The following is a 229,862-nucleotide window of genomic DNA, read 5'->3' as shown; positions in this document are numbered from 1 at the left end:
GGTTTGGGACAGAGAAGTGACATGAGCTGACCTGAGCTGACTTAAGAGTTAGGCTTGCTCTAGCTCCCAAATTGAGAATATACTGAAAAGGGCAGGAGTAGAATCAGGGACACCAGTTATGAGGCCTATTGCAAAAACTTAAGTGAGATATGCCAGCTTGGGACCAGCTCGTGGAGGTGATGGGAAACAGTCAGATATGTAATATGTTTTGAATTGGAATTTCCTGATGCATTGGATATAGAACAAAGAGAAAATTCAAGGATTATTCCAAAGTTTTTACCTTGAGCAACTAAAAGGGTAGGTCTGTTATTATCTGCAATGGGAAAGACTTATTGGAGCAAGCTTTGGGAGAACATCAGGAATTATGTTTTGGTTATATTTTAGTTGTATATTTAGAAGTGCATCAAAAACAAATGGCTAAATGCTGTTGACCATCTGTTCATCAATATTCAGCTATAAGACAGATATCAACATAACAGAGCGAACTTATGAGATACAATTAGGAAACCTAAAATTTATCCAAAGATATTAATAAATTTTATTATTAAACATTAATATATGATTTTTTAAAGTTTGACATACAATGTAGATCATAATTCTTCAGCACTGACAACTATTGCTGGCAGTGTGGTTCACACTGGTGGTACTAAAACACATCCACTTTCAAGTGCAATTTTGGAGGAGCAAGATTTTTTTTAGATACCTTGTGTTTCTCTAACAGAGAACCAGGTAATGGTGCTCAGTTGTTTGGTCTAGCAAGCACTGACCAGTTACGGTGAGGACATTTTTAAACATAAATCATCAGAGACTTGATTCTACCTATGGCTGATTATATCTACAATCAAGTGAGAAGATTGCCTTCAGCAATGAGAGACATTTCATCTAATCAGTGGAAGGCTTTAAAAGGAAAAGTGATGACTTCAGCAGCCAGAAGAGAGAATTTTCATCTCTGCCTCAGCTGACCAGCTTTTCCTGGGGAATTCATCAAAAAACTTCATTGACGTTCCCAGCTTGCAGTCTGCCCCATGAATTTGCATTTCCACAGTTGAGTGAGTCAATTTTATAAAATCTCATAATATTTACAGATATCTCCTGTTGATTCTGTTTCCCTAGAGAACCCTAGTCAAGGGGTCATAAATTTACTCAGTAATTCCTTTTTGAATAATTGAATCAGAAGTCTCCAGTCCATGTCCTTAAAATACTAACTTCCATCCAGCTGGACCACAGAACAATAAAAAATTAGAGCTTTCCATGAAATATTTGTATGTGTGAAAGGTCACTCACACACATAGGAATAGGAAATCAATTGATGTTTTCATTTGGACAAAAATACTAAAAGTGATAATAAATTTGCATTGAGTACTAATATTTAACATACACTAATTGCTTTACATATGTCACATGTAATCTCTTAAGTCTTCACATCAATACCCTGAAAGCCTACTATTACTACTCCTATTTTACAGATGACACAACTGAAGCTTAGAGAGGTTCAATGATTTTCTCAAGGTTACACAACTACTAAGCACCAGCTTATTGGCATGTGAATACAAGCAGTTTAGCTCCAGAGGCATTCTTAAACACCAAGTAATATATTTCAAATATATATGCCTGTGGGGACCTGGGCCCTTACCCCCTCTCCTCCATAGTAGCCACCTACTTGACTGGGAGGAAGGTTAAAAGTCGTCAGACCTCTTGAGGAGGGTGGGGGGTGGAATGTATCCTAAACAAGGCATTGAAACTCCCCTCCCCTGATCACCCTTGATAACAAATCCATGCCGCTGTGTCACAAGACCCTGCAGAAACTCTGTTATCACACCCTATGGAATGTTCTTGTCCTAATGCTTTTAAACCATACCCTGGCACCACCCCCACCCACCCTTTGTGGGTACTAACTGCCATCTTCCTCTGCTGGACGTCACAGAGAAGAACCATCTGCTGTCAGTAAGTCCTATTAAACTCCTGTCTAACTCCGTGCCTGGTTCTGCCTTGGGTCTAAGCTTGATTGGAACAATGCCTAAGGACAAAAAATAGAGGTAATATGCAAAAAAAAAAAAAAAAAAGAAATAAAGAAAGAAAAGCTGTGATGGGCGATGGAATTTGAAACATTTCCTTTTCCCCTCAAAATCTGCTATAGACTTGACACCATAAATGTAAGAACAAAAGCAATGCCCTTTTCTTCCATATTCACTGCAACCTCCGTTAGGGTCCTCATTTGCTTCTAGGTTCTGGTGAATATCCTTATCACCAAAGTCAGTCTCCCGAGGTTTGTCCTTCAGCGCCTGGAGACCTTGTACTTTGAGTGCTCCAAATTCCCTTGGCTACCGAGCCTCCAACCCCAGCCCTTCAGTTCGCTCCCTGTTTTTAGTGCAATCCGGTCCCCTTTGTATAAACTTCGCATTCGGGAGAACATCTGGAACTTGGGAACGGAGAAAGAACCATCTCCACTGTTTACTAGGCCTCCAGCACTCACCCTGAGCGCTCCCCCCACCCGCGAAAAGCCTTCTGGAAAAGTCCTCGTTATCTTCCTGGTTATCACTTCCCCTCCCGTGCTGGGGGCTGGGAGCGGGCGGTCCCAGCCTCCCTCCGCTGCAGCCCTTCGGCCGGCGTTCTCTCGCAGGCGCCGCAGCGCCCCAGTCCCCGAGTCTTCTGCGAGCCGGTGCTCGCAGCCCAGCGGCGGGCCGAGCGCTGCAGGCCCTCTCCGCTACGCGCCACGGTCTCCGCCGCGCCTCCGCCAGATTCGCGATGAGAGTCCCGGGTGGGAGCTGCGGGGCGCTGCTGGCGTTTCTCGTCGTACTGCTTCCCGTTTCAGAGGCAACCTGTAAGTACTCAATAGCTTCTTCTTTCCCCAACACCTCCAATTGAACTACGTGCTCTAGTTGGTAGGATTTGCTTTTCTCCCGGGGCTGCAGCCTCCTAGGAAGTTTCCCGCAAGTCCCGACTGCTACCTGGCAGATGGAAGCAGCTTGGATCTAGAGACAGTGTAATGGTGGGGAAAGGTTAATATTTGCTCTGCTCTGGGAATCGTGTGTTGTTTAAGGGCAGATGTAAGAACCTGGGTGGCACAAAATATTAGTGAAGGAATTAAAACACCTACTTACTTTCCCCCAGCAGTTGAAGTTTCCAGTCAGAGGAAAAGGACCAGCACATTCTGTTTTATGAGTAGGGTGAGAAAGGCAACCCACTTTGGCTTCCCTTTGTACAAGCGCCTGCCCTCACCAACACCCCTTTCTGCAACCTCCGTTTTGCAATTTCTGGACTTTGAGCTTGGTTTGCTTGTCTCACATTGACAAATGAACGTTTTAGGATGACTGAGGGTTTGCATAGCAGTACCCAGATGTCCATTTTCTAACCTTGAAGTCAAAAGGACTGTTAAATATTGTTTTTCTCAGACGGCTTTCAACTGTGTATTTTTGACACAGTGCAGTTTATCTGAGGTCCGTGGCATAAAGTAAACTCTTTGAACTTTATATTTGTAGATCCAGTTTTTCATGTTTCCATGCATGGATTTAGGCAGGATATTGAGCTTTTCTGAAAAAAATAGGGAAGGGATAGCATGTCATTTAGTACAATTTAATTGTCAGTTAATTCACTTGTTTTCTAAAGTTTACACAGGTTCATTGATTTAAAATGCTTACTTGTGTTGATGTTTTATTCTCAGGAATTGTCATGGGAGAGGTAACCTCTGAATTGCAAATAACTTTTAGGTTTCCTACAGGTCCAAAGTAAAGTTTTCCAAGTTTGTAATCCCAAGAGAGTTAAATATGAACTTAATAACATTAGACTAGTTTTTACTAGTTACTATGAATGATGTATTTTAAAATTATAATTTAAAGGCTAGAACAATATTTGCTGATGCTATTTTAAAGAAGTACAAGAGCAGGATATCATTATTCAAATTCCGTCATTAAGTCTATGTGTGGACTATATACACTAACACATTATCTATATAATAGTTCATTAGGACAACCAAATGTTTGTCTTGTAACCAGTGTTTAGGAGAGGAGAAAGAGGAAAACGTGGCAGTGTTAAAATTTTGTGCGTGTATGTATTATACACAGGTATTTAAATCTTATTTAGAGAGAATTACACCTTTTATGTATAGACATTGATAAAGCACATAATTTAATTCCACAAATACATCACATTAAGAATAGTTGGCCCTACAACACATACATTTTAAAAAGTATGGCAACTTAGTTGGATGAAAAACCATCTCTGGTTTACTAATGAGGAATAAGAAGTACTGATAAAGAAATTATTCAGAGATGTTAACTGACTTCACAGAGCTATACAACTAACTAACATATTTTAAAGTATTTTTTTTTCCCATCCTTTTTACTTTTTGGGTATATACATAAAATATAAATATATACATACATATAAATATTGTCAACATATTTTATATCATTTCCAACTGAAATCTGGGCTTGGAGTGAAAGGAGATTGAAGTGCTAATTTGACTCTATACAGAAGTCCACATTTGGGTGAGTGCAGACTACTTTTGACATTACTAACTGATATTTTTCTTCCCTTTTTCTACCTTCTTCTTTCCTTCTCTAACTATTCCTTTCACTGTTTATTGTCTATTTTTCTTGAATTCTATGTACTTCAAATTCCAAAATGTTTCACAAAAGGAGAGATTTTATCAAAGTTAGGTTAGAGTTAGGATGGGTGTAGGAAGAGTTAGACATAATTTCCATTACATAATGACAACAATAACAAAACTTGTGGCATATTCTATTACCATTAATTATATGCTAGGAAACAATGTAATGCTTTTTATAACTTGTTTTCTATTCGTCAAGGTTAATATCCTTACAGCTAAGTGATCTATACAAATATTTAAACCTTCAAAATATTGTGAGAAGAGTGTGGACTTCTTGTCAACCCAAGATAGTGTTGTAACATGCTCAAGGGTGCTGTTCCCCCACAGATTCTTTGAAGAAGTAGCCAAAACTAGCAGAACTATCTTACTCAAAACTCCAGAAAGCAGTTAAAGGGTTGCAGTAACTGGGCAAGGGCCAAATCAAGAAAATGCAGCTTTAAAAATATTAGAAGAAACTCCTAGTGCCCTTGCTGGCCCCTCTCTCAGCCCCTCTCAGCATGGTATGAAGCCAGCCTGGGCCTCTGTTGTGGCCCCCTAGCTCTGTTCTGGAGGGAGCAGAGCAACCCCCTTAGCACTTAATGGGGTGCCTATATGTTGGTGCCAGTCTATCAGGTGGCAGCCTAAAAGAATGATGAAACAAGAAACTCATCTCTGGTACACACTGCCAGAAGTTGCCCTACAGGCAGAAGCAGCTTGCAGATGTAAGAAACAATTAAGGTGAAAGATCATGAGGCAAAGGATTACCTGCTTTAAATCAATTGAGCACCCAGGATGGTAGGGATGGTAGGGATGGCAGGAGTCTATCTCATAGGGTATGGAGGAGACATTCAGAGTTGTGTAAACAGAGGAGTTCCTAAGGCTGTAAGCAAGCACAGGCCCACAAGCCTCAGACCCAGAAAACTGAGAGGACCCTGCATTTCACTTTTACCTCAGGTTGACTTTCTTGATAGAAGAGCTAACCCTGAAAGGGGACACCAGCCAATTCAGAGCCAGTTTGCAAAGACTGTGAAAGGTTGTTTATTGTTTTGTTTTTTGTTTTTTTGTTATTGTTCATTGTTTGTTTTTGTTTGGGGGTTGGTTTATTTGTTTTTGTTACCTCCTGTCACTTGAGGAAATCTCTGGCATATTATTAGCATAAGAAACAGAGCACTCAGGAACTAAATCCCAGAATTAACACATTAAAATATTAAAATGTGCACTGTGCAACAAAAGATTACTAGACAAATAAAGAAACAGAAAATTGTGAACTAGCCAAAGGAACAAGATAAAAATCCAGAAAGCAACAACAAAAAAAAACCAGACTTTGGACAAACTATACAAAGATTAAAAAAAAAAAAAAATCCTCAATATACTCAAGGAGATAAAGGAAAACACAGAGAAAGAAATATAGGAAATCAAGAAAATGATGAAGGAACAATACGAGAATCTCAAAAAAGAGATATAAATTTTAAAAAGGAACCAAACAGAAATACTAGAGTTGAAGAGTGCAATAACTGAAATAAAAAATTCCCTGGAGGGTTTGAACAGCAGACTGGAGCTGGCAGAAGAAATAGTGAACTCAAAGACAACACAACTGAAAGGATTCAGATTGAAGAATAGAAATAAAAAAGACTAAAAAAATTAACAGAGCATAGGAGATCTGGGACACAATCAAGTGTACCAACATATGCATTATGGGAGTCACAGAAGGAAAAAAATAGAGAAAGGGAAATAAAGAATATTCAGAGGAATAATGGCAGAAAACTTCCCAAATTTAATAAAAGATATGAATATGAACATTCAAAAATCCCAGCAAGCCCTAAACAGGATGAGTTCAAAGAGAACCACACCCAGACACATAGTAGTCAATCTGTTGAATGGCAAGGAGAATGACAGAGTTTTGATAGCTGCCAACAAATTAGATAACCTAGATAAAATGGACAAATTCTGAGAAACACACGAATTACCTACACTGCTTAAGAAGAAATAGACGCTCTCAACAGAACAATAACAAGTAAAGAGATAGAGTCAGTTATTAAAAACCTCCAGAGAAATGCCCAGGACCATAAGTCTTCACAGGTAAATTTTACCAAACAGTCCAAGAAGAATTAAGGCAAATCCTACCCAAAATCCTCCAAAAAATTGAAGAGGACAGATTCTAGCTCCTTCTGTGAGGCCACTGTCTCCCAAATATCAAAGCCAGATAAAGATATTATAAGAAAAGTAAATTACAGAATAATATCTATTATGCAAAAATCTTCAACAAAATGCTAACAAACTTAATCCTACAGCACAATAAAATAATTGTACACTGTGATCAAGTGGATTTATCCTAGGTATGCAAGGTGGTTTAACATAACAAAATCAATTAATTTAATGTACCAAATCAACAGAATGAAGAAGAAAACCACAAAATTATCTCAGTTGGCACAGAAAAGGCATTTGATAAAATCCAGTACCACTTCTTGATATAAACACTTAGAAAACTAGGAATAGAAGGGAACTTCCTCAATATGATAAAAAAACGTATATGAAAAACCCATAGCTAACATCATACTTAATGGTGAAAGACTGAAAGCTGTCCTTCTAAGACTATGAATGAGACAAGGATGCCCACTGTTAACACTGTTACTCAACAGTGTACTGGGAGTTCTGGCCACAGCAATTGGGAAAGAAAAAAGATAAAATAAAAACTAAAATTGGAAAGGAAAAGTAAAACTTTCACTGTTTGCAGATGATGTGATCCTGTGTTAGGAAAAATCCTGAAAATCTGCAACAAAGCTACTAGAGGTAATAAATGGGTTCAGTGGAGTGGCAGGGTGTGAGACCAACATGCAAAAATCAGTAGTTTTTCTATAAACTAGTAATGAAGAATCTGAAAAGGAAATAAAGGCACAATTCCATTTACAATAGCAAGTAAAAGAATCAAATATCAGGAATAAATTTAACAAGGATGTAAAGGCATTTCACTTGGAAAACTGTAAAGCATTGTTAAAAGAGATCAAAGAAGACTTAAATAAATGGAGAAATATTCTGTATACATTAATTGGATTTATGGGTTCAAGGCAATCCCAATCAAAATTCCAAAACCCTTCTTTTAAGCTAATCATCATATTTATATGGAAGAATAAGGGGCCCAGATAGACAAAACCATTTTGAAAAAGAACAAAGTAGGAGGACTCATACTTTCTGATTTTAAAAATTATTACAAAGCTACAAAACTCAAAACCACATGTTACTGGTACAAGGATAGACATATAGACCAATGGAATTGAATTAAGAGTTCAGAAATAAATCTTCACATCAACGGCCAACTGATTTTTGACACATTTGCCAAAGCACACTCAATTGGTAAGGAATAGTCTCTTCAAATGGTGCTGGGAAAACTGGATAGCCATATGTGAAAGAATGAATGTGGACTCCTACCTCACATCATATACAGAAAATAACCCAAAATGGATTAAAGAACTAAATATAAGACCCACATTCACAAAACTCCTAAAAAAAGAAAGATAGGAGAAAGGGAAGCATCTTTAAGATCTTGTGTTAGGCAGTGGTTTCTTAGGCTCCACACCAAACGTAGAAGCAACAAAAGGAAAAACAGATAACTGAGACTTCATCAGAATTAAAATCATTTATGCATCAAATGGCTTCATCATGAAATAAAAATAAAGACAACCTACAAAGTGGGAGAAAATATTTTGAAACCACCTGTCCAGAAAGTGTTTAATATCCCAAATACATAAATAAATACTACAACTCAAGAGAACAAACAACCTAATTAAGAAATGGGCAAAAGACTTCAATGGAGACTTCTCCAGAGAAAATATACCAATAGTCAAAAAGCACCTGCTCAATATCATTAGTCATTAGGGAAATGGAAATCAAAATCATGATGAAATACCATTTCATACCCACTAGAATGGCTGCTATTAAAAAAAAAAAAAGTGTTGGAGAGAATGTAAAGAAATAAAAGCACTCCTTCATTTATTGCTGATGGGAATGTAAACTGCTACAGGCACTGTGGAAATCAATTCAAAGCTTCCTCAGAAGGTTAAATTAATTCCATATGACCTGGCAATCCCACTTCTAGGTATATACCCAAAAGAGTTGAAAGCAAGGATTAGAACAGTACCTCAGAAAGTTGAATTAATTACCATATGACCTGGCAATCCCACTTTTAGGTATACACCCACAAGAATTGAAAGCAGGGACTAGAACAGATATTTATTTGCACACTGATGTTCATAGTGACATCATTCACATTTACCAAAAGATGGAAGCAACCCTAGTGTCCATCAACCAGTGAATGGATAAACAAAATTTGGTGCATACCTGCAATGGAATATTATTTGGCCATAAGAAGGAATGCAGTTCTGATGTATGTGATAACACTGATGAACTTTGAAGATATCATATTAAGTGAAATAAGCCAGACACAAATGACCAATTACTTTATGATCTTGCTGATATGAAATAATTAAAATAAGTAAATTCATAGAGTCAGAAACTAGAATACAGGTTACCAGGGGCAAGAGTGTGTGCAGGGAAATGGGGAGTTAATGCTTAATTGGTACAGAGTTTCTGTTTGGGGTGATGGAAAGTTGTAGTATTGGATGGTGGTGATGGTACTTCAACATTGTGAATATAATTAACATCGAATTACATATTTGAATTTGGGTAAAGGGGGAAATTTATGTTGTAAATATGTTACTACAATATTTAAAAAAAAAAAAGTAGGACTGCCCACCATAAACAGTGAACCATAATGTAAACTATGGATTAAAGTTAATAATATAATTATAATACTATTGTTTCATCAATGGTAACCAAGGTAACACTAATGCAAATTGTTAATAGTAGGGAAAACTGAGTGCAAGGGCAGAGGAAATAGGGACCCTGCGTTTTCTGCATTATTTTTCTGTAAACATACAACTTCTGTAATGAAACAAATTTAAAAAATAGTATGAGAAGCCCAATAATGCATACATATCAGTATTCTTTAGCTACAAACAACAATGATGAACTCTTGCGAACTAAAGCAAAAAATAAAAAAGAGAAAGACGGAGAGACAAAGACAGAGAGAAAGTAAAAAGCAGAGTGGATTTATTGGAAAACTCCTGGTTAGCTCATCAAACTGAATGGCATGCTGAAGCACCAGGCCTCTGGAAGCCAGGAACTGGGGCATTTATGATGATCTCTATAAGTGGGAACTCAGGTACCATCGTTTTAGGATTTGCCATCAGATTACAATTAAATTGCCTTCCAGCCCTGTGTATCTCTGTTTGTAATTCACATTCCTAGGATAAAAAGCCTGATTACTGAAGTCCTGTGATTGTCAGCTCACTAGAATCACATAGAGTGCCAGAAGGACAGACCCCACGAAGGAATGGGGTCTCTTTTCTTAGAGCACATTTACCCATGTAAGAGATTTTACTTTTCCTGAGAAATCTGGGAAAAAGTTCTTAGTATTCAGAATGTTTCTTGAAGAATATCTCCCCTCTTCTCCATTCAGAAGGTTCTAGATCTGTCACCTCACTTAAGATTGGTGAGAGATGGTGATCTTCTTGTACTGTGAATCAAGTATAGCCCCTATTTGCCAGTCAAGGGAGTTTTGGGGTGAAAAGCTCAAGAATTTTACCTCTAAGATTTCTTCTCGTTGACCCTTTCTTTAGATTTCATCATATACTCTTCCTAACTTTCTTTGTTTGGCAAGGGCTACTATACTATGCTCAGCCATCCCAAGTTCCTGAGATCTGGGATCCCATTTCCCTCCAACATTTATGATCTGGGGGGAAAAGCCAATAAAATTCTTTTTAAAAAAATTCTTATTATTTGCTCAATCATCTATTTTAAATGGTAATGGTGAAAAGATATTTTTCTCTTCTATGTTGGGGGATTGGATGGGTGAGTGAGGGGGGTGAATAGGTAGGAACCACATGAAAGAATCAAGCCAGATTTCTGTCTCCTACTCTTTGTGAAATCTTTCTTTTACATTATGCCAAGGAATGTCTGGCTTTTCAATGTTATTTAGTGTGTGCCAAGATTTGGTCTAGGATTGCATTAGCTAACCAAGCCAATTGTTAGAACTAAAGCTGGCTGCCCTAGCTAACACACGGAATGAAGTCAGCAATATTAGAACATTCACTCTGATTCAAAATTGTGATTCCTTTTGTATTAATTTTCTATTGCTGTGTAATAGAAAATTACAATTTTTGTGTAAAAATTACAATTTTTGTGTAAAAATTATCACAAACTTAGTTGTTATAATATACGTTTATGTATTTCAGAATTTCTGTAGATCAGAAATCCAACACTGCTTAGCTGGATTCTCTGTTAAGGGTCTCACAAGGCTGAAATCAGGGTGTTCGCTGGGGTTGCGATCTCATCTGAAGCTTGAGGTTGTCTTCCAAGTTTGCTGTTTTTCGGCAGAATTCAGTTCCTCACAGCTATAGGACTGAGGCCCACAGCTCCTGAGGTCTCCCACTGTTCATCCATGAGGCCTTCTCTACAACTTGGCAGTTTGCTTCGACAAGACCAACAGGAGAGCATCTGCTGCTGTTTCTTATCTCTTTTAGGTCTGGCACAGGTAATCTCCTTTTTAATTAATGCAAGGTCAGCTGATTAGGGACCATAATTACGTTCACAAAATCCCTTCATCTTTGCTGTTTAACCACAGGAATGATATCCCATCCCATATTCACAGATCCTGTCCACATTTGAGAGGATATTGTACAGGTCTTGTACACTAGAGGGTGGATATCTTTGTAGTGATCTTAGAATTCACCTTCCTTGATAGAACACACATTGTTCAGATTTTTTACAATACAAGTTAATGAACTTGTGCCACTACTTCTGGGCATAATTTTTCTCTTCCCTACTCTGATTATTCTATTTTTCGTTTCTCAGGCCATATTGAGTTCCAGTCATGGTTGCTCATCAGCAACAAATTCTCTGGCAAGGTGAAATATTTGTCTCAAGCATGAAAGGAGCAGTGGGGAGTATTTCAGAGGAGTTTTGGGAAAAGGGGCTCTTCAAGTTTTCTAAATCCTTCTAGATATATCAATTCATTAATTGAGTTCTTATTCATTAATTAATTACTTAATTTTTAATAAGACAGCAGGTGAGGTTGTTAATTCAGCTGATGGAACAATGTATCGTATCAGTAACTAGGTTTAGTTTTTAGTGATCTCTGCCTTATGGTTATAAACAGAGATTTATTACTGATATGCCTTGGAGTAAGAAGTAAGAATTTTCATAGTTCAATGTGTCATCTTGTTTTAGGTTATCCAATGCAGGCAAAAATAATTGTTTTCTCTATTTGTATACCTTTTAATCTGGTCATTGGCAGTAGCTCTTCAGTTTCTTAGAGTTTCACCCTAATCAGACACCTTGCCCCAGGTGATCTCAGGTTATAAATCTATAAACTGTATTGTCACTACATACCAGGGACTGCAAGTTTCCCATTCTCAGAATGAGTAGACATTCTGTTGTTTGCTTCTGGCAGCTCCATCAACTCCAAATGGTTCATGTTTCCCTGAGTTCCTATTAACTAGAACCAGCTCTGCGATATAAAGTTTTGCATCTATTATAGTTCCTAGGAGCAGCCAAAGAAACAAACTAGTTAACTCAAGAAAACACTCCCCCCCCATACATATGCATGTGTGTGCACGCATGCATGACACATGCACACGCACACCAGACACACACTGGGTACCTTATAGAATCGAAGAAACTTCTAAACAACCAAGCTTTAGGATGGGAAGGAACTGGGCAAACTCCAGTAGATCTCAGTAGCAGGAATTTACAAGGGACAGCTCTTTAGGGTGTTGACATCACTTGACTATGATCTAATTGCTTCCATACTATGTTTCTCTGCACAAGGGTCAGTATTACAGAAGGAGTCAAATTGATTTAGCTGGGTTTCCTGTCCAATGATAAGAGGACAGGATATTGTGATTAGCAGTCAGCAGAATTTTAAGATGTGGAATTAGAGCTGTTTCATAAAGGAAGGATAGATGACAGAAACAAGACAAACAAGATGTACACTAGAATATAAAATCAAATATATTTGAATTATATGGATTTATTTCTCTGCTAATTTTATGTTAGCAAAGAAAGCTGAGTTTATAATCAAAAAAATCATAAATTAGAAATTTATAAAATTATCTCTCACTTTATAATCAATATATTTCTAAAATTAGTTTAACTTAGAATTCTTCCAAACTGATGTGCCTAGAAATAAATATATTTCAATTTTACAAGCGGGAACTTAGTGAATTATCACATTGGAGGCAATGAGTAAATACTTTATTCTGTACAATTATGTCTTGAATAATTTATGCTTAGCACTAAGTGCTTATTTGAATGCACCATTTCCATGAGCAATCATTAAGGGCTTTTATAACCTTCAGCTAATTAAGAATATGCAAGAACTGTTTTAGTTTCCTGGTTGCTAAAACAAGTACCATACAATGGGATTGGCTTAAACAACGGGAATTTATTGGCTCATGGTTTTGAGGCTGGGAGAAGTCCAAAACTGAGGCATCTGTGAGGCAATGCTTTTTCCCTGAAGATTGGGGTGCTCTGGGACTAGCCAGCAATATTTGGGGTTCCTTGGCTTTTCTATCACAAGGTAACGCACAAGGCACATCTTTTCCTTTCCCTCCAGGTTCCTTCAACTTCCACTTTCTAGCTGCTTCCCGTGGTATCTCTTTTTGAGGCCTTCTCTATAATGCCTTTAGTAATAGGATTAAGACCCATCCTGATTCAGTTGGAGTACACCTTAACTGAAGGAATCTCATCAGAAGTTCTTATATACAATGGTTTCATACCCACAGGAATGGAATGCTTTTCTGGGGGTAAATAGCTCCACGCCACAATAGACCTTAAAGAAGCAAACACTTGGATGCTGGTTTTCAAGTGTTTTCCTGAATCACAATGCATTATGAACTTTGCAGTATAGCGCTACAATGTAGAGGAGAGTTCACTTTGTCAGATCTACCCTGGGCTCTTAAATCCAAAGGGGTTTTGGCTTTTGAATAGCAGAAGTTACCAATTTCCTTCTAGTTCCTAAAATCATTTCGTGGCTTCAGTCTAATCATTTATGTCCTCTCTTCAGTGTTTGATGTTGTTGATAGTATTTTAAAAACTTTGAAAATACATTTTTTGATTTCTTTTTGTGATACCACAGTAACCCGGTTTTTCCTCCTCTCTAAATTCTCTATTTCTTTAAATACTTTAGTCCAGCTTTTCTTTTCTTTACATTTGCATAGTAATCTTGTCCATTCCTAAGGCTTAAATCATCAATTTTTTGCAGACAATGCTCAGGTCAGTGTCTTAAGCCCTGATCATTCTCCTAAGGTATATCCCTGTGTTCTGGATTGCTAAAGCTGCCAAAATGCAATATACCAGAAACAGATTGTATTTTCCAATGGGGGTTTATTAGGTTCCAAATTTACAGTTCTAACACCATGAAAATGTCCAAATTAAGGCATCAAGAGGTAGTTACCTACCCTGAGGAAAGGCCAGTGGTGTCCGGAGTTCTTATGTCACATGGGAAGGCACATGTCTGGGTCTACTGAACCTTCTTTCCCAAGTTTAACTTCTGGTTTCAATGGCTTTCTCTGAAATGTCTCTGGGCTTCTGTCTTAGCTTTTGTGGGTCCTTGCTTGCTTGCTTCCCTAAGAGGCAAACTGGATTACATATCTTAGCTTCTCTGCAAAATCTCTCTCTCAGCTTCTCTCTTAGCTTCTCTGCTTGTTTCTCCTGGGGCATTTCTGTTCAAGCGTTTCTAAGAGTCTGGGTCCATGTCAGCTCTGAGCTCTCTTGAGGACTCCAGTAAACAATTAAGACCCATCTTGATGGACAGGATCAGTCTCCATGGAAATAATCTAATCAAAAAGTCCCACCCACAATTGGGTGGTTCCAATCTCCATGGAAACAATGTAATCAAAAGATCCCACCACAGTAGGTCTACCCTCACAAGAATAGATTAAAAGAACAGTCTTTTATGGGGTACATAACAAAATTTAAACCAGCACACCCTGTATATCTATTGTAGGGACATCTTCACTAGGATGGCTCACAGACACCTAAATTTCATTTTGACGTGAACTTTTCTTCTCAACTTCCCCATGCCAACCCTCTGAAAGTGTTCCTCCTCATTTTCTTTTCTGTGAATTACCTCACTATTTACTCTTTTTTTTTAAGCCAGAACTTTAAACACCCCATCTACTTCTACATCTCCCCTCTACCAGTTTGTATATATTATGTCCCCCAGAAAAAGCCATGTTCTTTGATGCAATCTTGTGGGGGCAAATGCATTATTGTTGATTAGGTTGGAACCTATTGGTTCAGTGTTTCCATGGAGATGTGACTCAGTCAACTGTGGGCAAGACCTTTCATTGGATTATTTCTCTGGTGTTACCCCACCTATTCAGGTTGGGTCTTTATTGGATCATTGGAGTACTCTTTAAAAAGAGCCACCCAGACCCAGATGCAGAGCAACTGAGAGTGACATTTTGAATAGCAGCTGCAGCTAAGAGAGGACAAAACACCCAAGAGCAACATTTTGGAGAACACCATTTTGAAACGCCCACCTGGGAGCAAGTGGACGCCAGCCACGTGCCTTCCCAGCTAACAGATGTTTTCCGGATCCCATTGGCCATCCTCTAGTGAAGGTACCCGATTGTTGACTCCTTAATTTGGACAGTTCATGGCCTTAAGACTGTAACTGTGTAACCAAATAAACCCCCTTTATAAAAGCCAATCCATTTCTAGTATTTTGCAAAAAGGCAGCTTTAGCAAACCAGAACATCCCCTTTCTTTTTAATTCATTCAGAGTCCTGCTTATTTTACTTCACAAATATCTCTTCAAAAATTCACTTCTAAATATCTTAATTGCTGTATCTCTAAGACTACTACCTTCTTTCATTTGAAAGACAACATAGTAGAATGCCTTAGTTTCCTCATGGGTAAAATGGAGAAAATATTAGACTTTTTGTGAGAATGAGATGAGTTAATTCACATAAAGATCATAGCTAAGTATTTGAATCATAGAAAGTACTTGGTAAATATTTGCTTTACCATTACTATCTGAATTACCAACAAATCTCTTGACTGTTTTCCCTGACTCCAGGCTAGGCACTTTGCACCTTCTCTCTTCCAATCAAAATTTTCACTTTGCAGCAAGATAAATCTTCTAAAATGTACATCTGGTTATGTCACTATTTGGCTTTAAATGTCTCAATTGCTTCATTAGTCCCTCAAGTTTGAAATTTGTACCCCCAAATCTGGCACACAAGGTGTGATCTGGAGGCTTCCACCCTTATCTCTTCCTACAATCAACTTTTCTCTCCCCTCTTCTCAAAAATGAACATTCTCCCCTGCCTTCCTCTGCGGTCTTTTCATATGCTAGTTCATTGTTTAGAACACTCTTCCCCTTTCTTGTCCTCCCCCTGCAATCCCAAGATGGTCTAGCCAAAGACTACTTGTATTAATCAGGGTTTTCTGGGGAAACAGAACTGCCGGGTGGTATCTGCAAATATTATGAGATTTTTATAAAAATGGTGTCATGTGACTGTGGGTATGCACAATTCCCAATTCCATAGGGCAGGCTGTAAGCTAGGAATGCCAATGAAGGTTTTTGATGGATTCTCCAGGAGAAGCTGGCTGGCCAAAATAGAAATGGAAATTCTCTCTTCTGACTGCTGAAATAATCACTTCTCCTTTTAAAGCCTTCAACTGATTGGATGAGACAGCTCTCATTATTGAAGGCAGCCTCCTCAGTTGATTGTAGATGTAACCAGTCATAGATGCAGTCAACTTACTGATGATTTAAGTCCACAAAATGTCCTTACAGTAACAATCAGGCCAGTGCTTGCTTTACCAAACAACTGGACACCATCAACTAGCCAAGTTGACTGTGAAACTAACCACCACACTACTCAAACTTTAGAATATTAGAGTTTGTTCCCTTTTTTAGAGTCATGGATTGGAGTATGATAAAGCTTTTTAGGATCTTTATTTACTCAATTATACTAAAAATAAATTGTTACTGTCTTGATTGTTATTCTCTAATTTTTAAAATCGATTTGCAGCTTCTTTGCTCTTAGTCTTTTGTTTTATTGTTTATTTTATTCAAGGAGTAAACATGAAATACTCTGATTTATCTACATATGTTTTGCCTTCATTAGCACCCTCTGGGTTTCATAATTAAAACTCCCAGAAGAAAGGAGGAAATTAGCACAATACTGCATAACCTCTGTTAGAGATTAGTTTCATTTTTTCATAATCCTATATTAATTAGGATAAGATAGGCTATGGAGTTATAACATTAATCCCCAAATCTCCAAATCCCAGTGGCTTAGCAAAATAAGATTTTATTTCTTAGTCATGCAAAGTCCCAATGTAGTTTGCAGAACTCTCTCATTTTTATTTATGTCATCTGATACACATTGCCTCCAAGGCTCTGCAAAAAAAGAGAACATTAAAGGAGACATATTTGTTCTTAACTGTCTTAAGTGTGGAAATGGCAAAACTCACTTCTGCCCATAGTTCAGGTGGCCCCAACCCAAGGAAGCACATGGAACATTTGGTAAGCATTGTCTCTCTTGTAAACTTATTCTGTCTAAGGTTAAAATTAACATTTTCTCCTCTAGGAGAGGCACAAATAGGTATTTTGTCTTTTATATTTATGAATATATATGTATACACACACACAATCTGTGAGGTTGTTTTATATATATGTGTGTGTTTGTGTGTGTGTGTGTGTGTATGTATATACACATACAAACTGTGAGGTTGTTTTAGTTATCTGAATAAGATCTGTGGTAGAGGTCATAATTAACTATGTCTATTAACCCATTAGCTTGGGGCTTAGTATGTAGCCCCAATTTTATAGTAATTAAAAAATTATTGCAACAGTTGATATTGAAGCCGTTCCTATGGTGAAAACTGACATTATTCCAGAACATATCTTGAGAAACTGCTTTAGGTTTGGAAAGCAGAGTCCCAAAAACATGGTCTATAACTTTGCTATGCAAACTGTGATCTGTGAACCAGTGGCACCGGCATCACCCAGGAGCTTGTTAGAAATGAAGAATCTCAGGCCCTATTCCAGACCTACTGAATTAGAGTATGCATTTTAATAAGACTCCCCAAATTCCTCCTGGTCTATAAAGAGAGAGTGAGAAAGGTGCATAAATGGTCTTGCATAAAAAGTGAACAGAAATTTCCAGAAGTTGCATTGGGGCGTGGGGGTGGGGGTGGGCACCTGGGGAGATAGAAGGGAAAATGAAGTAAGAAAGGAAGTTGAGCAACATGGCAGGAGAATGCAGCCTATGGAGAAGGTCTCCAGAGAGAAATTCCTCAAGATGGTGTGGATGAAGAACTGTTAGGAACTGGCATTCTAAGATCCAGCTTAAAATATGGTTTAATGTAAACTGCAGCCCCCTCCCTGCCCCCCACTACCCTACCTCTGCCCAGCCTCTTCAACCTGAGGGTAAACCAGAAACATTCTTATGACAGTAGTTTTGGGAAACATCAGAAAGAAAGGATTGATTTCCACTTCTAAATTGATTAAGAACAAAGAGAAGAGAGTAGTTCAGTAGTTCAAGTGACATTTGAGTTCAGTGAGAGCTAACCCACAAAGCCAACAGTGACCATAAGAAACTAAGCTCCAAAAGTCTTGAAAAAGACATTGGATTTTATACCAAATATGGAACTGGGGTTTCATGTCTCCTTTAGGTCAACTATAAAGGGCAGGGTGACATCTGATATTAGCAAAATTCAAGTTATCTTTAAATTGTTAAGTTTTTATTAAAAATAATGTTCTGTTAATGTTAAAAGTAAAGAAAAAACTTACCTTGGTGATACAAAAAATGTGTTGACTCCTACTAGATGATAGAAATCCATCTTACCGAAATAGCCCTGTTTTATTAGGTTTTGTTTTATATGTACCAGAGAAATACATATAAATAAATAATTATAATAATTTTGAGGGGGAAGTTGGCAAGAATTCTATAATTTTAAACAAAAAATACTCCACATAACAATAAAGAATGAAAGGAAATGGATGACATTATAATAATAGCTGTCTTTGGAAACAAGGATTTGAATGCCTTTGTTCCTCTTTTACTTTTCTTTTTTATCCACATATAATAAACATTATTAACTTATTATGAGGGAAAACCAACCTTATTTAAAAGGTTTATTTATATTGCATTGTTCTATCTAAAGAGATTGAATCCTCCAAGTTTGAGAGGGAATGAAATAAAGATAGTTTATCTAAAAGGGTTCTGAATGTTTTCTGCAGATGATTGGAGCAAATAGGAACCAGCTATTGCTGGCTCTAGGCCATGCAACATTAATTCTTCTACATAATCCTTTTGTCCTTAGGAAAGGACATTAAAAAACGCATTTGAGCCCAATGGTTTTAAAAATCTTCATTAAAATGATAAAATGGGAACTTCCTGCATTTATGTGGTATTTTCCATCTTTCAAAATGATACATTGGGCATTTTTTAAATGGAAGTTCACAGCTACTCAATGAGATGCACCTTCCCAACTCTAGGAAAATCTGACCTTTACCCTGCCTCTGTCTGAAATTATCATCCCCTCTTTCTCTTCTGATTCCCATTTGAACTCTTGAAGATGTAGTTTATGTCAGAGGTCTCTATTTCCTCTCTTCTCTACTTCCCACTGGTATTTGTAACAGAATTGTCAATGAGGACCTTATTGTCAAACCAATTGTATACATTTTAACCCTTATCCTACATAATAGCAATTATTATTTGTAACCTCTTTGCAAGCGTTAATACTGTTGAAATTCTTTTTTTTTTTTTTTAATTTGCCTCCCTTTGTGCTTGTAAGCATTATCTTCAAATTTTATATTTCTACATATTCTGTTTCTGTTGTTTTAATGATCTTTGCCTTTTCTGAAATGTTAGTTTCCTGGGCTTCCATTTTGACCTCTGTCCTCTTTGGACATCTTTCTCCAGCTTAAACTACTTCCTAACATTTTAAAACTACTCGAGTAATCCATGTGTAATGCAATCTAATTTGAAAGTACAGATACGTATTTAAAAAATGCATTTATAGTCCTACTAGCTAGAGACGACATTTTCTAAATTTCTTTGTTTACATGTATACATTCATAGAAATTAAAGTACATAAATACAAGAATGAAATTGTGCTCTGCATATTATTTGTAACCTGATATTTTGCTTAAATTGTTTACATATCAATAAACTAAAATCTATGTGACATTTTAAAATAGATTCATAATTTTCCAATATATGTATTAATCATAATATATGTATAACCAAAGCCATATTTTTTGATATTTAGATTATTTGCAATGTTTTGCCTATATAAAATTATGCTGTTGCGAACATACCCATGTAAGTTTGTTGGCATCTATCCATGTTCATTTCTTCAGATTAATTTCCTAGAAATAGAATTATTGGCTGAATGAATAAATAGTGTGCCTATTTTGAAGGTCTTAGACACATATTGTTAGATTTCTCTCTGGTAAGTACAAATTAATCACAGCTTTTAAAAGTGAATTTTAAAGTTGTCTGGTTCCTCCCATTTTTGCCAACAGTGGGCATTAAGTTTTTTTTAAGCTTTTGTCAATGTAATAAGAATAAAGATGTTGGAGGGGTGCTTTTGTTTTTAGGGATGATCTTAGTTTGGGGTGGGACTTGCTGAAAAAAATGCTTAAGAAAAAGTTGGCAAAAGACTGGAGTTTCTTAATCATGAAATCGGTTAGGGAGACAGTGCAATTCAGCCGTCAATGTTAACGTGAACTTACATATACCCACAGTCTGGTGAGTCTGAAGAAATTCTGAAAACATTTCTGTTTCTTTCAATTTGTTTTCCTATGCTTATTAGTCATTTTATTTTATCTTTTATGAAATGCCTATTCATGTTTTCAGTCCATTTTCTAGCAGAGATTTTTTTTCTTATGGGTTTGTAAGTTCTCTATATGTGTTAAAAGTATTAAATTTCTTTCATATGTGTTGCATTTGTTTTCTAGTTTGCACATTGATTTTTACTAGTGCTGATGGTGTTTTTGATGTGCAGGTATTTTTTACTATTTATGAGTCAAATCTTTTTTTATTTTGTGATTTTTCTTAATGTGATATACAGCAATGTCTCTCCCATGCCAATAGTATAGATAAAAACATAGTAAAATTGCCGATATGGGGGTGAGGTCTAAAATATTCAATTTTATAAAAGTGTGTTGAATTTAATACTATTTCATAAAATGATAGTTGTGAGCCTGTGTAGCCAGCTGGACAGGTGTTCTGGTAGTGTGGCTGCAAACCCAAATATGTCCTGTTCCCTGTGCAGTGTGACACTGCCCAGTGTGGTTGTCTGCATAGTTTAAGTGTTGATGGGAATGATTCTTGGTCCTGAATCTGACTGGGACTTCAAGAACAGCAGCCAGCTATTCCAAGAATCTCCTGGTCAGTGTTATCCATTTCTCCAGTGCAATTTAGAGATACTGGTGTAGGAGAATCCTGGGGCCTTATGAACACCAGTTCCATGGATCCATTTTTCTGTTACTATGTCACACGTGCCATGTTTTTGTTTCTCTGGCTTTATTGCACATTTTAATATCTGAAAAAGTAAGTTATTCTTCATTTATTTTTCTTTTTTTTTTAATCTTCATTTTATTGAGATATATTCACATACCATGCAGTCATACAAAACAAATCGTACATTCGATTGTTCACAGTACCATTACGTAGTTGTACATTCATCACCTAAATCAATCCCTGACACCTTCATTAGCACACACACAAAAACAATAAGAATAATAATTAAAGTAAAAAAGAGCAATTGAAGTAAAAAAGAACACTGGGTACCTTTGTCTGTTTGTTTGTTTGTTTCCTTCCCCTATTTTTCTACTCATCCATCCATAAACTAGACAAAGGGGAGAGTGGTCCTTATGGTTTTCCCAATCCCATTGTCACCCATCATAAGCTACATTTTTATACAATTGTCTTCGAGATTCATGGGTTCTGGGTTGTAGTTTGATAGTTTCAGGTATCTACCACCAGCTACCCCAATTCTTTAGAACCTAAAATGGGTTGTCTAAATTGTGCGTAAGAGTGCCCACCAGAGTGACCTCTCGGCTCCTTTTGGAATCTCTCTGCTACTGAAGCTTATTTCATTTCCTTTCACATCCCCCTTTTGGTCAAGAAGATGTTCTCTGTCTCACGATGCCAGGTCTACATTCCTCCCCGGGAGTCATATTCCACGTTGCCAGGGAGATTCACTCCCCTGGGTGTCTGATCCCACGTAGGGGGGCAGGGCAGTGATTTCACCTTTCAAGTTGGCTTAGTTAGAGAGATAGGGCCACATCTGAGCAACAAAGAGGCATTCCGGAGGAGGCTCTTAGGCACAATTATAAGGAGGCCTAGCCTCTCCTTTGCAGCAACCATCTTCCCAAGGGTAAAACCTACAGTAGAGGGCTCAACCCATCAAACCACCAGTTCCCTATGTCTGTGGTCATGTTAGCAACCATTGAGGTGGGGTAGGCCAATAACCCTACATTCTCCACAGGCTCCTCAAGAGGGCACTACATATTTTTTTCCTTTTTTTTCCTTTCTTCTTTTTTCTAACCTTTTCTTCCTTTTTAAATCAACTGTATGGAAAAAAAAATTAAAAACAAAAAAACAAAAAAACAAAAAAGAAAAACATACAATAACAGAACATTTCAAAGAGACCATAACAAGGGAGTAAGAAAAAGACAACTAACCTAAGATAACTGCTTTACTTCCAACCTCTTCCTACTTTACCCCAAGAAAAGTTACATAATATAGCAACATTTCTGTGAACTTGTTCCTACTATATCCATCAGAAATTAACAGAACATAATCATTCCTGGGCATCCCCAGAACGTTAAATAGCATATCTGTTCTTCTTGGATTACTGTTCCCACTTCCTGAATTGCTCTCTATTGCTAGTTCCCCTACATTCTACATTATAAACCATTCATTTTACATTTTTCAAAGTTCACATTAGTGGTAGCATATAATATTTCTCTTTTAGTGCCTGGCTTATTTCGCTCAGCATTATGTCTTCAAGGTTCATCCATGTTGTCATATGTTTCACGAGGTCGTTCCTTCTTACTGCCGTGTAGTATTCCATCATGTGTATATACCACATTTTATTTATCCACTCATCTGTTGAAGGACATTTGGGTTGTTTCCATCTCTTGGCAATTGTGAATAATGCTGCCATGGACATTGGCGTGCAGATATCTGTTCGTGTCACTGCTTTCCGATCTTCCGGGTATATATCAAGAAGTGCAATCGCTGGATCGAATGGTAACTTTATTTCTAGTTTTCTAAGGAACTGCCAGACTGACTTCCAGAGTGGCTGAACCATTATACAGTCCCACCAACAATGAATAAGAGTTCCAATTTCTCCACATCCCCTCCAGCATTTGTAGTTTCCTGTTTGCTTAATGGCAGCCATTCTAATCGGTGTGAGATGGTATCTCATTGTGGTCTTAATTTGCATCTCTGTAATAGCTAGTGAAGCTGAACATTTTTTCATGTGTTTCTTGGCCATTTGTATTTCCTCTTCAGAGAACTGTCTTTTCATATCTTTTGCCCATTTTATAATTGGGCTGTCTGTACTATTGTCATTGAGTTGTAGGATTTCTTTATATATGCAAGATATCAGTCTTTTGTCAGATACATGGTTTCCAAAAATTTTTTCCCATTGAGTTGGCTGCCTCTTTACCTTTTTGAGAAATTCCTTTGAGGTGCAGAAACTTCTAAGCTTGTGGAGTTCCCATTTATCTATTTTTTCTTTTGTTGCTTGTGCTTTGGGTGTAAAGTCTAGGAAGTGGCCACCTAACACAAGGTCTTGAAGACGTTTTCCTACATTATCTCCTAGGAGTTTTATGGTACTTTCTTTTATATTGAGATCTTTGGTCCATTTTGAGTTAATTTTTGTGTAGGGTGTGAGGTAGGGGTCCTCTTTCATTCTTTTGGATATGGATATCCAACTCTCCCAGCCCCATTTGTTGAATAGACCATTATGACTCAGTTCAGTGACTTTGGGGGCCTTATCAAAGATCAGTCGGCCATAGATCTGAGGGTCTATCTCTGAATTCTCAGTTCGATTCCATTGATCTATATGTCTATCTTTGTGCCAGTACCATGCTGTTTTGACAACTGTGGCGTTATAATAAGCTTCAAAGTCAGAGAGTGTAAGTCCTCCCACTTTGTTTTTCTTTTTTAGAGTGTCTTTAGCAATTCGAGGCATCTTCCCTTTCCAAATAAATTTGATTACTAGCTTTTCCAAGTCTGCAAAGTAGGTTGTTGGAATTTTGATTGGGATTGCATTGAATCTGTAGATGAGTTTGGGTAGAATTGACATCTTAATGACATTTAGCCTTCCTATCCATGAACATGGAATATTTTTCCATCTTTTAAGGTCCACTTCTATTTCTTTTAGTAGAGTTACGTAGTTTTCTTTGTATAGGTCTTTTACATCTTTCGTTAAGTTTATTCCTAGGTACTTGATTTTTTTAGTTGCTATTGAAAATGGTATCTTTTTCTTGAGTGTTTCTTCGGTTTGTTCATTTCTAGCATATAGAACCATTACTGACTTATGCACATTAATCTTGTATGCTGCTACTTTGCTAAATTTGTTCATTAGCTCTAGTAGCTGTATCGTCGATTTCTCAGGGTTTTCTAGATATAAGATCATATCATCTGCAAACAATGACAGTTTTACTTCTTCTTTTCCAATTTGGATGCCTTTTATTTCTTTGTCTTGCTGGATTGCCCTGGCTAGCACTTCCGGCACAATGTTGAATAACAGTGGTGACAGCGGGCATCCTTATCTTGTTCCTGATCTTAGAGGGAAGGCTTTCAGTCTCTCACCATTGAGTACTATGCTGGCTGTGGGTTTTTCATCTATGCTCTTTATCATATTGAGGAAGTTTCCTTCAATTCCTACCTTTTGAAGTGTTTTTATCAAAAAGGGATGTTGGATTTTGTCAAATGCTTTTTCAGCATCTATTGAGATGATCAATTGATTTTTCCCTTTTGACTTGTTAATGTGTTGTAATACATTGTTTGATTTTCTTATGTTGAACCATCCGTGCATTCCTGGAATGAACCCCACTTGGTCATGGTGTATGATTTTTTTAATGTGTCTTTGGATTCGATTTGCAAGTATTTTGTTGAGGATTTTTGCATCTATATTCATTAGGGAGATTGGCCGGTAGTTTTCCTTTTTTGTAGCATCTTTGCCTGGTTTTGGTATTAGATTGATGTTAGCTTCATAAAATGAGTTAGGTAGTGTTCCATTTTTTTCAATGTTTTGAAAGAGTTTGAGTAAGATTGGTGTCAGTTCTTTCTGGAAAGTTTGGCAGAATTCCCCTGTGAAGCCATCTGGCCCTGGGCATTTATTTGTTGGAAGATTTTTGATGACTGATTGGATCTCTTTGCTTGTGATGGGTTGGTTGAGGTCTTCTATTTTTTCTCTGGTCAGTCTAGGTTGTTCATATGTTTCCAGGAAATTATTCATTCCCTCTACATTATCCAGTTTGTTGCCATACAGTTGTTCATAGTATCCTCTTATAATTTTTTAAATTTCTTCAGGATCTGCAGTTATGTCACCTTTTTCATTCATTATTTTATTTATATGGGTCTTCTCTCTTTTTGATTTTGTCAGTCTAGCTAGGGGCTTATCAATCTTGTTGCTCTTCTCAAAGAACCAACTTTTGTTGAAATTTATCCTCTCTATTGTTTTTTTGTTCTCTATGTCATTTATTTCTGCTTTAATCCTTGTTATCTCTTTTCTTCTACTTGGTTTAGGATTGGTTTGCTGTTCATTTTCTAGCTTCTTCAGTTGATCCATTAGTTCTTTGATTTTGGCTCTTTCTTCCTTTTTAATATATGCATTTAGTGCTGTAAATTTCCCCCTCAGCACTGCTTTTGCTGCATCCCATAGGTTTTGGTATGTTGTGTTCTCATTTTCATTCGTCTCTATATATTTAGCAATTTCTCTTGCTATTTCTTCTTTAACCCACTGATTGTTTAGGAGTGTGTTGTTTAACCTCCAGGTATTTGTGAATTTTCTAAGTCTCTGATGGTTATTGACTTCTAATTGTATTCCATTGTGGTCAGAGAATGTGCTTTGAATAATTTCAATCTTTTTAAATTTACTGAGGCTTGTTTTACGTCCCAGCGTATGATCTATTCTGGAGAAAGTTCCGTGAGCACTAGAAAAGTATGTGTATCCTGGTGATTTGGGATGTAATGTTCTGTATATGTCTGTTAAATCTAATTCATTTATCAGATTGTTTAGGTTTTCAATTTCCTTATTGGTCCTCTGTCTGGTTGATCTATCTATAGGAGAGAGTGATGTGTTGAAGTCTGCCACAATTATTGTGGAAACATCAATTGCTTCCTTTAGTTTTGCCAGTGTTTCTCTCATGTATTTTGTGGCACCTTGATTGGGTGCATAGACATTTATGATTGTTATTTCTTCTTGTTGAATTGCCCCTTTTATTAGTATGTAGTGGCCTTCTTTGTCTCTCAAAACATCCCTGCATTTAAAGTCTATTTATCTGAGATTAATATTGCTACACCTGCTTTCTTTTGGCTGTAGCTTGCATGAAATATTTTTTTCCATCCTTTCACTTTCAGTTTCTTTGTGTCCCTGTGTCTAAGATGAGTCTCTTGTATGCAACATATTGATGGTTCATTTTTTTTGATCCATTCTGCAAATCTATATCTTTTAATTGGGGAGTTTAATCCATTTACATTCAACGTTATAACCATGAAGGCAGTTCTTGAATCAGCCATCTTATCCTTTGGTTTATGTTTGTCATATGTATTTTTCCCCTCTCTCTATTAATATCCTTTATTGTACCCATACCGAATCTCTTTAGTACTGAACCTTTCTCCAAGTCTCTCTGTCCTTTCTTTGTTTCTCTGTCTGTAGGGCTCCCTTTAGTATCTCCAGTAGGGGAGGTCTCTTGTTAGCAAATTCTCTCAGCATTTGTTTGTCTGTGAAAAATTTAAGCTCTCCCTCAAATTTGAAGGAGAGCTTTGCTGGATAAAGTATTCTTGGCTGGAAATTTTTCTCACTCAGAATTTTAAATATATCGTACCACTGCTTTCTTGCCTCCATGGTGGCTGCTGAGTAGTCACTACTTAGTCTTACGCTGTTTCCTTTGTATGTGGTGAATTGCTTTTCTCTTGCTGCTTTCAGAACTTGCTCCTTCTCTTCCGTGTTTGACAGTGTGATCAGAATATGTCTTGGGGTGGGTTTATTTGGATTTATTCTATTTGGAGTTCGCTGAGCATTTATGATTTGTGTATTTATGTTGTTTAGAAGATTTGGGAAGTTTTCCCCAACAATTTCTTTGAGTACTCTTCCTAGACCTTTACCCTTTTCTTCCCCTTCTGGAACACCAATGAGTCTTATATTAGGACGTTTTATATTATCTATCATATCCGTGAGGTCCGTTTAGATTTTTTCAATTTTTTCCCCATTCTTTCTTTTATGCTTTCATTTTCCATTCTGTCATCTTCCAGGTCACTGATTCGTTGTTCAACTTCCTCTAGTCTTGTACCATGAGTGTCCAGAATCTTTTTAATTTGGTCAACAGTTTCTTTAATTTCCATAAGATTATCTATTTTTTTATTTAGTCTTGCAATGTCTTCTTTATGCTCTTCTAGGGTCTTCTTGATATCCTTTGTATTCTGTACTATGGTCTCATTGTTCATCTTTAGTTCTTTGAGTAGCTGCTCTAGGTGCTGTGTCTCTTCTGGTCTTTTGATTTGGGTGCTTGGGCTTGGGTTATCCATATCATCTGGTTTTCTCATATGCCTTATAATATTCTGTTGTTTTTGGCCTCTTGGCATTTGCTGAACTTGATAGGGTTCTTTTAGGATGTGTAGACCAATTGAAGTCCTTATCTCTAATTTATCAGATCTACAGCTTCGTGGAGTACACTTTCTCCAGCTAACCAGCAGGTGGCGTCCATGAGCCACCTGTTCTCCACAAGCCAATTCTCCCCTGCTTTGCCTTTTTGGTGAGTCGGGGAGTGAGTCTTGTGGGGTCCAATTGGTGTACCAAGCTTGCGTGTGTAGTTGGTGTTGCCCGCCCTGTATATGGGGCATGGTTCTGGGCAGTCAGGGAGTAGGGGTGGCTCTAACAATCAAATCTCCCTGGTGATACTGGAGTTTTAAAGCTGCTGCAATAGTCTAATCCTTCAGTTCAGTCCTGCCACAGTTTGTCTCTGCCACTGACCCAGAAGTCCTTGGTATTGGTGTATGGCTCCTGAGACTTGCAAGTGGGTCCCTCTTCCAGGCCGTGCACCTCCTGGTCCTCTGTTGAGGGATGACTGTGCTATGTCACAGGTGAGTGCCGTCCCCCCAGGGCGGTTCTGGGCTGCTGGGCTGTGTAGGGAGGCTCCCAGTCTGCTGAAATGATGGCTGAATGGGGCTTTGTTAATTCACACTGTTCCACCTTCCCAACTCTGGGGCAATCAGCTGAGGTTGCAGGGAAGGGTAATGTCCACGCCCAGTTTTGTGGAGTGTGCCTGTTATTTGAAGCACTTCCGTCACACTGGGTTGTCTGAGGCAGCTCTGGGCTATGGGGCTGGCGATGGGCAGGAGTGCCTCCTGTCCACCAGGATGATGGCTGTGAGCGGACACCCCCCTTTTCTTGGGAAGTTGTGGTGTTTAGTAAAATTTCGCAGCCACTGGATTATTGCCTTTTGTCTCAGAGCTCTCTTAGTTCTGCTCTTGTCTTGACCTGCCCAAATTGCAAGTCTTTGAAACTTTCTGTATTGGCTTCTTAGAGTAATTGTTTTAGAAAAAGAAAAAAGGATTAAAAAAAAAAAAAAAAAAAAGGGCCCTCCTCACAGATCTAATGGGTTATTGAAATGCTAAGAGACAAAGCAATTAGGGCCATTAAGGAAAGGTCCACAGGGCAGAGAGATCAGCTTTTCTTCCGGATTTGCATATGAGCCTCCGCGCCTGAGCTCTGCCCTTCTCCTTTCTATGTTCACCAGAACTCCAAAAATCCTCTGCTTTTATTTTGGAGTTTTTCGTGCTGTTTTTTTCTATGACTGTCTCCTCTCTGCTACGCTGGCTGCTCTGAGATTCTCTGGTGTCTGGTCTCAGTCTATCTATGGTTGGATTTTGGATCAGTAGAATGAGTTTCTGATATGTTCTGCCACTGCAGTCCTCCCTTCTCCTTCCCGGAGCTGACAGCCCCTCCTCCCACAGGACTGAGCCTGGCAGGGAGGGGCGCGGGTCCCCTGGCCGCAAAAACTTACAGATTTCGCTGATCTCAGCAGTTCCACGTTTTCATGAGTGTTGTATGAAGTATGCCCAAAGTCAGATTGCTCTGTGGTGTCCAGTCCACGCAGTTCCTGGCTTTCTACCTACTTTCCTGGAGGAGTAACTAAAACATACAGCTCACCAGTCCACCATCTTGCCCCACCTCTCCTTTATTTATTGTTCTTTTTTCTAAACATTACTCTTTCCTTATTCTTCAAAATAGATTATATGAACAACTTCTGAAATTCTACACTAAAGATTAGAATTCCATAGAGGTTACAAATTAATTTGGGGGAATTACATAATTTAAATATTGGGATTTATTATCCAGGATCATGATATGATTCTCCATTTAAGATTTCTTTTTATATCCTCTAGAAACATTTAATGGTTTTTGCCATTTGATCTCACATATGACTTACAAAGAATATTGGTTCGTATTGGGAATTGAATCACATTCCCACATGTTCAGATCCCAGCCCCTAGTCCTGTGGGTGTGAACCCATTTGTAAATAGGACCTTTGAAGATGTTATTAGTTAAGGTGTGCCCAAATTAAATGAGGGTGAGCCATAATCCAATATAGCTAAATTCCTTATAAGCAAAGGAAATTGGATATAGAAAGAGAACAGCCACAAGTAGTAGCCAGAAAATGGAAGTCAGCGGAACCAGGAAGAAAAAGGAGATACCACCACTATCCTCATTGCCATGTGATGGAATAGCCAAGGAACTCCAAAGACTGCTGTCCAGCCAGAAGATACTGACCATGGGAGGAAGCAAGCCTTCCAGCTTTTGAAACTATGAGCCAATAAATTCCTGTTGGTACTCCATCCCATTGTTTGATATTTATTTTAGCAACTAGGAAACAAATAAACTTGGTACTGTTGATTTTTGTTGTAATTGTGCTTCCTCCTCCCCTTTTATATTTTCTAGCTTGTTTTTGCTGGTATATAATAAAGCTATTGATTTTTTAAAAATCTTCTATCTACATAGCTTTCTAGATGGTTTTGTTAGTACTAATGATTTTTCAGATGGTTTTCTTGGATTTCGTAGGTATATAATCATTCATCGACATATGATAATAATGGGTCTTAGCTACACAATATTTTTACCTCCTTTCTTTTTCTCACATTATTGTTTCACCTAAAAATTTAGGACAATTGCAGATGATGTGATGATTTTGTGCATCTTTGTCTTGATCGTGAGTATAATAGGCATATTGTTAGTATTTTATTAGCTGATATTTTTTATACTGTTAATTTGTTATGTATTCTTTATCATGTGAAAAAAGATTTCTACTTGTTCTGGTTTGCTAATGCTGCTGTTATGCAAAACACCAGAAATGGATTGGTTTTTATAAAGGGGGTTTATTTGGTTACAAACTTACAGTCCTAAGGCCATAAAGTGTCCAAGGTAAGGCATCAGTAATAGGGTACCTTCACGGAAGGATTACCGATGGCATCCAGAAAACCTCTGTTAGCTGGGAAGGCATGTGGCTGCCGTATGCTTGCTCCCAGGTTTAGTTTAAAAATGGCCTTCTCCAAAATGTCAGCATCAGCTTTCAACCGCCATCTTCAAAATGTCTCTCTAGACTGCAGCACTGAGCTCCTTCTGTATGAGCTCTTACAGGACTCAGGTAAACTAATTAAGACCCAGGCTGAATGGGGGGGGCACACCTCCATGAGAGTAATCTAATCAAAGGTATTACCCACAGTTGGGTGGGTCACATCTCCATGGAAACAACCTAATCCAAAGATTACAACCTAATATGTCTGTCCCCACAAGATTGCATTAAAGAACATGGCATTTTGGGGTACACAATACATCCAAACGGGCACAGTACTCTTCCTAGATTACTAAAACCTTTATTTTTATAATTAAGTTTTTACTCAGAAAGTTTGGTTTTTGTCCATTGGCTTTTATGTAGCTATCTTGATGTTGTTACTACATATTTCCTAATCATTTTTATATTTCTAGAATAATATCTGCTTGGTCATGTTGCATTATTCTTTTCATACATTTTCATATTAAAGTAGCCAATATCTTATTTATGATTTTGCCTTTATGTAGATTTTCTTTTCTGTACTATCTTTTTCAGGTTTTGGTTAGAATAGCTATTTTAAGGAACAGAAATTTGAAGATCATAGATGTATGTTATGAGGGATATAAATAACAAATTTAATTAGAATCAAAATCTTACTGATTTCAAATAGGGTCCTTTTTTCCTTTCCTTTCTTTTTCTCTTTTGTTTCTTATAGTTCAGTAATTTTAGACATTACCTGATGACTTCCCAAAATGAAAGATGAGAAATTTTACTCATCCTCTTTTTTCCAACTCAATGGTTTCCCTTTGACTCTTACGACAGTTTTTTTTTTGTTTTTTTTGTTTTTTTTTTTTCATTTAAAATACACAAGATTTTTTTTTACTTTCTACATTATGGGAGATTTCAAAACTTTAATGAACCTTCATCATCCAAGTTTAACAATTACCAACTCACAGAAAATTTTGTTTCATCTGGAAGCCTACCTCAAATATTTTTAATCAAATCCTTGATTTCATCCATTTTTCCTAAAAAAAAAAACAAAAAACAAAAAACAAAAAACACAACAAAAAAAGCTAGTATCACTCCTAATATCAAAATCCAGTTGCCTGATTTGAATGAAGACTTTAAGATCCATACATTGTAACTGGTTGCTATCTTACTTTAGCCTCTTTTATTGAATCTATGGGTTCCCTATTTTTCCTAGCTTTATTTTTGTTAGTCCTGGAACATACCTTTTCTTAAAAAAAAGGCACAGCCCACAGACTCTCCTGGTGGATTGGATATGGGGGTGTGTAAAAGGGAACTCAAGGTTAAATCCAAGTTTTGCCTCAGAAATTGGAAGGTTGAAATTGTCATCAAATGAGATGGGCATGACAGGAAGAGGTGTGGAAGTGGCCTCGAGTTGGTCTATCAAACCAGCACTGCCCAAAATGCACTCCATGCATGTACCAGTGCTGGACAGCAAATTGTTCAACAAAATTCAGATGCCAAAAGTATTTTAAGCTGGACATAGAAATTTGGTACTAATTAGGAAGGTATGGCATCATCATATGGTATGTAAAGTGGGAGAGAATAAGACATGGAAGGGTTATCAGTTTTTAGAATTATTGAGAGGATCTTACATTTTAGCAACCTTGTTTTCATGAACACAAACTGAGAATCTCTCTTGCAAAGGCGTTAAGTCAACTTTGTTCCACTTCATAGATGGATTTGCATTAAAAGTTCTGATATAGACAAGTGACTCAAGCATTAAAATTCATGGTTCAGCAAAATTGCAGACACCTTTACATCTCCCTAAAGTTCCAGATCTGATGATAAACAATCTCACGTGTCATCTGTCACTGATACTATACTATTCCTCATCTGAAATATCATCCACAAGAATCAAATTCAAGCCATGTCACCCATTAAGTCCTATTTAGGAAAGAGAATGTTCTAAAAATATTAATTTAAAAAAAGCCTGAAATTAACAGATGAATCTTATTGTGTCTTTAAAATCATAAATAGGTCTGGCATCTTGTTTCCATTGCTGCACAACTCTTAGATCTTGTTTATCAGTCTGTGAACTGTTCCTTTTTCAGAGACATAGATACCATCCCAAACTTTTCTTATATGCTTATTTTTAACTGTTGTTGCTTGCTGAATCAAAGCAGCTGAATTTGACAAGTTCTATGTCATTTCCTTCAAGAATTAACTCATCTCTCTGGGCTTGAGATATGACTGAATGGGCAACACCTGGCCTCATCAGAACCCTGAAGATATATTTTTCACCCAAGAAATTTTGGATTTCAACCAGAGACCCATCTCCTGATTAACAACATTGATGGGGAAGTGAGCATACACAGACCTCATCTTGAAATGGAAGCCCCATGTAACACCCTTGATCATATTCGTACATGACTACAGATGGTGTGAACTGTAGTCAGCTCTCTTCTAATTCCCCACCACTTGTCAACCCGACACCACTTCTTTTTCTTCCCAAGTAGACTGAGTTTGACATTGATATGATTGAAGTTCCTCTGCAGAGTTCCTCAGGGACCCTTCACAATAACTGTGCATCCCTTCAGCGTGATGTCGACATTTTCTGGAATGTCAACAAGTCAGGTTGCTAAGAATGGTCTTCATTCTTGCAGTAGATGCGGCAAACAGGAGGACAATTTTTTTAAAGGCATATGTAGAAGTAATGTTATTTGAATATTGGTATATCATCAAGTCCCTCAAAATTCCCTGGTCACTTTCTAAAAGGCTATTAGACACAGCCTAAATAACAATGGAATAAAATGACATCTTGTTAAGAAAAGGAAGAAAAAATAATTGAGATAAGGAGTTAGTGAAAATAAAGAAAATAAAATAATCAATAAGGAGAGGTACAGTTCACATATAGAAACTTATGATCATTAAAGAAAATAGCCATAGCCAAAGTGAAAAACCTACGTAGCCCCTCAGCATTTGTGTTCTACTTGACAAGGCAAGGAGGTTAGTGACTATTACCAGTTGAAATTTAAAGATGTGGAAAGTGGTGTTTATGGTTCATGATGATGAAGAGCATTTATCTACTCTTCTACCAAGACCAAAATAAAATGATAGTAAGAGAATAAAAAGACGAATAACTACAACAGTAGAGGGGATAGGAAGGGTTATTGTTAGATAAGTGATTTCAACAAATTCTGGAAGCTGGAAAATCAATGAAAAACTACAGATGAATAAAACAAAGAAGAGGAACCTTGATACAAAACACAGGTTAGAAATACAGTAAAAGAGCCCATTTGCCTAATGAAGCCTGTTCTAGTTAGCTGATGCTGCTGGAATACAAAACACCAGAAATGGATTGGCTTTATAAAAGGGGGTTTATTTGGTTACACAGTTACAGTCTTAAGGCCAAAAGTGTCCAAGGTAACACATCAGCAATCGGGTACCTTCACTGGAGGATGGCCAGTGGTGTCCAGAAAATGGTGTCCAGAAAACTTCTGTTAGCTGGGAAGGCACGTGGCTGGTGTCTGCTCCAAAGTACTGGTTTCAAAATGGCTTTCTCCCAGGACATTCCTCTCTAGCTGCAGTTCTTCAAAAATGTAACTCTCAGTTGCTCTGGAGGAGTTTGTCCTCTTTTAGCTTCTCCAGAGCAAGAGTCTGATTTCAACAACCATCTTCAAACTGTTTCTCCTCTGCAGCTACACTCTCAGTTTCTGCATATTCTTCTGTGTCCCTCTTGACTATAGCAAGCTTGCTCCTTCTGTCTGAGCTTATAATGCTCCAGTAAACTAATCAAGGCCCATGCCACACCTCCATGGACATTATCCAATCAGAGTTAAACCCACAGTTGGGTGGGGCGCATTTCCATGGAAACAACCTAATCCAAACATTCCAACTTAATCCCCACTAAAATTTCTGCCCCACAAGATTGCATCAAAGAACATGGCTTTTTCTGGGGGACATAATACATTCAAACCGGCATCACGTCAATGCAGGAGAGTGGGAGAGAGAAAGAAAGCTAAATACAGGGGATTAATCTGAAATTCCATCGATAACACAACAGCACTGGTTGGCCCATACTGATGCACATGAAGCAGTACACTCAGAGAGGGTACAATAAACATTAATTGTATAAATGAATCAATTGAAGAATGTATATAAAGCTATCTGTTAACTCTCCCATTTAGAGAACAGACTAGCAGGAAACCAGACGAATATATACACAAGAAAAAATTGTCCTAAGACTCAAAGGGAAGCCATTGAAATCTGGAGTCTTTCTAACCCTCAAAGCATGCTTCAGACTTGCTTATTTTGGAGAACTGGGGACATTTCTCCAAAATGAGGATATTGCAGAATTAGGTCAAGTCTTTGATTGTTGCTTTTTAAAATGTCCAGGAACAGTTTGTCTGCTGCTTTTCCAAACATAAATACAGACTCAAGCCAATGAACTAATATTAATTGATGCCACCCTAACAAAATAGGTCAAATAGAACAAAAACAAGACATTTCCTGTGCTGTATCTTCTTGGTACATGACGTCAAAATCAGCTGGTGTTTTGTGTCTAGTGAGTAGGAGATAGAAAAGACAAGGAAAGCTGACTGCATAAATATCTTGATGCACGTCATGAAAGACATCTCAGGAAGTACAGCAAGTTGGCCACATAGTTATCAAGAGAAGATAAGACAAGGCTATGGAAAATCCTTTCTTCATGTCTTGCCAAAACCCGAACTCTGAGTCCCCAAAGGTCATCATTTATCACTCACCAAGAGCAAACAAGACAAATAAAAGAAATGGCCCAAGTAAATTTTTTTTTTTGTTAGTAAGCTGCTTTCTCTGTCTTTGGGGTAGAGTTATTTCTTGTTTGGAGGGAATGACTCAAATATACAACTTTTTCTGTCTATGGCTATATCAATTGTTTTAATCCTATGGAGACAATGAAAGAAACATTTAATTTACTTATTTATTTTCCAGTAAATCGGTGTTATAATTAATTCTTAGCATAAGGAGAGGTCCCTTTCACCTATGTTATGGCTACATAGCATATTCATCTGTTCTAGAATGGAAGTCTGGCCATAGTTTTTTTCACTTCATTTTTATTGAGGTATATTCACATACCATGCAGTCTTACAAAGCATACATTCAGTTGTTCACAGTATCATTATATAGTTATGTGTTCATCACCAAAATTAATTTTTGAACATTTTCATTACCACACACACAAAAATAATAATAACAAAAATTAAAGTGAAAAAGAACAAAGTAAAAAAGAATACTGGGTGCCATTTTCAGTGGCCATATTTTTTAATGTAACTAACGACTTTCTTACTTCTGAACCTTCCTGAATCAAATGTTTTAGCATGCATCTTTATAAATGCAACATACAATTCACAGATTGTTTCTTCTTTTTCTTTCCCTTTTTGTTCTCTGGATGTAAATCTTAAGCCAGACACATCTCTTATGATCTTTGACCCTTTTGTAGTGTTTTTAATTAGCCTGTTTATTGCTCTATCCTCTTGAAAGTTTGAGGCATGGTTCACCTTAAAAGAATATTATTTTCTAACACTTTTTCTAACCCTTAACACTTTTCTAAGCAATTATATGGGATGAAACAGATGCACAGCAGCATAATCCTTAATATGAAATAAAATGTGAAATTTAGAGAATGACAAGTACAGTAGCTCTCCTTCTTAAAAAAGTAAATGTTTTAATTGAAGTATAACACACATAGAAGCATAGCATTTCTTCCTGAAGGCTAACACAAGCTTTTCTGAAAGTCAGTAATAATTACATAGGCTAATGAATGCCTTCTTAAAAAAATCTACCTTTGGGGTTTTCTTAATCCTTGCAATCTTCACATTTTTTAATAACAACTCTTCCCAACTGGAAGTCATTAGTGATGTAAATCTATCTTTATGGGAAAAAAAATGAAAGGTTTTACAGTTAATTAGTATATGATTATTTTTAATAAAATTTTAAGTATCTAGCCATATGCTTCCTCATCATTATAGATTTTTCTATATTGCATGCAGTTTTATTTTTCTCAGGCTTTGGTTGAGGAAAACATGATATTTCAAGAGTCAAAACATGTGAGACACAATTATATCTCAAGTATTGTCTAGTTGTTTTCTCTTTTTTGTCCGTTGAGAGTCATTTTCCTTCACCTCATCTCACACTGAAGCACAAATATCTATGATAAGAGATTCCACCAGTAGAACAGTATATTTCTCTTTACTCCATATCACTGATATAGAAAAATTGAACGTAGATCTCAGTAAAGCATTCTCTAATATATATTAGTCTCTAAGTATCTCCTAAGGGAAGTTTAAAATGTTTGTTTCAGCTCATCCAAGAAGTAAGGCAGTACTCAAGATTGCAAAATCAACTAGCCACAAAACTCTTAACTAACAGTTAGTGATTTATCAGTTGCTTTACCAATAACTCACTAATTGATTATGGGCAAATTAGTCCATTTCTCTGTAATTCAATATCCCTTGGCATTTATGGAGTTTTCATGACAAGAAATTTAATAAAATGTTTAATTGGCCATTCATTGCCTTTTCAGAGGTATTTCTTAAGAACTACACAAAGTCTCTTTATAGTAGTACTGCATTCTTTACTGAAAACATGATTCTAACATCATTCAGTTATCTTGTTTATAGGACTTAAATGTTAGTTTCTCTTTTTGAGATACAACAATTAAATTTCTGCTCAAACAACAAAGATTTACCCCCACAGAAAATATTGAGGAGAATATGAAGCCATGAAGACAAATTCAAAAGAGTTTTCTAGTTAATGTTTAAACAATGGTTATGTTTTGACATAATTATTCAGCTTTCTACAGTCACTATTTTGAAGAAGGGATGACTCAGACAAGTTAAAAATCAAGTGAACTCTGACATACTTCTTATCGTGAAAGAGTCATAACTAAACTCTGTAACCTATTTGAATCTGAATGTAACACTTTTCTAGCAACATAGTTGGGTTTAAACAAGGACTTTTTTTTTTTTTTTTTTTTTGGATACTTCTTAATCCAAAGAAATGACACTAATAATTAGACACAATGCGATAATTGAAAATGGCAGCAAGCTTTGGGGGCAGCCTTGTCTCTGCTTTTAGTTGTGTGAATTTGGTAAAAGTAACTCAACTGCCCTGAGTTTTAGTTTATTCATGTATATAGTGGGAGTGATAGAGTCCTTCAAATGCATACTCTGTGAGATGAAGTGGTTTAGTCTTATTTAAGATATCAAACTGATCTATACAACCACATTTCTTCTTCTTCTTCTTCTTCTTCAATCAAGTACATTTTTTCTATGTATTAATATATATTTTTTATTGAGATTGTTCACATACCATACAACTATCCAAAGATCCAAAGTGTACAATTGATTGCCCATGGTACCATCATACAGCTGTGCATTCATCACCACAGTTAATTTTTTTTTCAATTTTTAGAACATTTTCATTACTCCAGAAAAGAAATAAAGACAAAAAAAGGAAACTCCAATCCTCCCATACGCCCCTAACCACCCCGTCCCCCTGCCATTATTGATTCACAGTTTTGTACATTTGTTACTGTTGATGAAAGAACGTTAAAGTACTACTAACTGTAGTATATAGTTTGCAATAGGTATATATGCCTCTCTATTATTAACTTCTAGTTATAATGTCATATATTTGTTATAGTTTGTGAGAGAGAGTTCTATTGTTTGTATACTTAATCACAGACATTGTTCAACATGAGATTCACTGTTTTACACATTCCCATCTTTTAACATCCAACTTTCCTTCTGGTGATATATGTGACTCTGAGCTTACCCTTTCCACCACATTCACACACCTTTCAGCACTGTTAGTTATTCTCACAACATGCTACCATCACCCCTGTCCACTTCCAGACATTTAAGTTCTCCCAAGTTGAACATTCTGCTCATAGTAAGCAACCACTCCCCATTCTTTAGCCTCATTCTATATCCTGGTAACTCAAATTTCGTGCCTATGAGTTTGCATATTACAATTAGTTCATATCAGTGAGACCCTGCAATATTTGCTTTTATGTGTCTGTCTTATTTCACTCAATATAGTGCCCTCAGGATTTCATCAACCCATTTCTTTAAAGACAGTTTTGTTCACACACCATACATTCCGTCCTAAGTAAACAATCATTGGTTCCCTGTATAGTCACATATTCATGTATTCAGCACAGTTGCCACTATCTATATAAGGCCATCTCCATTTCTTCTACAAAGAAGGCGGAAGAGTCAAAGAAGGCAGAGAAACAAAAGAAAATGAAAAGAGAAAGAAAGAGAGAAAACAACAACAACAACAAAACCATGACAGCTAGAAATCAACAAAAGGAAAGATAGCATTAACCTAGAGTAGAATAAAGAGTCAGACAGCATCACCAATGACAGGAGTCCCATACCCTACCCCTACCCGCCCCCCCCATATGCATTTAGCTTTGGTATATTGCCTTTGTTATATTCAAGGAAGCATAATACAATGTTCCATTAATTATAGTCTCTAGTTTGCATTGATTGTATTTTCCCCCCAATCCCACCCTATTTTTAACACCTTGCAAAGTTGACATTCATTTGTTCTATCTCATGTAAAAACGTATTTGTACCTTTTTTGACAGTCGTCGAGCACCCTAGGTTTCACTGTTATATAGTCCCAGTCTTGATGTTTCCTCTTTCCTTCTGCTGTCCCACATGTTTCTAACCTTTCTCTTTCAACCATACTCACAGTCATCTTTGTTCACTTACTTACATTGCTGTGCTACCATCTCTAAGAATTGTTTTCCAGACCTCTCACTCCTGTCTTTTCCTTTCTATCTGCAGTGCTTCCTTTAGTGTTTCCTGTAGAGCACGTATTTTGTTCACAAACTCTGTCATTGTCTATTTGTCAGAGAATGTTTTAAGCTCTCCCTCATATTTGAAGGGCAGGTTTGCCGGATATAGGATTCTTGGTTGGTGGTTTTTCTCTTTCAGTATCTTAAATATACCACACCACTTCCTTCTTGCCTCCATGGTTTCTATTGAGAAATCTGCACATAGTCTTATCAAGCTTCCTTTGTATGTGATGGCTCACTTTTCTCTTGCTGCTTTCAGGATTCTTTCTTTATCTTTGATGTTTGATAACCTGATTATTAAGTATCTTGGCATGGGCCTACTCATTTCTATTCTGTTTGGGGTATGCTGTGCTTCTTGGATCCGTAATTTTACGTCTTTCATAAGAGATGGGAAGTTTTCATTGATTATTTCCTCTATTATTGCTTCTGCCCCTTTTCCCTTCTCCTCTCCTTCTGGGACACCAATGACACATGCATTCCTGCTTTTCATTTTGTCTTTAAGTTCCTGGAGATGTTGCTTGCCTTTTTCTGTTCTTTTCTGTATCTGTTCTTTTGTGTGTAGGCTTTCAGGTGCCTTGTTCTCCAGTTCCAGAGTGTTTTCTTCTGCCTCTTGAGATCTGTTTGTTGTATGTTTCCATTGTGTCTTTCATCTCTTGTGTTGTGCCTTTCATTTCCATAGATTCTGCCAGTTGGTTTTTTGAACTTTCAATTTCTACCTTATGTACGCCCAGTGTTTTCATTATACAGTTCATCTCTTTTGTCTATCTTCCCTAAACTTTTTTAATTGACTTAGTATTAGTTGTTTAAATTCCTGTATCTCAGTTGAAGTGTAAGTTTGTTCCTTTGACTGGACCATAACTTCATTTTTCTTAGAGTAGGTTGTAGTGTTCTGTTGTCTAAGCATGGTTTCCTTGGCTACCCCAATCAGGTTTTCCCATATCGAAATGGGCTCTGGTCCCAGAGGGAAGAACTATTAAGTATCCAGTTTCACTGAGGGTGTGTCTTAGAAAATTAGTACACCCTGTGAGGCCTCAGGTCACTGTGCTTTCCACCCAGCAGGTGGCGCTTGTCAGCCTGTAGCTCCAGATTGCTGTAAGGAGGTGTGGTCCGTGGCTGTTTTCCCCCAGGCTCTGGGGTCTGGTTCTGAATGGAAGGAGGGTGGTAGAGCTGAGCCCACCTCTTTCCTCTTAGGGAAGATAGACCCCCTAGGGAGAGGTAATTAGCATTTCAGTGGTCTCTCTCTGCCTGTGTTATCTCCACCCTTGTCTGGGTCAGAGTGCTGGGAACTGAAAATGGCTGAGGCTTTCCCCACTGAGCTGAAACAGGGACAGAAAGCCCCCTTCAGGGCCAGTCTGTGGCCACCCTCTGGCTCTCCAAGGTCAGTCATCACCCAAAGCCTCTGTCTGCTTTTTGGGGGTTCATAGCTTGTATCAGGCAGGCCACATTTGTTAATTAAAACCCCAGTTGGACCAGAACCCATGAATCTCGAAGACAGTTGTATAAAAATGTAGCTTATGAGGGGTGTCAATGGGATTGGGAAAGCCATAAGGACCACACTCCACTTTGTCTAGTTTATGGATGGATGAGTAGAAAAATAGGGGAAGGAAACAAACAGACAAAGGTACCCAGTGTTCTTTTTTACTTCAATTGCTCTTTTTCACTCTAATTATTATTCTTGTTATTTTTGTGTGTGTGCTAATGAAGGTGTCAGGGATTGATTTAGGTGATGAATGTACAACTATGTAATGGTACTGTAAACAATCGAAAGTACGATTTGTTTTGTATGACTGCGTGGTATGTGAATATATCTCAATAAAAAAAAATAAATAAATAAATAAAAAAAAAAAAAAAAAAAAAACCCCAGTTGGAGTTCAGCTGAGCTGTATTCACTTGCTCAGATAAACCTGCTCTCTAGCACCACAAGGCTTTGCAGCTCATGCCATGTGGGAGGGGGCTCCCGGCTTGTATCCGCAGTTTTTACTTACAGATTTTATGCTGCCATCTCAGGCATTCCTCCCAATTCATGTTGGTGTATGATGAGTGGATGGTCATGTTTGTCCCCCCACAATTATTCTGGATTATTTACTAGTTGTTCCTGGTTGTTTATTAGTTGTTCCAGGGGGACTAATTAGCTTCCACTCCCCTCTATGCCACCATCTTAGATCTTCAAATATGTTTTGAACATTTGAGTGGGAGAATACATAGAATAAAAGCCCTGGTCTAAGAGTATGGGTCTGTATGAATTCCTGTCCTACTAGCACCACTGCCTAGTTCTGTAGCCTTGGGCACATCATGTAAATTCTCTCAACCTCAATAAGAAAATGAAGATGATAATTCTATCCTCTATTTATTTATTATGAGGATCAAATGGAATAATTAATATGCATTTTGAAAATTATTAAGTACCATGCAAATTTAAAGAAATAAAAATACTCAAATTTATTGCAAAAATATTTAGACAAAATTAATTTTTATTGTTAGCTTAATTTTCCTTTAGCTCACAGATGTAGCAGTTTTCCTTCTTAGCATTCCTTTCATCAACAGACAGAATAAAACTTCTATATATTTTCTAAGTTACAAATAGTAATTGGTCACAGGTTTGGGCATTTTACTATTGGGCAAATGTTTGCTTTAGGAAAGGTATCTTATATGCTCTTTACCTGAGTTTCATCATCTTTAAAATAATTGGGTTGTTTCAACCCATTCTCTAGGCCTTACGGGGAACGAGTCAGCACATCTCTGAGACCAAAAAAGCACCAAAGACAGACTGAGATATAGAGTTTATTGAGACTTATGAATAGAAAATAGCAGCTCCGAAGGTGGCAGTTGGTAGATTCCAAATATTGCTCCACACTTAGGCGGGAATCTACAGGGTCAATTATGGGGGCCTGGGACAAAAGCATTCTATTGGGTGTGAGGTAAAAGGGGATCTTGTGACATATAGATTAACTACATACTCAGAAGGGAGTATATAATACTTTGAAGTAGGATAACAATCTAGGTTCCGAGAATCAGCAAACCTTGGAAAGGTCTGGTTAATAAATCATGAGAGGGTGAATGACCATTTGCATGTTCCCTCCTTCTGAGGGAGGCTGGATAGTTGATATCTATTGTGCAGACCACACAAGCTGCTGTGTTTTGTTGATTTTATATTATTAAGGAGGAGAGGCTCCAACACTGGGTTCCCACATGGGTTTATTACATTTTCTTCTTTTATACCTTTAAACCACCACCTTATTTCACCCTGGACAGTTGAGAACTTGCCCCTTCACAAACATGAATTGAATATGTGTTATCCCACTGGTCTATGAACTGCAGTGGGGGCCCTAGTAGGGAAAGGAATATTTTTAAATATTGACTTTAAGGTTTTCATTCCAAAACATATTTCTGTAAGGAGAAATGCCAAGGAATGATATTTATGGTTTTTAAGTACATTTTACATTACTTGTTTTGTGTTATTAAATCAATGTATTCATTTTTTAAAAAATGAACATTTTTTAGAGCAGTTTTAAGTTTGCAGAAAACTTGAACAGAAAGTACAGGGTTCCTGTATTACTGCCCCACCCCCACCTCACCTACATACATACATTTTCCCCTATTATTAACTGCTTGTATAAGTGTGTGGTACATTTGTTCAGTCTATGTGTTTTATACTTCTTTGGGTTTGATGAATGCATAACATCATGTACCTGCCACTACCATATAATGCAGTGTAGTTTCACTGCCTTAAAAATGCTCTGTCTTCCACCTAATCTCTTCATCTTTCAAAGAAAAGCCTATTATTTTTCCCAAGAAGACTCACTTATATTTACTTTGAAGTTCAAAAGGGCCAAGTTTTAGCTATGCTTATTATAAAGTAGCACACCTAAAACTATTTCAAGTAAATGAGGTAATTTCCCATTAGTCTCCTTCATTTTTAAATGGTTGCCCATATAATAGTCAGTAATACACTTGGAGGGCAGCATGCTCGAACAATATCATTATTTATGCACACACACACACACAGCCTTGATTAAATCTTTATTTTAATGAGCAGTGGTGAAGAATGTAAGAGGTAGGGTTAAAAATATAACCCAAACACTTTATTTATATAGCTATAAAATCTGAACTTCTGTTTTGGCAAGCAAAAGAAATTAAGTAACATAACTTACTTCACTCTTGAAAGACTTTCAATTATTTGACCATTAATTATGGTGATTGTTGATGAATTAGTCCTTTTGCTTCTCTTTTCTTCCTTATTCTCAACTTTTGAATATTTATTACTTAAATATTCAGGTAATGAGAAACAAGAAAAGGAAGAGAAAATCACCTGCTTATATTGCTCTCTTATCTTGGTGAGCAGACTATTTGTGGTTAAAGTTAGGATTTAAAAAAAATTTGTAGATTTTATTTGTGCTTTCTATTTTTTATTAAAAAATTTATATTTTATTCACATACTAAAATAATAAATTCAAAAGTTCACACTTTCCGTTATTTTCAAATATAATTGCTGTTAGCAATTTGAATCTTTCCAAACCCTTTTCTATGTATTTGCACAGATAATATTTACATATCTATTGCTGTAGCTAATAAATATAGAATTATGATATAGGTATTATTCCAAAACTTGCATGTTTCAACTTAGTAATATATTTTGGTTATATTCAATATCTGAATATATACCTCCCTGTTAATAGCTATGTATTACTCCATAGTACAGGCATAGCTTATTTTTCCATTCCCCTTTTCATATATAGTTTCTAAAATTTTGATCTTAAAAACAGTCTTGCAATAAATATTCTATGAATGCCTTTTCCAGCACATTTGCATATCTCTAGAACATACTTAGAAGTAGGATGGATGAGTTGTAGAGTATATGTGCTTTAAATTTTAAGATATTACCTTCAAATAATGCTTGCCAGTTTATCCTCCCATCGCCAGTGTGTAAGAATATTGTTTACCCTTACCCTCATCAATATTTGATATGGTTAGTCTTTTAAATTTTTGCAAATTAATAGGCAAAGAAACATCTAATTGTTTTTTTTTCATTTTCACTAAATGTCTTTCATATGTTTACTAGCCTTTTGTTTCCCTTTTGTTTGTAGTGATTATTTATATCCATTGCCCATTCCTCTATTGGTTGGTTTATTGTTGCTTAATTTTTTTTTTCTTAATTTGGAAAATTTGCTTATACATTCTGGATGTAGTTTTTTCTATTCTATATCATTATATGAGATAACTATTTTCCTCTTGATGTTGAACTTTATGTTATTTTTGTTTGTTGTTCAACTGTTTAATTTTTTAAAAAATAGTTCAAAGTTACCAATCTTTTCTCCTTGTCTTCAGAAATTTGTGCCTTGCCTAAGAGGGTCTTCCTTTTTTCCATGAATTTTTATTTTCCTATTTGTATGAATAATCAAGTGTTTTAGCCTATTAAGTATCTCACAAATATACTGTACTACTGCTTTTCTTTATCTTCACAGAGAATCACACAAGTTTTCCATTAAAACTGAGACAATGTGTTACTCTGGCTTTAAAGATGTTATACCTGTGACTTTTGGCATAGTCATTTTAGCATGATGCTTTTCCTAATGTAGTCAAAATGAGGTAAATGTAACATATTGTATGGTATGTTTGACCTCAAGCATGAACATGTATAACACCTGTAGACCATTATGCAAGTGCTGAAGTTGTACACCAAGTCTGCTTTCAAAGAGTTCATGAGTCTGCGTTTTTCTTAGTTCAACCATACTGGTTGAAAATATTTTTAACTTTCATTGCTTAATGAAATAATATGTTTTCAATGAGGAAAATGAAATATTTATTTATATAAAATATAAATTTTATTTATATATTATATATAAATATATAAATTTTATAAAATTATATACAATTTATTTATTCCTTTTTTCAGTTTTGTCAAGACAATATGCCTCACAAGTACTGTTCAGGAAACGCCGTGCAAATTCTGTGTTTGAAGAAACCAAAAAGGGAAATCTTGAAAGGGAATGCGTTGAAGAACTGTGCAATAAAGAAGAAGCCAGGGAGATCTTTGAAAATAATCCAGAAACGGTAAAAGCTTATGAAAACTCTCAACTCTGCATGTCTAGACATATAATATTTCCAGCTTGAATCTGTATTCTCTTGTTTTCCTTCTTAAAGTTAATGGTTTTATGTACTACTTTACACACATAACCACTGCAACATTTCAGGGGAAAGTGTCTTCAAAGGACAGTGGACTTACTAGGAAAAACAGGATTGCCAATAGCAATGTGCTCTGACAAACTGTCATTCATTCATACCTCATTATCAGCAAGTAGTATTGTCTTATAGTTTGTAAATGCTTTCTCCCATCCAGATTTTGGTAGTATTGAAGGGGATGGAGGTCCTCTCCAACGAAAATATAATGTATGTGTGTGATTGTGTTACTATCATTATGTGTCTCTAAATTTCTCCATTAGCATTTTTACCTTGCTTTAGAAAAACAGGGCCCTCTAATCCAGAGCTTGATACATAGTAGGTACTCAGTGAATGCTTACTAAAGACTTTATTTCAAAATGTGTGTGTGCCCTGAGTATCCTTTAATTCATTCCATAGACCCGTGAGAAGCTTCCTGAACCTGCTTCATATTGTCAGTAATCCCTGGGGTTAGAATTTATACATTTAGGGCTTGTTGAATGCTAGAACAAATCTTCTAAATTAGTTTAGAAAAATCTAATCATAAAGAGCCCTAAATATCATAAAGAAATTATGGGACACATAGACCATTAATCCCTTAATTTTCCTAGGGGAGAATGTTCTCTAGCATGTCCTGTGGCTAGCAGGAGTATAAATAGTGCCTCTTAAAATTAGGGTGAAGATGACCTTGACTATTAAAATTCGACAACCTTCAGGGCTACCTTAGATACTTTTCCTGAGATGAACTGTATTACCTAGAGGAAATGGTGGAGAAGACATATAGAAACTGCATCCTATAACTCATGGCTACTGGAACCAAGAAAATAGATAGGTGATAATGAGCAAGAATCTTTCGTCCATAGTTAAAGAGCTTGTACATATAGTAACAACTTATGTTTCTCTGGGGCTGCTCTTTAATCCTTTTTGCCTTCATCTATTATTATAGGTTCAGAGGGAATTTTCCCCAAGATACCCAAAGATCCATTCTTTTTTTAATCAGTTTTATTCACATACCGTAAAATCCATCCTGAGTGTACAATGAACGGTATAATCACATGGTTATGCATTTACCCCCACATTCTATATGAGAACATTCCCATTTCTTCCAAAAAGAAAGAAAAAGAAATTCCATACCCCTCCCTTATATCCCCCTATTATTGACATTTAACCTTGGTATAGTGCCTTTGTTACTACTGATGAAAGAATATTACAATGTTATTGTTAACTATAGACCTAAAAAATTGCATTTTTCCCATATACCACCCCATTGTTAACACTTGTTAATAGTGGCATACATTTGTCAAAGATCTGTTCTTTTTCTAATGTAATTTCATTAAGATATATTCACACACCATAAATCCATCCAAAGTATACAGTGACTCAGTATCATCACATAGTTGTACACTCACCACCACATTCAATTTTAGAACATTTTCATTACTCCAAAATAAAGAAAAAAATAAAAAGAAAAAGAACACCCAAAACATCCCATACCTCTTATTTCCCGCATTATATGTATTTTCTTGTCTTTATTACTCATATGCCCATATACTGGATAAAGGGAGTGTCAGTCACAAGGTTTTCACAATCACATGGCCACATGATAAAATCTATATAGTTATGCAGTCATCATCAAGAACTGGATTACAGTTCAATGGATTCAAATATTTCTTTCTAGCTATTCTAATACTTTAAAAACTGATAAGGAATATCTATATAATGCGTAACAATAACCTCCAGAATGACTTCTCAACTCTTTTTGAAATGTCTTGGCCATTGAAACTTTGTTTTATTTCTTTTCCCCTTTTTGGTCAAGAAGGCATTCTCAATACCACAATGCCAGGTCCAGGCTCATCCCTGGGAGTCATGTCTCATGTTGCCAGGGAGATTTACATCCCTGGGGAGGCATGTCCCACATAGTGGGGAGGGTAATGAGTTTATTTGCAGAGTTGCGTGAAAGAGAGAGGGCTTACAAGATCTATTCTTAATACTCTAAAGGATTGAATCAAAAACATTTCTTTCTTTTAGTGTATCAACAATTGAGAAGACAAAAATGTGTCATTCCATACAATGTAGCAGAGTACTCTTATTGTGTACAGAAATATAATAGTGTATAGAAAGGTATACACACACATTTCTTTTTATTATGGAAATTTAAAACATATACCAAAGTAAGGAGAACAACATAATAAATCCCAGTATACTTCCTCCTCTTCAACAATTAGCGACAATCACCTATCCTCTTTACCACCCACTCCAATTTTTTATTTTGTTAGAATATTTTAAGGCAAGCTTTCATGCCCCATATATTACATCATTATGTTTCTCTGGGGCTGCTCTTTAATCCTTTTTGCCTTCATCTATTATAGTAGATACTTGAGCATGTACAGTCTTATAGCTCAGCTTCAGCATAGCAACAGGAAGTGAGGTAGAAAATCAGAATGGAGAAAAGAAAAGATGGTAGAGAAAGGAAACTCATTTTTAGGCTTCTTCTCCTCCATTAATTCCAACATTGGTCTCATTGACAGAAAAGAATGAAATGACTGAGAAAGTAAGGAAGGAAAGGAAATGAAAGAAAAATAAAAGGAAAGAAAACCATTTGTCATTGCTTCTCATTTTCTCTCCTGCCTCAACAACTCCCTAGTCCACATCTCCAATCATCATCACCTCAGACCTCACCCCCACCCTATTGCTTACCTCCCCACAGTCCCTAATTATATTCCTTTCCACTACCACATCATCATGTTTTGAACCCATTTATTGTCACTTACCTGTCCAGCTTTTATGTAGGAGGCAATACTGCTGTCTGAATTATTTGGTAGGTGATCCTATCCTTATATGTCAGTGAGTAAGGGTTGTTTAGATTTATATGTGAAAGGAGGAAGGAGTAAGGACTTTCACTCTGTACTGGATGAAGATATGTTCTATACTTGCCAAATTGGAATGCTGGGTATATTTTTCTATAGAAGCACTTTCTCATGAGGTTTTTTTGTACTATTAATGCTGTATGTTAGATATATTGTAGCTTAAGAATGCTTTTGTGGACCAGCCAAGGAATTTTACCCCAGGAAATTTTTAACATTTTTCACCCTTTGGTAAAATGTATTCCTTAGTCCAAATTACTGATTTATGGACAAACTTTTGGTATACAACTAATTTAAAGGTAAGATATTACATGTACATAATATTTTAAAAGATAAATGCTCACTTTTATTCACTTCACATTATGTCATTATTAAACATTGCGAAATCAGTGTGATATAAAATATATGTTAAATGAGAATCTAAATTAAAGGATTTACAAAAAAGGGGCATATATGATTATATTTTAATATTTGAAATAGAATCTGTCTTAATCTTAGGTAAGCAATCATCCAATATTCCTCCAGCTTAAATATTATTAATTTAATGCCATCTATTCATTGTATATTTTACTATAAAGAGTTATGTTGTAATGTAGAAATGACAGTTATTTGTAGTTATTTGCATCTTTATTTATTATAAAAACCCATTATCAAATGAATTTTAACTCTAGTGAAATTCAAGTTAGCTGAGATATGTATTTTTTTCTTTTCTCTCTTTCCAGGATTATTTTTACCCAAAATACTTAGGTAAGTTCAAAAGATCTTAATCATATAATCTTAGAAATGGAGGTAACCTCAGAGATCATGGAGTGGAGTCCAACTCTCCACTCCTGTATATATTTCATATAATATAATTTCCTTAGCCTTGGGAATGAGATCTCATTGTATATTCAATTTTCCAGTCTTTTTATTTAAAGACATGTAGATAAATTTGGAGTGGGTCTTTAATTACCCATGTGGCATTGTGACTTCTAGTCTTTTTCCAATTCTCAAGTCTTTCTCAAAAAAAGTTATTGGGCTGTTGCCCAGTTATATTAAGGTTTTCTAACAGGATATTCTCTTGAATCTGTGAGTTCTCGTGGATTCTTTCTTAATGAAAAGAAAGATATGGTTCTTTACACTCTCTGGAGCTTATGATATAAATAATTATCATTTAACATCTATAGAGATCATTAATAGCTTTTTTTCTTGAGAACCTCATTTCATAATCCCCTATGGTATCTCACCTAGGTTCTGTTTTTAGATACTCTTCTGGGCTTTCATTGAGTGACATAGCATCCAAACAGATGAGATGATTTCAGCTAAACATCAATTAAATATAACAAAGCTTCAGTTTACTTTAAACGAATGTAGAAATATCTTATATTAATACTTCCTGAGAGAGTTGTCAGGATTTCCAAACAGTATAAGTGGAGTTTAAAGTTTACACTCTCTCTGACTCTGTATGTTCATCCCACAGAGCTCTTTCCTTCTCCATTATGTTCAGAATATTCCCCAACTGTGTATTTTTTTTCAACCACAATCTCATCACAGCTAACTTGATGATTCAAGCCCCAGGGAATTCCTTGGAGAGGGGGAAGAAGTAGAAATGGGCTCTGATAAACATTAACAACTATGTAGCTAGAATTGTTCATAAAAATTTTTCAGACTACTGTTTCTAATTAAATCTAATTTCTAGATCTTACCTCACCCTTTAAATTTGAGTGTTTCATTATAGTTTAGGGCTTTATTTATTTTTTGTTTGTTTTTGCTTTGTTTTGTTTCTGAATAGCCACAGAGATTCCCGGGACCATCTGGAGACTGCTTGGGGGACTATTTATACCTTTCCCCTTTTCTTAGGGTGCTTACATTGATATAATGGTATGTACTTATATTCACACTTCAGGACAATTAACAGGATAACAAACCATGACCACTGGGTAGATGACCCATTTAGATTCAGATGCCCTTTTCAATAGGTCCTGGAATGGTTACTCTTTCATTTTTAAAGTTTCCAATATTGTCAGAATCATATTTGTGTGGCACATGCTGAACCAAGGAGACTCAACTTCAGTATACATCTCAGTTCACCCTTTCATCAGTTGCAGGACATAAATTCAGTGGCATTTCTCCTTAGAACTCCATGGCATGGTCCATTTCTAGTCCATGGACTGCTGGATATTCCCCAGTGGCTTATTACAATTTCTTTTTATAATCTCCAATCTAACATTTCTTTGCTGTAAGATCTTAAAATTATTATACCTCTCTGAGCCATAGTTTTCTCATTTGTCAAATGTATAGTAACAAATTATCCAGTCAGTTTGTAGCAAGAAATAAAATGAGATGCTTCCAAAACTTAGTAAAATATTTGTCATGCTATTCCTCTTTGTTTTACTTCCCTGACCTTTCCTCTAACCCCATTCTATTTTCTTTCCTTTTCTTCCCCTCTTTAGCTGCTATCTGACTTAAAGAATTTCCTTCAAATTTGGAAGGGGGATGCTGTAAAAATTAATTGTGGAGTGATGTTATTTATATCCATAGAGATGAAAATGCAACAAGATTTTCTAAAACATTTAGCTGCCATATTCTAAAGCTTTTAGCTACTGTATCTGTAAAGGGTAATGAGATATAGGTGTATATCTTGAAAAATGTCTTTTTCTTTTTCGAAGTTACATATCAAACTTCACTTTCTAAAGCAGAAAATGAGGTTTTTCACTGTTTTAAAAGATAGAATATCAAGACTACCACAGTTTCTCAATGTAACATAGGAACTTAAATAATTATACTAAATATGGACAATATTTATCTATTAAAAGCTATAAGTTTACATCAGAAAATTATAATATGAATCTTCTCAGAGCCATATATTGAGGCTGAGTTTCTGCAGGTGTCAACAGTCTAAAAGACATATACATTTGCTCATGGGATATATTTGGATAAAGATAAATAACATTTCAATATAGAGTTATGTGTTTGGAGGAAATTCCTTAGATAAAATATTTTTCTTTTCCTCCTTTTATCCTCTCAGCTTCCTTTTTTCTTGCCTCGCCCAACTTTGCCTGTCTTATTTGGCAGCATGGTAGAAAACCAAAGTACTAAAAAAATCACAAGATGTGGGCTCCAGGCCCAGACTTAAAAATTTCTAGCTGTGTCAGGTTAAACAAGTTATTTAACTTTTAAGGTTCTGTATTTTTAAATGTATACTATAATTACATTTTCTAACTTTAGCACTGTTGGGAATACCAAATAAGTGTATGTAGCTAGTCTTTTTACTCCATAAGGATTTCTTCAAATGTAAAGTATTATTATCTAATTGACCCACAATATAAAACAAAGTATACTTTTTATTATTTTTTTATTCAAAATTTATATTTTAGTTTTTATTTATATATGAGCATACGAGATGAATTCCATTGTTGAAAAGAGGTAAAATAATGCCCTAAGTTACGTTTTTTCTCTCATGTGATTTGTGTATTCTATAGGTCAGTGACCCTCAATTGGGAAAAAAACCAAAAACTTTATATTCCTATCCCTGGTAGGCCTAACATCAATTTTATGAATAACCTTAACTCATTAAGGTTGCTGCCTGTGATGAGATAACTTCATCCAAGAAATTAGGCCATTTTAACTCTTACTTTTTGAGCAGTGCCTAGAAGTAGAGTTTCAGGAGTTCAGCACTTCATTCTACCCACATATCTCATATACTGCATTGAGAACATGTAATTTGAAACATAAATACCTGATTTGCTTTCATTATACAAATAGGAGTTTTTAAACTGTGTTCTTTTCTTTCTTAAGAAATAGGATAAATAACTATACCATACAGACCTTTGAAAATATCGTCTGCTAGAGTGGATTTTTCTATTAAAGTGAGAGAACTTTCCTGGGAACAATGTTAAACTCTGAGCCTAAATATAAACATTAAAAATTCTTTCAGTTCCCAGCCCCTGCCAAGTTGGTGAATTAGCCTAGGCTGCAGATTGCCTCCCTTCAAATGATCTCTAGAGAAACAATTGGATTCCAGGCACTAATAATAACAAAATAAAACAAAAAAATAACAAGAAGTGTGAGAAATACATGGGTAGACTCAAAGCTGGCTTGATCTCGCATGTGCCTGTGGGAATTGGGGTGCTGATGCTGAAGCATCAGTAAAAAGACAGATTGGAGGATTAAAAAAATGACCTAAGCATTCACCTCAAGGGGGGAAAAAGTGAAGTAGAGCAAACCCTGAGTAACAAGGGATAAAGAAATAACAAAAATAGGGGCAGAAATAAGGGAAATGGAAAACAAAGGAGAGGATTAACAACAACAAAAAAATCTTATTCTTTGAAAAGGTTAATAAGTTAGACCAATCCCTGGCAAGAATAATGAAGGAAAAACAAAATAGGAAAGAAGAAATGCCAAAAAACAAAATACAGGATGTAAAGGGGAAATACTATAAACCCAACATAGATTAAAAAGATAACTAAAAAATAGAGAACTTGATTAGATAAGGAAGTACTAAAATTGAAACCTTAATCAAAGCCCTCTTCTCCCTATTTCCCCAAACCTAGACCCAGATAAATTTATACATAAGTTCATTCAAATTTAAAGAAATTGTTAATTTCTTTATTATAAAGTTTTTCTAGAAAACAGAAAAAAAGCCTTGTTCTATCCATGTAATTTTCCATGTAAATAGTATATTACTATCCCAGTTAATACAGAAAATCACTTAATAAAGTTCAATGATTAATTATGGTAAAAAACCTTTAGCAAACTAAGAAAACAGTACTTCCTTAGCTTATTAAAGGTTTTATATATATATATATATAATGAGCATATTATTTAACTTCTATCTTTGACATGGAGTCCAGGATAGTTACTATACCAGATTACTATGCCAAGTTAAAAAGAATAAAATGGGACTGTTCTGGACAAATCAGCAAGTATGGTCATCAAAATGATAGCCAAGAATCATACAGCAAACATTTTACTTAATGGATAAAATTTTGATACAGTCTCTTTAGGATAAAGAACAAGAAGAGAAGCACTGGAAGTTACAGCCAATGCAATTAGGAGAGAAAAAGAAATAAGAATTTTGCAGCTTATAAGGGAAAAGATATAAATGCCATTATTTGTAACTGAGATGATAATCTACTTAGAAAAAGTAGTATCTATACACAGAATTATATAATGCGTGGGATTTTTAGATAGTTCTAAGACCACCCGTAAAAATCAGTAGTATATACTACACAAGCTACAATAGCCCAGTAAAAAATAAAAAGACGATACTATTCACAATAGCAGTAAAACTCATAAAATATCTAGAAATATCTTAATCAAGAATATATAAGACCTTTATGGAGAAAAAATTAAAACTCAAATTAAGGACCTAAATGATGAACTGAAATCATGGAAAGACATTTCATAATCTTCAATTTAGTGACTTATCTTATAAAGAGCTCATTTCTCCCCACATTAATCTATACATTCAAAACAATCCCAATTAAAACTTCAATGGACGTTTTTTTTTGAGTACTTCAGTACTCATTTTAAAATTTAAATGAAGGAATAAAAATCTGCACATGCCTAAACCAACCTTAATAAAAAATGCAAAAAAGGAAAATACCTCATCAAATAATAATAAAAGCCTATGGGGAAAAACCATATATATTAATGGAAGTGAATGGACAGCTCAGAGACAGACTCATGTATATATGGCAACCCAATATTCAATAAAGATGACACCACAGATCACTTTGTTTAAAAGATAGTATTGGGAAAACAAGCTAACTATAAGCAGAAAAATAAAGGAGTTCCTTATTATCAGCAAACATAAAGGTGGATTCTAGGTGGAATAAAGATATCAATATTAAAGTAAAACTATAAAATTAAATAAAAATATGGGAGAATATTTTCATGATCAATGGCATAGGGAAAAACATTTAAAATGAATGCAACTCTATGGCAAAATAATTGATAAATTTAGTTACAACAAAATTAATAAAGGACAGACACCATGGATAACATTAACAAATAGATGGCAGAATGAGAAATGATATTAATAAATGTGTAAACTTCTGCAAACCCACAACAACAATAAATAAATGTCAAAATGATTAAAAAGAAAGAAAAGTAAAGAACATAATAGGAAAAAATTTCAGAAGAAGCCTCCCAATTTTAAAAAAATGACGTGAAGGTATGCTCCATCTTATTAGAAATAAGAGAAACAATATGAGATATCAGTTTATTACATGTTAGTCTGGCAAAAATTAGAGAGCAAAGTTATAGAAATCCTTACTTTCTGCTGATGGGAATGCAACTCTGGATGGCCATTAAGTATGTGTATATCTAATGACCCCACAAGAAATATCCATTTCTTACAAAGAAATACTTGTAGAAATAGAGAATCTAAATATCATAGATAGACAAAGATTATACAAATCGTAGTTGCATGCCATGGAGTAATGTTTAGCAGTTAGAAGTAATCAATTACTTGTAACAGCATAGGTAGATCATAAAAATACAATGCTGGGTGCAAAAATAGAATGTGATATGTGTAACACAAAACAAATTACAGAACTGGAAAAAAACTCATGGACACAAAATCATAAATATATATCTTATAAGAAGACATACAAATAAAAAAATATGTATTGACCCATTAGAATGGTTGCCTAAGGGAGTAGGAATGAGGATAAAAAGGAATATATGTTAAAAAACAACCACCATGACAACAAGCAATGATCTCTTTAAAGACCACTAATGTACCGTTGAAGAGGTTGGATGAATAACTCAGTCTCCTGCTCCAGAAGTCAAAACAAAGCAAACATTCACAGTTTTATGTAATGGTATCTTCTGTGACTTAAAGCCAGAGTTGTGTAAAGAAGTTTTTTGGAGGAAAGAAAAATTAGCCTGGCTCTGGCTCCACTATAATCCTAACACAACCTTTTTTTAGATGACAGTGGTTGTTTTTAACTATTTTTTCAAATTGCTTATAGCAGGTGCTAAAAGGGAACCAAATCAGGCCTTAAGATCATTGGGAAGATAAATAACTAAAGGATGTGTGTTGGATCCTTGATAGACCAGGACCAAGAATTATTACTAGGATAGTCTGTCTAGACCACTGGAACCTCTCCTGAATGTACCTGTTAAGAAACAGACTTTCCTTCTTGATGACTCATTTCTGTCTCTAACACTTTTTGTGTTACTTCTGCTTCAGCCTACAAAAGCTAGCAGTTTCTCTCCAACTCCCAACTTCCTACTTACTCCCCCCGTTCCTATTGCTTAGAAAAGAAGGGAACTAAGTAGGAAGATGAGGATTCTGTACTGAACTACAGTGCAGTAATCATGTAACTGGCTCCCCACACTTTAATTCTAAATGGACTTTTACATAAAAATATCATTGCACTTATTAATATAGATCTGTTTGTAAGGTGCATTATGGGTTAAACCTACTTTATAGTCTGGTCTGGGGGCCTGGTCACTATATGAAACATTTTGCTTTGACCTCCGGCCTAAAAGTTTTCAATTTTTAGCTCTTGTTCACTGTCAAATTTGTTCAGAGGTACAAAATGAGGCTTTCTCACAAATGTTGATCCTAATGAAATCTCCATACCAGGACAAATTAAGTCTGGGGGTAGAGGTTCAGGAGGAGGGTAAGTAACCCCAGGTAAGAATACTCAAGACCCAAAACTGCTTAGATCTCATTGGGACTCCAGAAAGTCCACCATGGATATTATTTCTATGGGAAAATAATCTACCATGGTGTATTGAATAATGGTTCCCCAAAGATGTTCACATCCTAATCCCCAGAATATTTGAATATTACCTTATATGGCAAAAAGATACTTTGCAGATGTAATTAAGTTAAGGATGTTTAATTGGGGAGATTATCCTTATCTGTTTGTGCCTAATATAATCATAAGTGTCCTATAAGAAGGAGGCAGGAGATCAGAATCAATAGAAGGGGATGTGAAGTTAAAGCAAGAGGTCAAAGTGCTCTGAGGAAGGGACCACAAGCCAAGGAATGTAGGTGGCCTCTGGAAGCTGAACAAGGAAAGGAAATGGGTTCTTCCTTGAAACTTCCAGAAGGAACACAGGCCTGATGACATCTTGACTTTGGACTTCTAACCCACAGAACTGTAAGAGAATAAATTTGTGTTGTTTTAAGCCACTAAGTTTGTGGTAATTTATTATAGCAGTAATAAGAAACTCATATGCCCATTGACTTAAAATGAGCTTTCAAATCCATCTGTGATAAATTGCATTTTCTAAGATAGCTGTAAAAATAGCTCCCATCTCACATACTCTTCTAAAATGTCATCTTGCCACTCCATCATCAAGAGATGGAAGCTATTCCCACCCCACTCCCCAGTTGTATCTCCGTGGACTCCAGGACTGCTTTGATCAGCAGACTGTGGTGGGAGTGACACAGTACACCTTAATTGTCCTGGCAGCTTCTGCTTTCTCCATGTTGGGAGTTAGCTTGCCATGAAAGAAGTGCCACTTTGAAGCCAACATGCTAAAATAAGCTCGACCACATGGAGAAGCCCTGAGGAATTAGATACCATATTGAGAGAAAGATGCAAGGAGAATGAGCTGTCAGACATGGGAGTGAAAAACCGTCTTGTAAGTGTATCTTCCAACCCCAGCCACCCTGGCTGACTCCACATGCCGTGGAAACAAACGACCCAGCCAAGCCATTTCCAAGTATTTGACACACAAATCATGAGCAAAATAGAATGGCCATTTTAAGCCACTAATTTTGGGGGTCTTTTTTCACTCAGCAAAAGATAACAAAAACACCAGTTTATTATGTTAATGACTATCGGTACAATGACTTGATACATATAATGTTGCCTTCAGCATCTATTAAGAAGTGTTACGTTGTTGGCACTAAATGACCACCACATACTTCCTAAGTCTGATATCTCTATCAGGTGTTATTTCTCAGTTTGCTAGCAACATCTTCCAGTTTGCTATATCTATTTTGACAGGATTCTGGTGAGGAACAAAAAAATATGAAGTAAATCTGCTTTGTAAATATTGAGGCATTAAACAAATATTACATTAGTATCTATGCACCATTAGAAGAACTGGAAGTTGCCCACAGCAACCAGAATCATTCCATAGACTTAATTTTACACACTTCCTAAATCAGTCTATAGATTTGAGGGTAATGGTAGATCTCTGCTACAGAGTTAAGAGCATAGATTAAATGATAATAAATGTTCCTGCTAATCTAGGGTCTTTTCCATTTCCAGCTTTAAGGGATTTCTCTAGAGAGAGGCTGCTATAAATCTGTTTTTCATGATTCTGTATTGTGTGCAATCTTGCTTGTAGATTTTTGATTTTTAAAAAAGGAGGATGGAAATATTTAGGGTTGACATTTTGAATGCTGGGTGTTCCACAGGAACATGCATATACTATCCCTTGGGATAATCTCTGCCATGATTTCAGATTAAGTAAGTTTGCCTGCTCTGAGACGATTGCATTTGTTTGTATTTATAGGTTGTCTTGGCTCCTTCCGAGCTGGGTTATTTACTCCTGCACGTCCATCAACTAATGCTTACCCTGATCTAAGGAGCTGTGTCAATGGTAAGCACCTCTATCATTATTTAAAAAACAAAACAAAAAACCTACATGCAAAGTGCACCAATATTAGTATAAGTTATTCTTAAAAAATAGGCAAATGAGCCATTGTGGGGTTGTATGCCCAGCAAGGAAGTATTTTTGAAATGCATGTGGAAGAATGTTTTTCACTTATAAAATGCTGCTTTCTTCAAAATGAATTTTCCACTTAAAGCATTTAAATTGGATAGTGTTCTTTGCTTGTTAAGCTTTTAGATCATTAACTTCAGAATTTTTGTTCTCAACAGCTTTATTTTCACTGTTGCATAATCATGTAGTAAGATCATATGTTACAGTTGATTAATAGGTCAAAGTAGAGCCATGTTTATTCTGAATTTTTGGCATTGGTAATAGAAATGTGGAAAATATCGTGTGATACCAAATTAGACTTTTTCCTCTGAAGTTCACATAGGTTCTAGTGATGATTCTGGTAGATTATTTACATCCTCTACATTAGCAGTTTCCCAGTTGATGGCCAGAGAGAAAAAGGTGAAACTGCAATATATAAATTGGGATGGTTGTCCAGTAAATGTTTTACATATATCATTGGTATAATCTAGATATTCGTTTATCTGTAATGTCTCTAATTTATAGTTGTCCATAATCACACAGGTGAAATATTTGCCTGAATAAGTATACTTAATCCATACTTTATTTTTTCAGTTTATGAAGAACAGGAAAAGAACAATTTGATAACAAATTCCTTATTAATCTGTTTTCTCTAATTTTAATTATTTAATGTGTTACCACTTGCCAAAATTTTATTTTATGGACATATTGTGAAAATTTCTGGAATTAGGTTTCAACTAGAGGTTTGTTTTGTTTTGTTTTTGTTAATTGAGAAGCAACAGAAACTCCTCCCTGTTTAACCTAAGCAAAGAGAATATATAGTAAGGATGAGAGGATCTTGAAGATTTGACTAGGAATTTTTGAAAAGCAGGCATGGAACTGTGCAGGAGCAAAGGGACAATTGCATTGTCTAGTGAGGGGAGAGAGTACACAAATCAATGAAGAAACAAATGAGCATTTCATTCTAGATAGCAATAGAGAGTTGTGGCATTTTGTGAAGAAAATAAACAGGTGCATTTTGATTGAGCTTTACTTTATACCTTATTATACTCCTCTTTCTCTCTGGTAATATTTCTTGTTCAAAAATGTACTTTTCTTACATTAATGTAGTCACTCCAGCTGTCTTCTAATTAGAGTTTTCATGGCATATTTTTTCCATCCTTTAACTTTTAACATATTTGTGCTTTATTTTTAAAGTGGGTTTCTTTTGGGCCATGCTATTTTATTCATTCTAGCAATCTCTGTCATTTAATTAGGCTGTTAGAACATTTATATTTAATGTTATTGATAGAGTTGGCTTAAATCTGTTAATCCAATCTTCTCCATATTTTTTTCCCTTTTGCCTCTGAAATCTTTTCTTTTAGGTGGGGGTGGGAGGGGAATATGCAATTCCATTTTATCTCTATTATTTGCTTATTTATTATATCTTAAAAATTTTTTTTGCTCTTTTGTTTAGGTTTATTGTATATATATTTTAAAGTCCATAATCCATTAACTTTTAAATAGGTAAACATGAGAAAAAAAGCACTGTATTTTCTCATGTAATTACCATTTCTGACACTTGATATTCTTTGTATCAGTATCATTTTACTGCTTCCTGAAGAAATTCCTGTAATATTTCTTACAATTCATGTCTGACGGTGGGTGGATTTTCTCAGACTTTTTTAACCAAAAGAAATATTTATATTGCCTTTATTTTTGAAAGATATTTTCATTGGACAAAGATTTTCAGGTTGACAGTGTTCTTCTGAGTACGTTAAAGATATCTCACCATTGTCCACCGGATTAAATAGCTTTGGGTAAGAAATCTGCTGTAATTCTTAGCTTTTTCTCTTGGTATATACTTTTTTAAAAACCTGCCTATTTTTAAGATTTTCTCTTTATCAATGGTTTCCAGCATTTGTAATGGATTTTTTTAGACTTATTCTGCCTGATGTTTGCTTTTCTTCTTGGATCTGTGAGTTCATATTCTTCATCAAATTTGGAAAATTACTTTCAAATTTGAATTTCTTCAAATATTTTCTTCTCTTCCCCAGCTATCATTCCTCTTCTGATGAGACTCCAGAAACACATATGTTAGACCATTTGACATTTTTCTGCTTTTCTGCAGTTCATTAATGCTCTGGTTATTTATTTATTGTTTCAGTTGTTTTCAGCAGTCTTAATTTTAAATAGTTTCTTTGTCTCCAAATTCACTCTTCTTTCTTTCTACAGTGTCTGATTTACTCTTGGATCTGTAATTTTATGTCTTTCAAAAGAGATGGGAAATTTTCATTGATTATTTCCTCTATTATTGCTTCTGCCCCTTTTCCCTTCTCTTCTTCTTCTGGGACACGAATGATGTGTGTATTCCTGTATTTTGTTTTGTCTGTAAGTTCCCGGAGATGTTACTCATATTTTTCCATTCTTTTCTCTACCCGTTCGTTTGTGTGTGGGCTTTCAGGTGCCTTGTTCTCCAGTTCCTGAGCGTTTTCTTGAGATCCGCTGTTGTATGTTTCCATTGTGTCTTTCGTCTCATGTTGTACGTTCATTTCCATAGATTCTGTCAGTTGTTTTTCCGAACTTTTGATTTCTGCCTTATGTACATCCAGTGTTTTCTTTATAGCCTTTATCTCTTTTGCCATATCTTTTCTAAACTTTTTGAATTGATTTAGCATTAGTTGTTTTAATTCCTGTATCTCAATTGAAGTGTAAGTTTGTTCCTTTGACTGGGCCATAACTTCGTTTTTTTTTAGTGTAAGTTGTAGTTTTCTGTTGTCTAGGCATCTGACTTCCTTGGGCACCCCAATCAGGTTTTCCCAGATAAGAACAGGCCCAGGTCCCAGAAGGAAGAAATATTCAGTATCTGGTTTCCCTGTTGGTGTGTCTTAGAGAATTGACACACCCTGTGCTTTTCTGCCCAGCAGGTGTTGCTTATCAGTCTGTCACTCAAGACTGGTGTAAGGAGGTGTGGGCCTTGGCTGTTTCCCCCCAGGCTCTGGGGTCTGGTTCTGAATGGAAGGCATGCAGTAGAGCTGGGCCCCACCTCTTTTCTCTTGGGAAGATATGCCCTCTAGAAAGAGGTCATTTGCATATAAATAGATTCTTTTTTTCTCTGACTCTGCTATCTCCACCCTTGTCTGGGTCAGTGTGCTGTGAGTTTAAAATGGCTGAGGCCTTCTCTATTGCAGAGCACTGTGAGCTGAAAACAGTTGAGGCTTTCTCCACTGAGCTGCACAGGTTGAGAGAAAGAGAGAGAAAGGGACAGAAAGCCCCCTTTCAGGGTCAGTAAATGGCCCCCAGATTCACCCGTTGGCCAGAGAAAGCCTCTGATCCCTTGGGCTCCCCATCCCAAGACAAATACATCCCCTGACTCTCCAAGGTCAGTCATCACCAAAAGCCTCTGTTTGCTTGTTGGGGATTCGTAGTTTGTATTGAGTGGTTAACATTAAAACCCCAGTTGGAGCTGGGCTGAGGTATATTCACTTGTTCAGAGAGTGCTTCTCTCTAGCACCGCGAGGCTTCATAGTTCAGGCTGCCATGAAGGAGGGGGCTCTCGGCTTGGGTCCACAGTTTTTGCTTATAGATATTATGCTGCTATCTCAGGCATTTCTCCCCTTCCAGGTTGTTGCACGATGTGTGGACAGTAGTGGTTGTCTCCCAGCAGTTATTCCAGATCTTTTACTAGTTGTTCCTCATTTTTTATTAGTTGCTCTGGGGGGGACTAACTAACTTCCACTCCTCTCTATGCTGCCATCTTCTTCTCCCTCCTAATTTACTCTTAATACCATCCAATGTAATTTTCCTTTCAGATGTTGTATTTTTCATGTTTAGAAGTTCCATTTGGGTCTGTCTCATATCTTTTAAATTTTTCTTCCTCATGCTCATGTTACCTATCTGAACATATATAGGACATTCATAATAGCTGTATTGATGTATGTGTCTGCTTTTTTTTTTTTTAATCATTTCTTTCATTTCTGGATATTTCTTTTAATTGAATTTTCTCTTGTTATGGGCATATTTTCTTCCTCCTTTGTATGCCTAGTTATTTTTAACTATATACCAAACACTGTGAACTTCATGTTGTTGGGTGCTGGATTTTATTGTCTTTCTTTACATAGTGTTGATTTTATTCTGGTGCTCAGCTAAATTACATGGAATAAGTTGGATCCTTTTCTTGATATTAACCTCTGTTAGGATAGGTCTGGAGCAGCCATTAATCTAGGAGTAATTTAGACTAATATTAAGGCTCTTTCCTTTTGAGGATACTACCTTATGCCTTCTGTACTATGAGGTCTTTTCAGCATGGCTATTTTTAAATAAACTATCCCTAGTCCTGTGTGAAGCTCTGGAAATCGTCCTGTGCATAACATTACCAAAAGGTACCTTTCTGTAGATCTCCCCCCCTCCCCCCACTATACAGTTCTCTGACCTGCAGAATTCTATTGCACCTCTCCAAACTCCAATCTCTGTCTTTTCAACCCAGGGAGATCACTGAACTCTGAGTTCTCAGCACTGAGGTTTAGAAACTGTCTCCAGGCTCTAAGATGGCATAATTGTATGGCTCACCTTATTTATTTTCCTTCTCATAGGGATCACAATACTTTGCTGCCTGTTGGCCAATGTCTAAGAACTATTGTTTCATATATTTGACCAGAGTTCTATTTATTTAAGGTAGGAGGATAAATCTAGTCCCTGTTCATCCATCACAGCCTAAATTTCAAAGTTGCAAACTGTTTTCTATTGATACTGAGAGTATTATCATTCTGCCTATTTTCTGGAATTCTTTTAAGGATTAAATAAAGTAATATATGTGAAAAATATTAAAATTACCATTATAAAGCATTGTATATAGTTACAAATATAGAAATCATTTCATTTTGAAGATAATTTTAAAAGATTAGCTAATGGACTCACTTTTTAATGAAAAAGTATAATTTGAAGTAAGGAGTTATAATTTCTTTCATTGGTTATAGGCTTCATTCACAGGATTTCTATTAAAGAGCACATAATTTTACCTTATTCTGTGGCATGTGGTAAAAATTAATGAGATGTGTATTTTCTTCAGCCATTTCAGACCAGTGTAATCCTTTGCCATGCAATGAAGATGGATATTTGAGTTGCAAAGATGGCCAAGCGACATTTACTTGCCTTTGTAAGCCAGGTTGGCAAGGAGAAAAGTGTGAATTTGGTATGTATAATAAATCCATCTGGTTCACCTGATAGGCTCCTGAAAAGTTCCTTGAAGGTTATATTATTTTCAAAATATTTGTTTTCACTTTTTTAGATATAAATGAATGCAAAGATCCCTCAAACTTGAATGGAGGTTGCAGTCAGATTTGTGATAATATACCTGGAAGTTACCACTGTACCTGTGAAAGTGGTTTTATTATGCTTTCAGATACAAAGGAGTGTAAAGGTAAGAGCAAGAAGGTAGAATAAAGAGGTATTTACTACATGAGAGCAAAATTCAGTTAGAGAGATTTCTCCAGGAAAATCTTAAGAAAGCTCACTGGTTATGAGTGCTTAGAGTAAACATACATTATTATCCACCTTGAAGCCTTGCAATACTGTGGGACTCCTTTTTAGTTTACAATTCTGATAATGAGTATTTTTTGTTATTGTTGTTTTCTTAGGGTATATGCATTTTAATAAAAAATTTCATTATATAGTGATAAATTAAGATTTCAGTACAGGTCCTTGCATACTATAGAACTTTGCAAAGTCATTAAGTTTGTCAGTTTTTTTCAGACGCCATAATGCTACTTTCGTCATTCCAATAAGGTAAACAGCTCTAACAAAGAAATCTACCACAATTATTAATAACCTCTCCCATTGTATTTTGTCTTTCCATGTCAGAAATACCTTTCTTATTTCCAATATAAATCCTTCATCTTGTACCTCATTTCCTGTTGTGGTTTTAGGAAGGCTGAAGATCTGTTTTTTTTTTTCTCATTATACATTTATGATCACATCTTTGGTCATACATAACTCTTTTTTTTTTCTTCAGACTTCAATAATCTCTATCAGTTTAGCTTCTCTTTCCCCCAATTTTAATTTTTGTTTTGTGTAATGTTGTTTCTGTTGACTGCTTTAACTTTTGTAACTAAATCTTCAAATTTTCATGCCAGGTGTGTGGATAAATTAAAAAGAAATTTTCCAGCCTGAAGTTAAACATTGTCTTTAGCAATTGGAAACAATTAACATGCAAGTTTTTCTTTTTTGTTTGAGGTGGAAAAATGTAATGAGTAAAAATGTTTTTTGTTCAATTCTTTATTCATATCTCTAGATATGAATAAACTAGAGAGACAACTGGAGAGACAGTGACAATTAAATGCAATATATGATCCTGGACAGGGTCTAATAAAGGAGGAGCAAAGGCTAAAAATGACATTATCAGGACATAGAAAAATGGGATATAAGCTGTAAGTTTATATCATTGTTAAATTTCTTGAACTTGATGACTTTATTTAAGGTGATTACATAAGTGAATATCCTTGTTCTTAGGAATGTATGTGGAAGTATTAGGTGATTAAGGAGCAAGACATATACAACCTACTCTCAAATGTTCAGAAACTAGATAAATAGATACATAGATAATAAATGAAGATGATATGGATGGATGAATGAGTGGAGAGATTGATAGGTGGGTAGGTAGGTAGACAGATAGATATGGCAAATGTGGCAGAATGTTAAACTTGATGGATATGTGAATCTGGAGGTGGGATATGCTGGAGTTCTTTATATGGGTTTTATATTGTTTTGACAACTGTCCGGTAAGCTTGAAATTATTTCAAAATAAAAATTTTGAAGTAAAAATGGAATAACTATCAACCAGTGTACAAGGGTGTTATAGATTTTATCTTTTTATGTAATATTAAAAACATATTCTCAAAGTTTGACTATAGACCTCTGCCATCTATATATACTAAATTGAATATGATCCACTGTTGTCAAGAGAATATTGACTATTGAATATTTTATTATTAAACACTTAAAAATAGCTATGAAGTTATAGACATGGAGAAAATATTTGTAAACCACAGAAAAGACATGAACAGACATTATACTATTATTGTAACTATTAGGACACAATAATGAAGAGGGAATTAGTAGACAACTGTGATTCTTTTGTTTATAGGCCTTTATATAGATACACACACACACACACACACACACACACACACACACACACACATATACATACACATATATGCCTATTTATTGGAGTTTGCATCTTACTGCTTTCCAAAACCAAACTGAAATGGTTTGTGAATTTCTTGCTGGGTAATACAAAATGCATCAATTACTTTGGGCAATTAAGAGTTAAAAATAAACATACCTATATGTACATGCAAAGTAATATGTTAATATATAAAAGATGACTCAATGATAATGTTTTAAATATAAAACATGCAGTTGCTCTTTATCTTTTAAATCCCTGTTCAATAACTTGGAGCTGCCATTGAAGTCAAACTTTATTATTTTTAATCTTCTGATGAATAGTAAGAAAACAAAATATTAGGTTGATTCCATTATTTTTGTACATGTTATTTTAAATAGAGTAATGTCTGTATATTTGACTGTCTGTTAATGTTTATGTATGGTGGGGGGTAGGTGGATTAAGCACTCAGCCTATTAGAATAGAAAAATATTTCCCATTCTGAACTTATTTTTTCTCCAGAAAATATAGATAAGAAAGGCAACTGATAATTTCATCTCCATTTAAGTATTTCTAACATTTGTTTTGTTTTCCTCACAGGTACTTAACTAGCAGCTAGTGGCAACTAATGCTTTTCATCTACTACTACGTATTAATGTGTGATATAATACATGCATCTGAAATTTGTGGAATATTAATTTAGTGTTAAAATTGGTTTTGAATTAACTCTAGCTTTATAAATACTCTGGGACCCTTACTCAATCCCATTTTAAATTTGAATCACTCTTTAATACTTTATTCAATAGTATGCAGATTAGCTAGTTGTCTATTTCCAAGAGAACAATATAAGACAGAGGAGCCATCTTCATTCCTTTTTGATATTTATGATAGTATGAACTGAATCTATTATTAAGACCGTACTTCAAAGGTACATATTTAGGATTACATATTAAGAATATTAAGAATATAGCTGCAACACTTCTCTTATGCCTTCATACTAATACCTCATAGCTAAGAAAATAAAGCCCTTTCCTTCTGTTACATAACTACAAAGGAGCATGTCATCCACCAATCAAAATCCTTATGCCTTTGTAGAAATAAATCATATTTAGTGAACTGAAATATAATAATAGATTTGATATTTTGTTATCCCAGGTCACCCTGTTTTCTCATTACTTTATTAAACTAGATCCAGGAAACACTAATCAAGGGTCTTTGCTAGCATCATCTGGTATGGGAAAGTTTTTTTTAAATATATTGATTGGTTTCATTTGTAGATGTGGATGAATGCTCTATAAAGCCAGATATTTGTGGCACAGCTGTGTGCAAGAACATCCTAGGAGACTATGAGTGTCAGTGCTCTGAAGGCTACAGATACAATCCCAAATCAAAGTCTTGTGAAGGTAATGTTGTGGTGGTGGTGTTGCTGATGGTGGAGAGGGTGGGTTGGAGTCTTGAGTCAATATTTAAATCTAATGGTTTTGTTTGAAATCAACAATGAGATTTCCCAAGATTGTAAAATCCACCATATGGCTTTGTCAATTCAGGAACCATTGGCTTCCTTCCAGAGTAAAAGTGTGTAAAACACGTGGTCTTTAGGCTTAGTGTTAGGTATTCTGATTGGCCCATTAAGCTGTACATGAATTTGAGGTCTCCATGTGTGATAGAAGTAAGTTCGATGCATTTTCACATCATTTAAATAATCTTCAACAGTAAAGAGAATTGCACTCTGGAAGGGAAAAAGCACACGTAAAAAAGAAAGACAAGTTAAAAATCTTGTGGGTGAACTGACTGAACTTAGAAACCTTAGGCTTTATTTCAAGCTTTTCAGTGATTAACTATGTGTTCATAAGTAAGTCATTTCCTCTGAAATGGGAAATGGCTTAGTTCTGTATAAGTAAATACCTATAAAAAATCTTATAACCAAATGAATAGTGAGCTGTAGATATTTGAGAACTATTGGTAAGTAATGGCGGTATCCCTGTGAATTTGGGCTAACCTAGGAGGTCATTCCTTCATTTGACCTGCAGCAGTGCAGCCATGTGCCCCTCAGGTAGCTTTAACAAACTAGTGGGATTTATTTATTTATTTATTTTTAAGCATGGATAAATACAAATAATCTCATACCCACCTCTAAATTTTTAAAAATTTTGAAACAAATTTAAAACCATGGCTAAACTAATCAAATCAATATTGGTTTTAGAATGTTTTTTTTCAACCTATATGCCTCCCTTGAGATTCTGATGCTTTACCTCCCATCCTGCTCTTACCAACAGCATTTCCACTCCCCCACCACTCCAGAGAGAAATTATTGTCGTAAACCCTAGGCATTTGCATTTTATCACCAGCCAACTTCATCATCTATATTGTAGGTTTATTCACTGAATGGCAGATTTTTATTTAAAGATTTATATATGGCTTCATGCATAGGAATGATTTTGGTCATACGTCGTGCAACTATTAATACTATTGGAGGACGACTAATATTGGGATTTTATTTTAAGGCATTTTATGGGGAAACACAAATCCTATAATGGCATTTATGAATTTGGGGTTTCTCAAAGATCAGAAAGTACAGCCATTGAAAATGTCAAGGATCTTATGTAGCCCTGAAGTGGATTTGAGCTTAAACATATTATTACAAACTTTGAAGAATGAGTTTTTCAAACTACGGAGTGATAACGGGGATTAAACAATATCGTAGTGAGGTTTTCTTAAAAAAAAAAAATGTTATGTGCTTTAATTTATTTCTACATTAATCATTGCCTTATGAGAAGTCACATGTTCTTGATATTGTCATTTAATTTCCAGGCGCATTAGCCATCAGTTAAAAGGGTTCTTTTTGTTTCTTCCCCTATCTACTCTGTCTTTTCTTGTCTTTTCTTCAAAGCAAAGACTTGGGAGGTGGCTTCAATGGATTTCATATAATCAGAAATGAATTATTTTGATACTCCCAGTTAGTCTTTTTATTTATTTTCTTCATATTCAAAATCAGAAAATTAGTATAAATTTGATGGCTTTATCAATTATTAATTACTGAAGCTTGTAAGTTAAATTTGTTGTTTTAGGTGTGTAAATATGTAGAAATTGCAATTGTAAATCATTTAAATATCCATGTTAAGTATTTAAATGTGATTTGCTGTCATAAGGATTTGTTTCACTAAGGTACTATTAACATTATCTCATACAAAAGTCAGAATACTCCCTCTTCTTTTGGATTGAGCATTTAATAGATTTCAAAGTTTATGTTCTCTTTTACACCAGATGTGGATGAATGCTTTGAGAACACATGTACTCAACTTTGCATTAATTACCCCGGCAGTTACTCTTGTTACTGTGATGGAAAAAAAGGATTCCAACTTGCCCAAGATCAGAAGAGTTGTGAGGTAAACGTTTTACAGTGCCAAACTTCTCATCTCTTTTATAAAATGCGAGATCCAGGTACTTATTTACCCATACCCAAGGTGAATCAGGAAAATATAGGCATTGTACACTAATTGCTAAAGTTGTAGGCAGACTATGAATCAGGAACCGTTTACTAGTTATGTTTCTACATGGGAACCTAAACATTGGGGATAGTTACTGGCTGGGTAAAAAAAAAAGAAACAGAAGGTTCAAGATCATAGTTTAGAGAGCATTCATCTGTAAGCTTGTGCATTTACAAAATGCAAAGAGTTTGTTAGTTAAGAAACCAAAATAAGTTAAGAATACCAAAATAGTTAAGAAACCAAAATAAGCTGAAGTTTATACCCCTTGTTTCTTTCCATAGAAACTTTAGTGATAATATTTCTAGTGGCTGCTTTTCTTTATCCCACTCTAACAAGTTTGATCATGCTGTAGGAAAGTTGGTACTTGTAAGAGTGCTCCTAACATTTCAGTCAGAAACAACTTTGCCATAATAGGATTTAGTGGGGTGAAAGTGTATCTAAATTCAGAGAGGTCAACTATATTAATCCGTTCTCTGAAACAAGCTTTTGGATTTTATTCGTAATTGACCCAGGAATTGAATTTTGGAAACAGATTCTAGTTTTTCCTTTATTAAAATAAGGTCAACATCTGAAGCTATTTTTTCCCCCTAAATAATGATCATGTGTTAGTGATCCTTAGTCCAATTCTTGTTTTTTTTTTGTTTTTTTTGCAAGTGAAGGTGACATTTTATAAGTTGATAAAGCAGGCAGTAAAACCTCTTTAAGTTATTATTTTTTATTGCATTTCTATTGAGATATATTCGCATAACATACAATCCTTCAAATGTACAAACAGTTGTTAATAGTTGTGCATTGATCACTACAATCAATCTTTGAACATTTTCATTACTCAAAAAAATAAAATAAAAATCAGAATAAAACAGAACATCCAAAACATTCCATTCCCCTCCTCTCCCCATTGTTCATTTACTTTTTTTCCACACTCATTGTATTTTTTTAACTCCCTCAAAAAATTAAAAAAAAATAAAATAAAAAAACAACATTTCAAACAAAACCAAAAGAAAGGAATAAGAAAAAACAAATAACCTAAAATAACTACATTGCTTCCAACATGTTCCTATCCTACTGCAAGAAAATAAACAGACTGTAACCCAACAAAGGAATAAGACAAACAAATAACCTAAAATAACTACATTTCTGTGAACTTGTTCCTACCATAACCCCCCCTCCAGAAATCAACAAACCAGTCATTCCTGAGCATTCCCAGAACATTAAGTTTACCCTCCATAACTTATCTGCTCATATTAGATTATCATTCTCCCTTCACTATTTGCTGTCTATTGCTAGTTCCCCTACGTTCTACAATATAAACCATTAATCTTACAATTTTCACCACATTAATGGTAACATAATATTTCTCCTTTTGTGCCTGGCTTATTTCACTCAGCATTATGTCTTCAAGGTTCATCCGTGTTGTCATATGTTTCATGACATCGTTCCTTCTTACTGCCGCATAGTATTCCATTGTGTGTATGTACCACATTTTGTTTATCCACTTATCTGTTGAAGGACATTTGGGTTGTTTCCAACTCTTAGCAATTGTGAATATTGCTGCTATGAACATTGGCATGCAGATGTCTGTTCATGTCACTGCTTTCAGATCTTTCAGGTATATACCGAGAAATGCAATTACTGGATTGAAGGGTAACTCTATATCTAATTTTCTAAGGAAAGGCCAGACTGTTGTCCAGAATGGCTGTACCATTATACAGTCCCACCAACAATGAATAAGAGTTCCAATTTCTCCACATCCTCTCCAGCATTTGTAAGTTTCCTTTTTGTTTAATGGCAGCCATTCTAATTGGTGTGAGATGGTATCATTGTGGTCTTAATTTGCATCTCCCTAATAGCTAATGAAGCTAAACAATTTTTCATGTGTTTTTTGGCCATTCATATTTCCTCTTCAGAGAACTGTCTTTTCATATCTTTTGCACAATTTATAATTGGGCTGTCTGTACTATTGTCATTGAGTTGTAGGGTTTCTTTATATATGCAAGATATCAGTCTTTTGTCAGATACGTGGTTTCCAAATATTTTTTCCCATTGAGTTGGCTGCCTCTTCACCTTTTTGACAAATTTCTTTGAGGTACAGAACCTTTTGATTTTGAGGAGTTCCTATTTATCTATTGTTTTCTTTCATTGCTTATGCTTTTGGTGTAAAGTCTAAGAAGCAACCTCCTAATACTAGGTCTTGAAGATGTTTCCCTACATTATCTTCTAGGAGTTTTATGGTACTGTCTATTATATTGAGGTTTTTAATCCATTTTGAGTTAAGTTTTGTGTAGGGTGTGAGGTAGGGGTCCTCTTTCATTCTTTTGGATATGGATATGCAGCTCTTCCAGCCCCATTTGTTGAATAGGCTGTTATGTCCCAGTTTAGTGGTTTTGGGGGCCTTATCAAAGATCACTCAACCATAGATCTGGGGTCTAACTCCAAATTCTCAATTCCATTCCATTGATCGATATGTCTATCTTTGTGCCAGTACCATGCTGTTTTGACTATTGTGGCTTTAAAATAAGCTTCAAAGTCAAGGGAGTGTAAGTCCTCCCACTTCGTTTTTCTTTTTTAGAATGTTTTTAGCAATTTGAGGCATCTTCTCCTTCCAAATAAATTTGATAGCTAGCTTTTCGAAGTCAGCAAAGAAGGTTGTTGGAATTTTTTTTTTTTTTTTTTTTTTTTTTTTTTAAATTTCATCACATTTATTTCTATTTAAGGACATTTCTTCTCCAGAATAACAATATATTCCCACTTTACATTCATGTATCGATATGACCGTGTTATTTTTTTTCTCCCTCCATTATTTTTTTCCACCGCAGGAAAATAATGAGTTCAGGGAAAATCAGTTTTCAGCAAATGCCATGAGACTTTCCCATGGGCTTCATGACATGCATTTTGCAATGATTACTTTCTGAAGTGTCAACATCCCTCTCGGTACACATGTAGGTTCAATAAAGTGAGGTCTCACAGTGGTCAATGTGGATGATAATAAAAACCTCCTTGGTTTGATCATCTTGGACGTTCCTGGTCTAAGAACTGGTGTACCTTATCCAATTGAATCTTCATAACAATTCTGCCAGCTTGGTGTCATCACTCCTACCTCATAGATTAGGAAACTGAACTTAGAAAATTAAATAAAATGTCCTAAGACTGCATGGTACTAAGAAGGAGAATCTGTATTTATAGTCACGTCTGTCTTATTCCAAAGCCCTTGTACTTTCTACTGGACAATGCTGTTTTCCTTCTACCCTCCTTAGCTGGTGCCCTGGACACCATGAGTTTAGGAGCTCTGGGGTCAACACAGGGGGATGAGTTGGACACATACAGAAAGGTAATTAGCTGACTCAAGCACCGCCTGTGCTATCCTGCATGGTGGAAGCAATCAGAGGAGTAGAAGAGTGGCCTGGGAGCAAGGACTAAACAAGATCTGAGAGAATAGCTAAGTATGGAGAGGAGACGTGGCAGTGTTGGAGCTGCCCATGGTCTTTGTAGCCAGAAAATGATCATTAAATGAATTAATGAAAGAATGAACGACAGAGAGAGAGAATGTACATGATATTGAGTGTTTGCCATGCCCTTGAGCTTTGTAAGAGCAATGGCAGGCTTACTTTCCTACTTTAATGTATAATATGTCACAGTGCTAGAAATTTGTCACTATTACACTAGAACAATAGTTCTTAAACTTGGCTGCATTTGGAATCAATATCCTAGGATGTGTCAAATAACATTTGTACCAAAGCACAACCTATGCCAATAGTATGACGTTCCCCAGGGGAGGGATCAAAGCATCAGTTGTTTTTTTTTTTTTTTTTTTTTTTTTTTTTTTTTTTTTTTTTTAAATCATCATTTTATTGAGATATATTCACATACCACGCAGTCATACAAAACAAATTGTACTTTCGATTGTTTACAGTACCATTACATAGTTGTACATTCATCACCTAAATCAATCCCTGACACCTTCATTAGCACACACACAAAAATAACAAGAATAATAATTAGAGTGAAAAAGAGCAATTGAAGTAAAAAAGAACACTGGGTACCTTTGTCTGTTTGTTTCCTTCCCCTACTTTTCTACACATCCATCCATAAACTAGACAAAGTGGTGTTTGGTCCTTATGGCTTTCCCAATCCCATTGTCACCCCTCATAAGCTACATTTTTATACAACTGTCTTCGAGATTCATGGGTTCTGGGTTGTAGTTTGATAGTTTCAGGTATCCACCACCAGCTATCCCAATTCTTTAGAACCTAAAAAGGGTTGTCTAAAGTGTGCATAAGAGTGCCCACCAGAGTGACCTCTCGGCTCCTTTTGGAATCTTTCTGCCACTGAAGCTTATTTCATTTCCTTTCACATCCCCCTTTTGGTCAAGAAGATGTTCTCCGTCCCACGGTGCCAGGTCTACATTCCTCCCTGGGAGTCATATTCCACGTTGCCAGGGAGATTCACTTCCCTGGGTGTCTGATCCCACGTAGGGGGGAGGGCAGTGATTTCACCTTTCAAGTTGGCTTAGCCAGAGAGAGAGGGCCACATCTGAGCAACAAAGAGGCATTCAGGAGGAGACTCTTAGGCACAAATACAGGGAGGCCTAGCCTCTCCTTTGCAGCAACCGTCTTCCCAAGGGTAAAACTTATGGTAGAGGGCTCAACCCATCAAACCACCAGTCCCCTATGTCTGTGGTCATGTTAGCAACCATGGAGGTGGGGTAGGCGAATACCCCTGCATTCTCCACAGGCTCCTCAAGGGGGCACTACATCTTTTTTTTTTTTTTTTTCCCCTTGTTTGTCTTTTTTCTTTTTTTTTTTTTTTTTTTTTTTTTTTTTTTTTTTTAACTTTCCCTTCTTTTTTCAAATCACCTGTATGAAAAAAAAAGTTAAAAAGAAAACAAACATACAATAAAAGAGCATTTCAAAGAGACCATAGCAAGGGAGTAAGAAAAAGACAACTAACCTAAGATAACTGCTTAACTTCCAACATGTTCCTACTTTACCCCAAGAAAGTTACATAATATAGCAACATTTCAGTGAACTTGTTCCTACTACAACCATCAGAAATTAACAGACCATAGTCATTTCTGGGCATCCCCAGAACGTTAAATAGCTTATCTGTTCTTCCTGGATTATTGTTCCCCCTTCCTTAATTGCTCTCTACTGCTAGTTCCCCTACATTCTACATTATAAACCATTTGTTTTACATTTTTCAAAGTTCACATTAGTGGTAGCATATAATATTTCTCTTTTTGTGCCTGGCTTATTTCGCTCAGCATTATGTCTTCAAGGTTCATCCATGTTGTCATATGTTTCACCAGATCGTTCCTTCTTACTGCCGCGTAGTATTCCATCGTGTGTATATACCACATTTTATTTATCCACTCATCTGTTGAAGGACATTTGGGTTGTTTCCATCTCTTGGCAACTGTGAATAATGCTGCTATGAACATTGGCGTGCAGATATCTGTTCGTGTCACTGCTTTCCGATCTTCCGGGTATATACCGAGGAGTGCAATCGCTGGATCGAATGGTAGCTCTATATCTAGTTTTCTAAGGAACTGCCAGACTGACTTCCAGAGTGGCTGAACCATTATACAGTCCCACCAACAATGAATAAGAGTTCCAATTTCTCCACATCCCCTCCAGCATTTGTAGTTTCCTGTTTGTTTAATGGCAGCCATTCTAACCGGTGTTAGATGGTATCTCATTGTGGTCTTAATTTGCATCTCTCTAATAGCTAGTGAAGCTGAACATTTTTTCATGTGTTTCTTGGTCATTTGTATTTCCTCTTCAGAGAACTGTCTTTTCATATCTTTTGCCCATTTTATAATTGGGCTGTCTGTACTATTGTCATTGAGTTGTAGGATTTCTTTGTATATGCAAGATATCAGTCTTTTGTCAGATACATGGTTTCCAAAAATTTTTTCCCATTGAGTTGGCTGCCTCTTTACCTTTTTGAGAAATTCCTTTCAGGTGCAGAAACTTCTAAGCTTGAGGAGTTCCCATTTATCTATTTTCTCTTTTGTTGCTTGTGCTTTGGGTGTAAAGTCTAGGAAGTGGCCTCCTAATACAAGGTCTTGAAGATGTTTTCCTACATTATCTTCTAGGAGTTTTATGGTACTTTCTTTTATATTGAGATCTTTGGTCCATTTTGAGTTAATTTTTGTGTAGGGGGTGAGGTAGGGGTCCTCTTTCATTCTTTTGGATATGGATATCCAACTCTCCCAGCCCCATTTGTTGAAAAGACCATTATGGCTCAGTTCGGTGACTTTGGGGGCCTTATCAAAGATCAGTCGGCCATAGATCTGAGGGTCTATCTCTGAATTCTCAATTCGATTCCATTGATCTATATGTCTATCTTTGTGCCAGTACCATGCTGTCTTGGCAACTGTGGCTTTATAATAAGCTTCAAAGTCAGGGAGTGTAAGTCCTCCCACTTCGTTTTTCTTTTTTAGAGTGTCTTTAGCAATTCGAGGCATCTTCCCTTTCCAAATAAATTTGATAACTAGCTTTTCCAAGTCTGCAAAGTAGGTTGTTGGAATTTTGATTGGGATTGCATTGAATCTGTAGATGAGTTTGGGTAGAATTGACATCTTAATGACATTTAGCCTTCCTATCCATGAACATGGAATATTTTTCCATCTTTTAAGGTCCCCTTCTATTTCTTTTAGTAGAGTTATGTAGTTTTCTTTGTATAGGTCTTTTACATCTTTGGTTAAGTTGATTCCTAGGTACTTGATTTTTTTAGTTGCTATTGAAAATGGTATCTTTTTCTTGAGTGTCTCTTCAGTTTGTTCATTTCTAGCATATAGAAACATTACTGACTTATGTGCATTAATCTTGTATCCCGCTACTTTGCTAAATTTGTTTATTAGCTCTAGTAGGTGTATCGTTGATTTCTCAGGGTTTTCTAGATATAAGATCATATCATCTGCAAACAATGACAGTTTTACTTCTTCTTTTCCAATTTGGATGCCTTTTATTTCTTTGTCTTGCCGGATTGCCCTGGCTAGCACTTCCAGCACAATGTTGAATAACAGTGGTGACAGCGGGCATCCTTGTCTTGTTCCTGATCTTAGAGGGAAGGCTTTCAGTCTCTCACCATTGAGTACTATGCTGGCTGTGGGTTTTTCATATATGCTCTTTATCATGTTGAGGAAGTTTCCTTCAATTCCTACCTTTTGAAGTGTTTTTATCAAAAAGGGATGTTGGATTTTGTCAAATGCTTTTTCAGCATCTATTGAGATGATCAATTGATTTTTCCCTTTCGAGTTTTTAATGTGTTGTAATACATTGATTGTTTTTCTGATGTTGAACCATCCTTGCATGCCTGGAATGAACCCCACTTGGTCATGGTGTATGATTTTTTTAATGTGTCTTTGGATTCGATTTGCAAGTATTTTGTTGAGGATTTTTGCATCTATATTCATTAGGGAGATTGGCCGGTAGTTTTCCTTTTTTGTAGCATCTTTGCCTGGTTTTGGTATTAGATTGATGTTAGCTTCATAAAATGAGTTAGGTAGTGTTCCATTTTTTTCAATGTTTTGAAAGAGTTTGAGTAAGATTGGTGTCAGTTCTTTCTGGAAAGTTTGGTAGAATTCCCCTGTGAAGCCATCTGGCCCTGGGCATTTATTTGTGGGAAGATTTTTGATGACTGATTGGATCTCTTTGCTTGTGATGGGTTGGTTGAGGTCTTCTATTTCTTCTCTGGTCAGTCTAGGTTGTTCATATGTTTCCAGGAAATTGTCCATTTCTTCTACATTATCCAGTTTGTTGCCATACAGTTGTTCATAATATCCTCTTATAATTTTTTTAATTCCTTCAGGATCTGCAGTTATGTCACCTTTTTCATTCATTATTTTGTTTATATGGGTCTTCTCTCTTTTTGATTTTGTCAGTCTAGCTAGGGGCTTGTCAATCTTGTTGATCTTCTCAAAGAACCAACTTTTGGTGATATTTATCCTTTCTATTGTTTTTTTGTTCTCTATGTCATTTATTTCTGCTTTAATCCTTGTTATTTCTTTTCTTCTACTTGGTTTAGGATTGGTTTGCTGTTCATTTTCTAGCTTCTTCAGTTGATCCATTAGTTCTTTGATTTTGGCTCTTTCTTCCTTTTTAATATATGCGTTTAGTGCTATAAATTTCCCCCTTAGCACTGCTTTTGCTGCATCCCATAGGTTTTGGTATGTTGTGTTCTCATTTTCATTCGTCTCTATATATTTAGCAATTTCTCTTGCTATTTCTTCTTTAACCCACTGATTGTTTAGGAGTGTGTTGTTTAACCTCCAGGTATTTGTGAATTTTCTAAGTCTCTGATGGTTATTGACTTCTAATTATATTCCATTGTGGTCAGAGAATGTGCTTTGAATAATTTCAATCTTTTTAAATTTATTGAGGCTTGTTTTATGTCCCAGCATATGATCTATTCTGGAGAAAGTTCCGTGAGCACTAGAAAAGTATGTGTATCCTGGTGATTTGGGATGTAATGTCCTGTAGATGTCTGTTAAATCTAATTCATTTATCAGATTGTTTAGGTTTTCAATTTCCTTATTGGTCTTCTGTCTGGTTGCTCTATGTATAGGAGAGAGTGATGTGTTGAAGTCTCCCACAATTATTGTGGAAACATCAATTGCTTCCTTTAGTTTTGCCAATGTTTCTCTCATGTATTTTGTGGCACCTTGATTGGGTGCATAGACATTTACGATTGTTATTTCTTCTTGCTGAATTGCCCCTTTTATTAGTATGTAGTGGCCTTCTTTGTCTCTCAAAACATCCCTGCATTTGAAGTCTATTTTATCTGAGATTAATATTGCTACACCTGCTTTCTTTTGGCTGTAGCTTGCATGAAATATTTTTTTCCATCCTTTCACTTTCAATTTCTTTGTGTCCCTGTGTCTAAGATGAGTCTCTTGTATGCAACATATTGATGGTTCATTTTTTTTGATCCATTCTGCGAATCTATATCTTTTAATTGGGGAGTTTAATCCATTTACATTCAACGTTAAAACCGTGAAGGCATTTCTTGAATCGGCCATCTTATCCTTTGGGTTATGTTTGCTATATTTTTCCCTCTCTCTATTAATATCCTTTATTGTACCCATACCGAATCTCTTTAGTACTGAACCTTTCTCCAAGTCTCTCTGTCCTGTCTTTGTTTCTCTGTCTGTAGGGCTCCCTTTAGTATCTCCAGTAGGGCAGGTCTCTTGTTAGCAAATTCTCTCAGCATTTCTTTGTCTTGAAAAATTTAAGCTCTCCCTCAAATTTGAAGGAGAGCTTTGCTGGATAAAGTATTCTTGGCTGGAAATTCCTCTCTCTCAGAATTTTAAATATATCGTGCCACTGCCTTCTCGCCTCCATGGTGGCTGCTGAGTAGTCACTACTTAGTCTTATGCTGTTTCCTTTGTATGTGGTGAATTGCTTTTCTCTTGCTGCTTTCAGAACTTGCTCCTTCTCTTCTATGTTTGACAGTGTGATCAGTATATGTCTCGGAGTGGGTTTTTTTGGATTTATTCTATTTGGAGTTCGCTGAGCATTTATCATTTGTGTATTTATGTTGTTTAGAAGATTTGGGAAGTTTTCCCCAACAATTTCTTTGAATACTCTTCCTAGACCTTTACCCTTTTCTTCCCCTTCTGGGACACCAATGAGTCTTATATTCGGACGCTTCATATTATCTATCATATCCCTGAGGTCCATTTCGAGTTTTTCAATTTTTTTCCCCATTCTTTCTTTTATGCTTTCATTTTCCATTCTGTCATCTTCCAGGTCACTGATTCGTTGTTCAACTTCCTCTAGTCTTGTACTATGAGTGTCCAGAATCTTTTTAATTTGGTCAACAGTTTCTTTAATTTCCATAAGATCATCCATTTTTTTATTTAGTCTTGCAATGTCTTCTTTATGCTCTTCTAGGGTCTTCTTGATTTCCTTCATATCCCGTACTAGGGTCTCATTGTTCATCTTTAGTTCTTTGAGTAGCTGCTCTAGGTGTGTCTCTTCTGGTCTTTTGATTTGGGTGCTTGGGCTTGGGTTATCCATGTCGTCTGGTTTTTTCATATGCTTTATAATTTTCTGTTGTTTTTGGCCTCGTGGCATTTGCTGTCCTTGATAGGGTTCTTTTAGGGTTTGTAGACCAGTTGAAGTCCTTATCTCTAGTTTATCAGATCTACAGCTTCGTGGAGTACACTTTCTCTAACTAACCAGCAGGTGGCGTCCACGAGCCACCTGTTCTCCACAAGCCAGATCTCCCCTGCTTAGCCTTTTTGGTGAGTGGGGGAGTGAGTCTTGTGGGGCCCAATTGGTGTCCCAAGCTTGCGTGTGTAGTTGGTGTTGCCTGCCCTGTATGTGGGGCGTGTTTCTGGGCAGTCGGGGAGGGGGGTGGCCCTAACAATCAAATCTCCCTGATGATCCTAGAGTTTTAAAGCTACTGCAATAGTCTAATCCTTCAGTTCAGTCCTGCCACAGTTTGTCTCTGCCACTGACCCACAAGTCTTTGGTATTGGCGTATGGCTCCTGAGACTTGCAAGTGGGCCCCTCTTCCAGGCTGTGCACCCCGGGTCCTCTGTTGAGGGATGACTGTGCTATGTCACAGGTGAGTGCCGTCCCCCCAGGGCAGTTCTGAGCTGCTGGGCTGTGTTGGGAGGCTCCCAGTCTGCTCAAATGATGGCTGAATGGGGCTCTGTTAATTCACACTGCTCCCCCTTCCCAGCTCTGGGACATTCAGCTGAGGTTGCAGGGAAGGCTAATGTCCATGCCCAGTTTTGTGGTGTGTGCCTGTTATTTGAAGCACTTCCGTCACACTGGGTTGTCTGGGGCAGCTCTGGGCTATGGGGCTGGCGATGGGCAGGAGTGTTTCCTGTCCACCAGGATGGTGGCTGTGAGCGGACACCCCCCTTTTCTTGGGAAGTTGTGTTGTTTAGTGAATTTTCTCAGCCACTGGATTATTGCCTTTTGTCTCAGAGCTCTCTTATTTCTGCTCTTGACTTGACGTGCCCAAATTTCAATTCTTTGAAGCTTTCTGTATTGAGCTTCTTAGAGTAATTGTTTTAGAAAAAGCAAAAAGGATTTTAAAAAAAAAAAAACGGCCCTCCTCAGAGATCTAATGGGTTATTGAAATGCTAATAGACAAAGCAACCAGGGCCATTAAGGAAAGGTGCCCTGGGCAGAGAGATCAGCCTTGCTTCGGGATTTGCATATGCGCCTCAAGGCCTGATCTCCGCCCTTCCCCTTTCTGTGTTCACCAGAACTCCAAAAATCCTCTGCTTTTACTTTGGAGCTTCTCGTGTTGTTTTCCTTCTATGCCCGTCTCCTCTCTGCTGGGCTGGCTGCTCTCAGAGTCTCTGGTGTCTGGCCTCAGTCTATCTATGGTTGGAGTTTGAATCAGTAGAATGAGTTTCCGATGAGAGCAGCCACTGCAATTCTCCCTTCTCCTTCCTGGAGCTGACAGCCCCTCCTCCCCCGGGACTGAGCCTGGCAGGGAGGGGCGCGGGTCCCCTGGCCGCAAACACTTACAGATTTCGCTGATCTCAGCAGTTCCACGTTTTCATGAGTGTTGTATGAAGTATGCCCAAAGACAGATTGCTCTGTGGTGTCCAGTCCACGCAGTTCCTGGCTTTTTACCTACTTTCCTGGAGGAGTAACTAAAACATACAGCTCACCAGTCTGCCATCTTGCCCCGCCTCCCTGGTTGTTGGAATTTTGATAGGAATTGCATTAAATCTGTAGATGAGTTTCGGTAGAACTGACATCTTAATGATATTTAGCCTTCCTATCTATGAACAAGGAATGTTTTTCCATCTTTTAAGGTCCCTTTCTATTTCTTTTAGTAAAGTTATGTAGTTTTCTATATATAGGTCTTTTACCTCCTTGGGTAAGTTTATTCCTAAGTACTTGATTTTTTTTTTTTTTTTTTAGTTGCTATTGAGAATGGTATCTATTTCTTGAGTGTCTCTTCAGTTAGGTCATTTCTAGTGTATAGGCACATTACTGACTTGTGTGCATTAATCTTGTATCATGCTACTTTGCTAAATTTGTTTATTAGCTCAAGTAGCTGTGTTGTCTATTTCTCAGGGTTTTCCAGATATAAGATTACATTGTCTACAAATAATGACAGTTATACTTCTTCTTTTCCAATTTGTATACCTTTTATTTCTTTGTTTTGCTGGATTGCTCTGGCTAGCCTTTCTAGCACAATGTTGAATAATGGTGGTGACATCAGGCATCCTTGTCTCATTCCTGATCTTAGAGGGAAGGCTTTCAGTCTCTCACCATTGAGTACTACGCTGGCTGTGGGTTTTTCATATATGCCCTTTATCATATTGAGGAAGCTTACTTCAATTCCTACCTTTTGAAGTGTTTTTATCAAAAACGGATGCTGGATTTTGTCGAATGCTTTTTCAGCATCTATTGAGATGTTCTTTTGATTTTTCCCTTTTGATTTGTTAATGTGTTGTATTACTTTGATTGATTTTCTTATGTTGAACCATCCTTGCATGCCTGGAATGAACCCCACTTGGTCATGGTGTATGATTTTTTTAATGTGTCTTTGGATTCAATTTGCAAATATTTTGTTGAGAATTTTTGCATCTACATTCATTAGGGACATTGGCCTGTAGTTTTCCTTTCTTGTAGCATCTTTACCTGGTTTTGTTATTAGAGTGATGTTAGCTTCATAAAATGAGTTAGGCAGTGTTGCATTTTCTTTGAAATTTTGAAAGAGTTTTAAATAAGATTGGTGTCAGTTCTTTTTGGAAAGTTTGGAAGAATTCCCCTGTGAAGCCATCTGGCCCTGGGCATTTATTTATGGGAAGTTTTTGATGACTGATTGGATCTCTTTGCTTGTGATTGGTTGGTTCAGGGCTTCTGTTTCTTCTCTGGTCAGTCTAAGTTGTTCATGTGTTTCCAGGAAATTGTCCATTTCCTCTACATTATCTTGTTTGTTGGCATAAAGTTGTTCATAGTATTCTCTTATAATTTTTTTTTTTTTAATTTCTTCGGGATCCATAGTAAAGTCACCTCTCCATTTATTATTTTGTTTATTTGGGTCTTCTCTCTTTTTTATTTTCTCAGTCTAGCTAGGTGCTTGTCAATCTTGCTGATCTTCTCAAAGAACCAACTTTTGGTGTTATTCATTCTCTCTATTGTTTTTTTGTTCTCTATGTCATTTATTTCTGCTTTCATCTTTGTTATTTCTTTTCTTCTACTTGGTTTAAGAATAGTTTGCTGTTCATTTTCTAGCTTCTTCAGTTATTCCATTAGTTCTTTGATTTTAGCTCTTTCTTTCTTTTTAATGTATGCATTTAGAGCTATAAATTTCCCCCTCAATACCGCCTTTGCTGGATCCCATAAGTTTTGATATGTTGTGTTCTTATTTTCATTCGTCTCTATATATTTAGCAATTTCTCTTGCTATGTCTTCTTTAACCCACTGATTGTTTAGGAGTGTGTTGTTTAACCTCCAGATATTTGTGACTTTTTAAGTCTCTGATGGTTATTGACTTCTGATTGTATTCCATTGTGATAGAGAATGTGCTTTGAATAACTTAAATCTTTTTAAATTTATTGAGGCTTGTTTTTTGGCCCAGCATATGATCTCTTCTGGAGAAAGTTCTGTGAGCACTAGAGAAGAATATGTATCCAGGTGATTTGGGATGTAATGTTCTATAGATGTCTTTTAATTCAAATTCATTTATCAGATTGTTTAAATTATCAATTTCCTTATTGGTCCTCTGTCTGGTTGATCTATCTATAGGAGAGAGTGATGTATTGAAATCTCCCACAATTATTGTGGAAACATCTATTGCTTCCTTCAGTTTTGCCAATGCTTGTCTCATGTTTTTTGGGGCACCTTGATTGGGTGTATAGACATTTATGATTGTTATTTCTTCTTGTCAAATTGTCCCTTTTATTAGCATATAGTGACCTTCATCTCTTATAACATCCTTGCATTTAAAGTCTATTTTATCTGAGATTAATATTGCTACTCGTGCTTTCTTTTGACTGTAGCTTGCATGGAATATTTTTTTCCATCCTTTCACTTTCAATTTCTTTGTGTCTCTGGGCCTAAGATGAGTCTCTTGTAAGCAACATATTGATGATTCATATTTTTTAATCCATTCTGCCATTCACATTCAGTTTTATTATTGCAAGGCAATTCTTGAATCACCCATCCTATCCTTTGGTTTTTGTTTGTCAGATATATTTCCCCCCTCTCTCTTTATTTCCTTTAATGTATCCCTACTAAATCTCTTTAGCTCCAAGCCCTTCTCCATACCTCTCTCTCCTTTCTTTGTTTCTCTGCTGGTAGGGCTCCCTTTGGTATCTCTTGTAGGGCAGGTCTCTTGTTAGCAAATTCTCTCAGTGTTTGTTTGTCTGTGAAGATTTTAAGTTCTCCCTCAAATTTGAAGAAGAGCTTTGCTGGATAAAGAATTCTTGGTTGGCAATTTTTCTCTTTCAGAATTTTAAATATGTCATACCACTCCCTTCTTGCCTCTATGGTGGCTGCTGAGTAGTCACTACTTAGTCTTACGTTGTTTTCCTTGTATGTGGTGAATTGCTTCTCTCTTGCTGCTTTCAGAACTTGCTCCTTCTCTTCAGCATTTAACAATCTGATCAGAATATGTCTAGGGGTGCTTTTATTTGGATGTATTCTGTTTGGAGTTTGTTGGACATCTATGATTTGCATATTTATGTTGTTCAGAAAGTCTGGGAAGTTTTCCCCAACAATTTATTTAAGTACTCCTCCTAGACCTTTACCCTTCTCTTCCCCTTCTGGAGCACCAATGATTCTTATGTTTGTGTGCTTCATGTTTTCCATCATATCCCTGAGATCCATTTCGAATTTTTCTATTTTTTTCTCCATTCTTTCTTTTGTACTTTCACTTTCAAGCCCGCACTCTTCCAGTTCACTTTCCTCTTTCCTCAACTTCCTCCAATCTACTGTGTGTATCCAGAATCTTTGTAATTTGATCAACAGTTTCTTTTATTTCCATAAGATTGTGGATTTTTTAAATTTACTCTCGCAAATTCATCTTTATGCTCTTCTAGGGTCTTCTTCATGTCCTTTATATTCTGTGCCATGATCTCATTGTTTGTGATTACTTCTTTAATTGCTCCAAGTACTGTGTCTCCTCTGATTTTTTTTAGACAGCATATATTTTATTTATGAATCTGTATGCAATTAGAGAAAGCATTTAATATTTGTACAGTTAATCACAGACATTGTCCACCACAGGATTCACTGTTTTATACATTCCCATCTTTTAACCTCCAGCTTTCCTCTGGTGACATACATGACTCTGAGCTTACACTTTGCACCACATTCACACACCATTCAGCACTCTTAATTATTTTCACAATATGCTACCATCACCTCTGTCCATTTCCAAATGTTTTAGTTCACCGTAGTTGAACATTCTTCTCATAATAAGCAACTGTCCCCCATTCTTTAGCCTCATTCTATATCCTGATAACTTATACTTCATGCCTATGAGTTTACATATTATAATTAATTCATATCAGTGAGACCCTGCAATATTTGTCCTTATGTGTCTGTCTTATTTCACTCAATATAGTGCCCTCAAGTTTTCTTCATCAACCCATTTTTTAAAGATGGTTTTGTTCACACACCATACATTCTGTCCTACGTAAACAATTGATGGTTCCCTGTATAGTCATGTATTCATGTATTCACCACCATCACCACTGTCTATATAAGAACATCTCCATTTCTTCCACAAAGGAGTAGGAAGAGTCAAAGAAGGTAGAGAGACAAGAGAAAAAGAAAAAAAGAGGGAAACAAAACAAAACAAAAAAGACATGGCAGCTATGAAGCAACAAAAGGAAAAAAGGAAAGACAACATTAAACTAAAGTGGAATAAAGAGTCAGACAACATCAACAATACAAGGAGTCCCATACCATTTCCCTATGCCCCCCCCCATATGCATTTAGCTTTTGTATATTGCCTATGTTATATTAAAGGAAGCATAATACAGTGTTTCTGTTAACTATAGTCTCTAGCTTTCATTGATTGTATTTTTCCCCCAATCCCACCACATTTTTACCAATGTTGATGTTCATTTGTTCTACCTCATGTAAAAACATATTTTTACCTTTTATCACAATCATTGAGCACCCTAGGTTTCACTGAGTTTTACAGTCCCAGTCTTTATCTTTCCTCTTTCCTTCTGGTGTCCCACATGCTCCTAACCTTCCTCTTTCAACCATACTCACAGTCATCTTTGTTCAGGTACTTACATTGCTGTGCTACTGTCTCCCAAAACTGTTCCACACCTCTCACTCTTGTCTTTTCCTTTCCTTCTGTAGTGCTCCCTTTAGTGTTTCCTGTAGAGCAGGTATCTTGTTCACAAACTCTGTCATTGTCTGTTTGTCAGAGAATATTTTAAGCTCTCCCTCATATTTGAAGGACAGCTTTGCCAGATAAAGGATTCTTGGTTGGCATTTTTTCTCTTTCAGTATCTTAAATATATCCCACCACTTCCTTCTTGCCTCCATAGTTTCTATTGAGAAATCCACACACAGTCTTATCAAGCTTCCTTTGTATGTGATGGATCGCTTTTCTCTTGCTGTTTTCAGGATTCTCTTTTTATCTTTGACATTTGATAATCTGATTATTAAGTGTCCTGGCATAGGCCTATTCAGATCTATTCTGTTTGGGGTATGCTGTGCTTTTTGGATCTGTAATTTTATGTCTTTCATAAGAGATAGGAAATTTTCATTGATTATTTCCTCTATTATTGCTTCTGCCCCCTTTCCCTTCTCTTCTCCTTCTGGGACACCCATGACACATACATTCCTGCTTTTCATTTGTCCTTAAGTTCCTGGAAACATTGCTCATATTTTTCTATTCTATTCGCTATCTGTTCTTTTGTGTGTAGGCTTTCAAGTGCCTTTTTCTCCAGGTCCTGACTGTTTTCGTCTGCCTCTTGAGATCAGGTCTTGTATGTCTCCATTATGTCTTTCATCTCTTGTGTTGTGCCTTTCATTTCCATAGATTCTGTCAGTTGTTTTGTTCAATTTCTACCTTATGTACACCCAGTGTTTTCATTATACAGTTCATCTCTTTTGCCATATCTTCCCTAAACTTTCTGCATTGATCCAGCACTAGTTGTTTAAATTCCTGTGTCTCAGCTGAAGTGTAAGTTTGTTCCTTTGACTAGGCCATAACTTCATTTTTCTTAGTGTAGGTTGTAGTTTTCTGTTGTCTAGCCATCTGGTTTCCTTCTTTACCCCAATCAGGTTTTCCCAGACCAGAATGGGCTCAGGTCTAGGCAGAGGCAATAGTATCACCTCTCTCTGGGGGCATCTTAGATTGATACACCCTTTGAGGCCTCAAATCACTATGCTTTTCCACCCAGCAAGTGACACCTGTCAGCCTGTAGCTCCAAACTAGTGTAAGGAGGTGTGGAGTGTGGATGTTTTCCCCCAGGCTCTGGGGCTGGTTCTGAATGGAGGGTGGGTAGTAGAGCTGAGCCCCACCTCTTTCTTCTTAGGGAAGATTCCCTCCCACCCAGGGAGAGGTCATTAACATTTGAATAAACTCTCTGCCTGTGCTATCTCCGCCCTTGTTTGGGTCAGAGCTCTGGGAACTGAAAATGGCTGAGGCTTTCTCCACTGAGCTGAAAAAGGGACAGAAATCCCCCTTCAGGGTCAGTCCATGGCCACCATCTGGCTCTCCAAGGTCAGTTGTCACCCAAAGCCTCTCTCTGCTTGCTGGGGATTCATAGCTTGTAGTGAGCAGTTCACACTTGTTAATTAAAACCCCGATTGGAGCTCAGCTGAGCTATATTTGCTTGCTTGGAGAGTGCTGCTCTCTAGCACCACAAGGCTTTGTAGTTCGGGCCGTGGGGGTAGGGGCCTCCTGGTTTGCATCCACAGTTTTTGCTTACAGATTTTATGCTGTGATCTTGGGCATTCCTCCCAATTCTAGTTGGTGTGTGATGAGTGAACGGTCACATTTGTCCCCCCTGCATCTATTCCAGATTATTTACTAGTTGTTCCTGGTTGTTTATTAGTTGTTCCAGCAGGACTGACTAGCTTCCAGTCCTCTCTATGCTGCCATCTTCTTCCGCCTCCTCTGATTTTTTGATTTTGGTGTTTGGGTTTGAGTTATTCTTATCTTCTGGTTTCTTCATATGCTTTAAATTTTTCTGTTGTTTTTGGCTCTTGGCATTTGCTTGTCTTGATAGGGTTCTTTTAGGTTATGCAGGCTTATTTGAACAATTATCTATAATTTGTCAGAGCTACAGCTTAGTGGAGTGCACTTTCCCTAACTTACCAGCAGATGGCAACCCTGAGCCACCTATTACCCTCAAGCCAGTTCTCCCCAAGTTTGTCTTTGTAGTGAGTGGGGGTCTGAATCTTGTGGGGGTCCAATCAGTGCACCAAATTTCCATGTCCAGTTGGTGCAGCCAGCCCTGAAGGTGGGGGATGTCCCCTGTGCATTTAGGGAGGGAAAGCGGCTTTAAGATTCAACTCTCCCAGCCGTTCCAGGAGAGTTAAAGCTCTTGCAGGAGTCCAGTCCTTTGGCTCAGACTCCCCACAGTCTCTCTCTGCTGCAGGCCCACAAGTCCCTCAAATTGGTGTAGGGCCCTTGGGACTTCCATTTGGGTCCTGCCTCCAAGGCGTTCACTCAGCAGGCCTCTGCAGAGGAAAGACTGTGCAATGTCACAGGTGAGCAGAATCCCCCAGGGTAGCTCTGGGCCGCAGCACCACACAGGGGCATTCCCAGCCTGCTGAAAGTTTGGCTGTATAGGGCATGGTAACTTCCCACTTCCATAGATCTCCACCTTCCCAGCTGTGGGACAATTAGCTGCAGGTGTGTGAACAGCTATCGGCTATGCCAGATACTGAGGTGGGTGCCCAGGGCCTGGAAAGCACTCCCCACCATGCTTGACTGCGCAGGTCTTGCTGCCGGATCTGCAGCTGCTTTTGGGGTTTTTAAACTAACTCACCTCCAAATGCTGACCCCAGTTGTCTCCCCACTGTGGCGTGGCTGCCTTTTCCCCAGCAACTTCACTCACTCGTTTCCGAATGCAGACTCTCGGTTTCACCAAGTTCACAGTCACTGTGGATGTAGCAGGCCTTGTCCAGCTGGTACAACACTGGAACTGGTATTCTGGAGCACTTTCTCTCTTTTATCTAGTGTTTTTCATGGAGAAGTATTTTGCTTTGTCTCTCCTAATCTGCCATCTTGAATCCTCTCCCAGTTTATTCTTCAGAAACCCATTAGTTATTATTAATGCAAAAGATTTTACAAAAATTCTGTCATTAAAGAACACCTGGTAGTACTTCATGCTTAGACATTTTCAGTGATGTTTTGTCAATCGTGGATGGCCGAAGTCCAGGCACCAACTGACTAAATAATGATTTAATCCTGAGAGTACACATACCTTTATACCTGTTACCAAGGCAAAGTTGGATATGTCCAGAAAAATGAAATATTCAATATTATACTAGTTACTTGGTAAAGGAACATAAGGTAAGCTACTTGGTATATGTAGTAACTTTAGTGCTACTTAATTGAAATGCCATGTTGTGTTTGTGTATTTTGTAATTTAGTCCCTTATTATTTCAATATTTGTTGTGGTTACACATCACCATGTATGCCTGGGAATAGATTTTATGGAAGTTCTAAGAGGAAGTGATATGTTATTTCTGGACCGACACATAATTGCAGTGCTATATACACAATTCCCCCCAAATGTCCTCACATGCCTAAGAACTTGTCTCTAAAAACTTTCCATTTTAATGCTTATTTCTACCCTTAGGGGAAAAAAATACATGAATCTAGATTTAATGACTTTAAATCACTTTCTTTCTTGTAAATTCCTTGGAGATGAATATGATAACTTTTAATTATTCCCCCTAGGTTTTCTAGTATGTGTTCTCTATCCTATCTAGATGGCATATCCTTGCTCAGAAAATTTTTGCTGAATACATGAATGAATGAATTAAATGGAGAGATAAGCTATTTAATGACACATTAATTATTTTGCCTATTTATGACTCCAAATAAAAACATTTTTTTCAGATATAATTCATGAAAGGAATCACACCTGTCAGTTAATTAAGGGAGTACATGTTATTACTATTAGGAAGAGGCTATGTTTAGGACTGAGATTTGCAAAGGAAATATTTAACAAAAATCTAAAGCCACAAACATTTAACAATATTTTAAATACACATGTTTTCTTGTAGGTTAGGCTGGCAGATTACACAAGGATCTGTGAAAGATTACTGCCAAGGTATTCTTAATTTATTTTAGGGTGTCACAGAGGATACATTTGACAAGAACACTAGGAAGCAGAGAAAGGACAAATAACCTGAGACAAACACTAAACAACAATCTATGGGTTTTTTTTGTTTCCTTTTCTCCAGGCTATCCCAGTGTGCCTTCCTTTGAACCTTGACAAAAATTATGAATTACTTTACTTGGCAGAGCAGTTTATAGGAGTCGTTTTATATCTAAAATTTCGTTTGCCAGAAATCACCAGGTGAGGAACCAATGCCAGAGGTAATTTCTAGAGGTTAAGCAGGTAAGGACAGAAGAAAGTAACTGAAAAGGTTTGAAATATATGAAATTATATTATCTATCAGATAATTTAGGTGTATTATCAATCAGATTATTTAGGGAATCCTAAAGTTAATTCTTTCCTTCACACATTTAATTTTCATGCTAGAACCTTGTTTGGGTCATTTTAAACTGATATTCCCCAATGATCATTTCACCTTACTCCATGCTTCTTCCTTTTCTAGTGGATACATATTTACTAAGAAGCTGGGAAAGCAGATTTCATGTATTTGTAAAATTTTCATTCTTATTTAACATTTTATGAAAACTAAGCATTGAGGAAATATCCAAAATACTGCTTTTAGAATATAGTTATATTTAAAAGTATTTAGGAAAATTAATGATTGATTAATAAGATTAATTCATTCATTATTAAAATGGTATTAAGTGTTATTTTAAAAAAATGTATCATATAGTTTTGGTTGACTACCTGAGTACTTTATCTGTTATTCTTGTAGATAGGTTGACTTTAGGGAAGCAGCGGCTGCTTATGTTTTTGAATCATGATTGTCCTTTAATTATCAAATTTTCTCGGAGCATACACTGTTGGAACTAGAAGAAATTGTTATTTGGTTGGATAATGTTAAGGAAACATGTGAGACCGATTGTGGAGTAACAAATTTTAAAACATATTAACTAAAGAAGGATGCATATCTAAAATTTCATTCATTAGGTATATGACTGGTTATTTATTAAATAATTCAGCTAAATTCATAGACATCTTATCATTAAGCAACTTGAAATTTATTCTAAGATTGACTTCACTTATGTAATTGTGCTCCTTCAATATTCCCGTCCTTCCCCCCAATCTGAGTTTCTCTTGTAACACATTTCAGTGCTAAATATTTTTTCTAATGATGTAGAATGGAGATAACACTTACTTGCTATGAAAATATTAAGAATTAGAGAGGAAAAATTAATTCTATTATACCTTCAGGCACTTTCAGGGGTATTCATTCTCACCGACAATTCACAATAGATTGATCCCTAATATTGAATCAGAAGTGGTCAAATAGGTGTTTTATGTTTTTTTTTTTATTTTATTTAAGTATTTTATGCATATATGTGTATATATGTGTGTGTGTTTGCACATGTGTGTGTGTTTATATTTATATTCATCCATATATACAGAAACATACTACCTGTCATAAATACAGAGGTTGGTGAATTTTTATAAACTGTCACCCAGCACAAAGAACAGCTAGTGTTTTTTTCTTTTTTCTGATTTTGCAAATTCCTTCACCTTTGTTTTCCATGATCAACTACTACCCCAACCAAAAGGTTAATAAATTCACTCTCATTCTATAATACTTCTAAAAAAAGAGCTAACTTTTCCCCAATGTAATGAATCAGTACATTGATGTATTCCAGAAAGACAATAGGCAGAACACGATTCTTTGAATTATCAGTTTATCATTATTTTGCAAAGAGAAGGAAAGTATCTTCATAATAGGATCTATTTATGGCATATCCTGAGCATACACAGATTTGCATTTTGGCAAGATAAAGCATGCTTCACATTAGCAAAATTCTCAGGTGGTTATGAAAGAGAATAGAAGTACTTATTCCCAGAAAACTGGTTCTTTTTTGATATAATCTGAATTCAGTAAATTCCTACTACATTGTTATCCATATAATATGCTTTAATTCATATTTTACCCTCTTTAAAATATTTCCTTTGGATTCTAAAGATGGAAAGTTTATTCCAGCAACTTTTCTTTGTTCCACTTGAAGGGAATCTGCCACCTTTCAAATGCCGCCTCAATCAATTATTACCATGCTTTGCCCTCACCCCCAATACTGTGGGAAGCATATTCTGTGGCATATCTCATGTAGTAGGCGGAATTATAAGATAGCCTCCGAGATTCCTGATGTACACACCTTGTGTAATCCCATTTACTTTAGTATGATCAGGGTTTGAGACTATGATGGGCTATTACTCTTGTGATTATTTGTATCATTATGTTACATCATATGGCAGAAGGGATTTTTGTAGACATAATTAAGTTTCTCAATGAGTTGATTCTGCATCAGGAAGATTATCCTGGATGGGGCTGACTTAATCAGGGAAAACTCTTAAAAGAGGGACGGACTCTTCCTGGAGGGAGATTTGAAGTGAGAGTCTCCTGAAGAAACAAATAGCCATGCTGTGACCTACCAGTGGAAGGGGCCATGTAGCAAGAACCTGAGAGTAGCCTCTAGAATCTGAGAGCCATCCCCAGCCAGTAGCAAGACAACAGGGACCTCAGTTCTACAGCTGCAAAGACCTGAATTGTGCCAACAATCAGTGAGTTTGAAAGAGAACCCTTAGCCTTAAATAAGATTGTAGCCCTGAATGACACCATGATTTCAGATTTGTGACACCCTTACCAGAGAATCCATTTATGCCCTGACTTCTGACCTACACTAGTGTGAAGTAATAAATAGATGTTAGGTTTTTTTGTTGTTTTTTTATTATTATTTTTTCATGGATGTTATTTTAAGCCACTAAATTTATGGTAATTTGTTACACAGCAAGTAGAAAACACATACACTCACTAGTTTGCCCAATCTTCTAGGATGGGTCTATTGAGAGTTCTGGAGATTCTATCTTATATGTCCCAGGTAATCCTAAGCAGAATCTTCATTTTATTTATAGATTCACAGTTTATATCCAGAAATCTTCTGGGGGTGCCATGAGAAGAGAAGGTTTAGAGTAGCTCCTCCATTAATTACAGCCCTGACAAAGGGGCTTTTGTTTTGTTTTGTTTTGCTGTGTTTTGGGGTTAGGCAGACTGCATCAGAAGTGCTTTTTGTATGTAAGGTTTTTGACCTGAATATGTGAGTTGGAAGTTAAAACTAGTTATTTTCTCTCTGAATAAATATATCTTTGCTCCTCTGTCTCTTCATGTCTTCAACAGTACTTAATTTCCCAGGGAAATCAGATATGAATCTATCCTTTGTTTATGCTGGTCAGCAAATCATATCCTGCTATATTTCTCTCATTTGTTTAGAAGTTTGGAATACTTTTCCAACCTCATTGTTCTTTAGAGACCTAATTTCATCGTTCTCCTACTAAAAGCATCTCATTCCATAACTCTGCTGTGAAGCATACCTTTATTATTTCCCAATTGCTCTTGCAGTATTTTTGATAAAGGACAGGTCTGCTTAATCTTAGAATTAATCATTTACTTTAGAGTAAGAAGTCTGAGAAGGTAGAATAGCATTTTGATGACTTTCTTCTCTAATAAAGCACAATGGATTGTTTATATGTGGAAATAAGGTGTGGAATTCCTTCTTGCTTTAAGTACTGAAACTTTCACTTAAATTACCTTTAATTAACTTAACTCAGGTGACTAATAGGTATACAACTATTTTTTTTCTCTTCCCCATTTGCCATTTTCCCAATCTTTTTGATTTGCTGGTCCTTTGGAAATTTTAATGCTGATTCTTATTAAGGTGTCCTAAGGACACTAATTAACATGTGTTATTTTAATCCAGCATCCCTAAGATTTTTCCTTCTCTGTAATAGCTACATATTTTAACAACCACAGGCATTGCAAGAGCTCAGATACTCCCAAACACATGGCTAGACTATATCCCTGAAGTTAAGCTCTCTTCCCATATACTCTGTTTTTGCAATGAGAGTTTCTGGGAGAGCTTTTGAAATCCAGCTAACAGACACATTTTAAAGTTTTTGACTTTTCTTCCTTACCATACATGAAGGCTTAATTATGTTTGCAATCATCCACATGCTGTCTTGTAGATTTCTGCGAGTGATTTCTTCCTGACGTATATGAAACCATAGAGAAAATGTGCTTTTTGATGGATAAGCCCAGCAATGAAATTATAACATATTTTACCAACCACTTATGGATATAGCAAAAAAGTAAATCATAATGTCAGATTATATAGTGCCTAAAAGACCCCAGGAGAGATACAGTATGCCTATTTGTACATATGTATTAATTCCAGCATTTGAAAAAAATGCCTTCAAAATGTATGCCAAAAAAAAAAAAAGATGAAAAATTACCAACGCATCTCTTCACTGACTCCAAGAATAGAAAATGTAATGATTTGATTTTAAACACACATGGAGCCAGAGATAATATATCAACAGTTTGATTCTGTCCTTCTCTTTTATTAATTCCAGGTAACAAAATAGATAGTTGACTCAACATATTACTGTTTGCCAGTACAAGGAACAAAAAAAAATACATATAATCCATATTTCTCACTATTAAGGATCTCTCTTTGTCCATTGTTTAGATTTTCAGCTGAATTTGATTTCCGGACATATGATTCAGAAGGCATTATGCTGTATGCTGAATCTCTTGATCAATCAGCTTGGTTCCTGCTTGCGCTTCGTGATGGAAGGATTGAAATTCAGTTTAAGAATGAGGATACAGCCAAAGTCACAACTGGAGGCAAAGCTATTAATGATGGTCTATGGAATATAGTACGTTTTTCAGGTTTCAAAAAGAATCTTCCTGCTTTGACGCAATTTGTATAAAATCACATAAGTTTATTTTTATAGTGACACCAAAACCAAAGTATATTTGGGTATATCTGGTGTGTAGAATTATATTCTACAGACTGTGTTTATATTCTACACACTGCAAATCCCTGAAACAGCCTGAGAAATGATGCCCTCTCTTAATATATTTAGGATATTCCATAACTATCTTAAGTTGTTTTCAGTTATTTGCTGCTTGAACTACTCAATCTTTACTTTTTTAGTTACTATCACTGGATGACACAGTGGTGTCTCTTCTATAGATCAAGTATTACTAACAGAAATAACAGTTAATGCAAAGACAGAGCTGATTAAGGGAAACTACCCTCAAAAGCCATTGATTTTAATAAAATGAAAGAAAATTACAGAGAGTAACAAACCAAAAAGTTACTTTAGTTTAAAATATAAACATGAAGATAAATTATCTATTTTGTATAAGCAATATACACTACCTGATACCAATTAGATTAAAACTAGCATTTTCAGGTAATCCTCAGAACTAAGCTTTTTATCATAATAATGGGAACAGCATTTTAATCGACTGTATTAAAATGGAACTCTTCTTGGAGAAGGGATTATTTCTAGTCTGTAGTGGGAAGTCTTTTCTGTAGTAGTCATTGCTAGTTTCAGCAGAGGATAACTGAGGGATCAACTTCACCTACAATGTGAAATTACTGCACTTTTTGGTGCCCAAAAGAGACATCTTCTATGCCTATTAGAGTTGATGAAAGGTCTTTGTTGCAAAGCCATGTGAAGTTGTCACTAAATTATTTTTTTACTTCATTTACCTACTCATGCGTTAATTTACTCAAAGCACTAAAACTGTATTGTAAGACATTTTCCTTGCTCTTAGGTTTAGTGCCTCACTGTTTACTGACTGATGTAGCCTAATGACCCAGCACAAAGTAAAATGATATGTTACAGTAGAGGTATAAACAAATCACATTTGGGCACAGATGTGGTTTACCAAATAGAAGCTATCTGTTCTTGGCAGCCGTGGATGTTAGTCTCTTAACTCTAAAAGAATAATGTCTGCAAAGATTCAGGTACAATTGTCAGAGAATTCACTGAAATTCTGATTCCCCTGGATGCTTTCATTCAGGAACTTTTGCTACTACATCTTTCCAGAATGAAGAGCTATATCTAGAATATTGGATGCATAAAGCAATTCCTCTAATGTGCCAAAGAGCAGAGCGTTTTTACTGCTAATGTCCTCAAATCATCTATGTTGTACCTTTTCAGCAAAGATAGCAAACATAGAATTTGTATCCAGAGTTTGTACAACTTGAAAATATCGACTGTTTCAAGGAGAGTTTAGATAAATTTCTAAGTGGTATAATATATAATAAAGAAGGTGAATGTTTACCTGTGAGGTTAATGTCATCATGGGTACCCATTTCTCCTGAATGATTCTGTCAAAGCAGAATTCTGGGCTGGATGGAAGGCAGCTGTTCAATTCCACACATTTTTGTCTCCTGTGTTTATGATCCTTGTTAATAAGAAATGATTACTTAGTGGATATGCCCATATTTTAATTAAAAATGCTTGTTAAAAAGCTGAATGCAATTTTAGATTAAAAATAAAAATTGAAGAATCATTTTGCATATAAGTCAGAGAAAATTTTTAATCTGTTAATAAATTAGGTACTATTTTCTTAAATTTAATTCTTAATTCAATATCTTAATTTATGCATTTTCATGTCCCTGATATAGAGTTTTTCCTGTATGCCATCTTTTATTCTAAAAATCTTACTATTGTATAATATTTTACCAGCTTATAAACCTTGATAATTCATTAAAAATTGTAGTATATTAAGCAAATTTACTTAAGTCAGGAATTATTTCCAATAAATAAATATTTCAAGTAATTATTTTTATTACAAAGTTGTTAATTTAAATTTATAAACTGGAATACTGACTTGATAGCATTTATTTCACTGATTTTAAAATATTTTAAAACTTCAAATAAAATACTTTTAAAAATAAGAAATTAAAATGTGTTATTTAGAAATGTTCAGATAAATAAATAGACTGTAATTATTGAGTAATTATTATTACTATAGCTCATGGAAATAAACATTGCCACTATAAGCAATTATGTGATTGCTTATGATTGTATCCTATACTAGGATATTATCCTAATTTTGGTGGGAAATATGTAATTTGTATCATAATTTTATATTCATTCAACAAAATATTTTTGAGCATTTTATGTGATAAGCCCTCTTCCCAGGGATGAGGAAACAAGAGTGGGTGAAACAAAGTCACTGTTCTTATGAAGTTTACATTCTAGTGGTGAGATATAAACAATAAATGCATGAACAGATAGATAAGCCAGATGGTGATTAATATTATGAAGAAAAATGAAAGCAAGGTGAGGTAATGGTGATGATGGTGAGTGTGTATATGGAATCAGGAAAAGTATTTCTGATGAGATTACATCTGAGCAGAAACTTAGGGACATAAATCATGAGAAGTATATGGGGGAAGTACAGAGCTTCAGGGGAGACAATATGTTTGATGTGCTTGAAGAAACACGAAGGTAGATGCAGTGGAGTGAGAGCCATGGAGAGTCGTAGAAAATGAGGTCAGAAATGTGGCTGGAATAAGATCATGTAGGGCCATGGGGACCATGGGGACCATGGTGAGGACCTGGATTTTGTAAGTGATATGGAAAGACCATGGATGATTTTGAGACACAAGACAAACTCATTTGCATTCTAAGGAGATAATCCTGATCAGGACCTAATCATTTTGTGGAGACTAGATAGTAGGGAGTAAGAGTGGAACAAGTTGTAAGGTTAGGAGACCATTGCATTAACCCATTGGGGAGATGGTAGCTTTGCTGATGGTGGAAGTGGTGAGACACGGTCACATTGTGGATATATTTTTAAGTTCAAGCTTTCAACTCAGGGTAGATATATGTTTTTGAATACTCATTGTGCTGGTTTGAATGTATTATGTCCCCCAGAAAAAGCCATATTCTCTGATGCAATCTTGTGGGGCAGACATATTAGTGGGGATTAAGTTGGAATGTTTGGTTAGGATGTTTGCATGGAAATGTGCCCCACCCAACTGTAGGTGATAACTCTGCTGAGATAATTTCCATGGAGGCATGGCCCCACCCATTCAGGGTGGGCCTTGATCAGTGGAGCTATATAAATGAGCTGACTAACAGAAGGAACTCAGTACAGCTGTAAGTGACATTTTGAAGAGGAGCTACAGCCAAGAGGGACACTTTGAAGAAAGCACAGGAGCTGCAGATGAGAGATGTTTTGAAGATGGCCATTGAAAGCCGACTCTTGCTCTGGAGAAGCTGAGAGAGGACAAATATCCCAAGTGCAACTAAGAGTGACATTTTTGAGCCTAGAGAGGAACGTCCTGGGAGAAAGCCATTTTGAAACTAGAACTTTGGAGCAGATGCCAGCCACGTGCCTTCCTAGCTAACAGAGGTTAGCTACTGGCCATCTTTGGACACCACTGGCCATCTTTGATTGCAGATGTGTTACCTTGGACACTTTATGGCCTTAAGACTGTAACTGTGTAGCCAAATAAACCCCCTTTTATAAAAGCCAATCCATCTCTGGTGTTTTGCATTCCGGCAGCATTAGCAAACAAGAACAGATTTTGGTACCAGAGAAGTGGGGTGCTTTTGCTGCTGAGTTTGCAAATACCAAACATGTTGGAACAGCTTTTTAAATGGATAAGAGGAAGATTCTGGAAGAATTGTGAGGCACTTGATAGAAAAGGCCTAAACTGCTTTGAAGAGACTGTTTGTGGAAATATGGACTCTAAAGATACTTCTGATGAGGCTTGAACAGAGATGATGAATGTGTTGCTGCAAACTGGAAGGAAGGCAATCCTTGTTTTAAAGTGGCAGAGAATTTGGCAAAATTGAGTCCTGGTGTCAGATGGAAGGAAGAATTTGAAAGCGACAACATGGAATACTTATCTCAGGAGATCCCCAGACTACATGTGGAGAATGTGCCCTGGCTTCTCCTTGCAGCTTATAGTAAAATGCAAGCAGAGAGAGGTAAACTTAGAACTGAACTCTTGGGTTCTAAGAAACCAGAAGCTGATGGCTTGGAAAATTACAGGCTTCCAGGGTGTGGAGTCCCAGAATCTACAGCCAAATGTGAGGATGTAACCAAACATGGAACCCATCCGCCATTTCAGTACAAGCCAAGATTGGAAAAGGAGTTAAGCAGAAAGGATTTGTGGAAAGTCCTATTGTCTGACGGCTTTGACTCCTGTGCGCTTCATGCAAAGCCAACAGAATTTCTGCAAGATCTTTATAGACAGAGATGCTGCCGGGGAGAGCCGAGTAGCCCACATGCATGGAGGGGGTGAGTTTGCCCTGGAGGTCGAGGGCGGGCCTTCCGCCTCAATGCTCAGGAAATGTTTTGCCACCCCAAGCCTCAAAGAGGGTGGAGCATGTTCCCAGGGAATTGGGGAGAGCCTGGCTGCCACCACACTGTTCTGAAGAGGTTGAGCGTGTGCCGCAGAGATGGAAGGGAATCTGGGTGTTGCTCCGATGTTTGAGGAGGGTGGGGCTAAGAAGGTGGTCTCCCCAATGTGTGGATATATTGGAGCACTCACCTAAGCATTTGGATAGGAAAGGGCTGCCACACAGGCCCTTAGGAAGGGTTAGACTTCCACTCTCTCAAACCCCAAGGAAGCAACATTGTTCTGTAAATGACTCTCAGACATTGAAATCTAATGGAGTTTGTCCTGTGGGTTTTAGGAACTGTTTTGGTCCTGTTAAACCTGTTTTCCTTACTGTTTTTCCTTATGGCAATGGGAATGTTTAGCCTATGAATGTCCCTCTTTTGTATATTGGAAGCACAGAACTTGTTCTAGGTTCACAGATCCACAGCTAAAGGAGAATTTTGCTTTAGGAGAGACCACGCCTATAATTGATTTTGATGAGATTTTGTACTTAACTATTGTTACTGAGATGATTTAAGTTTTTGTGATATTGTGATGGGATGAATGTATTTTGTATTTGGAAAGAATATGTTTTTCTGGGGTCCAGGGGGTGGAATGTGCTGGTTAGAATTTATTATGTCCCCCAGAAAAAGTCATATTCTTTGATGCAATCTTCTGGGGCAGACATATTAGTGGGGATTAAGTTGGAACGTTTGGATTAGGGTGTTTGCATGGAAATGATAACTCTGCTGAGATAATTTCCATGGAGGCATGGCCCCACCCATTCAGGGTGGGCCGTGATCAGTGGAGCTATATAAATGAGCTGACAAACAGAAGGAACTCAGTGCAGCTGTGAGTGACATTTTGAAGAGGAGCTACAGCCAAAAGGGACACTTTGAAGAAAGCACAGGAGCTGCAGATGAGAGATGTTTTGAAGATGGCCATTGAAAGCCGACTCTTGCTCTGGAGAAGCTGAGAGAGGACAAATATCCCAAGTGCAACTAAGAGTGACATTTTTGAGGAACTGCAACCTAGAGAGGAACGTCCTGGGAGAAAGCCATTTTGAAACCAGAACTTTGGAGCAGATGCCAGCCACGTGCCTTCCCAGCTAACAGAAGTTTTCTGGACACCATTGGCCATCCTTCTGTTAAGGTACCCGATTGCTGATGTGTTACCTTGGACATTTTATGGCCTTAAGACTGTAACTGTGTAACCAAATAAACCCCCTTTTTTAAAAGCCAATCCATCTCTGGTGTTTTGCATTCCAGCAGCATTAGCAAACTAGAACACTTAGCATACAGAGAGTTTTTAAGGCCATGTGATTGGTTGTGTCCATCAGTAGTTCTAAACTCTATTACATCTAATGCCCAAATATTAGATGTAATAGATAGATTGTATATGTAATATTAGATTGTATATGTAATGCAATACATCAACAATATAATTTACGTTCACTTATGCCTAACAGAAATCAATATTCTGTTCTAATTATGATATCAAGTAATAAAAGGAAAGTAATTTATAAGGAAATAATATACATTTCAATATGTACATGCTCAAGTACAGCTACGATATTGTCAAAAGCTTGCTCCTATATAGAGAGTAACAAATGTGAAGGCTACAAATGAAGATTGATGCTAGGGTATTGCATTGGCAACTCAAATACCATAAGTGCATAAATGGTGTTGCCATCATTAATAAAGATTTTCCACAATGATGAAAAACACTTTCTTAGGAAAGATCCAAACAAAACAAATATCAGTACCTCCTTGGTTTACAAGATTGTTGCTTTCTTGAAAAATTCACTGAATGCTAAAACAGTGCAACAAATATTTTGTGTTTATAAAAACACAAGCTCAGACAGTTACAAACATGAATATCCTCTACATGAATGTGGAATGGTGATATTCAGAAGGTTTGAAGGATACTGGATATTTTATTATTTATTATGCAGTACTATTCTGCATATTGCAGGATGTCTAGCATCTTGCAATGTTAGTTTCCTACTCATTGTAACAAGTAAAAGTCCCCTCAGCCCAACTTTCCAAATGCTGTAGAGTGGGGCAATAGGAGACCTTTGCACTCCCTACCCCTGTCTCTTCCCAACCCCCATAGAAATACTTGCATGGCTAGAGGGAAGTGGTCTGGGGACTGAGCCTTGAGCTTTATACTAGAGGTTGGGAAGAAGAGGTGGATCCAGCAAAGGAGGCTAAGAAGGAGTGAGAGTGGAGGAGAAGGAATATACAGTGAGTCCTGGCAGTCAAGTTAAGAACATATTCCAGGACTTGAAATAATGAAATGTGGCTGATTGGTTTTAATAGGGAAGGAGTGTTGACCAGCTTTAGATATGTAATTATTGTGGCTTCTACTATTGATTAGTAAAAGGAAAATCAGGAAGTTTGCAGTTTGAATACTACAGTTTTACATTATACAGTTGCAACAATGTTTCTTCAAATGGCCTGTATAGGATTTTTCATTGTTGTTTACCATCACTTCCAAACTTTTTTTTAAAATTCAAACTATTTTCAAAATTATGTACTGTGCTTCCTTATGACTAATAAATCTTAAATTTTGAAATAAAATATAATTTGTGTCCAATGAACAGTATACAAGATAACTGACTTTTCTCAATTTATATTAAGAACTTATTTATATTATTGATTTTATATGTTCAGTATCAGGCAATTGCAAAATAAGAACACAATAGTTTCCTAAGTTATTAGTACTAGATACTATTTTAAACTGTTAATTTAGTGATAGAACAGAATGCTTAAATTTAACAGGATAATATTGATTTTTTCATTCTAAAATATGTTGTGTATTTAATTTTTAATTAAGTACTGTCACCTTTAAACACATTTTTTAAATCACCTTTGTAATAATTTGACGTTTCAAATGGGTTTGAAAAAATTAATAATTACATTGTAATGACTCTTTTAGAAATTATTTATTGAAATTATAACAGGTTTTTTCAATCCCAGTGTTTCAAATGGCATGTAGAGATATTTGGTTGTGTTTTGGTAATTTTTGTGTTTTTAATTGTAGGTCTCTGTGGAAGAATTAGAGCATAGTATTAGTGTTAAAATAGCTAAAGAGGCTGTGATGAATATAAATAAACCTGGAAGCCTTTTTAAGCCTACAAATGGATTTCTGGAAACCAAAGTATACTTCGCAGGATTACCACGGAGAGCAGAAAATCTACTCATTAAACCGGTAATGATCCAGGCTTATATCTCTCATCATGGATGGAATGCCTTTTATCTGTAATAGGTTTGAAGAAATGTTTTTCTGAGAGTCAACAGAGGTTATTTTGTTGAACATACCAAGTGTGACAACTTGAACTGAACATGGTAAATTAATATTACTGACTCTTGAAATTACATTAAGGAAATAAGAAAATGAGTGTAGTGTTATGGAGTCCATTTAAATTCCCAGAGTTACTCATGAAGAAGTGGGTTTTTAATGTTCTCCAATTTCAATTCATTGTCAAATTGTTAGTCCATATTTAGCATATAAATGCACATATTGAGTTATAATATATGTTGTTTTGGAAAGCCATTCAAACTACTTTCTCAGGTCTATTTAGGATTTAAGTTTGGGAGGTTAAGGATTATACATAAGGAAATAAGGTGGATTTTTTTTTTAAGTCTTAACTGAGGTTATAACTTCAGCCTGTCATGAATTAAAGTTAGATATAATGGATGTATGATATATTTCTAATAACTGTGGAATGGGTTTTCCTGAAGGAGACTAATCACTGTCCTTGAAGTGTTTTAAAAATTGCATTTGAAGTCAAATGCACATACTGATTTACCTTAAATATTTACTATTCTATATCCATCTTTCACTCACGGGGATTTGCAGTTACTTTAACTTTAAAAAGATTTCTATGATATGATATAAAACCCAAATTAGTCAACCCATGTCAGAATGACTACACTGGTTCTTTGAAATGATAAATCAAGGCACTTTAAAAATAAAATGAATTATGTAAAAAAATTAACTATTTATGAAATGGTCACTACATGTCTTGAATCCGGCTGAGTGCTATTACAGAGGCTAAAGATTGCAAACACTTTTTGTTCTTGAAGAGGCTTAGTGTTCTCCCTTGACAAGGTAAAAGCTATACTCTAAATTTAGCTAAAGGAAAACAGAAGGCAGCTTAGAGCCCAGGGCTATAGCTAGAAGTATATATAGAACTTGAGAGCAGAAATATGTGTGCTGGTTGGCATAGGAGAGGCAGGAGGGGCTTGAAGTGAACGTTAAACATTATTAGTATCCCAGTGGAGGCTGCATTTTTACTGAAAAAGACTGTCCACCTGAAGAAAATTTCTAAAAGAAAAATGTAGAGTGTGTAAAATATTTTAAATGGTCATGAAAGAAAGGCTTTCCGTCTCTAATCAATTAAGGGCAATTATCAGTCTGACTTAAGTTTAAAATGCACTCCTTGACCTATATTTTAAATTGTTAGATTAACCCTCGGCTAGATGGATGTATACGAGGCTGGAATTTGATGAATCAAGGAGCTTCAGGAGTAAAGGAAATTATTCAACAAAAACAAAATAAGCATTGCCTTGTTACTGTGGAGAAAGGTTCCTACTATCCTGGCTCTGGAGTTGCTCAGTTTAACATAGATTATAGTAAGTGATTTCCCATTTTATCTCTCTTTTCTCATTAGTGACTAAATTTATTCATTGACACATAGTAATGATCCCTTTAGTGAACGTTGAGTACTTACTATATGCCAAGCATAGTATTAGCCTTCCTCTTTCTGTTTTATTTTATTAATGAAATTTTCCAAATAAATTGGAAAAAAAAGACAGTTGAATATGCTTATGTTATTATTTATGCTATGAGTTAAAGTTTATTGGCACAAACGTGATTAATTTTGTGTGAATTCAATTGACCAGTTTAAAGTTTGCTGATTTGTCAGCTATATTGAGTCTACTGATGAGTCCATCAAAGAGATTCATCTTCATTTCTGGCATTTTCACTTATTTCTTATAGTTTCCACCTTCCTGCTGAAATTTCCCATTTATTTATACATGTGGTCCACCTTTCCCACCACAGCTTTCAATATATTAATGATAATTATTTTAAATTCTCTGATAGTTCCAACTTCTGTGACAAATTTGAGTCTGGTCCTGTTGGTTGCTTTGTCTCTTGACCTTGTGTTGTTTTTTCTTTGCTTATTTGTCTATCTCATATTGTTTAGTTTAAAAGTGGGCATCTTATGTATGACAGTAGAGAGACTGAGGTAAATAATATTTATGTCTGGAAATGAGCACACCTCTTCTTTTTCTAGTTCTTTAGTGTAGAGGACTGAATCAAACTAGTCAGGAGTTGAGCTGCTTGGGTTTTGTTGTTGCCATATACCCAGAATGGGCCAAACTGCAAGGTTGAGGCAGGGTTCTCCAAACTACCAAGACTGCCCAACATTTCTGATTCCAACTGCAAGGAATTAGGATCCAACTATGAAGTTAGAGGGAAGAATTCACACAAGACTACCTTCATTTCTGACACCAACTACAATTTAGGGGTTGCCCAAAATGGAGTATTCTCAACCTAGCAAGCTCATACAAGCTTTGGTGTCCAGAGTGTTTATAAGGGCTTTGTTACATAGGCATGATTAATTGATTGCCCAAGTTTGAAGTTTCCAGCCCCTCCTCCCTTCTCTGAGGCTGGGCTGATATATGGTATAGCCTGAAGGGCCCACCATAAGTCACCTTATTAGCATAAATCATCAAGTGTGGTCTGAGGGTCCATCGTGAGTTACTTTATAAGCATAAGCTATCTGATGTGTTCCAAGGGGCCTACCATGAAAAACAAAGGCACTCCCATCAAGTGGGAAATTCCAAGGGTTTAGAGGTTACCTCTCTGGAGCTGGGGACAAAGGCCAGACGTCTCTTTGTGCAAGGCAAAATTCTTTACTACACACCATGATTATATTTAGCACACCAAGGTTTCACATTCCTTTAACGTTACCTTGTGCTTGGGGTGGGGACTGGTTTGCCACAAAAATTTTCTTAATAGCTGTTCCATCCTCAGCTTTAGGTACTTTAGTTATGACTGTGTCTTTAGAAACTGTCTTTCCATGTTCTTCTTGTCCTTCCTCAGCAGAGTGCTGTTGTTACTTGACATTTGCTTGCATGGTAGAGGGGTCTGGGAGCATGGGCAGCATTTTGGCCATTCTGGGGTTCAGGTGCCTGGATTTTTCAGTATTCCTGCCCACCCACCACAACCCCAGCAGAGTCTGATAGGCAGGAGTCAGGACATTGGCATGTTCCTCCTCATTAGAGGATTTTTTTCCTTCCTGTTTCTTTTCCCTAGCCTGTAGGTGCCATTCTTCACCATATCTTAAAGGTTACAGAGTATGTTGCCTTTCCCCAGTGCCTTAAAAGGCTTTTGTTCTGTGCCTGTCTTACAGCTGGTGCTACTCCCCTCCCCCAGGCCAGTGCTAGCTGAGAGACTGTCCCGTCCCTTCCTCTCCTCCCAGTTTTTCTCTTGAGCCCCAAGTGAGGCCCACGAAGAAGAGCCTGTGAATGAGTTCATATTTCCCTGTCTGCAGTTCATAGTCCATACTTAGGCTTTAGCAATTTGTTAAAAATTTTACCTAAATTCTGCTTATCAGATGTATGTCATCTGGTGTCTGCCCCAGGTCAGCAGATGCCCTCATTCTGTTTCTCCTAGGAAGCACCTGCCTTTCTTTAGGTTTCCAGTTAGTTGGTTGCTTTGAAATCTTTTCAAGCACAGTTCAAGAAAAGTTGAGATTCTGTAGATAATTTGGCTTGAGTTGTTATTGTAAGGTTGGGAGTAGTGCCCTTTCCACTTTTCTACATTCTAAGTAGAGCAGACAGTCTTTCTAGACTGACTCCAGTTTTTCATCTTTACAAATAACACTTCAGTGAATGTTCTTGCACATACATCCTTGTACCCTTATGTGATTAATTCTGTAGGATAGAATCTTAGATTATTTTCATTAAAGGTTATACAAATATAGAATTCTTTTAGATTCGATCACATTCTCTCCCAAAGATGTTTTATTAATTTATACAGCTACCAATAAGTGAGACTATTTATGCTTGAAATTTGTATCCAATCTTAAGTTGGAAAGTTAAATTTCTAACCTTGTATTGAAGTTGAATATCTTCTCATATATTTATTAGCTTTTGTACATTTTATGTTATTGAATTCTTTGTCTTCTGCTGTTTTAGAAGTTGACTATTTGAGCTACTAATATTTCACATTATAGATTAAGTTTAGGATGAATCCAAATATCTCTGTTTAAAAATAAAAAACTTTTTGAATATGTTCATTTGTAGTCTAAAAAAATATTTAACTACAATGTTTAGAAAGAATATCACACTAGTGCTTTCTGCTTTCCTAATGTAAATTACTATAGTGCCTTTAACTCATGCATAAGAAGAATTTTTTTTCTTAGTGCTTTAAATGAGTTGACTGAATGTAGGAAAAAAAATTTCAAACCCACAATAATTTTTCAAAGGATAAACTTCCTGTAAAGGAAAAATGTTATATTGTGCCTGAAAAAACTCCTTTCATAAGAAATTAGTAATTTCATGGACAATTTGAAAATGGTCTACTTTAAAATTGATATTTAATGTTAGATTATTAACTTTGTACATTTTTAGGTTCATTTTAGTTTGATTTTGTTATTACCTTGAAATAAATTTACTTATTTCAAAATGATTTTATATATATATATATATATTTTTTTTTCTGGATGGACTTACAGCATTATATTAAATGATGTAATAGATTATTTGTGGCTAAATGAGAGAACACCTTGCCAAAGGAAAACTAATTTCTCATTCAAATATACCCTTTCAACGACTCCAAGTAGTAGTCGGTATAGTAACTTCATATTAAATGAGGAAGACATCATTCAGATGGTTGTTAGGTTTGGAGCCGTTCAAGAATTCATACAATACAGCAAGTCAAAGTTTAAGTATAAAGTTTAAGATTTATTAGAGGAAGAAAGCAGGTGGGAGCCAACAGAAAAGAAGAAAAAGATAATGGCTTCCACTCTCTATCTGAGAGCAGCATTCTTTAAAGAAAAAAGGAACCCACATTGGGTAGGGTGTCTACTGTGATGTTCTGTGCCTTGATTGGGTGAGTGCCTATCTAGTTTTGGGCTGATTGGTAGAATTCTGAGACAATATTCTTTTTAGGAAAGCAGCTTCATTATCTAACTGGGGAGAGCAGGCCTTCTTGGTTGTTTATTTTATGGGCATCTCTGACCTTGCCTTACCTGCCTTTGAGGGGCCACTGGGACGTCTTTGAACAGCTTTGAACGGCCTTCATTCTTTAGTCTGTGGGGCACCTGTTTTCTTGTGAGATAAGCTGTGGGGCCCCCCGGGTTCGAAACTCCTTGTACATGTTAGTTTCTTCTTCTGGGATCTAACAATGGTAAACTAATATTTTTAGGAATCCAACTACTTTGGAATCACAGTAAGTCAATAAATATTTATTGAATGATTATGTGGGAAACAAAGTGATGTGAGAAATATATACTTCCTAAACCTTGTACTATAATGCAGTAGACAACTAACCTAGTAATTGAAAAAAATTTTGAGTATTGTGAAAAGAGAACTCTGTGTTTTATGCATGATTGTTCTATAAACCCACCACTTCTCTCACTAAAAAAAAAAGAGAGATTCATGGAACAAGAGATCCTTTTCTAATTTCAAAGCTAACTTCTGACTTCAGATTATTTCTCTACTATCAAACTATTCAACTCCTCTATGTATATATATTATTGTCCTTCCCACTTGCTCTAACCTGACCCCATTATAGGATGAAGAGTGTTGAGGGTGTCAGCTATACCCAACTTTTCCCTCAGACATATTACAATAAATAGATTGAAAACTTCCTTCTAAATGTCTACTTTAATATGTGACCATTCTGAGATTTGAGCTTTTGTGAATGTGCAAGGTAGAAGAAGAGCTGTTGTAGAGCGAACAGGGACACACAATAATCCTAAAAACCACCATCCATAATTCTATTCTACTATGAAGAGAAGAGTGGGATTCCATTTGTTTGTCTCTTGGCATTAAAAAACAAACACACAAACTTTTGTTTTGTTTTCACTAGGTTGTCATTGAGAAAGGAGAACTAAAATCTTCAGTATTACACAAAGATGACTTTGAGTACTATTCAGATTGTAATAATTCCTTCTGGTGCATTTTAGTGGTGCATTGACCCTGTTTCTGTTTTTGTTGTTTTAAACAGATGACATTTCCAATGCTGAGGGTTGGTATGTAAATGTGACCTTGAATATTCGTCCATCTGCTGGCACTGGTGTTATGCTTGCCTTGGTTTCTGGAAACACAGTGCCCCTTGCCTTGTCTGTGGTGGACTCCATCTCTGAAAAATTTCAGGTAATTTTACTCTAAATCTTTATGAACCTTTTGTTTGTTTTGTTTTTTCCATCTATAAAATGGATATAATGGTACTATTTACTTCAGAGGGCTTTTTTGAAGTGTAAATGGGATAACCCATGTAAAGTATTTGGCACAGTCACCAGCACACTGTAAGAACTCAATAAATGTTCATTATTATTTATTTTTATTTATTTTTTTGGCTAGCTTATTTCCAAAGCCTGAACTGAGAAGTAAGGGGGAGTGGGGAGGGAGAGATTGAATTGCACATTGTATATGGCTAAAATGAGACAGACTCACATGCTGGCTCCTTGGAACCTTCACAGACCACACAGAGATCTACACTTAATCTCATCTTGAAGATTCACCTGTACTAACAAAATAGAAATGAATATGATTACAGTCTTCTCCCAGATATTCAGTGCTTAATTATAATGTTTTGTGCTTTCTTGCTCTCTTAACCTTTATTCCCATGAGTGGAAGGGGAAAGATAAGAGAAAATAAAACCAATCCATCGTTCCTTGCCGCCAGAACCGCCATCTTGCAGTAATTCGCCGAAATGACGAACACAAAGGGAAAGTGGAGATGCATCCGCTGTATATATGTGTTTTCTAGGCCTTTTAGAAAACATGGAGTTGTTCCTTTGGCCACATATATACGAATCTACATGAAAGCTGATATTGTAGACATCAAGGGAATGGGCATTGTTCAAAAAGGCATGCCTCACAAATGCTACCCTGGCAAGACCGGAAGAGTCTACAATGTTACCCAGCATGCTGTTGGTATCGTAAACAAACAACTGAAGGGCAAGATTCTTGCCAAGAGAATTAATGTATGTATTGAGCATATTAAACACTCTAAAAGCTGAGATAGCTTCTTGAAGCTGTGAAGGAAAATGATCAGGAAAAAAAAGGAAGCCAAAGAGAAAGGTACCTGGGTTCCACTGAGGCACCAGCCTGCTCCACCCAGAGAAGCACACTTTGTGAAAACCAGTGGAAAGGAGCCTGAGCTACCAGAGCTCATTCCCTATGAATTCATGGCATAAAAGGTGTAAAAAAGAAATAAAAGACTCGTGGATTGTAAAAAGTAAAAATAAACAAACAAACAAAAAAAACAATCCACCAGGCTTCTTGCTTGCAACTCTGATTCTGATTTGAAATTAGGAAGAAGAACAGGAAAAATTGTTAGATAAATGGAGACACAAGAGTTATCAGAGAATCTGTTTTATTCATACTTCTATTAAGGACTAATAGTTCTGTCCATATGTCATCTACAGTGGATGGCAACAAGCTACAAGAAGAAGCTTCTGCTTGTGCCAAGGTTGGCTTTGATGCTCTTCACAGCTTTCCAAGAGAAACATATAGTTGAACAATACTTGTAGTATTAAAGTATTATCCTTTAAGTTGCTGTTTGCAATTTAAAGGATAATCAGAATTTCTGGTAGCTGGTGTTTAACCATCAGAAATCTACAGCAATTCTGAAGAGTATTTTAAAATTCTGAAGAGTATTTTAAAATTTCCAAACCTTCACAGGCACTTACTACATTTGGATTGCAGCTTTTTTCTTTTCTTTCTTTTTTTTTTTTTTTTTTTTTTTTTTTATTAAACAAAATGGAATTCCCATCTTCAGCATTACGTTCATGTATTCATGCAGTGGAGGATGTTAATGCATGCCATGTCCTTGATATTTATTTAATCCTTTTTGTCTCCATGATTCTCTTTTTTGAACATCAGATTTCCTTCTCAAGATATATGTACAATATTTCAAAGCATTATTCCACACAGCATTGATGATTCTGGAGCATTTTCTCAGCTGGCCATCTTTGCAGATTTTTAATGAGCTCAAGGACAAGTACTTCTACAACACTGTAGCAGATTTCCTCAAATAAACCTATATTTGTAGAAATATTGACCTTTCAGTTAATATAGGTATCTTGGATTCCTAAGTAAACACTTCAGATTGTCTTTCTGCCATAAGGGAAGCATTACAAAGACTAGGCTAGCAACACTTGTCTCCTTAGTTTTAATTTTGTTTCCTCTCTTTTGCTTGTCATATGTCCTTCACACAGACATAAACTATATGTCTAGATTACCCTCAACAAGTTGAATGACAAGCGTAGTAGCAGTTTGAAAGGTTCAGTGAAATGAATACGTTTTCTTTTTTTTTTTTTTGAGAAACTTCTGGTAAATACTCTGACACTTAATGCTGGGAATCCCTGGTTTTTCTTTCACAGGACTTTTTCATTCACTTGGTCCCAATTCTGCAGTATTGCTTTGGTGGGATAAACAAACTTTTCAGTTATTGCTGGCCCATGCTTACTAAAGGACTTTAAATTGTGTGAGCCTTTTCTCCAGCACAGGCATAATTCAACTCCTTCCTTTTTTATCTGTATGTTTTGAAGTTAGGAAGCATTATGAGTATAAAATTTGAAAGGAATATCTTGCTTAAGAACCTACTTTAGTTGTCCATTGTTGGTATAGCAACCCTGTGGCTTGAGTTTTCAGAAGCTAGTATGATTTTTTTTTTAAACCTGGAGTTTGTAAAACTAATCTATTTGTAAAAGTTTGATTAATAATATCAGTACTTTTTTCATCTAAACTTAGAGGTTCTATCATATATTTTTTTCCTCATTGAAATGCAGTTTTTTAACTTCCCTCAAAAATTGCTCTGCAGTGGTATTATTGCTGATATTATCACTTATACTGGATCTTTGCTCTGTTCCTCAGGATATCCTGGTATCTGTTGGAAATACAACTATAGCTCGGATAGAGGCCATAAATTTGTGTTCTAGCCAACATTCCCATCTGGAATTCAGAATCAATAAAAACAATATGGAGCTATTGACTCCATTTAAAAAAGGTATCATCAACTCTGAAGAACTTCCAAGGCAACTTGTCATCTTGGATAGGGCAATGAAGGGAACACTGGTCACCTATCTGGGGGGCATTCCAGGTATCCACTTACTTTTTCTTCAGTTTTAAAAAGGATATTTCAATCAAATGGATAGTGTTTTCACTATATAATTTAAGTAAAAAGGCATCAAAAGGGAAGACAAAATTCCATTATTCTTTTCCTGAGGGCTTGTATTGACATTTTAATGGTACGTTTCTGTTTGCTTTTTAAAATGATGAGCTAAAACTGGCCATGTTTTGCTGCACTGGCTAGCCTAGCCAGAAAGGATTTAGAATTTCAAACTGTCCTCACAATATACTTGTGAGTTCAATATTCATTCCTCATTCCATCCATCATTCATCCAACGTTTCTTAAGAGCGTATGTGCCAAATGCTGAAGACACAGTAATAAACACATAGACATGGTCCCTGCCATTAAGGCTCTTACAATATAGTGGGAGAAGCAGACATTAAAAAATAAGTAATAAAACACCAAAATAATTGATATTGTGATCGTTGCTGTGTTGTAAAAGTTACTTTTAGAGCCTGGAAATAGGCTTAGTTTGTGAGGGCCAAGAAAGACCTCTCTGAAGAATAAACTGAGATGTAAAAGTGATATCTGAAAGACGAAATTAACTCAGTGATTAGGGCATGAATTAGGGTTAGTTTGCAATTAAAATGGTACATGTGTGAGCAAAGTGGGAATGGGCTGACGTGTTTGATGAATACACTGAAGATCAGCATGGTGAAGCACTGTGAGCAAGAAGGATGGTAGTGCAGAATGAGGCTGTAAACTGGGTGGCTGGGTGGGTTAGAGGGTTTATAGACCTGGTTCTTCGTCCTGTGTTTTTTTTTTTTTATAAGAGCCATAGCAATCATTGAAAAGTTTTAGACAAAGAAGTGATGTATGAATATTATGATCTAAAAAATCTACCCTGCATGCCAAGTGGAGACGGATAGGTGGGAGGCAAAAGTGGATGCAATTGAGATGAGTTGCAAGGCTATGGAAGTGGTCCAGATGAAGAAACAGTGACAATAACAGCAGCAGCAACAACTACAGCTACTGCTGATTAATTAGTGTCTAATCAGCAGCCTCAGCACTGGTCAGAGTGCTTCGAAACTATCAACTCATTTAATTTTCAAAACAATCCAGTCAGGTAGGCACTATTATTATCCCCATTTTACAGATGAGGAAGTTGAGATGTCTAGACTAGGGTGATGACAGTGGAGGTGGTATACAGTGAGTGGATTGGGGATATATTTGAGAAACAAAATCAGTAGGATTCAATGATTGAAAGGCAGGTATAAGGATAACTCTTAGGTTTCTGGTGTGAGCAGTTGGGTGGGTGGCGATTCAGTTAACCAAGATGAAGAAAACTGGAGGAAAAGCAGGCTCATCTTTAACTTAATACTGGAAGAGATATAATTAGCATCAATATTTTTCTTTAAATGTCAAAAATTTGATGCAGTAAATTCTTTAGAAGCATTTTCAGATACCATCCAGGGTATTCTCAAGGGGAGAATTCTGAGTTTGTTCTCTGGACTTCTGGTAACCTTCTTTATATCACTTTACTGATCAGAGTCTTAATTGCCCCAATATGGAAATGTTATCTAAATTATTTATCCCTGATTTTCTGGGTTTTGGAGGAGTGGAAGTAAATAAGCTCTAGTGGTTATATATATAACTACTATATATGTATACACACACACACACATATATATACATACACATATAAAGATATATGTATACACATATACCTTTGTGTTTATATATATAGTGCATATATAATATATAAAAATATTATGTTACATAATAATTAACCATAAGTTGGCATGGATAATTATTAGCAAGTATAATTACAGTTCAAATGAATGAATTCTAAATCCACTCATTCACAATTTAGTTAAATGCATTTTTTTAGGAAAGAAGTCAAGAATGAAAGAGCTCAAGAGAAGTAAAATTATCAAAATTTCAGTAGTTCCAGGACTTTTACAACAGTATTGAGAACTAACTTCATGCAAGATGTGTTTAGAGGGAAAATTGAGAACTGAAAATTGAGATACTAAGGGTGTAAATTATGGGATAGGTGAGATATTAATTGATATTAATTCCTACAGGAAGGAGGCATGATAAAATTGCATGCTAAAAATTAATAATCAGGGGGAATTGATGATTCTAAGGATTTTCATAATATTGGCATAATTTATGATTCTTAGCCAGGCATTGAAAGGGTTTCTTAAAAAATGCTGTTAGCCCATAGAAATGGGATATACAGTGGACTTTATTCACTGTATAGGCAACTTAGAGGCACAAATTTTGCATTAATTTTTTGCATAAGGCACTGATGAAGAAAAAGGGCTGAAGAATATCCATTGGTAAGTAAAAATCATGTAGGGGAGATGCTAGTTTCCTTGGCTGCTCAAGCAAATACCATGCCAATGGATGGCTTAAACAATGGGAATTTATTGGCTCATGGTTTTGAGACTAAGATAGAAGTCCAAATTAAGGCACCATCCAGGTGATGCTTTCTGCCTGAAGATGTGACATTCTGGGGCTGGCTGCCGGTGCTTCTTAGTCCTTAGCTTGTCATATAGTAAAGCACAGGGTGATGTCTCCTTGTCTCTCCCTTCTCTTCTGGGTTCTATTGATATCCAGCTTTTTGCTTCCTGTGGCTTTCGTTCTCTCTATCTGAATTTCATTCCACTTGTAAAGGACTCCAGTAATAGGATTAAGACCCATCTTGACGGAGTGGGCCACACATTAACTGAAGTAACCTCGTGGAAAGGTCCTACTTACAATGGGCTCATACCTACAGGAATGGATTCAGTTTAAGAACATGTTTTTCTGGGGTATATACTGCTCCAAACAACCACACTCCACCCTCTGGATCCCCAAAAGATGTGTTCCTTCTACATGCAGAATGTGTTCCATTCCATCACAACATCCCAAAAGTCTTAAGTCATTTTAGTAACAATGCTAGGTACAAAGTCTTATCAAAATTGGTTATGGGTATGGTCTGTCATGGGGCACACATCCCCCATGTCTGTGAACCTGTGAAGCCTAGAAAACAACTTGTGACCAAATATTGCATAAAAGTGAATTCTCTATCATAAGTTGCTATTGTATGCTCAACAAGAAAATAGTTCCTTGGAAAATATGGAAATCTGATTTTATTCCAGCAATAATAAAAGAGATAAATTTATCATGGTATTTAAAAATGTTTCATTGAAAAACTGATTTAACAATGCTTAAACTGTTGCTCAAATTTAAAGACAAAACAGTAAAGTAGAACATCACAAATAAGAATATGCTTTTTCCTACTCCTCTTTCAGTGTGTTTGTATATCTTAACTTTGGATGGAAGTGATTGTGTTTATGAAATCAGAGTAACTCGTGATATATTGAATTTAGCACCAAACACAGTACCTTATACATAGGAATCACTTTATATATGTATATATATTTATTGAATAAAATTACATTGCTAACTTTTCCTTTAGGGTTAGAATTTGCTTGGAAATGGGAAATCTGAATGACTCCACTAAATGAAGGAAATAAAATGCTAAAAGTCTTGGGCTAATAATCTCATATTCTGTTTTTGTAGATGTTCCATTCAATGCCATACCAGTGAATGCCTTTTATAATGGCTGCATGGAAGTGAATATTAATGGTGTACAGCTGGATCTGGATGAAGCAATTTCTAAACATAATGATATTAGAGCTCACTCATGTCCATCAGTTTTGACAAGCACAAACAGTTCTTAAGGAATTTTTCTCTGCTATTTTTCCCTATGTGTAATTATACTCTTGTTTCAATAAATAGATGAAGGGTTTAACCTGTGATGTGCAGACCTTGATTATTTTGACGTACTTTGACCTTCCTGTGATTTTACAAAGGTCCTTTTCAAGAAAAAAATTCTGTTGTGATATAAATTTCATTTTAAAAAAAAATCCTTACCTCTCTTGCTATCTAGAAATTAAATAATATGTCTAAAACATTTTAAATTTAAACTTTTGGCTACAAATGATATTGTTTCATTTTTATATTTGCAAAAGTAAAATTTAATTTTGTCCCCATGACTAATGTTTAAATATCTTTTTCTCATAACACAAGAAAGTAAACCCAAACAAAAGTACATGTGACTAAATGCTAATTATTATAGCAGATGCTATGTGTTGTTTGTTTGTTGAGGTTTTTTTCCATAATGAAGGCAGAAGAGGCAATGGCCTATTACATATATGAGTTGACTAGAAAGCTTTAAACTTAATTCCAAAACTTTCCTCAGATGGACCAACTATGACTTCAACTTCCTCCCAACTAGCTTCAAATTAGAGCCAGTAAATTTATACTGAGTTAGAAAACAGGTGGCACAAATGTTCTAGAGAGCAGCACATGAATCTTTCTGGTTGGTAAAATTTGATTCTATGAGAATGAGACACTAGATTTTCTTGAGATGGGTATAGAAACCTGTAATGGTTACATTCCTCAAGTTTGACTTAAATGAGCCACAGGAGCTCTGGATTAGAAGAGACAGAATTTGCTGATGGAAATGAAAATGAACAATGTGGAAGACAATATTCATAGTTTTCCTTGAACCCAAATGTTTTATTTTGCTAATGCTGCTGGAATGCAAAACACCAGAGACGGATTGGCTTTTATAAAAAGGGGTTTATTTGGTTACACAGTTACAGTCTTACGGCCATAAAGTGTCCAAGGTAACACATCAGCAATTGGGTACCTTCACTGGAGGATGGCCAATGGTGTCCAGAAAACCTCTGTTAGCTGGGAAGGCACGTGGCTGGCATCTGCTCCAAACTTCTGGTTTCAAAATGGCTTTCTCCCAGGACATTCCTCTCTAGGCTGCAGTTCCTCAAAAATGTCACTGTGGTTCAACTTGGAGTATTTGTCCTCTCTCAGCTTCTCCAGAGCAAGAGTCTGCTTTCAACGGCTGTCTTCAAACTGTCTCTCATCTGCAGCTCCTGTGCTTTCTTCAAAGTGTCCCTCTTGGCTGTAGCTCCTCTTCAAAATGTCACTCATAGCTGCACTGAGTTCCCTCTGCCCATCAGCTCATTCATATGGCTCCACTGATCAAGGCCCACCCTGAATGGGTGGGGCCATGCCTCCATGGAAATTATCTAATCAGAGTTATCACCTACAGTTGGGTGGGGCACATCTGCACAGAAACACTCAAAGAATTACAATCTAATCAACACACTGATACCTCTGCCCACACAAGATTACGTCAAAGATAATGGCATTTGGGGGGACATAATACATTCAGACTGACACACCAACTTTACTCAATTATCAGAGCATGTGTCCAGGATATGATTGTTGTAGTATAAAAAGAACTTTCAAAACTAGAACAGATTTTAACAAAAGGATGACTATACAGAGACATGGTTAATATTTTCTCTGTAGTCAAGGAAATAAGCAGGTAAGACACATACTTGCTCTTGACGTATTGCAAGTGCCAGTTTTTTTAAAAATCATCCTCAAACTATCATCCATATCAGGTGTGCATCAGATGTTTCATTGACAGTTTTAGAAAATAAACTTTTTTCATTATAGATTTTTAAAATCACGTAAAACAAAATAAATGAATTTATATTTAAAATGCATATGAGTAATATTCTATCAACTCTTTAAGCAGAATATTAAATTTCTGGAGGCACAGAAAGTTCCCTGGCTTGGCAAGTTAGTCACGGAGGCTGCCCACTAAGCATTGTGTGCCTGAAGGCAGGCACCAAGGCATTATGGGCATGAGGGCAGGCAACTAAGTTAGAGAATGATGCTGGGCTCCTTCCATGCCCCTGCTTTCCCACCTGGTTCTGAAGAGATGGTTCCCTGAGATTACTATTGTCCTCAGGCTTGCACCTGAAGATTGTAAACATGATAGTCTTGTGAGTCTTGTGATTTTAGAACAAACGTGGTTGCCTGGGGAAACGGGAAAAACAATTATGTAGCCCAAAGAATGCTTATGCTATATAATCCTGTGCTAAAAAGCCAATAAAGAACTTGCAGGAGCAGAGAGACAGAGTCGGCTCCCTTCTTTCACAAAATTAAATAAAATGTATGTAACTCTTCATGCAGTGCATTATTTCTTCAGATGAAAGACAGATAAAACTATTTGATGAGGAGTTTGGGCTGTAGATTGGAGCTCAGAGAAGAAAAGCAAGACTAACATGCATTGAATGACTGTCATGTGCCAGAAATCATGCTAGATCATCTTACTGGATGTAACTTTTCTGCTAATTATCCACATGTTCTGTGGGTTATATATTTCAGTCAGTGGTTATCAGTTACTATTTGGGGTTAAAAATACAGCAAGGATAAGTACTGAGAGAAAGTATTTTAAAAAGGAAAAGGGGAAGAAAGGGAAGAATGAACCTCCTCTGGGGCAGAGTTCTCTGATTCTCATTTAATTATGCCCAGATATAGGGTTCAATGCCACATTTCACATCAGAAGCAGAAACCTGACATGCAGGATGTTTATAGAGGTGGCAGAGACTCATTTACAATCTCATCGAATTACCCTTGCAGTGTGCTTACATGAAAGGATGAGAAAGATATGAATGCAATTTCAGGGAAAGATTTGGCAAGATATAAGAAAGAATGAGGGAAAAGCAGGAGAGGAAACAAAGCATACAAAAAGATACTGGGTGATGAGAGTGGGGTAGGAATAGAGAAAAAATAGTAAAAGGAATGAAATAATCTACTTTCTGTAAACACTCAAATGGGAGTAGATAGTGATAAATTGAGATCCACAAAGAATTAAGAGACAGAAATAGTGAAGTAGAGCAGGACATTAAAAAGAAAGGCTGAAGGGGGAAACAAGAAAAGGGTAAGAAAGAAGGAAGAGACAGAGAGAGAGAAGAAAACAGACCAGATCAGCTATTATGGAAGAGGAGGAACAACAGAGGAAAGGAAGGTGAATCAAACATTCAGAAAGGAGAGAAAGACAGAACAACAAACATAAATAGAAGGAGGAGTGTCAGAAAAAAGTGGCAGATGCAGAGATACATCAAAAGAGGAATACATAAGAAAAGAGAAAGCAGGGACAAGGGGAAAATAAAAGAGAAAAAAGAAGAGATGGTGGGGGGAAAGATAGAGACAGAGGCAATAGAGACAGAGAATAGGAAGGCAGGAAGAAAGAGGGAGAGAGTGCTCAGCCAGTTTACCCAAGGTGAGGATGGCAACCCTAGACTTGGTGTACAGATGATGTTCCATGCCCAGGAGGTGGAGCCATTGACTAAATAGCTACTAGAGTTTATACTCTAATAGGTTTAGTGTATATGCTAGATCGCTAGAAGGTCTAGTGTCTCTGACCTTCACAGTCATTAAGGAAACTACAGGAGAGGACAGGGTTGATAATCTTGTAACATTCTGTCAGGAATGAGTGGAAGAGCTTGCAATCACTTATTTCTCTGGCATTCTGCCTTGTTCCTGACCTGTTTTGTGCTTAACCTATTTACACCAAAGGGGGCTATCAATTATTAAACCTGGGGAAATGGTGAGGAGGAAGGGCTCTCCTGAATATGGTGAGGTTGATGCTGGAATCGGGGCTGCGAGAACTTTCAAACCTACCATCAAACAAGGAGCCTGGCCATACACACTATGTTTGGCAAAATACTGGTGATCTAGATATACAAACATGCAACTCCTGGGATGGTAGGAGAAAACATTCAGCAGTGCCAATGCTTGCTTGAATTGCATTCTTTGATGGATCAATCAATTATTAAGGTGATGCTTTAGCTTATCGCCTTCAATATCTACTGAATACCTTCTTTGAAAGGGTTCTTTCAATTTTAAACATTCCTATGACTTTAAAAAACCTAAGAAATACCCAGAATAATCAGCCCAGAAATTTTGAAAATTGTGTGGGGTTTTTTTTTTTTTTTTTTGTCTACAAGCCCCCTATTTTACCAGAATACATCCATAGCTCAAAACTTTGTGTTCTTAAAAAGCTTGACACATGCATACCCAACTAAAAGTAGATTTCAGAGAAATTTTTCTCTTGTGCCAGGCTGGTTTGAGGTGGACCCTCACATGCCCTGGTACATGTATTTGCCCCTTTGTTGTTTACAATAGTCTCTGGAAAAGTCTGAGAAGCCTAGGGATCTGCAGTCTTATAGCACAAACTATTTTTCCACTCATCAGCTCATTTGAGTCTCAGAAAAGCCCTGTGTGTAGAGGCCCTTAATTACTCGACAGCTACTGGCATAGTGGTGTAGACTCTTCCTGGTGATGGATTATCTGCCCCAGAGAAGGACTCTCTCTGGTGACTTTGTGGGGCACATCATTGCTGAAAGACTTCTAAGAAGACTTCTCATTACTTTCTGTCCCCCAGGCTGAACTTTCGAGAATATGCAATGAAGGGAGAAAAATCAGTAAAATCACTTGTCTCAAATCTCCCACTTGTTTTATAATGATCATAATCCTCCAATTCAATACTTTTAAACACATAGAATCTGAGCACCTATTGTAGGCAGAAACTTTTGAGGTGTTGGGAAGGCAATGAGAAATACTATCTATTCAACAACTACTTGTGGAGCACTTACAATGGGCAACATGAATAAATAAAGCAAACAGATATACCTTCAGCTATCAACAAATACATGGAGATAGAAAGAATTGTTGAGGTTCACAGATGCAAAACTGTCCTCTTCCATGATTCTTCCCATATCATGTCTTGAGAGATGCTAATTTAAATCAGCTTTTATCTTAGTATAAGGCTGACAGATTCTAGGTCAATTTATACTGTTAATGTTCACTCAAAAAAAGTTATGAGGGTCAGGAACATAGATGGAAACCTAATCCAAAGGAACAGAGTGTATCACTGAGAAGTGAGTGACCTTTCAGACTCTGTGCAAACACCTTCAGTGATTCAGAGTTCATTATTTCCCAAATCCAGTCCATTTCCTCTTTGTTCATTGGGTCGGTTTGGGAGCTTGTAGAAGCAAATGCAAAAGGGGATTAGGTAGACAAAAGATTTATTATAAGAAACACCTCTGAAGGAAAAGGTAGAAGGAGCAGGAATGGGCAGAGAGAATCTTCATAGCCATACATGTCTGACACCTATGAAAGGAGATTAGGGCGGAGATTTGGGTAGGAATTGTAGTGCAGTTCTGAGAAAGTTTCAGCTAGGTCCATGGAGAGTACTTAAACAAAGGTTGTCTTAGAAAGGACTCAGGAGCTCTGCATCAGGCAGGAATGGCCTGGCATTATTATTCTCCCTGTGATCAATCATTGTCTGGGAAGCAGTGAAGGTAGATCCAGAGGGATGACTGGAGCTGTCAGGCAACTATGCTCTGTGCAGCAGGTTCTTCTGAAGGAGGTCTGAGGAGAACACTTCCATGCCCACTGTAGTAAGCTCTGACTATTAGAAAGCTCTTCTTTACGTTAAACCAAAATCAGAGTCTTCATACTTTCACTAAATATTCCTCTTTTTCTGAGTTAGGACTCTATTGGTTGCAAGTAGCAGAAACTCAAACTGGCTTAAGCAAAAAGAGAAGTTTTGGAAAGGATATTTGGCTAACTTATGAAATTAAAAAGGTGAGAGAATATTCCTGGGTCTTGGATTCCTATAGTGAGCTAAGGAAGTTCCCTCTCTTTGTTTCTCATCCCTGTTTCTCTCTGTGCCAACTACGTTTTACTCTCCCAATACAGGCTGGTTTCCTCGGCACTTCATTGTGGAACATGGCTGGTAACAACTACCGAATTTACTGGTTCATATCACAAACATGTCAGACATGGAAGAGTAAACATCATTTTCATCTTTTGTTCCAGTTCCAGAATTCCAGGGGGAAGTTCTGATTGGCCCAGATTAGGTCAATTTCAATACTGAACCCATCTACAATGCTGTGAAGACAGGGCAGGCCTCATTAGGACAGTGGTTCTCAGTTTGGCTGCACACTGAAATCACTAGTGGGGCTTTAAAAATACCAAACCTTTCTCCAGACCAGTTTCTAATTTAATTGTTTTGGTGTGCAGTCTGGGCATTGGGAGTTTTAAAACTTTACAGATGATTCCAATAGACATTAAGAAACATGGATCTTCCATTAAGCCATGTGGATGGGGAGAGGCAGGGGCAGCTCTAAATAGTGGTCCTGGTAACTACATGTAGATGCCCACTATCAGTTAAAACTTTTTGTGCTTTTTAAGGAGTCTTCTTTTAAGTTATTTAGTAAAAGCTATATTTCTACAACCCATCTTTTAAGTAAAATTTATTTTTCCAAGTTTTGAAATAAAAATTTTATTAAACACACATACCCGTCCCCCACAAAAAAATCCCTTTTCTACATGGGAAACATAACTTGTTTTGTTAAAAAACAAAAATCACTTTAATATATTTTTCATACAGAAAACAAGAATTTGAGAATGTGTATGCCTCTAAAACAAATCACATTTTTGGCATCAATCTTATTCTGGCAGGTAACCTTTTTTCTGACATATTCTTCCATCGTTTAGGAAGCATTGCTTTGGCATTGGGATCGGCTTAGGCAAATTCTTCTACAAATTGTATGCTGTGTTTATTATGGCTTTTAAAAAAGTTTTAAAAACAGCTCTTGCTGGATTGAAATATGTCAAATTTTGCTCTTGAATTTGTCCTTGTATTGATTTAGGAAGTCTTGACCAAACACATTCAAATAATCGGCTCTTTTACAATTTATTTTAATACTTTCTGGTTTTATTGTTCTACTTGGTCATATTAGAAGTTGGGACTATAAACAAGCATGCTTTTCCTGTGACATTGTATAGACAATTCTACATGGATTTCTAGATGGACAGGGCAATGCTGTTAAAGTTGTTGTGATTTTTAAAAATCTTATAGAGAACTCATTGTTCCAACCCAGCTTAGCCCTAAGGTGGAAGAACACACCAGCACAAAAGTGTAGTGGGTTTAATCAGGACTTACTGACAAGAGATGATGATCTCAAAGTTGCAGCCCGCCGTGATAAATGAATGGATGAAGAACAGAGAGTGTCAAGAGGGAGGCTTATAAAGGTTTGTGACAATGGAGTTTCTCGTGAGATTCGGTTACAACAAAGTCTTGCGCAATTTGGTTACTAATAGCGATGGGGGGGACGTTTTAGTGTTTGGGGGGGTGGGGGCTGTTCCTGGTCATGTAGGTGGCTACGAGTATCTCATAATGGAGGAGGGGGCCGGGCCTCAGGTACTGGGTCCTCATACTCAATCAAACAGATTTTAAAGATTTTAGTATGCAGATATGAACAAGTATCTCAAATGTGCTGCGGACAAAGCAGCAGTTAGTGAGAAATTAATTTCTACTAAACACTTATGCTCTAATTTTAGTTGGAAAAAACCCAAACCTCTGTACTTTTTTTTAAATTCAGTTTTATTGAGATATATTCACATACCATAGAATCATCCATGGTGTACAATCAACTGTTCACAGTTCCATCATATAGTTGTCCATTCATCACCTCAATCTATTTTTGAACATTTTTGTTATACCAGAAAGAATGAGAATAAGAATAAAAAAGAAAAGTAAAAAAGAACATCCAAGTCATCTTCCCATCCCACCCTATTTTTCTTTTTGTTTTTGTCCCCACTTTTCTACTCATCTGTCCATACACTGGATAAAGGGAGTGCGATCCACAGAGTTTTCACAATCACACTGTCACCCCTTGTAATCTATATTGTTATACAATCATCCTCAAGAGTCAAGGCTACTGGGTTGGAGTTTAGTAGTTTCAGGTATTTACTTCTAGCTATTCCAATACATTAAAACCCAAAAAGTGTTATCTATATAGTGTGTAAGAATGTCCACCAGAGTGACCTCTCAACTCCATTTGAAATCTCTCAAGCACTGAAGCTTTATTTCATTCCATTTTGCCTCCCCCTTTTGGTCAAGATATTCTCATTCCCATGATGCTGGGTCCAGATTCATCCCCGGGAGTCATATCCTGCTTTGCCAGGGAGATTTACACCCCTGGGGAGTCACAAACCTCTGTACTTTTACTATTTTTTTAAATTGCAAATGCAACTTGTTGTTACTTTCTGTACTTTATAGCAAAAAAATTCTATTCTGACACTATAGGTTGAATTTTTGTGCATATTACAATGTTTGTGAATTAATACTACCAGATCGATGAGCCTAGGCCACATGACTTATATAATGGACATAATAGTATAGACTTCACCAATTCCGTGAGCTAGAAATCTAGCATTTTAGACAATAATTTTAAAAAATGTTTTTTTATATATTTTAAAAAATATATGCTCTTTAAAATAATTTAAAATACATAAACGTAAATAAGCAGAATTTCTATTTGGTGCTTATAATTGAAATTGCAGGGTCAAAATGAACGCTAACTGAAAATTTGATAGCTATTACAAATCTTCAAAATGCTGCACCAATTTATATTCTCTCAATATTTATATGGATACCATAGGTCTCTATTTCTTCAACATTACTTGATATTGCCAAATTTTTAATGTTTTTTCAATCTGATGAGAAAAGAATGGTAGCTCATTATTGTTTTTTTTTTTTTAAATGGAAATCTTTTAATAGAAAATGGAAAGAAAAGAAAACAAATTAAACATCCAAAGATAATAGTGTTTTGGTTAAATTGATCAAATATATCCATTTATGGAGTACTAGTTAATCATTAATGAAACATGGCAGATTTACATTTACTAGCATAGAAGGATGTTCACAGTGATATAAGTAGAAAAAAAGCAAATTACAAAATTGTGGGTGTCACATTTTATTTATTTATTAGGCAGGAAGTCTTCAGGCACTATCCCTCACTGGTCTTCTACTGCATTCCACTTTTCGAGTCCATTTTCTACCCAGCAGCCAGAGTCATCTTTCAAAAACACAAATCCAACCATGTCACTCTGTGCTTAAAACCCTCCTGCAAGCTTCCTCTTTCTTTAGGATAAAGAGAATCCAAACATCCTTTGCATGACCCCTCAGTTCTTGCATTCAATCCATCAGGAAATCCTAGTGGCTAAACCTTCAAAGTACATCCAGAATCTCACCCCTTCTCCCTGTCTCCAGGATAAACCATCTGGTGCAAACCACCATCACTTCTCTCCTGGATTCTTGAAGAAACTCCTCCCTGTCTCTGCTTTCACTTCCCCTCCCAGTAGCCAAAGGGATCATTTCACTTCTCTACTCAAAACCCTCCCATTGCCCCCATCTTGCCTTGAGTCAAAGCCAAAGCCCTCGAGTGGCCCACAATGCCATGCAGAATCTGAATCTTCATTGGCCTCTGATATCACCTCCACTGTTGACCCTCTGGCATCACCTCCTCAGTTTCCCCTCTTGCTTCCCCCTTTCCAGACACTCTGGCTTCCTTGCTTTTCCTCCAGCACATCAGGCTTGGGCTCTCAGGCTCAGTCTGGAATGCTCTTCACCTATTTTCATATGGCTTCCTCCTTCACCTCCTTCAGAGCCACCTTTTGTTCCCTATATCTCCTCATCCTCCATTCCTGAGCATTGTTTTTATTTGCATTTTACTGATAACTAATGAGGTTTAGCATCTTTGCCTATACTTATGGGAATTTTGTATTGTTTTATTTTGCTTGGGGAGAGGAGTAGTTGCCTTTTTGCTGTATTGCTTGTTTTTGCTGTTGAATAGTTTGTTTTTCTTATTGAAATTTAGAAGTTCTTTATATATCATAGGTATTAAGCATTATCTGTTATTTATCTTATAAGCCACCAAGTTGCTGAATTTCCATTTGCTTAGATTACTTTTCAGTAGATTTCTTTAGCTTTCCACTATTTTTACTATTATGAAAATAATAATAGGTTTTCTTCTCATCCACTATACTTCATTTATGTTTCTTACTTATTTTATCATCTAGGACTTCTGGAACATTGTTGATTATTAGAAGCTGTCCTTGTCTTGTTCTCGATTTTAATAGGATTTTGGTTGGTATTTCATTAAGTTGTTGTTTGCTGTTGATTTATAAAAATATTACTTGATTTAATTATAAATTGCTTATTAAAAATCTTATCTTTTTTTCTAGTTTTCTAAGTTTTTTCCAGACTTATTGAACTTTGTTATATGTTTTTGGTGTCTGTTGAGATGAGAACTTTTTTCTCTTTTAATATACATCAACAGATTTTCTAATGTTGAATCATCCATGTATTCCTTGAAAAGGAATTCTTATTTATAATATATTCTGACATATCTATATTCAAATGTAGGATAAGATTAATTGTTCATGGCTCTTTTCCTGTCTAATTGTGCTGTTTAGGCTCTGCTAGTTTGAAGAATGTATCCAAAAGCTTTAATTATCAGGGCCAGGAAAGAGGAAGAGAGTAAGAATGATGATGAAGGAAGAAATAAGGTAATAAGTATCTGTGGTTGAAAGTTTTACAGAAGGTTTCCTACAAAAATTTTGATATACAAAGGAAAAGTATGTGGTAATTTAATAGATACTTAGGAGGAACATTGTTAAAGATAGTGTGAAGTCACCATGCCCCAGGTTTTGGCTTAAAATATCTTTTGAATTGAGAATCTCTGATCCCTAGAATTATTCTGTAAAAATATGTAGTTAATCTTAAGTAGAGCAGAAGTGTGTATACGTATGAGACAGGTAGAAAGGAGGTGTGTGGGGGAGGGTATGTCTAACAAGGTTTCTTAATAGTTCTATTATAAAAGTCCCTTTCCTCAGGTTTAGCAACTCTTTATATTCCCACCTTACTTTATGCACATTTCTTCCTATCTCTATACCCACACTATCAATAATAATTAAAACTATTCAAAGGAAATGGAATGCCTTTTCCTAAGGAAAGAAAACATTTCCTGTTGCCATCCAGTGGGCTATTTTCCTCAGTGAATGAGATCTGTGAAAAGACTGGCTACACAGGCCAAGAGAGAACTGTAGTAACCCCCAAGACTGCTGAAACTAGAGATAGTGGTGAACTGGCAAACTGACTCTAGCGGGGCTGGGGGAAGCCCTGACTGGTAGCATTTGCTGATTTGTGGTGTGAGAAAGGGTTAAGTTTAGCTTTCACATAGAGACAGCATAGAATAGGGAAAATGGTGGCAGAACCAGCTTAAACAGGCCCTGTGGTAAAGGGAAGAGAGAGAGAGCCATGATGCAAACCTAGAATCTGCACCAGCTCCTTATATGGAAAAGTAACCATGGTTACTGGAATGTAAAGAGATATGGGGAGAAATCAGAGGCGGGAACCCCCAGCAGCAAATTTAAACTGAATAAACTCTCTCGGATAGGCTGTGCAATTCAGAATCTCAAAGATGGGCTAGTTGGCTCTCCTGGATAGGCTGTAACCTCTGTAGTACCAAGCCAGTGGGGAAACAGGGGAAGGATTTGTGCATTAGGAATAGGAGATTAAAAGATCGCCATGTTCCTCCTCCCATGTGCCAGCCCACCCTGTTTCTGGCTGTGCACCCTAACTTGCAAGACTGTAAATAAATTCTTTTCTCCTCCAGAACTGAGTGAGCATTTATTCCCTTACAGGTACCGCTTTATTTCTGACAGTGGTGTATGTGCTTCTACCACAACTGATGTCAAGGTGCCAAAAGTTTAACAAACCACTTACAAAATTCTTGAATATTCAAAAATCAACTCTTGCTGGCTGCTATGAGCTGGCTCCAGCATGCTGTTGCCTAGAAAAGTGTGTCCCAGGTCTGATGTGACCCCATTTGATAGCTTCTCAAAATGTGTTTCTAGTGTAGTCATCCAAAACCAACTCATTATTTAATGTATTATTTTCCTGAGGCTACTGTGATAAATCACCAAAAAAAAAAAAAAAAAAACCCAAACTTGGTGAGTTTAATGAAAAGAAATTTATTCTCTAACAGTTCTTGAGAATATAGTTCCAAAATCTGGCAGGACCACCCTTCCCCTGAAGGTTCCAGGGAAGAATCACACTCCTTGCATCCTCCAGCCTCTGCCGGCTGCAGGCAATCCTTGGCTTGTGACCACATCACTGCAACCTCTGACTCCATGTTCCAGTGCTTTCTCCTCTTCTGTCTGTTAAAAGTTCCCTCTTATAAGAACGTTCAAAATTATGTTGGGCCCACCTGGATAATCCAGGATACTCATCTTATCTCAAATCCTTAACTCAATCACACATAAGGGAACATTCACAGATTTTGGGGATTAATGAATTGACATATCTTGTATGTGCCTCCATTCAGCCCATTACATGTACTACATGTCTAAAATTCATATTACATATTAGATTGTTGTTAAAATGAGAGAGAACAGTAATACTGAGGGGAATATTGTGTTTTTATTATAAGCATGGATACTGGAACCAGACTACTTGGTTTAAATGCTGCTGCCATTGCTAACCACTTGTGTGAACTTGGGCAAGTTACTTAATGTCTCTGTGTCCCACTTTCCTTATCTATAAAATGAGAAAAAAAATAGTGGCTATCTTATTGGATTGATGCGAGGATTCAATGGCCTATAGTAAGTGATATATATGTGTTTGCTATTATTATTTTTATTATTGTTATTATCAAATAGAAGAAGGTTGGTTGGCTGCTGAGACAAGGCTCCTCAGTTTTCATTAAAGCGGTAAGGTCACAATGGTTAAAAGGCTCATCTACTGTGCAGGTCCAGAATATTGCTATGTGGAAGTCCAGAAACTAAGTTTGAAAGGTTGATTCCTAAAACCCAACTTCATTCATTGATACTTCACAAGTGTGTCTCAGGCAAGTCTTGAAAATGGCAAGCACTGTTTTGTTTACTTAATTCCATTTTTGTGCTGAAGAAGACAATACTTAATGCTTGATCAAAAGTATCTCAAATCTAACACTTTGTTTAACTGTCCCAGATTTAGGAGAAGGATAATAAAGGAAAACCTTCATATACGAATTTTGTACCCATTATGGTGCAAGAACAGAAATGCTAATCCACTAAGCACTCATGTAAATGTTCACTTAACAAAAGAAAAAGATTCAATCTTCTAAATGATGTAAAGAGGAAGGTAAGAAACCTAGGAAATAATTAACTAGCATAATTGACTTAGATGGATTTCCTCTGGAGGCATTGAAATGTCTTTGTCATTTCCTGAAAAAAAAAAACACTTTAAAGTATTGCTATATTGTTCTTCTCTCAAGATTTTCAGATAACTGATTGTATGGATTTAAAAATTGAAAATGAATCTAGAAAGTTCTTAGTCAACTTGGCTTTCTTTAGTATATCATTCTACTCCGTGATCTAATCAATGATAGGCAGTTACTATTTGAGGCTTTGTCCTGTTTTTTTTTTTTCTTTTTTAAATTCTTTTATTAAAAACAAATAAAAGACAGAAGGGATGGTGGGAAGATGGTGGAGTAGGGAGTTCCAGGACTCAGTCTTTCCACCAAAACAAGTACTAAACAGGCAAGAACTGTCTGAAACAACTCCAGATGCCAAGAGAACACTGTGCAGCATCCAGGAAAGAGCAGGAAGAAGATGATAGTAAATTGCTCTCTCCATGCAGTGGCTACTGGTGCCCATCCCACACTGTTGGAGCAGGCTGCCATGGGGTCCAGGTCCTGACTAGCTCACTGGTGATGGAAAGAAATGTAAAATTCCTCTTCTCCAAGACCAGAGGTGGGCATAGCTGATCACACTGATCACGGCTGTTGATTAGAGACTTCAGATCACTGGTTGCTTGGCTCTGGGAGCTGCCATAGTTTCAACCCACTCCAGACAAAGACAAAGGCCACAGCTAGGCTTCCTCAGGGCTGTGGGGGAGAGTTAGTTGAAATGCTGCATTTGATGGGCAGGCCAAGAAAGCTCAACTTTGGGGAGTCATGGAAGGAGCTCTTGACACCCTTCTTTTTTTTCCTTGCAATTTTATTGATATGTAGTCACGTACCATATAATCATTCAAAGTATACAATCATTTGTTCACAGTGTCATCATATAGTTGTGCATTCATCACCACAATCAATTTCTGAACATTCGCATTACTCCAAAAAAATAATAAAAATAAAAACATGAACAAAAATAAAAGTAAAAATGAACACTCCCCCCAAAAAATCCATATCCTCATTCCCCCCTATTATTCATTTCCTTTTGTGTCCCCATTTTTCTACTTATCTGTCCTTACCCAGGATAAAGGGAGTGCAAGCCACAAGGTTTTCACAGTCACACTGTATAAGCTATATAGTTATACAATCATCAAGATTTAAGGCTTCTAGGTTGCAGTTCAACAGTTTCAGGTATTTCCTTATAGCTATTCTAATACATTGAAAACTAAAAAGGGACATCTATATAATGCATAAGAATAACATTCAGAATGACATCTCAAATCTTTTCAAAATCTCAGCCACTGAAACTTTATATTGTTTCATCTCTCTTCCCTCTTTTGGTCCAAGAAGTCTTTCTCAATCACACAATGCCAGGTCCAGACTCATTCCCAGGAGTCATGTCCCACATTGCCAGGGAGTTTTACACCCCTGGGAGTCATGTCCTACATGGGCTAAGAGCAGTGGGCCCATCTGCCAAGTAGACTTGGAGAGAGAGGCCACATCTGAGCAACAAAAGAGGTTCTCTGGGGGTGACTCTTAGGCACAATTATAAGTAGGCTTAGCCTGTCCTTTGCAGTAACAAGCTTCATAAGTGCAAGCCCCAAGATTGAGAGCTTAGCCTATTAAGTTGGTAGTCCTCAATGTTTGCGAGAATCTAAGGAATTCTCCAGGTGGGTAAATTTAATATTTCCACATTTTTCCCCAGTCCCTCAAGGGAGCTTTTCAAATACTTTTGTATCCTCTGCCCAAATTACTTCAGGATATATTGGGGCTTCATACTAACTTGTACAAACAAACCAGATCTCACTCTCTATTCAAGTTTCCATGTAATTATGGTGTTTGAATAAACTGACCACACAAGTTAAATTATATAGCATTTGAACCCTTCTTAATCCCCTCCCCAGAGCAATTTGGAGCTGGTCTGTACTCTCTTCATGTGTCCCTGGCCCTGTTACAGCTGAGAAAGACTGACTGGGAAAGTCTTCTCTGGCATGCCTCTCCTCCCAGAATTTTCCTCCAGGCAAAAGTATCTTGAGACGAGGAAAGAAGTACAAGAAACTATATAGTCTGAGGCAATGTTTGCCAGCTTTGAACACTTGGGAGAGGGAGCTCTGGCTCCTGGGAAACAAAGGGGGCAACCAAACTCTTGAAAAGAGAGGAACTTCAAAACAACTAAGAATTAAAAGCCCTGGACAAGACACTGGCCCAGGAAAACAGCAAAATCCCTGTACTTGGTTCTTGATAGGAGGGCTGCAGCTGAAAAAAATCTCTGAATTGTCACCAGCTGGTTACAAAATCAAGAAATAGACATCTCAAGGAATAACTTCCAGCACGAGCATTTAAAAATATTAAAATGTACAGTGTGTAACAAAAAAGTAAAAGACAAACAAATAAACAGGAAATGATGGTTCATAAAGGAAGACGTTAAAAATCCAAAAAATATGAATGAACAGAATGTGGACATATGAAACAAAGCGTTTCAAAAATGATCTTAAAATGCTCAAGAAGTGAGGCATGCAAATAGGTGAACGGACCTGGAAGACAGTATGTTGAGTGAAATAAGCCAGAAACAAAAAGACAAAGACTATAATGCCTCACTAATATGTACTAAATATGATGTGCAAACTCTGAGAATTGAATCTGAGAGCATAGGTTATCAGGGGAAGGTTTATTGTAAAAGTTCCTAGTTTGTAAGCTCTTACAACAGTAACATCTATTCCTGAGTTATAATAGTTATTTCTAAATTCTGAGATGCTAAACTCTTTGTGTATAACCTGGTAAGCTCCTGGAACTTTGAGTATCTGTGTGACACCTGAGACTCAGAGCCAGTGTTTGGCAGCTATGAATGTCAGCATTACCCCATACAGCAACTGTTAAAGAAGCTGAAAAAGAGATCAGACTTCAATTAGGGATATGAATGAAATGGAGTTTGTTAGGACTAAGGTAAAGGATGATATTGACTGTGTTTTAAAGTGTTTTAAAACTTCAACTTCTGTGTGAGACCAAAGGAATATATGTTTATTTGGTGCAAAATCTATATTTTCTGTAGCACTCTATATAATTTAACTTGTAAGGTCAGTTTATTTAAACACAGTGATTACATGGTGCCTTGAATAGAGAGTGAGATCTGGTTGGTTTGTACAGGTTAGTGTGGAGCCCCAATATATCCCGAAGTAATTTGGGCAGAGGATACAAAAGTATTTGAAAAGCCCCCTTGAGGGACTGGGGAAAAAATGTGGAAATATTAAATTTGCCCATCTGGGGAATTCCTTATATTCTCACAAACATTGGGGACTACCAATTTGAAAGGCCAAGCCCTTGATCTTGGGGCTTGCCCTTATGAAGTCTATTGCTTCAAAGGAAAAGCTAAGCCTACTTAAAATTATAACTGTCACCCCCAGAGAACCTCTTTTGTTGCTCAGATGTGGCCTCTCTCTCTAAGCCAACTCGGCAATGGGCACTGCCCTCACCACTATGTGGACATGACTCCCAGAGGTGTAAGTCTCCCTGGCAAAATGGAATATGACTCCTGCAGATCCACCTGAACCTGGCTTCACTGGAATGAGAAAGCCTTTTTGGACCAAAAGAGGGAAGAGAGATGAAACAATATAAAGTTTCAGTGGCTAAGATTTTGAATGGAGTTGAGAAGTCATTCTGTAGGCTATTCTTATGAATTACATAGATATCCCTTTTTAGTTTCTGGTGTATTATAATAGCTAGAGGAAATACCTGAAACTGATGAACTGCAACCCAGTAGCCTTGATTCTTGAAGGTGATTATATAACTATATAGCTTATATGGTGTGATTGTGTGAAAACCTTGTGGGTCACACTCCGTTTATTCAGTGTATGAGCAGAGGAGTAGAAAAATGGGGACAAAAAGTAAATGAATAATAGAGGGGAATGGGATATGGGATGTTTTGGGTGTTCTTTTATACTTTCTTTTTCTTATTTTTATTTTTTTGGGGGTAATGAAAAGGTTCAAATATTGATTGTGGTGATGATAGCACAACTACATGATGATACAGTGAATAATTGATTGTACACTTTGATTGTATGGTATGTAAATATATCTCAATAAAATTACATAAAAGTGTTCAAGGAGATGAAGGAAAATACAGAGAGAGAACTAAAGGATATCAGAAAAACAGTGAATGAGGGATATGAGAATCTTAGTAAAGAGATAGAAACTTTACAAAGGAACCAAAAGAACTACTACTGGAATTGAAGACCATGATAACTGAAATGAAAAATTCCCAGGAGGGTGTCAAGAACAGATTTGAACCAGCAGAAGAAAGCATCAGTGAACTCAAAACACAGGACACTTGAAATGAACCAGTCTGAGGAGTAGAAAGGAAAAATAGTGTTAAAAACTGAAAATAGTCTAGGAAACCTTTGGGGCAACAGCAAGCCTACCAATATACACGTTATGAGCGTCCCAGAAGGAGAAGAAAGAAAGGAGAAGAAGGAATATTCAAAGAAATGATGACAGAGAACTTCCTAAACTTAGCAAAAGATGTGAATATGCACGTCTAAGAAGTCAGAGAACACCAAACAGGTTAAACACGAAAAAATTTACATGCAGTCATATCTTGATTACACTATTGAATACAAAGGACAAGAAGACAGTTCTGAAAGCTGCAAGAGAAAAATTAAAGTTTTACATCCAAAGGAGTTTCAAATAGATTGTGTGCTGAACTCTCATCAGAAACCTCGGAAGACAAAAAGGTAGTGGGTTGAAATACTTAAAGTACTGAAAAAAACATTTGCCAACCAAGAATTTTATATCCGACAAGACTGTCTTTCAAAAATGAGGGAGAGATTAAGACATGCTCAGATAAACAAAAGCTGAGGGAGTTCATCACCAGTAAACTTCCCCTATAAGCTATGCTAAAGGGAGTTCTTTAGACTGAAAGGAAAGGACACTAGGCAGTGGTTCTAAGTGGCATAAAGAAATAAAGACCTGAGATAAAGGTAAACATTTGGGTAATCACAAATGTCAGTATTATTATAGTTTATTGTTTGGTATGTAACTCTTCTTCTCACTTCCTACAGGTGCTAAAATGCAAATGCATTGGAAGCCACGTATCCAATAAAAGTTTAATTTCCAGAATATATAAACAAATCCTTAAACTTAACAACAAAAAGACAAACAACCAAATTTTAAAAGTGAGCAAAAGACTTGAATAGACATTTACCCAAAGAACATATGTTAGTGGCCAGAAAGCACATGGAAATATGCTCAACATCCTTAGCCATCAAAGAAATGCAAATTGAAACCAAAACATAATATCATTCATGACCTATTTGTATGGCTACTATTAAAAAAACAGAAAATAACAAGTGTTGGAGGAGATGTGGATAAATAGCAACACTCATTCATTGCTAATGTCAGTGTAAAATGGTGTAGCCACTGTGGAACAGTTTGACTGTTCCTCAGGAAGCAAAGTATAGAGCTACCATATGACCCAGCAATCCCCTACTACATATAAAAGCCCTCAAAATTGAAAGAAAAGACTTGAACAGGTATTTGCATACTGATAGTTCATAGTGGCATTATTCACAATTGCTAAAAGTTAGAAGCAACCCAGGTGTCCATCAGCTGCTGCTTGAATACATAAAAGGTAGTATATACCTACAATGGAATATTATTCAGCCATAAAAAGGAATGAAGTCCTGATACGTGCAAAAACATAGATGAACCTTGAAGACATCACGTTGAGTGAAATGAACCAGACACAAAAGGACAAATCTTGTATGATCTCACTGATTTGAAATGATTAGAATAAGCAAATTCATGGAGTCATAGTCCAGAATAAAGGTTACCAGGGGACAGGGTAGGGATAGGGAATGGGAAGTTACGACTTAAAATGCACAGAATTCCTATTTGGAACATTGGAAATGTTTTGGTAATGGGTGGTGGCAATAGTAGTACAACATTGTGAATGTAATTAACATCAGTGAAATATATATTTGAATGTGTTTAAAACGGGAAATGTTAGATTGCATACCCTATAATAGAATAAAAATTTGTAAAAAATCCATGAAACTACACTATACAACCAGTGAACCCTAAGTTAAACCATGGACTATAGTTAATAATACAATTTTAAAATGTGCTGTCATCAAATGTAACAAATGTTACAAATGTTTCACACCAATGCCAGGTGTTAATTGGGTGGCATATAGGAATCCTGTATTTTATGCATCATTTGTTCTGTAAATGCACAACTTCTCTAATAATGAAAAATAAACAAATATAAGGTCTATTTGCAGTGGGCAGAAAGGGAGATAATGAATAATTCAATTATTAAATGAAGGAATATTCATTTTTGATTCATAATGCTTTGTTTTTGGAAGCAGATTTTTTTAATGTATCTTACTATTACTTATATTTAATTTGAGTGACTAGAAACTGTTAAGTGACAGCCTATTACACCTAGAAGAGCCATCTCTTGACCACGCTGAGGCAAAGCCTGGAAAAGAACACACATGTCAAACTTATATTCTAGCACTTCTCTATTGCTCTGTATTTGGGGGAGTACTCAGTGACACTATAAGTTTAAGAAAGACTTAGCGTTATTATTTGCACAATAAAATATACTATATATAAAGTATATTTAGGGCCAAGAAAAGAAGCTCAAAAATACTTATTATGAGTTGTAGAAATTCATTAATTTGAATAGATGTTTTTCATTTTTGTTCTTAATGACTTAGATTTTAAAGTCATTAAAGTCATCCTTTGCATGCATCTTCTTGGGAAAGCCCAAGGTAATTAAGGACAAATGTGAGGAATTGCTAATCATCCTCAATTGCTTTCCCTGACTCCTACCTTTTTCCTCACCTGCAAAATTCTTTAGTCATAGGACTAACAGTAAATCATCATTATAGACAAAATGGCCTCGTTCTATGGTTAAGCCCATTTTAAAAACAGACTACATCCCTGGACGCTGATTGTTTTGTTTTATATTCTAGCTCTCTGGAGGTCTTCCAAGGTCCTCCATAATTGAATTTTCCCCTCCTACTGTGCCCAGCCCTTGTCCCTGTCTTATCAGGTCAGTTACCTTGGAGCCCCTTATAGATACCCTTTAATTCATTTGTCTTCATTCTTAAATTCTTGCTACTGTGTTTTTCATCTCACTAAGAGATCCCTCTGCACAATTTTTCAGAAGTTCCCAAATCACTCCATCCATTTTCCTTTGTAGCACTTAACCCCATTTGTAAATAATTCCATGTCTACTGATTATTTACAATATGTCTCCCTCCTTGGACTGTAATTTTTATGAAATGAGAAACATTGTGTGGATCCTAGTGTCTGGCAGTTGGTAAGGAATACATATTCGTTGAATAAATATATAAATTCTATTGTTTATATGTGCTTGCTTTACTTCCTTTTCAACTAGGTTGCAAACATTTAAGTAACAGGGAAAATACCTATTACTCTTTAAACTCACACCTGCTCTGGACAACCTTCCCTGCATCTTTTAATACTGATGACTTAATGGATACTGGAAAAAATCTCTGTGTCTTTAAAACCATGAGGCTTGAGAGAAGGTCAAAGGGAGAACAAGTAGTAAAGTAAAAAAGCATGAGGCATTCGGGTTTCAGTAAGCGCTTTTATCATCTGCTGAGATGAACTATAATACGTACCTTTATCATCTCTATAACAGAGTCTATCTTGGCAATGAAATTTGGGGGGTGGGGGCGTAAGCATTTATAGCACTGTGTTAGCTGGAGATAAAGGAAAACATTAATCACTTCTGTTTTTTTGTTCTGCCAATAAGGAAGAAAAAATGAGCTTTCCCTATTCAAGAACACAACAGAATGATTTAAGGCAAAAAGCGTTGCACCCTTTAAAGATATTACCATGTAAGAAAGCTATTGACAGGCAAAGATGCATCTGATTTTCCTCCTCATTCTTGGAATTTCATGTCCCAGGTAAAACAGATGACTCATATTACTGTAGAACATCCCATATCCACAAATCTTGCCAGAGCTGTCTCAGAGGAAATCCTCAACTTTTATATCAACCTGGACATGTCATTATTTTTCAAATATTCATACAAAAGGAGTGTTTTATTATTTCTTTGACATCCATGGGAATAACTCAAATGAATTCTACTCAGTCTCAAAGGAACAAAACCAATGATTTCTATTTAACAGACCTGTGTTTTTTCTCCCTGACTTAAAAGCCTAATATCCAAATATGATTTTTCCTTTTGTTCATTTTATAATTTTGCCAACAATGCTGCTTTTTCTCTCTGTCTGCCTTTGAAGATAAACCCATATTGTGGTCTTAATTTTGTTTCAGGTCAGTAAAGTCAGTGCAGTGAAGTCAAGATATTTGACAGAACCTGTTGGTCTTTGAGCATCCTGCTTCTTTCTTCCTTCCTATTTTCTCACGCTAACCTTGATTACATGCTTTTCAGACTCTCATTTTTTCTAATTCTTTTTTTTTTAAATTAAGGTATAATATTTCATGAAATGAAGATAAAGTTAACCATTTATTTTCAAATTAACCATTTTACAGTGTACAATTCATTGGCCTTTCAGATATTCACAGCATGGGTGTTGTATTCACAATGTAAATATTACTAATTCTTCACTTATCTCAGGTTGAGCCATTTCCTATAAAATTTTACAAAAATTTATTAACTCTTCCTTCCTGAGCCCATCTCTGTGCCTCCAGCCCTCAGCGAATAACCTAAACTCTCAATTCCATGAGAAGACAGAGGCTTCACTGGCTTTCCACACCTACCTAGCTTTGTACCCTCCTTCACCCCTTCTTTCCTAACACCTTGCAAAAACTGTGCTTCTCCTGTCCAGGACAACCCTTTGCTTGGGCTTCTGTTCTGTTTCCTCCATTTTGTTGGTAACCTGTGCCACCAAATACCCTCCATTCCTTGCTTTCTTAATCAGTCCTTCTTTGTGCTGCTTTTAACTGGTCTACAAACATATCCAAGATTTCTGCCTTCCGAAGAAGGCCTTTAGTCACTCCTACTTCTCTCTCAGCTGTTACCTATTTTTCTTCTACCCTTCATTACCATCTAACTTCTCAGTAATCTATGGTCTCTTCCTCATGTAAAAAAACAAAAACTTCTATTTACTACTTAACCCACCACCCAACTCAGTTATTTCACCGAAATTACTTTTGTAAAAGTCAACATTGACCTCCTATTTACCAAAGGGAAGGACTTAATTATAATTGTCATTGATCTTTTAACCAAATTTGATAGTTGGCTAGGGCCTCCTATCTGAAACTGTCAGTCTTTGGTTTTTGTGCCATATCTCTCTCAGTATTTTCCACCTGCCTCTCAATTTTTTTTTTTTCAGGAACCTCAGTGAAAAGTCATTCTTTAAATGTAAAATTTTCTGAACTTCATATTGGGCCTTCTATTCACTTTATACATTGCCCTTCTATTCACTTTATACATTGCCCTGGTTGATTTCATAATCTCTCCTGGCATCTCCTGTCATTTATTTCAGTTGCTTTTCAAACTGAAAAAGCTGCTCCAACCACAGGGGAGAGTGAACTTATATTTCTTGGGGGTCTGAGAACATAATCTGAAGTTTTTTATCCTAAGCACAAAATTGCTTCAAAGTTCTGGGTTTTATCTTAATTCAGGAAAATTTTTATTCTCATCAATATTATATTTACCATTGTTTAATTTTAAAAGTAGTGTAATTAAAATGGCAGGCAAGGTACTCTATCTTTAGGATTCATTTGTTTAGGCTCAAATTTCATCCTATGTATGATAGGTCCCTCTCCATCTGGGAATTGGGGATATGGTATATGTGCAGGGGGGAGAAAACTAAACTTTTTTTAGTCACCTCGGACTTTGAGTTCCTAATTCTTCTTATGTAGTTCACTTTGCATATTATTTTACTATCCTACTAGTACCATCCATCACTGTTCAGAATAGTATCATCTCAGATGTGGCAAATGATATTAGAATTCCTGTTCATAAAGTTTCTCATTCAAAGTACCACAAAATTGTTTTCCATTTGCCTCAGCCTCCTCTCTCCCTAAAAACTTTCTGCATCTACGTTTTCTGAGAATCATACTCTTAATCTCTTCTGGAAACTGAATTCTTTCAGCAAAAAGTAGCTAATGTGAGTTTAGTTTCAATTTTGTATCCATACAAATGCTTGAAATTACTTTCCGTTGAGTAAAATGGATGCTTCAAGGGTACCAATCTTGACTCTCCTGTGAGTTGATATAAACTTGTACTTTTGAGAATAACCACATTTTATGTATTCCAGTTTGAGAGCTCAAACTCACTTGAAATCACTTCCAAAGATTTATCTCTGGCTCTGACTTCTTTTGAGTTTTTCTTCTTTAAGTATGGAATATATCCAATGCATTCCTGGCATTTCAAAATTAATAGAACCTGAAATTGCATTTGTTATTAATTACTGCAAGTCTGTTTTTCCTGTTGTGTTCTTTGTTGTAAATAAAAGGATCACTGTCTACTCAGATGCCTCCTCTAAATGCTTCATTCATCCCTGACTCCATGATCCTTACCCCTCTTGCTTCTCTTGTATTTCCTCATTTAGTCACCAAGACCTGTCAATTCTACCACTAAAATATTTTTGGAATCTGTTACCTTCTCAGTCCCCAGTGTGTGCTTTGCCGGAGGCTCACATTATCTGCTATCTGGATAATTGTATTTGCCTTTTAAATATGTTTCTGCCTCAACTCTCTAATCTCTTTGTATTCATACTTTTTTGTTTGTTTGTTTGCTACTGTTTATTTTTTGAAAACAAAGACCCAGCAAATTGTTTTTGTGCCTTAAAGCTTTCTTTGCCGACTGCTTCAAGGGGAAGTTCAAACTCATCTTATTATTGCTTAAGTTTCCATTCTTATTCTTCAGATCTATTTTCTTCTTTGCATTTTATAGTCCAGATGCTCTGGATGGAGTCTTTTTTATGTACACACTTTCATTTATTGAATAGCTACAATTTGCCAAACACTGTGTGGTTATTTGAAGCTGAATGTACCCCAGATATGCATATTCTTCAATGTAATACATTCCATGAGTGTAAACCCATTGTAAGTAGGACCTGTTGATGAAGTTATTTCAATTAAGGTGTGGCCTAGCCCAATAAGGACGGGTTTTAATTCTAATAATGGAGTCCTTTATAAGAAGAATGAGATTCAGAAAAAGAGAGAGAGAAAGCCACAGAGTGAGGAGCCAGAAACTGAACATCAGTGAACCCAGAAGAGAAGGGAAAGACCAGCAGATGCTACCATATACCTTGCCATGTGACAAACTAGGGACCAAGGATCACCCTCAGCCAGCCCCAGAAAGCCACATTCCTCAGGAAGAAATATTTATGAGTTAATATAAACAAAAATAGTCAGAAGCATGAATATTTATATTAGCTCATAAATATTTCTGGTAAGTGTCTGTTTCTATCCATCACCAACACTACCACTCTTGGCAAAAGCACCATCTTCCACCTGTACTGCTACAATAGTCTCCTATCTGGTTGTCCTTTACCCATGTTTGCTCCTGTCCATCCATTCTCCTTGCTGTAGACAGAGTGATCTAGTCATCACCCTCTGGTTGAAATCCCTTCAGCGGCTTCCATGGCTCTTGGGACAATAATCAACATTCTTAACTTGACATCCTTCTCTCTGCATGGTCTGTGTACATTAACAGCCTCATCTCATACTTCCTGTCACCAATTCTTTGCTCTCAAGCCACTCCAGACTTTACTTAATTTCTCAACTGCCTGTTTTGAGGGGACCCTACAGATCTTTGGGGTCCTTGCCCAGTGCAGCATAAATGAAACATCACACAAGTTTTGGTCACATAGGAAAGTGATTTAATAGCTGGTGGATACAGTGACCTCATGGTCTAAGATCTGCTTCCCCAAAGGACTGCAAAAACCAGGTTTATATGCATTATTTGGATCACAGAGAATTGGGGAGGAACAAAGGAAAATCAAGGAGATGACATTTATGGACTCTTTAGGAAATGAGAAAAGTTAGGGAGTGTAATCAAGAGTTTAGGAGATGTAATCAAAAGTTTAGGATGGGGCAATCTAGTTTCCTACTGGAGCAACCTACTTTTCTATTTGGTTTGCTAAAATGTAACTAAGATGCATAGGGGTAAACATTTGGTCAGGGAACCTTTGATCCAGGCCTGGAAGTCTGTTTACTGTTCAAGTTGGTCGATTCTCCCTTTGTCAGAACAGTTACCACAGCTGGGAGAAGTAAAAGATAACAGTATACAGTTATCCTTTCTGCATCATGGGGTTTATGGGGCATGGTGCCCCCAAGATCTGGAAAATCCATGTAAAAATTTTTGGCCGTCCCATCATGCTAGAGAAGTCTGAAGCTTTTTCTTTTTCTTTTATGGGGTGTTTACAGTACCTTATCATAAAAATTAGGTCAAGTATTTGGTCATAGGCTATATGTAGGTTAATATTAGATAAAAATATTGTATGAAAAAGAGGCTGAATGAGAGACATTGTGTTAAGTGGCACACAGACAACTTCAAAGCCTTCAATGAGGGATTCATGGGGCTCTGGCTGGCTGGGAACATTGTCCAGAAGCAATAACACCTTAAAGGGTAATCCCTTGCTGGCAAAATATTTTCTAATCTCCGGCACAAAACACTGATGGAACCAGTCAAGGAAAAGTGCTTTGGTTGTCCGTGCTTTCCAGAAGATTGGCAGCTGGTACTTGTCCTTTCCATTCAGAGCTTGAGAGTAAGCAGCTTTATATATCAGGGCTGTCTTTATTATGAACCCTATGACACTGGCACAAAGGAGCAGCATTACCCTATCCCTTGTGGCTTTAAAACCTGGGGCTCACTTCTCTTCTTGGCTGATGTATGTCCTCTAATGCATTCTTTTCCCCCAATACAGGGCAGTTTTGTCAGCATTGAGTATCTGTTCCAATTTGTAGACTTTCCCTTCAATCAGTTTCTTCAGGGTTTCAGGAAATTCCCTAGCTACCTCTTGATCGGCAGACACTGCCTCTCCAGTTAGTTTTACATTGTGCAGGTTAAACCTTTTTTAACATTTTTAAACCAGTCTTTGCTGGCCTGAAAATCTGTAATTGTAGACCCTTGACTTTCATTTTCCTTTAAGGAATCATATAAGGACTTAGCCTTTTCTAGTATGATGCCAGAGTCTATCAGAATTTTTTTTATAATAATACTAATAACCACAATTCTGGACCCAAAAGAATGTTGCATTTTCTATGCAAGAGAGGTGTGGATCTCATGGTTTAAGCAAATGCTTTGCAATTGTTGGTGTAGCTCCAGCAATAGCTTTGTGCATTCCCTTCTCTTCTAAACTTTTTCTGTGTTATCTGCTGGCCTTTGTGTGTCTTCTGCGACTTCCACAAAACTCCCCCAAAATTCCCATTTAATTTCTTATGTTGACGCACAATATATTGAAACCACAATGGGGAAAGTTATGCTGTGGAAGGGATAACTGTAGTGTTATTACTTCCCCTGGGCACAAGGAAACTTCATTACGGTGGTCTTTTACAAAGATTAGCACAGCGTCCCTATCTTCAAAGCTGGGAACTGAGAAACCTAGTTGCAGGGGCTTTTTCATGTTCACAGGACATTAGCACATGCTATTCCCTAATTCTAGAAATTCACTTCTCTCCCTTTCACTTCATTTCTCTCACCCCTATTCTGTCATCAAATCTCAGCTTTTTCATTTCCTTAGGGAGACCTTTCCTGCCCTACATGATCACATTCACATAGCACCGTGTTCCTCCCATTATAGCTTTGCCTCGTTGACAATAATTATTCATCTGTATAATTCCTTTATAAATATCCGTCTTCCTACTGAATAGTGTACCATTAAAGCAGAGATGACTTTTATCCCCGTTTGTGGAAGAAGGAACTCAGTAAAAATATGTTGAGAGAATAAGAACAATATATTGAGAATAAGAACAATAATAACAAGGTTGTAAGCTCCTTTCTTGAGAGCAGGACTCATGGGTTCCTTATTCTGGTATCCTCAGAATCTTACACAATGCCTGAAACATTTATTTCAGACATACTGTACTGAACAAGGCTTGTAGTTAGCACAGTCACGAAAGTATAGGTAGTGACAGATCCATAGTGTTTAGATGTATAAATGTGGTCCAAATTAAACAATCGGAATACCAGTTACATAACTTTATGTGCAGTTTGTAATTAAATTTTGTGCTATTTTCTTAATTTCCATGATGTTTTAATTTATTTTAATAGTTTAAAGTATATTGCTGAATGTACTACTATATGATGGTACTGTGAACCATTGATTGTACACCGTGGATGATTGTATGGTTTGTGAATATATCTCAATAAAATTGAATTTTAAAAAAAGCACATTGTTATTTTCCTGATTTTCCACAAGGTGGTAATTTTGAAGTATATTTTCTAGTCATGCAGTAATCTCTGACAGAAAGCTTCAATGGGACAAAGTCATATCTAATTTCCCATTTTTGCCAAGTACAATCAAAAACTAGTTCCAATTTTTAACCCGGTCCAATGACTTTTTGTATCCAGTTAATTGTTTTTTACATTCAATAACCACAATGGAGTGAGAGGTCATCTAGTATATTCTGCTTCTTGTTGCCTAGTTGCATTTAATTCATTCCAGAGATGGGAACACTTAAGCCTGTCTGAAAGTTGTCATGTAAAACCAGATGAGGACATGTGTATACATTCCGAGAAACTGGCCATGGATTGAAATGGAAGAATTACACATATGACAGTTTCTTTACTGTCCATAAGTCTCTTCCATTAATGTCATGGGCTCCTGTGTTTCTGAGAGAGAGGAAGTGAAGCTGAGGCAGCTGATGTGGCGGAATAAGCACTAACTTAGAAACAATATTTTTGGTTGACATCTTATGGGAAAGAGTTGTTGACACATCTTGATCTACAGATAGGCCAGGTTGGCATGGTAGGGTGGGAACGACTTGCACTTAGGTAACAAAGATTTGAGATCCCCTTCCAGATTATTAGCTGTGTGATCTTGAGTGAGTTACTGCTCTTTGACTCTCAGTATTGGAATCTTTAAAATGTTGATAATATACACCTCAAAGGATTGATATGACAAATAAATGAGCTAACACATATGGAGATTTAAATTTACTCTGTGCTATATAATAGGTATGCAATAAATGATAACTACCTTTTAAATAATAATGATAATATTGTATTTAAACTTTAGTAAAAATTTCTCTTGAATTATTATAGTTAATATAAATCCCAGTGACCAAATCAAAATTTCACTAATCAGGTAAATTGTAATAATTATTAATAATATTTTTTATGTCCCATTCAGCTTAAGCCTTTTTGCATCAAAGACAATTATATTTTCGGTCCAGAATATTCCTCCTTACCAGTCAGGATTCCCTGCATTTTGTTTCCAAGTCCAAGAATAAGTCTTCCCGTGCCATCCTCCAGATATTCCCTGTAGGGTGAAAACGTGTGGTTTTTGCCTATAACATGCACTTCTTCTCTTAAAAGAGAAAACCCTTCTCAAAAGGGTGGGACTTGGCAATCATGTTGTAAACTGCATAATCCTACTGAGTCCCCTCAATATTTTCACCACTTTTCTCCAATATTATTTGCATCAACTGGATCTTCTTTTATCCCACATGTGAGTGGGACTGAGAAATAATTAATCTTCCTTATCACTATAAAGCATTTGTAATCCATAGCTCTGTGGAATGATCCTTCTTTTCTATTAACGTTCATTGGAATAAACTTTGATATGAAACTATCATAAAATTCATGAACAAGTTCTATACTAAATGAAAGGAAATTACAGAATTAGCAAGAGATTGAGAACAGAAAGTTTGATTTAAAGTTATGGTCATGTACAATAAAGCAGAGAAGGATGCATGAAAAGACAATATAAAATAAACATGCAGGGAAAAACAAAGAGAACAATTCATGAGAGTCCAGAGGCTGAGAGAGAGAGAGAGGGAGAGAGAGAGAGAAAGAGAGAGAGAGACATGATCTTAAATGAGGTTTGACTGTTTATGTTTCCTTTTGGTTGTGTGAAATACCCTTTGTATTATGTTGGGTCCCCCAATCTAAGAAGACACTAAATGAGTTATTTGTAAAATACCCTTTGTGTTAGGTAAGTGTCTTCAAAATAAGGAGACATTGAGCAAGGGACTCCCATGCCAGTAATTTATTAAGGAAGTGCTCTCAGATGAACTGTTAAAGGAGTGAGGGAAGGAAGCAGGAAAGGGAAGTTAACAAGCAAGGGTGCTATTTCAAGCAAAGGTGGCGACAGCCTCATGCTTCAGGGGAATTCTGGAATGTAAAAGGTACACCTCAGTGTTTGTCCTGAGTGAAAGTGAGAGAACTGGGCCTTCATACTCCAGGACCAATCATTCATTGGCTTGTGGCCATCTTGTGAGGCAATTGTGGTTGCAAACTCCCAAGCACTTCCTACTCTCTGCATATGCAGGCAGAGATGCTCCCCTACTTCAAGGCTGTCCTTCAAAGAGGACTACTGGAGTAGCTCCTTGGAAATCAAGGCACATGGACACTGACACCAGGGAAGCACACAAGTGCAGAGCATCAACTGTGACACTTTACCTGTGCTTCTCGAATTATCTGCAGAGAAGGACCAGTTCTCCCCTAACCCCCCAAAACATTGTGAACTAATACTTTTGTAAAAATATGATAAATGTTAATTATTAGAAAAATGACTATAAAGAACATCCATAAAAACAAGCCTAAAAAGCCTGAAAAAATGTTCCCTAAAGATATCAGGTCTTAATCTTTGGAATCTGTAAAATGATCTTATTTGGAAAAAGGGCCTTTGTAGATGTGAATAAGCTGAAGAGCTTGAGATAGGAAGATCATCCTGGATTATCCAGTGGACCCGGAACACAATCACAAATATCCTTATAAGAGGGAGATTTGACTACACATACAGAGGAAAAGGTGAGGGAAAGACAGAGGCAGAGATTGGAGTGATGTGATCACCAGCCTGGAATGTCAACAGCCACCAGAAGCTAGAAAATACAAGGAACAAATTTTCACCTAAACCTTTTGGAGGGAGAGAGGACCTGGCCACCCCTTGATTTTGGCCCACTGAAACTTATTTAGGATTGCTGTCCTCCAAAACTGTCAGAGAATATATCTCTGTTGTTTTAAGCCACCAAGTTTACAGTGATTTATTACAATAGCCATAGGAAACTAATAAAAAGTCTGTATCTTTTTATTAGAAGAATCAGGAGACAAAAAATTTTACTCTATCAAGTTGCTACACAATTTTCTAAATGTGTAATCTCAATTTCTGTACTTTATCCTATCACGGACCTTAGCAAACATCATCTTTGGACCACTCTTCCAGTAGCACTATACATATCCAAAATGCTCCTTGTTTACTTAAGCTAACTTAAGTAAGTTAGATTAAAAAAAAGAACTATGGTTATAAAATACCATTTTAATGGCAAGTTAGGATTCTGGAAATAATTACATAAAGAATATTACTGTGCACATTTGATAGGTCTTTAACATAAGACAGTGAGGTTATTAAAATGTTCTGAAATGAGAAATGCTATCTGTGCCCTGTGGTCTTATCAGCTAGGTTGACTCAGTTCTGGCTTCAAAGCCCACTGGTAAGTCCGTTATTGGGCTTAGATCTTTGGTATGTGGTTACCACAACTAACTCTTTTGATAGACTCTTTTTTGACAAAATGAAGTTTTACCAGTGGGAACCAAAACAAATGACACATCCTTCTTGTTTGGGACTTTGCATACCATTTCAAAAAAGCCGGCATGTGCTTGGCTTACCATAAGATGGCGCTAAATGAATGCCTTAAAAATGAAAGCAAGCTCTAAAAAGACTTTTCAGACTGTGCACTATAACCCAAATTATCTATTTAAAACAGTAGTGTGACCAATTCATGTCTCCTCTTCCACAGAAAATTCCTTATATTAAACATATTGTCAATTTATGTTATTTATGTTGAGGTTCCCCTTTCCCCCACTGTGGACTGATAAAATTTTCATTATAGTGAAAACAGGTATATGTAAAGGTCATTGCTGTCTTGATTTTATTTTTAGTAGAAAAATGATCAGACCTCTATGATCAACAGAAAAAATAGTAACTTTAATTCTTGGTTAACCCAGAGTTCTTGGGAAATTCATCAATTCATTTCTATAAAGTGTTTTCCCCTTGTTGTATTAATTCTCAGGACATCCCTCAGAAGTCAGTAATAAACTAAATACTATCATTTTAATGTAGGAAAATATACTATCTACATATTAAAATTTCAGGACGGGTGGGAAATATTGGAAGTATCTTTTAGAGAGAGACAATTTTGAGGACAATGTTTGTACTCATATCTACAAAACTGAAATGAAACCAATAGGTAGGAGCATATAAACTTAAAAATGTTAGATGAGGCAATGGAAAGTAAGATCAATGTGACTACTTACCTTCATTTTAAACCTGAATCTATTTTCTCATGTTATAAAATATAGGGGTAAAAAAAGAAAATGTCATTTCTATTATTCTCACATTTTTCTTGTGACACTTTATTTCTTTCCATTGTGTTTTCAAGCACCTTATTAGTTCAAGTTTTTAAAAATGCTTTACTTAATTCAGACTTCAGCAAATAATCTCATTGTCTGTGAGTTCATTCTGTTAGGAAAATATTCTTATTAGTCCATTACATTGCACTTTGTTCCAAATTTCTGTATAATCCTTGTACACTATCTCACACTTCTCCATTATTTTTACTTATCTTAAACATACATAAGTCCCATATCCTGCCTTATTCATTGTTTGACCTCACTTGGCATTATTTGTTTCCTCAGCCTTCTTGGATTATGGAAGTTAATCATTGATAGGAATTCCTCTATTTTTTTTCCCTAAATCTTCTTGCAGCAGGGAAGCTAGTACAGAATTCCTAGATATCTCACGGATCCTTCAGAGAATGAACAACGATGGAACTGTTTCCTTTTTCTAATTTATTTGGCTGTGTAAACCATGCTACATGCACAACCACAGAGGTTGTCTTTTAAAGAAAAAATCTTGACTAACCTGAAGTCATCTTCAGCTAAGTTCTTTCTCTGTTGTTTACTTTACTTCCTTAAATCACTTTTGTGTGCAGAACATAAAAGCCATGGAGAAAGGACACATAAATCTTTCCTGTCGTCTTACTTCCTTTTCCCTTCTCCTGGTCATGTCCTTTCCCCCTCTTTTCTTTTCTCTCTTTCAAGCTTCCTTTTTCCTAATTATGGAATTCTAGATCCCCAAAAACAGATGAGAAAAAATAAAAAATAAAGGGAGAAATGCACAATAGTGAAATTACAACCTCAAGTGAAACAGTAATAAAACATCAATTTGAAGTTATTTTGAAGTAGATTGCATGGTTATTGTAGGCACATGCAAATTGTATGTAAATAAAAACTTGTGATCCACTTACATATTGATCTTAGAAGTTATAACTAACTCCTTAAATGCTGCTCAATCTGACTATCATGAAATTATCCTCAGCATGAAAGATTATCCCTATTAAAAATAACACCAATATTTTCATTCCATAGCTTTAAATACAGAGCCAAAATAAGCATATGTGAACTGTTGCTTCATCCTGTCATCCTCGTCTATTTGGCCATGATAATTACACTACTGTAACCAGCTTGAATTCTCTTTTAGCTCTAATTCTAAAATGATCCATGTTACTATGATAAATATGTACTTTTATGGACCTGGCTCCATTTCCTCATCTTTAGGGTTGGATGATTGTGTTTCCTCTCTGGATGAATTAGAGTAGTATATTTGAGATTATATTTCATTAGTTTTATTGCTGCTTGTTAAAGTTTTATTACCCTCTCTGTTTTATATTTCAGGCTGGCAACACTTGCCAGTAGTGCTAAGTGACTTGAGATATATGAATCATAACTTTGTGACCTAAGAATATGCAGTCTGCAAATATAATGATGTCTTAGAAGTGATATTTTATAATGCTATTAAATGAATGCATGCAGAGAATAGCTATAGAAAATTATGGAACTTTATTTAAAATTTTATTTTATCCAGTTCAAGTGTTCAACATTTCTTTCAAGTGGCACTTAGTATGCTCTAAATAAGAATTCATTCATTTTGAATGCTTTTCCTTTATTTCAGGCAATTGTTATCTACTGTGCAGTTATGGTTTAAAAATGTCTTTAAAATATTCTAGCACTTAGGTATACTCTTAAAGCACTTTGTGTAACTTGGGTTGATGTCTCTTTTCTCAGCTGAATAAACAATTGAGTATCCGTAAGGGATAGTTACACATCACATAATTAAAGAAGTGCTAGCCATGTACAGGCTTCAGTAGGAAGAACATATTCCATCACAGTTACAACCCCTCTACTCTGAACTTACTATACTGCTGTTTCTTGTTTTGTGAATGGAATTTAAGAATGTAGTGGTGGTATCTAATACATGTATGGTATTTATTAAAATGTGTATCATTTTAATAGTATAAAATATCATAATAGAAAATGTGATTCAAATAAACTACCTGGAATTTGACTCTTCTTTAAGAGCAAACTTGCTTAAAAATCTTTGTTTTTAAGGAAAAAAGTAGTGTTTTAGTTCTCTAGTGAAAAGAATATTAGCTGCAACCACCTTCAACAATTTAGTCTCTTGAAGAACGAGTCATACATGAATATTTATTGAGGTCCCATTGTGTGTCAAATGATGTCTTGAATTGTGTTTAACATATTGTTATTTTGTATTAAACTTGACTTAATTGAAAATTAGCAATTGATATACATGTATCTGGTTAGCAAGGTGTTCAACTATCTATCACCTAAAATACCCTAGGCATTTTAGAAAAAAAGTGAGTGCATGCTATATATTTCTAGGGTTTTTCTTTCTTGGTAGTATTCTAATATTTAAAAAAAATATTTAAGTATCATTTGAATGATGCATTGGGTTTGATTAATCATAAAATTGAACTTCTCCTTCCTCACTGAAAGCAAAATAAGACAAAAACACAGTCTGTGTGAGAAAAAGAGACAAAATAGAAATGTCAGCTTATGAGTTCTTAGAGCAGAAATTCCATGCTTGTTTTCTGGCAAGTGACAATGCAAAGAGCCACAGTTCAGTGAGCACCAGCACTGGTCTTTGTGGTAGCATTTCATCTCAGGTGCCAGGAACCAGGGAAGACATATGGCATCTCTAAGGCTAGAGGGTCCTTGGTTTCTCATCATGATTTGATGTTAACTATGGAGATTTCTACCCAGTTTCCCATTGATTCCAAAAAGACCCAGAGTTCCCAAAGGAAGGAATGATCTGGAGACCTTCTGAGAATTCTAATGGACTTTTGAAGATCCTGGAGTTTGAGAACAAAATAAAGCGTTAAAACAGTGAAATTATGTTGAAACTAAGTGTTCACATGTGATAGGAACAAAGAATTTTAATGTGTTCATTCTTACTCCTCAATGACTTCCCTTTTCTCCTTGTTGCTAACCTCAAAGAGAATTCTCTCTTTGGCAGCTCAGTTCATGTGTTCCTTTGATGCTTTACGCCAGTGAGTTTTTTTTTTTTAAAGCTGAAAAAGGGAAGACAGGAATATTTACTTTGGGAATGAATCTGTTCCAGTTTGCTAATGCTGCCGTTTTGTAAAACACCAGAAATGGATAGGCTTTTATAAAGGGGGTTTATTTGGTTACAAAGTTACAGTCTCAGGCCATAAAGTGTCCAAGGTGAGGCATCAATAAGGTACCTTCACTGGAGAAAGGCCATTGGCATCTGGAAAACTTCTGTTAGCTGGGAAGGCATGTGGGTGGCATCTGTTTGCTCCCAGACTGCATTTCAAAATGGCATTCTCCAAAATGTCAGCATCAGCTTTCAATGGCCATCTTCAAAATGTCTCTTTAAACTTGCAGCCACCGCCAGGGGTACACAACTCCAAGCATCTCCGTGCTAAGCCAGCTAGTAACTGGGCCTGTGTGGCTCTTTTTAAAGCACTCTAGTAAACTAATCAAGACCCATGCTGTATGGACAGGGCCACACTTCCATGGAAACATTCAATTAAGAGGCCACACCCTAATCAAAGGTGTCACTCACAGTTGGGTAGGTCATGTCCCCATGGAAACAACCTAATCCAAAGATTCCAACCTAATCAACACTACTACATCTGCCCCCACAAGATTACATTAAAGAATATGGCTTTTGATGGGACATAATATATCCAAACTAGCACAGGAAGAGTAAAAAGAGATGCAATAGAAGGAAAGTAAGAAGGGAAGGAAAGGCAAAACACTAGTGGACTGGTTGGGGTGAGTTTGAGTGTTTGGTTGGGAGGTGAAAGTATTGAGAGGAAGATTTTTAGGAGCTGCTGCCATCCATGTAGGGAAGGTTAAGAGTTACAGACAAAGGGAAAATGATATATAATGATTTGTAGTTATATATATTTTTATCCCATTGCCATTTTAAAAGGACATCTTTAAACAGTATGAAGGTCTTTTAATTTCTCCTGCTTACTATGTTGTGTTTCTTTCACCACAAGTCTGGGCTGAGCCTGGATCACGTGACCCTGGTTGTTACATGAGTCCCCCTGTATTTCAGGAAGATAGGTTGCATACGAAACCACTGTGGTCATTTTGCTTGTCACCTGGTGGGGAGTGTATACCATGACATTTTTCCAGTGAGTGCAATGATGAAAGTGTGTGTGGTTATGCTACTCTTCTGCTTGATACTCTAGGCTTAGCCACCAGGTACATAGTTTTCTTATATCCTTGGAGGAAGTTTTTTAATTAGAAGCTTCTTTGAAGAGTTAGAAAGGTTTTTGGTAAATGTGAGAAAGTCAGCCTAGAAGAAAAGCCTTGGTTGGGAACTTGGATCAATGTCCCTGAGTTGAACTTCATTCCCTGAACTTTGTTTCAATCCTGAGATTTGAGGTGGCCTATGGATTACACTGAAACTTTCATTGAGAATATCCATTGCTCCATGTTTCATATTGAAAGGAGCAACACTATGGTCAAAATGATTAAAAATGTCTGCTATTGTGGCTTTCCTAGTTGCAAAAATGGTAATAGAAATCTACTGTCCTCATTTACCAATGTGGTCAAGCTTTAATACTACTCCTAATTTTCTTTAGCTTATCCCCCAGATGTCTGGAAATTCAGCATATTAAAACCCAAACTCAGTCTTTTATCTCCTTAGATTTACCCTTAGACTTTTCTTGGCATTAATCTCCTGTTCTCCTAGTTTTGGAACTTTGAAATGATATTTTATTGTCATCTTTACTCTCATCCAATAATTCATGACTGATAACTTCTTTTATATTTCTCAGACCTTGCTTATTCCCAGTGATATGATTTTATTCAGGGTGTTGCTCCAAATGGGGACACAGCTCCCTTCCTCTCTCTCTAATTCATTTAAGACCAAAAACAAGTTAAGTTTCCTAACTTGGAGGAGATCTGCTCCTCACACTAACACTCAGGACTCTCTCCTTTTCCCATCTGTGCTTAGCAATTATTGTATTGCTTGTGAGAACTATTGTGAGGTTTATTAAAATGCTGAATCACTTCCTTTGTATTTATCCTAGATACTTATTGAGTCTATAGGTTATAAAAATTGCTGAGAAAATTTCTTTTCTCAATTACTGTATTTTATGTTTGAGTACTTCTTCAAATGAGTATTCAAGTGCCAGACTCATAAGTTCTCATCACTTGTTGAATTTAATCAAAGAAGCAAATTTTGAATATATTACACAGGGTGAGAGATACAGTTGACAGTTCAATGAACAAAGAAAGGGACTACAGTCATACTTTCCAAACTTTTCTTCTGAAGTACTTCTCAAAACAGGGGCGAGTGAGTGAACAGCCTAAGTGGCAGGAATATGGCCCAAAGCAGCTGTTTTAAATATATTTGACATCTTCGGTTTAATTCTAAAAATTCTGAGGAATTATTCTTATCTCCAGGATATCAGTATTTGTTTACCATAAAAATAATGTTTTAAGTTATATGCTAGCTAAACAACTTCTCTTCCCACTCTGAGCCTCCTAAATCTTGCAATGATATTGATATTCTTGGAAGATTTGTCTGCTTAATGACATTTTTCATCCTTTCCAAGAAATCTTAGCTTGAGGTTTTAGAAATTTACTGATATGAAGGCCAACACACTGCAGAAAATGAATAGCAGATTGCTGGCTTTTAAGCAACAGCAAAGAATTCTTACTTAGGGAGATTCATATATAATTTCACTAACTGGTATTTGAAATATAATAACAGAGACTTAAAATTGGAAACCTTTGTTCAACTGATAATAATTTATGTTTTATTTATCTGAGGTCAAATAAATGTATATATTCTATAATTATAATTTCAGTATTTCTCTCTAATATATAAAATCTAATTAGAATGTTTTCTATGAAGAATTTAGCTTTACTTCTAAAGAAATCTGTGTGAACTTGATATTTGAATATAATATTTTTAATTGCTTTTTAAATGAAAAAATTAAACTGGTATTACAAGTTTAGGACAGTAGAAGCATTATAATATTAATATGAAAACTGACATACACAAATAACCCATAAATATGTGTAAATATGATTATGCATCAATATGGTAAAATGCTTTAATATTATGTTTACAATCTCATCCATAATTTTTCTATTTGCAAATCTGAGTACATATAATTTTAGTTATGGTGCAACTGCAAACAAAATGAAACAATACTGAAAAGCTAAATTAAAATGAATACAACAAAACATATCATTAAAAACATCACCAGTATTACCCACTTAGGAATCAAATATTAATAATCCATACTATCTTAAAAGGTATTGAAATAACTTAAATACAATACTCATGTTTATTGTAGACTAGCCCCTGGCATTCGGTAAAGTCTCTTAAAATTTGTTTTCCTTGTTAACAGTTAATTACTCCTGATATCATCCCTCAAATTCCATTGAGTGTACTGTTCTTGTCAAATTTTCTCTATTTGTAGTCATAAATTTACATTTAAAGTTATGTGAATAATATATTATCTTTCTAATTTTTCAGCTATAAAAATTATTTAAAATTCATCTAATTGTAACCAGTTCCAACTTCCCAGAAGCTCTAGTGAATATTATCCACATATTTTCAAATGGCAAAATGGATCCTGAGGAGGCATAACTGAGTCTCATAATTTCAATGTCTGAAAAGCAGATGAAGGTGGACTTTGCTGCGATCTCAAAGCTCTTGGCCCTGCTCCTCAAACCAAGTGCTTTCAGGCCATAGTTGCTAAAAGTAACTTTAACTCACTGTTATGGTTAGGTTCATGTGTCAGCTTGGCCAGGTGATGGTGCCCAGTTGTCTGATCAAGCAAGCACTGGCCTAACCATTACTGCAAGGACATTTGTGGCTGGCTAATAAACCAGAAGGCTGGTTTATTAAATCATCAGTCCATTGATTGCATCTGTGGCTGATTATATCAACAAAGAGAGGTGTCATCTGCAATGAGAGAATTCAATCAGTTGGATTTAATCTAATCAGTTGAAGACATTTAAGGGAGAAGAGAGAGAACTTTCATTTCTTCTTCAGCCAGCCAGCCTCTCCTGAGTAGTTCATCAAACACCTTCATCTGAGTTGCCAGCTCACTACCTGCCATATAGAATTTGGACTCGTGCATCCTGCCCTGTGGAATTGGACTCATGAATTCTGCCCTATGGAATTTTGACTCATGCTTCCCCATGATTGCATGAGACACTTTTATAAATTCTCATATTTACAGATATCTCCTGTTGGTTCTGTTACCCTAGAGAACCCTAATGAATACACTCACTGCGACTGTTACTTTTCTCAGGAGTATTTATTGGAGGCAATCAATGCTTAAAGCTATACTTAATAACACCTATGAGATTTCAGTCATAATTGATCAAATTTTTTTGGAGTGTGGCATTATGATACAGTTACTTCTCTAATCTGACCATGTAGCTAATTGCCTACTTCAGTCACATTTTCAAACTTAAATTATTTTGTTTATTTATTGTCATTTTAAATTTATTTTTATTAGAGAAATTGTGGGTTTACAGAAAAATCATGCAGAAAGTAGAGTTCTCATATATCCCCTCCTCACATGCACAGTTTTCCCTATTATTAACTCAGTGTTAGTGTGGCAGTTTTGTTACAATTGATGAAACAATATTATTAAAATTATACTATTAACTCTAGTCCATGTTTATATTAGGGTTCACTGTCTCGTATAGTTTTATGGTTATTTAAATATTTTATTCTGGTAACATATATACAACCTAGAAGTTCCCATTTTAAGCACTTTCAAGTATACAATTCAGTGGTGTTAATTACATTCACAATGTGGTGTTACCATCCATTGTCAAAACTTTTCCATCATCCTAAACAGAAACTCTGTACCCATTAAGCATCACCTCCACATTCCTTACAACCATCTGGCCCCTGGTAACCTGTATTCTAATTTATGACTCTATGTATTTGCATATTTGAATTATTTTTTTTCAGTGAGATCATAGAATATTTTGTATCTCCAATAAATAAAAATTTGTAACAGCCATAATTTTTTTTTCAGATACTTAAAATTTTCTTAAATCTAAAATCTGAAATGCTTTGGGAATAAAGTTCCACAATATTTATTATTCTTGGAATACATTAGTTTTTTGATTCTTTTCAAATTTACCTCTTAGACAAATTTTTGCACTATAAATGTTTTCTGAAGGTATACATTGTTTTTCTAAAATTGAGGTATTTAAATATATGTATAATATAGCCTATGTACCTTAGAAATTAAAATAAAAACTTAAGTTAAAACAGTCTATTCTCCATCAGCCAAGCAATAAATACTTATTGATCTCTATTCTAGGACTGTGCAGATTCTTCAGTCAATTTAAGATATGCTCCTGTTCCACTTGATCAAATTTTACATGCAGATTTCAGGAAAGTGACAAGGCATTTCTCTTCCACACTCTTCAGAATAACAAAAAAGTCCAAAAGGCTGGGGCGGGGGGTGGGGGGGGTCCTCTATTTTAAACATTATTTTATTTAAAAAATCACTAATATAACTAAGAACCTAAGTACTCATAATACCATGAAAAAATGTGTTCAGATTTCAATGAGTAAAACTTATAAAGCTAAGAAGATGAGAATTTTAAAAGTTCTTGAAAGGTCTCAACCTATTTGCTTTTCCCAAGGCCTCCTCCTATATGCTGTTTTTCACTTCTATTGGCTGTGAGTATAATGTTTGTAACTATACCTTGTAAAACTGATACCATAAAGAATTTTATTTATTTTATGGCCAAGGATATGTAGTTCATTTTCTTCACAAACCCAGTGACCTCATAGTTTACAATTTCTTCTTAAGAAGGTTCACAACCTTGACTGCATATTAGAATCACCAGGGGAGCTTTAAAACACACCTATTCCCCAGATGCTGTCATGGAGGTTCTTACTTAATTCGATTGGTGAGGGGCCCGGGCATCTGTATGTAACAAAAGCTCACAAAGTGATTCCAATATACATTTAGGCCTGAGAGACATTGCTGTAAGGGGAAGGATGTTATTGGAATTACCTGGAGCAATCTAATCACTGGGCATATTAGTATATCCTGGGAAGGAAGTGTGGGCATAGTGACACAACATATTCTGTCCACTAATTCTCTTACAATAGGTTCAAAGTTAGAAAATAAACTTCTTCACATGCTTGGTTATGTTCTCCATTTGCAGATTGGAAATTATTTGGAAAAATAATCAAGAGTTTGGTTTATAAACTGCATAAAAATTAGTCAATATCTGCAAATTATCTTTGAGCTCTATGGCATATTAACGCTTTAGTTTGATTTGTTATTAAATTTGCAGTTGAGATTAGGAAACTTGGGGATCAGAATACAAGGCAGATATGTTTTGGTGGAGGGCTTGAGACAACTGAGAGGGTTTAAGACAGTGCTAAAGATCTGTCATTTATATAGAGGAGTTAAGGAGAAGGGGAAAAAGCCAGCTTCATAATTGTTCCAAGAGCAAATCCTGTGTCTACTTTTCATAAGCATTGCAAAATTTTGTTTAGAAAGCTCTTCCTATTGAGTCACTAAAGACAATGAAACTTTTTTCACTGATTATGGCCAAACACAATCGCTTTGGATCATTCAACTTTTCTTACTGTGTTTGCCAACACCTGATTAATCTGAACTTTACCAACAGTAATTGATAATAGTAAGGAGATTTGGAGAACAAAAGTTGTTTCTTGTTCACATTGGATTTGGCCTTGTATACAGATGAGGCCATACTTAAGATGTGCATAGTAGGGTGTTACTATGGGCTCATCAGTCCCAATTTCTGGTCCCTGGACTAGTTACATTAGCATTCCATGCAATTTGTTAGAAATGCAAATTACTGGGCCTCATCCCAGTCCTGCTGATCCACATACTCTGTGGGTGAGGCTGGTAATCTTTGTTTTAACAAGCCCTCCTGATAATTCTGATGCAAACTAAATACTAAGAACCACTGTCATAAGCCATAGGGAGCTTTGTGAATTAGCATCAGGTACCTCTGTGGTGGTTTGAATTTGTATGCACCCCAGAAAAACTTGTTTTTAAATTGTGGACCCATTGTAAGTAGGGCCTTTTGATGAGGTTACTTCGGTTAGGGTGTGACCCACCTCATTCAAGATAGGTTTTAATCCTCTTTCTGGAGCCCTTTATAAGCAAAATAATACAGAGGTGGGGGGGGGCAGAAAAAGCCATGGAAGAAAGAAGCTGAAATCAATGAAAACCAGAAGAGAAGGAAGGGACCAGCAGATGTAGCATCCACCTTGCCATGTGGCAGATGAGTCAAGGATTGTGGCAGCTAGATTTCAAGAAGAAAGCACTGCCTTGATGATGCCTTGATTTGGACATTTCCATGGCCTCAGACCATAAGCTAATAAATTCCCATTGTTTAAGCCAATGGATTTCATAGTATCTGCTTTAAGCAGCCTAGGAAACTAAAACAACCTCCAATATCAATCTGACCATATTTTCTGGAAGTGGCCTATGAAGTTAAGGAGCATAGATCAGCGGTTCTCAAATCGTGTTAAACATTAGAATAACCTGGGGAGCTTTTAAAAAATCTGGATGCCTAGGTATAGTCAATTATGACTGTTTCTAAAATTTGTCTAAGCGATTCCAATGTGCAGCCAAGTTTGAGAACCAGTGGCATGGATGAAAAAGCTACCTTTTCTGCTGGAAATAGAGAAAATAGTTACAGTGTTATATGATCACAACTTTTGAGTAACAGTAAAATTATGACATATAATGCTATGTTCCAGTTTGCTAAAGCTGTGATTATGCAAAATACCAGAAGTGGATTGGCTTTTATAAAAGGGATTTATTAGGTTACAAATTTATAATCCTGAGGCCATAAAATTGTCCAAAGCCATCAACAAGAGGTTATCTTCACTGAGGAAAGGCCAATGGCATCTGGAACACCTCTGTTGGCTGGTATCTGCTGGTCCTTTGCTCCTGGGTTGTGTTGCTTTCAGCTTCTGATTCCAGTGGCCTTCTCTTTAAGCATCTGTGGGTTCTTACTTAGCTTCTCTGGGCAAACTCTGGGTTTCATCTCTCTACTTAGCAACTCCAAATGTCTGGTTTCAATGGCTATCTCCAAAATATCTCTGGGCTTTTTCTCTCTAAGTGTCTCTGAGCTCTCTTCAAAATGCCTCTGCCCTTTATCCTCTCATAGACAGGGTCACATCTCCATGGAAATAATTTAATCAAATGGTCCCACCCACAATGGGTGGGTCTCATCTCCAGGGAAACAACCTAATCAAAAGATCCCACCCACAATAGGTCTGCCCCCACAAGATTACATTAAACAACATGGCTTTTTATGGGATACATAACAGATTCAAACCAGGACATGCTAATAATTAGCATGTTCTCTGAGAGTTTTAACTAAATAAATTGATTTATTTCTCATAACAGCCCGATATTTATCTCTCCTTGGTAATTGTGGCAGAGGAAGTGTGGAAAGGTTAAGTAACTTGACAAATGTCTCAGAATATGGGCAAATGGTGACTTGAACTCAGGCATTCTGGATCCAGAATTTGTGTTTTTTGTAATTACCCAGTACTAATTGCACAAATATCAATTGATGTCACTGAACACATGCTCACCATTTGAAGAATGCTAGTGTTTGCTATCATTGCTAATTTACAATCAGTGATCTACACAGGCATTAAAAGACACTGCTAACCAAAAGGCCAGGAAATAAGTCACTCCTCAAGCATTTGAACAAAAACAGGCTCCTGACAAATATCTCAAACTAGAAAGCAAATGTGAATAAGAAAAGATTTTTTTGTGTTAAGCTCAAGGGGAAAAAAAAAAAGTTAGTTCTTGTTGGTGATGTGGAACTGTCTTCTCTATTCATGTTATTAGCCTGGCATTGGCCTAGCCCATTTTTAAACAGAGCTGTGTAGTATCATCAATGATGTATTTGTGTGGAGAAAAACATTCCCAAAGCTTCAGAAAGGTTTTAAGTTGATTATCACATGCTGTTATTCATGACTCGTGCTGTGTGTGATGCAAAGAATTATACTGCATTTGTATAATAAGCCTGTTAAATTATGGGATTTTATATATACGATCCAGTGCATCCATTTAATGTTCACCATGTTGATTAAATTTGGAACTTTTTCTGTTTTATTTAGCATTTTACATATAATTAAATTTGGGGCCAAGCCATGGCCATTCTTTACCACATCATTTACAGATGTCCCTAGGATAAGTTTTCAATTCAACTTGCTAGTATCAGGGTCTTGTTTTTAGGAAGGAGGCAAAAAAAAAAATAATAATAAATCAAAGGAACAGTTGAAGAACAGCTACAGTGACTTCTTTGTGAATTTCAAACATCAGTGTAATTGATTTTGTGGATTAACATTAGCTTTGTGTTACTTGAGCCTTTTTATACAACAAAGATCGTTTGATTCCACGGTACGACGGATTTTGTCTTAAACATAATTGCATGCTATCTGTGTTGTTGGGTGGTAAAGATGTGCTGAGTAATTCCCTTCCTGTGAAAGGAAAGCTCACAGATATGAAGCTTGGTATATATCCTATCTAGTGATTTAGTCTCAGACTCAGAGAAGGTAATAAATTTTTTCTCAGTTCAGAGATGACACTTAGTACATATTTACATTACAGGTGTAACACTTACAATTTGAAACATTCTTTAACAACTTTATAACTTTTGGTTATCTGTTTTTTATTATATTAAGGTAAGAGAGCTTCTGAAGAAATTGATTAGTTTACTTTGCAAATGTATAATTTCTTCCATGTACATTAAGCAGACATAGAAATTTATTCTTGGCAATCATATCACAAGAATTCCTATGAAACAGTCTATACTGGAGAAACAACTGGTCTATTTCCTGTTAATTGTAAAATTATTGGTGGCAGAATGAAGTATACCATGGGTGATATTTTTCTTAAGCAAGCTTTTAACTTTATTGCTATTCACTGTAGGTTATTGGGTTTTGTTGTAAACTCAGTGGAACAGAACCTTTAAAAGTATCAAAAGGTTGGCTCTCCCCCCAAATAACAGGAATTCAAAGGACTTTAATAAATGAAAAGTAGATTCCACTCACAATTAATTTAGCTGCAATATCATTTTGTTAAACTTAACAGATTTTGTCTGAAATAGAAGCAAATAATATCTGAGAGGAGACCACCTACTTATTTTCTATTATCTGTTAATTTATAAATAAATTCATGGAAGAAAAGAACTCTAATAAAAATGATTTTTTTGTTCTTTTCTATTTATTACTCTGTGTGTGCATGTGTGTGTGTATGTGAAATAGTATTAGTTCTTAATTTGGGGGTAATAAAGTCACACATAATTTTCCATATGAAGTGACAGCAGGTCTAAGAGAATTGCATATGACCCACCTCTTTGTATGGAAATGGATGCTAGCTCTCAATCCTTTCTCGTTTCTTGGTCTTCATTCCTATTTAGTAGGAATTGACAAAAAAGGGTGCTCTTACAATGTTAACGTGAAGATTCTTGTAGGGGTAAGGTAGATTTTTAGTACTTGAATGGAAAGATATGTGTATTTCATAAGGAATTGCTTTTATTTAAAAAAATAAAGGTTTTCTAAGGAAACCATTCTCATATTTACATCATTTTTACTTATCCCATGTCTGGAAAAAGGAAGAAGTCATTTTTGATACAGTTAAATGAAATAATATAGTAAAAGTACTTTGTAAACAACAACACATTTTAAAAGTTTAGGTACTATTTTGATTTCCAAAGTGGAGGAGGGTGGGCCCTGCAAATACCTCTGACAAAGCAAATAATCCATTTGAAGGGACTAGAATATTAATATAATCTTCCAGCAAAAGTTTGAGGCAATAGACAATGTTGAAAGGAGATGATTAATTTCCTAAAGAAAGTCTCAGGGAATATATGGCTCCATCACATTTCCCTCATCTCTTCCTTGTCTTTCTTCCCAATAAACCAGCATTTTGTATGGTACTGTCCAATTTAGTTCCCTGGGTGCATCAACTTCTAATGACTAATAAAAGTTAAAAAAAGTTCAAATATAGTTTGAATTAATTTGGCTTGCCCTTATAACAAGAGAATTTGCAGTATACTAGGACAGAAAACTCAGATTCACAGACTTTTAAAATACAAATAAAATGACAAATATTAAACAAAAAGTTGCAGAACTCTGAAGTGTCAGTTCAAATTCCAGCTTTCCTACTTGCTAACATGTGACCTCTGGCAATTAACTTCTATGTACCTCAGTCTCCTCTGCTGTAAAAGAGGGCTAAAAATGTACTTACATCATATGGTGGCTGTGAAGGTTGAATAAATCAAAACATGCAAAATGTCTAGAACAGTCCTTGACACATAATAAGCACCATGCAGTCCTTAGCACTGTTAAAAAAATAAGTGAGAAGCACTTGAAATTGATGACATCTGTAAAAAGCAGGAGTTAACACATAATCTGGGGGAAAGGGTAGAATGAAAATCTTGAGGATTTTATGTTGCAGTTGGGGGGAAGGGGAACATGCTATTGTGTTAGATTAAATCATGTCCTCCACAAGTCCTAACCCCTGCTCTTGTGGGTGTGGACTCATTTGTAAATAGGGTCTTCAGAGATCCTTCAAATCTATTTGTATCTGCTTGGCTATATTATGTTCCCCAGAAAAAGCCATATTCTTTAATGCAATGTGGGGGCAGACATATTACTGTTGATTAGATTGGAATTCTTTGAGTGTTTCCATGGAGATGTGACTCAGTCAACTGTGAGTGAAATGTTTGATTGGGTAATTTCCATGAAGGTGTTACACTGCCCCTTCAGGGTGGGTGTTAATTGGATCACTGGAGTCCTATAAAGGAATTCACAGACAGAAGGGCCTCAGAGCAGCTAAGGTGTCAGTTTGGAGAGCAACTGAGAGTGACATTCTGAGGAGGAACTGCAGGTAAGAGAGGACAAAATGCCCCAACAGCAACATTTTGGGGAATGCCATTTTGAAATGCAACCTGGGAGCAAGCAGATGCCAGTCACATGCCTTCCCAGCTAACAGAGGTTTTTCAGATGCCATCGGCCATCCTTCAGTGAAGGTACCTTATTGTGCATGCCATAGCTTGGAAACTTTATGGCCTTCAGACTGTAACTTTGTAACCAAATAAAATCCCTTTATAAAAGCCAATCCATTTCTGGTGTTTTGCAAACAGCAGCATCAGCAAACCAGAACACCATTCATTAATCCTTTATGACTGAAGTCCTTATAAGGAAAGGAAATAAATCTGGACAGAGATAGAGAACTGAGCAGGAGAAGTAGAAGCCAGAGGAGGAGACAGGAGATACTTTGCTAGAGAGGCAGAGAGTGATTGCCAGCAAGCCACCACCAGAATGCTATGGACCTTCGAGAGAGTATGATCATGTTGATACCTTGATTTTGGACTTGTAGCCTCCAAAACTGTGAGACAATAAATGCCTGTTGTTCAAGCAAAGCAGTTTGTGTTATTTGTTGTAACAGGTTTGGCAAATCAAGACAGTTTCTTTCTATTATAGCAAGTAAAGCTTCAAGGAGAAAGGAGGAAGACTGGGAAGAAGAGCTCATGAAGGAGAGAGTGGAGTTAGATATCGAAAACTCGAGGGGATCAGTGTGAATGAAAATGAAACATAGGAGGAAAAAAGTTTCAGTTTTAATCAGAAGTGTTATAGGAAGCCATTTTAAGAGTTAGAGTGACATGAGTGTGCAGAGAATAGAGATTAAGTGTGGCTTCAGTAGTGAGAAGGAAGTTTTGTATAAAGGGATTACTGGGGTAGGGTATTTGTGTGGAAATAATAGAATCTTCTATTTATGCTATTATATATATATCCTTAAATACAGATAGATAGATAAAAATGATTATTGATTAGACTTTAAGGTTAATTTATTTGGAAGTGACTCTTTGGGAACTTTCATTTCTTAGACTTCAGAGGAGAAAGAACCCATTTGGATTAAATTTAGACATGAGGTAAATATAGGAAAACTCATACTATGGTGCAGAGGGGCTTTGATAAAAGTTTTCAGGGTCTCTTAAATTTTTTCTTGTTGTGTGGGGATACTTGGAAACAAGTCATAATACCCTAACAATTATGTGACTATTTGATAAATTAAAAAAAATCTCTTTCTAGTATTCCTTGGGAAAATATGTTAAATAATCATTTATTTTGTATCAAATGCCAGTTGATATTAAGTGTGGTGAGATGCCTAACTGTCCAAAACGAACAAAGTCATAAAATTGAGCCCGCATTTTAAGACTGATATATAGGGCTCACTCTAATCCTCAGTTCCCCATTTGATTGCTCTTGTACCCTAGTTTCAGAAGTTTTGAGGTGAATACAAGTGAAATATAATTTTAATTTTACTTTTCTAAATTGCTTAGAATGAATACAACAGGAGCCTTATCAAATTTTCTAATGACTTTAATAGGGGAGAAACAATAGTATCCCATTGTAAGGGAGAAGTTGGCACCACCTCTATCCCACAGTATAATTGCAGAATCATACTGAGAAATACCTCTCTGTATTGCACAGTGGGAAAAGGAGGAAATGAGCAAAAGGGAAAGACATGTGAGGGGTATAGACAAAGCCTAGAGAACTTCAGCTGACTGGAGAGTGGCTGGCAATAAAAAGTGATGTTCAAAGAGAAATATGGCCAAATTTTACCTGATTCTGGCAAGCATAACTTTTTAAGGTGAGTGTCATTTAAGGGAATGAGATAGTTAACCACATCAACCTCAGGCTGGGATTCTGTCTAGTGCTAATTCTAAGGATGTCACCCTCCTATTTAACTTCCTGTCACTCGCATCCACCCTTGAACTCTGGTAAGAAACTATGGGACCTTGGGATCTAGATGAAACATTGGCCACACTTTGCTGGTAGTGATGGAAGATAGATGAGAACGCTGCTGAGAAATAGGGTTCTTTTGTCTTAAAGCACAGTGCATAGCCAAGGAATAGACTAGACTATTTCAGATTTTGTTTGCTACCAGGGAGCAAACTGCTACATTTCTATTAGACTTGGTTTGCAGTAGAACTTAAGCTGATCTGGATTGAATAGCATAGGTAAAGATTAATTACAGGTGCTAATCAGGAAGACGGTAGTAAAATTAGGGGTGATAGAATCAAGGATAACTTTTGTATATTGAGTGACCCTACTATCCACATGAAATGAAAGTATTAGGATTGTAGGAACCAAATTGTATCCTACTACCATGTTTGAAGAGTTTGTCCCCACAGATAGAAGATGGGAAAATTTCCAATGTATTCCTATATACTTTTTCCTTTGCAGAAGACAGCATTATTATTGTTTAATCAAAACAATTCTCTTTCTATTAGTAGGCATTATTATTTTTTTGAGATGTAAAACAATCAGGTAAGCAGAGAATAAACTTCATATTGTTATAAAAGTGAGAAATGCTAAACAATTCAAAATTATCAAAGAAACAAATACATTTTCTCCTTAATGGTAAGTAAATATATTGTTTGCATGAAAAAGTTCTCTATATTTCACATACCCTAGCTGAAAATTTTAATTTTATCTGAGTAGATTTATACATGACATTATAAAAATTACTCCAAACTCCTTTGATTTCATTTTGGTTCTAAAATTCAGTGTGTGTGTGTGTGTGTGTGTGTGTGTGTGTGTGTGTTTAGGAATTTCTGACTTCCCTACTAAATTTTAATGTCTCATTTACTGCCTGTGTACAAATAGTATCTAGCTTAGGTCTCTTCACTTCGCCGAATTTATAGCTTCAGTTTGATCTTTCTTAGTACTCTGCTCTTTTAAAAAAGTTTCAATACTTAAGCTTTTTCTTAATTATTTGTTCTCATGCCTCACTTTGAGCAATTTTTGTTTTAAAGGAACTGGATCATTTTATAGACCTGCCTAGGCTCTGATGTCTTCAACAATTTTCACCTACAGTGAATTCAGGGACTTAAGGAATTTTCTTCAAAAAACATTATAGATTTAGACTCCTTGACATGGGGAATAAACTGTTTATTTTACTGGATAGAACTTCTTACCCATTGCTCAAAGCTGGTTCCTGTTTGTAGATCCTCTTGACTTCTACTTACCATATGTTAAACGAACAGTAAATTATCAAATGACAAACCTTATGCCTTATCTTAGAAAGTGAGAAAAGAAAATTCAATGATCATATTTTCTCCAACAAATTTCTTCAGCTTTAGATTGAATCAAGAATTATATATATAAAAGACTCAATATAGGTAAGATATATTCAAATAAAGAGATTTATAAGTGCCCCCCCCCCAAAAAAAAAAAAAAACTGATTTCCCTCTTTAAAATAGTCTATTGCAGGTATTTTAATCTGGGTATATATTTGTAGGATAATAAAAATTTCAATTATTTTCTAGACAATATTTATTCCTGATTCACAGAATTCATGGAGAGTAAGGCCCTGTATGTTCTGGCTCCCAATATTCTGTCATCTTTGCTTACTTCTCTTCCCTTCATTCTCTCCATGCTATCATGTCTCTCTTTGCTGTTCCTCAAATACCCAAGCACACTCCTGACTGAGGGACTTGACACTTGTTGTTGCTTCTCCCTGACTTCCTCTTCCTTCTGATGCTCATAAGGCAGTTCGCTTATGCCTTCAGCTCTTTCGTCAATATTTACCTTCACAATTAGACTCCCCCGTCAACATATTTAAAATTTGAAGCTTCCATTTCCACATTTTTTTGTCCTCCCTCCCTACTTTATCTTTTTATCTTTAGCACTGGCTATAAGCTAACATACTATATATGTGTGTATGTGTGTGTGTATGTGTGTGTGTGTGTATATATATATATATATTGCCCATTTTCCCCACTATAATTTAGCTCCAGGAGGGCTAGGTTTTTAATTCACTGTCATGTTCTCAATCACTAGAAAATTGTTGACGTATCTAAGTAAGCTATAAATGTTAAATCCATGATTGAGAAAAAGAAATGATTATGTAATGTCTGGACAAATGTCTGAGTTTCTCCTACTTCAAGTGTAGTCCATACTGAATGTGAATCTCTCCCCCTTAGGCCAAACTAAGGGTTTGGTGAAAGCATAGATTTAATTTAAAATTTCTCTGGTATTTGAAATCATCATTGTAAATAGAAGGTCAGTACACTAAAAATGTACATGCCTTTTCTCATAAGACCCTTGGATAAGTAAATGATGTTCTTTGTCATGTGGCTTTCTTTATTTTTATTCTGAGGAACAAATAAAACAATTCAGCAGAAAAATATTTAGATAGGTGGTATGCAATGACCCCATAGGGAAATATATTTGATGACTTACAATAAACTATGTTCCAAGCAAATTATAATTGCTGCCCAGGAGAGAAAAGCAAAAATGAAAAAATTGTTTCAGCCTTCATTTAGTGGGAATTATGTACACATAATGTACCTGACTAAAAATAATGACAAAGGAGATGTAGAACTACTCACAGCAAAATATTTATAATTTCACAACTGGGTACAAGTCAAATATGAGTCTGCCTAAAATGGAGCAAAATCATAAAACATTTTTCAAAAGCCATTCCTGGAAATAATAATAAAAGCTGACCTTTGCTGGGCAAGTTTTTTGCATCCTTGTGTCGAGTACTTTGCACATGTTAACAGTAAATTCTCCTGCAATACTGTGAGGTAGAAACTATTTTTTTCATTTTGCAGGTGAGTAAATTGAATCTCAGAGAGGTTACGAAACTTGTGTAGGTTATACAGCCGCTAAATGGTAGGACTGGGAAACCACCGTCTCTGGGTCTGACTGTTAACTACACAATGTATTGCTGTACGTGGAGGTCATAATGTGGATGTGAGACCTAACTTTCAGAAGAGTAAAGACATTTTAGGCTAAGTTAATTCCATAGGGCCAGACATTTTAGGAGTTTCCCTCAGGATCAAATTACCCAACTGATACTAACATTGCATGTGTCTCATAGAAGCTTTTTAACGTTGTTTTTTTTTTTTTTTTTTTTTTTTACAGTTGTCAGAAGCAGAAAACGGTGAATGTAGGGTCCCGGGTTTGTTTCAGTTCTTTAATTTATGCGTTTACTATCTAAGTTTTGAAGTCCGAGTTTCAACTAGATTTAGTGTTTAAAAGAATCAGTCTTACAAACAGCTGATGACTTGAAAATTGAAAAAGAGAGAGAACGGAAGTCAGGAGAGGCAGCTAATTAACCTGCTGATTCATAGCTGGAGATTCCCTTCTCCCCCGCAGATTAGTCCGCTTATCCCCCTGACAGTGAGATGCTGCAGCCTATAGATAGAACAAAGTCAGTCACCGAGAGAAGTAAAGCAAATGCCAAACTAAACAAACAAACAAACAAAGATTTGAAGCCTGGTTGTGGGTGTAGTAAGATATGGGAGGGAGGTAGAGATGATGAATGTCTGTGAGTGTAGAGACATGAGAAAGAGTCTTGGAAGAACTACCATTTGGTTGGTTGTGGTTCTTTCTGTTATGATTAGCTATTCCTTTTGCTGGGGGAAAAAAAAACACCTTTTAATCTCTTTTCCTATTTTTTCATATTGTCCTGTACTTCCATCCTTATTAGCACTTACACTACTCAGGACTACCTATAAGATGTTTTCAAACGGATGTGATCATGGTCATCAGTTAAGCTGACTTAAATGTTATTAAACAATAAATCATTGTTTTTAAACTCTGGAGAATAATGTATAAATATACATATATATATATATCGCAAACCAATAATATTTCTTTGTTTAAAAAATTTTCCCTATTCTTAAAACAGTGCCTGCTTTCCTCCTAGCTGTAAAAGTCTTCTTATGTTGCTGTGTTAAATTAGTCATAATCCATTGTGGATTTTATGTTTTGTGACAGTGACTTAATCTGTTAGAGCATAAGCAGGTTCAATTTGTTTACTTCAATGACCTACTTGGCTGGAGTGGTTAACAAAAAAAAAAGTGAAGTTCCCTTATGAGGTTTTAAGCCAAATTCCCTCTGTCCAGATGGCTCCTAAGCCTCTCTATTTCCTGCTGATTTGTTTATAGTGGCCCTTGATTGCTATTAATGATCCCCAGCTGTACCAGCTACCTAACCCTGTCTCCCTTTTTTCCCCAACACCCTCATTCAACCCTTGGGGTTGGTTCTTGCTTCTTTGCTGTCAGTTCCTTCCTCACTTCTTTGCAAAAGAAGCAAAACTTTAATTTTGAGACCTTCCTAGGATACCGGAAAAACAAAAATAATTAATTCTGTCCATAAAGGGGTAATTGGCAGCATTGATAATTGCAATTCCAGGGAGGGATTCTTCAACATATATTTTCCTTAACAGTTCATAAGCCACTGTACTTATATTCTTTTTCACTTTCTCTCTTAAAGAAATAATGGATTCTGCAGCACCTAAAAATACAAAAAAAAAAAAAAAAAAGTGCATGCAATATCTATATCCATTTCAGATTGTTTTTTGGAATTATTTTGGGTATATTTTGCCAATTCTGTAAGGGTTTTTCATTACTTGACTCCCACTCCTGACTATCACCTCCCACTACCTCCTTGTAAGTGCTGTTTACTTTAGGTGCCTATCACATACACAAATAAAACTATAATAATGCTTACCAATTTCCATTATGTTCAGAAATGGAATATTTCTGTAGCCTGTCTGAAATAAAGGGAACGTTCTGTAAAGGTGGAATGAAGAACCATCTCAACTTCCGTTATTTTAGCACTTAGGTTGAGCATGAGGCAGATATGGAACTATGAATTAAAGTGAAAGGAAGCAACTTAAAGTTTATTTGGCTTTAGTATTTTTCTATCTACCCCTTTACTGGCCTTTTCTCTTTTTCTACCTTGAAATACTAAGCTACAAATTCCGTTTAAGATTTTAAGTGCCTTCTTTAATAGGGCACTTGACAATAATAGCTAACATCAACAGAATATTTTCTAACTGCCAGCTGATGTGCCACATACTTTACATACTTTAGATATTTTATTTCTTCTAAAACCTTTCGAGATAGATTTTGAAATCATTCCCATTTACCAGGTTAGAAACTGAGACTTGGCAAAGTTGAGTGGAAACATCATCTAAACAGTTCTTCCTTAAAAATTCATTAAACAAATGCAATATATCCACGTATTTTTCTCCAGGCAAAAGCTCAGAAGCTAAAGTGACTGAGGAAGAAGAATCCCTAACCACTGCACTGGGAGAACGTGATCATGAACCGGGAGCAGAGAGCAAGCTCCTAAACAGCAGCAGCAGAAAATCCTTGAGCCCTCCCATTGTTTTAGATTCACGCATCACTTTTTCCTTTAAGGAAGGATAAGCAGATTGCTTTTGCTTTCCTCACTTGATGCTGGGAAGAAATCTCCACATAATCGGAATAAAAGGATATATATATATATATATAGTTATATAGTTATATATATATATTGTTATATATATATAGTTATATATATATTGTGATATACACATATCAAAAAGATTAGCTCTGATTAGGTTAATGTCATAAATTAATAGTTACTAGTAACAAGTCTCATAATCTAGCCTACTAAATTATTTTAGAATGTCTGTACAGTTTTTCTGATGCCTTGTGACCCAATTCTTTGAGGGAGTTGTTTTATAATTGTACTTAAATCCAGGCAACATTTATAAATTGTATTTTGGATCACAAAACATTCGGGGATTCATTTTGCCATCCATGCTTTCTTTTTTTTTTTTTTTTTTTGTTTAAGTCTTTTATTCTCTTACGAATATTAATAGCTTCTCTGTTTAAAAATAATCCTTAGCAGTGTACATTTAGGGCTATGACCAATGAAGCCAGAATGCCTTCCACCATTCTCCAGGGGGCATGTTTTGTTTGTGGGAGCATAGGTTTGCTGAACTAATTCCCTTGGTACAAATACACTATCCAAGGCAGCACATTACAGTCTGCTCTAAATGAACAGATACATTCCAAAATCAAATGAGGACTTGGGGAATTATCCACATTTAGCCAAACAACCAGCTGTGCAAATGCTAAAACACAATTGATCCACTACAGTGTTTGAGAATCATGAAATATCATTTATTTCAGTACTTAGATGGTTACCCAGCAGGCCAGATATTTTGCAGGTCCAGCAGTGACTGGAAGTAGTCATTATTTGGGATGATCAAAAAGGCTGACTGGGCCTCTTTGAATCCAGCTACTGTTCCACTCATGCATTTCTCCCTTTAATTCCCAGAGTCTGTAAATTTCCTCCCTAACATTTGACTAAGAAGTTTTTTGAAACCTTTTTTTTTTCTTCACTTGACTTCTTCTTTCCAGGCATATATGAAAAAGGGAAACACACACATATCGGAGAATCAGGACTTGTTCCAAGGGGAAATAAGAATTTTAGTCAAAATTATTTTTGTTTTCTGGTGTCTCATCCTTTCTTCTTGTTTCTTGGTCCATCACTGATGCTTTAGTAGAATTTCCTTTGTTTGATTGGTAATTTGAGTCCCTGGAGCCTGTACTTCCCTTTTATCCTTCTATATGGAAATAAAATTCTCATTACACAAAACTTAAACTGCACGTTGCTCTATTTCTTTTGCATTTTCCATGTGTTGACTCTTTTTCATCTACCCACCTCTATTTTAATGAGTTATTTCTGGTGACTGAAATATTGTTCTGGTTTATATATGCAGTTTTTCTGAGAGCCCATAAGATAATTAATTTATTAATAAGAATTTATTAATACTGATCAATGTGGGGTTCCCTGCCCAATGCACATGAAAGAGCCAATTCTGTGACACAGGAGTTTCAAAGAGAGACAGAGTTTATTGCCAAGTGCAAACCAAGGAGGTCAGAAGGTCTTAAATCTGTTCCCCCGAACTAGAGAAACCTTCAGTGTTTTATAGTATTTAAACAAAGGCAGACAGGCTTAGGTTAATGAGCAAGGAGGTTTGAGATGAAGAGGTTAGAGATAGTCTTAAGTACTGAGCTTGCCCAGATTGCACATGAAGTTTAAAGTTCAGGTTGCTGTGCGTATCAGGCAGGCCAATTCTGGTCAAAACTGGCTTGGTTTAGCAAGATAGCTAAGACATTGGGTGACATCTGGGCTGACACATTAATTCTTTAATAAACGTTAACAAACATTAAGGGGCTATGTGCAGAAGCACCAGACTTCAGGGTGCTATGTGCAAGGGCACCTGACTTCAAGGCTGCAAAACAAGATAAGGGGATAAAAGTGGGGCCAGTCACAAGTTGACTTATTGTTGTTCAGTTACAAGGTAAAGATTATGCAGTTACAAAACATAGCATCAGCATTAAAGAAACAAGGCATCTGGGTTACAGTTCAGTGAGTTACAATAGTTACAGATATTGGCTACTGGCTACTTCAAAAGGTTAACATACATCAAGGCTATAGTTAATAGTTATTGGTATTTACTTTTGGCTGCACTGCAATATATCAAAAGGTTCGCAAGTGCCCAAAACACAATCTAGTGGACTAAAACACATTTGTTAATTTTTGGGTTCAATTCCACTTAAAATTATAAGAGCATATTTTCAAATTTTTTATTTGGGATAGGGCTGGCATAAAAGGTTGTTGAATTGGTGGTTGTATCCTTTGTTCTTTAGATAGGGCTCTTCTAGCAAAAAGAAAAATACTTTTTCTTGGCTACACATAGCATTTTGAATTTCTAAAATGATTTGGAACAATGATTTGGAACATGCTTCGGAAATTCAATTTTGGTTCAAATGGCAAACAAACAAACAAACAAAAAAAAAAAACAAAACAAAACCGTATTCTTGTAGGAATACCGAGGGATGTAGGGCTGAAATTGCATATTTTTGATGAGATGCAAGTCAAAATAAGGAGTCAAAATTGTGCTTCTCCTTAGATAACTAAAGATAAAAAGCAAATGAAACTATTGAGTGGGCAAAACCTTTTTTCTCCATTTGCTTTAGTGTAGTAGAGCACTGCTTCAAGAGGAAGAAAATATGGTTTTGGTAGTATCCCGTGCCTAACTAGTCATGGGATTTAGTTTCCCATCTTTAGGTTATCTGCAGGTGATTTCCATGGTTCCTTTCAGCTCTAAGATTCTGTGGATTCTAGTAAAATTCTAGAGGTTGTTTCATAATAAATCATGAGCATAAACAACTGATCTAATCACAGACGTCAATGGTACTAAACCCAGGAAACACCCTCAGGATTTTCCATCACCATAGCTAGAACTGCTGAGTCAAAAAGAATCTCTTCTTTTGTCAATGAAATGCTGCATTTGAATAATAAAATTCCAATGAATCTTGAATTTGAATTTCAGAGACAAGCTCTTTAAGTTTAGCTTTATTTTGTTTAATGGCCATTGAATTTCAAAAAATAACTTCTTTCTTAGATGATTTCTGTAAGGAATGAAGACTTACAAGTGCTTCTATACACTCCAAATACCTTGAAGTTAGACTTCTCTTCGTACCTCTCATCACTGAGTACATGGAGCTGTCAGGATGGATATTTGGAGCAACTCTTTTTTTAAAGCCAATACCTGGCTTTAAAATTCAATGTCTTCTCTATGAAAGGAAAGTTGAATTTGAATTTGCAAGTTCAGTAGAATGGTCACATTTCAGGTCAAGTTGCAGGACTTCCTTTGTCTCCTTCAGTGCAGAGGAGCTCTATATTTAAATTATTGTTCAATCTTTCATAGTATTGGGATGATGACAAGCACTTATACAACACCAATAAATATATGATGAGTCTAAATGAATTCAGTTGTCTTCTGATAATAAGTGGTGGATAGGTAAAGAAGAATTGCACTCACCAGCCAAGCTGCTTTCTGGTCTGCCATTTGGGAAGAGGTTGGCCAACTTTTCTATAAACTTAGTTTTGAATTTACAATCTAATACTGGGCCAGATTCTAGGTTGGCACCTTGGAAGAGTTGAATTCATGTCATTAACCCCAAATGAAGCTGATTTTTGTTACTTCAAATCCAATATTCTTTTTGGAAACCAAGATTTGGACCCTTGCATTCCACTTCCCAGCTCTCTCTCTTCTGATGAATTTGGCTACCCTCTGCCACCTAAGATTCAATAGTTTTCAGCTATTTAATTAGACATTCCCCACAAAATCAATTCAACTACTCCAATCCAAACTTAGCAAGCATGTATACAAGGTTTCTGGATCAGGGTTAGAGTAAGATCAGATAAAAAGAAGGGCCAGGCTGAGAGGTGAGCAGTGATTGGAGATAGTGGGGAAGTAGGCCAAAAAAAAGGAGGGTGGGGTATAAGGCTTGACTAAAAGGTGTAGTTTGGAGTCCCTTGCAAGAAAGGTGAGAGGAAGTGACGTCATAAATCATTTCAGAGCCAGGTCTACAGAAGGTAAAGTATTAAGGATGGGGTAGCATAGCACATTGCATCTTCAAATTGCTGCAATAAAATGAGGGCTAAAAACAGAGAGACAAAACTAAAACATGAGAAAATACTTGGTTTCACTGGTAACTAAAATATATGAAACCACATGCTTTTAGCAGAAATTCAGTGGTAAAGACTTATTGTTGCTAAAACCAATTATATGTAGCAAAATACCATTATTCTTTTTATGACTGAATATAATTAGATTTGCATTATAAATAAGGTAGCATATATTATGGAAAAGTGTAAGACATTTCTGCATCAGGGTTTACTTTCTTGAGAAAGCTAAATAATAGGGAAATCAAGTTTAGCCATGCTAATACAAAAACTTCTATACCTAAGTACTATCCACTTCAGATCTTTATAAGGTCCACACCATAGTCCATACTGCCTTCTAAGAATCTATTTAAGAAGTTTGACCATAATTTTGTACATTTCTTTATTTTTGACTGGTATCACTTGTGTCTTTTTATTTCTGTTATTTGCTTTTGTTAGAGGTAATAATTGGAATTGGTTTGTGGCCTGAATTGGGGAGAATTATCATTTTATATTTGGCATTCTGTCAACCTTTTATTTCAAAACAAAAGCTTTACTTTTAACCTATACAGAGCCTCAGGAAAATAGGAGTTTAGTATAATGAACTAAGTCATGTATTTCTTTGCAATTAGTATTCTTCTCTTAATTATACAATTATCACAGTCAACTGGTTTGCTAAATTAATTCCTTTAGACTTGTGTTCTTTTAAACATGTTCTCATTGGTAAGGAGAGCTGCAAGTAAGAAATGTGATACATGATGTCAATGATAAGGTTTCATTTATTGTATTACTCTGTTATACACATAAAAATAAATATATTATTCCCCACACTGGTACAGTTACATTAGTCAGCTTCTTTAATGGTGGAAGAAAAAAACACCAAGGAATTAACTTTGGCAAAAGGAGCTTATTACCTATGAATAGAAAAAATTAGGTTGAAATTCTTCTAAGATTGGCATGTACCATCCCTCTTAGAGAACTGAAACCATAACTCAGTATTATCTGTAATAAATTGGAATGTGAGCCTCCTTTAACACTTATATTTCTAGAAACAAGATAATTTGATTCACTTGGTTTATCACCTTCATATATGGAGCAACTTTACTGGGTAGAGTTCCAAGCCAAAGTTCTTCAGAAATGATTGGCCTCACTTTTGTCCTGTTCCAATGTCATTGTTTTTGACAGATGCCCTGATTATTGCTGCAATCAGCTATGGCTGAAAGACTGAGGTTGGTTTCATTCAAGATACATGAAGTAGCTTACGGAGGACAGAACTAGTTCTGGTCACTTTCCTTAAGAGGCTTTTAAATATGTGTGCAGATGGCCATAGAGGTTAAATAATTAACCTCTTGTGCTTGCATCATTTAGAGTTGTCAAGCTACCTTTCTTACCAAAAGACTAGTGTCAATTTCACATCTTTCACCTCCTGAGATCACATACGTTAAATATGTGTACATTTTATATATAAAGGAGTTGATAGGTATTGTTCTATAAAAGGTAAAATTCTGAGGCTTATCGTATCTGTGATCTGTAAGCTTAGCTGTGAAATGCCTGAAGTAAGTAAATTAGTGTGAGCTTCTCAGAGACTTGTGAATTTTAAATGTTAGCTTGTAGGTTGAATCTAAAGAAACTGCTACCTTCTCTAAGTTTAGAGTTTAGCTTTATTACTATAAATAAAAACACTGCCCTTTTTTTTTTTCTTTTTCTTTTTACTAGATTAACATTGCAGAGAACAGATCTAATATAAACTGCTGGCTTTCTTCCCACCAGTTTTTGCTATTTTAATGGAATGTTATGAGGCAGTTAGGAAACAATGGACACACTACAGTTTTGGGTAGAGTAGGCAGTAAAACAGTAAGTGGAAGGGTAGAAGCTTCTTAGATAACTCAGCAGTCGCATAAAACTGAATTCTACAAGGAGCTGTCTGATTCAGTTGTTACATCCTGAAAAAGTCCCACTGTGCTCCAGGAGGAAGTTTCTAGTGGGTTTAAAAGAGGGTTTTGGCACATAAGCCACAAAAGGTGTGGGGCTTAACACTTCCACTTACCCAGTTATACCAAATTAAAAACAGAGGACTGGGGAAAGGTAGCTTGACAACTCTAAATGCTGCAAGCACAAGAGGTTAATTATTTAACCTCTATGGCCATCTGCACACATATTTAAAAGTGGACAGAAACAGTAGCACTCCTGTTGTTTATAGGATACAAGAATAAAGCTAGCATTTATGGTGTGCTTAATACATGCATCATACTGTGTAAAAGTGTTTTTTTCTATTTCACTTACAATCATCAACACCTTTTGTGTCAGGTCTCATTATCCCCATTTTAGATAGATGAGAAATGGGCCCAGAGGGGCTAACCAATTTACTTAAAGCCCCACAGGCAGTAGAAGCCCATCTGGAATTGGGACCCAACACTGGCTGATTTAAAGGCCCAAATGCCTTCAGGGATCTGGAAAAATTTATCTACTATTGTTCTGGTAGAAATCAGAAGCTTCCTTACGGAGTTATTGTGGAGAACCATTTTTCATTAAAATAATATTAAACAATTTGTAAATAAAAGTTTAGTACTTCCTTCATTTATTCATTTGTTCAACACTACCTGCCTTGAGCCAGTGCTCTGGATGTTCCATGAGAGGCAGAGTAAAAAATGAATAAATATATCACAATATCCATCCCCCATTAGTTCACTGCTTAGGAGGAGAGATGGATATATAAATGAAAATTACAATATTAAATAACAAGAGCTGGAACAGGGGAGCCCCAGGTATAAACAAAATGAATTCTACCTGATGTTATATATCTAAATGTGCTTTTAGCATTTTTTATTGAGGTAAATTTTATGCACAGCAAAATGCACAGACCTTTAATGTGCAATTTAATGCATTTTGATAGATATATACCCTGCGTTACCACCACCCAAATCAAGACACAGGGATTTTCATCATCCAGAAAGTCCTCTGATGCCACCTTCTAGTCATTCCCAAGCCCCTGTCAGCAACCATTGTTGTAATTTCTATCACCATAGAATTTGAACTTGAACTAGAGATAATTCAGTATGTACTTTTTTTTTTTGGTGGGATCTGGCTTTTTTCTCCCCACAAGTTTTGGATATTTATCCATGTTGTTGAGTGTATCCATAATTCCTTTTTAATTAAAGAGTGGTGTTCCATTATATAAATGTATCACAATTTGCTTATCCATTTTCCTGTTTATGGACATTTGGGTTGTTTTCAGTTTTTGTCCCAATAGTTGTTATTTGATATGCAGTTCTCTATCTACATCAAATACTTTTGATCATGTACCTCCAACATTTATTTATTTATAAATTATACTCAAATTCTACTATCATTAATTCATATCTCAAGCACACACTCCAGTTGGGGTGAGATTCTTTGTTACTAACAGTGGAAATATAGTCATACTTTTAATAGTCTTTTTGGGGTTGGTTTTCTATTAGAGCTGATTAGGATTTCATTAATTTTACTTGTACTGTGGGCAGTGAAGCTAATGTAAGCTCTGGCATTGTTTTGTTTGCTGGTACATTATTAGTATTATTTTCAGTCCTTGGTTTCATTGTGGGGATTATTGTAAGCTACTTGCCTGTTTTAGGAAGGGCTAATTTAGCTATAACTAGATAATACAATTCATAAATCCACTTCTTTAAAATTAGGTAATATAAACTATAATTTTCTGGTGCAAATGTAAACTGCAATATGAATTAATAAGATGAAAGCAAATACAAAAATGAAGACACCTCTATTCAAATCTTCATAATTGCAGATTCCCTGCTCTTTTTTCCAAGGAAAACCTGAATTCTGTAGGTGATACAAACAACTGACATATATCGCTGACATATGATGTCAATCTGTATATTAAAATTTTGTAAAGCTTAATCATTTTCTTTTTCTTTTAAATATAAAATATAAATATAATTACCAGTGTTAACATTTTGTATGCTCAATATAGTTGCTTAGTTTTGTTATATCTGGGGGTGCATGCACTCCACTTTGGAGACCTATGATCTAAGGTGCTTCCCTACATTTTCTTCTAGGAGTTTATGATCTTAGCTCTTATATTTAGGCCTTTATTCTATTTTGAATTAATTTTTGTATGAGGTGTGAGATAGAGCTCTACTTTCATTCTTTTGGATATGATATCCAGTTATCCCAGAAGCATTTGTTGAAGAGAGTTTCCTGTCCCAGTTGAGTGGACTTGGCAGCCTTCTCAAAAATCAATTGACCATAGCCCATTTTTACAGATCAAAAAAGCAAGACAGACAGATTGAGTTGTTTGTCCCAGATCCAAAAGCTAGAAGGTGCTGGAGCCAGGAATCCACATCTACATGACTCCAAAGCACACAGTTTTAATCTAGCATTCTTCTTATTAATGATTCTTATTTTTAATAAGAATACTCCTGGGAGGCGGGGCAAGATGGCAGACTGGTGAGCTGTATGTTTTAGTTACTCCTCCAGGAAAGTAGGTAAAAAGCCAGGAACTGCGTGGACTGGACACCACAGAGCAATCTGTCTTTGGGCATACTTCATACAACACTCATGAAAACGTGGAACTGCTGAGATCACCGAAATCTGTAAGTTTTTGCGGCCAGGGGACCCGCGCCCCTCCCTGCCAGGCTCAGTCCCGGGGGAGGAGGGGCTGTCAGCTCCAGGAAGGAGAAGGGAGAATTGCAGTGGCTGCTCTCATCGGAAACTCATTCTACTGATTCAAACTCCAACCATAGATAGACTGAGGCCAGACACCAGAGACTCTGAGAGCAGCCAGCCCAGCAGAGAGGAGACGGGCATAGAAGGAAAACAACACGAGAAGCTCCAAAGTAAAAGCAGAGGATTTTTGGAGTTCTGGTGAACACAGAAAGGGGAAGGGCGGAGATCAGGCCTTGAGGCGCATATGCAAATCCCGAAGCAAGGCTGATCTCTCTGCCCAGGGCACCTTTCCTTAATGGCCCTGGTTGCTTTGTCTATTAGCATTTCAATAACCCATTAGATCTCTGAGGAGGGCCGTTTTTTTTTTTTTTTTTTTTTTTAAATCCTTTTTGCTTTTTCTAAAACAATTACTCTAAGAAGCTCAATACAGAAAGCTTCAAAGAATTGAAATTTGGGCACGTCAAGTCAAGAGCAGAACTAAGAGAGCTCTGAGACAAAAGGCAATAATCCAGTGGCTGAGAAAATTCACTAAACAACACAACTTCCCAAGAAAAGGGGGGTGTCCGCTCACAGCCACCATCCTGGTGGACAGGAAACACTCCTGCCCATCGCCAGCCCCATAGCCCAGAGCTGCCCCAGACAACCCAGTGTGACGGAAGTGCTTCAAATAACAGGCACACACCACAAAACTGGGCGTGGACATTAGCCTTCCCTGCAACCTCAGCTGAATGTCCCAGAGCTGGGAAGGGGGAGCAGTGTGAATTAACAGAGCCCCATTCAGCCATCATTTGAGCAGACTGGGAGCCTCCCAACACAGCCCAGCAGCCCAGAACTGCCCTGGGGGGACGGCACTCACCTGTGACATAGCACAGTCATCCCTCAACAGAGGACCCGGGGTGCACAGCCTGGAAGAGGGGCCCACTTGCAAGTCTCAGGAGCCATACGCCAATACCAAAGACTTGTGGGTCAGTGGCAGAGACAAACTGTGGCAGGACTGAACTGAAGGATTAGACTATTGCAGTAGCTTTAAAACTCTAGGATCATCAGGGAGATTTGATTGTTAGGGCCACCCCCCCTCCCCGACTGCCCAGAAACACGCCCCACATACAGGGCAGGCAACACCAACTACACACGCAAGCTTGGGACACCAATTGGGCCCCACAAGACTCACTCCCCCACTCACCAAAAAGGCTAAGCAGGGGAGATCTGGCTTGTGGAGAACAGGTGGCTCGTGGACGCCACCTGCTGGTTAGTTAGAGAAAGTGTACTCCACGAAGCTGTAGATCTGATAAATTAGAGATAAGGACTTCAACTGGTCTACAAACCCTAAAAGAACCCTATCAAGGACAGCAAATGCCACGAGGCCAAAAACAACAGAAAATTATAAAGCATATGAAAAAACCAGACGATATGGATAACCCAAGCCCAAGCACCCAAATCAAAAGATCAGAAGAGACACACCTAGAGCAGCTACTCAAAGAACTAAAGATGAACAATGAGACCCTAGTACGGGATATGAAGGAAATCAAGAAGACCCTAGAAGAGCATAAAGAAGACATTGCAAGACTAAATAAAAAATGGATGATCTTATGGAAATTAAAGAAACTGTTGACCAAATTAAAAAGATTCTGGACACTCATAGTACAAGACTAGAGGAAGTTGAACAACGAATCAGTGACCTGGAAGATGACAGAATGGAAAATGAAAGCATAAAAGAAAGAATGGGGAAAAAAATTGAAAAACTCGAAATGGACCTCAGGGATATGATAGATAATATGAAGCGTCCGAATATAAGACTCATTGGTGTCCCAGAAGGGGAAGAAAAGGGTAAAGGTCTAGGAAGAGTATTCAAAGAAATTGTTGGGGAAAACTTCCCAAATCTTCTAAACAACATAAATACACAAATCATAAATGCTCAGCGAACTCCAAATAGAATAAATCCAAAAAAACCCACTCCGAGACATATACTGATCACACTGTCAAACATAGAAGAGAAGGAGCAAGTTCTGAAAGCAGCAAGAGAAAAGCAATTCACCACATACAAAGGAAACAGCATAAGACTAAGTAGTGACTACTCAGCAGCCACCATGGAGGCGAGAAGGCAATGGCACGATATATTTAAAATTCTGAGAGAGAGGAATTTCCAGCCAAGAATACTTTATCCAGCAAAGCTCTCCTTCAAATTTGAGGGAGAGCTTAAATTTTTCACAGACAAAGAAATGCTGAGAGAATTTGCTAACAAGAGACCTGCCCTACTGGAGATACTAAAGGGAGCCCTACAGACAGAGAAACAAAGACAGGACAGAGAGACTTGGAGAAAGGTTCAGTACTAAAGAGATTCGGTATGGGTACAATAAAGGATATTAATAGAGAGAGGGAAAAATATGGCAAACATAATCCAAAGGATAAGATGGCCGATTCAAGAAATGCCTTCACGGTTTTAACGTTGAATGTAAATGGATTAAACTCCCCAATTAAAAGATATAGATTCGCAGAATGGATCAAAAAAAATGAACCATCAATATGTTGCATACAAGAGACTCATCTTAGACACAGGGACACAAAGAAATTGAAAGTGAAAGGATGGAAAAAAATATTTCATGCAAGCTACAGCCAAAAGAAAGCAGGTGTAGCAATATTAATCTCAGATAAAATAGACTTCAAATGCAGGGATGTTTTGAGAGACAAAGAAGGCCACTACATACTAATAAAAGGGGCAATTCAGCAAGAAGAAATAACAATCGTAAATGTCTATGCACCCAATCAAGGTGCCACAAAATACATGAGAGAAACATTGGCAAAACTAAAGGAAGCAATTGATGTTTCCACAATAATTGTGGGAGACTTCAACACATCACTCTCTCCTATAGATAGATCAACCAGACAGAAGACCAATAAGGAAATTGAAAACCTAAACAATCTGATAAATGAATTAGATTTAACAGACATCTACAGGACATTACATCCCAAATCACCAGGATACACATACTTTTCTAGTGCTCACGGAACTTTCTCCAGAATAGATCATATGCTGGGACATAAAACAAGCCTCAATAAATTTAAAAAGATTGAAATCATTCAAAGCACATTCTCTGACCACAATGGAATACAATTAGAAGTCAATAACCATCAGAGACTTAGAAAATTCACAAATACCTGGAGGTTAAACAACACACTCCTAAACAATCAGTGGGTTAAAGAAGAAATAGCAAGAGAAATTGCTAAATATATAGAGACGAATGAAAATGAGAACACAACATACCAAAACCTATGGGATGCAGCAAAAGCAGTGCTAAGGGGGAAATTTATAGCACTAAACGCATATATTAAAAAGGAAGAAAGAGCCAAAATCAAAGAACTAATGGATCAACTGAAGAAGCTAGAAAATGAACAGCAAACCAATCCTAAACCAAGTAGAAGAAAAGAAATAACAAGGATTAAAGCAGAAATAAATGACATAGAGAACAAAAAAACAATACAAAGGATAAATATCACCAAAAGTTGGTTCTTTGAGAAGATCAACAAGATTGACAAGCCCCTAGCTAGACTGACAAAATCAAAAAGAGAGAAGACCCATATAAACAAAATAATGAATGAAAAAGGTGACATAACTGCAGATCCTGAAGAAATTAAAAAAATTATAAGAGGATATTATGAACAACTGTATGGCAACAAACTGGATAATGTAGAAGAAATGGACAATTTCCTGGAAACATATGAACAACCTAGACTGACCAGAGAAGAAATAGAAGACCTCAACCAACCCATCACAAGCAAAGAGATCCAATCAGTCATCAAAAATCTTCCCACAAATAAATGCCCAGGGCCAGATGGCTTCACAGGGGAATTCTACCAAACTTTCCAGAAAGAACTGACACCAATCTTACTCAAACTCTTTCAAAACATTGAAAAAAATGGAACACTACCTAACTCATTTTATGAAGCTAACATCAATCTAATACCAAAACCAGGCAAAGATGCTACAAAAAAGGAAAACTACCGGCCAATCTCCCTAATGAATATAGATGCAAAAATCCTCAACAAAATACTTGCAAATCGAATCCAAAGACACATTAAAAAAATCATACACCATGACCAAGTGGGGTTCATTCCAGGCATGCAAGGATGGTTCAACATCAGAAAAACAATCAATGTATTACAACACATTAAAAACTCGAAAGGGAAAAATCAATTGATCATCTCAATAGATGCTGAAAAAGCATTTGACAAAATCCAACATCCCTTTTTGATAAAAACACTTCAAAAGGTAGGAATTGAAGGAAACTTCCTCAACATGATAAAGAGCATATATGAAAAACCCACAGCCAGCATAGTACTCAATGGTGAGAGACTGAAAGCCTTCCCTCTAAGATCAGGAACAAGACAAGGATGCCCGCTGTCACCACTGTTATTCAACATTGTGCTGGAAGTGCTAGCCAGGGCAATCCGGCAAGACAAAGAAATAAAAGGCATCCAAATTGGAAAAGAAGAAGTAAAACTGTCATTGTTTGCAGATGATATGATCTTATATCTAGAAAACCCTGAGAAATCAACGATACACCTACTAGAGCTAATAAACAAATTTAGCAAATTAGCGGGATACAAGATTAATGCACATAAGTCAGTAATGTTTCTATATGCTAGAAATGAACAAACTGAAGAGACACTCAAGAAAAAGATACCATTTTCAATAGCAACTAAAAAAATCAAGTACCTAGGAATCAACTTAACCAAAGATGTAAAAGACCTATACAAAGAAAACTACATAACTCTACTAAAAGAAATAGAAGGGGACCTTAAAAGATGGAAAAATATTCCATGTTCATGGATAGGAAGGCTAAATGTCATTAAGATGTCAATTCTACCCAAACTCATCTACAGATTCAATGCAATCCCAATCAAAATTCCAACAACCTACTTTGCAGACTTGGAAAAGCTAGTTATCAAATTTATTTGGAAAGGGAAGATGCCTCGAATTGCTAAAGACACTCTAAAAAAGAAAAACGAAGTGGGAGGACTTACACTCCCTGACTTTGAAGCTTATTATAAAGCCACAGTTGCCAAGACAGCATGGTACTGGCACAAAGATAGACATATAGATCAATGGAATCGAATTGAGAATTCAGAGATAGACCCTCAGATCTATGGCCGACTGATCTTTGATAAGGCCCCCAAAGTCACCGAACTGAGCCATAATGGTCTTTTCAACAAATGGGGCTGGGAGAGTTGGATATCCATATCCAAAAGAATGAAAGAGGACCCCTACCTCACCCCCTACACAAAAATTAACTCAAAATGGACCAAAGATCTCAATATAAAAGAAAGTACCATAAAACTCCTAGAAGATAATGTAGGAAAACATCTTCAAGACCTTGTATTAGGAGGCCACTTCCTAGACTTTACACCCAAAGCACAAGCAACAAAAGAGAAAATAGATAAATGGGAACTCCTCAAGCTTAGAAGTTTCTGCACCTCAAAGGAATTTCTCAAAAAGGTAAAGAGGCAGCCAACTCAATGGGAAAAAATTTTTGGAAACCATGTATCTGACAAAAGACTGATATCTTGCATATACAAAGAAATCCTACAACTCAATGACAATAGTACAGACAGCCCAATTATAAAATGGGCAAAAGATATGAAAAGACAGTTCTCTGAAGAGGAAATACAAATGACCAAGAAACACATGAAAAAATGTTCAGCTTCACTAGCTATTAGAGAGATGCAAATTAAGACCACAATGAGATACCATCTAACACCGGTTTAGAATGGCTGCCATTAAACAAACAGGAAACTACAAATGCTGGAGGGGATGTGGAGAAATTGGAACTCTTATTCATTGTTGGTGGGACTGTATAATGGTTCAGCCACTCTGGAAGTCAGTCTGGCAGTTCCTTAGAAAACTAGATATAGAGCTACCATTCGATCCAGCGATTGCACTCCTCGGTATATACCCGGAAGATCGGAAAGCAGTGACACGAACAGATATCTGCACGCCAATGTTCATAGCAGCATTATTCACAATTGCCAAGAGATGGAAACAACCCAAATGTCCTTCAACAGATGAGTGGATAAATAAAATGTGGTATATACACACGATGGAATACTACGCGGCAGTAAGAAGGAACGATCTGGTGAAACATATGACAACATGGATGAACCTTGAAGACATAATGCTGAGCGAAATAAGCCAGGCACAAAAAGAGAAATATTATATGCTACCACTAATGTGAACTTTGAAAAATGTAAAACAAATGGTTTATAATGTAGAATGTAGGGGAACTAGCAGTAGAGAGCAATTAAGGAAGGGGGAACAATAATCCAGGAAGAACAGATAAGCTATTTAACATTCTGGGGATGCCCAGAAATGACTATGGTCTGTTAATTTCTGATGGTTGTAGTAGGAACAAGTTCACTGAAATGCTGCTATATTATGTAACTTTCTTGGGGTAAAGTAGGAACATGTTGGAAGTTAAGCAGTTATCTTAGGTTAGTTGTCTTTTTCTTACTCCCTTGCTATGGTCTCTTTGAAATGCTCTTTTATTGTATGTTTGTTTTCTTTTTAACTTTTTTTTTCATACAGTTGATTTGAAAAAAGAAGGGAAAGTTAAAAAAAAAAAAAAAAAAAGAAAAAAAAAAAGAAAAAAGACAAACAAGGGGAAAAAAAAAAAAAAAAAAAGATGTAGTGCCCCCTTGAGGAGCCTGTGGAGAATGCAGGGGTATTCGCCTACCCCACCTCCATGGTTGCTAACATGACCACAGACATAGGGGACTGGTGGTTTGATGGGTTGAGCCCTCTACCATAAGTTTTACCCTTGGGAAGACGGTTGCTGCAAAGGAGAGGCTAGGCCTCCCTGTATTTGTGCCTAAGAGTCTCCTCCTGAATGCCTCTTTGTTGCTCAGATGTGGCCCCCTCTCTCTGGCTAAGCCAACTTGAAAGGTGAAATCACTGCCCTCCCCCCTACGTGGGATCAGACACCCAGGGAAGTGAATCTCCCTGGCAACGTGGAATATGACTCCCAGGGAGGAATGTAGACCTGGCACCGTGGGACGGAGAACATCTTCTTGACCAAAAGGGGGATGTGAAAGGAAATGAAATAAGCTTCAGTGGCAGAGAGATTCCAAAAGGAGCCGAGAGGTCACTCTGGTGGGCACTCTTATGCACACTTTAGACAACCCTTTTTAGGTTCTAAAGAATTGGGGTAGCTGGTGGTGGATACCTGAAACTATCAAACTACAACCCAGAACCCATGAATCTCGAAGACAGTTGTATAAAAATGTAGCTTATGAGGGGTGACAATGGGATTGGGAAAGCCATAAGGACCAAACACCACTTTGTCTAGTTTATGGATGGATGTGTAGAAAAGTAGGGGAGGGAAACAGACAGACAAAGGTACCCAGTGTTCTTTTTTACTTCAATTGCTCTTTTTCACTCTAATTATTATTCTTGTTATTTTTGTGTGTGTGCTAATGAAGGTGTCAGGGATTGATTTAGGTGATGAATGTACAACTATGTAATGGTACTGTAAACAATCGAAAGTACAATTTGTTTTGTATGACTGCGTGGTATGTGAATATATCTCAATAAAATGATGATTTAAAAAAAAAAAAAAAAAAAAAAAATCAATTGACCATAGATATGAGGGTCTATTTCCTAACTCTCAGTTTGACTCTACTGATCAGTTGTCTATCTTTATGCCTGCCCCATGCTACTTTGACCACTATAGCTCTGTAATATGCTTTCAAGTCAGAAAGTGTGAGACCTCCAACCTAATTCTTTTTCAAGATGTTTTTGGCTAGTCAGGGCCCTTTACCTTTCCAAATAAATTTGATAATTGGTTTTTCCATTTCAGGAAATTATAATCTTGGAGTTTTTATTGGGATTGTGTTGAATCTGTAAATCAATTTGGGTAGAATTGACATCTTAATAATATTTCAGTCTTCAATCCATGAACACATAATGTCCTTTGAATTAATTAGGTCCTTGATTTCTTTTAGCACTATTTTGTAGTTTTCTGAGTGCAGGTCCTTTACATTCTTCATTAAATTTATCCCTAGACATTTGATTCTTTTAGTTCCTATTGTAAATGGAATTTTTAGATCCATGATCTAGAGTATGAATTAATGGAAAAAGTTGTAGACTAACTTTTAGCAGTCAGAATATTTATTTTTTAATAACATCACACTCACAGACTTACTATTGAATATAACTGTAAATTATATAACTGTATCTGTGTCTATATCTGTCTATGTAAAAACGGCAAGTCCATTTCTCTGGACCTCATTTGTAAGATAAGAGATTTGAATTAAATGACCCCTAAAGTCTCCCTGGTTCCAACACTGAATGATGATGAATTCCTTATTTCTTTGTGTTCTTTTCATCTTTTCAGGAGACCCACCTCTTGTTAATATGATTTCTCACTTATTACTGCTGTGTCCCCTATTGAATTTTTTTTAATAAATGCAATTTTATTCAGATATCTTCACATACCATATAATCCATCCAAAGTATGCAATCAGTGGCTCACAGTATCATCATGTAGTTGTGCATTCATCACCACAGTCAATTTTAGAACGTTTTCATTATTCCCAAAATAAAATAAAATAAAAACAATAAAAAACTAAAAATAAAACAGAACACCCCAAACATCCCATACACCTTAATCTCCCTCCATTATTCATACAGTTTTTTTGTGTTTATTTTATTACTCATCTGCCCATACACTGGATCTAGGGAGTGCCAGTCTCAAGGTTTTCATGATCGCATGGTCACATGATAAAAGCTGTATAATTATACAATCATCAGGAATCAAGGCTACTGGATTACAGTTCAACAGTTTCAGGTATTTCCTTCTAGCTATTCCAATATACTAGAAACTTAAAAGAATATCTATATAATGCATACAAATAACTTCCAGAATGATCTCTTGACTATTTGAAATCTCTTAGCACTGAAACTTTATTTTGTTTCATTCTTTTTCCCCCTTTTGGTCAAGAAGTCTTTCTCAGTCCCATGATGCCAGGGCCAGGCTCCTCACTGGAAGTCATGTTCCACATTGCCAGGGAGACTTACACCCCTGGGAGTCATGTCTAATGTAGGGGGTAGGGTAGTGAGTTAATGTGCAGAGTTGGCTTAGAGATACAGGCCACATCTGAGCAACAAAAGAGGTTCTCTAGGAGTGACTCTTAGGCATAGTTATAAATAGGCTTAGTTTTGCCATTGGAGAGATAATATGCCTAGACTGAGGGCTTGGCATATTAAATTGGGAGCCCCTATTGCTTAAGAGAATATCAGTAATTCTCCATGTGGGGAAGTTTATAGTTCCACATTTCCCCCCAGTCCCTCAAGCAAACATTGCAAATACTTTTTTATTTTCTGCCCAAACCCCTATTGAATTTTATTATATCTTCATGGGCTTAGTAATTCTATTATATATCTTTTTTTCCCCATATAGTCTAGCAAAATGTCTCATTTCAAAAAGTCTGCAAATATATACTCTGCAAGAGCAGCATACAGGGGTCTAAGATGGACAGGCCCAGGACCAACCAACTGATAAAATCCTAAGGCAAAAGTCCAAGGGTCAAGGACAAAAGAAAGAAGAAAAATTCCTACAGCATATACTCACAGTCTTAGAAAGAGTTGCCAATAACTGTATGGCATTTAGAAGCAGGTGTAGTCATAACAGGGAGAAGTTTTATCTCATAATTTCCTTGACTAAGACTCAGTTGTCTTCTGGTGTTAGCTAGTAACTATTTATCTGAATACTAATCTTTTTGTTGTTGTTGTTTAAGTTTTTATTTCATAATCATAAACTTAACTCTGCAATCCAGCTTGACTTGGAAGGGGGAAGATAATGTAGAACCCAAAGAACTGCATTGAGAGCACAAAGATGATAGGATACTGAAAGCAGACTGGGGGAGGTGGGACACTCTCATGAACTACAGAAGAATATTCTGGTGGTTAAGACAAAATGCAAATCAAACTTATTAGACTTGTCCACAGTCAGCAATGGTGATCTTTTTGCTGGTCTTGCCATTCCTGGACCCAAAGTGCTCCATGGCTTCCATGATATTCATGCCCTCTTTCACCTTACTGAAGACCACTGCTTGCCATCCAAACACTCAGTTTTAGTGGCGCAGATGAAAAACTGGGAACCATTTGTTCTGGGTCCAGCACTGGCCATGGACAAGATGCCAGGAGCCATATGCTTCAGGATGAAGTTCTCATCCTCAGACTTCTCCTCATAGACGGACTTGCCACCTATGCCATTATGGTGTGTGAAGTCACCACCCTGGCACATAAACCCAGGAATAATTCTGTGAAAGCAAGAATCATTATAACCAAATCCTTTCTCCACAGTGTTCAGATCATGAAAATGTTCTACTGTCTTTGGAACTTCGTCTGCAAACAGCTCAAAGGAGACATGGCCCCAAGGTTTCCCGTTGACGGTGATGGCGAAAAACATGGTGGGGTTGACCATAGATGCTAGAAGGGTACTGCGGCGGTGGGTGGTGGCATCTGCAAGGCCCTCAGTACTAATCTTCATGAGATAATACATCATAGTTTGGAAGACCATTGTGCCAGTTTGAATGTATTGTGTCCCCCAAACACCATAATCTTTGATGTAATCTTGTGTGGGCAGACCTTTTGGTGTTGATTAGATTGAAATTCTTTGAGTGTTTCTGTGGAGATATGCCCCACCCAGCTGTGGGTGATGACTCTGATTGGATAATTTGAATGGCGGTGTTGGCTCGCCCATTGGGTGGGTCTGAATTAAATTACTGGCACACTATATAAGATCACACAGAAGGAGCAAGCTGCTACAGCCAAGAGGGACACTTTGAAGAAAGCACAGGGGCTGCAGATGAGAGAGAATTTGAAGACGGCCATTGAAAGCAGACTCTTGCTCCAGAGAAGCTAAGAGAGGACAAATACCCCAAGTGCAACTAAGAGTGACATTTTTGAGGAAATGCAGCCTAGAGAGGAACATCCTGGGAGAAAGCCATTTTGAAACCAGAACTTTGGAGCAGATGCAAGCCACATGCCTTCCCAGTTAACAGAGGTTTTCCAGACACCATTGGCCATCCTCTGGTGAAGGTACCCAATTGCTCATGTGTTACCTTGGACACTTTATGGCCTTAAGACTGTAACTGTGTAACCAAATAAACCCCCTTTTATAAAAGCCAATCCATCTCTGGTGTTTTGCATTCTGGCAGCGTTAGCAAACTAGAACAACCATTATAATATCTGGTTACTTAGACTATTTTGAAGTTTGATCATCATCTTATCACTGGGTATCTGAACTATTGACTTTAGGATAATAAGGAAGTAGACTTAATTCATTCAAGAAACTGTAAAGAGCAAGTATAGAAGAATGAGTTAAGATTGCAGAAGGAACTTGGGTTTGTATTGATCATATTGAATGTCAGTTTGGACTTATTCTTGTAGGCAATGTTAATGTTTGAGTGGAGTAGGACCTGGTTGGAAACCATGTATTGCATAGGGAAAGAAGGTTGATGACTATGTATAAGATGAACTGTAGGAGTTAAAAACTGAAGCAAGATACCTCAAGGTGATCAGACTTGTAGTGATGGGAGCATGGGGGATAAAAAGACTGAAATATGTAGAAAGGGAAGAAAAATATGCAAATTGGTAATTGACTGAATATAAGGAGAATGAAAGAGAAAATATCAGAGATGATACTGAGATCATTTTAAAATTCCTTCTCTGAACTGAGTGGCATTTACATGCAGTAATTATAAATATATATGAGTTGATATTTATGTTATATGTATGTATGATATATATTTATATATGTGTGTGTATATCTATAGAAAGAGTATGTTAAATTTGTGTACTTAATTTGACCAAAGCTGAAGAGGAATTATTATTCTTCAGCAAAAGAATGATGAGGAATATGCTAATGGAAAACATGAAGGTTTTCTTTCACCATATTCTTTCCACCCCCTCTGGCTGTGCTGTAATGAAGAGCTATTAGTATTTTAGTTGTCACCAGCTACTCATGCAAACTACATTAATTTTGTTGAAAATGGTCATTAGGAAAGTTAATTATTTTTAAAGTGTTGACTGATTATCATGTAAGTACTATGTATTCACTAATTATTATTCCTTTCCATTAATTATACATAATTACTTAATTCCCAAAAGCAGATGATTTTTGTTTTGCCATACTGTTCACTTCTGTTAATTTGGTTTACCAGACAATCCTTTGTATTAGTGCAGAACCATACACTTGAGTGTTCAGAGTAATTTGAAAAACATTAACTTGTTAATCCTAATGACTTCTTGGAATCAAAATAAAGAACATTTTTTTATTAGCTTGTGTTGTACAGTCACCATCAAGTCAACAATTCAATAATATTTGAACAAAGATAACGAAACCATATGTAATTCTCCATAATCCATGGGAATTAGAACATCTCCCCAGTGAGGCAAAGAAAATAAATCATATCTGTGACATGGGATTAAATTATCCTGCTTATCTTGTAAATACAGAAAATGTGAAGATCACAGTTTTAATGTGAACAGTAATTAAATAAATATTGATGAACATAATTATAATCAAGTAGAGGGGAATCTTGTTCATATCCACATTTTATCTCAACATGCACAAAACCCAAATATGTTTGCCATTCTATCCAATTTTGGGACACCATCTAATATAACTTATTGTGATTTTTATATATAAAAGAATGTTATATGGAACAATTTAATATTGTGCTGTTTAATAATTTACTAGGTTTTTTTTTTTTTTTTTCTATTTTCCACTTGTTTGTCTTTGGTAGTTCCACCCAAACATTAAAATGATGGGTTTGAGTGTCAACAAATACCATCTGTTATTCAAAACAGCCTGTCCCTTTTCTTTTCTTATACTCTATTCATCACTGGAGACACTGTTTTTAATTTAAACTCCATTTGCAAACATCTATTTTCTTTTGAGAAACTACTGTCAACTTTTTATGTAATAGAGGCTTAGAAGAAAATACTTAAAGCAGAATAGGGAACAATTCACCATGATAGAGTAAAGTGTTCCAGCTTTATATTTTTTTGCCACTGTGGTATAATAGAACACATTTCAAAGATAATTTCATATCCTTCTGATAAATACTCTAAGGTAAGAAATAACTATACAAATATGGGATTTTTTTTTTAAATAAATGAGTGGTTGAATTTTAGCATAGACCAAAGAAGCACAAGAAATAGTTTGCTAATCAAGAAATATTTCAATGTAAAAAATGAATTGAAAACTCACTGCTTTCATTTTTCAGGTCAATAAATCTGTTACTGGTTGTCATATAAGTCACCTTGTTAAGATAAAATATGTCATTCATCTTAAGAAAATGTACTGTTACAGTCTAGTAAAAAAGCACCACCTAAAAAGAAAATGAAATATTTTGTCATTCCTTACACATAATAATCATGTGATTACTTAGAATGCAAAGAGTCAAACAAATTGAGGGGAAAAAAGTAGCTTGGTGTAATAGAAGTGCATTGGATAAAAAGATGTTTTAAAGTGTTTCTTAAAATTTTAATGCAATCTACTATTCTAAGTTATTATTGTGATTATTTTTAGTCACTATTGTGGATTCTATTTCCATTACAGCAAACCTATTAGCAGTAAGACCTTGGGCAGGTCTTTCATCTTTTCTTGACTTAAATTTGCTTAAAACTGAAGTAATATAATTGGACTAGACAATCACTGAAGTATCTTTAAATTTCAAAGTTGTATTTATTAAGGTCCAAATGAATATATGGTAGCTTAGGTCTGTTATCACCATACAATTAATCATGGAAATTAAGAATTATAGATGGCTCCATTTAAAAATTATCTACAAACTGTTAAAATTTTTCAGTACTGTAAATTTCTGTAAACTTAGGTTCAGATTTCTACTCATGGTAATCTTTTTGTTTTAATGTAGACTTCTGTAAGAGCTTTGCCATCTACATTTTAAAGAGTTAGATTATCCAATTTTAATGATTATAACAAGTTATAGGTTCTAAAGTGATGAAGATTTCCCTTTTCAACTATACCTTCTAATCAGTATCTATTTCAAGGTAAAATGCAAAATTATTTAATAGATGTTACTAGATTCCATAGACTTGGCATGATTTTCCTAAACTCATATTTATCACAGAGAAATCTCTGAAAAATATAATACATTTTTACCTTTTGTCCTTTACATAACTTGAGAAAAAATGGATGCTTACTATTTTCTGTATAGAGTTATCCTATGATTTTGTATATTGAAATCCTCCATTGAAGTTCTCTATTTTTCCAGAAAAATAACTAAATAGGATAATTTTTCAGAGGTGAACAAAAGAGCTCAAAACTAGAGTCACATCTATTCAATTGAGAGAAGGTTCATTTATTTTTCATGCACTTTGTCTTTGTTATTTTCTAACTGATACTTACTAGAAAAATATGTGAAGTTTAAAACTTGGTGGAGAGGAACCTAAGATGGCAGCTAGGTGAGACAGGGCGAAAAACACCTGCATGAAAAATACTAGATAAAAGCCAGAAAGTGACCCAGAACACCAGTTCCAGTGATGCACCCAGCTGGACAAGGTCTGCTAAATCAACAGGGACTGTGCATTTGGTGAAACCGGGAGTCTGCATTCTGAAACAAGTGAGTGAGCTGGCTGAAAGTCCTGTGGCCATGCTGTGGTGTGGGGAAACCATGGATTGATGTTTGGAGATTGACTAGTTCTTTTTTTTTAAAAAAAAAAACCAGGAGCGGCTGTGGTTACAATGGTGAGAACCGCACAGTGAAGCATGGCAGGAGCGGGCTGGGCCAATTCTCAATGTCTGGTGTGGAGGATAGCCAGCTGCTGATTGACCCAGGGCAAGGGGGGCAGAGGGGAGCCGAAAAGAGACAGAAACCACTCCCCTTGCAGCCTTCTTCCCAGCGGGTTGGAGATGCTCCTGCCCGGGCCAGAGCTATAGCCAAGAGCTGGGCCAAGGGTCCCAGTGTGACAGGGAGTGATTCCTGAAGCACTACGCACATGCCACAATATCAGTGGTGGTCAGCGGACTTTAGTGCACCCACAGCTAATTGTCCTGGAGCTGGGAAGGCAGAGCTGTGCGAAAAGGGGAAAATTAACATCCCCCATTCAACCATCTTTAAAACAGGCTGGGAATGCCCCTGCATGGCCCAGCAGCCCAGGGCTTCCCTGGAGGTTGGCGTGCACTTGTGACATGGCACGACCTTCCCTCAGCAGAGGTCCTGGAAGAGTACAGCTGAGAAGGGGGTCCCGCTCAGAAATCTCAGGGACCCTACACCAGACACCTTGGGAGGTTTGACTATTAAAGTTGCCCTGCCTCCCTAAGCACCCAGACACATGCCCCACATTCAGAGCGGACAGCACCAACAACACACCCAAACTTAGTGCACCAATTGAACCCCACAAGAGTCAGATCCCCACACACCACAAAGACAAAGTTGGGGAGAACTGACTTGAAGGGAATAGGTGGCTCATGGATGCCATCTGCTGGTTAGTTAGAGAAAGTGTACACCACCAAGCTGTAGATCTGACAAACTAGAGATTGGTATTCTTTATATCCTGAAGGAACCCTATAAGTAAAGCAAATGCCAAGAGGCCAAAAACAACAGAAAATCTTAAAGCACATGATAAAACCAGATCATATGGAGAACCCAAACACAAACACCCAAATCAAAAGATCAGAAGAGACAGAGTACTTGGCACAATTAATCAAAGAACTACAGACAAACAACCAGAGCATGGCACAGGATATAAAGGACATGAAGAAGAACATGGCACAGGATATAGAGGACATAAAGAAGACCCTAGAAAAGCATAAAGAAGAAATTGCATGAGTAAATAAAAAAATAGAAGATCTTATGGAAAGTAAAGAAACTGTTGGCCAAATTAAAAAGACTTTGGATACTTATAATACAAGATTAGAGGAGGCTGAACAATTACTCAGCCTCCTTGAGGACCACAGAACATAAAATGAAAGAACAAAAGAAAGAATGGGGAAAAAATTGAAAAAATTGAAATGGATCTCAGGGATACGAGAGATAAAATAAAATGTCCAAATTTAAGACTCATTGGTGTCCCAGAAGGGGAAGAGAAGGGTAAAGGTCTAGAAAGAATATTCAAAGAAATTGTTGGGGAAAACTTCCCAAACCTTCTACACAATATAAATACACAAAGCCTAAATGCCCGGTGAACTCCAAATAGAATAAATCCAAATAAACCCACTCCAAGATATATTCTGATCAGACTGTCAAATACTGAGGAGAAGAAGCAAGTTCTGAAAGCAGCAAGAGAAAAGCAATTCACCATATACAAAGGAAACAATGTAAGACTAAGTAGTGACTACTCAGTGGCCACCATGGAGGCGAGAAGTCAGTGGCATAACAAATTTAAAATTCTGAGAGAGAAAAATTTTCAACCAAGAATAGTTTATCCAGCAAAACTCTCCTTCAAATTTGAGGGAGAGCTTAAATTTTTCACAGACAAACAAATACTGAGAGATTTTGCTAACAAAAGACCTTCCCTACTTCAGATACTAAAGAGAGCCCTATCGACACAGAAATAAAGAAAGGAGAGATATAGAGAAATTTAACAGACATATATAGAACATTACATCCCAAATCACCAGGACACACGTTCTTCTCTAGTGATCATGGATCTTTCTACAGAATAGACCATATGCTGGGACATAAAACAAACCTCAATAAAAAAAAATGGATTTATTCAAAGCACATGCCCTGACCACAATGGGATACAAATAGAAGTCAATAACCATCAGAGACTTAGAAAATTCACAAACAACTGGAGGGTAAAAATGAGGGGGAGATGAAAACATTCCCAGATAATCAAAAGCTGAGGGATTTCATCACCAGTAGATCAGTCCTATGAGAAAGGCTAAAGGGAACTGAGCAGGCTGAAAGGAAGGGACACTAAACAATTGACTGAAACCACATGAAGAAATAAAGATTTCCAGTAAAGATCACATGGTAAATATAAATACCAATATTACTGTATTTTTGATTTGCAACTCCACTATTTACTTCCTACAGGAACTAAAATACATAAACTGTAATGACAAATCAGTGGTTTTGGACTCAATGTAAAATACGTAATTTTTGACAAGAACTACATAAAGGTGGGGGAATGGAGGAGTATAGGAACATGGTTTACGTGTCCTATTGAAGTTAAGTTGGTATCAAAGAAAAACAAGATTGTTATAGATTTAAGAGGTTAAATTTAAGCCCCATGGTAAACACAAAGTAAGTATCAGAGAATATGACCATAGAGATGAAAAGTAGAGTATGGGTTACGAGAAGTGGGGGAAGGAGCAATGGGGAGTTAAGAAATGAGTGTAGGGTTTCTATTTGGGGTGAAGGGAAATTTCTAGTAATGGATGGTGGAAGGTGATAGCATTGCAACATTCTAAACGTGATTAATCCCACTAATGGAATGCTAGGGAGGGTTTGGAATGGGAAGATTTAGGCTGTATATATGTTTCCACAATTGAAAAAAAAAAAAAGAGAAAAAGACAGTCTAAAATAGATAATGACAATTAAATGCCAAGGATGATCCTGGATGGTATCTGAGGATGGAAGAGAGGAGGCTCAAAGGGACACAGTTGGGAAATAAGAAAAAAAAAAGGAAATATAGAATATAAGCTTTGTATCAATGTTGAATTTCTTGAACTTCTTAGCTGCGCTTAATGGGATTGCATAAAAGAATGTTCTTGGTCATGGGAATTGTAAATGTGAATTATATTGTTTGTTCAAGGATGTGTGCAGCTTTCTCTCATATGTTCAGAAGACAGAGCAATAGATGATGGATGATAGGGAGGTAGGGAGGGAGGGAAAGAAAGAAATGGTGGTGTGACAGTATGTTAAAGTTGGTGGATCGCGTATCGGGGGAGGGGGTTGGGGTATGCTGGAGTTCTGTGTATGGGTTTTGTATTGTTTTTGCAACTGTTCCTGTAAGTTTGAATTTATTTCAAAATAAACTTAAACAAACAAACAAACAAACAAAAAAACACATTTTATCAACCTGAAGTTTTATAACCGTATTAGTCTTCATTTGATTTAGGTGATGTAAATTTCGGTGATGTAAAAGATTTACTAATAATACTTCTTGTCTTATTTATTAAGGGGTATAATAGCCACAGAGTATTCATTTTATTTTTCTTTAAATGTACCTGTACACTATTTTTATTTTCTATGTATATAGTACTTCATAATAAATTTGCAAGATTAAAACAAAACAAACAAAAAAAAACTTAGTGGCGTTTAATACACCAATTTGTTGTCATTTGTATTTTTATAAGCTTCTTTTAATGCCCAGGAATTGATACGTAGATACCTTCCTTAAAATACCATTGAGCTAATCTCTGGATAACAGTAGCAGTTTGCTTTTCTTCCATTAGAATTACCAAATGAAACAGAACAGAGAAAAATGTCTCATATACAACATGGATGCACTTTTCAGGAAAGAGAGGTAATGTAAAGACTATTTGTCCTTAGAGAAACAGAATTAATGATCACTTCAGCAAATATTTTTTTTTTTTCTCTTTGCGATCACTCTTTAAAACTTCATATTCTGGATAGTGGAGTAGAGACTTAGATTGATAGGGTGGCTTAGCATATACACACTTTGGAATAGAAACAAAGCTTATGAGAGAAGAATTTCCTTTTCCAATTTTTTGTTTTGAGCAAATGCAAAGTTTCAAAGATGTGATCATGGTAGAATTCCCTCAGGGTGGCAGAATTATGTCCTGAAATTTATCATTGTAGCCATTAGTGTAAATCACTAACAGTGGCCCATCTTTATAATATGAAATGAGGGTTCATTTGGGAATCTCCTAAGACATCTCTGTGTGGATTGATAAAAACTAATGCATTTGACCAAAAGCTATTAATTAATCAAAGGAAGATAATCTACGCTCCAAAAATAATTTTAATGGCAGAATTGTTTTTGCTTACAGAAACTCAGAACTCCAAGGCATGCAATAGAAAAAGTGAGATTTTATTTGCATAAATTTACTTTATAATTAACTTCATATTTTCTTTAGTTACTTGCATAGTCAATAATTCAGAACAACACTCAGTTAATCCCAGTTACATGTAAACGATATAAACACCCTTATTAAAGGCAGAGCTTATCAAACAGGATGAAAAGGTAAAATTCTTTTATATGTTGTATGCATGAAACTTACTATAATTATAAAGACATAGTTAATTTAAAAGTCAAAGAATGTAAAAGCTGTACTATGCAAACCGTAATCATAAGGAAGCTGGAGTGATTGTATTAATATCAGCAAAAGTAGACCAGTACAAAGAATATTATCAGGGATAAAGGAGTATATTCCATAATGATAAAGAGGTCAATTCATCAAGAAGACATAGCAGTTCCTAGTGTGTATGTATGTAATAAAAGAGCTTTAAAAATAAATCCCAAATTGGTAGCAGTGAAAAGGTGACTAGAAAAATCCAGTTATAGTTGAAGATCTCAACACTCCTTTTTTAGTATTTGATAGAATAAACAGAAAATCAATAGAGATATAGAAGACTTAACACTAACAATGGGCTTGATCTAATTGCCATTTATGAAGTAGTACAAACAACAGCAGCAGCATGTTCTGCAGAGCATACTTTTACCATATAGTCTACTTGCTGATCTATACAAGTTTCCATAAATTTAAAATTATTGAAATCATGAAAAGTGAATTCTCTGAATAAAAAGAGTATTCAACTATAAATCAATAATAGAAAAGTATCTGGAAAATATCACAATATTTCTAAATTAAACAACCTGATTGTAAATAATGCATAGACCAAAGAAGAAATCAATGGGAAATAAGAAAATATGCTGCACTGAATTAAAATGAAATCAACCTATGAAAATTTGTGGTATGCACTTAATCAGTTTGTAGAGAAAGCAATGTTGACTTTAGTAACATTTATAATGCCTCAATGTCCCGATGTAATTCACCAAAATTACAGAATAAAATAGAAAAATAATATGAATACTGTAAATTCAGAAAAAAGAGTTTGACAAAAATCAGCAACTATTCATAACAACTGTTTTGGTTTGCTAAAGCTGCCAGAATGCAATATACCAGAAATGGTCTGGCTTTTTCAATGGGGTTTTATTAGGTTATACATTTACAGTTCTGAGGCCATGAAAACACCCAAACTAAGGCATCAAGAGGAAGATGTCTTCTGTGAGAAAAGTCTGCCGGCATATAGGGTTACCCTGTCACATGGGAAGGCACATGCTGATGTCTGCTGGTCCTTCTCTCCTGGGCCCTGGTTTCAAAATGGCTCTCTCAGTTTCTGGGGGTCCTTCTTGCTTCTCCTGGGGCATTTTCTTTCTCTCTTAGCTTCTCTAAGCTCCTCAGTTTCATCTGTCTTTTATCCTCTCATAGAAGACTCCAGCAAGGGGATTAAGACCCATCCTGAATGGGCTGGGTCACATCTCCTTGGAAACAACCTAATCGAAAGGTCCCGCCCACAAGAATGGATTAAAAAGAACATAGTCTTTTCTTGGGTACATAACAGTTCCAAAACAGTAAAACAGATCTCAGGAAACCAGGAATGGAAGGGAACCTCTTCAATGCCTTAGTAAGATTTCCAAAATGAAGGATTGATTTAAGCAACAAAAGGTAGAGGTAAGGAAAAAAATTAGATAGCTAGTATAGTAGTCCAAATGAGAAATAATACCTCTCATTCAGAACTCTCAAAGAATGTATTGAATTTTTTGGAAAGCAGTATTTTCACTTTGAGGATTTCCCCAGCTAAGATTAAAAATATTATCTATGAAATTAATTCTAATATGTATTTCACAGACATATTTATTTATGTAGCACTCCTTGTATTTTTAAAGAGGGGATATTCCATATACTTTTACTTCCACTGAATGATTCAGAATTATTGTAGTGAAAAATAATGTGCTGTGCTTTGTTTTCATAGTTTTTCTACATCTTTCTGGATGTTGTATTTTATGCCTTCTCATCTGATATAGTTCTCGAAACCACGAACTAAAATGTTTTTGACCTGTAAAAGTTCTGAACTTAAATTGTTTCCTAGTGTTTCCATGACTGTATAACAACTACCCAAAACTAGTGTCTTAAAACCAAAAGCAGCACTAATTTTGCTTGCAAATTCTCAATTTGGGCAAGGCTCATTGGGTTCAGCTTGTTTTTGCTCCACTCAGTGTCAGCAGGGACAGCTGAAAGGCTGAGGACCGGTGCTATTTACTCATATGTCTGACAGCTGATGTTAGAAGTTGACTAGGACCTTTAGTGGAGGCTATCAGCTGAACATCTACAAGTGATTTCCATTTGATGTCTAGTTCCAAAGGAGAGTGTTCCAAGAGGTAGAGAATCAGGTAGAAGCCATATCTCCTTTTATGACCTAGCCTCTAAAGTCACAGATCATCACTTGTATTACATTTCATTAGTAAAGTCCCCCAGTTTCAAGTGAGGGGAAAGAGACTCCAACTCTTGACAGGTGAATGACAAGGATTTGAAAATATTGCCATGGGACCAGAAATATTGTTGTGGCAATTTTTTTGAAAATTCAATTTGCCACACTATACATAGTTAACAGACTTTGAGGAGTATAAATTGGTATCTTCTGTTTGGTTTACCACTAATCTCATATTCCCTTGCAGTTCTCTATCAGAGCAAGTAATCAATCATACACATTTTTCTTTCACTACAGAATCACCAAAAAGAAAAGAGCAAAACCCAAAAGGAGTTTACGCATGGCTTAGCAATGAGCAGATTTATTTGATAGCATTTATATTTAATCTAATTCATCTACTTACAAAAAAAGGCAAGAGATTAAGCAAAGACTATTTTTAAAACTTATTTTAACCCAGAAGGTAGCTGAATGTATGAAATGAGAGGGAAAAAAAGAGCAAATCATTAACCATGCTTCAGAAAATATCTTGAAAGCAAATTAAATATCCAAAATGGTTCTATAGCTAAGCATTTTAGATACTCCATTGAGGCAAATATGTGACAAATTTTTCAAGCCGGTGTGTTAATATTATTTGCTTGAAATTAATAACTCAAGTGCTTGTTAAATTTTATGTTTACTTTTTATTTGGTTTTGAACATTCAATTATTATTTTTATTAAGGTCTTCGTAAAACATTCCATTTGCATAGTTTACTATTTGTACATCATGTTAGAATGGCCACCTGTCCTTTATTCCAGAACTTGTCTGATACCATAACAAAGACGTTCAGGCATCCACTGTAAATGCTTCCTACCTATTCTCTTTCACTGCTTCTCTCAATCTCACTTCGGTCCTCATTTTTCTTTGATTGAGGTGGCATAACATAGGAAGGTATTCCCAAATGGCTGGGTGTTCCTGAGGACTTCTCAGGTTAGATGCTGTTTAGCCTGTGGTGGTTCTAGGGAAACACAAATTGGCATTTTCTGCCCCCACAGGAACTGGCTGTGGGTTTGTCTTCACTTTGACTGGCGCCAGGCAAAATGAGAAGCAAAGTTGTGTTGAACCACATAATAATTCTGATGGATATTAAATTTTAACTTTGTCCAGAAAGAAGATGAATTTGTAGGCTACTGAATCAATACTGAATCTTTTGGGTAAGAAGTGGAAAAATAAAATGGAGTGCATTGAAGTTTTATACGCCATATTGAAATTCAACCAGCATTATTTTTCAATCACTTTCTTATTTCGGCATGTGACAGGCAAAGTAAGGGAAAAGGAAGGATGGAAATTAAAAAAAAAAACAAAAAACATATAAATTTAAAAAACAGCAACAAGATGTTTTTAGAACAGGTGTAATGAGTAGAACGCATTATGAAAGAAGCAATATGATAATATTAGCATAAGAGATACTTATTTAGACTCAACAGACACCTATCATTACTCAGAGGATATAGCTTCCTATATTGCTCCCCAAGGTAGAATAACATGTAGACCTAATTCTGGTGTTCTATAAAAAATGGATCATTTGCATGCCACTTGGATTTAAGAGAATAATCTATCCACCACTGGACTGTTCTCAGACCAAAAAGATAAATAAATAGATAGAAAAATAACAATCAAGTTTATGAAAACAGATTCTTATTTTAATTTGGAACAGTTCTACTCTTAGAAATTTGTCAACCAAAACACACAAACTGAATTCTATTTGTTTTATTGCAATTAAGTCATGAGTGGACATTTTCCACACTATCCCTTAACAAATAAACAGTAAGGTAAGTTACTTGTTACATTATTTATTTTCCCAGTATGAAACTAATTAGTGAGCTCATTCTTTTAACAGCTGTCTCTGTTGTTCAGGATTTTCCTACAAAGATTAGGGCCACTGGATGAAAAATAAAACTTAAAAATCTAATAATAATAATAACCAACCCATAAAGCATGTCTGAGGAACTAAGTAAAAACAATAAATAAGTCATTTTACAAGAGTTTGGTGATCTTGAACTTCCTATTCCACTTATCCACATTGAGGTTGTGTTGGTTAGTGTCAATGGGAAATCTTACCCTGAAATGGAAAAATATTAGCAATGAATCAACCTCAAAGGGTTCACAATGAGTTTGAATAAGTATTCTGAGTTCAAAAGTCTATTGGGAGCTTAGTTAAACCTCCAAAATCTACTAGGGCAGACCAAAAACTCTGAGAAAACTGGCTTTTGTGGAGTATTACCTTAGCATCCTCTTGTTTCTATCAGAATCTCAATTTCTAAATCTCCTGTCTCCCTTAAGTTTAATATATTTTCCATTCTTCTTGGTGAGTGTTCCCTCTCCTCAGTCTTAGTAAAATTGAAAGTAAATTTGCATATGCAGATGATATGTAGTGTTTGCCTGTAATGCCAAATAGGCAAAATTTAGGGTTATAGAATCTCTGATTCTAAGTGAATATGAGGAACTACTAGAAAGTAAAAAATTAAGACTTTTCAGAATCTTACACAAGTATGTAGCGATACATAAAAACAGTACTCAATTAGCACACTAAATTACACACACTAAATGTCATTTGATTAGGTCTTCATAGAAAACCATTCATGCTATTAGCTCTTTGGTTTGCACTGATAAGCATAATTTATCCATTATCTGGTCCTTAATCTGTCAGAAAATTTTATATAGTGCATCCCAGGTAATTTTAAAAAATGATTTGGGGCTTCTGAAAGCTGAACATCAATATTCCCATAACTAAAAGTTCAGATTCCTTTCATCCTCCACAAGCTAGATCTTACAGGAGTATTTCTCTTCCATCCCAGAATAATCTCCTTTTACTTGATAATATTGAATGCAGTGCAGGACAATGCAAAATTCCATGCTATTGTATTCAGAGTAGAGCAAATTAGAAAAAGATGGGGAGATAACTGGCTTTTATGTAATACTACAATAAATTATCATTGGATATTCAGCTATTTTTTTTTGGCAACCTTCAATAAAATATTTGATTCAGGCAAAGATAATTAATGGATGCTAAAATCATTAGATGGAAAATTGCTACAATATTTACATGGTGCCAAAATATAACTCCATAGATTACTTGCTGGTTGCAAAGGGAAAATTAAGTTACTTTACAAAGGAGGGAGGTATCAAACTGTCATCCACTTAATATGGAGTTCAGTATTAACATCACTTTTTATCATGCACAACCAGATATTAAGCACTCCTTGTTATGATGCAATATGAGGTGCACAGCATTACCTATAAAGTTTTATGACTCACACCCCAATACAGTGCTTGGTTCTTAATTGGCTTCAAGTTTGAACAAGATAATTTTGAATTATTATTAATTTCAAGATTGAGTGAGTATTAAATGATATTAAAGGATTCTTTTTAAGTGCAATAAGAGCATTTTTAATGTAGGAACATTTTATTTCCAGGGATTATGAATAGTGCCTACTTAGGGCTACAATGTCATGACATCTGTATTTACTCTGAATTATTACACATAAAATAGTTTAAGTAAATATGGCAATTTCCAACTATTAATCTTGATGATGGGTATTTGGGAATTTAATATACTGCTTTTTCTAGTTTTCTGGAAGATTACCTTGTGGGTATTTTCTATGAAATAGTAGAAAACTGAAAATATTTGTTTCATTAGTTGATGTATGAAAAATATATACACTGATCTTGGAATGAATAAAAGAAGTTTGTTACTATCATCATTAGCTTTATTAACCATAGTCAATGACACACAAGGCTCTTTTCAGCATTACACAGAGAAAAGCAAATTTTAAAAAAATGAAGAGTTTGATGTATGAAGGAAGGGGTAGAAAAAAACAGATGTGAGAGGTAGAGTGGTTTGAGTTGCTGATGTATTTGTTTATACTTCATATGTGATGGAAATAAAAATTTGCTAATCCCAAGGAAGCTGTCATGAGCACTTGTTTAAAAATTGCAAGTCCAAATTAATTACTTCATTCAATAATATTTTATGTGGACACATTAAAACAGGGTTTGAAATAAGATCCCAGGGTCTCATGGCTTATACCGTTGAGACAAATTTTGTTTTAATTATTTGAACACTCTCTTGCCAGTAATCACAGAAAGAGATACCCCAATCCATTTCACATTTTGGAGGACCACTGAGAGACAGTATGATTGCTCTTGAGATTCTGGATGGAGATCAAGATGGGGGAATAAAAAAGCCAAATCTGGCAATATTACCCACAATAATAACTGGGGCTCTAAGGAAATGATTTTAAAAGAAATAAAGCCTGAATCAGTGAATTAAAACAAGCCAATTGCTTAGTAAACAGTCAACGAAAATTGGAAAACAATGGGGGCTCAGCTGAGCTGCATGTAATCAGAAAGTGAGGCTACAGTGGTGACATGGTCTGAGGAAACAGGACTTTGATTGTATGCTCGGAGTACATTTAAATAGTTCTGCTTTCAATTCCTTGTGTAATCCATCTCCATGGAGTTCACATATCCGGAAGCTACTGTGACATTGTCCACATGGCAAAGAAAGATCTCACTTGACTGAGTCAACCAAAATTAAATGAATTTACATTTGAGTTTTTAGGAACCCTTGAGATAAACATCATGGGTTACATGCCTGGTTCTGCCCTTTACTGAGTAGTAACTGGACAGACCATTTTTACTCTGTTAGCTTCTCTTCCAAAAAGAGAGAGCCATAACAGCAAATAAGGAAGTGAGCCAAGCAGTTATGCGGGCTAGAGAAGGAACAGTTAATGCATCTGGTGCTGAGGAGGGAGGGTCAATGTCAAGACTGAGGAGAAGTGGGGAAGAGTTGTTGATGCAGAGAGAGAAAGCCATGGCAGGAAAGGAGGAAAAGGCGGTGTAGGGACTGGCCTTTAGGTCTCAGCCATTATAAGCAGTTCAGCTTCTTTGCTAGGTGAACTATGAAGACATTGGAAAGTTTTGAGCAATGGAATAACATGAACTTACTGAGATTTTAACAGGTCACTCTGGATGAATGTTGAGAAAATGCAAAGATGGCAAAGCTAAAGTAGAAAGGCCAGTTATGAGGGAGGCTATTGTCATAATCCCCAGGAGAGGTGGTGGTGATTAGGAACAGAATGATAGTGCTGGAGATTGTTAAGAAGTGGTTGGGTTTTGGATGTGATTTTGAAGGTGGGGTATATGGTTGGTAGCTATGAGAGCTGGCCCATGGCAGTAAGTTCCACTTATTTTCAAATTCCCCACACTAACACTGAAACATAAGGGCAGTTTGGAAGATTTCCAAGGAGGAGATACTGCTGTATTCTCTTGCAACCAACAGATACAGTTATTCCTGGAGGCAGAGAGGCTTTAGGCACTGAAATATATTCTCTCTGCCTGGGCAAATGGACTGACAAGATGACAAGAAGAACATTATACAAGTATTTCCTGGACATACTATGTACTAGCTATTCTGCTCTGAAATGGGAGTGTAGCAGTGCAGAAATTAGGCATAATCTTTGTCCTGATTGCATTTAAAAACAATATAACACTTTATAGTTTTTAAAGCACTTTGAAATTTATATCATTTTACTTCCACCAGGCAGAAGAGGTTAATGTTAACCCCATTTTACAGATTGGTAGGCTGAACTTGAGAACCTAAGTAATTTGCTCAAGATCATGTAAAAATTAAATGAAAGAATGCAGTTTAAGTGCCCACATTATGACTCCAGGATTCTTTACGCTCTATGAGGCTTCTGAAATTAAATTCTTCATTATGATTAATGACATTTTGGTCTTTAGACTGTCAAATTTATAACTCATTTAAATATGAGGTATATTGGCAGAATGTCTCATTTTTAGAAAAGGATTTTATGCAAAATAATATAGAAATAGCTATATTTTGCTGTATTCAAATTGACAATTCATATTGATTTCTTCCTTTTTTGAAAATTCATGTTAAAAACAGTGTTAAATAATAAAAACTAATGTAAACTAAAATTTATTTCTCCATGTGTGGATTAGTCTTTTTAATATTAAATTAGAACTCAGAAAACACTGTGTAATATAGCAAAACTTTTATTCATTTAGGTAATAAAGATTTATTGATCTATTGGTCTACACTGCAGGTATACAAATGAGAATCTCTGTTCTCTAGAAATTCACGGTTTAGTGTGGAAGAAAGACAGTTGGAAGGACAGAACTGGAATGAGTTAATTACAATCGTAGAATTGTACTCAGGTTATTATAGAAGTACAAAAGAATCACCTTGTTTTAGTCAAGGTCCAATCAGGAGGCAGAAATCATACCAGTTATTTTAAGAGAGAAGATTTAACAATAATAAAAAAAGACATTTTAACCACTTATTGGAGAACCGAAGAGGTGAAAAGGGAACATAAATATTGTAGAGACTGCAAGAAACACATTCTAGAGGTAGGGAAACTAAAGACGGGGAAACAAAAAATGGGGAAACAACAGAGAGATGTTGAAGTGATTGAAACTTAGAACCTTAAAGAAGAAGGGACATGAGGCTGAAATAAAGACTTTCAGGACAGGGCACTAATTGGCTGACACAGGTGTTTCTTAGATAGTGTGATATGACTTGTTATGGGAGAGTTGGAAAAATTGCAAATTGGAATTAACTGTGATTGTGAAAGAAGTGTCAGTGGTGGGGTGAAGGTGTGTTGTTGGGGTCACTGGGACAAGAACAGAAAATAGAAAGCAACAGTTCTTTTTTCCTCCTCCAGACTTTCTAGGCTCCCTTGAGTGCCCATATTGGAAGAGTCCTACATTCTTTCCTTAGGTCATCTTTGGCTATTTCTTACTACTCCTTCCCTCAAAATGGAGAAGGAGAAATGGGAAAGAGTAGATATAAGAATATACCAGGGTAGGAGTATGAAGAGATAATAAGGGACCAAGCCAATCTCAAGCCCATAAACTTGGAAGTACTGATTCTGATGAACCCAGGTAATTTTGTAACTTTTAACATAATATTTCATTGCTTATCAAAATTTCCTTCCAAAGTATCTGTCTCAGAAGAAAAGTGAAATATACAAACTGGGGATTGAGATGAGATTTAAAACCAATTTCTGCAAGTATATTTTTCATTTTAAGTTTAAAAATAGGTCTGGGTCATTATATATTGTTACTTATTTAGTATAAAGGTTTTGTTCCCCCCATTTTCAAGGTATTCCATGTTTAACTTCTGATTCGGCACACAGCCGCCTACCTTAAAGATATATAAACAAACATGCATACACATATCACTTAAATATACAAGTGATGTTGCCTTCATTGACTATAAATAAAAATACATCTAAAGACTATCACAATATGATCATATATGAAATTATTTCAAACTGAAGCTATACAATACAGCAGAAAAGTTACTGGACAGTAGATCTGGGGTCTACTACCATGTTTATCCCTTTAATCTGTGAAGTCTTTTGCAAGTCACTTGACTTTTACTGTTGTTTTGTTTTGTTTTGTTTTGTTTTCTGGCTTTTGTCAACTATAAAATGATGGCAAAGCATAGTGTATGTAGGGAACTAATATTTGAGTTCTAACTTTGTGCCAGCACTATATATTTTTTTTAATTCAGTTTTATCGAGATATATTCACATAGCATACAGTCATCCATTGTGTACAATCAACTGTTCACAGTACCATCATATAGTTATGTATTCATCACCCCAATCTATTTTTAAACATTTTCTTTATACCAGAAAGATCAGAATAATAATAAAAAATAAAAATAAAAAAGGACACCCAAATCATCCCCCCCCATCCCACCCTATTTTTCATTTAGTTTTTGTCCCCATTTTTCTACTCATCCATTCATACACTGGATAAAGGTAGTGCTATCCACAAGGTTTTCCATGTAATTGTGGGTGTTTGAACAAACTGACTGTAGAAGTTATGTTGTTTAGAAAATATAGATCCTACACAAAATAAACACTTCTTCCCTTGGTCTCCCATGGAAGTTGAAGTTTTAACACTTAGTCAGTTTCAACCTTTACCCTTTGGCCCAATTTGCCCTAGTCTTAATCAGATCTGCGTCATTCATATCTCTAATTGAAGTCTGGGCTCTTCTTCAGCTTTTTTTTTTTTTTAACAGTTGCTGTATACATTAATACTGACATTCATATCTGCCGAGCTCTAGCTCTGCATTTCAGGTGTCACATAGATACCCAGTGTTCCAGAGACCAACCAGGTTATACATCAAGGGATCAACATCTCAGAGTTTGGAGATAGCCATTACAATTCAGGAATAAATTTGACTGCTGTAAGAGCTTACAATCTAGGGGTCATTACAATAATCATTTCCCTGTCAGGCTGTGCTACAAGATTCAATTCTGAGTTTACACATTGTAGTTAGTCCATATCGGTGAGGCATTATAGCGTTTGCCTTTGTTTCTGGCATACTTCACTCAAAATCCTGTCTACAGGATCCATTCAGCTCCTTGTGTGTCTCACAACTTCACTCCTTCTCATAGTTGCTCAATATTCCATTGCATGCATACACCACAGTTCACATTCTGTTCCTCAGTCCAGGCACTATATTTTAATAAAGTTTTACAACAACTTTATGAGACAAGCATTATTGTTGTATATTAGAAAAGAAAGCTAAACTTCAAAAGGACTAGGAAAAGTAAAGGTCAAGTCACAAAGCTAGAAAGTGATAATCAGCACTGTGGTAGATTCAGTTGTATACCCTGGTTTGGACATGTTCTTGATCTTGATCCACATTCTGGTGGATGTGGACCCATTGTAGATAAGATTTCTTCAAGATGTTACTTCAGTTAAAGTGTGGCCCATAGGAATCATGTTGGGTTTTAATCCAGATCACTGGAATCCTTTATAAGCAGAGTGGAGGTCAAATAGAGAGAGAAGCCACGGGCAGCAGCCAGAAGCTGGAAGTCAATCTGGAGAAGAACCTGGAGAAGAAAGGAGAAGATATTGCTCTTTGAATTGCCATGTGATGGAAAAGCCAAGGAAACTCAAAGATCTCCTGCCAGCCAAAAGATACCTACTGGGGAGGAAGCAAACCTTCTGGCCTTATAAACCGTGAACCAGTAAATTCCTTTTTTAAGCCAACCCATTGTGTGGTATTTGTTTTAGGGGTTAGAAAATGAAGACAGACACTTAACAAGCTATTATCTCTCCAGTCTAAGATAAAATAAGTAATGTATGTATTCTTGTAAAAGTTAAAGTGCTTTATGAATGTAACGGATTCAAGGTAATTTCTCATTCAGCTTTCATTATTTTAAATTAGCAAAGGGATTTAAAAAAAAATCTATCATGCTTGTGGGCAGGAAATCTTAATATAGAAATTTAATCCTTTAAAAGGAGGAACTGACTTTTTCCCCCTTAGTCTGCTATAGGTGGCTTTGTTTTTATTTATTTATTTATTTATTTATTTATTTATTTATTTATTTATATTTTTAATTGTTTTCAATTCAATTTCATTGAGATTGTTCACATACCACACAACCATCCAAAGTGCATAATCAATTGGGTGTCTTTGTTTTTTAACTGGGGCTGAAATGATCAGTTATTTACATCCTAAAATTTTGTATGAAAAGACACAATAATATTAAGGTTACTCCAAAGTGTGTTTCTTCCATTAGAGAAATGAGAAAGCCTCGCTGTTCCAAGTATAACCCACGCTCACATGTTGTGTTTGACAGTGTTTTCTTTCACAAGCAATGTCCTCCTTCAATTCTAATTTCCTTTAAGTACACTTTCCTTTTCCCAAAACCTAGTTCATGATCCAAATACTCCAGCCTTCATTTAATTTCTTCCTTATTTGAATTCCATCAGTACTTAGAGCCCATGCCACATTAACACCTGATTACATGTAAAAAAGATTCACTCTTAAGTAAGGAGACTAATTTCCATAAGAGCATACAATACTTGATGGTAACACTCAAGTTTTGTGTCATATTGTTACCAGATTGTTTTTCTTTGTATTATTCTTCTCCGTTCAATTGGATTGTTGTTATGGGTTGAACTGTGTCTCCCAAAAAGATAGGTTGAAATCCTAACTCCCAGGACTTGTTTGGGAGTAGACTTGCTGCAGATGGAAGTAAAGTTAAAATGAGGTCATACTGGAGTAGGGTGGGCTTTTAATCCAATATGACTGGTGGCTTTAAAGTAGGGGAGAAGAGACACAGACAGAAACAGGGGAGAAGACCATGTGGCAGCTGGGGCAGAGCTTGAAGTGCTGCAGCTACAAGCCAAGGAAAGCCAAAATGGCTGGCAAACGGCAGAAGTAAGAAGAGGCAAGGAAGGTTTATCCATTTGAGAAGGAGCATGGCCCTTCCAACACCTTGATTTCAGACACCCATCTTCCAGAACTGTCAGACAATAATTTTCTGTTGTTTTAAGCCACTGAGTTTGTGGTCATTATGGCACGTCCAGGAAACTAATGCAATTAACACCTTGAGAACAAGCTAGCTTCCGTCATTATCTCAGCCACTTTTAGCAGCAACCTTTCATATTGTGATCCACAAATTGATTTAGCCTCATTTTTTTAGTAAACATTTATTATTATAATAGTTTTTTAAACTTTCCCACTGCTATAATATCTTCTATCCTTTTAATGTTTCCATGGTGATTTCAATAAAAATTATTTAAATGTTATATATTAGCTATTTATGGCAAGAAAGAAGTGAAAAATAAATTGCTTCAGAGAAAATGGTTTTTATTTAAAATCACATTGTATATTAGCAACCAGAAGAAACAATTATCTGGATGGTAATGATTAGCTGAACATGGCTTTTTCTCTTTTTGTTCCATAGCTGTCCCTCAATGGCAAGGAAACATCCATTCCCCTATATCGTCACTATTGTTGGTGTCAAGCAAAGAGCAGGGTAATATCTTTGTTCAAGTAGAAAGGTAGCCTGTGTCAGAGTAAATCTCCCTGAGATTTTCCTTCAATGTGGCAAAATTCAGGTCAACACATCTGACACACCTGAGACTGGGCCCACAGAAAAGTCATTGTTGGGGCCAGGTCCAACCAGCTCAATGCTTCTGTAAGTGTTCTCACCTGAATAAATTCAATCAGAAAGCTTTATTCAGTTCCATCTGGAAAAAAAAATTCTCTTAGAAAGTAAAAAGAATCTGTTTTAATACATCTACTCTCACAGGGTGCTATCAGGAAAAAAGGAGTTGTCAGAATGGATCATGAACCTGATAGGGCTTTCTTCGATTCAGCTTATCCAGGTAAGAGTTAATGCATTTCACGGGGTAAACTGTAAAAGCAATTGCAGTCATTGCCCTACTAAACCGTGGAAGAAATGAAGAATTTCAGTCTTTGGTACAGTCAAACTGACACTATTCATCATCCTTGTATTGGCTTTTGGCTTTAAAATAAATAGAACAAACCAGAGAAACCCTTCAGACCCCTGTAATAAAGGCAACTCCCTACTGCAGCTCATCTTGGTTTTGGAATTGATAGCAAAAAAGATGGTTTCAAGTCCCTTAATACTCCCAAGACTACAACTCATGCTGGAGTCTGAAGGAGTTACTGAACTAGGTATTGATTGCAAACACTAAGGTTGTTTGTTATTTGATTTTTCAATTTTCAAGGAATGAGGTGAAATTCATGTCTGTCTAAAAGAAAGCAAGCTCTGGTTCTGGGAAGCCAGGGTTTACGTGACTTGAGTTCAGTTTAAGAGAATAATTTATATTGGCATGAATAAATAATAACAGTGAATTCTAACTGTCCAAACATGATATATAATACTCAGGGAAAAATATTGGAACATGTTGTAATGTCTTCTTTATTTTATGTTCTGAGCAACTATAACAACTAAATCATTTCAAAATAACTGTCCCACCTGGGTTTTTTAAGTTGGATTTGTCAAACAGCATCCTTGCATCAGTTTGAGACAAAAGGACAGGTTAGTTATAATCAACTGTCTCTTCCACCCAAACTTGCCTGGTAAACTTGAAAGCACAAAGAATACCAGAGTGGCTTCGTTCCCTTTTATCAAATCTTTCTTTCTGAGAAAATAATAGATAAATAGCTAACTGAATTTTTAGAAAACTGCAAATCAACTTGTTTAGCATGAGGGAGAAAATTTCTGCATCTTATTTAATTTGCAAATGGAAACAACCTCAAATTAAAATCAGTTGACTGCTCCATGTGGATATATCCATACTGGATACATTTGCAGGTTTGTTTCCTTTTGCTCATGTTAAATACTAACTGAACCAACTCCTTTGAACTAACCTCATAGCAGTTGAGTATTGAGCACCATTCTCCTGAGTTCCCTTTTCCATGGATCAGACTTTCATTGGTCAGGGATTAATAAGAATGTTTATCCCCCTTATTAAATCTAGAAGTAAAGATTTAAATCCTAATTTATATGTTCCAGTTCTAAAGATTGAAGATACTTGAACAGGAGAGTGGTTAACACAAATTTTTTTTTCCAGAAAATGACCAAGCAAAAGACAGCAGCATAGCTTGAAGGAAAGAGCATGGACCAGGAGTGAAGCATTAATTCTGGTCTCAATCTGCTACTTGCTAGCTGTGGGACCTAAGAGGAGGCTTGTGACTTCTCTGAGCTTCAATTTTTCTTATCTACAAAATAAGAATGATAGGCTGATATCCTACCTAGCATTAAAATTCTGTGGTGAACATTGGTCCCAAATCGAGCTATTTCAGACTTTAAGATCCCAAAGGAAGAACAGTAAGTTTACTTTCTTTAGTATTTATGAGCAATGGAGTATTACAATAATCTGGCCCCATACTTATACAGACCATTTCACCAACACATTTTGGCTTCCAGAGATCTATTTTATTCTCATTACTGAATGCTGAAGATCCTACTTGTAACTACAGTATGACAATTAATTATTTTAATGAAGATGTTAGTCAAATGGTAACTACCGTGATTTTAAAATTTAGAATGCATCTATGGGTGGATAAAAACTCTTATTCTGCACATTATATAACTTATCAGTTGCTGTTTCTGTTCTATGGTAGGTTGAATTGAAAAATGACCCTCCAAAAGATACCTGTTGGGGAAGTCACAAATACCTATTAAGTGGCCATTGCCCAGACCTCACCTACCCCCACCTCCTTTTCTGGGGAAGTCACAGACACATACTAAATGAGCATTCTCTGAACTTCTGCTACCTCCACTTCCTTTTCTATTGTGTGTCATTCCAGAACCTGGCAGAGATGTTAAGTCTAATGAAAAGCCCAGCTAGACTTTAAACCCAGAAACCAGGAACAAGCAGCCCCAGATGCTTATCAGAACAGGAATTCTCAGTGAGGAATTCTCAGTGTGGAATTCGCCCAGGGTGGATAAATACCACATGAAAGCACTATAAAGCAGTCTCTTCTATGGTGCAAATTAGAGCTTGCACAGCCGTCATCCACCAACCCTGACTTGAGCAGTTTTGGCCACCCTGAGAGACCAGCCATGATGGAACTTCTTTCCTTGCTCTTCTGGACTCTCTGTTCTGTGTAAGTGACAAAGAGGTTATTTGCTCTTCTGGACTCTTTATGCTGTGCAAGCAGCAAAGAAGTCATTTGCTGAAAGTTTCTGGTGTGCCCTAAACCTGTGTCCCCACAACATACCTTATGGCAACTCACTCCACAATACCCATGTTATTCCTACAATCTGTGAATGTTATTATATAGGGCAAAAAAAGGGGGGGTCTTTGCAGAAGTGATTAAATTAAGGATCTTGAGATGGTAAGGTTATCCTGGGTTATCCAGGTAGGCCCACTATCATCAAAAGGGTCATTATAGGAGGGAGGCAGAGGGCAATTTGAGACAGAAGAGGAGAACACAATTTGTTCTTAGAGGCAGAGATTGGAACGATGTGTCCACAAACCCAGGAATGGTCAATGACCACCAGACAAGGAATGGATTTTCAGCTAAAGCCTCCAAAAGAGTACGGTCCTGCCAGCACACTGATTTCAGCCCAATGAAACTGATTCCAGACTGCTGGCTTCCAGAACTGTGATAAACTCCTTTGTTTGATGCCATCAAGTTTGTGGTAATTTGTTATAGCAGCCACAAGAAACTATTGCATATGCCAATAATTCTTTGCACCCTTATTACCAAATAGCATGAATAATGCAAATCTTGCTGCTAGAAATTTGGTAAACAGCAGAGCTACATGCATTTTTTTGCTTCTAGTTTGTATCTCTTACTGTAGTTCTCATGTTTATCAAAAAATTTTTTTAAAAAATAGTCCTAAGAAAACTTTGTGTTCATAAGGGTATAGTGCATCACTTACTTTGTGATAAAGAAATTATGTAACTGAGTTTTTCTTGAGTTGCCTTGGTCTCCAGGAAGCTGAATGCTAAATTGTAAGTTTAACTTTTAACCATCAGGGCTCCATACATATGTGCTTTCCTTTTCAATCAGGTTGAATTTCTCTTCATATTTCCCTGGCATGATTCTGTATTTCTATTTTGTTCTCACCATTTTATCATATATGCTTTCATGAAAATCATTTTAAAATCCTTTCCAGAACCAGGAAGTACATATTCACTAAATAATTAAGTACTACAGAATAAGTTCCACACAACAACTAGAGATTTGTTAACAATTGGCATTGAGATAGCTATATATTTTTAGGTGCAAATTTAAAAAGTGTTTTGCCTCAGTGGTTGGAAAATAAAATGCTATTTAAATTATCTTCAATCAAAACAGCAAATTCTTCTTTTACAGACCATCCAGAATACTTATCTACATCACAAATGAAACATAATGATCCTTTTATTTCTGTTCAATCAAATCAGCACCTTTTAAATGTAACCTATCAAACAAGCATGGCATGTGACATAATTAAAATGCAACTTTATTTCTACTATTCATTCCAAATGTATTCAGTGGGGAGATTGCTTTATGTATGAAAATAGCTGCAGGCATCATGACTTTCTTATCATTCATATATAATAGGACTTTCATTAACTCCATGTCTTGAGCAAGACTCAATTTGGTAAATAGAATGTCTGGTCTTACATTAACGAAAACTATGAATTTGATTCACTGTCAACATCTTTCCTCCATCCCCAGGTTAAGCTGCCACAGACATGGAAAACTGCAATAGGAAATGTACCAGGTCTAGTTTCTTCTCCTCCTTCCACTATGACCTGCACCACCATATCACCCTGCTACCAGTACTTGCTAGCTGCTGTTTCTTATCCTACCAGGAAGAAGAGAGGAAAAGAAAAAAAAGGAAAGTGAGGGATTTGAACAGTTTTGACTTGATATCATTAGCTGACTATATGCTCTCCAGGCATAGCAGGTAATTCTTTCTCTCATGGTGCCCTTTCATGGTGTACTGATTTCTATATATTATGTCCCCCAGAAAAAGCCATATTCTTTGATGCAGTCTTGTAGGGGCAGATGAATTAGTGTTGATTAGATTGGAATTCTTTGAGGGTTTCCATGGAGATGTGATTCAATCAACTGTGAGTGAAAGGTTTGATTGGATAATTTCCATGGAGTTGTTGCTCCACCCATTCAGGGTGGGTCTTAATTGGATCAGTGGAGTACTTTAAAAAGAGCCACACAGGCCCAGATGCTGCAGATGAGAGACAGTTTGAAGACGGCCATTGAAAGCAGACTTTTGCTCCAAAGAAGCTAAGAGAGAACAAACACCCCAAGAGCAATCAAGAGTGACATTTTGAAGAGCAGCTGAAGCTAAGAGAGGACAAAGCACCCCAAGAGTAACATTTTGGAGAATGTCATTTTGAAACACAACCTGGGAGCAAGCAGACGCCAGCCACGTGCCTTCCCAGCTATTAGGGGTTTTCTGGATGCCAATGGACTTTCTCCAGTGAAGGTACCTTTTGTTAATGCCTTACCTTGTACACTTTAAGGCCTTAAGACTGTAACTTTGTAACCAAATAAACCCCCTTTATAAAAGCCAATCCATTTCTGGTGTTTTGCAAAAGGGTAGCATTAGCAAACTGGAACACATGGGTTCTTAGATTTACCTGTGCCCTCCTTTGGTTCCTTTGACATCAGCAGATGAACCTCTAACCTCTCCTCTGGGGGGTCATGAAGACTCAGATGCCCTCCTCAGGTCCTGGGCCTCTAACTTGACTCATGCTGAGCTCTTCTCACACCTAGGGGAGCCCCATGGAATAGCACCCACAGCAACCCCAGGCTGATTCTCTATTCCTGACCACTGCCTCTGAAAGTGCAGTCCAGCAGCCACACCACAGCAATCTCCTGGCTCTGCACTGAAGATAGTCATCAGCCTCTCCTTCCATTACTAGACTGTCTGAGAGGTAAACCCAAGCTACTGTCTGCTTAACTCTCTAAAATATGATGTGGTACCAGTCTTCTGGGTCACTCAATTCCAGGGAACATATTTCAAAGCTCTCGGTGTGGTTCCCTTAAAGCACATCACCCTTTTAAAAAGTTTGAGGTGAAATAATGAGCATCCATTACTTATGGTGAGTGAAAAGAGTTTTATCCAATTTTTTTTTTTTTTTCGGTCATGACATTTCTGATCCCTTTTCTATGCCCATGATTTGCTGAGAGGGTTCAGGAGTCTTGGAATTTGTTCAAAGAGAAATTATGTGAATATCTGCATATGTGGATTCCTCTCACACCTCCTGTGGTGTCTGTTCAACAGTCACACGTAATTTGCTGAAGTTGAAAGAGTTGTATTCAAAATCCTAAATTGTCATCTGTGGTCCTCAGTCTGGCTGTGCACAGAATTGCATGAGAAATGTTCCAGAACATGTATGACTAGATCCCTTCCCAGACTCTGAATCACAATCTCTGGGTTCCAAGGACTAGGAATCTGAATTTTTGAAAGCTCCAAAGATATTTCTGAAAAGCTGGCAAGGTTATTCTTTATGGCTAGGTATGTTCAAAGAGGCATAAATGATATGATGCTCAAGGAAGTCTGGGCCTCAGCATGGGTATTGTGAATCTGGCTTTTATAAACTATTCTAAATAGTCCACACCCTAAATTTGTATTGCTGTTCATAAAAACATGGCAAATTCTTAACAATATCCCAATCTTGTTAGAGAAATTATTCATCCATGAAATCTTATGCCTTTAGATGATTTAGATTTTTGTTTTAATTTCCTTTTACTACAGAACCATTTAGCAGATAATCAAATATGTATCACACACATCCGTAATTTCTTGATTTGTGTCATTACTAAAACTGCTAACATTAGTGGGGAAATCCTGCTTTCACTCAGGCTTTCAGTTCAGAACCTTTTCTCGGGGCTTATATCCCACTAAAAAGAGCTAGTAATATTGAAATATGTTTTGTTTTGCTTCTAGAGAAATGAAAATTTCCAGGACAGTCTGACTCCAAATGCATAATATTAAAATATATAGTCATATAGTATTTTAACTATGAATCATGATTAAACACTTCAGGCACCCAAATAAAATTCATCAGGAAGAAAAGCATTTCTCTGCTGATTTATTTATGTCATTGTGTCTGAGGATAGTATGCAAGGGGCCACTGATATTACTATGAAGATTTGGGCGATGTCGACATCGAGCTACCAAATCAATCTGGAAGGTAAAAGATAGTCCACACGTGTATTCTAATCATGGCCTTATTTTGACATGAATTTAAAAGTTACTCACCATTGAGAATCTTAAGCTGTAATCTTAAACTTGAATTGAAACAAAAATTATATTTACATATTTCCATGAGCAGATAAAAATTCATGTTTAAAATCAGGAATAATAGGTAGTCACCCACAGTGAATAACTTGAGGGGCTTTGTGGGCAAGAATTTCCTGCCCATAAATATCAGTGCCTGATATATTAGCATTAGAGAATTTCTCTTTGTCTTCTCTCTTCAAATATTAATACTCCCTCCTTCCAGATTAGCACCCAATGACCAAATAACACTTTAGTAAAAATAAATTTACCGGATCGATTGCCTTCTTTACAGGGAGATAGCTGACAGATAAAAGAACTGAGAACCTAAGAATCCAGAAACGGCAATATAAGAGAGGGCAGAAGCCCAAAGAATGCTTGATCTCCTTCAGATTTTTGTCCAGGGATAGCTGTTTTTCTCCCTGCCTCCCTCCCTCCCTCCCTCCCTTCCTTCCTTCCTTCCTCTCTCTCTCTCTCCCTCTCTCTCTCTCTTTCACTTACAAATATCATTTGCTGTCATGATTTTAACTCTCATTGTATTGGTTATTTATTGTTGTGTAATAAATTACCCCATAACTTAGCAACTTAAAATGACACACACTTATTGTCCTTCAGATTTTGTGGGTCAGGAAGGGAGCACAGCTCAGCTGGATGCTCTGCTATGGTGTATCATGCTGGGTTCTCACCTGAAGGCTTGGCTGGGAAGGATCTCTTTCTGAGGTCATATACGTGATCTGGTAGGATTCAGTTCTTCAAGGGTTGTTGGACACAGGGTTTTATTTCCTCACTGGCCACTGGCTGGAGACTGTTCTCAGCTCGTGCAATGTGGGCAATTCCAATGTGGCTGCTTGCTTTAGCAACGTCAAGAAGAGGAGGGACTCTGCTAGAAAGATGGCAGTTACTATTTTTTAAAACTTTTCATGGAAGTGACATTCCAATGCCTTTGCCATATTTTATTGGTTGCAAGCAAATCACTAGGTCCAGCTACACTCAGGGGGAGGGGATTGCATAAGGATGTGAATTCTAGAAGTTGGGGGTCATTGGAAGTCATCTTATTATTACCTACCACAACCATCAACTTGCTATAGACTGCCCAAATCAAAATCTTCAGTTCAGCCAAGAACGCGTTCGTATACACACGGGAAACAGAACCAAACGTCCAAATCTGCTTCTCTTCTTGTGCTCTTGCTGTTCACCATTGATCACATTTTACTTGGATCCATTGCATGAGTTTTCAAAGACTCTTCCATGATTCCTTCTCACTTCAATCCACCACTTCCATAGCTTGCAATTTTGCTTGGGTTATTCTTTCTGCAGAGAATACTTTCTCTTCCCATCACCTTTCCTTGTCCAGCAAATGCTTATTCATTAATTAAGACTCAATTTAAACACCACCTTATCAGTGAAAATTTGGATATTCCGCATTTGATGCAATTAAGTTGCTATCTCTGGAATGCTGGATGTAGGTGATACATACAGTAAAAAGATAGTGATAAAATTTTGCCCCAAAGAAAACTTTCAGACAGGAGCAAAGACTTGTATCCCTTACTCTTCTGATGTTAATTATACAAGTTTACAGTCAAGTAAAGAATGCTATCTCCAGTTAATTAGCATTGCCTAAAAGAGATTCATTGCTCATTTTGTCTATTTTTCTGTTTTTGCTGTTTCTTTTGTTGATGCTAGGTTTAATGCATGGCTAACAAAATACACTGAGATTTAAAAGTTATTCTGCAACAGAAAATTGAAATACCTAGTTTCACAATAATTCATTTAATTAATGGAAACATTAGGAAATCTGTTCCCTGAAGCATTATGGTACAGTAGGAAAAAAAACGGTGATTAGGCTAACTATATTAGTTCTAACTCTGCTTTGCACTTTGGAGAATTACTTTACATTATGGTTAAACATTCTTATCTATGAGTAATGGACTAGATCAGCAGTTTCTAAACTGTTCTTCTGAAAATCAAGGTGCCAATACTACAAGGGTTCTGAAAATATTAACTCAATTTTTTGTTTCATATAACACATTTCCACATTTTAAAGAATAATGTAAAAAGCACATGTTCAAATGTGTTGTATAACACATTTTTACCTTTGAAGACTATCTTTTGTTGACCTGATTACAGTTTCTGCTACCACTTTTGCATACTTTTTGTACCTCTGAAGATATGTATTAGACTGAAAAGGTTGCAGATATGCATTGTCATTTTTGTCCTTATGCCAAAGCATGTCACCTCATGTATAATATTACCAGCAAGCACACTGCCACAACACAGTTGAAAAATTCTTAATTAAAAGACATGGCTCAAGCACTACTGGTTGCTACATGTTTTTATCATGCCATTAATTGTTAATTGTGCAATTAAAGTAAATGTATAATTTAATATTGAACTACAGAGAATTTTGTGTCCTACTGTAAAATTTTGGTGCATTTTAACACTTTTACAAGATGTGAATGTAATTGTTAGATATTGTTAGTATTTCAACTTTGAAACTATTTCTTCTCTTTCAAGCTTTTTATTATTGAATGCAAGAGTTGACTGAGATCACAAGCAAATTATTAGAATGTTATGATTGACTTTATTTATCACTATTAATAGATGTTAACATTTATATAACTGGAATCACATATATCTCGTAAGAACACGTCTAATGCCTGTACTCTGCAGTACTGGTGTTAGAGTGGTTGGAACAATGGCACAGTCCTTGCCTTCAGTCTCATGAGGGAATATATTTTAAACAAATAATCATATGAGTAAATATATAGTTATGAACTATAATAAGTATGATGAAATTCAGTAAAGAGTGGTATAAAAGAATGTAAAAGAAGATTTGAGATCAGATCTTGTAGTGTGGGTGTGTTAGCAAAAAATTCTCTCATCTTTTATTTGTCTGAAAAGTCTCCTTTCAGTTTTGAAATATATTTTTGCTGGGCTTGGAATTCTAGGTTAACATGTTTTCCTTTTAGCACTTTAACATATTCCATTGTTGGTTGGCTTGCAGTGCTTCTGACAAGAAGCCTGCTGTCATTCTTCTCTTTGTTCCTCTGCTTGTAACGTGCCTTCTTTATCTGGCTGCTTTTGAGAGTCTCTCTTTATTAATTGTTTTCAGAAATTTGATTATGATTGGTTTGGTGTAGTTTTCCTTTGTGGTTTGTTGAACTTTTTAGGTGAATGGCTTTATATATTTTTTTTAAATCAAATTTGGAAAATTTTCAACCACTATATTTTAAAATATATTTTTTGACTATTCCTTCTGTCTTCTTTTGCTTCTTCAATTACACATATGTTAGACAGTGTGATATCATCCCACAGGTCACTAAAGCTCTATTTGTATTTATTTTCAATTACATTTTTTTTCTCTGTGCTTTATTTTAGATACTATCTATTGCTATGTATTCAAGTTAGCTAATCTTTTCTTTTTCAGTACGTAATTTGCTGTTAATCCCATTTGGTGAAATTTTCAATTCAGGTATTACATTTTCTAAATGTCTAGAAGTTGTACTTGCTTTTTGTTTGTTGTCATGTCTTTCATTCTTGTTTTCATTATGGCCATACTTTACATCTTTGATCAGACAGAGTATATTTATAATTGTTGCTTTAATGACTTTGTCTGCTAATTCTATCATCTCTGCTATTATTGGGTCTGGTTTTATTGACTAATTTTTTTTTCAAAGCAGGGTTACATTTTCCTAATTCTTTGTATGTCTTGCACTTTTTTATTGAACACTAGACATATGGATTTTACTTTGCATCCTGTGTTTTGTTGTATTCCTTTAAAGAGTGTTAGACTTTGTTGGCAGACTTTGTTATTTAAAAAATCAATTTTGATAGTTTTAAAGTAGTTTTTAAAGCTAGTATAAGCATGACCTAGAGTAGCCTTTATTCTAGGGTTAATTTTGCTCACTTCTAAGGACTCTACTGAATGCCCCCAAGTAATAACTGAGTTCTTTCCACTCTGTATAGGGTGAACGCAAATGATTCCAAAAGTCCTGTATGGGGTCTAGGAATTGTTTGTCTTATGTCTCCCTGGTTCATTTTTCCCTGGAAGCTGTTCTTGCCAGGCCTCATGAGATTTCTTCACCATATGTATGACTGGTATTCAAACAAAAATTCATGGGGATTTGTATACAGATCTTTGGAATGATTTATCTACATAGCTCCTGCCTCTCAGGTATGCCATGCTAAAAATTTTAGCCATCTTAATGTCTTTAAACTCTGATCTCTTTTTTCTCAACTCAGTGAAATTTCTGGATTCTATTTGGTTTCCCCATCCCTGGTATACAATCCAGAAAGAACCATGAAGCAGAAAAACCAAGTGATAATAGGCTCACCTTGTTTGCTTCCCCTTTCTCAAGCCGATAGCCTAGTGCTTTTGTTGTGCAATGTCTAACAATAGTTTTCTCTATTTTTTTCTAGCATTCTAGTTATTTTTTATGGGAGGGAGTTTTGATTCCTAGGCTGCTCAAACAAATACCATGAAATGGATTGACTTAAACAATGGGAATTTATTTGCTCATGGTTTGAGACTGGGAAAAAGTTCAAATCAGGGTGTTGTCAAGTCGATGCTTTTGTCTTGAAGACTGGGGAGCTGGCTGCTAGATATCCTTGGCTCCTCTGTCACATGGCAAGGCCATGGTTGCATCTCCTGGGTTCTCCCTTCTCTTCGGGGTTCTGTCGATGTCCAGCATCTTGCTTCCTGTGGCTTTCTCTCTCTCATGTCTAAATTCATTCCATTTATGAAGGACTCCAGGAATATTAGGACACTTCCTAATTGGGCTGGGCCACACCCACTTTAACTGAAGTAACCTCACCAAAAGTCCTACTTACAAGGGACTCACACAAACAGGAATGGGTTAAATTTAAGAACATGATTTTTTTCTGGGGAACATACAGCATAAAACCACTACAGAGGGCAATTCTAAAACTTCTTACTTCCTCATGGCGAGAAGCAGATGTCACTAAAGCATTGATATGATATTGTTGTTTCCATATGCATAAAACTCCCAGTGGTTCTCCTGTGAGTAAAATGTCTAGTGTGCTCAGTATGTTATTTATGGATGCCCTGAATCAGATCCTACCAGCCTCTTCTATTCTTTTTTTTTTTTTTAAATCTTCATTTTATTGAGATATATTCACATACCACGCAGTCATACAAAACAAATTGTACTTTCGATTGTTTACAGTACCATTACATAGTTGTACATTCATCACCTAAATCAATCCCTGACACCTTCATTAGCACACACAACAAAAATAACAAGAATAATAATTAGAGTGAAAAAGAGCAATTGAAGTAAAAAAGAACACTGGGTACCTTTGTCTGTTTGTTTGCTTCCCCTACTTTTCTACACATCGACCCATAAACTAGACAAAGTGGAGTTTGGTCCTTATGGCATTCCCAATCCCACTGTCACCCGTCATAAGCTACATTTTTATACAACTGTCTTCGAGATTCATGGGTTCTGGGTTGTAGTTTAATAGTTTCAGGTATCCACCACCAGCTACCCCAATTCTTTAGAACCTAAAAAAGGTTGTCTAAAGTGTGCGTAAGAGTGCCCACCAGAGTGATCTCTCGGCTCGTTTTGGAATCTCTCTGCCACTGAAGCTTATTTCATTTCCTTTCACATCCCCCTTTTGGTCAAGAAGATGTTCTCCATCCCACGATGCCGGGTCTACATTCCTCCCCGGGAGTCATATTCCACGTTGTCAGGGAGATTCACTTCCCTGGGTGTCTGATCCCACGTAGGGGGGAGGGCAGTGATTTCACCTTTCAAGTTGGCTTAGCCAGAGAGAGAGGGCCACATCTGAGCAACAAAGAGGCATTCAGGAGGAGACTCTTAGGCACAAATACAGGGAGGCCTAGCCTCTCCTTTGCAGCAACCGTCTTCCCAAGGGTAAAACTTATGGTAGAGGGCTCAACCCATCAAACCACCAGTCCCCTATGTCTGTGGTCATGTTAGCAACCATGGAGGTGGGGTAGGCGAATACCCCTGCATTCTCCACAGGCTCCTCAAGGGGGCACTACATCGTTTTTTGTTTTTTTTTTTTTTTTTTTCCTTGTTTGTGTTTTTTCTTTTTTTCTTTTTTTTAACTTTCCCTTCTTTTTTCAAATCAACTGTATGAAAAAAAAAGTTAAAAAGAAAACAAACATACAATAAAAGAACATTTCAAAGAGACCATAGCAAGGGAGTAAGAACAAGACAACTAACCTAAGATAACTGCTTAACTTCCAATATGTTCCTACTTTACCCCAAGAAAGTTACATACTATAGCAACATTTCAGTGAACTTGTTCCTACTACATCCATCAGAAATTAACAGACCATAGTCATTTCTGGGCATCCCCAGAACGTTAAATAGCTTATCTGTTCTTCTTGGATTATTGTTCCCCCCTTCCTTAATTGCTCTCTACTGCTAGTTCCCCTACATTCTACATTATAAACCATTTGTTTTACATTTTTCAAAGTTCACATTAGTGGTAGCATATAATATTTCTCTTTTTGTGCCTGGCTTATTTCGCTCAGCATTATGTCTTCAAGGTTCATCCATGTTGTCATATGTTTCACCAGATCGTTCCTTCTTACTGCCGCGTAGTATTCCATCGTGTGTATATACCACATTTTATTTATCCACTCATCTGTTGATGGACATTTGGGTTGTTTCCATCTCTTGGCAATTGTGAATAATGCTGCTATGAACATTGGCGTGCAGATATCTGTTCGTGTCACTGCTTTCCGATCTTCCGGGTATATCCCGAGAAGTGCAATCGCTGGATCGAATGGTAGCTCTATCTCTAGTTTTCTAAGGAACTGCCAGACTGACTTCCAGAGTGGCTGAACCATTATACAGTCCCCACCACAATGAATAAGAGTTCCAATTTCTCCACATCCCCTCCAGCATTTGTAGTTTCCTGTTTGTTTAATGGCAGCCATTCTAACCGGTGTTAGATGGTATCTCATTGTGGTCTTAATTTGCATCTCTCTAATAGCTAGTGAAGCTGAACATTTTTTCATGTGTTTCTTGGCCATTTGTATTTCCTCTTCAGAGAACTGTCTTTTCATATCTTTTGCCCATTTTATAATTGGGCTGTCTGTACTATTGTCATTGAGTTGTAGGATTTCTTTGTATATGCAAGGTATCAGTCTTTTGTCAGATACATGGTTTCCAAAAATTTTTTCCCATTGAGTTGGCTGCCTCTTTACCTTTTTGAGAAATTCCTTTGAGGTGCAGAAACTTCTAAGCTTGAGGAGTTCCCATTTATCTATTTTCTCTTTTGTTGCTTGTGCTTTGGGTGTAAAGTCTAGGAAGTGGCCTCCTAATACAAGGTCTTGAAGATGTTTTCCTACATTATCTTCTAGGAGTTTAATGGTACTTTCTTTTATATTGAGATCTTTGGTCCATTTTGAGTTAATTTTTGTGTAGGGGGTGAGGTAGGGGTCCTCTTTCATTCTTTTGGATATGGATATCCAACTCTCCCAGCCCCATTTGTTGAAAAGACCATTATGGCTCAGTTCGGTGACTTTGGGGGCCTTATCAAAGATCAGTCGGCCATAGATCTGAGGGTCTATCTCTGAATTCTCAATTCGATTCCATTGATCTATATGTCTATCTTTGTGCCAGTACCATGCTGTTTTGGCAACTGTGGCTTTATAATAAGCTTCAAAGTCAGGGAGTGTAAGTCCTCCCACTTCGTTTTTCTTTTTTAAAGTGTCTTTAGCAATTCGAGGCATCTTCCCTTTCCAAATAAATTTGATAACTAGCTTTTCCAAGTCTGCAAAGTAGGTTGTTGGAATTTTGATTGGGATTGCATTGAATCTGTAGATGAGTTTGGGTAGAATTGACATCTTAATGACATTTAGCCTTCCTATCCATGAACATGGAATATTTTTCCATCTTTTAAGGTCCCCTTCTATTTCTTTTAGTAGAGTTATGTAGTTTTCTTTGTATAGGTCTTTTACATCTTTGGTTAAGTTTATTCCTAGGTACTTGATTTTTTTAGTTGCTATTGAAAATGGTATCTTTTTCTTGAGTGTCTCTTCAGTTTGTTCATTTCTAGCATATAGAAACATTACTGACTTATGTGCATTAATCTTGTATCCCGCTACTTTGCTAAATTTGTTTATTAGCTCTAGTAGGTGTATCGTTGATTTCTCAGGGTTTTCTAGATATAAGATCATATCATCTGCAAACAATGACAGTTTTACTTCTTCTTTTCCAATTTGGATGCCTTTTATTTCTTTGTCTTGCCGGATTGCCCTGGCTAGCACTTCCAGCACAATGTTGAATAACAGTGGTGACAGCGGGCATCCTTGTCTTGTTCCTGATCTTAGAGGGAAGGCTTTCAGTCTCTCACCATTGAGTACTATGCTGGCTGTGGGTTTTTCATATATGCTCTTTATCATGTTGAGGAAGTTTCCTTCAATTCCTACCTTTTGAAGTGTTTTTATCAAAAACGGATGTTGGATTTTGTCAAATGCTTTTTCAGCATCTATTGAGATGATCAATTGATTTTTCCCTTTCGAGTTTTTAATGTGTTGTAATACATTGATTGTTTTTCTTATGTTGAACCATCCTTGCATGCCTGGAATGAACCCCACTTGGTCATGGTGTATGATTTTTTTAATGTGTCTTTGGATTGGATTTGCAAGTATTTTGTTGAGGATTTTTGCATCTATATTCATTAGGGAGATTGGCCGGTAGTTTTCCTTTTTGTAGCATCTTTGCCTGGTTTTGGTATTAGATTGATGTTAGCTTCATAAAATGAGTTAGGTAGTGTTCCATTTTCTTCAATGTTTTGAAAGAGTTTGAGTAAGATTGGTGTCAGTTCTTTCTGGAAAGTTTGGTAGAATTCCCCTGTGAAGCCATCTGGCCCTGGGGCATTTATTTGTGGGAAGATTTTTGATGACTGATTGGATCTCTTTGCTTGTGATGGGTTGGTTGAGGTCTTCTATTTCTTCTCTGGTCAGTCTAGGTTGTTCATATGTTTCCAGGAAATTGTCCATTTCTTCTACATTATCCAGTTTGTTGCCATACAGTTGTTCATAATATCCTCTTATAATTTTTTTAATTTCTTCAGGATCTGCAGTTATGTCACCTTTTTCATTCATTATTTTGTTTATATGGGTCTTCTCTCTTTTTGATTTTGTCAGTCTAGCTAGGGGCTTGTCAATCTTGTTGATCTTCTCAAAGAACCAACTTTTGGTGATACTTATCCTTTCTATTGTTTTTTTGTTCTCTATGTCATTTATTTCTGCTTTAATCCTTGTTATTTCTTTTCTTGTACTTGGTTTAGGATTGGTTTGCTGTTCATTTTCTAGCTTCTTCAGTTGATCCATTAGTTCTTTGATTTGGCTCTTTCTTCCTTTTTAATATACGCGTTTAGTGCTATAAATTTCCCCCTTAGCACTGCTTTTGCTGCATCCCATAGGTTTTGGTATGTTGTGTTCTCATTTTCATTCGTCTCTATATATTTAGCAATTTCTCTTGCTATTTCTTCTTTAACCCACTGATTGTTTAGGAGTGTGTTGTTTAACCTCCAGGTATTTGTGAATTTTCTAAGTCTCTGATGGTTATTGACTTCTAATTGTATTCCATTGTGGTCAGAGAATGTGCTTTGAATAATTTCAATCTTTTTAAATTTATTGAGGCTTGTTTTATGTCCCAGCATATGATCTATTCTGGAGAAAGTTCCGTGAGCACTAGAAAAGTATGTGTATCCTGTTGATTTGGGATGTAATGTCCTGTAGATGTCTGTTAAATCTAATTCATTTATCAGATTGTTTAGGTTTTCAATTTCCTTATTGGTCTTCTGTCTGGTTGATCTATCTATAGGAGAGAGTGATGTGTTGAAGTCTCCCACAATTATTGTGGAAACATCAATTGCTTCCTTTAGTTTTGCCAATGTTTCTCTCATGTATTTTGTGGCACCTTGATTGGGTGCATAGACATTTACGATTGTTATTTCTTCTTGCTGAATTGCCCCTTTTATTAGTATGTAGTGGCCTTCTTTGTCTCTCAAAACATCCCTGCATTTGAAGTCTATTTTATCTGAGATTAATATTGCTACACCTGCTTTCTTTTGGCTGTAGCTTGCATGAAATATTTTTTTCCATCCTTTCACTTTCAGTTTCTTTGTGTCCCTGTGTCTAAGATGAGTCTCTTGTATGCAACATATTGATGGTTCATTTTTTTTGATCCATTCTGCGAATCTATATCTTTTAATTGGGGAGTTTAATCCATTTACATTCATGTTAAAACCGTGAAGGCATTTCTTGAATCGGCCATCTTATCCTTTGGATTATGTTTGCCATATTTTTCCCTCTCTCTATTAATATCCTTTATTGTACCCATACCGAATCTCTTTAGTACTGAACCTTTCTCCAAGTCTCTCTGTCCTGTCTTTGTTTCTCTGTCTGTAGGGCTCCCTTTAGTATCTCCAGTAGGGCAGGTCTCTTGTTAGCAAATTCTCTCAGCATTTCTTTGTCTGTGAAAAATTTAAGCTCTCCCTCAAATTTGAAGGAGAGCTTTGCTGGATAAAGTATTCTTGGCTGGAAATTCCTCTCACTCAGAATTTTAAATATATCGTGCCACTGCCTTCTCGCCTCCATGGTGGCTGCTGAGTAGTCACTACTTAGTCTTATGCTGTTTCCTTTGTATGTGGTGAATTGCTTTTCTCTTGCTGCTTTCAGAACTTGCTCCTTCTCTTCTATGTTTGACAGTGTGATCAGTATATGTCTCGGAGTGGGTTTTTTTGGATTTATTCTATTTGGAGTTCGCTGAGCATTTATGATTTGTGTATTTATGTTGTTTAGAAGATTTGGGAAGTTTTCCCCAACAATTTCTTTGAATACTCTTCCTAGACCTTTACCCTTTTCTTCCCCTTCTGGGACACCAATGAGTCTTATATTCGGACGTTTCATATTATCTATCATATCCCTGAGGTCCATTTCGAGTTTTTCAATTTTTTTCCCCATTCTTTCTTTTATGTTTTCATTTTCCATTCTGTCATCTTCCAGGTCACTGATTCGTTGTTCAACTTCCTCTAGTCTTGTACTATGAGTGTCCAGAATCTTTTTAATTTGGTCAACAGTTTCTTTAATTTCCATAAGATCATCCATTTTTTTATTTAGTCTTGCAATGTCTTCTTTATGCTCTTCTAGGGTCTTCTTGATTTCCTTCATATCCCGTACTAGGGTCTCATTGTTCATCTTTAGTTCTTTGAGTAGCTGCTCTAGGTGTGTCTCTTCTGGTCTTTTGATTTGGGTGCTTGGGCTTGGGTTATCCATATCGTCTGGTTTTTTCATATGCTTTATAATTTTCTGTTGTTTTTGGCCTCGTGGCATTTGCTGACCTTGATAGGGTTCTTTTAGGGTTTGTAGACCAGTTGAAGTCCTTATCTCTAATTTATCAGATCTACAGCTTCGTGGAGTACACTTTCTCTAACTAACCAGCAGGTGGCGTCCACGAGCCACCCGTTCTCCACAAGCCAGATCTCCCCTGCTTAGCCTTTTGGTGAGTGGGGGAGTGAGTCTTGTGGGGCCCAATTGGTGTCCCAAGCTTGCGTGTGTAGTTGGTGTTGCCTGCCCTGTATGTGGGGCGTGTTTCTGGGCAGTCGGGGAGGGGGGGTGGCCCTAACAATCAAATCTCCCTGATGATCCTAGAGTTTTAAAGCTACTGCAATAGTCTAATCCTTCAGTTCAGTCCTGCCACAGTTTGTCTCTGCCACTGACCCACAAGTCTTTGGTATTGGCGTATGGCTCCTGAGACTTGCAAGTGGGCCCCTCTTCCAGGCTGTGCACCCCGGGTCCTCTGTTGAGGGATGACTGTGCTATGTCACAGGTGAGTGCCGTCCCCCCAGGGCAGTTCTGGGCTGCTGGGCTGTGTTGGGAGGCTCCCAGTCTGCTCAAATGATGGCTGAATGGGGCTCTGTTAATTCACACTGCTCCCCCTTCCCAGCTCTGGGACATTCAGCTGAGGTTGCAGGGTAGGCTAATGTCCACGCCCAGTTTTGTGGTGTGTGCCTGTTATTTGAAGCACTTCCGTCACACTGGGTTGTCTGGGGCAGCTCTGGGCTATGGGGCTGGCGATGGGCAGGAGTGTTTCCTGTCCACCAGGATGGTGGCTGTGAGCGGACACCCCCCTTTTCTTGGGAAGTTGTGTTGTTTAGTGAATTTTCTCAGCCACTGGATTATTGCCTTTTGTCTCAGAGCTCTCTTAGTTCTGCTCTTGACTTGACGTGCCCAAATTTCAATTCTTTGAAGCTTTCTGTATTGAGCTTCTTAGAGTAATTGTTTTAGAAAAAGCAAAAAGGATTTAAAAAAAAAAAAAAAAAAAAAAAAAAAAAAAACACGGCCCTCCTCAGAGATCTAATGGGTTATTGAAATGCTAATAGACAAAGCAACCAGGGCCATTAAGGAAAGGTGCCCAGGGCAGAGAGATCAGCCTTGCTTCGGGATTTGCAAATGCGCCTCAAGGCCTGATCTCCGCCCTTCCCCTTTCTGTGTTCACCAGAACTCCAAAAATCCTCTGCTTTTATTTTGGAGTTTTTTCGTGTTGTTTTTTTTCTATGCCTGTCTCCTCTCTGCTGGGCTGGCTGCTCTCAGAGTCTCTGGTGTCTGGCCTCAGTCTATCTATGGTTGGAGTTTGAATCAGTAGAATGAGTTTCCGGTAAGAGCAGCCACTGCAATTCTCCCTTCTCCTTCCTGGAGCTGACAGCCCCTCCTCCCCCGGGACTGAGCCTGGCAGGGAGGGGCGCGGGTCCCCTGGCCGCAAAAACTTACAGATTTCGCTGATCTCAGCAGTTCCACGTTTTCATGAGTGTTGTATGAAGTATGCCCAAAGACAGATTGCTCTGTGGTGTCCAGTCCACGCAGTTCCTGGCTTTTTACCTACTTTCCTGGAGGAGTAACTAAAACATACAGCTCACCAGTCTGCCATCTTGCCCCGCCTCCCCCATTCTTTCTTTTATGGTTTCATTTTCCATTCTGTCATCTTCCAGGTCACTGATTCGTTGTTCAACTTCCTCTAGTCTTGTACTATGAGTGTCCAGAATCTTTTTAATTTGGTCAACAGTTTCTTTAATTTCCATAAGATCATCCATTTTTTTATTTAGTCTTGCAATGTCTTCTTTATGCTCTTCTAGGGTCTTCTTGATATCCTTTGTATCCCGTCCTGTGGTCTCATTGTTCATCTTTAGTTCTTTGAGTAGCTGCTCTAGGTGCTGTATCTCTTCTGATCTTTTGATTTGGGTGTTTGGACTTGGGTTATCCATATCATCTGTTTTTTTCATATGCTTTATAATTTTCTGTTGTTTTTGGCCTCTTGGCATTTGCTGAACTTGATAGGGTTCTTTTAGGATTTGCAGACCAATTGAATTCCTTATCTCTAATTTATCAGATCTACAGTTTCGTGGAGTACACTTTCTCTAACTAACCAGCAGGTGGCGTCCACGAGCCACCTGTTCTCCACAAGCCAGTTCTCCCCTGCTTTGCCTTTTTGGTGAGTGGGGGAGTGAGTCTTGTGGGGTCCAATTGGTGTACCAAGCTTGCGTGTGTAGTTGGTGTTGCCCGCCCTGTATATGGGGCGTGTTTCTGGGCAGTCAGGGAGGGGGGTGGCTCTAACAATCAAATCTCCCTGGTGATCCTGGAGTTTTAAAGTTGCTGCAATAGTCTAATCCTTCAGTTCAGTCCTGCGACAGTTTGTCTCTGCCACTGACCCACAAGTCCTTGGTATTGGAGTATGGCTCCTGAGACTTGCAAGTGTGTCCCTCTTCCAGGCCGTGAGCCCCCTGGTCCTCTGTTGAGGGATGACTGTGCTATGTCACAGGTGAGTGACGTCCCCCCAGGGCAGTTCTGGGCTGCTGGGCTGTGTAGGGTGGCTCCCAGTCTGCTGAAATGATGGCTGAATGGGTCTTTTTTAATTCACACTGCTCCACCTTCCCAACTCTGGGACAATCAGCTGAGGTTGCAG

General features: G+C 36.5%; 1 protein-coding gene and 1 pseudogene across 1 annotated transcript; one reads left to right on the top strand and one right to left on the bottom strand.

Moving 5' to 3' along the window:
• The first annotated feature begins 2,407 nt into the window (after positions 1 to 2,407).
• PROS1 (protein S) lies at positions 2,408 to 114,222 on the top strand. The gene is made up of 15 exons (XM_037833949.1): positions 2,408 to 2,821; positions 45,179 to 45,336; positions 49,028 to 49,052; positions 57,777 to 57,863; positions 63,013 to 63,135; positions 63,232 to 63,363; positions 66,384 to 66,509; positions 68,371 to 68,492; positions 88,976 to 89,091; positions 93,417 to 93,606; positions 101,136 to 101,303; positions 102,562 to 102,730; positions 107,340 to 107,488; positions 110,215 to 110,440; positions 113,984 to 114,222. The coding sequence occupies exons 1-15, from the start codon at positions 2,746 to 2,748 to the stop codon at positions 114,142 to 114,144; spliced, it is 2,028 nt and encodes a 675-aa protein (XP_037689877.1). The 5' UTR covers positions 2,408 to 2,745; the 3' UTR covers positions 114,145 to 114,222.
• A 72,623-nt stretch (positions 114,223 to 186,845) lies between these two features.
• On the bottom strand, positions 186,846 to 187,345 carry LOC119530277 (annotated as a pseudogene).
• Between the last annotated feature and the right edge of the window lie 42,517 nt (positions 187,346 to 229,862).

This window comes from Choloepus didactylus, chromosome 1 (genome assembly GCF_015220235.1).
Source record: "Choloepus didactylus isolate mChoDid1 chromosome 1, mChoDid1.pri, whole genome shotgun sequence".
Lineage (NCBI taxonomy): Eukaryota > Metazoa > Chordata > Mammalia > Pilosa > Megalonychidae > Choloepus > Choloepus didactylus.
Note: the sequence above shows the minus strand (reverse complement) of the source record. Positions and strands in the feature narration are given on the sequence as shown.

Coding starts and splice junctions, on each gene's coding strand:
- PROS1 (XM_037833949.1), top strand. CDS start 2,746: ATGAGAGTCCCGGGTGGGAGCTGCGGGGCGCTGCTGGCGTTTCTCGTC. Junction 49,053..57,776: donor TTTTTACCCAAAATACTTAG/GTAAGTTCAAAA, acceptor TTGTATTTATAG/GTTGTCTTGGCTCCTTCCGA. Junction 57,864..63,012: donor TCTAAGGAGCTGTGTCAATG/GTAAGCACCTCT, acceptor TATTTTCTTCAG/CCATTTCAGACCAGTGTAAT.